Source organism: Amphibalanus amphitrite, unplaced genomic scaffold, assembly GCF_019059575.1.
Source record: "Amphibalanus amphitrite isolate SeventyFive unplaced genomic scaffold, NRLGWU_Aamphi_draft 000820F_arrow, whole genome shotgun sequence".
NCBI classification, from domain to species: Eukaryota; Metazoa; Arthropoda; class Thecostraca; order Balanomorpha; family Balanidae; genus Amphibalanus; species Amphibalanus amphitrite.
In genome coordinates this window covers 446-267500 of record NW_024882314.1, presented here as the reverse complement: position 1 = coordinate 267500, position 267055 = coordinate 446, and the positions used below count along the sequence as shown (strand labels likewise).

Genomic DNA, 267055 nt, shown 5'->3' with positions numbered 1-267055 from the left:
GCGGTTAGAGTGTTTTGCAATTTGCATATTTTGTTCGTCCCACCTCGGACAAGTGTAATGCTATTGCTGAAAGTTATTGCCGTCAAATGTGTCGGTCATCGTGTGCATTATCGGTCGTACGTATACAGAGGAGGCAACTCCCGTGCACCCACAGCGACCCCAGCTGCAGACGGGCATTGTCAAACGCTTTCTCAGCATTGGAGATGGCGGGGCGGTGGCATGCAATTAGAGACTTGGGGGGTCAGAGGAGAAGTGATTAACATATTCAATTAAATTGGCAGTTGTTCGGTTGTGCGCCGCGGCCCTTTGTGGGTGAATGGAGAATTGGAGAGCCCAGATACCTGCCTTGAGAATACGTGCGATGGATGATTGCCGTCTTCTCAGCAGTGTTTTCACTCGATTCCTCGCATTGAGCACTATAGTTTCGTCGTAGCTGCTCAGCACCCTGCCCACGAGATCCGCACTACCTGAGCACGCCTGAACGCAGACGTTTTCACCTTTCATCGGCAGCCCCAGCCACTACTATGCGTTTCATGTTCATGTTCTGCCCACGGCAGCCATGGAATCAGCCGTTGGTGCTCTTAGTGCGGTAGCCGGATGTCCGTGAAGTTAGCGTCAGCAACAGCAACGAATACAGCGTCGGATTCAGAATCGCTTCAAAAAGTGCTATCAGGTCAATTGGGGGACGGGGAACACGAATATGACATTTATTTTGCCCTAGCTCCCTTCCTTCATCCCTTAATCGTCCCTTAAAGGACGGGGCGCGTCAAAAGTGCCCCAAGGCTTCGTCTGATCGCCAAAATAATGGTCGCAATCGATTCCTCGGGTCAATATCTAACCTCAGTCGAAGGTTCCAGACCTGTGGCTCCTATCCCTCATCCCTTAATCGTCCCTTAAAGGACGGGGCGCGTCAAAAATGCCCCAAGGCTTCGTCTGATCGCCAAAATAATGGTCGCAATCGATTCCTCGGGTCAATATCTAACCTCAGTCGAAGGTTCCAGACCTGTGGCTCCTATCCCTCATCCCTTAACCGTCCCTTAACCCGGCAGTTGCTGGGGTATTTCGCCACCCACCGTTTGCTGGGGGGGGGGGGGGGGCGTTAAACGCCCCCAGCCGATAACTCGAGAACCAGTAGGCGCAGCGAAACGCACGAGGCGGCAAACGAAAGAACGCGACGAGACGCTTCAGATGAGTACTTTAAAGTTGAATTTTGAGGTCACAGGTCGGGTCAAGGTCAGGTCAAACACCTGAAATCGGGCTTTCAGTAGCATGGACTTCAGGACTTCGCAATGAGCGCCTCTCGTCAGAAAGTCTGTCAAAACGGTGCACAATCCATCATATAAGGCCTACAAGAGTGTCAGTTTCATGTAGGGGTCAGTCAAGCATAGGTCAGGGTCAAGGTCAGGTCAACCGGGTAGGCACATATCCCCGAAAATCAAAACTGTTATTCGCAGCCTATGACACATGTTTCATGGGTGTCGATTTGTATACCTTTGGGGGTGCTGCAGCACCCCCAAAGCTCAAATGAGCACCCCCAATGGTTTTCCGGGCACCCCCAATGGTTTTGTCCCTCAATAACTCCCACTAACTCTGCTTGAGGAAAATAATTGTTCTGCAGTAGTTCACTACTAAAAATAAAACAATTACGCAATTTACAAGGCATGAAATAAAGATGTAAAGAAAAGAAAGTTAGATTTAAGAAGAAGGGCGAAAAAAGACGTTAAGTTGCAAAGATGGTGTGGGTCCGTCGTACACGGGTGTTGGACCCTTAGAGCTGCTGGCGCGTACCCTTTACAAGCCGGCAGGGGGCTCCAGAGACCGGTGACGGGCCCTCAGAGGCCGGCAAAGGGTCATCAGAGGCCGGTGGTACCTTCAGAAACCCTGTGGGCGTCATCTTTAGAGACCGGAACGGGCTCAGGCGCTGATGGGGCCCTCAGAGTCGCCGGTGTGGGGCCTTCAAATGTCACCGGTGGCAGGGTGGCCGTCACATGCGCACTTGTGGGGCCTTCAGAAGCTACGATGTTGGGCCCTCAGAGCCGCCGATATAGGGCCTTAAGAGGCACTAGTGTGGGGCCCTCAGATATGGCAATGTGGGGCCCTCGGACTGGAGGCGCCGGTGTGGGGGCTCTCAGAGACACTGGTTTAGGGCCATCACAGGCGCGCGTTGGGCCCTCAGAACTGCTGTTACGGAACGGATCCTTCATAGGCCGACAAGAAGATATCAAGAGGTCACCGGTGCCTTCAGGAGCCTTGTGGGGTTCTCAGAGACTGGCATGGTGCGCTCAGACGCCGCTGGGACCCTCCGTGTCACCTGTGTGGGGCCGTCAGGGTCGCTGGTAACTGTTAAGGGCCCTCAGAACCGCCCATGTAGGGTTTTTAAAGGCATTGGTATAGGACCTCAGAGTTAGGGGTGTGGGACCCTCAGAGACGCCGGTGTGGCGCTCAGGGGTGCCGGTGAGGGCCCTCACAGTCGCCGTTATAGGGGCCCTCAGAGAAATGGGTGTGGGGCCATTACAGGCGGGTGTGCAGCTCCTAGAGCTGGCCCCCTAGAGGCCGGTTAAGACCCCCAGAGGCCGGCAAGTGGCCCTCAGAGGCTGGCTTGGGGCGCTTATGGAGATCTTAATGTTAGTACTTGTGGGCCCATGAGGTGTTCTAACGAGCTCTGTGGGGCCCTTCTGAGTCCAAATATAGCCAACGTGGACCCTCAGTGGCCAATTGGCGCCGCAGTGCCCCTCAGGCCCAAATAATCCGATGGGCCCCTGAACCTGATGGGGCGGGGGGGGGCTCACGGGCCCACCTGGCTACGCCACTGAGGAAAATCGTAAAACCATAAATATCGAAATGCAATCACCTGTTATTTTTTCAGCGATTATTGTGATCGTCTGATAAACGCCAGAGCCTCGTAGCTATACCGTTGCCTCCCGCGCAATGTCCGCCCCTGCGGACCGCAGGGGCTGCTGCACCGGTGCTAATCGCGGTCATCGGTTTCTGTCACCTTATTACAGAGGTGCCGGGGCTGCTGCCGAGCTGCCGGCAAATGTACGCGTTTTTTTCGGAAAGATGTTTATGTAATGAGGTAGCCATTAGTGCAAATCCCGGGATTATCAGTACCTTATGGGGATACACAACCATGCCTTGTAGATACGGTTGTGACCCATGGCAAAGCTACAATCTTTCACCCGGTGCAGGGGTTGAGCACCCCCAACCATTTTGAAAAATCGACACCCCTGACATGTTTTATGGGTAATTTGGGCCGTAGAACACGATGGTGACATTCATTTTATCATATGTGTACGTGTTTGGCTCAAAAAGTTCAATTTAAGAAATTCATGTATCATGGTCGTGAAGTAGTCACGAGAAATTGTCAAGATTCAGTTCAAGATTTTGGAAAATGCGGAACGATAATCAATAATCGAAGATAGCCATTTTATTGTTCATGGTATTGGCATTCTAATGGCGTTTATGGCATGTCTGTATGTCTGTTCTGTGATTTTATATGATTTTTTGAACATATGCCGTTTTTGGTCGAAAACTCAGAAATCATGACGTCACTAAAACCTCGATATCTCAAAAATTTTCCGACCGATTTTTTTGAAACTTTGTCACAATTAACTTCAATCAATTCCCTAAAGGTACCCAAAATTTGGCGCGCCTGCGGCGCGCCATTTTTATGCTATGGCCCGGCGAAAAAAGTGGGGGCGTTTAACGCCCCCCCCGCAACTCGCGGGTTAAAGGACGGGGCGCGTCAAAAGTGCCCCAAGGCTTCGTCTGATCGCCAAAATAATGGTCGCAATCGATTCCTCGGATCAATATCTATCCTCAGTCGAAGGTTCCAGACCTGTGGCTCCTATCCCTCATCCCTTAATCGTCCCTTAAAGGACGGGGCGCGTCAAAAGTGCCCCAAGGCTTCGTCTGATCGCCAAAATAATGGTCGCAATCGATTCCTCGGGTCAATATCTAACCTCAGTCGAAGGTTCCAGACCTGTGGCTCCTATCCCTCATCCCTGAATCGTCCCTTAAAGGACGGGGCGCGTCAAAAATGCCCCAAGGCTTCGTCTGATCGCCAAAATAATTGTCGCAATCGATTCCTCGGGTCAATATCTAACCTCAGTCGAAGGTTCCAGACCTGTGGCTCCTATCCCTCATCCCTTAACCGTCCCTTAAAGGACGGGGCGCGTCAAAAGTGCCCCAAGGCTTCGTCTGATCGCCAAAATAATGGTCGCAATCGATTCCTCGGGTCAATATCTAACCTCAGTTGAAGGTTCAAGACCTGTGGCTCCTATCCCTCATCCCTTAATCGTCCCTTAAAGGACGGGGCGCGTCAAAAGTGCCCCAAGGCTTCGTCTGATCGCCAAAATAATGCTCGCAATCGATTCCTCGGGTCAATATCTAACCTCAGTCGCAGGTTCCAGACCTGTGGCTCCTATCCCTCATCCCTTAATCGTTCCTTAAAGGACGGGGCGCGTCAAAAGTGCCCCAAGGCTTCGTCTGATCGCCAAAATAATGGTCGCAATCGATTCCTCGGGTCAATATCTAACCTCAGTCGAAGGTTCCAGACCTGTGGCTCCTATCCCTCATCCCTTAATCGTCCCTTAAAGGACGGGGCGCGTCAAAAGTGCCCCAAGGCTTCGTCTGATCGCCAAAATAATGGTCGCAATCGATTCCTCGGGTCAATATCTAACCTCAGTCGAAAAATCCTGACATGTGGCTCCTATCATTCATCCCTTAATCGTCCCTTAAAGGACGGGGCGCGTCAAAAGTGCCCCAAGGCTTCGTCTGATCGCCAAAACAATGGTCGCAATCGATTCCTCGGGTCAATATCTAACCTCAGTCGAAGGTTCCAGACCTGTGGCTCCTATCCCTCATCCCTTAATCGTCCCTTAAAGGACGGGGCGCGTCAAAAGTGCCCCAAGGCTTCGTCTGATCGCCAAAATAATGGTCGCAAACGATTCCTCGGGTCAATATCTAACCTCAGTCGAAGGTTCCAGACCTGTGGCTCCTATCCCTCATCCCTTAATCGATTGCGAGGAATCGATTGCGACCATTATTTTGGCGATCAGACGAAGCCTTGGGGCACTTTTAACGCGCCCCGTCCTTTAAGGGACGATTAAGGGATGAGGGATAGGAGCCACAGGTCAGGATTTTTCAACTGAGGTTAGATATTGACCCGAGGAATCGATTGCGACCATTATTTTGGCGATCAGACGAAGCCTTGGGGCACTTTTGACGCGCCCCGTCCTTTCAGGGACGATTAAGGGATGAGGGATAGGAGCTACAGGTCTGGAACCTTCGACTGAAGTTAGATATTGACCCAAGGAATCGATTGCGACCCTTATTTTGGCGATCAGACGAAGCCTTGGGGCACTTTTGACGCGCCCCGTCCTTTAAGGGACGATTAAGGGATGAGGGATAGGAGCTACAGGTCTGGAACCTTCGACTGAGGTTAGATATTGACCCAAGGAATCGATTGCGACCCTTATTTTGGCGATCAGACGAAGCCTTGGGGCTCTTTTGACGCGCCCCGTCCTTTAAGGGACGATTAAGGGATGAGGAATAGGAGCCACAGGTCTGGAACCTTTGACTGAGGTTAGATATTGACCCGAGGAATCGATTGCGACCCTTATTTTGGCGATCAGACGAAGCCTTGGGGCACTTTTGACGCGCCCCGTCCTTTAAGGGACGATTAAGGGATGAGGGATAGGAGCCACAGGTCTGGAAGCTTCGACTGAGGTTAGATATTGACCCGAGGAATCGATTACGACCATTATTTTGGCGATCAGACGAAGCCTTGGGGCACTTTTGACGCGCCCCGTCCTTTAAGGGACGATTAAGGGATGAGGGATAGGAGCCACAGGTCTGGAACCTTCGACTGAGGTTAGATATTTGCCCGAGGAATCGATTGCGACCATTATTTTGGCGATCAGATGAAGCCTTGGGGCACTTTTGACGCGCCCCGTCCTTTAAGGGACGATTAAGGGATGAGGGATAGGAGCCACAGGTCTGGAACCTTCGACTGAGGTTAGATGTTGACCCGAGGAATCGATTACGACCATTATTTTGGCGATCAGACGAAGCCTTGGGGCACTTTTGACGCGCCCCGTCCTTTAAGGGACGATTAAGGGATGAGTGATAGGAGCCACAGGTCTGGAACCTTCGACTGAGGTTAGATATTGACCCGAGGAATCGATTGCGACCATTATTTTGGCGATCAGACGAAGCCTTGGGGCACTTTTGACGCGCCCCGTCCTTTAAGGGACGGTTAAGGGATGAGGGATAGGAGCCACAGGTCTGGAACCTTCGACTGAGGTTAGATATTGACCCGAGGAATCGATTGCGACCATTATTTTGGCGATCAGACGAAGCCTTGGGGCACTTTTGACGCGCCCCGTCCTTTAAGGGACGATTAAGGGATGAGGGATAGGAGCCACAGGTCTGGAACCTTCGACTGAGGATAGATATTGATCCGAGGAATCGATTGCGACCATTGTTTTGGCGATCAGACGAAGCCTTGGGGCACTTTTGACGCGCCCCGTCCTTTAAGGGACGATTAAGGGATGAATGATAGGAGCCACAGGTCAGGATTTTTCGACTGAGGTTAGATATTGACCCGAGGAATCGATTGCGGCCATTATTTTGGCGATCAGACGAAACCTTGGGGCACTTTTGACGCGCCCCGTCCTTTAAGGGACGATTAAGGGATGAGGGATAGGAGCTACAGGTCTGGAACCTTCGACTGAGGTTAGATATTGACCCAAGGAATCGATTGCGACCCTTATTTTGGCGATCAGACGAAGCCTTGGGGCACTTTTGACGCGCCCCGTCCTTTAAGGGACGATTAAGGGATGAGGGATAGGAGCCACAGGTCTGGAACCTTTGACTGAGGTTAGATATTGACCCGAGGAATCGATTTTGACCCTTATTTTGGCGATCAGACGAAGCCTTGGGGCACTTTTGACGCGCCCCGTCCTTTAAGGGACGATTAAGGGATGAGGGATAGGAGCCACAGGTCTGGAACCTTCGACTGAGGTTAGATATTGACCCGAGGAATCGATTACGACCATTATTTTGGCGATCAGACGAAGCCTTGGGGCACTTTTGACGCGCCCCGTCCTTTAAGGGACGATTAAGGGATGAGGGATAGGAGCCACAGGTCTGGAACCTTCGACTGAGGTTAGATATTGGCCCGAGGAATCGATTGCGACCATTATTTTGGCGATCAGACGAAGCCTTGGGGCACTTTTGACGCGCCCCGTCCTTTAAGGGACGATTAAGGGATGAGGGATAGGAGCCACAGGTCTGGAACCTTCGACTGAGGTTAGATGTTGACCCGAGGAATCGATTGCGACCATTATTTTAGCGATCAGACGAAGCCTTGGGGCACTTTTGACGCGCCCCGTCCTTTAAGGGACGATTAAGGGATGAGGGATAGGAGCCACAGGTCTGGAACCTTCGACTGAGGTTAGATATTGACCCGTGGAATCGATTGCGACCATTATTTTGGCGATCAGACGAAGCCTTGGGGCACCCTTGACGCGCCCCGTCCTTTAAGGGACGATTAAGGGATGAGGGATAGGAGCCACAGGTCTGGAACCTTCGACTGAGGTTAGATATTGACCCGAGGAATCGATTGCGACCATTATTTTGGCGATCAGACGAAGCCTTGGGGCACTTTTGACGCGCCCCGTCCTTTAAGGGACGATTAAGGGATGAGGGATAGGAGCCACAGGTCTGGAACCTTCGACTGAGGTTAGATATTGACCCGAGGAATCGATTGCGACCATTATTTTGGCGATCAGACGAAGCCTTGGGGCACTTTTGACGCGCCCCGTCCTTTAAGGGACGATTAAGGGATGAGGGATAGGAGCCACAGGTCTGGAACCTTCGACTGAGGTTAGATATTGACCCGAGGAATCGATTGCGACCATTATTTTGGCGATCAGACGAAGCCTTGGGGCACTTTTGACGCGCCCCGTCCTTTAAGGGACGATTAAGGGATGAGGGATAGGAGCCACAGGTCTGGAACCTTCGACTGAGGTTAGATATTGACCCGAGGAATCGATTGCGACCATTATTTTGGCGATCAGACGAAGCCTTGGGGCACTTTTGACGCGCCCCGTCCTTTAAGGGACGATTAAGGGATGAGGGATAGGAGCCACAGGTCTGGAACCTTCGACTGAGGTTAGATATTGACCCGAGGAATCGATTGCGACCATTATTTTGGCGATCAGACGAAGTCTTGGGGCACTTTTGACGCGCCCCGTCCTTTAAGGGACGATTAAGGGATGAAGGAAGGGAGCTAGGGCAAAATAAATGTCATATTCGTGTTCCCCGTCCCCCAATTGACCTGATGGCACTTTTTGAAGCGATTCTGAATCCGACGCTGTATTCGTTGCTGTTGCTGACGCTAACTTCACGGACATGGTAGCCGGTCACTGTAAAATCGTTAATGACCGCCGCACCTCCCATATCCGTACGTGGAATGCACTTATCCACGCTGCATTACAGGATCGTAACCCTTACACAGCGGCACATGCTTTCTCTCCGATCGGTGCGAGGCTCAGAGGTGTGCGTCCTTTGTTGGACATGCCTTTAGACGCCCTGCCACGCCCCAGTACCGAATTTCACCGTCTCCCACTCATCGGCTTTATTTGCGCTGACGGCGGCATAGTTTGATTGCTAAGAGCTTATTCACAGCGTTAATGCCAGTCTAAAATGACTAGGCTCAGCACTTGCAGTGTGATTTTGCTACCGAATGTCAATGCACGGTGCCGGTCATTCCCACTAACCACAGAACAACGTGACCTGTTGCAGCTTCCGATTCAGTATTGGCGTCACGACAAGTCGTATTCACGACACAAGGTGAGCATTGAGCATTCACGGCCCTCACGAAGCGGGTCGCCCAGAAGTCTGTCCAACCAATGAGAACAACGTGAGTCCAGCTTGCAGTTAGGTTGCATATTTGTACGATGAATCATTTGAAAGGGTGAATCATGGCTTAGAAAACCTGAAAACCTAGTACACAAGGGTGTTTTTCATGAATTTGATATCACTGCTTATATTATAGGTCCACAAAATAGTCATGCACCCCATGAATATGCTTACATGTGCCAATTTGTGAAACACGTTTGTTTGAATATCACTGAGAAAAACAATGTATCCATTTTCATGATGGTTCATTATCTCAAAGACATATCATGTTTTCCCCAGAATGGTGCTTGCGTGAGAACATGCGTTCCGTAGTGAAGCTCGCACGCTTATTCTCCAAACGAAAAGGGAGGGGGCTGTGAACCATTCCCATGGTTCATTGGTATTCCCGCCCACCCACTCTGCAGTGGACTATGACCGCGCATCTTGCCTTTCTGTCAGGTGAATGGCGCACCTGGACAGCATACCCACGCACCCATAAATAGCAAATAGTGACTCCTGGAATGTGACCCCGTTTTCTGCATTCTTGAACCAAACGAGGAATATTATCATACATTTGCATAAATTCGCGGAGCGCTGCCATAAAGAGTCGGAAAACTTCTCTCTCGCGTCCATCACTCCTGGAAATGCGTCTGGCTTTTGCTGCCGCCCTGACAATCGAAGATTTCATCGTCCGACTAGTCCTCCGGTGTCCTCGCACTGAAATCCTGAGATGACGCGGGAGGAGTCTGTCGCTAGGCTCTAGTCGCTACTGTGGGAGAGTTTCTAGCTCTCACAGAGACAGCGGCACCAGACTGGGCTGTTACACGACATTCTCATGTCGGGGTGATAAGTACAGGAAATGGTGAGCTGGAGTGGTTTGGCGGAACATGACCAGGGTATAAAGGTATTCGGGAGAGAGGCTATTGGGATGAAGAACAAGGAAAGCAGATATGCGCGAATTTGGCTTGAGGAGGAAATGGAATAGTAATCTAAATATTGTAGAGGTAAGCTTTAACTTGAAAAAATTATTTTTTAAGACCATTAACAAGGTCATACCTATACTTTAGTAAAGAGGGCATATATGCCCTATTTGATAACTATGCTTTTAAAAGATAGGCACTTTTATTCGGCTTTATTTCCGTACTGAATTATCAGCTACTTAGTGTGCACTGCCAAACTGCAGAGTCCAAAGTCCGCTCAGCGCGCCATCGACCGTGCCTTTCCCGTTCCTGGACATCACTAAAGCTGTGACACACATCGTGAACGCTTTAATGAGCCTTGACAGGGCTGCGCTGTACGGCGGCTGTCAGTGCCGGCCGGAGTTTCCCACAGGGGACACTGCTAACGTGCTTACGACAACGGGCCGGCTCGCAGGTGACACGCAGGCGACATGGCAGCGTGCGGGCTGACGTTAACAAGGGTTCCCTTTACGCTATTGACTATACACTGCACATACAGCCGGTGAACTAACCAGTTCAGTGACAAAACGCACCGGTTCACTCCGATAAAAACTGCGTCACCACATACACCCGTTATACGAGTACCAACGCACTGCTGTGAGCGACAGCTGGTGGAAGGCTCCGTGACAGGGCACCTCTGCTCGTGACGGACACGTCGTGACGGTTCGTCGTGACGACCGGTCGTGACAACCCGTCGTCGCGGGGCGCGTCGAATGGGCGTCGGCGGCCGCCGATCAAGCAGAAGGCGCCGCCGCTTCCGAGCGTCGGGGAGCGCTCGTGCCAGGAGAGTCGGCCGGGGCGGTCTGCCGGGCACACCGCTGAGAATGCGGTGCGGGGGAGCGTGGGCAGGGTCGCTGGCAAGTGAAAACGGAACGAACCGACCGCTCCGTCTCGGAGCGCGGGCAGCGATCGGCCCGGCCCGGCACCCGTCGACGAGCGCTCTTGCATAATGTCCACTCTCATGAGGAGAGGAAAAGGAAAAGTGAGAGGCTGTTCAGAGAGGAAGGCAGTCGTGGCTCGTTAACTACTCGAGTGTGCGCCAGTCGTACTTCAGTGGTAGAGTGGGAAGTGGAAAGAATTGGCGGAGAAACAAACAATGATGGCGTTATGAAAACATTATGTCAGGGAAGTTACGTCACAGTGGCATTTCCTCCAGTCATCGTTAGAGCCGCCGGTCGTCGCCATAATGTGTGAACAAAAACTGGGCAGGAAGCAGTAGTGCTGTGTGTGAAAAAGGCACCATTGAACCTAGCAATGAATGGCTATTGCCAGAGACAGTGCACGACATTTTTAAACAACTCATTGAACCGATAACAACAAACAAGAAAATGATTGAAAGTTTTCGCACCATTCTAGTCTGCAGACGCGGAACTTCCCAAGTGTCAGAGAACACCTTAATAACCGTGTGAATATCACATTCTACACCGTGTTTGCGATGCGAACGCGATCCAAACAAATCATGGTTGTCTGCCCTTGCGGCTGGCTGGGCCACCTGTCACTGTGAAAGTGAGAGGAAATAAGGAAACGATTATTGCCAGAGGCATACCAGACGACGAGACACCTGGATAGTTATTAGAGTCGGATAAAGTGAGACAAACTGTCGCCTAGCCAGTGTGACAAAACAGTGAAAATATGCGGAGCTATAGTGGAGTCACTCCCAATACTGTTGCTGCTAGTATTCACGTTTAGCTTTCAGCGAGGTAAAATGCGTCTTTCGACTGTGCATTTAAGTGATAGTTTAAAAGGTATGTTCTTCGAGGCCACAGGGCACAGAGAACATGCAAGCAAGTGCCACGCTTCCGTCACACATTAGGGTAGGTATTCAGCTTTGGCTCATTTGCTCATTTGCCGAGAGAAGCTTTTGACGTTCAGGGACGATTGCTCCGTTAAATATAACTCCTTGAAATGTATCGTTCATACACAGTTAATAAATGAGATAACAAGATAACTTGCCAAATGAAAATTAAAGAAAGCAAAAGAGAAAGAAAGATATAAGGGAAAGAGAAGGGTGGGAGAGGGAAAGGGAGAGGGAGAGGGAGAGGGAGAGAGAGGAGAGAGAGAGAGAGGCTGTACATTATTTGGAAACATAATAAAGGTGAGATTTTCTCAGCAGGCCTGGCTTTGTGGGGGCCAGATGCGTCCGCTCCGCTCAGTTTCTGGTGCCCCGACTCCGCCCCAGCCCTAGCCTGTCCCGCTTTCCTCGCTCCTGTCGACGCCCCCTGGCTTCACTCGCCCCCACCCTTACCCTTCCCTCTCCTGTCGACATTCCCCCTACTCCATTGCCCCATGCTCTCAGTGCTGTTGGCGCTGTGCTCGATGTCCACACCCTGGCGTTTTTGTCAGGGGCACGCAGCACAGAGAAACTACCACTCCAGAGTCGTAAATTCAGCGGTCATCAATAAAAACCCGCCGACGCACGAGTAGTGAGCGAGTGCATACTACCTCTCACCATACTTGGTAGCCTTGGGAAAAGGAATAAATATTAGGGGGCGTCAAAGCCTGTGCCCTGCTCAGCCAGTTTCGTGTTTGGTCAGGGGCTGTGCTAGCCGGGCCGACAGTCCCTCTCGCCCGTCCGGTCGGTTAACCCTCGAGGCCAAATCACGGGCTGAGTTGCCGGCCGGTAAAAACGAAAGCAGATTTGGCTGCTCGCGAGCGTGAGCGGCTCGGCGGTCAGAGGCGCGGCATTCACTGCTCGTGAGGCGGCCGACCATGACAGGAGAATGCGGCGCGTTTAGCCGCGATGATGAGACAGTCCCGGGGCCAGCAGGGCCACAATACAGGGGGCACGGGGCGCGGTAGTCACTTTGTGAACCAGTGTCACAACGGCTGCCAATTGTGCAGTGGCCGAACCCGAGCGTGCCTCGACGACTTAATGAAGGAGAAAACGATGTCCGATCGAAGTGGAAGTGGTCGGGGCGTGCGACCCGTTACGCAACGCCGCCGGCGTAGGTGTGGGCCGCCAGTCACCTGACCGGCCGGCCACGCCGTATGCCGGCGGACAATGGTAAGGTGGTTGGTCACGTGACTTCATGGGCAATCAGCCGGCTTGTGACTGCCTCATGAACCGTTCACTGATGTTAGACACTCTGGACGGAAGAAACAAGTGCCGCAATTGGAGTGGAGGAGACGGAACAATGACACAGTCACAACTTGGCTAATGTTTAACGGTCCTTTGTTATGGGGCCCGGTGTAGTGATGCGTGACAGCTGAATCATCCACTCGTGCTGCTTTGACGACAGGAAATCGACTGGATCGGGTTGCTGATCGACAGAAAGTCGACTTACGGAAAAATGACAGCTTTCCTTTTTTCGAAAAAACAAAAACAAAACAAAACAAAGCATGGGCATTTAGGAGTGTAGACTATAGGTGCATTCTATTGCTCATTGATCACACCTCGCTCTAAGCGCTTGCTCTTAAGCCACGCGTAAAACATAATCAGATGAGCTCACATGGCCTGCTCTTCCCAAAGCAGGCCATTGTGATCAGGCCCGGTTCCAACAGCGGCAGCGAAGCCCATCCGGCGCAAAGGCACGTCAATGGCAGTCAGAAAGAGAAGCCCATGCTCCCTGGTCGACTCAGGCATTGTCAGAGCGTAGCGCAAGGTTGAACTCTGCCGCTCGAGCAACGAAAACAATGGCGACTGGCGGAAACGCAGTGGAGGGATGCGCCCGAAGCGTCAAACACAGTGGGAAAGAGAGCTCACAATGAGCTTTACGAGTAACTGGAGACGAGTTGCTCTCTCTGTGTGTCCCGAAAACCTCGGCGGGGAGAGTGGAAGGGAGCTGGATTTGTCATGTCCCACATGGATCAGACAGGGTTAGCTGAAAAGAAAACACAAAGCTGCTGCTTATAACGGGTTGTACTGGTTACCGGGAGTTTCGTAAGTTTCAGATGCCTGTTTTGGTCAAGTTCAGGTTTCAACTGCACCAGTCCTCGAGCGCGCCGAACAAACAGGATTACTTTGATCGTGCTGGATAGCGGATAGCGGATACCGTTACCTGCTTCTTCGAGAATGCCTTAGTAACAGCATTTATACGAGTTACGACAATATCATCACACCATTCACAGAAGGTGCTGCTCAAAGAATTCGTAACTGTCGCCATTAACTATGTAAATGTCTCAAATCAGGTTTTTGCAATTCTTGCAATACGCGATAAACCATGCTCTTCGGAAATCAGCTGAGTTACGCTGGTCATGATAAAGACTTTGTGACTCATGCCACTCGAGCTGTTCCAAAAAGTATTCGATGAATTACTATCCAACCATGTTTGTTCTTTATGTGTTCCTTATCCAACCATGTTACAAAATGAACATCATACAGCAATGATTCACGAATTCAAGAAGTTTTATATGTATGAAGCTTTCCATTTTTTTATATACAAAATATGATGTCGTGTGAATAAAACATGTCATGCTATGTTATGCTATGCTACGTAATGTTATGGGAACATCTACGTTATGTCCTTTAGGTACAATGATTTGAAGTTAAAGATCGGGAACTTATCAAACTAAAAAGTAGAAACTATTAAAAGACGACGAAATACATTTAAAATAGGCACCATGTTCGCACAGCAACTCGTCGACCTGCAACATTACCCCTGAGCCACTTATCACAAATTTAAAACGTGAGATGAAAAATGTAAACAGCGAGCAATACAGTGAGTCATCCTGCAACTGAATTTACCGTCGTTTCTTACATGTTTGTTACCAAGGTTGTTGGTGTGATATAGCTATAGTTGCACAGTGCACACCGTGTCGATATTCCTGAATCGCCAAGCATTGCTGCATGCGATGGTATAAATAAATAGTTCATATTTTATGCCATCACCTGACTTATGTCCGTGAGCAATGATAAATGTGCTACAATGTGCATATGTGCATAACGAAAGGAATAATAATTCAGAATCCTATAAAAAATCAAAACGGATTGCGTTAGCATATGTATGTCCACCTAAACAACCAATAAGGGACTTATTTAGCTATATTGTTTATATTCACCCTACACAGAAGGTATATTTTCAGGCCATCAAAATCATAATTAAGGATTATGGCGAGTATAGCCAAGAGCCGACTTTCACAGGAAAGACTATGTAGTGTGTCCGTAGTTAGGTTCAACACATGTAAACAGGATATCCATCGTCGGAGTTGCCACCAGTCCGACCCGCACGGCGAGCTTATCTGGCTGTTCGGCGTTTGTGACGACCGGATGAATATCGGTCATCTGACTTATCCTCGCATTGCATGTAAGCTTCCGGCTCCGCTTGCCAGTGCTCTGGACTTCTGCCAGGCTGTGACTGACGTGTCGGAGAGAAACTGAGACTAACGAACCAGGAGCTCAGAGGAAAGCACCGAGTCGACTGGAATGCAATTTCAGATGCTAATTACGAGCGAGCGAGCGCAGCGAGCGAAGTGAGTCTTTTCAATATAACGGAAAAATCTCAGTATGAGCGGCCCGGCCCGGCCCGGCCCGGCCCGGCCTGTAACGCTTTTGAGAGGCTTATATCTCAGCAACCGCTGGACCGATTGGCCTGCGGTCTTTTTTGTTGGGTAGCCCCATCCCTTCTACCCCGTAATTGACTACTTTTGATACATCTCAGTGACCGTCGTGGCACGTGCCATGTGAAAAGTCAAGGGTGTTCAAGCTGTTTTGCAAAAGTAGTGATTTTGAGAGGCTCATATATCAGCACCCGCTTGGGCGATTGACTTGCGGTAATTTTTGTAGGGTAGCTGCATCCCTTCTACCAAAGGTCGAATACTCTTCATCTATATGAGTGACCCCCACTGCACGTGCAAAATACAACAATAAGAGGTGCCAAATTTGTTCCCATTTCAGTAACTCGATAATTACTGGGGCGATTTCGCTGAAACTTGGCATACAGGTAGGCAACCACCAGGCAATGCATTCCCATGTGTTGCGGTTAGGGTGCTACTGCACGTGCGCACGTGCAGGGGGCGTTTCCAGATCTCGAGAACGGCTGGGCTGATTGCGCTCAAATTTGGTTCACGGTTGGGGACCGGTTAGTAGGTTGCCGTGCAAAAGTCAGTTTGGACCCCTTTTGCACGTGCGCACGTGCAGAATGTCGCTTCCAGATCTCAGGAACGGCTGGGCCGATTGCGTTCAAATTTGGTACACCGTTAGCGACCGGTTAGAAGGGTGCTTTGCACAAGCCCGTTGGAAGTACCCTCTCGCCCTTCTGCACGTGCAGGGCTCACTCTCTCGCTCGCTCGTCCTTCGCCCAAAAGGCGTTTTACTGGTATATAAAACATCCTGTTATGACAGCGTCATCATAACCCACTTCCTTATACAGAAGCTTATGAGCCTCACATACACTGGCTAAGCTCTGAGAAAGCTGTATTCAGTAACACGTCATGTCTTCAAACTTACAACTGCCAAGTGTCATGCTAAGCTCAAAACGGCCGTCCAGAACAGAGATCACCACAAGATACCGCTCGCTGAAAGTGTTTTGTGGTCAGCCCAACGGACTGAAACACTGTCACACCACCCGCCGTTTCCGACAGCGTCCCGTCGAGACCATCCAGAACGCATTAATGCAATCAATTACCGGCGATCACGATTAGAATGGTAATTACTAGTCTGGTAGGCGATTAACAACAGCGATTACCCGTGTGGAAATGATCTATGTCTGAGGGCGATTTCTATTGACTATCTGATCTTCATTGGAGGTAGTCAGTTGCAGCTCCCTGGCAACACAGCCACTCTCTCGGCGTGGGATTGTTCCCTGACGCAGTCTGCGACAATGGATGTGCAACGACAGCGAATGAAATGAGTGCTAAGTGCTAACGCAATGTTTCTTGCATTATAGCTTTGTGTAAACCAGTAGAAGCTATTGTATAAATATGGAAAAGGAAACAGGGGGGAGGGGAGCACTGTGAACTGTGAACAAATGAAAACATTGGAAAGTACTGCCTTCGTTTTGGTCAACATTTTGCTCAAGAAAATGGCTTAACATCAATGGAATGAGATAATTTTGACCACCGCCATGAAGCCACACAATTTCAGTTCAATTGTTGGGGTCTGGTTTCACACGGTAGGTACGTTACGAGTCTGTTGCATTCCCCGCGGTTTTGCGCGACCTTCTCAAACATTTCACAGTTCACACACAATGGTGGCACAGACAATTTGCATTCACCGTTCAGTTCTGTCCAGCAACTTCCAGCTGCATGCAGCGTGATCAAGGTGCATCCAGCGTGAACCAGAAGCATTCAGCGAGCCGTCCAGAGGCGTCCAGAGCCGGCTGGAGGCGACTGGAATGCTGCTGCTGCTGACCCACTGACTGGTAGCCCGGCTGGACGACTGGTCGGGTGCAGCAGCCGGTGGGGACCGGTCCGGGTGGGCCCGGTGGCCGCTGCCGGGTGCCGGAGGGAGGGGGGGTGGAGGGGAGAGAGAGAGAGAGAGCGAGAGAGAGAGAGAGAGAGAGAGAGAGAGAGAGAGAGAGAGAGTGAGAAAGAGAGAGGAGAGAGAGGAATTGAAAGAGAAGGGAGAGAGATGAAAAGAGGGGAAGAGGAGGTTGAGAGATGGAGAGGCAGAGAAAGAAACAGAGGAAGAGACAGAGATAGGGAGATGGGGGGAGAGAGAGAGAGAGAGAGAGAGAGAGAGAGAGAGAGAGAGAGAGAGAGAGAGAGAGAGAGAGAGAGAGAGAGAGAGAGAGAGAGAGAGAGAGAGAGAGAGAGAGAGAGAGAGAGAGAGAGAGAGAGAGAGAGAGAGAGAGAGAGAGAGAGAGAGAGAGAGGATAAGAGAAGTAAAGGAGGACGAGGAATTTCATCAGACCAATCATGGAGTGGGCCGCTGCGATAACCGCCGAGTCACAGCAATACATCACGTAACCTGTGTGGCATCCGTGATCAGTTTGACAGGCGGCGTTTGACAGGCGGCGTTCTGAACGACACTTTAAACCCGACACTCGCATACGTAATGCTGGCTAGTGGCCTCATGCCAACACAGAGGCATTCTTTAGGTTGATCATCAAGCATCACCATTCCGTCGCATAATACGACTTTCGCGATCCTTGAGAGGCGCACTTCCTCAGTGATGTCGTACCACAAATACACACACGAGCTCAACATCCATCAGTGACGTACCCAAGGGGGGGGCCACGGGGGCCATGGCCCCCTCCTGAGCGCCGAAGGCGCTCAGGGGGCCCCTCAGGCCCCGGTATATTTTTTCCATACACTGGATAAAACGTCTTTTACTAGGAAGAAAAATGATATCTAAGTTTCATTTATGTGCCCCTGGTTACCTGAGGGGCCCCTGATGACCCGATGGGCCCCTGCAGTCATCCGAGGGCCCCCGGTTTCCTGGGCCCCTGATCGCCTAGGGGGCCCCTGGTAGCCGGGGCCTGGTCGCATGAGGGCCCCTGATTGCCTGGGGTCCCTAGTCGTCTAGGCGGCCCTGGTAGCCGGGGGGCCTGGTCGCATGGGGCCCCTGATCACCTGGGGCCCCTAGTCGCCATGGGGGCCCCTGGTCGCATGGGGGTCCCTGGTTGCCTGGGACCCCTGAGGGCCCCTGGTTGCCTGGGGGCCCTGGTCGCCTGGGCGGCCTGGGGGCCCCCGGGTGACCTAAGGGCCCCTTCGGAAGCAGGTGGCCCCCTCCTGGGCGAAATCCTGGGTACGTGCCTGACATCCATGAGTATGTATGATGGCGGCGACACGCGTCTGCCCCTATAACTGACACGGGACGTGACACCGATGACACGGGACGTGACACCGATGACACGGATACCGGCATCGGAAGCCGGCATCGTGCCCGTGTCACGTGCACGCGAGAAAGCTGAAAGCCTCCGCGCCTGTCAGCTGATGGATTCACTGGGAGCCGTCACTGGCGACGGTGGTACAGGAGCGCACGACCATGTTTTGAGGACCCCACCGGGCGATGAGCGACGAGCACGCTTAAGCGCTCGTGGGAAAGGCGTTGGGGCATGCCGGGTGCGTGAGGAGAGAAGTGCTCACCGGCCGGGCCCCCGTGCGCACGCTGACTGCCGAGGGGCCATACTAAGGATGACTTATGGGTGCATTTAGCGAATCCATCGAGCCATTCTTTTTCTGAAAAAACATGGGGAAGAAATTGGAGATATTAACCGCTAAATCCACCTAAGGGAACCCATCTAACATTTAATAAACATTTAATAAACGAGAATGCTCACTAATAAATGAAAGAAAAATGGCATGTGTGCTTACGCAACTTTTACCAAACCTCCATATGTAATAACCAATGCGTGCCACAGGATAGTTAGTGACCGACCATCCGCGTCTCGATCAGAGAAACGATCTGGAATTGTGTTCCGCCTCGACGAGATGGAATGCAAACGGTACGCAAAGAAAGTGAGAGGCAACGCCTAACCATGTGTAACTAAAAGCTGTGTCGAAGTCGGCTCTCTGGGTAGGGTCGGTGGGGCTTTGTCAAGCGAAACCAACCAATGACCCATTCAACTGTGACGCTCGATTGACCAAAAGTTAAGCAAAGTCCATTCGCTTTCATCCGTCATATTCTGGTCATGCAGCAGCATCAATCATTTTGGCGACCCGATGTCAGCGTTGCAGTGCAGCGGCGCATGCAGCGTTCACGTGCAAAGAATTCCACCGTCATGAGGTTGACCGACTGTCAAACTCGGACAATGCGGTGGTAGGCATTCACTTTTACTATTTAGTTACCGAGATTCCTTTCTCCTGCGCTGCACAAACTCATCCCCAAAAGTCATTCTGGAATGCTACGTCCGCTAGTCCATTCATTCCGTATTTGGATGCTAAAAACCGTCCGTTTAGCTCTATTTAACGATCGGCTGGAGGAAGACGATAGGAATGACTTCCCAGAACCTTCCACATCACTCCCGGGTGACCCCAATGACAGACGACCACCGGCGTCGTCATGAGACGGTCGCAATCTCTCACAGTCTCAGTCTTCCGGCCACAGTCTCACAGTCTCTCACAGTCTCGGTCAGTCCCTCAGTCTTTTGGTCAGTCTGTCTGTCTGTCTGTCTGTCTGTCTGTCTGTCTGTCTGTCTGTCTCCTCTCTCTCTCTCCCTCTCTCCCTCCCTCTTTCTCTCTCTCTTTCTCGCAGCGATAACCGGTCAGACACGTAACAAGGAGCACAAATCGCCGGCTGGTGATAAACATCAAACAGTGCCAGAGTCCGCCGCTGACGCAATTATCACGGGAAGAGCCGCCGGACCGGTGGCCGTCGGAGAAAGCCACGCCGACCGCACTGGCAGAGGATTGGTGTCTCCTGTGTGTGTGCGTACTTACACGGGAAGGACACGTGCCGGGCAGAAACTGGATGCTAGCTGGATCTGACGGCACGGAAGAATTGACGCGGAACGTGTCCAGGGAGTGACACAAAACGGAGTAGTTACCGGTTACCGGTTTGTTGACTGTCTACAGTTGAAGCCATGCATGCTGATTCGGTCATGTCCAAAAAGACTGTATATTGCAGCCATTTGTAAAACGCTGTCACTTGTCAGAACAGGCTTATGCCAACAGTCTGTGCCAAGAGGACATATGAGGATCACCTGGATCATATCTGTAGATCTTGGAATAACGTGTAAAGCACGTTCCAAGAACGCGCGAAGCACGTCTAAAGAACGTCAGATTCAAATAGATGGATAATTAAACAATCACCACATGACATCGGATGTAATATAAAAGGTCGTATGAAATGTCATGCCCGAATCACGTCTTATATTATACCACGCCACATCACATCTTCCAAACGTCTAATTCACGTCCTGGACAACGTCCATTCATGTTCGTAGAACGCCTGAACTCATTGAGTACGTCGAGGTCATGTTCTCACGGCAGAGCAATCCATCAGCACCGGACAGGACCCGTTTGGTCAGTGAATAGCACATCGGTCTCTGCCACCGACCCACGTAACCTCACAATGACTAGGCGGGATGAGATCAGGACCCCTCCCTCCCTCCCCTGAGCACCCCAGCCACAGATCAGGCTTGGCCAGTGTCACTTTCGGCAGCGAAAGTCCCAGGCTGGGCTCGATTCTGGGACGGATTAGACGGCGTACAAACGGCCTGGCCGATTCTGCGGTGTCAGCGGCCGCATCGGGAGGCTGCGGTCGTGAGGAGCACGGTGACTATAAATAGTGAGGAGTGCAGGGTTTGGTGCGTGGCCTTTCGCTCTCGATCATCGCCCTCCGATGTGCGTGTTTTTCAAGTGAATCTGTTGCTCTGGCGAGTCGTGACTCGTAAGTTAGAACTTGAAGGTGGATCCATTAACAATTTACGACAGACGCTGGGCCTATTTATTTCGGCCCCAGCTAAGCGGAGTCGATCTGCCGTCTGTAAATGTTTGCCCTTCCCCTGACAAAATCGTCCCTTTGATGTGAGGTCAACACACAGACTGACTGGCTCGGATTGAGTTCGGGCGTTCGGTCTCCAGGGAAAGGAAGAACCGAGCTCGCTTTGGAGTGGATTCAGGAATGAGTCGACGACTCGATGTTCACTTAGTAGTTAGTTTGACCAGTTTCGTGAAACGGTTCCGTCTTCTATGTAGTCGATATATCCCCCCCCCATGCGTGAATCTGCATATTCCGAATAACTTGAGCAGGCTGGACAACCTCAAGTCGCTAATGCATGCTTATTAAAATAAACTTTTTCTCATACCTTTCAAAGAAACTCCCGGAACCTGCCGCAGTTTCGCTAGGAAGGTGTCTTGTGATGCATTGCAGTCTCCACTGTCACAGCGCAGTTGTTACTTTTAGCATTCATCCAGCATTTAAATTATGTCAGAAGGTATTTTCTGACTATATACTATTATTTACTAGTGTGCGTAGGTATAGAGTCGAGCTCATGCTAGAATCGGCGAGGCGGGCAAAGGAGACGATGGAAGTGGCAGGGACAGATTGGTTTTAATTCAGAGACGGGTGTATGCCCAGGTATAGAGGTGCATATATATTTTACCACCAACTTACAGTCTCCTTCGACTTTTTAAGTATGCATTGCCTACTGAACGGTACGTGAGCTAAGCGCAATGCCCAAATATACGCATTGACGGAGGAGAAAATACTCGCAGTGCGCGACGGATTCACCCGAGGTAAGAGATGGGATTATCATGATTTATAGGCTAAACGTCTCTCATCCCAATATTATTTATCGCTTGTGTACGATGCGATCTTCTAAGAGGAGTCTTCACCGACTTAAGTGTTATTTTCCCCACCATTCATCCGATTAAACGCCTTGCTATGCGGCGCGCAGTAAATTCTGTCTTATCAATTAATCAACAAAGTGAAACTCAGTTGCGGCTTATGCACTATTCAAATCTCCTCCCGCTCCACCCGCTGTGTGCATAGCCAATGGGTGATAGCTGACCATACAAAAACTTTATATCCGCGGCGTGTTTGCTCGAAAAACTGTATGCTTTCGCCGCAATGAGTATGCGCCGATCGCGCGGAGCGTCACCGGAGAGCGGTGGGGGCATCAGGTACTCCTCGGCTGTCTCAGCACTGGCGAATAAGTCATCAGGATCGGCAGTGAGCTCCGCTGGTAAAAACGCCGTGCGAGGGAGAGAGTGCAGCGGCGCACCGATCGCCGATAGCAGTAGCTGCTTTCTCGGGGACTGCCGCGGCTGACAGCAGGAATCACGATGGCTCCGATCTGTCAGTGGTGACGATCACAGCAATCATCGGCGCAGTGGGACGTTGCATACGTTCGCCGTCTGTCCTGCGGGCCTCTAGGCACCGCTGTGCTTCCGCTGCTCTTTGTCTGACTGCAGGGGTTAACGAGCCAAACCTAAGCACGTCACAGGTTTCAATATCGCGGTGAGTTAGACGACTGATCCACAAACGCCTTTACAGTCTGACCTGCTAACGGGTCCTGATTGCATATGCAATGTCTTCGGTCAGGGCGCATCGAATTGGCACCAGGCGCACGCCCGTGATGATGAGCGACACGTTATAGCCAAGCGTCACACGGCCTGTAAATACGCTAATAAGGGTAGCTATTAAAGTGGGACTTCGACAATTAGTTGTTGCTAACGAGAGACGGCTCTAAGTTGGTCGGTCGAAAGCGCATGCATAGATTACCACCTGTATCTACATACACTGTACAGCCCTCTCCAAAATTATGTGCGGAAGAAATACTTATGTAAATAAGTCGGTAAGTGTGAATCAGCGCTTTTTGCGACGCAACTCCAGCCGATATAGATTACGAAAAAAAAAACAGACACACAAACACACATAGAAACAAAGATGGGGGTGGGTAGATCAAGTAAGTGCAGTGAACCCATTTTTCCAATCAGTGTTGATGGTCCATTCCTGAGAGCAGAGGAGCCTGCGGTACGACCAGTCCCGTCTCCAGAACCGCATACTTGCACTTTGTCGCTGTGCCCATGTCTCTGACATTCTGTCCACGCCATTTAAACACCCAGTGGCCAGTACCCATCCATATCTTCAAATGTCACAAAGAACAGTAAGCACGGCGATGAAGGTAGAGCGTGCCACAAGCCAGAAATGAAACTTTGCCACAAGAAGAGCACGACGAAAATTGTATCATACTTCACTGGCTAGGGAGATTTGCATGGTCAAGGCAGTTAGGCTTCATCCTCTTAGTCCTTAGTCAGTCCCGTTCTCGTAGAAATGCTTTGTGGCTTTACCGTCTACAAAGGCCCAAATTCGGCCCGATTCGGCTTTGCTCCCTGGACAAGACCGGTGACCTGTGAAGATATTTTACAGCCTTACCGATATCGATCAATACCTAACGACCACGGCTACATTTGGTCACTTGCGAGGAAAGAAAAGATAGGTGGAGGGGGATTCAGTTCATTACCTATGCTTTTTGAAGATGCTTTTGGTAGACGATCGTGATTTTTGAGCTTAGAATGGTCTTAACGGTACGCCTCATGACATAACTCATGCAGTTGACGTTTCATTGCAACGTCGCGTGAACTTCATCACCCTATCGCCCCCTTGTTGCCAGGTTCACATCGCGTGGGAACTTCACATTGCGTCAATGAAATATCACCGAGTCCAGACGCCACAGCTGACACTTCCTATTTCAGCTCGCACCCGGGCCGTTTTCAACACCCCATTTCATCACTCCATCATCCAGGAAGCAGCCCCTCTCCGATTTCCTGCAATAGCGTACCGCACTCGGTGAATGGCTCGGCGAGTCGTGCGTCCGGCTCCCCGCCGCGGCCGCCCTCCTGACCCTGCTGACCTCTCGTGCTGCCCCCGGGGTGATCCACCCACCCCTCCCCCGCCCACCCGCACAGGAAGAGGGACACCCGCGGCCGCATCTCGCTTTCAAAGGTCGCGTCGGTCGCGCTGGGAGATGGGATACCGTTCCCATCCGCTTCGTCGCCGGGCGAGCGGCGATCGAGACTGTTGCGTTGGCGTTTGTGTGGAAAGGTGATACGTCTGGGATTGAATGTCACTGGAGGTTTGGGCGTGGTTCAGATAGCGGGGGAGGGGAAGGGAGGGGGGGGAGGCTGTGTGCCCCGGGGTATTGACAGGACAGGGACAATATTGGATAAGACGGAGACGCCACTTTCGATGACACAATCGCCGGGGATTAGAGTGGGCGGCGACATGTGAAACTGTCGCCCGGCACAGAGCAGACACAATGGAGCCGGGGAGGATAAAGGGCGGAAGACGTCACCGTTATGTGTCACAATTCGATGGCGAAACATGTTACGCGCGCGCACTGGCCTGGGCCGTAGGCCCACTCTATCGTAACTAGCTAAAATTGTTCAGAAACCAAAGGAATGACCAGCAAGGCACCATTATTCCATCACTGCTAATAAAGCACGTTTACTGATGAACTATTTGATGCTCTATAATTATAAATAGACACGGCGGAAGTTCATTTCGCATTATATTCGAATTACCGTTATGTAGCGTTGATGGCTCCACCTACATGCTACTCCACAGGGCAATAGTGGCTTTCAGAAATCACAACGGGAACCATGATGGGTAGGAAGTAATACGACCCGTGACGTGCCTACTGATTACCCGGATTTTGATCCCGGACACACCGAAATAAAACAGGCATTGAGTGATCCATTGTCAGCAACAGCTCGACGTTTCCCTTTCTAGTTTGTACAGCCCGGTTGCAACCTCTGTTTGGTAAGGCGGTACGGGTCGTTTGTTCATTGTTCATCGCAAATGTATGTATGTGTAGACACACCAAAGGCCGCTCCCGCCTCGTCTGCACACATGATTGTTTACCGGCCTGGGTAGTGCTCCTTTTAGACCTTCTCTCATGCGAAGTTTATCACAATCGATACCGCATCAAACAGGAATCGCCTTCACGCTTTCATGGATCGATACCTCAGAGACGGTAAGTGCATGAATTATGAACCCTTATCAGTTATCACTACCTGGCGTACGTAAAAGACCGATCATCCTTAAAAACACACCTAACAGGCAAACAAGAGGCATCGTGTTCTCTCACCAATCCGCCAAACTACGTTCCATCACAAATACCAGCACTCCTTTGAAAGGTATATTGGTAGGTAAATTCCGTGCGCATGTCTTTTCTTCATCGAACACTAACATTGCATTGTGTACAATACGTCGCACATTCGCGGCTCCGAATATGGCGGCGAGCCACCTCGCACGATGGACACACCCGCTCCTAGCCGTTCAGTTGTACTTTTCATGATCGAGCGATCACCGATTGCTGCCGAGAATTGCTAGCGATGCCAACGCCGCCTGGTGGCGCACATTTGTACTAAGACAGAGCCGGGTCCATTCTTCACCGGCCTTCGCTCTGCATTTCAAAAGTTTCTGATGACACGTTAACTACCTACCACGTTCAACGAAAACTGTGTCTTGAATAAGCATGAATGAAATGAGAACACTGTGCGTGTTTTAATGCCAAAACAATACGACTCCATTAGCAAGACTCACGAAAATGCGTAGGTAAGAGCCTACTCAGCTCTCAAACGCAAACATTCTCTTCACGAAGTTCAAAAAGGTCACAGCTTACACAAAATTCCGCACAATACATAAAACTCGCCCACAAAACTTGCCCTGTTCAGCGACAGCAGCAGTGAAAGACAATCCCTTCAAGCGCACTTCTTGCTGACCCTGCCCAAGCGTGAAGCTCTTCATTGCCTCAAAGCACTATCAGCCACTTTATGTACGCCACACACAGAATCGTTAACGGATAGCAGTATGCCGAAGAAGGGAGTCATTAAAGCTGTCCAGGCGACAAATGGCAATGCCCAGATCACAGCAACTTAAGATGAAACTGAAATATGACCAGAATAGCCGCGAAAAGGATCTTGTCTTGAAGGAAAACAGCATAGGTGATTTTAAATCTAGCTTACCGCAGTTGGCAAGTAGACACTAAGACCGAATGCCCAAACGTGTAAAGTGGGTTATTTTCGAGCCTTCTTTGAAGTCATGATGACTCAAAACAAAGTCACCATTATAGAGATCATACAAAAAGAAAAAAGCCCAAGCTCCGATCACTGCCGATCTACCAGCTCGGACTAAAAACATACACATATGCGAGCTGATGGCATTAAAAATAAACATCACAGTCCCCGCTAGCAATTACTGGCTCGTTCGGTACCTCAATCAACCGCCACATGCCGAGCACGCTTCAAAAAGCAAATATCTGGGATAAGCTGGTTTACAGGCGACCTGGTGAATGTCACTTTTCGGCGGTTGGAGCCTTGTAGAGTGTATACTCAGTCGGTCTGTTTTTATTTCCTCAGTGACTGTTGATGACCACTGGTTGGCCCTCAAGGACATCGCCTCAACGCTGATTGGCTCCCGGTATAGCCACCTGACCGTTCATTGGCTCCCAATGCCCTCCGCTGACCGCTGATTGGCTCTCACTCCGTCACCTGACCGCTGATTGGCTCTCACCGGTCAGGTGGGCGGCGATTGGCCGCTGGCGAGCGGTGCCTCGCAGGCGGCCGGGATCAGGTCGGACAGCTGGAAGGAGGTGGGCAGACCCTGACTGGAGCCACTGGCGGGCGCCGCGGCAGCCGGCTCGTCCACCTGGTGCAAAGGTGATATTCAGACAGTGGGTAGGCGAGTCAAACCTGAGGTATACACAATTACACAACACAACGACAGGTCGGCAAAAATGATAAACATGGCATATTCACCGGCTAAAGACAAAGGAAGACATTAACAGATGCTACATAAAGTACTTAATAAGTTGCTGAAAAAAACATATTTTTTGACACACACATACAAAAAAAACTGCCCGAAACGAATTCTGAGAATCCAGCATATTTTAGAACCTACAGCTAGTCTGTACATCAAAGTAGCGCCAGCGCCCGCAGAACAGCAGACACGGTTTCAAACTCTCAAGTTCTTCACGCGGAAAACAACAGCCACGTAAACATGACGGGCAGCCAAAACTTGAGACTGACTACAGCTGCTTCTATCATACGAGTAACCCAACGGCTCAGTTATCTAATCCTAAAGCGACCACTCACCTCAGCGAGATCGAGCGAGCCGAAGCTGTCGGGAGTGTGTCGCACCAGCTCCTCTGCCGTCATGGCCAGAGGGTCCGAGAGCGACTCCTTCGACGGCGGCTTGCTCGTCTCCAGGTGGCCTAGGATGCTACTCAGCGAGAAGTCGCCCATCTGGAGACAGGTGAAAGCGCGTCAAAATGTCGTCTCTGAGGTCTTGACTCTTGACTCGGTTTTGTGGGAGTGGTTAGCGAGGTAAAAAGAAGGCAAGATTCGAACAAGTTCAGTTTAGTTTAGTTTAGTTTTCTTTCAAGTACTTTCTTTCTTGAACTTGAACTTGAACTTTCAAGTTCAAGTTCAGAACCTCTCAAATATGCTTTCCGTAAATAAACATGACATCTCTTGCGACAACACTCAAAAAGACACGTTAAGCTACCGCATGTCGAACACTTCATTATAATGCCAGGCTTTGAAGCATGATCGCTTCAGAATCGCGTGGAAGCTCAAAATCACTTCCACAAATCACCATGTTTTTCAAGCTATCTTTGCCAGAGTATCGATGGCACAGAGCAACTGCACAAACCACCGAGTAGGTACGTATCGCGTACCTCGCTCCAGACCCGTGGACTGGCCGGCGGGGAGGGCCTCGGCAGCGAGTTCTCACAGAGGGGCCGGGTCGGGGTCTGGAGTACCGACGAGTCACCCCCGCCCCGGCCGAACGACGCCAGAAAACCTGAAACAAACGGGAATAGGTTATGCTGGGCGGCAATTAGCGACGCAAATAAATAACGACTCAGTCATAAACCTAGTTTGTATAAGAGGTCTAGGATTCATTATAATATTCAACCATAGACCACTATATATAGTGGTCTATGATTCAACAGTTTTAAACGGGTCGACGCATCTTCCCTCACACTAAAAGCTCAGAGGCCTGCTGAAATTGGAGTTGGTCAGCCAGCTGAAACCCCACACTTACACCTTTGAGGCTTGAATTGAAGGTAACTTAGGTAAGGTTGGGCAGTGAGCACCTTAACTCCCTCCCCACGCTCCCATGAAAGATTAAATTCGAGTCTGCCAGAATGGACCTCATCCACCTCTCCCATACTCACCTGAGAAGCTGGAGTTGGAGTTGGCCAGTGTGACATCCATCAGCACATCTGACGAGGCGCCGTTCAGTGAGAACTCCGACTCTGGAGGCGGCGGCAGGCTCTCCGGAGTGGAGGACCTCTCCGGGATGTGGAGGACCGGAGGCGCGGCGGGCTCCTCGCCTCCCGGTTGGGGCGGGGGCGGAGGAGGCGGCGGGGGAGGGGCGGGGGCGGGCGCCCTAGTGTCTCCAGTGTCCAGTACGGGCATTGAGATGGTGATACCCGGAGTCGCAGCTGAGGAGACGGGTACAGGCACCGAGACGGGCACGAAACTGCCCGCAGTCTGGAGAGGGGAAACGGTGTGTCAGCATGGTGACATGAAAACTGCTACAGACGTAGCACTCGTTGAAACTGGGAACTAGCAATAGTTGTAAGCTCGTGCGAGCCAAATAGCACAACATTCGTGCATAAGCGATTCTGAGTAGCTTACAGTCTTCCAGACCTAACCAGTAAGTAAGTACATTGTACATTGTACAAACATCCCACGTAAGCCCACGCTAGCATTCTACAACCTCAGTAAGCCAGTTATGTTATCCAGTTGGGATCCCCGCAATTTTTTTTAGTCAGTCCCCACCCCGATTCCTCTCACAGTGAGCTACGATCTGCGCCACTGACCTGCGTCTGTCCGGCCACCAGTCGCAGGTTGACCATGGAGATGCCGCCGCTGCCCTGGTTGCGCGGCACCAGCGGCAGCATGCGCTGCACCACCACCTGGCTCTTGCGGCCCGGCCGACCGGCGCGGTTGTTGGAGCGAGGCAGAGTGCGCAACTGACGAGAGAGAGAGAGCGAACCGTCAGATACGAAGCCGTCAGATACGGAGCCGTCAGATACGGAGCCGTCAGATACGGAGCCGTCAGATACGGAGCCGTCAGATACGGAGTCGTCAGATCAAGGAGTCGTCAGATACGGAGTCGTCAGATACGGGGTAAAACGGGAACGGGATGGCAGAATTGTGAGCTCGCTCTACGAACTGACAGCGGGAGAGGGAAAATAGCACGGAAGAGCTAAACTCTTCATGAGTGCATGACACAAACAATCACACAGAACAAATTATTACACATTTTACACTACAGTACATAGTAAACTAATCTTGACAGTTAACCAGCTCCCACCGAGGCATTGCTGACGACAGCAGCGTCCCCTTTAGCACACACACTCGTACGACAGAACGTAAAGCTCCCAGACATTTCGCCTCACAAAATGGCCGCATAATACGATAGCCGGTTTTTCCTAGCGTGTTTATCAGAGCTGCCAAATGGTGGCGCAACTTCCCTAGCGTACTGGTTTGCATGATTTGATAGCGACGGCAATACAACCGCTCTCCAACACAAAATAATCCAACACACCGCAAACAAACAAAGGACTCAGAGTCTCGGCACACTCAACTCGCCACCCAGCCCATGACTCCTCCCCACTAACCGCCGTTTCCAGAGGAGGCCTCATGACACCCGCGTCCGTCCCAGTGCCGGCCGCCGGCAGCTGAGGCCTCGCGCGGGTCATTGCTGGAGCGATGGGGATCGGTCGCCGCGCGCCGGGCTCCTGAGGTCCGCCCGGCCGGCGCGGTCCCGACGCCACGTAGTAGAGGGGCTCCCGGCCGGGGAGAGGTCGGTGCGCCATGCTGGGCGGTGTCTGGGTACCTGTGGTGACCAGGGGTCCGGCCGGGAACACGCGGCCCCGTGTTTCCGTCTGCCCGGCAAAGGAGGGATGTCAATGGTCAGTAATGGGGGATCAGTTGAGGAGCTCAGACAACGAAATTCGTCACAAGTCAGGAAAAAATACCTCAATGACCAACCAAGTAGATTCAGACGCATCACTAGTATAGCTATAATATAATTCTGTCCTGAATACAATTATACCATCACAGATGTAAACTAACCTAACGTCAAACCGGCCTTTCACTCCCTTCATGTAGCATACGGACAAAGGCCCAACGATTATGTCTTCGATTATCCGGCTGACCACACTCACCTTTATTTTGGCCAGCCGTGCGACGTTTAACAGCTGGGCCAGCATCGACGTCAGCATCTTCACCTTGCGGGAGGCCTCGCTGTCCGCCCCTGAGGCAGTGGTATCGGTGAGCGCCCGGGCGGCCGCCACCTGTAGCGCCCATTTCTTCAGCTGGTCGGAGGGCTCTCCGAAGGGCGCAGGCTCGGCGGGCACCACCTCAGCCGTCGGCGCCGTCCCGTTCGTCTCCTCTTTAGTCTCCTCCTTGCCCTCAGCGTTCAGCTGTTTGAGGGAGACGTTCTTCGGCAGCCAGAAGTATTGCAGTTTGATGGTGTCTGGACGATTCACCTGAAAGAGACGTGTCAAAATCGTCATCACCAGCAGTATCGGTACGCCATCTGCGGAGAACGATACGGTACAGATGCACGGGAAAACGTTCTAAATTGATATCCCATGAGAAGAAAAGTGTGCCTCTAAAATCGCACTGAGAAGGAAAGCAATCGGAATGACACAAGAAAAAATACGTTTTTCATTGTCAAAGAACGAAGCACTTAAAACTTTACATTATCTAATGCCTCCACGGACCCTCGGATTAGAATGCAGCTAAATCATCACCTCGCCTTGCTGACTCTCTACAAGCCATCCCACTCTGATTCCTGGATCCGAGGCTCACCATCATGTAGAGCTCGCCGACTGTCCGGGTGCCGGCCGTCTCCGCCGTCCAGCCCGTGTTCAGCTCACTGCGCTGTGTCCTCTCGGCCTCCCTCCTCTCCTCCTCCAGCCGCGACCGCTCCTGCTCCTCCCGCTGCTCTTCCTCGTCCCTCCTCCGCTCCGCCTCCTCCAGCTGCTTCCTGAGCCGCTCCTGACGCAGCCTCCTGCGAGCATCTTCCTGTTTCTGTCTCGCCTCCTCCAGCTTCTGCTTCGCTTCCTCCTGTCTTTGTCGCGCTTCCTCCTGCTTCCTTGCCTCCTTTTGTTTCACCTCTTCCTGTCGTGAAAGCTCAGACTCTGCCTCATCACCAGCGGACTCTCGTTTCGCCCCGGCCGACGACGCATCCTCACCGGCTTTCTTTGGCCCCGCACTGCCTGCACCCACCGAATCCGACACCGAATGCAGCTCCTCCAGAACGTTTTCGAAGCTCAGTCGGACGCCACAGTCGGGTGTGGTGGGCGCCGGCGCGGGCGGCGGCTGGGGGGTGGGTGTGCGCGGTGCCGGCGGCTCAGAGAGCAGCATCATCCGCTCCTGGTAGCGCTCGAAGCTCAGGTTTACCACGGGGGCTGGAGGCGCAGGGCGGATCACCTGAGCTGACAGTTTGTAGTCGGATGTGGCGCGGAGCACCAGCCGACGGGCCGGAACGGGGGCAGGCTCGTCACCGCACACCTTCTCCAACTGAACAGGGTCTAGTCAAGGAAATGGCGCACCGAATACGACATCAGTCAATCACTGCGAACCATAATACCGTAATGTTATGATACTTTAGCAAAAACTAATGTGAAACTCTCTCACACAAACGATGCCTCATGAAGAAAACGATGATCCATAAAACTGATGATGGTGAAAGATCCAAGCTCAAACGATTCAGTGAGATAAGCAAAGGGACCCACCCGCAGCTGCAGCATGCAGCCACTTAAATCATTCCATCCCAGCAACATAACTATAGTTTTCCACTCCCTCCCAGCCGTTTTCAACCACGTCCTCAGAGGATACAGCTCTGTCGGCCTCGGTTTTCCATCTTTTCTCCAGGGCCAGTACCAGCGTTCTGAGCCGGTACTGGAGTGGCAGTGTGGCACGTAGCCGGGGGTTGTGAGACAGAGACTGCACGTGGTACCAGGCCTCGTTGGTGGCCGGTGTGAGCTCCAGCTGGGTACGAGCCGGCAGACGGACGAACGGCTCCTCGGCTGGGTCTGTAGATGAAAGAAAGGGATGGGGTGTCGCAGTGAATAAATCTGGTGAACAGGCCAGTGCTCGCAGACAGACTATGAGCCGAAGTGATCGGCGTAAATGATCACAAATAAGGTTCTCCACAACTCAGGGCTATACCTATCCAGCTAAAGACGACATTGGGCAGCGCATGTGCTACAGCAGACCTCCAAGATATAACTCTCCTCGAATATATGCCACTCGGTACTCGATGGACCTCCTGTTCTTCCAGTCAACCACCTAGATACCCCAGCTTCTAGCCCACCGACCTTGGATCCTGTTGATTTTCTTCAGCGCGCGGCAGACGGGCGTTCGGATGCGGTACGTCTTGCCCCGGAGCCGGACGGTGGTACTGCCGCGGTACACCAACTCGTTCAGGCGCTGTCCGCTGCGCTCGTTCAACATGCCGATCCGCTTCCGCAGCTCGCCGTAGTTGACCAGCAGGTAGATCTCCTGGATGGAACGCTTCACGTCTGTCCGAACAGGCCACAGGATTGTGAGTGGTGAAAGTCCAGATTTGAGATAGATAAATCATATCAGCATACATATCGCACTTTCATGACACCATAGCGTGTGAGTTATGTATGGGGCATGGGCATCTAACTTTTATTCGCCCAAACATGTCAAAAAGGGCCATCCTGTATGCCAGAAACAATTTATCAGTAAACACTGATGCCAAAGTGCCACTCTAAGGAAAATATCCAGCTTTAAAAGATACACAAAACTAGATACCAACACAGCATGCTGTAATTGCTGTATGCGCGTTGGCCATACCTGGAGGAAACTGGACGTATTTGGAGATTTTGTTCAGAGTCCTGTAGTAAAAGAAGCGAATCTGATCACGGTTGCGGACTTGATCTTGACCAGCCTTGTTCTTCATTTTCTTCTTGGCAATGTAGTTCTGCAGTGCCTGAAAGTTCTTCCCGAAGTCATTCAGAGCTTCAAAGAACACCGTCTTATCTGATGGTGACCACTTCTCCCAGGTCCTTTTGCTTTTCTCCGGCGGGCCTTCTGGCTTTTTATCGTCTTCTGTCGTATCTGAAAATCGTACAGATAATAGTCGTCACAGTAAAGACACTCACAGGCACTCAGAATATCGGCAATTTGAACCTCTCACGGATATCGTCTCGTTGGCAATTCATCTGAGAAACTCTCATTAACTCTCATTTATCTCATGGTTGTGCGAACAGAAAGCCGCCGAGAACGAAGCACTTAGGCTCGATTACGTGTCTCACAGCCGGAGAAAATAAACTGATTAATTAAGTAGCATTATCAATGCCCACATAATTTGCCGCCATTCACTCAGCGCTGTCTCTACTCCACACACTCTCATTCCATTGGCGAGCATACCTCTGGCGCGTTTTCGGCAGGCCGAGCGGGCCGGGCTGGGTTTCACGTCCTTGCTCTCGGGCTCAGGCTGCGGCTCGGCCGGCTCGGCGGCCGTCTCCGTCTCTTCGCGCGCCTCCGCCAGCTGCTCGCGCCGCGCGCTGCGCAGCGTCGGCGTGTTGCGCACCGACAGACGGCGCGCGACCGGCGGCTCGGGCGGCGGCGGCGGAGGCGTGGACGGCCGCGGGGCCGGAGTCGGGGGGTCCATCGCGCCGATCACACTGCCGACATGGGTTTCATTATGTGAGGACAACCAAAATATGTGAACAGTGTAGTGCAACTGGGCTTTCTTTTTCATGGGTTTATTTGAGATGATAGCTCACAAACAATAGCTATAATGGAAAAATGCTACACACCAAATGGCAATGAGAACAATGTTGTAAATTTAGCACCTAAGAAACATTGATAATCACAACATATACACCAACTACCACGAGACTGCATAGGTATTACAATTAAATGCTATTTCATGATCACAAATTGATTTTTGTTCATATTTGTATTGCAGTTCATGTTTATGGTCCTTTTCAAACAATGGGTAACCAGCTGTTTAAATAACAAATATTTCATTAAAAGGAAGGCAGAGTTGATTTTTTCATCTATTAATAAAAGTCATCAGAAGCCATGCACAAAAATATAATCAGTTGACTGCCCCTAACTTGAAGAACACTAATAAATAATCAGGTAATTCAAGAATTCACAATTGGTTTCTTTAAAAACAAGATTTAAGGGTTTGAACCATTGAAGAGAAGTTGAGAAGCAGCAATTAAAGCTTAAAAAGCATTTGAAGAGGAACGAAGCATTGTTCTTTGACAGGTTCTTCACCATATTAGTAGGTACCTTAATATTAGCTTACACTAAGAAGTATCAGAAAAGAACTACAAAGCAAAATCCTTGTATATGACATCCTCAGTCATGCAAGTTAAATGAATGCTATATTTTTACAAGCTTTGTTCCTTTCCATACCAAACAGGACAGGTTGACTTAGGGATTTCATTGATTCAGGAATATTGAATGCTGCTCTCCAAAACAATGTTGTGAATTCAGCTTGGCTACAGATGCTTTTGTTCATGTCAGGGACACACCCAATGATACTACACATTAAACAATGCTATATATTTTCCCATACTGGCTGGTAAAACACTGCACTGTGCTCAACATTGTTCTGGCTGGTATGAAAAAGAATATCAGGCAATACCAAAGGTTGCATCTATAAAATAGGAAAAAAACTAAGAATAACTTATACAGGAGAATGCATTACTGCATGAAACAACTGTAAAGCCCAAAAATGAGGTATATAACTGCAAAAACAATTGAAGGTAACAATTCAAACTGATGAAAACTTCAAGTAATTGCAACAATTAGCAGATGCATACAACCAATTCATACTATAGCAAGCACTGCTGCTGCACAGAACACCAGGGGTCAGTTGCTGGTGCACTTTGACTTGAGCTTGAGGCTAAGCAGTGTTACATAAACAAATTGTAGGTACACATTTGTAAGCAAGAACATAGAATACACCAACATAAAATTAAAAAATGCAATCAGTTTCTTAAAACCATTTTAATTGATAAGTAACAGAAGGCAACTACGGCTAGCCGCCATTCAGCGATGGGCTCAGGGCTGAGACGTCATCCCAAAATACAAGGAAAACTAGCACAATTCTGCATCAAAAACAGAATAATTTAACACCAAATTGTCAAGAATTCCTGCCTGATTCAGTAATTCAGACATCCGTGACTCACATGTCAATCGTAAGCAAATAATTCAGCCAAGACTGAGACGGGAAATATGGCGCCAGAACGCGGACAACATGGCAGTTCCAAGGCCATATAACCGCAGTTCCGCGGGATTCCGCTGCGGAGGATCGGAAACGGGCACCGGGTCGGGGGGATTGGGGAGTTCGAGAGCGCTCGAACTCTCAGTTATTTATCCTCCTTCTCTCCAACATTACTGTACAAAATCTTTGACGTCATTTATTCTTCTGGTTTTGATTTGTCAATTGGTCTTCATAGTTCGCTATAATTATATTGTTTGCTTTGTTTGAAAAAAGCTAAATGTGGATTTCTTTTTAAATCAACATAAATATACTTGATTGCCGAAGATAAGATGATTCTATGAATCTGACTTTGCCAAAAACCCATTTCAACCTTTTTTATTTGTGATGTCATTTATTAATAATTGCTGTCTGCTATTCATCTTTCCAGCTTATTTCCCTTGATCCTGAAACTTGCGCGAATGGTACAAATGCAGCGCAGAGTAAGCTACTTCCCAGTAAAAGAGCAAATGACGTTTATATCAAATTTTGATGCTTTTTGATTTTATTTTTATTCTTTTTGAATCTTTAAAATAGCTAATTTAGATTATTATACCACATGAGTTAACAAGTTTCTAAAAAAGAGTGTTAAATTTAAAAAAAATCCTCACAAGTTAATTTGATGTCATTTATTTTGGTATTAAAATACGACCTGCGAACTACTTATCATCCAAGTAATGGCCCAAACCTGCCTTGGCCCAAACATTTTAGGACGTGTTGACTTGGTACTGCGCAGAGCTGAATTAAATTTCGATCGTGTATTCTCAGGCTGCTGGAACAAGTACAGAGGAGGGCGACAAAGCTTGTCAGACCTATAAGGAACCTACCCTACCCAGAACGCCTCCACAAACTTGGACTTCTTAGCGTGGAAGACAGATTGCGTCGAGGCGACCTCATCGAAACGTACAAGCTCCTAACAGGGAAGGTTAAGGTGGATAGTGAGCAGTTCTTCGAAGTCGACCATGAAGACCGCACTAGAGGACACCATCTGAAACTGAAGAAAGGCAGATCAAGCCATCTGTACAGGCTGAAGTTCTTTTCAAACAGAGTAGTAAACGACTGGAACAAATTGCCAAGAGATGTGGTGGAGGCTCCATCTACAAATACGTTTAAAAACAGGCTAGACCACAGGGCTGCCGAACCTGCCTCCTCGCACCACAATTGACCTCATTCCTAGTCCGGCTCGATGTGAGCACTGAATAGACCTAGTCTACTACAGCTCACTACAACTTCAACTTCAACTTCAAATTACCTAGTTACGGGTGTTAATGGCAATATATTTGCGATATCAATATAGAGTAAAAACTTTCATTCATTGATTATCATTTTCATAACTGCTGATAGCAGCGTCCAGAATCTACAGTGTCTGTCCAAAAGTCAAGTCTTAAAGTCAAGGTCAGTGCACAGTAGGTGGGTTTCATTTTGAATGCAAAATAGTCCGTGTTTCATAAAACTGCAAATTGAATGTTATTGCACCAACTGTTTATGGACTTTAAAAATTATTTGACATACCAATGCCAGTCACCAACCATCACCTACTGTTACTGCAGGGCAATCAAAGGCTTGCAAGGTACCTACCTAGGTAGTAAAACATGTTGATGTTGACGGCCTGCCTGGAAGCAAAGATGTTGACCATTATTTTGCATGTTTGCAGTTTCTGCCTACCAATATACTGCAATGGAGAAACCGCCACCACTGCCACCAAGGGCCAGTGGCCACCAGCAGTTTCTGGAAGATCTGGAGAGAGCTAAAACTCTTAGTCTTGAAAGCTTCCGACAGGAAAAGCGCAGGCAGGCTGAAAAAGGTGGGTTACTTTCTTGACATCAAACATAGAATATATGACTTATAACTAAGTATACAACACATCTACAGTCTCAGATTGAAAGAACATGGCGGGTATTTTCATTTATTTTGTACTAGTGACTGGTGAGTCACTTTTTAGTTGTCCTTGGAATGGACCTATCCTATGTCTATTTTTCCCTCGAGCATGGTTCCGGAGCATTTTTTATATTCAAGCACATCAAGTTTCTGTGTCTGGCGGCTGGCCTGGCCAAATATCCTACACCTTGACCTCTAATGGCTGACTGGAAAAAAATGCATGCTATGCTAAATATGTCCAGTATTGCGCCAAAAATTTCAGTGCGCATCCATCATAATTTCACATGTGCCAGTGCATGACAGCCAGAATATTTTTTTGCGCATGGCTGGTGCCAAATTTTTCACACGTTGGCCGATCTATCAGGAGATCAATATTTGTGAATCTGCTGCCGTGAATCACACACTCATCTGGCCCGAATATGCTGCCCTGGCAGTAAATTCACCGAATGTCTGTCTACCAGCAGCAGATTCAGAAATTTGCTGGCCTCCGATATGCTGCTTATACTAGCAGTGGCTTTTTTGAAAATATGCAAGCATGACCTTTCCTCGATATTGAATGGAAAAAGTGCCGAAAAGTGTACTTTATTGGTAGAACATTTTTGTCATTTTTGTGTATTTTTTGGCACTTTTTTATTCAATATCGAGGAAAGGTCATGCTTGTATATTTTCAAATAGCTATTGCAATGTTCCTCGCACAAGCACTGAACTCCATCAATAGCAGCGGCTTTGTCGAATGGCTGTCTACCAGCACCGGCTCGGGCCGATATCGCAGACAGGCGCATTGGAGAAATGCACTCTCGTACTCATGGTACCAGCCCCGTGGGGCGGTTAAGCCGGTTCTGCTGCGATGTTTTTTTTTTGCAGGGGAGTATGACTATTGTGTTTCTAAGGCTAAGAACAGCTCACTGCATCTCCTTGGCCCTTCAGTGTAAGGCCTGATCGAATGGCCACGGGTTGCGAGACACCCTGAACACATCGCTCCACCAATTTTTGCGACCCTAAATTTCCGACCGGGAACGCTCTGACTAGAATCTGGATGATATAACCTCGTTCGGTATGTTTGCACATGTGCTTTATGGAACAGTGGATTAATTAAGGTGCAAATAAGTATCCGATTTACGGGGTAAATCATGCTGACATTTCAGCGCAAAATCACTTGCGCCGAATTTCGGTGCATGAGGGTCTCACGGGCGTCCGCCTCCGGCGTAGTGTATGGATGTTTTCCAGTCTGGCTCCAGCGGGATACAAGGTTTTATAGAATGACATGACATGTTACATCACTGGATTGGTATACGTATGGCTTACGCTACATATGTAGGGTGCTTGAAATGATGTGATCGTTTTGACTTTCATCAAGCATCTTATATTGATAATAATATGAATGAATTAAAGTCTCTATCCCTTCACTTGACCTAGCTGTGTATTATGGTTGCCCTCTGAACATGCATGTCAACTTTATTTTCGACCGAGAAACAATCACATTGCAGGCCCCAGTGTGACTCCCTTCTAAAACGATGGCGGTTAAATGCTGAAGTCTCGTCAACTTTATGATTAGAGATTAACATCTCATCTTGTGTCTCCTTTTTTATACATCGCTAAAAGTATGCATGTAGGCATGTATGTATGTATAATGTATGTATGCATTGACATCCCAAGCCTTCCACATATAGGGTGGCGATTATAGCTTAGTGCTGAAGTACTCGTAGGAAACTAACTTACATTGTATGTTATGCCCCCCCCCCCCCACAAAACCTGTTGTATAGTTCAGGTCAAATATACTTGTGTATTTGCAATGCAATTAAGACGAACATTCGCCGGCCGCTTATCTATTGAAAGGTGATGATTCATCGTCCCCCTGAACAGTGAATACCTATCGAATTTTTGTGTCAGGTCCCTTCAGCCTCGGTAGCATATCATATCTACGCTATTATCTGCAATCAATGATATTGCTAGCGGTGCCGATATCTTTGATCAGCGTAATCTGCGATTTGATACGTTCCACTATCTAGAGTGCACCAACACTGAGGTTACGCCAGCTCCTTGTTGCGTTCCTAGAAGAAATGGTGCTATTGTCTAACCGGTAGCCGCATGATTGCAGGTCAAACGAAAGGTTACTACGAAACGGTTGTCTTGACCAGCCTTCTCATGGGCGCTACCGCCACCTTTCACTAATTTTCCTTTAGATCTTGACACGAACAGTGGTTGGCTGCAGTGTGGCTAAATTCATTTTATGTTAGGGGGAGGATGTAGAAAAAAAGGCCGGAAAGGATGTCGTTATTTTCATAAAACTTGACTTCGACCCTTTTTAATCACCGTTTTTTATATATGTCACGAGAAAATGATGTAGAAATATTAAATATTGATATTCGGGATGTTAAATGAGGTTTTTAAGTCGGGTCATATAATTGAACATTTTGGTTATTCAAATGGCTGTCTTGGCGTGTTGTGAGAGCTTGCGAGTTTTGTGTTTCTCTTGCTCCCAGATGTTTAGGTTCGAGGTTGTTATTATAAGTTGTGACTGCCATGAGGATGTTTTATTTATATTTTTAGGATGTCATTATACTTCTCATTATGGGTGGATTTCCCCGCAACATTACAATTTTGGACACACTGGTTGGCTGATGTCTTTGTTACGCACCGACACAATCTACATGCATTTCAACATTAACAATAGATGATATTGATAACCAAACACGCGCTATTTGCACCCAAATAAACCCGTTATGTTATCCTGAATGCCGCTGTTCTCCGCTTGTCGTTCCGTGCGTGACCTGTCGGCACGTGATGGGGACACGGGGGAGGGGGTCAGCTGCCGTCATTCTGCCCAACTGACGTGACATACCATAGCACCGATGTCCAGCACGCTTGCAACTCTATACCGTCGGTGTAACCGGGACCGGCCGCGCAGTGTATGCGGCACATAGTGCGGTGCCCGAGCAGCGTTCGGTGTAATGGAGCGGACCACTGTGCCACGTCCAGACCTGGCCTGAGTGGTCTCGTTACGGACTTGTTTGTCATTGAGGCCAGTGACATAGAGTCGAGCGGCGGCTGATCCAGGCCGGTGAAGTATCGGCGACCGTTGTTGTGTCGGTAAGCTCGTGTAGGGCCCGTGTGGGGTTATCTTCGATCAGCTGTGCTAATTGTCGTGCCGTGAAGTGAGCACTCAGCTGGTCGCACCCGGAAAGGGCACAGCCAACAGCTGGGGTTATTGAGTCGGTCTGGTGATTGGTGACCGGTGATGGCCGGGTTAGTGACACTGTCCGGTTGGTGCTCAAGTCTGACGCAGTGCCGTTCGCTAGGGCCGGTGTCGCCCGAAGGTTGGGACGGTTAGATCCGGGGAACGGACGATTGGCTGGAGGAAAAGATCGGTGAATTTATACGGTGATTGTACACGATGCGGTATTCTGGTTTGGCGATATGCTGTTTTTGTTGTGTCTCCGAGTCCGCCGGGACGGTTGGCAGGCAGTTTGACCGGTACCATTCAGGGAAATATGACGCCTGAACTGGATGTGCCATGTGTGGTGGTCATTGTTCGGAATACGGAGGGCGGGCGAGTGGCTCACCACCTGTGAGTTTGCTACAGTTGGTGTGCGCAGCGTGTCGTTAGTGGTTGGTGGTCACTACGCTGCTGTCAGTTGGGGGTTCTTTGTGCTTATGTTTCGGTGTAGTGTGTGTGTGTGTGGTGTAGGTACTACTGGTAGTGTCGGCGCCCTCATTGACGGTGCCCCTGCTCCCCACAGCCGCACCGCCCCCACCGACCGGTACCGACGTGAAGCCCCGGCCGCGTCCCACCAGCTCGGCGTCCCTACCACGCCCGCCGGACGCCAGGCCGAGTCTGCCCCCGCGCCGACCGGTGGGTCGTGCGGCGTCGGCCGCCGCTGCGCACGGGCCGCCGCTGCCGCCGCGGCTGTACGGAGAGCCGGAGACGGCCGACAACGGACCGGACCTGATCCAGCTGGAGGCGCCCGAGCCGCCGCCGCCGCCGCCCGAGCGGCCCGCAGCCGGCGCCCTGGGACCCGAGCGGCTGGCTCAGCTGTATGGCGGGGGCGCCGCCGGGCCGCCGCTGCCGCCGCGCGTGCCGGCACACCCGCTGCACTCCTCCATACCGTCAGCGCTGCCGGCCGTACCGCCGCTCCTGAACGGTGCCTGCGGCCCGGCGTCGGCCGGCCGACCCCTCTCACTCGCGCTGCCCTCAGTACCAACCGCCAGCCCTGCTACCACCCCGGGGTCAACAACGACCGACCCCAGTTTCGAGTCGCTCCGGGTGCTGCTGAGGAAGCCGCCGTGTTCCAATGGTAACCTGATAGACCTGGGCGAGCCGGCGCCTGACCATTCCGCGGTGCGCCGCTCAGTACTGGAGGTGTTCGACCCCCTGTCGGCGCCTCCGGAGCCCCCACCGGCCGGCGCCACGGGCGGCGCGGAGGACGCCGAACTCTCCGACCAAGTGCGCGAGCTACTAGCCATCAAGGCGTGTACGACGGCCGACGAAGACGCAGCGACCAGCTACTACGAACAGTCGGATCCGTTCCAGTACATGTACGGTCGGACGGGCCCGGCCGAGTCGCTGTACGAACCGCTGGCTACCCGGGCACCCACTGACGAGAGCGATGGTGAACCTCCGCCGCTGCCGCCGCGACAGCAGCGTGCCGGTCCTATGACGCCCGAAAGACCGCCCGGTCGGCCCGTCGAGCTGCCCGCCAGTCGAATACAGGCGTACAAGGTTAGTGGACAGACTGTTGGTATGAAAATAGCTTTACTGGCATGGATGGGAGAAGGGAAACAGCGTGGGTTGGCAGTCGGGATCAAAACCAGTTTGGAAAGGGGACGCGTGCATGCTGATGGCTTGTGGTCGTATCTGCAAGTCGATTGGACGGTGGTACGGGGCACAATAATTGAAATTCAACACCATCGGGAAACCGTGTTGACATCGTCATTTGCAATTTTATCGTGCTTTGGGAATATCAACGGGGAAACCCTTTTCTTGGCGATGTTGATTCAAAGCAATATGCTCATTTGTTTTCATGCAGGTGACTACCAAATGCCATTGTATGTCTAGCTATTCGTCATGTCATAAGTAAAGACATGGCCAAGTATCTAATCTATAAAACCGAACCCCTACCTCGATCTTTGAGATAAATTATCGATCTGTTGTTCTGGTCGTTTCAGCAGCGGCAGCGGTCCTCGGATAGCCTAATATCGTCGTCCACCGGCATCAAAGTGCGCAAGACCAGGGGTCTTTCCTGTGATAGTGACATTGTTGCGTTCTGTGATATGATCAAGGAATTGAGAGGTGAGTGCTGTAAGGCATTGGGAGGTAGGTGCTCTGAGCTGAGTGCTGTGTTGGAGTGGGGCAGGGGACCCTTTGGCCGCCCTGAACACAGCAGACAAAACAGTGCAGGCGGATACAGGTATAGGAACGGACAGGTGTTCGGCTCGTGTGATCGAGAGGTAATTTCGGTGTCTGCATCGGGCTCCGGGAGGAAAATTATTAAATGGCATTTCACGTATTCGGCATGTTAACATTTTTTTTTTTATACGAGGAAAATGTAATAGATCGTGCACTTATATATAACAATATTCTTCGAGAGAGCATTCCGCATTATTTTATTATTCCGACCAGCACGGATTTAGTTCATCTTCGAAAACTTATTTGGGTTACTGGTCACTAATGCAGTTAGTTCAATGTAACAATATCCGTGATTCTGTTCGATCCAAATGACTTCCTTCTCAAACTATCTACAGCCCCGCCTTGGGTTGATTTTTTTTTGCCGTGTGTTGTAGGCTCGTACCCGGCGGACGACAGGGCGACCAACCCGGGGCTGATTACCAGCGCCACGATAGAGACCAGCCAGCAGCTGGACGCCACGGTGAAGCTGATGATACACCACCAGTCGCGCACATCCCCTGTCTGCTTCACCTGTGATAGTGAGTGGTGGCTTAGACGTCCTGGGGCGGCCAGTGAACATTGCTGAAAAAAATGTGCATTTGCGGGGCGTTATGGTCCCGGCTAGGGAGTTGATGGAGTCTTTCTGGAGTCAATCATGTCAGTCGACCTGGGTAAGGCATTGTCATGAAGCAATCAGCTGATTGTTCATGGTAAGATATCTGCCTTTGGTATAGCGCCATTATGGATCGGCAACGAGCACCCTGGCAGCTGGCTGGGTGTCATAACACATATATTACGCCCATTTTCCCTCACCCTATTTGCAGCAACTGCAGTATGCTCTGTTTTCCGTATTGTCAGTGTAGATGCCAGTAGATGCCATGTATTTTGACACCGGTTTACCGAACGTTCCTGCATGATTCACTGAATGTCGTCAGTCTGACGCGTTTATGCCAAGTAGCGAATTGTGCAACATCTGATACCGGCTCTTGCATTGCTGTCCTGACCAGGGCGGTCAAATGCTGATTAGGCTTGCAGAGCTGCTTTGGTGAACGGAAACGGGCTGAATATTTATTAGCGGAAGAATAATTAGTCAACAAAGTCATGCGCTATGTTTTCGTCACCGATTTACCGGATGGTGTTCGTTTTATACATTATATTGTGGTAGCACAGGTAATATAACACTTCGCTCAACCACTCTTCACCCTAGTGACACTGCAAACATTGAAAGACAGACTGTTGACTGTCCAATGTCTCTCTTTCTCTCTCTCTCTCTCTCTCTCTCTCTCTCTCTCTCTCTCTCTCTCTCTCTCTCTCTCTCTCTCTCTCTCTCTCTCTCTCTCTCTCTCTCTCTCTCTCGCTCTCCCCCTCTCTCTCCCTCTCTCTCCCTCTCTCTCCCTCTCTCTCCCTCTCCCTCCCCCCTCTCTCTCTCTCTCTCTCTCTCTCTCTCTCTCTCTCTCTCTCTCTCTCTCTCTCTCTCTCTCTCCACAGTTTCCAGCACGGTCGACTTGGTGATCATGCAGACAGTCTGCGCCCTGGAGGCAGGACTCGAGTCCACAGACCCCTCCGACTACGTCCTGCGTGTGTGTGGTGCCGCCGAGTACCTCACTGCAGAGAGCGCGCTGCATGATTACCAGTACGTGCAGCGGTGTATCAAGTACGAGGAGGATGTGCGACTGTCTCTGATACACACTGAACAGCTCACACTGCCGCTGCAGAGGACGGTGAGAGGGGAGGGGAGAGGAGGGGGGCCGTGGAGGGAGGGTGAGGAAAAGGTGAGGGGAAGCCTGGTCGAAGGTTTATTGAGGGGTGTTCGAAGACGTCAAAGGACTGAAACGCTTGGCCAGTCTCAGGTGGGATGAAAGTACCGGTTGTGTTAGCTTGCTTTGGGATGACTTTCGAGAATTACAATGTTCGCGACAGTCGACGCTTTATTTCATCATTGTGTTTTATGGGCACTGTCATTTTCCCCTTTGGTATAACGCGCATCGGACCCGGACGTTCCCATAGATAAACAAAAAGGTCGGATTTTTTAGACCCCCCGCCCCCCCCCCCCGGCATGGGCCAAGACTCTGGCGTTACGACACGAAAACCATCAGCAGTCGGCCTTGCTTTAACCCCTACCCCTCCTCCATGCCAACAGCGTCAGGACGACATATCTGACCTGGACCTGCGACCTGAGGACCTGGTGCCACCCTCCACAATCGACCCCGTCACATACGACAACCTGCGAATACTGCTCGGTGAGTGCTGTTGTTATCTTTAATTGTTTTACTCTTGTCGTTATTTCCCCGTGTGTCAGGTGCTGTCCGTTCTCTTTGTTCATGTGCTGATAGTGCTCTTGCTTTCTTACTGCCAACTATGTTACTTCGATTATGCTTATTTATTCCGGTGTTACCAATTAAGGTAATAACTGCCAGTTTTCTTATTCCACTTAGGTACTCGTATTTCATCGGGTGTCATCGAACTGATGGTTGTCGTATTTCACTGCGGTCAATTTTATGTGGGAGGGAGGTGTGAAATGCCGATTCTGCTATTTCACTTCCTCGAGTGCCCGGTGTCTAATTAGGTACCAGTCCCCAATTCATGGGCTGTTATTTGACATTTGTAATTGTTTCTCCTCTTTGACAGAGTGTGTGGAACGGGAATGTGATCAGCTGCGCCGCACAGCCGAAGACTCGAATCAGTCCAGTGTTCGGCCGGACCGACTCAGCCAGGCAGTGAAGGCAGTCTGCACTCAGCTGGGGCAACTCCAGACTATAGAGATCGCTCAGGCGCTAGATGACGTGACAGCTACATGCCAGCGGATTTCAGAGGAACCGGTTAGTCCGATAAACTAGCGACCCGGCCTGTGCCACGGGCCTCCGTGGCGCAATTGGTTAGCGCGTTCGGCTGTTAACCGAAAGGTTGGTGGTTCGAGCCCACCCGGGGGCGGCCGGAGTCGTTTTCGCTCTCCGCCTGCTGACAAAACGCGTGTTTTCCCGTTTCATTGCCATGCCCGTTCATCATCATTCCATGATATTTATCGTTTTCGGTCCCGAGAGCATCCCCTCCCCTCCCTGGCGCTGTGCGCCCCACTCTCCGGGCCTGTGTAGTGTGGATGCCGGTCGCCCTCCCTCCCACCGGTCATAGTAAGTCGCAGACCAATTTCAACGGAAGTCGGCCTCACTAGTGACTGGTGTAACCGTAACCGCGGCTGGCTGGCTTGTCAAGTGCTAATGAGACGGGCTCAGCGGCCGGGGTGTACCATCTGGAAGACTTTTTTCAACCCATTGGTCTCTTCGGATTGCCCTGACCTACCATGGCACTGGAATGGTCTTAACCCTGAAAAAAACTCGCGGTACCTTGACCGCAAGTCTTAACCACGATGTCTCGCCGTAGCGTTATACCCTCGCGTTGAACCATAACGGTGCTCCTTTCTGGCAGTGACGGTGCATCCTATATATCTTACCGTGACATTACGCATCTTTTCTCCCCGCGGCTGTAAGTACCGCATCTAACCGCCACGATACTCTTAACTAACCCCGCCGCTCCCTGCCCTCAGGTCTCTGACCGCGCCGACCTGCGTCTGAAGCTATCCACTCAGCTGGGACCAGTGCAGGACGCCGTCCGTCTGCTGCTCATCATGTACTGTCAGGCGTTCCGGACCGACTTTTCAGTCGTACAGACCAGCACGGATATCGGTGAGTACGGGGGCGCGGTGTACTGTGGGTGCTGTGCTGTGTACTGCGGTGTACTATGTACTGTGTGTACCTCGGTTACTACAGGCAACTGTGTGTTGTTGAGTTTCTAGTCGGGCGCTTTAGTTCATGTAGGGTGTCGAGGGCGAGGGTGCGGCCAGTAGAGCGTGTATGATGGTGGGAACGTTTCTCATATACCGCACACACAGACTGGTAGCGCGGGTGGTGGCGGGGCTGTTTGCTGACCGTGTGACTATTCTGGTGTGGGTTGAAAAGCGAGTTTTTTTTTTTTTTGATCAGTTGGGCGGGCTCATGGGATGCGGTTATAGTGAGAAAGCGTAACATTGAGACGGAACTGTGAGATATTATGCTCCATACCTTTCTGTTCCCTAAACTGTTAGTTTCAGGCTGCCGTGTACACGCTCGTAAGTCATAAGTGACACGACACTCGACATTATTATATCGTGCTGGTAAAGGATCAGTATTCAGTATAGATGATCCACTGGTGGTTAAAGGGACCGGCTCCTTTTAACGCCGGCATTCAGACTGCCTTACGCCCTCTTCCCAGTGCTATATGCCCGCAAGCCTCTAATTACCTCCCCCCCTGCAGTGGAACGACCTCTAACCGAGGTTCTCGACACGGTTCTGATCCGTGTATCGGCGCTACACCGGCTGCGGCACGACAACCGGTACGAGCAGTACGTGGTGACCGCCCAGCTGTACCACGGCTCGCGGGCAGTCTCACAGACGGTGGCTACAGCGCCCGTGGCGCCCACCAAACACCTGTTCAAGTGGTGCAGCTTCAACGCGTGGTGAGTCGGGGAACAGGGGATTGTCCGGTATGGTAAGGTGGTTGTGGGGTGATTTCAGCCTTCAAGTCTGAGGTTGTGATGAAAATTTTCAGTTGTAAATAAATTTAGCTGGGTTTCGCTGTTGGTGCTCCTTCAGTTGTTGGCGTGCTCGAAAGGATATTCGACTCTGAATTCGATGCGGTCAGTCGTGCGTTTCCCTTCTATATTTTAGGCTAAGTTTTCAACCTTGTAATCCAGACTTCAAAAACTAATTCCCAACGTGTCTAATTGCCACCTAGCGTCCTCGGTCCTACCACCACTTCATTGAAATGCTGACACTTTTTGTTTCACGCTTCTCCGATGTGGAACATCATCTAGCAACCTGTCTGTCTCCTGATGTTTCTTTGCGTCTCGCGCGTTAGGCTGGAGCTGGCGGATGTAGCGTTCTTCTGCCTGACATTGGGAGGTAGTCTTTTAGTCGTAACTGCTCCTCCCCTCCTCTCTCCCCCAGGCTGGAGTTCACGGACGTGGCGCTGTGCTGCCTGCCCCGCGAGGCCCGTCTGGTAGTAACCGTCAGCGGGCTGATGCCCGAGCAGCCAGCCGACGCCAAGGATCCGGTCCGACTGCACCAGGAGGAGGTCGGCTGGGCCGCCCTGCAGATGTTCGACTTCGAGGGGTAAGGGAGGGGAGGGTAGCGGTGCAGGTGTGGAGGCAGAATCTTGGTGGTGACAATGGGCGGTTCGGGGCGCGCACCTTTTGATTACACTCGCGACATATTGTGTCAAGTGCAGTCACAGACTGTAGTTAGCTTCACTCAACGGCCACAAGAGCCGAAGTGTGTAATTTTCGTATCGTTTAATTTTGTGCTGCTGTTCTCATTTAGCCTGCGGTCACTTAAGTATCGCTCCGTCCCACTCGTCTCGCCTTAGGATCCAAGCCGACGATGATCCATGCTGCCTCTGTAACTGAATTGTTCTGGCCAGGGCTCTGACAAGACACGCTGAGGGCGGGTTCGTCCTACCGCTGTGACTTACCTGTCGTGATTCTATCTATAGGATCCTGGCAGAGGGCGGGTACGTCCTACCGCTGTGGCCCCCTGAGGCGATGAAGGAGCTGGGCCCGGCACCGTTTCCCGGGACGCATCCTAGTGCAGACAAGTGCACTGCAATCAGTGAGTAGAGCGATGTTGTGACGGCTGAGGATGGACTTTGGACACTATAACATTCACGTCCAGTGTTCACAAAGATAGAACCGTTTAAGGGGACTTCAGATTCTGTCGCCTGCTCGTGAAATTTGGAGCGTAACTATACTTAAATTATATTTTGAGCTTGAGCTCTTGTAATGCATCTGTCTCGGAGGTCATTATTCGCAATTATGAAGATAAAACTGTATAGTCTCTCTTGAAAGTATCGCGACTCTGAGGGAAGGCGCTGCCTGTCCCAGCCGCGGTTGAGCGGAAAGGTTTGAGAGCCGCTTGTAGCACTGACACGCGGAGGCAGCCGGCGCGGCGGGCCGAGGGGAGTGGTTACGGACTGCGGAGGGATAGGGGGAGGTGGGAGTCGCCGTCCGCTAACTGGTGATGGCAGTAAGCATGTAGTCAACGGAAGCCGACCTACTCGCTGAGGACATGTTGAGCTTTGTTTCATTGCAAAGTTCATCATTTCAGCCGTCATCGGCACGACTGTCACATTTTTGTTGTAAAATCCGGAAACCCGTGCCCGAATACGAAAAAAAAACATCGGTTGCATTCACTTGCACCCGCTAACAGAATGCATCCGTGGTTGCAGACGCACCCGCGAGCGGGTTAAAAAAAGCAAAAGTTCTCTCTCACTAGCCAATTCGCCAATTCGCTCTCTAGCCAATTCGCCAGTTCGCTCTCTAGCCAATTAGTCCTATATTTGGAGTTCTCTCTTTTTAATGAGCTGGTTAGTGAGCGGCGACAAAAAAATGTTTACCGTCTTTTTTTAAAAGCCTTATTTGATGCCAGGCTGCCCCCCCCCCCTCATGACCTGTTGACGTCGTTCAGCAGGCCTCTTTACAGTAGGATTATGGCGGAACTTTGCTTCGATGTGATTTTCGCGTCACGCACACTGAGTGATTGGCGCCCACTAAGGCAGACCAACGAGCGCCCGGCTGGTGAGCCCAGGCGGCGCCGCTATCCGCCTGGGGCGGGGGACGGGGTCAAGGAAGAGCGATACGAGCATGACCTCTGGCCGGCCTCTGCCTGTTTTGACCCAGTTGTCAGCCGCTGGTGCCTGCGTCATATAGCAGTTTTCCTCCTACCGCTGGCGTAGAATCGTGTTACAGCGTACTTTTTATGATACAGGCCATGACCTCACTGCTGGGGTCCCCAAACTGAATGGAATAGTTCGCCGAGCCGCCGCAGCCCCTGACGCGATACTTTCAAGAGAGACTATACTCTCAGCATATATACAGACTGGTTTGGTCTTGGTACCGTTGCTTTGAAAGCTAGGGCTCACTGATGTCCATCCTTCACTTTTCCCAGCGGTGGACCTGCCGTCGATGTGTTCCCGGGCGCGGGTTCGCTTCCCGCCCGTGGAGAGCAACCCGACCAGCTCTCGGAAAGAGTTCTCCTCTCTGGATGTGGACACGCAGACGCTGTTGTTGGATACGCTGGAGACGGACCTCTTCACCCAGTGAGCAACGTCCTGATGGACTTGTTTACCTAGGCATTTATAGGTAGACGGGTCTGGACAGTCACCGTCTGAATAATTGGACAGACGATAAGACTGATGGGGATGATAGCCAAGATGGGTTCTCCCCACTCCAGTTGGGCAAATCATAGCGCCAAGTGACGACGAGGTGAAGGTTGTCATCACAAAATTATTAACAGTTGCTGCAAGCCATCGTCAGAGTCACTGGTGGGCTCTGAGCTCACAAAATTCCTTGTGTGAGTGCTCTTGTCATGCCCTGGGCCCTGATGTGAATGCTATGAGCGCTGCTTATTTCCGTCTCCCCGTCTCCCCCGTCTCAGAGTGCCGGCGGACCGCCGTGAGATTCTCTGGGACCGGCGTCACTACCTGTACGACGAGCCTGCCGCGCTGCCCCGGGTCCTACTGGCCGCTCACAGCTGGGAGTGGGCCTGTCTGCCCGACCTGCACTCGATGGTACAGAGCTGGGGCGACCTGGCACCTGTGGACGCCATCCAGCTGCTCCTGCCCAGGTGGGAATCACGACAGAGCTGGCGAGCTGAACGGATTGCAATCTGCTCCGTTTAGATACTCACTTTTTCAGTGACTTTTTCACCACAGTGTCAGCCATGTATGTAATAGATTAATACGTCGTTTGCATTTGTAAACATTGCATTGGCCAATTGGTTCGGATGACCTCTGGAAGACCGTGCGACCTGAAATTCCCCTCTGTCGTAAAAAAACTTTCTTTTGTTTTTGTAACAGCAACATTGCACTTCAAACACCGTTGAATAACGAAGTCCGGTAGACACTGAGGTAATGTTTGTTTTTATTCGTATTATGCTGCCTTTAACCCGGTGTGGCGATCCGTGTGCAGTTTTCCGGACGTGGTGGTTCGGAGGAAGGCGGTGCGGTGGCTGCAGTCGATCACCAGTGACGAGCTGGTGGACTACCTGCCGCAGCTGGTGCAGGCCGTCAAACACGAGGCCTGGGATTGCTCCACGCTGGCCAGGTGAGAGATTGGGGACATATGGGCATTAGGGGGGGGGGGGGGAGGACAGGCCGTCAAACACGAGGCCTGGGACTGCTCCACGCTGTCCAAGTAAGACATCGAGGGAGATACATTTTATTTGGACAGATACGAGCTCCGAAACATGTAATCAGTATGGGATCCACATTGGCGCGGTACATGTAGGGTCTGTACATAGCATTAAGTACTGACAAAACCGTTAAGCCTGGCTTTATTGCAGTAAATCAAGTATTATTTTTTTTTCGTTGGTTTCCCCAAATTTCCCCAAATTTCCCCGTTGGTTTTCGTTCTCCCCCGCTGGAGGTGTGTGGCATTGACGCACCTACAGATAAGCTAGCCTCTCCTGTCTTATATGTCCCATCATATTCCTGTATCGTATCTGACCGTCTATCTGTCCTTCCCCGTCCGGCAGGTTTCTGATAGACCGAGCGCTGACGTCCCCGCGCGTGGCCCACCACCTCTACTGGCTGCTGCACCAGTGTCTGCCGGCCGACGGCGGCGAGCCCTCGGTGACTGAGGCGCGCTACCTCCGCCGGCTGACGGTGCTGCAGCGGGCGCTGCGCTCCACCTGCGGCAGGAACCTGCTGGGGAGGTTCCTCAGTCAGGAGGTGCTGCTGAGGGTGAGTGAACGGTGACGGCGGAAAGCAAGGGGATGAAGGGGAGGAGTTGGTAAGTCCTGGGGTGTAACAGCGGGGTAACAAAAGGAAGTGGCCTCTGGAGAGGCTAATAGGACGTGCCTTGTTTAGATGTTGTTGTTCAGATGAGTGAGTTTATTTATGCGTGGAGATGCTCACACTGCACCCAACTGCTGCCGATATGACAATTGTTTCAGGATTCTTCAAATCGTTTCAATTGTCAATTGACTTCATCGAACTGTTTCCTTTGTCTAATTATTAGAACTTCACTGAGCCTGCTGTAAAATGTCGAATGTGTAGTGTTTCTCGTAGGTACGCCAGTTTACCTCACACGAACCGGTTTCCTAGTCGTACTCGTTTGACCATCTGACCGTCCTCCCCACCCGCAGGGCCTATACGAGGCGGCCGAGCACGTCAAGACCACCAAGGAGTCGCTGCGGCTGCGGGAGCTGATGCGCTGCCTGGACCAGCTGCGTGAGTCGCTGGAGCGAACGCCCACCTCCCTCCCCCTCGACCCGGCGCTGGAGGTGTGCGGCATTGACGTACCGGCGTGCTCCTACTTCCCATCAAACACACTGCCGCTGCGAGTGCAGTTCTGCAGTGCAGAGGACAACGGGGAGACCCTGCCGGTGATCTACAAGGTGGGGGACGACCTGCGCCAGGACATGCTGACCATTCAGATGATCCGCATCATGGACAAACTGTGGCTCAAGGAGGGACTCGACCTGAGGATGGTCACCTTCAACTGCGTGCCGACGGGACACTGCAGAGGTGAGAAGGGAGTGGGAGAGAGTGAGAGGAAGGGAGAAAGGAAGACTGCAAAGTGACTGAGGAAACTAGAACAGGCCGGGGACAAAATAGGAATAGGTGAAAGAAGGAGACAGGAAGGATTGAAGGAAGGAGAATGGAATTGTGTGAAAGTAGCTGTCAGACTCGTTGTTGGCATTGTCTACTTTGGTATGGTGACGCTGATTTACTGTTAACTCTCTTATCTCATATTCTGTTCATTATGTAACGTTTCGTGTTTAATCAATGGCCTCTTCGCTATTCCGTCAGGCATGATCGAGATGGTGCAGAGCGCGGAGACGCTGCGGAAGATCCAGGGAGAGCACGGGGTGACGGGCGCATTCAAAGATATGACCATCGCTGAGTGGCTGGCGAAGCACAACCCGACAGAGCTCGAGTACGAGCGGGCAGCCCAGAACTTCACTGGTGAGTGGAGATTGGGGGGGGGGAGGGGAGACAAACACAACCCGACAAAGCTAGAGGACGAGCGGGCCGCACAGAACTTCACTGGTGAGCGGAGGAAGGGGCTGATTGGGAACGTAGGCTTGCGAAGTGGGAGGAAAGCTGACGGGGTTGGGGGGAGTTCGGAGAAGGGCAGACGGGGGCAGGTTAGGTTGGTGTGGATAGGAGTCGGAGCGGTAGATGAGAGAACAGATGAGTAGGGAGACTGCAAGAGTCAGATTAAAGGTAGCGTTTTCCGCCCGATAATCTGATGCAATGTGTACCGATGACAGTCCGAGTAGAGACTGTGAGCACCGTAACACCGAGTGCCACTCATCATTGTGATGGAAAATGTTGAAAACGACGAACAGCTAGCTCTACATATATCTTCCGACTGAGCCGCCTATCGCTTCACTCCTGACCAGTGTTCTTGTCACATCGAAAGGGCCTAACCCAACAAAACAAACAAACATGACCAGTGCGTTTCCTCGGCCCCACAGCCTCGTGCGCCGGGTACTGCGTGGCCACGTACGTGTTGGGAATCTGCGACCGACACAACGACAACATCATGCTCCGCTCGTCCGGACACCTCTTCCACATTGACTTCGGCAAGTTTCTCGGCGACGCGCAGCGCTTCGGTGCCTTCAAACGGTGAGTCGTGTATGGGTGTGTGGCGTGCATGCTGTCGCGAATCTGGAAAGATCACTGAGCGGTTCCAAAAAGCAACCACTTTTAGTACCAAGCCTAATAAAGCAGACAGGCGAAAATAGTTATGGCACTGCTAAGTTTTAAAGATGCATTATCTTTCAAGGTAACGTTTTAAATGTCCGATATTCTATGTGTGGACGCCACGCATGACCTGACCTCACCCGTCTGTCGTAGATTATTCACTGACTCACTTAATTCCAATTTCAGTGTTTCCTCCGAATTGTCCCTCTGACCAACTGACCTCCCCCCCCCCCCGCAGAGACCGGGCTCCGTTCGTGCTGACCTCAGACATGGCCTACGTCATCAACGGCGGGGACAAACCGTCAGCGCGCTTCCAGCTGTTCGTCGACCTCTGCTGCAAGGGCTTCAACATCCTGAGGAGGCACGGCAACATCTTCCTCAACCTGTTCGCCCTGGTGGGTGGTCCCTTCTCGTTCTCAGGCTGTTCAGTTTTGTGATATTGACTGCCTCATTACGGCTTTATTGCCATCTTGTTGCGTCTCTAACTATTTTTCTATAATATTCACCAGTTACCACGTACGTACGCAGTAGCTCTGAATATCTTGCTGTTACTGCGTTATGCCGGTTTATGGTATTACAGCTCGTATTCTCCAGGTGGCATATTCGTCTTCGTCTCTTTCTTGTAATATAGAACTGACTGTCGCCGCTCCTTTATCTACCGTTGTTATCGCTTCTGATGCTGTAGCCATAACTTTCGATGTTCACTCATGCATTCCCGATTAAGACCATTCCTCTAGACTAATGTACAAATAACACCCATCGCTGTGTCCTCTAATGACGCCATCCCTCCCCTCGCCTCCTCCCCCACAGATGACGTCGTCAGGCATCCCGGGCGTGTCCCGTGACGCCATCGACTATATCCAGCGGGCGCTGCTGCCCAACATGGTCGAACACGAGGCGGCTGCCTTCTTCGCCCGCATGATCCAGGAGAGCCTCAAGTCGTGGTTCACGTCTGTCAACTTCTTCCTGCACAGTCTGGCGCAGCTGCGCTTCACGGGAGATCATAACGACGAGCAGCTGCTCAGCTTCGTGCCCAAACGATACACGTGAGCGTGTAGGGACGTGGGCTAGGTGGGGGTATCAGCGAGCATGGCAATGTGAAGTCGGTACGTGGCAAGGGTCTCTTAATCGTGATTGTAGTAGAATTGTTTGCGTTGTCGGTACAGTAATGTCAGCTTAGTTAAAAGGAAAAATGGGAGATACTATGCGAAAAGGTTTTCGGTTTCTGCAGAATAAATGCTAGATGCCAGATACGACACGCCAATGCCAGAGTATGCGTAAAGATGCTGTATCCCATACAAGGACCTCCGTAATCTCTCATGACACTTTTCTTCTCTTTTTTCCTCCTCATTGCTCTTCAATCTGAGAGTTTGCATCAGACCGATTTTGACCACCCACTGTGCTCCACCCCACAGTGAGGCGACGGACGGCCGTATCAGCTCCGTCACCGTGTACGGCTACCAGAAGCGCTACGAGCCGGAAAAGTGCTACGTCTTCATCCTGCGCGTGCAGCGAGAGAACATGACAGACCCCGTCTACGTGTTCAGAACGTACAAAGAGTTCATCGAGTTCGGCCAGAAGCTGACCATGGCCTTCCCACTGGTCATGGACTTCTACAGGTGTGTATCTGGGAATTGTTCGTGGCATTGGGATGTTATGAAATATTGATCGCTGCTCATGCCAGCTGAAATACATCGAGCACGCGTTTTACTGGTTCATGGACATGATTGCTGGGCTTGATAAAGACTGCTTTTTGCTGTTTTCCGTGTGAATATGCTGACGAGGCTAAATACTAACTCTTCTGTTCTCTTTATTTAAAGGGTTGATTCTTTTATTCGAACTCTTCTGTTCTCTTTATTTAAAGGGTGGTTTCTTTTATTCGGACCTAGAAAGTCTTCAGGGCAAATTTATTTCTTGCATTTTACTTTGCTTTGCAATTGTCTCATCAGTTCACCAGTTTTACAGGCAAGATCACCGCTTCAACTCCAAATCACCAGCTCCTCTGACCTCCCCTCCCTTCCCCTCCTCAGTCTACCGAAGGGCGGTCGGCTGGGCCGGTCCCACATTCGTCAGGTGGCAGAGGCGCGCCGGCGCAGCATCTCCAACTTCCTGCGCAAACTGTGGCAGCTGGCGGACGAGGTGCGACACTCGGACATCGTCTACACGTTCATGCACCCGCTGCTGAGGGACCAGCAGGAGGACAGCATCAACACCAGAAAGCTGAAGGGTGAGTGGAACAGCGGGACAGCATCAACACCAGGAAACTCAAGGGTGAATCTCGACTACTCAGTTTTAGTAGGTAGTCAGACAGCGTAGCTGGAAGTGGCGTGAGGCGAGACTCGTGCCCCATTATTTACCTACAGCTGTATCGCTGATTGTTTTACAATACTTTTTACCTGCTGGACCCCGACATGATTCTCCTGATGGTGTCATTCACCGGCTACTCCGTCATTGTTATTCGTTGGTCGTAGGTCGCCAGCTGGACTCCGTCTCACTGTCCGTTGGCCGTCGTTTCGTCTTCTCTGATCTTCTCTGTCTACATCTCCCCAGAGCCAAAGCCGACCGTGAACCGAACAGCTCCTCACTACATCCGTGGCCAGCTGCAGCTGAGCTTCTGCTACCAGCGCAACACGTTCAGCGTCTTCGTCCACCACGCCAAGGACCTGGAGCTGCCCGACGGACAGGAGCCCAACGCCTACGTCAAGATCTACCTGCAGCCTGACCCCAACAAGGTCACCAAGCGCAAGACCAAGGTGGTGCGCAAAAACAACCACCCGAGCTTCATGGAGAGGGTACGTGTCGCTAAGTCATAGGTGTCGGATTACATGACTGGCATACTTGAGAGATAGGGCTGCTGTTTTTTCCTAGCTAATGTGCCTTCTTTGTATAATTATCATTCGTATTCAGGGCCTCAGGCTAATTATAAGGTTAAATTCATTCGGATTCTTATTTCGTGCGATGAGCATCGTATCTTATCAGCAATTCTTGACGAGCTTATCTCAAGAAGGTAATTAATTACCTTTCGCATTTCACCGACACCCGTCCTGTTTCCGCTCTACAGATAGTCTACCGAATGCGGCTAGCAGCTGTCGAGGACAAAACGCTCCAGGCTTCCCTCTGGCACCAGGATCACCTTCAGGAGAACGTGTTCCTTGGCGCGGTGGTGGTCCGCCTGGCCGACTTCGACCTGACCCAGGAGACCCAGCAGTGGTACAACCTGACCAACTTCAGTCGGTGAGACGACGCAGGGGGTCGGGGAGATGGAGAACTTTATCGACGTCCGAGGGAGAGGGGTTGTCGGAGGTCAGTGTCACCGCGAAGGCATCAGCTGAGGCCGCGTGAGACTGGTTAGCCGAGAGGTTGAATGTCAAGTCACTCCACGCTGCGAGCTCTTGGCAGTGCCAGTTTCTGGTGGTGGACTTCAGCCGGCTGGTGCACAGTGGGTTTCGTGATTCGTGTACAGGGTGAGGCGATGCACAGACAGACCTCTGGAAAAGGTCTGATGTTTGCCGTTAGGAGGTCGTCGTGGGGACCAGCCGTCATGCCTGGACTGGGTGGAACGGTGCTAAGTGGCTGTAAGGACCAAAGGACGGTGTGGGAAGTCTGATGGATGAACCAGAGCTGGTGCAAAGAATAGCACGGGATTGCTGAAGACGGCTACTGACAACAGAGACATGTGTTACGAGTTGCGTCTTTGCGGGACCTCCTCTGTCACCTTGACTGCAATATCAAGACCCCAGCCGGTTAGGAGGCGCAAGCTGTCTTTGCTGATGAGCTGGTACTCCTGTGAAGGACACAGCAGCGGGTCTGCTGAAAAGGTTTCATCCCTTGCGGCCTGCTCGGTAGTCGATTATTTGCATCACGCGCGATGTGTCACGCTTTTTATCGGGCAGGCTCCCTGGAGGCCTCCCGAATCTGTTGGGTCTAGTCTCGAAGACGCACACTGGAGATATTAGATGTTTATTCGCTCGAGCGGACCTCCTCAGAGCCTGCCGCGCTTCCAGAGCTTGTTCCACTATGGCATGACTGTGAGTGACGACTTTGTGCTGCATGGACAGCCTGTTATTTAGCGTGAATGTGCAGTGCGTGAAGTAGAATTGCGGGTCTGTGTGGTTGACTTGGTCACCGGCTGTCATAATGGGTTATATGCAGGATGTGAAAGATGCCAGTGGCTAGTCGAAGCGTCTAGGGTGACTAGCTGAGCTGCTTATTTCAGCCATGTCTTAGAGATGAGTGCGCGTCGTATATCTACTTATTTTAGGCTCCGGTAGTCGAATGTCAGCCGTAGCGTAATATACTGTTATCTGTTCTGTGATTGGAGCCAAACTGGCGGTCAGAGATCATGATTTGTGATTTGATTTGTGATTGGTTGCGGCTTCTTGAGCACGTGAGCTGATTGGTCCAAATACGCCGCACTGACTGCTGATTGGTGGGGGCGCCTGTTATCTGACTTCTGATAGGCCAACCGCGCCACACCGCTCGCTGATTGGAGATTTCGTCGCGTCTTTGACACGCCACCGGCGGCTCAGGTCTGCGATTGCTGACAGTATTTGCCGTTGAGCACGTTACTTCGGTTTCAAGCATTCCATACCTGTGTTGCGCGGGCGTCGGGCCTGGCTCCGACGGGCTACCGGCGCATCCTAGTCGTCCTGTCCGCGTCTCTTTGCCGGTACTGTCGTCAGACCCTCCGCGCGATGATCAAATCTGGTCGGGGAAAGACCGACTGATAGCTTTACACTGACGCGAAATGAGCTCTGCTGTCGAGTACCCTGTTGTCAAACCCGCCACTGTCTGAACTCAATCTCCGATATCGTATCATTGAGGACATCTGATCGATGCTGTATGCGAGTACTGTGTTTTCACTCCCTGACAGTCCCATCTGTTCGTCTGTGTTTGTCTCATCGGGTGTCTGTTTTATACCGGGCCATTTCTACGTCGGGTCAAATGATCTGACCCCGACTCCTGCACTCTGTGACCAGATATTATATAACGATGTGTGTATGTGTAAATATACTACAGGTAGCGCGCTGCCTTCCAACAATTCCCTTTTGTTTTCCGTGTGATTTGTTTTGTGGCTGTGAAAGATGGGAGTAAAATTCTCGCACGCTATTTTATTCACGTCGCGTCACAATCACAGTAAAGATATTGCCGAGAAACTTGGCGATACTCCAGCAGCGCTCGGCGTCGAGCGCTCAGTAATGCACTTAATCACACTCGGTAAGCATATGACGGTTACACGATTAATTCCGCCGAGCCTGGCCCCGTGCGCAGCTAGACCCGACCGGGTCATTAACCAGCTCGGCTGAGGAGCGTCCCCACTTGTTCGCAGTAGCTTCAGTAGCCGTAACAGCACCGCCAATACAATCACTCAGTCATCAACGTTCATTAAAACACTCTCGCCGCGCACCAGGTGCGTATCTTAAACGATAAAGTCTTTCAGCAAAGCAACAGTAAGGCGACGGATGGGTTGGGTATGGGACCACACGCAGGCGGCTGCGCACCGCGCCGGGAACACTTCTCGTCCCACCCGGCACACTCAGCACTCGTAACTCTCTCACTCCCGCAGTCTGTCTTTGGGTGCGGCCGAACCGGGGCGGTCACGTGACTCGGCGCGGCGATGGCGACGGTTCAGCCAGCTGGTCACGTGGGCTGCAGTTTTTGGAAGGTGTTGGCCATCTCGAGGACGCGCGAGCTGCGAGGGGCCGGCGCACGAGCTGGTGCCAGGGTGTCGGGCTGTGGGAAAGACAATATCGGTTACTGGAGGTTCAAGACCCAGTGACCAGTTATATAGACGTTGAGAGAGACTAGCAGCATACCGCTCAACCCCAAGAGTCATCTCGGCAGAGCCATTCCATTGTTGAACTTACAAGGTCAGTTAAAATGAAATATCAAAACAATAGGTATACTCGTATGATAAATTGCAATGGAAATTTAAAAGTAGCACCTGATACAAATGACGTTCGTGTCACCTTCCTTTTACTCACCTCAATGATGATCTCCTTGTGTCCCAGTTTGCGCATGGTCTGCTGCTCCCTCTGCTCGCGCTGTTCCCGTCTCTCCCGGACCAGTTTTAGCCAGTCAGCGGTCGGCGCTCCCTCCTCGGGCTGAACAGACCGCCTGTGCTCCCCACTGGGCCCGGCCGCCGCTGACGCTGCCGACACCGAGCGGGCGGTGTCAGGGGTCGCCTTGATACGCGGCGCCTCCGTCACCACAGCGGGGGTGTCTGTGACAGCCGCCGAGGGAGACGGGCGCGGCTGGGTGGGCGGTGCCGGCTTCCGCGGTCTCTCGGGTCTCTCCGGCCGGACCGGCGCGGTCTCGGTCGGTATCGGACCGATGGAAGGCGGTCCCGCCTCTCGGACCGTCGGGCTCTTCGGTCCGCCGACCGGCATACTGACAGAGCGCTGGTTCCAGACTGAACGCGCCTCCGACGGCGAGACAGACGCAGTCTCCGCCGCAGGTTTGGGTCGGTCCGAGTCCTTCTCTTCAGTCGACACCCGCAGTGGGTCCTCAACTGGTGAGGTGGGAGTCGAGAGTTTCGGCGCCGACTCCTCAGAGTTGACTGACTTCAGCGAGCGCCGTTTGAACACCTTAAGGAGTTCAGAGTCGGGGGAAGTGCTGGTGGCAGCGGCGGCGGGTGGCGGGGGCCTCCGGCGCAGCACCACGGGTTCCGAATCGTCCGAGTCCTGTGTGCTCTGTCTGCCCAGGGAGGAATTCCGGGAGGACTCCGGTGTCCTCACCGAAGAGAGGACATGGCGAGCCGGTACCTCCGGCGCTGCCTTGTGGCTCTTCGGAGACGCGGGTGCCTCAGGCTCCGTCTTGAAGGTACTGCCCACACTGTCCTCGTGATTTGACTGGGTGCTAGCACGAGACTGACGGGGGCTGTGCTTCTCAACGAGCACAACCTCTGGGATATCATTTATCATGCCATCAAACTTGTGGTCAGGTTTAGCATCCACCTTTTTAGTCCCCGTCTCCTCACTTTTCTGAACTTCCACCTTGCTCTCCACCTTTATCTCTGCCTTCTCCTTCTCCTCAGCTTTCCCTGTCGGTTTGGAGAGGCTCTCTCTCGGTTTTGGTTTGGGCACCACCACCTGTGTGGTCATGGCTGATGGCGTCTCCACCCGATGCAGATGAACTCTCATGAACTCGGGCGTCCCGTCACCCTCCTCCCCCGACGAGGTCCTCTCTACCGGTGAGTGTCGGGACACCTCAGAGGAGGGAGACGAAGGGGGAGCGTCTGCTGGACGGACAGCAGGCTCAGTCTCTGAGGTCTTCCTTGGCTGGACTGGAACGTCAGGCCTGTCCGCAGTCGCCGGAGAAGTAGAGAGAATGGAGGTCTCTTGGTTGATGAGATCGTCACACCGTCCACTATCCAAAGCGGCGCTCTCGACGCTCTCTGCCAGACTCTTCCTCGATCCCGATCGATCGCTCGCTTTGCCGCTGGACGCGCTTTCCGGGCGTCCGCTGCTGATTTCTTCGCGGTCGCTCTCCTGACCAATCGAATCCTGCGATCCCTCCACCTTCACTTCCACAACCGACTCCGAGCTGGCGCTCCTGCTCACCTCTTCCTCACTCTGCCTGCCCTCACTGACCTCCGAACTCCCCCGCTCTACCTCGACCTCACTGCTGGTACCACTCAGCCTCTCCGACGAGCCAGCCGGGGAAGCGGCGACCTCGTCGCTCCCCTCGCCGATCCTCGCGCTGTCAGCGGCACTGACTGCGGGGTCGGTGGCGGGGGCCGGGCGGGGCAGTTCCACCGGCTCGGCCCGGTCGGCAGCCAGCAGCATGGCCGAGTCCAGAGAGCGTGGGCCGGAGTCTGGCGGGGGAGCGGGCTCAGCGCCACCAAATACCAGCGCAGAGGCGCGACGGCGCTGCGCCGCTGTCGGTTGAGATGGGAAAAGAGTGTGGCCACCTGGTGGGGAGCCACCGGGGGCGGATAGGGTCGGGTCGGCGCTGCTGGCCGGACGACGGGCTGGTTTAGCCCGCGCCGGTCGCAGAGGGACCATTGAAGACGGACCGCTAGGGGGCATCGAGGCCCTCTGTAGCTCCTCTGTAATCCAGGGCGGGGTTGGAGGCCTGTCGTCCTCCGCCGCCAGAGGCGGAGGGGACTTCCTCAGTTCATCCTTCACCCACGGCGGGGTCGTTTTGGTCTCTTCCTCAGCTGGCGGCGTTTTTGGCTGCTCTTTGATCCAAGTCTTACGAAGTTCATGCCCAGACGATGGCGGGGTTTTCCGCTGTTCCTCTTTCACCCAAGACGGCGGTCGCTGCACCTCCTCCTCACCAGAAGAGGAAGACCTAGCCTCCTTCACATAGGTCTTTCTCAGCTCGTGACCAGAGCCTGTCGATGCCTCTCTGGGAGGGGAACGCCGCAGTTCCTCCATCCAGGAGAGCTTCTGAGTGCCCGAGCTGCGACGGGGCGGAGAGGAACGTTCCTCCTCCGTCCTCTCCGGAGTCTCCCGACGGCGTCTGAGGACAGGCGGGGATTCCTCATGCTCCTCCTGTTCCTGTGACTGCTCCTGATCATTCTCCTCCGGCTCCTCGGGATTGATCGCCACAGGAGCGACCTCAGCGGGTGTCTCTTGGTCAAGGATCGACTCCAGCGACCGCGGCTCATCAGCTGGTGTTTTGGGAGCCGGCGGCTCGGACTGCTCAGCACCCTCACTGCCCTGTGACACCGACCGTGACCCCGTGCGGAGTATCGACCGAGGACGAACAGTGACCTCAGGTGACCTCTGCACCTGCTCCTCCTGTCGCACTTCCTCCTCTGGAGGACTGACCGGAGTCTTGTCCTCCTCGGCGCGAGCCATCTCCTCCCTCCTGGCCGCCAGAAGACCGGCCTCCTTCATCTCCCTGGCCAGAGCAGCCGCTGACTGCTTTCTCTCCTTCACCACGGGGTTCTCTGCGGGTTTGTCCACCACGTCCGGCTCTGAGGCGACCTCTGCCGGCGGCGCCGAGCGAACGCTCTCCAGGGACACCGGAGGTCGAGCCGGCTCCGGCTCGGGAGCTTTGACGACCGCCTCTCGAGGCTCCTTGCTCTCCTGAGAGACATCGCTGCGCGGCTGGGGGCGCGGTGTCTCCTCTGTCTCCTTCCCAGTCTTACGCTTCCTTCCACTGCGCCGGGAGCCGAACAGGCGGCTGAAGAAGCCGCCCTCCGACTTCTTCTCCGGGGCCGGCTCCGAGGTGTCCCGACCCCAGAGTTTGCGCGGTGACAGGTCGCGCAGACGCCGGTCGGCGATTGTAGAACGGGATCGCTGGACAGGTGTGGCACGCTCGGCGACTCCAGCGGCCGGCAGAGTGGCCCGACCACGCTCGGTGCCGGCGGCGGGAGCACCTGTGGGTAGAAGGGAGGGGCAGTGTCAGAGGAAAGCCGGCAGATTGTAATATGTAGATAGACACATGGTTGACCGGAGCACTGACCGACCAAGAAAGCTGGAGCCAAGGTTGAAATGCATTGAACAAACGACACGGAGAAAGATAGTCAGGGGTCATGACTAGTTACTTAAAAATAACAGCCAAGTATCTTTGCAACAAAAGAAACATCGCAACTAGTTAGAACTTAAGTCCGATTTTTTTCATCAAGATTGAATAGCTGTTAACCTCCGCATTACCCTGCGCTTGACCTTAATTGAACCACAATTTAGCACGTCATGCTACGATAAAACCACTACCGAAAACCGTGACAGAACCGACCTAAATCGAATCAGATCAGGGCCAGCATGGACTAAAACAGATCAAACGAATCAGAGCTGGCCCACGAAACAGAAGCCATTTAATGCTCCTGCAGAAGCCGCCAAAGCCGGCACAGCCTCGACCTTCCCCTCCATGTAACGTGACTTAAAGTCACGGACCGGTCTGAATCTGTTCACGATAATCACGACGGTCACGATGACATGACCCATAACGGCGTGCCACAATGCCCATTACGCTATCTGTCAAGATCGTTACGTCGGCCATCATCGTGTTCGTCACCTCCTACTTAACTAAACCAGCATTCAGCTTGGACAACTCCCATTTCATCCCTCAACATGCGTTTGTCACATCTCCAGCCACACTGTGCCCTAACGCACAGCCACACATGTGACTTTTTATCAACCTCACCAGCCACCCCTACGACATCTCACCCTGGTCAGCGTTGCCGCCGTTCCGTTCCTCCGTCTTTCCAGCCGGCGGCGACTGTTCAGCTCCCTCCTCCTCCAAAGTGGCCGGCAGACTGGCCGCGGCGGCCGGACGGCGGGGTCGGGACGCCCCGTGGTTCCGTTTGGGTCGCACTGCGATCCTGTGTTTGGCCGCGGCGTGGCTCAGTACTCCCGGGGGCCGTGGCTCCGCAGAGTCTGGAAGACGGGTGGAGGGCGTTGTGAGAATAATCATATCTTACGAATACACCACAGAAACTCCGCACAAACCATGTAAGCCATGGCATGTAATAGTTACGAACGTAACGAAATTAATTTACAAACTATGATGATTAATTAATTATGAGAAATATTCCGATAAAGAAAAACTACTGGGGTGCAGCCGGTCAACGTAACTCTGAGAGGGATCTGACAAAGCCATCACGCCGTTGCAGGACATCAGATAGAGGGTCAGATACGCCACCCGACACGGGTCAGTAGCGGTGCATGTGGCGCCGCAGCGAGAATAGAAGCGTTGAAAGATCTAGGACACAGGCTAGCGATCACCGATTTATCATCAAGGACAGCCCATTCGATGTGAAACGCTACAGTGGACATGTGCTGGCCGTTTGACGTTCCATGTCTCATGGTTTATCAAACCTCTTTTGTTACCAGTTCCCAGGACTTTCGGTTCGGCTCTGACGACCACATCGATGTCAGACGATGCTATCGACAGCAGCGAAATCAGACAATTCTCACGCCGATTTCGATAAAGCACACGGGTGAGCAGCTAGCACCTTATCAGTTGAAGCTGAATGATCTCAGTAACCAAACAGTGGACGCTGCTGAGTTGAGTGTGAGTTGAGTGTGAGTTGAGTAGGCCTCACCTTGGTCACGGGAGAGCGACACGCGACTCGAGTTGTCTGAGAGCGGTCCGAAGATGTCGTCATCCGTGCCGGTGCCGGTGCCGGAGCTGTAGATGGAGAGCATGGAGCCATCGCTGCACGAGCCGCCAGACTTGCCCGTCGGGGTCTGCCGGAGGGAAACAGGCCGACATTAGTCATAGGTCAAGGGACAAACGTCAACAATGGTCATTGGCTATCGGTCTTCGGTCATCGGTCAGTGGCCATTGGTCAAAGGTCAGTGGTCACAGACAGACGGTGGTCGAAGGCACAGGACACAAGCTACGAGCTAGCGCGCAGCAACCAGGAGCACGCTGCAGGTCATGCTCCAAGAAACAAAGACGTGAATATTAAATGTGTCACAGGTGACCTCCGTACCGATCAAGTACAGAGTTTATGAACCGTGACTCACTGTCACGAAGTGCATGTCGCGACACTTTACAGCATAAAAGGCCGCCGTAAAACGCATGGCTTAGAGCTTCAAACACGACACTTAAAGTCAATACATGATTCATCAGTCAAGCCTTCTCCCTTCTTCTCACCCAGCAGTTCGAATCAAGCACGATTCCCGGGCAACAGAGAATCTCACGACAGCTCAGCTGTGCGTGATTCATCACTATCAGCGTTCGACCCTGTCCGTGACTGCGTGAATAGCCCGGTGATGTGACCTTGTTCGGTAGTTAGCGTTCGCTGTCGTTGACATGGGCGTGGGGATTGGATAGTCTCGGTCGGGTAGTTCACAGAAGCCGCTCTATTGACGCCGAGTTCACGGTGACTCAGAGCGGTGACGGCACAGAAGTGAATTGGTCGTAAACATGGACCGAAGGACAAGGTCACGGTCATCTGGGGTTCAGGGCGAGCTTTATAACACTAATGTGAACTTACGTACATTAATCAAATTAAAAAGTGGAGAATTAAGGTCACATGTATGAAGTAGGGTCACATGTACTCGGCTTACCATGAACGAATGAGTTTCACTTTAATTGTCCCCTGCAAGAGCCTAAATCCATTTCATGACTTTAACCGCAGTGCTTTGCAGGAAATCTATCATCACGACGAAACGTGATAACCACATGACCACTTTATTAACCGCAGAAGACCCAAAGTTCTCACAAACTTGTCACCTAGAATTAACATACATCCATAGTCCATACATCATTAACCACGATCTCAAGATTGTCAACCAGACATATCCATAACCTAACCCTATTGATTGTGTTTTGACAGGTCGCGTCTGTTCACCTGTTGGCTGTTGATGCACCTCAGTGCTAAGTTCGCTTTCCACAAATACCATGCCGGCTTCACATGACCGATTGGATAACGATAGCTTGGCCCGACAGGCTGCCGGCCTGACTCCGGGTTGGTTACCATCGAGCTTCCTATGAACTCAGGCTGCTAATGCCGGAAAGAACTGGTGTGGGCGGGGTTTTACTGGACGCTGCTTATATCCACGCTGCTATTCCATTTCGCGAGCTGACGTCACACTCGTGGTAGTGTTGGAGCAATGGACTTGTTGACGCCTCCATGGAAACCCAATTTGACACGTGTGATAGCAACGTGCTGCTATCATCGGTGAAACACCACCAGGGCCGAAGGTAGCCGGTAGGGTCAAGAGTGGCGGTTGTAGTCGAGGTTGATGAGGGCGGCGGACGGCAAAGAAGGCGGTGAGGCGGGGGCGGCAGTGGCGGAGGGCGGATACAGCGGCGGCGGTGGGAGTTTGTTCCACTCCATTAATCGAACTGCTGCCGAACGGTGCGCCAGCCGGCGGCAGCAGCTGGCCGGATGGTCTGTTTCCCGAACACACGGCCGGTCATAGCCAGTGAACCGTGCCGACTAATTTAATTCTGTCCGTCGGTGGGCGATTTACGGGACGAGGAATTAAAGTGCTGACAAGCGACGATGGGCCCGAGAAATCAGTCGGGTTTATGTACATGGCACGAGAAAGAATGACGTAGCATACAAATAAATTACTTGTCAAACGAATGGGCTCGACTAGTCAAAACCGGTACATCTGGGTACATCACCAAATGTTCAATGCCTAATGGTCACTGTTCAGTCGTTCAAAATACCAGCGACGGCCTAAACAAGCATTGCACCAAGCCGGAGACTGCAACGGGCGGTCGACCCGTAACACCAACATTATCCTGTTGATGCCCCCTAAGCCCGCCACGGTTGAACGACTATCGGCGATGCCCGCGATAAGCGACCACCTGCCGAGTCTGAGGGCTGCTCCGAGCCCAACAGACCAAGACGCCCCAAATGCGGAGATTGACGGCATATGGGCTGCAAGATCGCGCTGCGCTGATACAGAGTTCAGGATTGTTGGTGCAGAGGTGCTGTATTTAGCCATGACTATCAGTTCGGTAAACAGACTGAGGTTACCGATAGCAGTTCATAACTCGACGCCCTGACATTGGATGGGCCTTATCGGGGTGTTTGTTTGATCTAACAATAGACATGGTATGTATTTTTCTTCTCTGTTATATGAACTATTGGCCCCTGAAGTCAACATAGAATAAGCTTTCATTTGAGTTTGTTGACTTTTTCGAGAAAAACATCAATAGTTTCCTATATAAAGCACTTGCAAGGTTTTGGCCTTCTCATTCTCGAAGCCGTTTGATTCACGAGTTAAGCGGTAAACAATGAGAATGCACGGTCCACGGACACAGACCACGAGCATCATTATTGTTATACCAGGGTCATCGAACGATGCCCTGGTATAAAGCAAGAGAGCAGCACCATCGTCCATCATATAATACTGTTATTCCTCGGTCAAATCTTCCTGCTCCATGATAAACGAATCAGCCACGGGTACCGCACCAATCTCGGACTATACCTCCCCCGCTGAGAGCTCCCGTGGAGGGCAGGTCAGCCCGTATTGTGCTCCCGTGACCCGTGACCCGTGACCTCTGACCCGTGACCGTCTATCAGCAGGGTACCGTTCGGGGCCATATCGGTCGGTCGGCCGGCCGCCGCCGTATCGGTAGTATAAGTTACCGCGATTGACTGCTCTGATAGACGGGAGGGCGGGGGAGGGAGGGCGGGGGAGAGGCGGCGCGGCGGTTCACCGTTACCCGACCACTCGCTGACCCAGCTCGGTTCGGCCCGGCTGCTCGGCCCGGCCCGGCTGCCCACTGCCCAGCGCTGCCAGTCAGCCGCCCGGCTGCCCGGCTGCTCGCCAGCTACCGCTGCCCAGCATAGATAAGCAAGACGGCAGTATCTGGCCGGCCAGCTGTGGCAGAGTAAAGTCTGTAGAATAGCTGGGAAAACAGAACGGAGGGGAGGAGAGGCCAGATGGTTGACGGGTTAGACTGAGGTAACCGACCTGAGGAGACTGATATTGAGGATTGAAAGACTGATTTATGGGGAAAGTTCATAGAGAAGAAGGATATGCATTGTTGATATAAATGCCATAACAGTAAGACAGCTTAACCGCTGAGATATTGATGGACCTGACAGCAAAGTAATGTCACATACCTCGGAATGACGGCCATAAACGGTTCAGTAAGCTGCAAAAAACCAGCCTAGCAGCTCAACTATGAGCCTAATTCGTTTCCGGCGAGACGTTAAATAACCAAAAAAATAATATGCATAGACCAACAGGCCATTAGGCAGCTAACACAGGTCATCCGGTCAAGCCGAAGCAGCTAGCCGACCGAGCTCGGTGAACTGGTATTCCCGTTACGGTGTGCCGCGAGGCAGCCATTGTTTACTGCTGATCAGCCATGCACAGTGCACGTCGGCGCCTGGCTGGCGGTGTCGGCAGGCGCCGGTCGGCTGAGCTAGAGGGTGATGAACGGACGGCAGCGACCCCGCCCAGGTCACACAGTGTCAGACGGCGCCAGAGGTGGCTGTTGTGGTGAAGAACGGCGTGGAGTGAAGGGTAAACAGACTTCGCGGGATGAGGTTAATATGCGACTCGTAGCTATTCTTCCACTCAAGAAGTAAAATTCTTCCTCATCCGTTTTAAAGATAATTCGGACGGGATAGGCCCAGCATGATGTGCTCACTGCTCAGCGTATTCACATCAAAGTAGATTCACAAGCTTCGAAAGCTAAACCCACCTATCTAAAGCCGCTGAAAGCCTGTCCCACTCAACTGTCGGCACACCCAGCATCTGCATTATAAATCACTGGTCATCATTAGTTGTCAACGCGCTGGCAGCAGCATACAACAGCCATCATAACAATCTAAGAGCTAACGGAGACCGGCGGATCCACTCTGTCGCTTGTCGTTGACCTGAGCTCTTGGGTACGACAGCTACTGAGCGAGGCTTTGGTCGGTGCAGGCGGGTCGGCGGCCCGGCAGAGTGGGGGTGTACGGGGTTGTGTACCGAGCGCACTAACTATAACGGCACATCGGGATGGGATGAAGCCGAACGGACAGAGGGGATCCGAGAGTCAGAGAACCGAGACCAAACCGAGAGACGGAGCCGATCGAGAGACATGCCAAGTGCCTAGAGGCTAGAGCGGAGAGCCGAAAAAAACTTCAGGAGTCAAAACTGAGAAATGTCAGGTAGCTGAGCCAGCGTGGTAGTCAAATCGGCGCTAAAAATTTCGAACGAAAATGTCAACACGGGATTGACAAAAGGCTAGAAGCGGAGCCAGGCACCGAACAAAAGGTGAGCAAGAAGGGCCAACGGCCAAATGACAGTTACTTTAGGTATGACCTGGATGCTAAAAAAAAAAAAAAAACCCAGTACAACACCAGCAATCATAGACGGCGACAATATCAGCGCACTGTGGACGAACAGTGGCACAGTTGACCGGATGTTGACCAGATGCAGGCGGCACTTCTGCCATGTCAGCGGGTGGCTCGATGCACAGGCGGCCGACGGGAGAGGGAGGCTAATGACACATTACAAAGGGACGCCGCCGGAGGAACAGAGGTGTAAGTGGACCACTACAGTTGGTGACATACCAGGGAAATAAGCTAAAATTAGAGCGCTCTATTTATTGCTCCTGCCCCATGTTGAAGAGATACCCCTAAAAGCGTGATCTTTTATCGGCCCTTACGCAGCAAGGCAGTACTTATCAGACCGGTGGATGGTACCAATAGAAAGAGAATGCGTCAAAGATTAACGTGAATAAATTAAAATAACATTTAAATGTCAATTGAGCGTAGAAATAAGTCCCAAACATAAGCTAATTATTGCTCCTACCTCGGTGACGGCGCTCCCCGCAGTCAGCGGAGAAGCTAAAATAAAAGCCACCATCCTCCTCCGTAAGTCAATTTTAGAGCGGCCGAGTGGACCGATGCGGGGCCACCAAACTGAGATAAGACGTGGCTAGCAATTGCAAACCGCCATAGAAATCAATATCTTAAGACGTACAATATGGGATGATTACTCTGAAGCTGGAGTGAAAGCATGAGTAGATTGCAAGAATCGAAGTGCATAGATTGGTTGAATTATGTACGATAGGCACAGCTCAATAGATGAAGCCATTTCTATGATGTTGACATTTGACATAACCCTTCCTCTCCTCACCTATGACCTAAGTGCATCGGCAGTTGCCGGCATAGTTTTTGAGCACGAGTGTAATTCGCCATCGGACCGCAATGCATGTTGCTAGGCTGCTGCAATTGCAACGAACATACGAATACTGCCTTCTTTTGTAGACGTTTGTTTTTTAGGCGGTCTTTGACGTACAAGGTGGCATACCTGTCGACAACTTGAGTTTCTCCGAACGCTTTCTGCATCCGCGAGTACCTTCAAAAGGGAACAACAGTTTCCATTTATTACACTATGGGACATGTGACAAAATGACTACTGGAACACGCATGAAACGGAGCTCATATTCCTAAAAATGTCTACAAGCACTTCTTTTCTGACACTATTAGCAAATACCATCTCAAGTTAGGTGGTTGACAGACAGTCAATGGAGATCTGGGGAGACTGAGTGATGCCATTCACCACTTAAAGGGACCCTCCCACCTTCAAAAAAGTTAATGAATTGGCATAAAAGTGATGTAGCGTGAATCACAAAGAGCGAAAATGAACATCTACCAAATTTTACCGGAAAATATTCACCCGTTTTCGAGATATAAGACTTTTATTTTTGTTTACTTTTTGGGAAATCCGCTGTTTCTATGACGTCACATAAAGGTTTTCTTTACGTCGGCATTTGGAAGCAATAGTTTGGTACCTATCAAAGTGCGACAAATAATGCGCGAATGATGCGTTTATCTTATCAAGGTCAATATATGATGGCCAATAAAGGATTCCAGGACAATTCTTATGGCATTTCTTCGTATCGCAATTCTTCGTCTGCAAATCTTCGTCAGGGCATTTATTCGTACCTATCGCATTACTTTGTCTCGCACCAGGGTATATGAAAATCGGCTCGCATTTCTTCTTCAACGCAAATATATGCAAGAGTAAGCATTGAGGGACAAAGAAATGCACCGACGAAGATTTGTAGACGAAGAAATGCGGACGAAAAATTGTGCTACGAAGAAATGTCATGCGAGGATTCGTTCGGGTACCATGACATTTATGTGATTTCAAAGTCAAGGTTCACAGCTGATCTGCTAAATCAAGCCAAGAATCCAAACTATCAAAAAACTATAAATATTTGTTTGTCTGTGACAGAGGTCTCAAGCAATATAAGGTTGACATATGTTGAATCAAAAATCTACTGCCACAACTCACATCTCCTGCCTTAGTTTATCATTGTTGTTTTAACTTGCTTTCAAGAGAAACAGAAGCCAGTATCTGATATCACTTCAGATGATTGTTTCAAGATCTGAGTTCAAATGGAAATAAAAGCAAGATCAAGATGAAACAGGGATTATTGCTGTTAAAGTAGTTTGGCCATGATACAACAAGCACATAAATCATTAGCCAAATCAAATACTGGTTGGTTTGTCAAGATGTTTGTTGTCTGTCGTCTGTCGAGCTGCTATGAACACTGAACGCTCTCACTCTTACTTTAAAGAGAGTAGTTTAAGTTGAATGGTAGTGAGCTGTAATTAGACAAAGCAGCTATTCAGTGCTCACATCAAGCCAGGCTAGGAAATGGCATCAACTGTGGTGGGAGGAAGCAGGTTCGGCAGCCCTATGTTGTAAACTTCTGTTATGTCTTGTGTTTGATCAACTGATGTTTTCTGCTCTGTTTTGTGCAGTGATAGTAGCAGGTAACTGCATGCTTGTCAAATTATGTGAATAAACGAATTCATAACATTGCATTTTTCTCTCCATGCAAGGAACAAGTAAGATGTTGTAGAAAATGTAATAGAGGGCTGCATTGCTGATTTTGCACTTTATCAGAGCTTTATTTAGAATTGCTTTCCTGAAAGCTACACACAGGCCACAGTGCTGAAATTCACAATGTCATAGCTTTTGGCAGAAAAAAGAAAAGACTTACCTAGGTAAAATTGGCTGAAAGTATGGCAGAGCAGGTCTTGATGCGTATGCCCATCCGTGTGCTTGGCGCTTGCCGAAGCCGAACTGACTGCAACACATTTAACTCTGACCCACCATGGTGGCTGGCATATCCTGAACTTTCACCACTCTAAACAAGACAACTTTCAGCCCTCAGCATTGTATTAAAACACTGTACAAAACACTCAAAATTTGTTTCAGTGCCATCCACGGACAACATCAGTCGCCATTCACCAGGCCAGTAAAAACAGAATAGATAATAGCTTCAAACCCATGTAGTCAGAGTTACTAGGTCTGCACCTCAAAACAAAATCCAGGTGACATTCACCACGCCAGTAAAAAACAGGTACTTAGGTAACGTAACAGCTTCAAATCTGGTAACATGTTGGTCGGACTTTACACTACCATATTTACATGGAATAATATGATACCAAACAATAGTGCAACCATTCTGGACAACAAAAGTGTATGATAAAATTAATTTAGAATACTCTGGCAGCATGATTTACGAGCACAGGCAGGTGTTACCTACCAGCCTTCTCAATGCTCGTAAAACCAACATTGTAGTTTTGATTTTACCTTACATGATAACACACTTGGCTGCAATGGCACATTTAATTTAATACTGTGAAAAGACCAGTTATAACCACTTCACAAGCACAATTGCACCTCATGCCGACATCCTTTTCCAAAGACAGTCAGCAGAGTCTTTCGTCAAAACTGGAAGATAAATCCCCTTTCAACTGTTAACATCAAAAATATTTCTTCATGGTGTGACTGTGATCTCCATATGGAAACCTTGCAGGAAAAGAATTAATGTCAATTGTCAGCTCTTCAAATTTCTTTGGACTTTAACTTGCAGTACCATATCCAGTTTGCTTTGATATTTTGTTTTTTATTCCATGTTGAAGTTGAACACCAAGCTCCAGATATAGCAGGCAGCTTGATCATCTTCGGCCTTGGTATAATATCAGTCCAAGTTCCAGTGGTGGGTATCTTCTAATATTCAAATTAAAATGAAAAGCAATAGGCTTTCTCAGCGCCGACGACGGATTTCACGTTGATAAAAAAGGGAGCTCAAGGTCAGCAAAACTCGGGTTCAAGGAATGGCGGGCGTTGAAATGACTGCTGACGTCATCAACAAACCGCTAATGGTTAAGAGATAGGGACTAAGCTGGTCCCACCCTGCAAGTAAAGGGAAGAAATTTCTTGAACACCATAAAGCTGCGGGGGTTGCGACCAGGATAAATGGTGGTTTCTGAGCCTGGCCGCAAACTTGGCTATCTCAACTCAAAACTAATGTTAAGGTGGGATGGTCCCTTTAACTGATAATGAGGGCCGAGGGGAGAGAAACATGCAACATGCACAACTGACAACTTGACAAGTGACAAAACACTACCACATTGCGCAGTGCACAACAAATTACAGCAGCCAGCCCAAAAATACTTTTGGTGGCTAATTGCAAAACAGGTCACTAATAAATGTCTTAGTTGCAGCTGAACACTGCACAATGATCACACTGTTCACGCATTGAGTGAGATGCCACAGGTGGTTTGAATCACACTTTGGTACAACTGCAAATCTGAAGTGTTGTCATGAGGTTCATGCCTCCATGATCACTGCACTTTGGTTGTGGTTGGCATAACACTTGTAGTCTGCAGAGTTCCACATGAACTGCAGACACCTCATCTGGTGGTCTTCATGTTGCTCAACTTCTTCAGGAGGCAAATGTCGACCACCCAGCGGAAGCATGGTCCTGCAGAAAAGAAAGGTAATGCATAAGGTACAAACATTATCTGCTGAAACAGCCCCTTCTGTTGGCTGTTATTAAACTTTTAACATAACCTAACAACATGTATTCCATGTATATTACATTTGTAGAAGTAAAATACTGCCGGCTATTTCAAAACCAGAAAATGAAATTATATTGTGGCATAATTCACATGCTCAGCTATCAGTATCAAATAATAAATTAATTTAAAATTTGGCATATTCTATAAAACACATTCATAGAATATTCTACTTCACGTCACAAGGACTCACAATCTTTGTTGGGTGTTTGATTGACGCATTGACTAAGTTTGTCTTAGGTTTTATTATTGCAAAAAATTCATATTGCATTATTGTATCAAAATACTGCCAGCAATAACAAAAGCACATGAAATGTCAATGAGCAAGCCGCCTTTCCTAAAAATGGGTTACTTTGAAAATAATTTTAGTTTCTTTTAAGGAAAAGGAGAAATGATTATCAGGTAATTATCAGAAAACCACTCAACCAGCAAGTGGCTGGGTGGTTTCACAGCAAACATCAAGCCAAAACATATATTTACATTTATCTAACAATTGAGCCATTTGACTACTACCAGGATATGTGAGCAAAATAAGCATCCAATTATCCAATGTTGACTTACTTGCAAAGTTTATGCCTTATGTTATCAAAATGTGTCACTAGAATATGATACTTATCATCGAATATTATTTAATTTACGATTTATTTCGATCGAAACGCACATTGAGTTCCGCGCCATTTTCGTCGACGATGAATATGATCGTGTTTCATGAAGAGATAAGGGGTTTCAATGGTCTTTCAAAGCAATAATTTGATGCAGAATTTGGTAGGAAATAATATAAAGCTGGTTCAAATGGCCATCAACCATATAAAACACCGAAAATACTCACAACTCCGTCCCAACGACCACGCAGCACCGCGCACGCCAGGGAGACACCGGTTGGTCACGTGACTCGGAAACAAAAATCAGCTGATAGAGTGGCGGAATTGCCGTAATCAAACACGAATAATTCCGGACGATAGAGCGGCAGTATAGGAGTTTTCTTCGCAACAGGCAAATATTGCTATGTTTTATCATTCTATGATCAAGAAACGTTTATAAATCATATATTTCTTCGATGATCACAGCCGCAACCGACACGCACATATCGTAGCCACTAGCCAGCGCATAAAGCTGTGCTTTGCGATATTAAATGTAAAGAGAAGCATTCTATATCTTGCTTCAACCTTCTACTTACGGGTTTATAATTACGACAGCGACACCATACGGCCTATCGACGCTATGCAACTCCATGGAGTGTCCGGCCGCACTCCGCCGAGTGTGCCGAGATCAGAGGCGGACCATCCGGGGCACGTCCAGCTGCACTGCCCGGTGGCTGGGAGGGCGACACCTAGCACCGCTCTGGCCGCCCGCTTCCGCGCACAACTTAGCTACCTGGCTACGCCTGTGGGAGGGGAGGGAGAAAACCAACAACAGTCTGATGAGCCAATGGAGTCTGCGAGCCGCGCCAATCATCGCCCTTCCGCGCGCAGACGGGAGCTAGAGCTATTCATCTCCTTTCCTGTTTTCGCTGGTCCGCCAGTCACCAGCATCGTTCCGTGCTCTCCATCGTCGCGATTCGGCCGTGTTGTCCTTTTGTGCGTCAGCAACAACAGTGAGAGAGAGAGAGAGAGAGAGAGAGAGAGAGAGAGAGAGAGAGAGAGGGGGAGAGAGAGAGAGAGAGAGAGAGAGAGAGAGAGAGAGAGAGAGAGAGAGAGAGAGAGAGAGAGAGAGAGAGAGAGAGAGAGAGAGAGAGAGAGAGAGAGAGAGACTGAGAGAGAGAGAGAGTCTCGGATCACGCCAGACAAGACAGCCACATGGGTATCTATTGTTTATTTACTTTCCAGTGATCGCAGGCGTTTAGTTGTTTAAAATAGTGAAATATATCAACTTTAATTCACATATCGCTTTTGACTCATGGCCCGGCTGCTTGATTTTGCCACAGCGTACATAGTACATACACAGCCGATCTCGGTATGTTTCTGTTCCAGAACAGCAGCTGCAGTGGACACCAAAAATGCATTCATGTTCTGACAACTTATTCCAAAGATACACATATTTTACGACGAACGTTCCAGAGAAAGTATTTTTTCGCTCACAGATGCTCAGCAAGAAGCGCGCGATTGATTGCAACTAGCACGCTCACGATTTCTAATATAGCGCTGGCCAAAACCTGGCCCTTACATCCAAATATAATAATATTAATTCCAGTCTCTGTCCTATTTACTACATATTAGCGCATCGAGAGTGAATGATACCACGGCATAACCGTCATATTACATAGCACAAATTGCGAGACGACGTCGAGACCCGTATCGGTGTATCCTTCACATCCGGTCGTCTCGCCTCCACTTTCAATCAACCCTGACCAGGGGTGGACAATTGTGCCGAGTTGGGGTAGCACGAGCCTTCCCAATTCCACGCCGGCTGCGCCGGCTTGGCCTTGGAGCCGCACCAGACGGCGGCGGTCAAGGTCACCGCTAGGGCGGCGGCGGATTTGCTGCGCCCGTGCAACCCCAACTCGGCCTATTTCTCCACCCCTGACCCTGACACACCATCAACCAAGCCACGTCGGCTCCGACCATCTTGATCCCCGCACTGAAATCTGATGGCCGGCCCGTGATTTCATCCTATCCGTCAGCGCGCACTACACCAGAGCTCAGCCTAAAGTGCACTGTGCGGCCTTCTTCGGATGACGCCTCTGAGCATGGCGCTTGACTCGCAACTAGATGCATAGAGCCTCTTGTTCGTGTACGGCCATTATCATTTCAGGAATCGGATGGTCTCGGCGGTGGCGGCGCTGGTCACCGTGGAGCCGTTGAAGACACAGTCAGCTCGAGCACCCGCGACCAGTGACCTGTAAAGCAGCGAGTCGCGGCACATCACGACGACCGTCACGTTTCAGTCACGAAGGCCGTTATAGAAGTCACGGCGGCCGTCATATGCCAGCCGCGGCGACCATCACATAGCAGTCACGGTGACCGTCACAGGTCACGACGGTCGTCAAATACCACTACGAGCCACGGCGACAACGACTCACAGCTCATGATTAACGTTTCCTGTCGCACACTCAGCTATAATAACATTACATTAGCCTGTACACACATCTCACTCGACAAATCGAAATCCGAACCTGAGACCCATCATACGTCACGACACTTGCAGCGGCACCCGCATTTAGCAGACATCCCATCCCGGCAACACAAAAAGTTCTCCCGAGCCACCCACCTATAGGTGAGTGGTCCTTATAAGGACGCGGCGACGGGTCACACAATGCCATTACGTCACTGACCTAGTGACGTGGTACGATACAGCATGACCTTGTGGTCTGTGGACGCCTTGGACTGGTCCACAGTCACACAGTTACTGACCTGGAGATGATGTGATGGTTTCTGGACAATGTGGCTGGATACACGCGCCACGTGGCTGGCCATCATAATGCTACTTCCTGCAGGTGACGTTCTACAGCTGGAATCGAACGACTGTCTCCTGAACCACTGCCAGCAATGAGCCTGGTGGAAGATAATATGGTCAAAACTCAGAATCCACAAAGCATACCTAGTACCTACAATAGAAACGACAAAGCCAGCCACATGAACACAATGGCAGAATGTTATGCTAAGCTTATTATGTTTCCAAGACTTTTAGTTTCAACGACACATAAGACTGCAATTGTCTACGTTAAACTCATCACATATCTAACAAAGTACTGACTTCCTGAGAAAGCACAGAACTTGTTTAATTATCAAGCAGCCTTTGTCTCCGTATTCCTCACACATTGAGCAGACGGTGGATGAGGTGATAACGGTGATTAAGCTCTGTGGAAAAGAAGAAGGAAATGAAGTCCATTTTATGCTAGAGTGTACCAAGCTAACACAAGAAAGACAATGAAAACTAGCTCTACTGAGGCCATACGTGGAAGAACCCAACGAGGTACTGGAAGCATTCCTCTTTAACGATGATAGAAAAGAGATGGAGCAGAACAAGGATGGACTCTACCAGCTCTGGAGGCTGAGGAGAAAACTGGTGACAAAGGCGGGTGACGAGGAAAGGGCTTAACCAACATCCTAAGCTTATCCTACTAATACCCTCCCCCCCGACCTGTGTTTATAGGGCTACCGATGCAAAGGTGACAGCCCGACCACATCATCAGCATCAGCATCAGTCCTGTGACACTCACCAAACCCAGCTATTATGGCCATACTCCTGGGGGAGCTTCGGGCTTCCCACATAGGGTAGTTGTCTGTACAACCCGGAGCAGGATTGACCAGGATTGGCCAGAGGGGCAGGACATGTATCTCATGATAGCTACACAAATATACTTTTTTAGTGATATAATATTTTAATAGCTAATCCTTGTCAGCTTTTGTTGATTAATTTTCACAGCATCATTTATTTCTGGTAATTTAATTCTAACGCTCATTGCTGCAAGCTCCAAAGGCACCTACCTCAATGGCCATCCGAAGCAGGGGGTTGATACGCGGAGAAGAAGAGGATGGAATCGAGAGGGAGAACACCATGGAAGCGCGCAAAGAGAGAGCAGATGCACAAAATGAGTCTAGGTATTAGGTTTATAAAGACTTGCGATAGACTACATACTTCGAAGGATTGGTAATTGAGGCATGACAAATCAATAAAAACAAACAATGTAGGTACGCCTTGACCTTGCAACAAACTCTGCACTGGTGATTTGCATCTCAACTAAACCATAGAACAAAAACTTAAAACAAAATCACCCAATCTGGCACACGTAGCCTATCACAATAAAACATTAAAATTGCTTACCATAATACCACGGGAACTGTGTGACTGAATAATGCCTAATACCTTGCCTAATACCACCAAATCCGACAACAAAATCAACAAAATACACAGAAACCAAAATAAAACTGAAGAGTGTTCTCAATTAGCAAAAGAAACGCCATTAAACCAATCAAATGCAAGCACTGGCGTTTGCTAGCGAAAGCAGTACAGAAAACTGTGCGCAACTGTGGGTGATAATCATGGTCTGCAGTTTTCAACACCAAACCTCGTAAATGCCAGAGGTCATCATGCTTTACAACTTATATCAACAAATAGACAATTGAATTTTGTATATTATTCATCTTGAAATAGACACCGCCATAGGCTTGTTTTTTTAGTAATATTTCGTTAATTTCCATAGTGTAAACTTCAGCAGCATGAATGGTAATTCATTCTAGACCAAAAAATATAATTAACACCTTCTAAATTGCAAATAAATATACATATCTGGAAAGAAAATTAAATTTTGGTTATAATAAAGAACTTTTAAAAGCATATGATTGACAGTTTGACCAAGATGCAATGATTTCGTTCAGAAATGTTGGGTTCTCAAAAATCTAAGTTCGAGACTCGGAAGTAATTTGTCAAAATGCCAGAGGTCATAGAGCTTTAAACTTTCTGATTTCTAATAGTGTAGACAATTTTGTAAATTTTAGTAAATGTTTTAGACACCGCCATAGGCTAGTTTTTGAAAAATACTACATTTAGTGGAACAGGGTGACCAAGGACACCAATGGCGGCTGTGTATTCAACATCATCTAAATTCAGTTTTTAACATTTAAAAGGCAACATAATGCACAGATTCTGAAAGATAATTTAAATTTGATGTTTTCTGACCATATTTAGAACCCCACATTACTGATATTAATCGATAATTTGTGGTAGAACAATGGCAGGTCCGGTAAGCTGAGAAGTTCAGCACTATGCTGATTTTGTAATTCAAGGAAACAATTTTTGCCCATGATATTACTTTTTCATTTTTGATTTTAAATTTTAAGAGTAGAAAAATAATGTTGTCCCTGACCAACCCCTAAAACCTTAGAACCATTATTTTCGAAATGGCGGAGTTGGACAAAAATTTATTTTCGTTGTTACTTTACAGATTTTGATAAGCTGTGCTCTCTGTACATTTATCAAAATATATATATTTGAATAATAAAATATATTGAAATCTGTGGCATAGTTTTCTTTTTTGGACTGCAGAGGTCAGCTGAAAATAGTGGTCAAAATACCTTAGTGTTGAAGCGGCAAACCGGTTTTACCTAGTTCTCTATATACCGTGGCGCACGCCACACAACTGGCACAATGCCAAAACTGCTGTCACAGCAGAAATGTTTTTTTTTCTCGATTGCAATTGTAGAATTATTTATTAAACAGAAGATGATCTTTCCGAAAAAGAGACTGATTTTATACACAGATGCATGGAAAATAAAAAAAATCCCAGTAAGTTTATTTGTATTGTTTTGTCGATTTTGACATGCTCCTAGTTTGCAGCCATATTTCGATAAGTTCTACAGGGAGTTCAAAATTATTTCAGGACCAATCTTTTCCTCGTTCATTTCCCCGTCGATCATGAAATTTTTAGAGCGGAACAATTAGTTTCCAGGCGGTCCGAGCGGTTTTCGTGAGAAGGGTGCAAAAATCGGCGTCATTTTTAGAGCCTCGACACCAGCTCAACACGGACCCTATGGGAGACGGTGAAGTAGCGGAAGCAATAAATAGAGCGCTCTAATTTTAGCTTATTTCCCTGGTGTGTCACCGACTGACTAGCGGCGCCGGCACAGACTGGTAATTGCTGTTATCATACGAGACACGGTAGCCGGGCACCCGCTCGGCGCTCCTTTTCGGCCAATTACCACTAAGTGCTGGGACAAATCAGGCCAGGTTGCAGAAGGAAATGATACAACGACTGTGATTATACACGCAACAGTATTTATGTGACGGTACTAATGATATTGCGCACCTGATTTATACCTAGTTGTAGTCGTAGAAAACATTGCTTGGACGGGATGAATATTGCGTGTAGGGACGAACCGGGCTAATTTCATCATTCAGCGCCCCTATCAGCTGATCTATTGAAGGTAGGTACAACAATAGTGAAAGAGAAAAATATCTGGTTCCTAATAACGTAGATACAAAAGGCATTAAATAAACGCAGCCTTTTATAGCTATTGTTGCTACGTTGCAATATAATCCAACAACAGTCCATATCACAAGAAAAATGAAGCGGAAACTGAATGAAAAGCTGTGATATCCTGTCATCTCAATCTACCAGCGCGACCAATCCCTCGTGTCCGCAGCCTCCACTATCCTGGCACCAGGCTGGAGATATGATCACTCCACGTCGCACCCTGTGGTGACGCACCTCTCTGGGCAGCTCGCGCATACCCCCGCTCCCCCTGACACGACACGGCGCTCCCTGAACGGCCAGAGAGTGTTTTGTTGTACACGGTTTGCGGTTCTCATCCCCTTCACATCTCCCTCTTCAATCCTACTCTCACCTCTTCCTCTCCCGCACCTATCCTTCTACCGTGGTACTATCCTACATATGCACTTAGTCACCGTTCACTCTTTAAAGGTTCGGAAATGTAAACGACGGGAAAACTGTACTTTCGGTAATGCTGCGCAGTGCGCGCCTACATCTTGGCAGCTACGCTCGAGGAATTTCAGACAACATAAAGCGCCTGTTTGCATCGAGTAGCTAGGACCAAATCGAGTAAGTTTCACGAGTAATTATGATCATCCACCACAAGCTGTCACGTCCGAGAAAGCGTGTCTCGGTTTCGGAACTCGGTCACGGGGCGTTAGCCGTTCTCCCGACTGAACAATTATCAAGGTGAAGCGCGTGCACCACTTAGCCTTTCGTGTCCAATACCAGCTGGCATGGTGGTAAGAAAGCACTGGATGTATCAGATCAAGATAGTGACTTGTTTTTACATGCATTATGAGTGGGTAACAACTTGTACAGAGCGATGACAGTAAAAATCCATTACGAGTGATATGCCTAGATTGTTTTAACACTTTGCTCTTGGCAGTTCCGTACACAGAACATCGCAACGCCGGATGGAGATACATATGTAATCTAATGCCTATTCTAGGAAAATAATAGAGCGGCTACCACTTAGCAAAGCCCCTTGAATCGGAGGAGGTGTCCCGGGCTATCCAACCCCATATCCGAGGAGTTCCCCACCATCCGAATTCCGAGCATCCCCTCTCTGCTGTCCGCAGCCTCACCTTTGCCGTGTGCAGCGGTCCGTCGGGCGGTGTGGCAGGTGACCTCGGCAGCCCCGAATCGTCATCGACGTCATCGCCGCGCTTCTTGGTGAGCACACTGCGCAGCTCGGCCTGTGAGATACACAGAGACATCGCCGCGTCACCGTCGGGCTCTCACAAACGGCGCCGGGCCCTCACAAACACCGGCGAGTTCTCACAAACACAAACACCGCGCTCGCTGAGCCCGGATCGAACACAGCCCTGGTCAGTCAGAACAACACTGAAACAGACACCGCACAGCTCGACTCTGTGTAGGGAAACTGGCACATGAACCGGAGGACAGAGGCTTATAGATGACGTCATCCCGCTGCAGGGGCTAGTCATTTGTGTTGGTCTGAGTTTTCCTGGCGCTGGGACACAAGGAGCGGGGGGTGGGGGGGGGGGGTCGCAGGTTCAGCAGCGACCACTTTCCGTCCGGGGCGGGCAGACAGCGGGTGCCATTCGCAGAGACACACATCAGCTGGCACAGTCAGTATCAGTAGGTACACGACTATCAGTTGATCAAGGTCGGGCGGTGGTTTACCCGCATGGTGCCACGCTTTTATCGGAGATTTTCGCTGCCCGCATCTGGCGCTGGTACGCGGCTCAGGCCGCTGACCTATAACTGCAGAGCGCTGCAGGCTCTCTGGAATGATGTCGACAGCTGGCACACAGGCAGCCAGCTCGGCATCGCGTGACGAGGCTCTCCGAAAAGAACAGACTGTTGGCCGGAGGCTGGGCAGTGGGCACGCCCGGGAAGTTTGGTCACTCAGCAACTCGGAGTGATGGGAGTGAAGGGTCAGCCACACCCAGCAGGTTGGCCAATGACCCAGCGCGGAGCTTCAGTTCACCTGTACTGACTGGCCGTCCCATTTGGTCGCCGCTCTGCATAGAAGCGGGACCCGAATACAGGACACACAGCGAGGTCGGCAAACAATTCGACGGGCGGGAGGCGGACAGGTAGGCGGGCAGGCGAACAGGCGGGCGGACAACGGGATGCATACGGGCGGACAGGCGGACAGGCGGGAGGGCGGGCGTTTGGAGCGCGCGGTGGGTCAAGTGGGCGGGCGGGCAGGCTGTAATACATAAAATCGGGTCACAGAGACAAAGCCAGAGCCAGTCGAGCCGACAACAACAGAGGAGAACCGCTCCGCCAACATTTGAATAGGACTCGGAACACCCAGGCAGATGGTTCAGTGAGTGATTTTATTCAGGGAGCACCCACGTGATTTGCAAATATAATGAGCCCGCTGAAAATCCTGTTGACAGAGCTACGACAACGAATAATGCTCGCAATTCGCATGTTGATTAGGATGACCAGCTTTGCTCACGAAGGAGAAAAAGACCAGTTTCTATTGCTGTTAGATCTATCATAAATTTGCCAAACCTAAGCAAGGGTATGTTATGCAGTCTGTCATACACACGTCACACCTATCTCTCATGCTATGAAAATGCACAAAAATATGGCACGCGTCTCTATTCTGAAGTGCAAAACATTAAAAAATGTCTGGGTCGGAAACTACAAAACCACGCATGGCTACAGAATGTCACTGCCACGTAACGGTGAAATCTTACATCCGTTCGACGAACCACCAAATATAGGTCACACTGAGAGGTGTGCTCCGTGAGCTTCAACGAAACGCCGACTGTTTGTTTCGACCCAAATCAACAAATACTCCTGGGCACTGCGCCGCCGCCAGCTAAACAATACCAGACGGGGCCTCACGGCCACCACCGACCGGCTAAGCTGGGACAACCAGTTCGACCTTTTTGGTTCAGTGGCACACCGCTAAACTTCCGATCATTGAGTGGGATTGTTTGAGATGCAGTTTCACATACTTCTGGGAAAAGTAGTGAGCACTTATAGTCAACTGTTAAAGGAAATAGTTCACTTTCACGAAATTATTTTTTTGCAACGGATTTATGATTTTTTATGTTCAAAATAATCAGCAAAGAAAATAAAACCTTTTTATAACAAAAGATTATTTTCTATATTTTGATATAGGAAGAACTTTTCAGTTTCTGTAAGGCACACGCGATCCAGTATGAAAAGAGCATGGGTCCCGAAAATTCTTCAGAAACAGAGAAATTATCGCAGCCACCGGCATTTGGGCGATCTGCTCGATCTGATAATGTTCCCCTGAATGTCCTAATTGATCAGTACGAGAATTTCTCTAGAGTTCTCGTAGATAATTTCTCTACTTTCTGAAGAATTTTCGGGACCCATGCTCTTTTCATACTGGATGGAAATATATGCAAGGCACACATCCTCAACGCAAGACACCTTTTTCGGGACGAGAAATAGAATATCTTTGCCTAGGGTGATCGTTGGGCTGTAAAAGCTCCTGATTTATGCTCGTCTCAGCCCAAGCTACGGAACTGCTATTCCAGTTCAAAACCCATGTTAAAAAGTGAACTATTTCCTTTAAGGAACTGACCCGGCAAACTTAAAAAAAAACTCGAAAAAGTAACTGACGGCAGTCACTGAAGGACCTGTAAGTGGTCATTTTAAGCTCGTCTGTTTTTTACTAAAAAATATGAATAACGCTAGAGATCTAACGGCAAGGAGATAACGGAAAATAAAGAAATGAGCTGGTGCACCTAATCAGCCATAATTGTGTTGAAAATATTCAAAATATGACGGATGAAAATTCAAAGTAGGTACTCGCGATATCTTGGTACAAACGTAATGACCAATATATGCCATACGTAAGTGGGAGAAGTATCTAAACTCGCCACAATGCAAGTGGCCTCTGCCTTCCTCCCAAACAAAGAGAATCCCACCATCCAGCCCTCAGCCGGCCAGGCCACATTGGTCATGCCAGGCCGCTCTGTCGGCAGGCGGGCCCGGCCGTCAATAGGCATCCCGGGGGCAGCGCGTTCCGTGACCTCTGACCTCTCCAGAGCCGGATGTGGGTCACGCAGGGTCGCCAGCGTCGGCGCGGGAACCGGGAAACGCCCGGTCGTGTGTTGTGGGTCGAGCAAGTAGGGAGGGAATGCGTCGCAGTCGAAAGTTATGGCTCGGGGGTGTGGTTTCTGAAATGGAGAACGTGTTGAATGGTGGTGATGCGGTTGGCTTTATTTGGGAAACCATGTACCGGCTGGCTTTATTTGGGAAACATGAATCGGTGGTTTCCGGGTTATTTGAGGAGGAAGCAGCTGGTTGAGGTGGAAGCACCGAGAGGATGGGAAATACGGAATGTAAAGGCTACTGTACGTACAGTCTACAGAAGTCAATAAAAAGCCAAAATAGTGTGCCCACTGTGGTATGCTGTCGAGTGTCGAGTGTCGGCACATTACAATGCCACTGGAATTGCTTTTACACTATGAATGTTTAAAAAAGGAACAATCAGTACCCAAGCATAAGAAAGGCATACTTACTAGGAAATGTTTCACATGCTTCGAGTTTCAAAACCAGTCTCCTTCATGGACCTTTGATCAATTAGTTCAACGCTGGCCTCCGTAGTTCCCAAATGCGTATCATTTATCTTTTCATATGCCCATTAACCTGCATTTGGCTGGATTTCATCCATACAATGTTACATCAAGGATGACTACGGGAATTTAATCATGATAAATGCAGAATATATGACTATAATCGAAAAAAATACGAGTAAGACCATGGGAAACGATAAAGCCTATAAGCCACATACCATGTCCACACCTAATACCGCTGGGAGTGGGACACAAACTAACCACCATGACAATGTGAAACGCGATGCCGCTCTTTATTTCTACCGCCAACCAGACCTACCTGGAGCATGCTGATCCTGAGACCCTTGCCTCTGGGTTTGGTCAGCTCTGAGTTGCTGGGATAGTAGAGCGATTGGGTTTTACACGCTCGTGTTTCGCCCATTTCGTTGCCACCGTTCACCCAGAGCATTGTCATGGCCGCTGACTGGAGCGGCGGGCCCAGCTCCCTCATTATGGCCAATTTCAATTCACACCTCACAGTTCACAGAGTCCACAGTTTTCGGTTCACAGTTTGCAAAGTTTGTGGTAGTCCGTTAGCCAAGGACCGGCAGTTGCTCTCAGTTTCTGGAGATTGAACTTCACTATGCAATAGGTCCTCACTAAATCTCAGTTCTTCATTCAATGCCCAGTTCTCTGATACAGTTCGACGTAAGCTTCACCTTATCCCGTGGTCTGTCCGACGTGAATTTTCGGCTCTACGTCAATCCTCCTTCCGGTGTTAAGTTTCCGCTCGACGCGTCAATTCTCCAACAGACGTCAGTCTCAGTCCTGTCGACGTCAGTCCTCCGTGCTCAGTCCTCCACACTGCGACCTCCCAGTGACGTGGGTCACATCCCCTCCAATCCGCACCGCGCCGCACCGCCGCACGGCCCGCTGCCCAGCACCCTACTGCGGGTTGACCGCCGCCGCCGTCGCCGCTGCCGCCGCTACGCCGCCCCAGAGGCCACGAGGTTCCCGCGGCGGCCGAGCGGCACTGGTGTGACGTCACAGGCCGTCAGTGGGCCACGGGCTGGCCCACAGCTGGGTCACGGTACAGTGCCGCTAAACTTGGACCGGCAGCCGCACTGAATCGCTAATAAAGTATCAATGTGAGATGGCCCGAGTTGTTTTACTGGGCAGCAAGGGCTCGTCAAACTAAAGATGTAACGCAGGAACATTAAAAACGTAAGAATGTCTCATTTTCAATTTTGCTTCGTTCATACTGCTTTATTATTATTGCGTAGGTAAGCATATATTCGAAGGTCAACGTTTTTATCCGTCCGTCATCAAATTTCAGAGCTTTAGAGCTTTGTATGAGCCATGAGCACTTTTGGGAGTGGTTGCAAGAGCGTTGAGAGATCAAGGTAACCAGAGACATAGACCCCAAAGATGCATGTGGACACAGAATGGATCAAACTCCAACGGCGGGGCTATCCCATGTTGTGCGATACGGGAAAACACTTCATCCACTGCGCGGCCGAGATGTATTTGACAGGAGCGCAAACAATCCTATCAAACACTCTTTCAAGTGCCGCTGATAGCAATGATTCATTGAAGTCATCCGTGCCCAGTCCATCCCCATAAATGCGCAGTGATATTATAAGCTGAGTTATTTATATGCTATGCCTTATGAAACTCACATATTATATATGTAGTTTCGACATGATCCCAACATAGTTTTGTTGTTGTTGTAAAACTCAAGCATTTAATGGACCACATGCACCGAAACGATTAAATGAAATATCTCTCACTGGCGGAAAATGGACATGGCCCAGCGATGTGTTTCTACAGTAAAACTTAGTCGCGAAAATAGCAAACTTTCATCATTATTAACTTATCTGATGATTTCATTTCAAAGTTAATTTTCGGTGGAAAATTTAATCGAAGCATTCAAATTGTCAATAAACACAGAAAATACCTACAGATTATAACTCCGTTCGTAGGAGTCAGAAATTTGGCGGCAGAGGATATTTTTACAACAGTTGCCCTGCATCATCCCAATGCAGCTGAAATGTAACCCTGAAAGGTCGAGTGGGTAACGTGACATCAATCAACAGCTTAAGTGGTCTCAGCGGTCATATGATAGCTATCACATGATGCCAGACATCGAGATAGTTGCCACCTGAGATATGATTCGCGTGAACAGCTCCACATCTCAGACCACCAGTTAGTGACTTAATAACGCTGCAAAGCCTGCAGCGTAGCCGAGCGGGCTAACGGCAATGATGAGCTCCATCGCACAGGCTAACGGCACAGCTCGGCTTCGGGCAGTCAGCAGTCGGTCAGCGTGCATCAGATGCGGTTAGAAGGCTTAGCAGTGTCAGTAGTTAGTAGAATCAGCAGTCGGTCAGCGTGCATCAGATGTGGTTAGAAGGTTCAGCAGTCAAAATCCAGTGGTCTAAGCAGCCGGTCAGCATTCATCAGCAGCGGTTTCATGTGTTAGTAATCACTTTGCAGTCTCTCTCGGTTATGAGCCCCATGCGAGGGTCAGTGATTCGTTCCACTCATTCCCCACCCCCATCACAGCGCCATGGGCTGGTTTTGACCAGACTGGAAGATGCATAAGTCCATCGAACACAGATTACAGAAAGATAAGATGACTACCTGCTGCACCTCAAGTGTTTCTCGCAGTCACACCCAGCGCCGGCAGCGCTTGACCCCTAAGTGGGGTGTTTGTTTGACAGATAAGCTGACTAAATACGTGGCAAGAAAAAACCTTGAAGATATCAAACATCGTGAGGAGTATGAGCGATTGATTCGTGATCATATCCAATGAATGCCGCACTGTTCGAATGCACTTTATCCTAAACATCACTTCATGTGGTACACGGTGAGCTCGATGAAACTGTTTTTCGCCTCCTGACCGTTTTCAAGTACGAAACTTCAATCATCTGCTATCTGTGCCGATTTTTCCTTTTGACCTTTGACTCATCACCACATATCCTACGTTTTCCTTTCGAAAAACAACCATTCAAAAACAGTTTCTTGTCTTCACCATCCTCTCAAAGGACAACAGCAGCCACCTGTCTGGCGAAAGTGGTGTCGTGCTCACGTGTCTGTCCGTGTGTGTGCCTGTGCGACCAGTTTCAGACGGTGAGACGGCCGGCTGAGCGCTCGCTCGACAGCTGGCGCTTAGGCGCTACTCTCGTGTGCCGGTATGGCTCACTTACCGAGCCAGCGGAACATAATGGGACCACCACACCGCCGGGCCGTGACGCGTGGTCGGGAAGGCGATAGACTGTCTCTGGCTTGGTGAGCAGAGAGAAATGAACGAAATGTCGTTCGTTTCTCTCTGCTCTACGAGCCAGTTCTGTCTAGTTCTCAGCTCTGCAGAACTGAGAACTCGAGAGCTCGCATTGATGAGTCAGAAGCTCAAGTACGGCAGATTATCGAGTGCTGATAGGGCTATCGGTAAACAGCTAGCTCCGTCGTGCTCAACGACTATGTTTGGATTCTGACAGCTCAAAAAGAATTTCAGTTTGCTAAGTGATGTTTGACGTCCGTTTACCGTTTAGAGAATTGGCAAGTTTAATAAACTACGGCCAGTGGGCAGTGACCAAAGCAATATCATCCGCTACCATATCTAAAAATGCACACCACAACACAAAACTCGTACCTCATTATCAACAAACAAAACTCATGTAAAAATTTAAATCAATATATATATATATATATATATATATATATATATATATATATATATATATATATATATATATATATATATATATATATATATATATATATATATATATATATATATATATATATATATATATATATGCCTATCTCACAATCTAGCGTGCTGAAACAATGGAAAATCAGCCGTCCGTTACCACCACCGTTAGCATAATAGCCGTAGGCACATCTGCGAGTGCGCAATCTCAGCTAGCGCCACGACAGACACGGACACGCGGACAAATACAGACACATGCCAGTGTGAGAATATAGCCGGCAGCGCCACTGGTCATGGTCGACTGAATGGACCAAAACGGGAAAACGCGACCACAGCTACAGCCGGCAGCGTAGGCAAAACATGGGAAATTGAGCAGGCCGGGCATATTACGGTTGCCAGTTACAAAACGAATTCCAAGACCGAGCGAATGCTATGAGAAGGTCTTGGAGAACCCGGCATTGTAAATTATATCAGGTATATACCAGCCAGTTTACTACATAAAGTTTACAAACATACCCATAGAAGTGTGCTAAAAGACGTAAAACAGCGCCTTTTCCATTGTCAGCTTTCCGAATCGACAGAGACTGCAACGCGCCATAGGCAGAGGCCTCGGTGACTGCAACGCCCGACTTCAGCGTAACCGGAGACTGCATCGCTGCATGGGACGCTAACACGCCGTACCGGCAGGAATATTGCGGTGTTTGTTAAAGAGGAACAGTCTCAGCTGATGTGTTCGTAACGTGGCATAATCTAGTAATCCCACTATACACTAGAGATATCAATCGGATACCAACTTTTTGGTATACCGATACCAAACCGATACCAACTTGGTATTTGGTATTTCAATCCTAATGTGTTTGGTATTTGTTGGTATCATGAACCCTCACTTATGTATAAAAGGCTAAGAAATCGGTAAAAAGTTGGTATTTCCTTCATGTTCTCAATTTGGTTTGGTTTCGGTATTCCCCACGGTTTTGGTTAGTATTTGGTTTGGTATCGGTATTCCGATTTTCCGTAATTGACATCACTACTATACAAGATTCCTCTGAGCCATTCGCACCGCTATACCAGTAGCATCACCAGTATCATCCAGTATCTAACGGTTCTCGAGCAGGTGGCGAATCTGAGACTCCCACCATCCATAACACGACTCGCCGGTTCAACGGGCGCGCTTCGCACATCGCTCAATCGTTCACAGCTCGTCCCCGGTCATCCCGAACGCAACGAGCCTAAACGACCTGATTCTTCGTCTGACGGTCTGATGGATCTACATACATGTGCTCCATTTTACCGAGAGATAAACGCCACCTTGTGTTCGACAATGGCACCGAGCTATCTCACTTGACGATGGCTCATTTCGGGAACGGTCTCAATGGTTGACCTTTGACCCGCAGCGACCCGCAGGAGGTCGTTAGGTCGAGATGGTCCACTTCGCTAGTCAGACCGTTCTTTCGGAACAAGAACGCCCACTTGGGCTCATTCAGCCATGACCAAATCAGGTCGTCCATGCGCCTAAAATGAGCACCCACTTCTTGCCCAACCAGGCGTGACAAACGCAGTGCCCACGTGAAGATAAGTTGTGAAGAGCGCCTAAAGATAAACTGTTGGCCTCATAGCTAACCCAGTTGTTAAGTTTTATGAGTATTTACATTACCTGCTTACTTCCATTCATAGCCCGATCATTTATCAATGCATCCAATATGTCAACGATGAAATTGACCCAAGAATACCGGGTAAACAATACCGCTGCAAAACGATAAGTAAAATAATAAACTGCCGTCGAAAGAACGTATTTGTTGTCGTTTAAGTTGTCAAATCCACAGCGCGTTTATGGAATTACGTGACATTCCACTAACTACTACATGTGTTCTTTAAAACAAGCATGGTATCCCTCAGCCCAACAAATTTGTCACCATCGTCTCCATCCCCCGACCACCACTTCCACCCTGACCTGAATCTATCCCCAGACACCCTCAGGGCTCAGGGTCATACACGCGACACCTCAGGGGGCCCACAGTCCCACGCGCGACACCACAGCAGCTGCGACCGAGGCCGTCGTACTGCTCGAGTCAGTCCAAAGACGTTGTGTGGAATCGTCCCACAAAACGTCTCCATTTGTGTAGACCATGTGAAGCGAAGGCCAACTTGACGATGGAGGCAGTGGCGGTGGATGATAAAAGACGAGGTCTCAGACGGATTCAGAGAGGGAGTGGAGGCTGGCGAAATGACGGACGCTGGAAGGCCGGAGGTTAATTAGAGGCGCTATTCTCGATTAGGCCTTGTCAAACGTCCGCTCAGAGGTCAGGGTAGGGAGGGTGGGGGTAGGTATTCTGACTTTTTAGGTCGCCAGTCTTCCCGCATGACTGAAGCCTCTTCAACCAGCGGTGTCAAAATGGAACATTGGGAATATAAGACCGACTATGCTGATAATTACGAGCACATAGCTGACCAAACTATGTAGACGTGCCCCTTTTGAAGGAGCCGTGTATTCTGTCATCATGTCTGTGTCAAATGTCCATTAAAAATAGAATGATAAAATGAAATGTTGAGAAAACGTTTGGTGACATGACAAAAATGCCTTTCATTAACCTCAATAATTGTCATGAGTGTTAAAAATTCTGTCAAGGTCAGCTGCCCACCACATTACTCATTAACTGCACATTAATCTTGACATGTAACACATTTGCTACGGTCATTCTAAACACCCCATAAAGCCACTCATTACTGCCCTAGCCTTCCAATATCCTAGCTTTATGTCAACACACTCCTTGTTCAGAAACCTTGAAAGCTAGCCCGGAACTGCAGCTACCCAGCGGGGCGCCGCGCGCTGGGCTCCCACGCAGTCTGTGGTGCTGTGTGAGAGAACTGGCCGCTAAATTCTCACAGCGCTGGAACAGGAGTGTCCGCAGGGAGCGGCCGCCAGACCCACGCAGGGAAGGACGAGGCTTGGAGATGGTGAAAGAAACAGTCACCACACCAAAAATAGTCGGGAGAGAGAAATGCCGAGGGGAGTGGAGGAGCTTGGGGTCGGAGCGGGGTCACGGTCAATGGTGAGTCCGTGGAGGCTGTTGACATGAGGGGGTGAAATGAAAACGAGTACTGTTTTTACGCACAGAGTGAAATGTAAGGTACTGTAAAATGGACGGAGAAAAGCCAGTCAGCTGCACTATCACTTTCCACTGAGTATGATGAGACTTTAATTGCAGCCCAAACGACATCTGGACTGGATAGGCAGACTCCAGCTTGAAAACATGAGCTCTGCCAGCTGCTCGACTGGTAACGAATCAATTGTAATTCAGGATAATTCATCACACGCTCTGTATAGAAGCAGCTCAAACCTTTTTTAGGTGCAACAATGCAATCGATACCTATTTTACCTTGTTGAATAATCTATTTAAATAGAACATTGAACTATTTTATTCTGTTATATCACATTAAAGTCTTTGATTGAATTATTTTATTTAATCCGAAAGAGATAATATCTTTGTATGACAAAACAAACGGATGGAGACGATTAATTACAATTCGCAAATGTAAAGCAGGACAAGCGAAGACTACCACGTCCATGCCTTCAATCTCTGCACCTGGGTTGCCGTTCTGCGCACTTCCATTACCGCTGGCCACCTGCTTTTAATAATGCGCCGTCTTCCCAGCTCCGACATGATTCAGCCATAATCACTTCATCAAGCGCCACTCAGAGCCGTGGAATGATGAAATGATGAAAGCCATCGCAGCGGCCGACCCAGCCGTGCGCGGCGCTCGTCAATGTGAAACTCCTCTGGCGCCCCCTGCCGGCCGCGCTAGCAGCGAGCTCCGCCGGTGAACCTGCCCGCCATCTGGCGTGAGATTCGACGGTGGCAATCCGCGGCGCGCCCGGTCTCTGCCGCTCTTGTTACCTGCTTAGAGGCCACTTCAGTGCCGACCGACGGCAGCTGACTAATGTATTCGCAGAGCGCCGCCGCGCGATTCCGAGGCTCGAGTGGACGACACAAAAGAGTCGTGACTTGCTGGTGACACGCTGGATTACGGTGACCGGCGGGCGGCCGGGACAGGAGATTTGGGAGCAGTGACCCGCGCACATTCCACGAACGCGGAATGCCGTGGGAGACGGCAAAGCTGATTAGGATTTGAGGTCCAGGAGTACGAAATGAAAAGTGGTTATGGCAGCTGAGTGAAAGTGGTGGGTATTTTCTGAAACAGGAAGCATTGGCAAATCTTGCACAGCTACTTTGAGACGAAACACAACATTAAATAAGAAGGTTTCCATTTGTAATATCAATGAAGGAACGTAGAAAAACATAAATAAATCACAAGTGTGCGCATGGTTCATCAGTATGTAATGACCGATCCAAGTAATTAAAATTTATAACTTGGATCAGCAGGGAACCATAAGCTTACTGAGATCATAAGGGACACCAAATCTAGAATGAATCTAGAATCTAGAATCTAGAACAACTCACTAGAATGAACAATAGGTGTCATCAACCACTTTCAGCCCCCAATAGAATCATCAGGACCACACCATTACCATCGCCCAGCTCACTGTGAGCAGCTGCTCACAGTGGACCAGCACTCAGCGGGGACCAATCCAACCCAACTCACTGGGATCAGCAGGGAGGAGGTGATGACGCTGCTGAAGTGGACGGTCCGCAGCGTGTTGCGCATGTTGACGCAGGTGAAACAGTCCACCGGCAGGGTGGTGATGTTGTTCATGTCTCAGAAGAGCGGCCGGTTCAGCGGTGGTGGAGTGACGAATGAAGGCAGGGTCATGCAGCCGATATCTCAGAGGCGAGCGAGGCCGTCGGCGTATTCAAGACGGTAGCTCCAACGAACTTCGTCGCTTAGCTCAGGAATCCCACAACAGTTCGGAATACTAAATCAAAAGTTTCACATTCCTTTTTAGAGTAGTCCGTCCGCTGTAGCCTGTCACTCAAATCACGATGTTCCGAGTCTTCCGCTCGCAACCGACCAGCCGCGTCAATCAAATATCTCAAAGCTGGTCATGAAAAGCGACATAGAAAAGACACAAAAAACACTGCACACAACGATGCACTCAAATCAAAGCTTCTTTACACCTTCACGGCGTACCACGACGATCACCGACTACCGTGGAACCGCATTCACGCGTCAAGGACAACCGTTCTTGAAGTCCAAGCGTAGTAAGATCAGCTAAACCACCTCAGAGAAAAGTCTTCCGAGAGAAAGAGCACCGCTGCAGAGATACACATGCCGCCGACCGGCCAGACGAGACGAAACTGGCGCAGCGCACCGGACGGCGGCGAGCGGCGGCGAGCGGCGGCCGGTGACCGGCGGCTGACGCGCGGTGGGCGTCCGCGCCGCGTCAGTCGCAGAGACAAAAACGGCGCGGTGCGGCCAGCCTGACGCGGTCAGTGCGGGCGCTGCTTCACTGTGTCGGCTTTTCTCTGTTGGTCTCGGCTGCATGTTGATCACCCATACAGACGGTATGTTACCGGCAAAAACGATTACCGCTGGACCAGCTCCGGACTGCAGTTGGACCAATATGGACCGGCGGCGGACCAAGACGGATGAACTACGTCTTGACGTCTACGGGTGAACCAATACCGAATCGATCCATCGTCGGACTGATAATGAACCAGTACTGGACCAGTACCAAATCACCGCCGGACTACGAGTGAAGTTTCATTGGACCAGGGGTGAAATAAGGGCGGAACAGAGCCCGAAAAAACATGGCCATTACACAAAAGAATCACGACCAGACCAGCACCAGACCAGGGTCAGTCGAACCAGCACCGTTCAGCCAGACCAGTCGGTCCGACACACCAGCGTCGGGCCCGCCCCACGCCGGATGTCACTCCATTGACTCCGCTCAGCTGTGACGCTCAACGGTGGACAGATGGCGGCACGAACTGACTGCGGTTATAGACAGACGATCTGGTGCGGTGGCGAGCCCTGATAACCATAAGAGACTCTCGGTAGGCATTGAGGTGCCTTCCACGTACGATAGTTTTTGTGGTCCTTCCCTAACTGGTTTGGTTGTCATCGAGCCACAGTTCGTTGCCCAACAGTTAGTTTAGTAAAAGGCGAGCGGCAGGGATATCGCTCGAGTGTTTGATATTGTGATTGTGATTAGTGTTTGACAACACCGTGTTATGTACTAGAGTAGTTGCATTCTTAATTTATTTTCCCACCCCAACAAGCCAATCAAGCCCACGATTTCATCTATTCCTTCTTCTCTATGAGACGACCATTGCGGGAGTTTGGCTCACTCCTCGCAAACGGTAACCTCGGACAAGTAACCTATTCGAACTGCCCTCGTCGGTTGCTTGCTGGGTCTGACTGCTAACCCGGAAACAGGGGAGGTGATTGGGATGGAAGTGCGAAGGTCCTGATGATGGCGTTGATAGATATAAACAAATCTAAGTCGCGACGGTGCAGTAATTTACTTCTTTCTCGGATGTAATAATCGGTTGCACAATCGGGGCCTTTCGAACTCGTCTCATGGCCTGATATTTGGGAATAACACATAACAGTCATGGCTTTCCACGTACTGCACTGTTCACACAAACCATCAAATGTGATACTGCATAAAACTGCTAAGCCGTTGCCCACTCAATTTTCTAGTTTCTATCGCATTGGCCATTACGGTCGCTTCGGCCGCAGAGCACTAGCGACACCGCACCACCTAGCGGACGACTAAGATACTAAAGCTTGAGATCTCCAGTACTGCATTTGCACGTGTCAAAATAAACTATAGTTTATTCCATGCCCTGTCTGACGTGGTTTCGCCGTGTGTACCGCCAACCTGACTCCTCTCCGACTCAGATTCGACTCAGGAGTCGAGTACTCACCGCCAGTCGGCTGCTGGAGCTGGGCAGGGATGGGATCGATGCTGCCGAGTCCATGCCCGCCGCGGGCTCCCCGCCCGTCTGGAAGATGGAGTCGTGCGACATGCTGAGGCGGTATTTGTTGGGGGACGAGCTGCCCTTCCCCGACCTGTAGGAAAACGAAGAAGTGTCAGACATCAGACAGCAGACGCTTTATCCTGGGATGGTGGTATGGTTACCATTGTGCCTCAGTCACTTAATTCAGGAGCCATCAATCCAGCGTTGTACAATTTTTTTAGCCAGATGTGATAAGATACTCTATTGTGCATATTATTACCACGTCATGTATTAGACAGAACCACGCCAATGCACAATTCTCCCCTTCAAGGAGTCTGCCAGCGAATCAGACTGCAGGCTACAAGCGATCGCCCCCTCCAGTCCCCTCCAAGCTATAGCTTCCGCCGTACCCCCTAGGTGGCAGCACATGTCTCTCCATATGTCCCCGCCACCTGGCGGTCTGCCAGCCTTTCCAGTCAACCTGCCACTCCTTACCTGCGCCGCTGGGCCTGAGGCGAGGGTGGCACTTCTGGCAGCCCCGAGCTCTCAACTGCATCATCATCTTCCTTGCCCTTCCGTCGGAAAAGCTTCTGCAGCTTCTTGAATGGCTGAAACCGCCGCCTCCGGTGACCTGGCGAGAGGGAAAGGCGGTGAGAAAGTGGGAGAGGAAGCCAGACAAGCGATGAGACGTGACACCCGATGCCAGCGTATTGTCGTCCTTTTAAAAATATCTCGCGGCTTTTTGTGACGAGGCAGCCACTCGGGTCACTGGGCAAAAACGAGTGGAGGGACTGGATCCGTCCGCCCGCCCACCGCGCAGCCTTTCTTACAGTGAATCCCGGCGGAACTAGAGGTGGCACGTTCTGGACAATGGACGCTAAATTTAGACGAGAATCTGGGTTGATAAACTAACAAGCAGCATAATGAACTAGCCAGGACGACTGGTTGAATCCGTGGTCACTGGACTGGCCAGGTCAAGTGGCCAGTATGCCACTTGACTGACAAGATCAGTGATCACTGGACTGCACAGATCAGTAGCTCATGAACTGGACTACCCAGCTCCATGATCACTGGACTCGTCAGAACCACTATCACGGGGCGCTGGACCTGTCCAAACTCGTGGCCACGGGACGTTGTAGGCGTCTGTTTATCGTGATTCACGGCCGACCAGCGACGGTCAGCGACGGTCACCGCTGGTCAGTGATGATCACAGTCCATTCAAGCATGCAGCCCGCTTTCCTGGCCGGCCGACTTTGGCTCCGTATGTGCTTAGCGACAGCAGTGTGGGTGTCAGTGAGACAGGGAGGGGTCCTAATGCTACTGTGAGGAAGGATCGCCTGATTTATCAGTAGGAGAAGAGTGAGGGAAAAAGAGGACGGGAAAAGTGGAGAGAGAGAGAGAGAGAGAGAGAGAGAGAGAGAGAGAGAGAGAGAGAGAGAGAGAGAGAGAGAGAGAGAGAGAGAGAGAGAGAGAGAGAGAGAGAGAGAGAGAGAGAGAGAGAGAGAGAGAGAGAGAGAGAGAGAGAGAGAGAGAGAGAGAGAGAGAGAGAGAGAGAGAGAGAGAGAGAGAGAGAGAGAGAGAGAGAGAGAGAGAGAGAGAGAGAGAGAGAGAGAGAGAGAGAGAGAGAGAGAGAGAGAGAGAGAGAGAGAGAGAGAGAGAGACGGAATGGAAGTGAGAGTGGGTATGGAAAGGGAGGTGCATGTGTGTGCAAAGAATAATTCATTATCATCCGTAGCTTAGCACGCTACTTGTTAGCATTTGATGTATCCGTGAATAAAAACCTAGCTTACATGGGGACAGGAGTCCAAAATACTCGTCTCTAATAATACTCAGAACCACAGTGGCTCTTATTCCTGGTACTATGCAGTATGCAACTGGCATGCTGCCCATAGCTGCATATGTGACATTGAAACAACTATGGTGCCTTCTCTGTGGCCTCGAAACAAGCCGATTTCAATAGATTTTACCCTGAATCCATCTGTACCAGCCATTACTGAAGACGAGAAAGGTAGTGTAATATGCATACCAAGGCATCAAAAGGTCATGCTTTCATATTGAACTGAGAAATCCTTTTAGCGATGCGCCATCGCAGCATCGAATAATAACACAGTTGCCATCAAACTCCCTGCAAACCACCAAGCAAAGCTTCAGGCCATTAAGTTATAGGCGACCACAAAGACTGCACACTGCACATTTGTTAGGAAAACATCGGCGGAGTCCATTTCATCTGACACGCCCTCTCTGGTATCAAGGTCAGCATCGTGTTCAAACATCACCCTATGTTGACTCGGTCACTCAGTCTACAAAGAACCCCGAGCGCCATGGTATTGGATATTCCCCTCCACTCCACTGTCCACACAGGAGCGTCCACACAAGTTTGTCCACAAAGTGCGTCCACTAAAATGCCCGAGCTCAGCGACCAGGAACCTCACTATCACTACAAGAGACCTTCCCCCCGTAACCCGAGCGTGTGACCGCGAGACTCACTGACCTTCGTGGTCGGACCCTGCCATGTCGGGTGTCAGGTGTGCGTGACGCAGGTCGTCCGAGGTCAGAGGTCACGACCCGTGCCCCGGGGCGCTGCTCCGCGGGCGCCCGCCAGGCAGCCCGGGAGAATCAGACGAGGCGGCGTCCCAGTCAGGGGTGTATCACAAAACCGGGACCTGAGGGAGACAAGAAAGGAAGACGTCAAAATATGTCACATCAAAGCTTCGAGACGAAGTGCTGACAAAGCGCTCCCACGCATTATGTTATCCGTCGATCATTTCGTTGGAAAAGTCGACGGAACATAACCATTTGCCCAAACACCCATCAGCCACACAAACATATCGACCCAAACATAAACATATCGGAACATCCCAGCCGAATGCGCACAAAAAGGCGGCCAAAGCAATCTGGCATCCCACGCGGAGCCGCCACGACCGCTGCCGCCGCCCACACCCTCCCACGGGCCGTCGTAACCTGCGCCTTCTACCAATCACTGCTCCATACGGCAACCTTCGACTGACAGACGCACTAAAGGCCCGGTCACATGGGCACATTCCATCTGCCGCGTGCGTGTTGGCTATCACAGCGCTGCGCTGGCTCGCTAACAATGAATGCGAGTGGGCACGTGCGGGCCACGGGCGGTACTACAAAGGGGTGTGTCGACTGGAACCCAGCACGCGCTGCTCTGCACGGACGTAGCAGCCCACATTGGCGTAGTTGCATTCCTTACACGCGCACTTCCCTTGTGCACAGCTCCGTGCACCTCTCCGCGCACTATAACCGTATAACCGTGCAGTTCTCAATGACTTGGCACCAGAGGCACAAGCCCGTGAACCGCTGCAATAAGTTCTAAATTTAGCTGCAGCCAACGGTAATGAAAAAGTTGATTGAATGGCGGGCTGAAAATGATCCACATTCCACAAACTTCTCTTGCCGATCAAATGTTCCTACATCAAATGTTTTTTTTTTCTTTTCAGTTAGGGGAGAGTGGGGTAAGATGCCCAGGGTGGAAAAGACGCCCCACCCCCTCTAGGGGCCAAACAAAGAATCGAACCCGGAAATTAATGTTCTTAGCGTAAAGCGGAAGCCTGCCTTGTTAACTGCACAAAAATTTGCGAAGCTCAGTTGGGCAACGGCTGGATGGTGAATGCATGTTTTTTATTTGCTGCTTTCAAAAAATATTTTGGTGTCATAACATTGTAAATATCAAAGAAGGTAGATCATTTTTGCGTCCCTTGATATAGTCGTGATACATTAACATGCGTGTACTGTGTCCCAAGCAGTTTGTTTCAGGGTGTAGTTTTATGGCTAACAAATTGTACTGATTTAATGGTACTTCGGTACCTTGGGGTAAGATGCCCCCTGTCCTGATGGGGAAAGACGCCCCCCTAAATCCGTAGGCTGTCCTTCAAGCAGCCCGTCAAATCATTTATTACATGCTTGTGATGAGAGACAAAAGCCGATCTGGGACTATTAAGAGTCCAGTACGGTCGGGTGCTCCCCATGCCGGTCTCTCGGCCCACACAGCGACTTTTTGGGCGGCATCTGACTCTGAGAGCCCTCACGACGGCCTCTGTGGGCCCCATTATTGGCTCCAGGGCCCCTCACGACATCCTTTGAGGGCTCCCACGTTGGCTTCACGGACCGCGCTGGCATCTGAGGTCCTCACGATGGGCTCGAGGGCCCTCAAGCATCATGAAGACCTATAAGGGCCCCACAGTGGTCTCCGAACGCCACCACGGAGGCTTGTTTGGCCGCGCTGGACTATGATAGCCCTAACGATGACCTCTGAAGCCCCTTACGACCACTTTTGAGGGCCCTTACGATGACGTTTGGTGTCTACTGCAGGCTCGAAGGGACTACTGATTCGTTCAGGCGATTCACGTGCCCATTTATGTCACTTATAGTGCAGGGGGCATCTTACCCAACGCCAGGGGGCGTCTTTCCCACCCTGTGGGGTAAGACGCCCCCTTTCACATCTTCAGGAAAATGCTTAATAGCAAAAAAAGTTATCATATTTCAGGCACAAAAGTGTGATATTTTTGGAGAAAAATGATGTCGGCTTCCGATGAAACTCCAAGTTTTTGCTTTCCGATCGTCATTTTCGAATAATATATGACATAGTAAAACCCTGAGCATCTTTCCCCACTCTCCCCTACCAGTTTTACGTTGCCAGCGCATTGTGGAATGAACTCACAGAACCGCAGGTATCAAACGTTTAGCATAATTCTACATCCGAAGGCATTGGGTTCATCTCGATCCTTCATTTTCATAATAGTCGTGTTTACACAGCGTTCTGCATGTGAATGCACATTCCTATCGGTCCACCCGACCGACAAGGGCGACATTCCTGTACACTGTCTACGACGGGTCGCCCTTCCTGACAAATAGCGTGCACAACGCGGCCAGCCGACCGGCCGGGATGGTTTTGTTGCCTGGGCGGCCGCTCTGTCCCAGAGGAGAGGGGGAGGGAGGGGAGGGGAACTCTGTTTACCTCGCCGCACGGGGCCCACCGCCAGGAGTGACCTTGACCTGCATTGTGAGCAGCAGCCGGCGGCGGTCAGATGACCTACCGACAGCCGGGGCCGGGGAGGGATGTATGCGAGTCTGTTTATCATTCAGGGCCGGGGCAGCAAAAACGATAAGTGCGTATGCTGCTCTACGATTTCAAGGAAATCAGTGTTTTTGCTTGCTGTTGTAGTGAAATGGATGACGGGACGTGGAATATTGTTCGTGAAGTTCCATTTACATGCATATTGCTTATCTTAACCCATAATCGCATCGCTAGGTTTGGACATAAATGAAAGATAAACCCATTGGAATGCAAATTGCACAGTTGAGAATGACCGTCAACCCTCAGAAGATATCGCATCGTCTAGCCGGAACAAATAGCAAAGACCAGTTTCACCGCGTTTTGTGTGGAGTATGGTGTGTTTACGACTTTGACGCTGCCTTGAGAACGTCTGATCCCCATGAGCAAGGCTACTTGGGAATTACCAAACCTGAATCCATTCGTACCATGCATAGGCGGCGGAACGGGGGGGGCACCGGGGCACCGTGCCCCCCCTTGAATTCTGCAAGGGGGGCACCAATAGCAAGGTGCCCCCCCTTAAATTTGATGTATTAGTAAATAGTACCAGGGGCGGATTCGGGAAAACTCCAAGGGGGAGGGTCATGAATCGAAGTGGTGCCCCTACCTATACCCAAAATTAAAACCTCAACGGATTTCGGCCACTTAGTTTTGGTGGTGCCCTATTTTCAGTTTTTTTTTCTTTATTTTTGGTTAGTCATGTGATGACTGGTGCCCCTGGAAAGACTGTGGTACCTACCTACCCTGCCCCCTGACAAGCCTACGGTGGGCCCTGACATGACTTAGGTGCCCATGGGCCCTGACAGGCCCGTGGTGCCCCTGACAGGCCTGTGGTGTCCTTGCTAGGCCTGTGGTGTCCCTGGGCCTTGGCAGGTCTGTGGTGCCCCTGGCGAGCCTGTGGTGCCCCTGTTAGAACGCAGGTGCCCTTGACAGGTTTGTGGTGCCCCTGACAATCCTCAAGTGCCAACGACAGGCTTGTGGTGCCCTTGACAGGCCCATGGTGCCCTTGCGAGGCCCGTGGTTCCCCTGCGAAGCCGATAGCGCCCCTGGCAGGCCTCTGGTGCCCCTGGCAGGTCTGTGGTGCCCCTGGAAGACCTGTAGTGCTTTTCCTAGGCCGATGGTGCTCCTGACAGGCCTGTGGGGCCACTGACAGGCCCGTGGTGCCCCTGCTAGGCCTATGGTACCCCTGGCGGGCCTGTGGTGCCCCTGTCGGCTGTCAGGCCTGTGGTGCTCCTGACAGGCATGTGGTGACCACAGGCCCTAAGTCATGACCCATGTGACCTCCCCCCTGGGATTCGCCACTGATCAGTACTGCGATGGCTTCTTGGGAATTTGATATATGTAGGATAAATGGAATTTATCAAACGACAATAAGGAAAAGACAAACACATAAGTACTTGAGGATCAGCTTAACCCTCGCTGGCACAGGGGGGGGGGGGTTCTCGCATTGATCAATTTTACACCTATCCTGAAAATTTCATGACCCTGACCCAAATGACCTTTGACCTGTGACCTCTTTTCTGAGACCATGTTTGGCCGGAATCGCGATTCGGCGTATGTCGGCTCGCATTAGCCGCGTGTTTGCAAGCTTTTCGTGGTTTCAAACATTCAAACATGTGATTTGATGTTGCTCCCATACATAAGGGTGGGTGTCAAGGTCACGTGAAGGTCAGGTCAGGTCATTGACCTTTGGTGACCTCGGGTGACCTCGGTTCACTTTTCGAGTTTTACATGTTTCTAGGCTAGTTTTTGGAGCTGAATTCGAATTTAGCAACCATTTGAACATTTACGAAGTAGTTTTGGTGCCTTCGTAACATGTTACGAAGCTATCAGAGGCGGTTGACACGTATTACGAATACCCGTCACAACTCCTACCGGTTGACCTGACCTGACCTGACCCGACCTGGTCTAAATGCTAAAAGACATTATCTATGATCAAAGCTAACACGATATTCGTGATCAGCACCCCGGAAAACCACATAACAGCCACACTTTACGGCTTTCTAACAGGTCCCGATTTTCCCGGTTTTCGGGTCATTGACCTGACCTGCAGAAGGTCACTCGATGACCTAGGACCTTAAAATTGGGTATCATCAGCTTCCTCTCGTGACGGACAACACGCTCGATTTTTCTGCGAAGCTCTAGCTCGATCAGGGGCCAAACGCGAGGAGGGGGGTCGTACCAACCCCCCCCCCCCCTTGTGCCGTCGAAGGACGCAAAATGGCCTGTGCCGGCGAGGGTTAAAGTTAACCACACATACGGGGGTGAACTGCCATTTTCGTTTAGTAAAAAAAAAAATAAAAAATAAAAAAATCATCGTGCCGGGGCTGTGACGAAAAATAAGTGGCCTAAATCCGATGAGAAAACAGGATTTGGGGGTACCCTAGGTTTGGCTCCTGGAGCTGGTGCCCCCCCTTGTCTCAAATCGTTCCGCCGCCTATGGTACCATGTCCTTAAACTCACTGTCTTTAGAACCGCCTTCACTCTCACTGAGCTCAGATTTAGGTAATGCTTGCAAAGGCATATGACTAAAATGCTGACAAAACGTTATTAGCTCATTGCCAGTGCTAAAAACATCATTAGGTGTTCAATTTCGTTTGCACCAGCTTTGGAAATGGAAAAGACAGATGGTGACGGTATGGAAATACGATAAGTCACTTTTACGTCATTCAAAATGGCTTAACGGACCCCTTGGCAACACCTAGAACAGACGCGTGGCGGCCAGCACACGGAAGGTGCTAGCTTTTAGAGGAAAGCACCGCTTTTCGTAACCGGGACCGTACGATAAGACAATGTATCGATGCATATCCTACACGAATTCTAAATACCATCGTGACAACCTCACCGTTATAGCCTTGACTACAGTTAATAACATGTTCTCGTTTTCACAGACTTGGTGACTAAGTGCGGAAAACGCACACGGATAATATTTACACGGGATAGCTTGAGCACTTACATTACCAACTACCATGTATTCCGCAAATCCCAAAGGTCACGGCACACTGTACTTAGCGGTAGCAGGCAAACACGCATAATCTAACAGGCAAACGGGCATAAGCTAGCGAACAATCACGCATAATCCATGCAGTCGGCAGCCGCAAAAGCAAGCCAGTATACCTACGGCAAACACCTTGTATTTTGTGTAGCGCATTGAAAACGGGCATTACAAAGCCACATACAAATTCGGACAGATTCCGTGCTTGACATTTGCGCTCTGAGGCGGCAGGCGATAGCACACAAGTACAGTGAAATGTCCGGGTGTTTGAGGCCGCTCTGCTATATAAGGTCACGGCCACAATAGGCGCCGACTGAGCTAACAGAGAGCGGCCGCGGGCTCGCGGCTATTGTGTCTGGTGGGGCGCGAACACTCAGCATTAGCCCGTGCTGCAACTCAGTGCTTCGGTGCCGTGCTGACCTTGGCACGGGATAGAACCGAGATGGAACTCAGAAACGCTTACAAGCGGTCGACAGTCCTTGAATACAATGGCATATAATAGATGAGCCAGTCGGACAGGTTTTTATACCAGAAATCGTAGCGCCGTAAGTTGTCATTTTTTATTGCGATGAAATATTTTTGTAATATATCAAGTGCTTTCTAATTGAAACGAAGAGCCTATTCAGTTTCAAAAGACAGCGCTGACTTATTTCTACTGCTTCCCGGGATAAAGTTATTCTCGTCTTACAAATGGCATTGAAACTGCTGGAAGAAGTATGTTCAAAAGTTCGGCGAAGCTAGAATTCTTGGAAAGTTGGATTCACGTATGCCATTAGTCGACGTCAAGACCTGTTTCATTCCCACCACGTCTTCACGGACACATCAGGTTTGGTCGGAAAAAGAACGTCATATTTCTACCCCGTCAAAATGGCTCTTTCTGTGAGGAGCAGACGAATCTCTGCGTGGCCTAATCCAACGCTGGTCTGTTTATGTGATTTATGCTCCGTCGTTGATCCGTCTTGTCGTAAAAGTAAAACTGAGGTTGAGCCTGCATATCTTATCGCCTGTCAAAAGCACTGAGAAGAAAAGCGAGGATATGGTCATAGATTGACATATTTGCGCGATTTCATGCTTGATGCGGCCCTTACTGTACTTTTTAGCTTATTTGCAAGCATTTCAGAACAAGTCAAGTAATGTACTTATCAGTTTGGTACAGTCTGGTAATTCTTCTTCTTATGTGAATCTAAATTCTAATAGAAAGAATTTATTTGAATTTAAATTCACCTAACGCACAAAACATAATATGCCACATTAAAAAGAAAATCAATTCCACGCTGCTACACAAAATTTCATTTGCTAATAATCACAGCACGCCACGAGATAAATCTCTACAGAATCACGCCCCACATTCCGACCCCTCCCCACACACACACTTCCTGCCCCCCCCCCCCGACCGACAGCTGCACGAAGGGCGTCACTTCAATCAGCGGATGTAGCGAGTTGGGCCACCACATCACACCGTACCGCTCCTGCACAAAAACAGCCCGATCGCCGACCTCTACAGGCGGGGTCGACGCCTCGACAACAATTTCCTCCTAACGTCGACTCTTGTGTAAGCAGCGGTTTGAGGAAACGGAAGTGTAAATAACAGGAAGGTTTAGAAGTGATCCGTTTGATTCTGGAGTGGTTTGAGGGCGTGTGGTTGGGCAGCGTGAGAGATACCTTTGCGTGCTGGGTTGAACGAGGATTGGAGGCGATGGTGATATAGATGTGGGAAACTAGGCTTAAATTTCCACTTGCTTACCTTTTTGATGGTTACCTGCACATGACCTGACTCATCGTAGTTCGTAAATGAAGTTGTGCGATCGTTTTCCATTGATAAGACAAGTGGCCCAACTAACTCTCGAGCCTATCCTTTAGTTATTCTCAAGTCTGATGCACTCTCAGTCGAATTCTGCGTTACTGGCGAAGGAGGTCACCGTGGCCTATAGTAGTCTAGAGGAGGGGTCACCGTGACTCAGTCCCACCCCGCTGAGACCGCCGTGGGGCTTCGCAGACCGAATCCGATCAATGACACGCGAAGACGCCTTCACCAGCCACCGACCGCATCCAGACAGCATAACCACGTTATGCAGGTGTGGGGCTGGCCTCTACCGTATATAAATGGCCTTGAGATGAGACGTGTGAGGGACAGACGGAATGCTTTGACATTTGACTGACAACTGTCACTAACCAGGGACATTTATAGACATCTGAACATGTCACTGCAGTCAAGCTGAGGTCCAATATGACAGACAGTCGCACGAAGCCGAAACGTGATGTAAAGGTCAGCTTTGGAAGCATGAGATAGGCTTGTCTTCGACGGTGGGCAGCTTCTGTAACACTGTGACACACCGTTCTCACCAAGCCCATCGAGACCCAGTGGTAGTAAGACAAAGAAGACCCAATCTGCAACTTATCACCCCTTCCCTGATTTATACGCGTTGGACATTATGACTAACTCGTGCCAGATACGCGCCACCGCAGACTGAGAGAACCACCAGCCAGATGCCCATCAGAGCACTTCCGTGATAAGTCACCCCGGGACAGTAACAGAGGGTGACGTGCTCTCCAGACACATGCATCACACGTCACTATAGTGACAGAGGCGACACAAAGCAGCCAGAACGGCGCTGCGCCTCACACAGCGCCACGTACCAGCACACGTGGCATGACACTCACGTGTGACACGGCACACGTGTCACTGACACCGTGCCCGATATCGGCGCGGTGCCAGCTCGGTCCAGACAGGAAGGGCCCGGGCGAGGGTTTAGATAGCGTCTGTGACGCCACCGCCAACGACTGTGGTCTGAAAACTAATGACCGCCGTTTGAACCGACTGGTGGGGCGTTGTAAGATGGAGTGCATCACGGTTCGAAGCTAAAGACAGCGATGTGTTAGGCTGGATTTTTTTTTTCTCGCTTTCCAAAAATCTAAGGGTCAATTGAAATCAAATCCAACTTTATCAAGCGGATATTAAATGAAAAGAAAGCAATTGTCGCGGAAAAAGTTGACTTGTGAAGCATACAACGTATGTCGTATGTGTTTTATTACTTCCGCAAAACAACTCAGCTGACGAGACAGATCGCGTCGATCGGGTCTGATGATCAAATCTGATTATTCGGGTTTGGCGAATCTAGTGCGACATCTCAGGTCCGGCCGGACAGGACTCTGATCAACTTAGGTGTTACTTAGAACACCTCGCATCGGCGGCGACCGCAGGCTGAGGTCGTCCCTGATGTATTCGTCTCGTATCGACCCCTGGGGCAGCCAGCTGCATAGCACCACGGGCCCGGGACCGAGGTCCTGATTTAGCGGCCGACACACCAGCTGCTACCTGACACACACATCTGCCGGCGGCACGCTATTCCTACCGTCGGAGAAGGAAGACGGTAAGAGGTATAACGGAGAAGTGGGAACGGATAAGGGAAGACGAGGCGGGATGGGAGGTACGGGATGAAATGTACGGGATATGGCAGGATGGAAAGGGCCTGTATAGGATTAGACCGGACAAGGCAAGACAGGAAGGAATGGAACGGGAGACAGGACCTAACAGAACATACTAAGACAAAACCGTGGAACACAGGTCGCGACCGATAGAAATTGAACTACTGACGGGGAGCAAACGAATGGCATTCAGCTCGCCATGTTAAATCAATAGCTCATCCACCGGAACGTCTAATAACAAAACTTTGGCTTTGTTCGGTAGCTTTCGATGCATGATAATATTGAGCTGACACGAGGTAAATTACGAAACATGTCAGCCGCACCACACCCATTTTATATCGACGTAACCACCCACGCTGCACGCAAAGCCTTCCGCGTGATCACGTCACGTATTGCTACCATAGGCGGCGGAACGGGGAGGGCACCGGAGCACCGTGCCCCCCTTTGATTTTGGCATTTTAACGTTAGCCCTATGGGCGTTGCATGGAAAGAATGGGACCAAAAGTCGGCAGTGCCCCCCCCCCCCTTAATTGAAGGTGTTCCGCCGCTACTGATTGCTACGTCACTTCACGTCGAACCAAGTCAATGCAGTCAAATCACATTGCAATGTCGCAGTCTCCGACCACCCGAAATAATCTAGGACTCATTCTTTAACCAGTAACGGGTTAGCACATCGCTCAAATTGAAGTAAAGAGAGGGCCAAACTAAATCGGTCTGTTGCGTCTTGCGAAGACTGTCCTTGAAGGATTGCGTAATACTTGTTCTTGGTAATCCAGTTGGAACACAAAAACGGTCAAGATCTGATGGCTGTCATTGCACGCTCCTACAGCTGGCACCGTTGTTTTATCATCATACCTATAAATTACACTATCTTTGATTTACAAACTACGATTTTTACGGAACAATAGGGTGGTAGCCAGCCCCGATAAGTGACAGGCTGTGTATAACTCAGCCCTGTCGCGGCTTCCACTGCACTGCTCGTTGTTCGAACACCGCCTGTGGTCAGCTCTCGTGCCATATTAGGAAGTATACCGGCGGCAGCGGCGGGCGGTGGGGAGCGGCAGGCGGTGGGGGAGGGGCGGCAGGCATGGTGGGAGGGCAGGAGTGGACGAGACTGGAGGGAGGGGGAGGGGAGCAGACTGACAGCATCGATAGCATGGGCTTTTGTAAGGTATAGCGACAAAGGGATGACATTCTAAAGGAGTGACAGTGTCCGTCAATAGGCTTTTGCATGGCGTTCACATAAACGGTGGAAGAAAGAAACACCCTTCGTTGTATTTCCTTAGAACCATAATGAGCTTTTAGGGAACGTCAACCGGTAATGGCCTGGTGACGCAATTTATATTTGTAACCACCGCGTAATTCTGTTTTTGGAAAACAAAGTAAAACCTAATGGCACACCTGACGAGGAAAGATGTGCCTTAAATCCCTCACTCTAATCCTCATGATTCATGAAAGTCAAGCTCGAACAAAGCACGGCGCAAAATTGAAATGCGCCACATTTGGGAGCGATTGATTGCATGGCGTGACTTCTTCCATGTAACATCATAAAGAAAAAAACTGGACTGCTTCAACAGAAGGCGCCGGGGTTAACTAGAAATCCAAGAACATGCTCTGACCAGCGCGCATGCACAAAGAGGCGCCTAGCTGAACATGTGGTCGCTTACAGGCACAGAGCCAGTGCCGTGCTAAGACAGTGAGGCATAACTAGACCACAGGCGAACCACAGGCGGACCAAAACTGGACCACAATCGGACCGCACATGGACCGCAGAGAGGTGAGGTCGCGAAAGTGGAATAAAACTTAACGGAGGAGGAAAACGAGTTGATCAGAGGTCGGTATAGTGAGGCAAATTCAAGTTCTGTAAGCCAGCACTAGCATAATCTAGCGGAACCAGTGTCTAGCCCAAGCTCACACATGCAGATCTAACACATAAGGTGCATCAATTCACCACTGCACTAGCTTTGCATATCCTCCGCCACTTCCACATGACATGTTCCTCAGACTAATCTATCCGCTACCAAGATCCATATCCAGTACCTATCTACCATTCACCATCAGGAAGCACACACCGGCGGTGCTACCAATCACCATCACCACCGCCTGTCACCAGGCACCACCACCGCCACCAACGTCGCTCCACCGCCGCGGGCGTGGCAGCTCGGTACGGGCGCCATATGGCGGGCACACCAGCCCAGTCATCCAGCGAACCTCCCACCGTCCTACCGGACACTGACCCTCCCACGGCTACCCCGAGTCTCGCCCGAGAGTTTGGCGATACGGACCACCGTGCGGCTACCTGGAGTCTCGCCCGAGAGTCGAGCAGGCGATACGGACCACCGAACGGCTAGCAAATGGGAGAAACAGGTGAGGCGTCGCCACCTGTCCAGCACGACCCGCCAGTCCGAAACGGACTCGATCAGCAACGAACCATCAGACCATCACAAAACGAAACCCGGTCAGAGGAGACCGACCCGTCACTCAGACGCGATTTCATTATTTCAACATGCAAGGCGGACCCGATTTGAAATGAACCTGACCCAGAATGAACCAGAGACAAGTCGTAAATGGATTCGGCGGTGGATTGAAGAGATTCGACAAAATCCGTACAAAAATCCGTGTAGCTTTGACATGGTCCGGCTGCATTGGCCCAGCCCATCACTAGAACATCTGGCGAGCGCGTTCATCTGGACAGGATTGAATTGTGGCTCCATCGGACGGCCAAAGCGGAGCCCATGATTCGACTCTAAGCGTAAATCAGCCGCCGGGCGGTGGCCGGCGTCTCAGCTGGCAGGTGTGAGCTATGGAGCAATGATTGGTGAGCTATGAGCTATGGCTGAGTCCATCAGAGCAGTGTGGGAGGCGGGATACACGCCCACTTCACGCCTGGAAGTAGGTTCCATTCGGTGCAGGGAGAGAATGTTTGGGTTTAAGACGGGGCTAATGGGCAAGAGCTGTTAGGCCATGAGCTGGAAGAATATCGTAGTGGGTTATTTTAAAAATCATGCCCTCCAAGCTTGGGCAAAGGGTCGGCAAATCATGTGAAGAAGAGAGGGAGCTTCACGCACGTTATTATGACACAAAAACTCATTGTAGCCCACGTCGGCCGACGCAGCCTGACAGTGTTTACAAAGATGTGCACCACGCACATGTAGCTATGTATATTAAACAAGACTGAATTTCAACCGGTCGACTGATAGCGGTGCAAGACGCAGAATAGCCAGAAATGTTACTAGTTCACCAGACGTTTGTTAGGGAAATGTATGGTCGCATACGAACGATGGAATGTAAGCACGAAGGTTTCACAGAAACACAGATTCGCGTTCCCCGACCTGCGTACAGACATAAAGCAGACGTGTGCCTCGCATTAGGATGTGTTATGATGTGTCTTCTTTTTGTCCACATTCCTACAGAAAGGTTATGCAACAGCTCTTCTTCGAAGCGTCTCGGGCGCCTGTTGCATACGCCTCTTTTGTTTTAAGAGTTTTTTAAACTTTCCAGCCCCATCTTTGTTAGTTTCAACAAACAAACAGCGTCCTAACCGCAATCGACCACCTCTACAGCCAACACATGGAAGCAGACTCAGGAAATGCCACCCATCTCCCGCCCATCGGCTCGTCGCAATCCTGATGAGTCGCCCCCAGGCTGTCTGGCACGGCTCCGGCAGCAACAGACCCCCCTCCCTCTGCGCCCCCCCCCCCCCATCGCCCCCGGCGGTAATACCACCGACATTGCTCCCGGCTGGGAACGTTTATTGCCCGGGCCCGGGCCCCAGGCTATATGTGTATGCCTGCCTGCAGAAATATGACGGTGATGGCGACGTGTTGCTGTTTTCCCACGGCAGATGAGACAAACTATGACAAATGAGAACGAATCAAGTCGCGGACGTCGCATTTATCAATGGGATGTGTTATTGCGATGTTATAATTGCAGTAGCTTTCACGATGTCACGTTCACATTTTAACAAATATCACCACATTCGTCATCAACACATAACGGTGAGTCTGAGTGCTCCACTGAGAAATATCCAATGATATCCGAAAATGTCTGGTACCTACAGGGTGTAACGAAATTATCCGGACATCTATTTTTTCGCCATATCTGCTCGCACAGTTTCTCTTTTAATGTCAGAAGCTGGAAAATTGGATGAATGCATACCTCTGGTATCTGCTCTTAACTCAGCAGTGACCTGACCTTGCGAAATGACTCTTGTTCTGAGTAAGAGTCGAGTCGCCGACGGGTTCATTTGATAGTTTTCGTTTAAGGCAGTGGAGAGAAAGGAGTACAGTCTCTCGTTTCGTAGTAAGGCTACGTGTTGGTGGCATGGTGGCATGAGCCAGAAGCTGGTCTGTCAGCAGCTGGACATCAGCAGCAGCCAGTAGCACATCTGCCTGAGGCGTAATAAGCTGGGACTTAGTGGCAGAATCAGCCCGGCCTCGATCGCAAAAGGCGCCCTTTGCCAAGTGGTGAGGAGAGTTGTCAAGATAGCGACAAGGAAACGGCACCAATTAATCCGCATACTGACTCGAATTCTTACCAAGGTAGATAATAAGAGGTCCCACATCATGATTCACCGTTACCCGCCCTTTAGCTTGGTTTTACTGCCCTTCAAACTGGAAAAGACAATGAAATTGACGGGAAAACAACCAGTCCACCACCTTTGGCTTCAGGCCAGGGCGTGTCCACTGGTCGAAGGAAGACACGAATGAGGTGACCTGGTCGGATGGGAAGCTGTTCGAGCTGCGATACCCGTTGAACCGTCAAATCGGCCATGTGTGGGCTGCCAGCAGCTCGAATGTGCCGGCCGTCGCCGGCGTCAAACATCCGGCCGAAATCCAGACCTGGAGCATGTTCAGCTGCTGTGTAATATTCAAGCTGTTCATGACGACACAGAAAACCACTATCAGTGACGAGTATTACCGGCGCAACATCCTGGCTAGCGATTGGTTGGAGCCACTCAACCAGACGGCACAGGATGGCTCGGTTTCTGAACGTGTACCGATACCTGATTCAAGCCGCGCAGTCTTCATACGGGGCGGCGCACCACCTTCAAGTCCCTAGCAGAATGAGAAGTGATGCCGAGAGGACCTTTTTGTTCTTCTGGGCTAAAGGGCTATGGCTTGGAAATAGTTCCCATGCAATTCCGTCGATATATTGTGGACTATTGTCCATCAGGAGATGAATGAGGGGACACCCGCCACCAGCGCCGCCCAACTGCGGGCACAGGTTAGTAAGGCGCTACTCTATATGAAACCCACTGTGCTGGAAAATCCAGTGGCTGGAATGCTCCAAAAATGTGTACCTGCGCTCTTATGAAAGGTGGCTATATAATAATTCAAAAGGGAAAATATCAGAATGTCTTGCTTCTTAATTACAGCGCGAAGAAAGATATCCGGATAATTTCGTTACACCCTGTACCTGACGACCTCACACAAAGACACGGTAATTTTCGGAACCTATCTCATCTGACAGACGAGAATGACACCGTGCGAAAACCCATCTCGCTGTGGACCACTCCCAGTTCGCATTTCCCCACGCCGTGACGTCAAACGCTCACCTCGACTGTAAATGCTACATGTCCTTGGGTCTCCTATAAACCCCGCCAGACTATCGCGGAGACTTCCTGCCGCTGGACACCAGCACTGCATCCTCCGCGGCGACCAGATAGAGCCACGGTTCCAACTTTAAAACACAGCTCCACGCATATATAATGCCCATCATTCACCCTTGCATGCGTCCAGTCTCGCACGCTTCCCACAGCTGCGTCATCCTCCCGGCTCTGTGTGAATGTTGGCGAGGCTTCGGAGAACTGCCTTGCAGGGTCTCTTCATACAGCTCCGCTAATGCCTGCACCTGCGGTCTGCGAGCGCGTCCCGTTTTTGCTGCGCTACACCCCGGAGTGCATTCGCTGACGCTCTCAGTGCTGGACAAAGCTGGTCGGAGAGGAGGGTTCGCTTCCAGTGGAAGGGGTAGGGGACAGGGAAAGGTCAGAGGGGGGACTGAGGCCCTCCCTATCGGGCAGGGGGACCCTGGCGGTGAGAACCCTATATCCCCTCCCGAACCCCAGAGAGTTCCAGCGAGTCACATGAAGTCCCGAGGACGAAGATAGCAGCAGCAGATTGTCCCAACACGACTGGTACGAGACGATGCGGGGTTGTTTGTTGGAGTTCTCTTACCACGGCTGTCCCCACATGCTGACAACAATGTTTTCAAACACAACAAGCCTCTGGTATGGGGAATCCTCGTGATCAAAACAGTAATAAGTAGTAAACAAGCAATGTCTGCATACAGTTCGGCGTAACATGGGGCCAGGACAGACAGGGACCTCTTCTAATAGGTCGCTATCTATGTAGGCCAGGGGTGAGGCCTGGTTAAAGGGCGAAGAGGGGCCAAAATAGAAGCAGATGTTGCTATTGACCGACGATGAACTCGCTGACGTAACCTCAGGGACAAGGTCACCAGAGTGCATCCGTGCAGGCGGTTCCTGGAACACCGCCGAACTCATCTGCATAAAGCGGGCCCCTCTATGTTTATCACCCACCAAGACGAGAGGCCTGCTAGTAAGAATCAAACATATGCCGCTTATTTGCAACAGCTGACTGTGCCAATACGTATACCATCGCATGACCGGTTTTGCCTCAGGAAAGGTGAACAGTCCTTATCGGCAACGAAGTTGCTTGTATTTCGCCCTCATCTCTGAGAAAACAAAGGACTCAGCCTCCTAGCCTACCTCGAAAACCCTCACGGCATGAGTTCACTAACAGCGCGATCGTGACTTATCTTCACGACAGGACAGAGCACAGGACGTCCTCCAGACCCACGGGCGCTCCTCTGTCAGTTTTCCGCACCGGCAGCTGCGCACCGGATTTACGCCGTAACCGTGGCCACTCGGCCCTGACAGCGACGAGCAGGACATGTCAGACATGTCAGACATTATGACAGACATGTCAGCCACCGCATACACCTCATAAACTCCTAGCGTCGGACCGTCTGACCTCCTGTCCTCCACACTCGCCCGGGAGTTCCCGAGACTCGGAACAGACATCTCCAGTGCTATGGAACTGACAGTCTGCCCCGGGCCCGGTGCCAGAGGCTGGGGGGGGGGGGCCTCTGGGCCCAGACGGCGAGACGGGACTATGGCGGCGCGCGCGTCAGGGGAGGGGAGGGGAGGGGAAGGAGATACGCCTGGCAGACTACCCCGGTCGACCGATGCGCCCCCGCTTCCGGTGGCTAGGGAAACTTTATGGGGAAGGGACGTGCAGGGGCGCGGGAACTACTTTCCGACTGGGGGGGCACACCATAATAGAGATCAACTTAGGGTACCCCCAAATCTAGTTTTCTCACCGGTTTTAGGCCACTTATTTTTCACCCCTCGGCTTTTTCAACAAAAAAAGAAAACATTTGCAAAAAAAAGTGTGGTATTCCGTCTCAAAGCTGTGGGGGCACCGCCCCCACGGCCCCAGAGTTGGGGGGGCCAGCTGCCCCCACTGCCCCCCCGGCTCCCGCGCCTATGGGGACGTGTACTGCAACGCAATGCTCAATTAATGCGCATAGCTAATATTTTAGAAGCCCTTTGATGTTTTCTATGCCAATCACGTTGCTGGGAAATGTTCGTGCGATTATACAGCTTGAATCTTGCGATGCCTGATAAGGCGCGCACACTGATGTTTACTCTTTCGACTCCTGAGTCATCGCTCGCACTAGAACTATTGTCTGAAGTGTCATGCCATGATGTAGACATCACGAACATTCTATTTACCCGTACACGTGCTCGAAAAATGCCGGAAACGCACAACGGAATTACATCAGCGCCATGACTATGGCCATTGTTGCATAAAGATGGCTCCAAAAGGCCAGGGAAATAGTTACGTCACTGCACAAAAACAAACATAAAGACGAGGAAAGCACGAACAAAACAGCCTTCACAGATATGGCAAAAGACGACAGGCTGTTACCACATGCGATTTTATCAATGTCAACTTCCAAGAGGCCAGGCTCGGAATTATTCTAGTCGGTCGTCGGATCCCAGTAATTTGAACGTCGAGTTGCAGTGTTGCATTTAGAGTACAAATTGCACTGGCTGGTGCTGGTCCCAAATGGCAGGAAACAACTTTGACATGTTCTCTATGAGAGCGGTCTGAAGTTGGAGTGCTCTTTAGACAGCACCGGTCTATACTTAGGCCACGGTATTGGCCTGTCCCCTTTGACCTGAGACGAAGATAGCACACGGTATTCCGCACCATCGCGTCGCTGTTGCTGAAAATCGATCTTTGTCCAGTTAAAATATTTTTTTCACTTGACTAGCTGAGCACTGAGCAGACATTGCAAAAGATACTCAGGCATTAGAACCGTCAAAAGAAGCAAACAATGGACAATTTGTTTGGATTTTCGAGATTTTTAAATGGAACAACAACAGTAAAAAGGCCCATACAACCAGACTGCCATATGGACCTATGAACAAAATAGCACCGGCCAGACTGGCAAAGCGGCGCATCAAAATCTCCCTACCGGAACTGTCGGCTCAAAAAGCCTCCCGCGCCTCTGATGTTGTTTACCAGCCATCCGCCATGTTTTTACTTCTCACCAAGGTCTGTCATCCGCCGTTTGCCTGACCGGAAACATCCGATGACATCGAGCAGCATAGTATCGCAATCGACGACCAGATCTTTCCTGTCGGTGTCCTTGAACTGTTAGCGGGCGTGCTGTGACCGCAAATCGGTCTGTTTTCCTCGCAGGGGAGCTGACACGCCCGCGCCGGCCACGTGCGCCAGAGAGTGACACTGACAGGCGGCTGACACGGGAGGGTGACACAGGCGGTGACACGGCGGGTGTCAGACAGACGGGCAGTCTGAGGGGCCTCTGTGCAGGGGGATGAGGTCACAGGGGTCAAAAATGGTTACCCGAAAAGGCTACTTCGCGGTTGCAGCATCTGGTGGGCAAAAATCACATAGGACGCCCAGTGTGGTCCGTGAATATTCTGTCAGGAACCATGACGCATGAAATGGATGAGGAACTATAAAACTGTCACCAAATGCAAGTGACGTGACCAATAACCATCATGACGCCGAACGGTTACAACTCAACTGCCTATCGCCATGTATCAAGCGGGTCATGATGTTTCAGCAGTGAAACAGGGGCGCCGACATTCTTATCTGCAGCTCCACCGGGAGTCCCCGGACCATTAGCCAATGTTGTCAACAGCCTATTTGCACGGCCGATATCTAACCAAACTTTGCGGCAAGATTTCGTTATGGGACTCAACATACAAGCAATCGACATAAACAGGCAGTCGACATCACAAAAGAAGCCAAATTCAGTCATCCAACACCAAAATCCTTAATATCACGGCGTTCCATGAAATCAGATACGCTTTACACTTTCAACTGTACGAACTGTCTGTAAAAACACACATGCACAGGCACAAAGAACACCTGTCAAAACCAAGTGTCATGCGATGTAAATTCAACGTATTGTTTACATTCTCCACGACCACGTTCCACGTTTGCACATTCTCTACTTTTATTTTCATTACCGTCCGCCGTCCCCACTAAGCTTTACCGCACCATCCTTTTTCCAGCAGCTGATTGTCGCTACCGCCTGGCGCCTGCCCCAATCCAATACATCACTTACATCCATCCCACATAATCAACTCGACGTCAGTTTCCGTCACCTCCAGTCGCCCATCGCTCCGCCAGAGTCACGTGACCTTCGACCTTGAACTCGACCCCGATCGGCGGCCGGCCGTCGAAAACGAAATCGGACCCGGCCTGAAGTCACCGGCGTGCGGTCACCAATGATCAGAGGTTACTCAGCAGCTTCCAGCGCTAACGATCGTGCCTGTGACGTCACTGAGACAGTGGGATGACGTCACAGATCGTGAGGAAGCAGCGCCGGGTGGGTCACGCTGCTGCTAAGGACCTTTCACTCGGGGTCGTGCTTTGTGGCGTCGCGATTAGAGCTGCCTCGTGAAGCGGAACCGGGAAATTGGCGACCATTTGAAGCTCAGGCTTTGTGAAGCTACTGCATAAAACATGATGGCATTATGGACTAGGGCATATTCAAGCAGAACAATAATGTCCGCAAGCTGAACGTTGTAAACAGCTAAGTATAAATATGCCCGTTATAATGCAGGAAAAATAACCCCGACCCGATCATGACTAACCCCAACCTGCACCGGCTCGGCTGTCGGAAAACCGGTCCCTCCGCCACCTGCAGTTTGCAGCGCCCCTGCCCACCTCCGCTGCGCCACGTCAATGTGCCTCCCCTGTCCCCCACCAGCCCCCGCGGCACCCCGGCACACCACAGGGAGGGAACAGAACCAAACCGGTCCCCGCCCGCCGCCCGCCGGGCAGCGAAGGGCCCTGACGCCACCGTTTGAGCAGGGTAGTGACGAGTCCCTGGCCCGATGCCATAGCTCGGCAAACGCCGCATCGCTCTGTAGGCTCTCAGTTGGAACGTTCACATGTGCTTCCTCTCAGACAGTTAATTCACTCATCCGTCTACTTGGTGTTTACTTTTCAGCGTTGGCTCAGGTGCCACCGTGCGTTTCAAGACCCATCTTTTCTCCTTGCGAGGGCTTCTTTACGATTGTTGTACCGGTGACGGTAAAACAGGAACGTCATTTTATTCGTAACACGTTTATTTTCGCCGCCATTACGAGCATTGCGACTCGTACTGCGAATTTCGCCACAGTATCTCCGGGAACGGTTTCAGCGCGCGTAGTCACCACCCCATGTCGAGGACCGTTTTTATTTCCCATCAGCCGCGCGGTCCACTCCTAATTCCGGCACTTCATCGGGTGCGGCGCGGGCGGGCAGCGGTTCTCAGGCAGCTCACGTTCTGTTGGGGTGTTCCTTTGAGCCGCGCCCCTCCCCTTCCCTCGCTGTCAGTCGCGTGGCCAGTGCGGTGATTATGGCGGACTGGTGTGCCGATTAGGAGCATGGCGCCACACGGAAGTAACCGGGCGGCCGGCCGAGCCGTGTGGCCAAACTGTAGCGAAGGGAAGGAGCCACGGCCGGCCACCAGCCTTACGCCACCGCGGCCCGGGGGCGGATCGTTACGGCGAGCCACAGATACAAACGAAAATGAAAGTAAGCCGTCGACGAATTGAAACAATGCGAGAATCGCGTGACGCGGTGAAGGGAGACTGACCACCCACTAGAGAAGGTCATTTAAATAATAATTGTTGGAAATGCAGATTGTAATTATTTCCACAGACTTCAACAATGCATTGGTTGGTTTCCATCAGCCCACGTTCCGCACGAGCTCACATCTTCACCCGAGACTTCTTCAAATATAATTACGTGAATTTCAGAGAAACACTTCACGAGAACTTCTCCACCGACTTCTGCAGGCCCCATTGTCCCAAAAGTTGCTCGGCGCCAGGCACGACCGGTCGCGACTCCGCTTGGTCAATGATGTTCAGTCTACGGTCAATGAAGGTCAAGATCGAACGGTGGTGAGCGGCGCAGAATCGCTGATCGATGATGTGGGTGATGAGGGAAGAGAGACTGAAAATAGCAGTGGGCGATAGCTATTTCAGGCTTAATTTTGGATCATCAACAATGATCAACTTTCAGAGTATGAGTGAAGATAAAGTATTAATATTGCCTTCGCTCAACTAAAATTAAAAGACGTAACAAAGACAGCATGCAGACCAGAGACATCTTCCAAACCGTTTATATAACAGCCAAAGACGCACAGCAAGAAAGACATCGGTACATACAACACAAGTTATGGAGGAGATAGGGCACCGTGTATGTAACCATAATCAGCGAACTTGGAACTGCGGGTTGACGGACTCTGATGTTTGTTTGACAGGAAGCGCCCGAGATAAAACGCTAACTCAGTCGAACATAGCGTGCGGTTCAACAGAATGTCGTAACATTCCCGATGAGACAAACCAGAGAGACATTGGCCAGTCCCACAACCACGCCGTCCATCGTCACTGTGGGTAATCTCCCCGGACAAACAGACAAACGATCGAGCCCATCCGATCTGCAGACATCAGTGTTTGTCGGGGAGGCCGGGGCGCCGGTGCAGAAAATTATCGGCTGTTTCGTTTACACGCTTTTTATCGCGGCGTGCACGTGTGTCCTGTTAGCCACCTGCCTGACTAGGAGCCGTCAAAACAGAGGCGGCAGCAGGCATACAACGGCACAGCGGAGCATGATAAAAACCCGGAAGTTTTCTGCGCTCAGAAAAGACTCGTTTTTAGCTTGTTTCACGCTGACGCCCTAAATAAGAGCCCTTTAGTTTACAGCGAGCGTTTCGCAGCTGCTGGATAAAAACCAACCATTACGATTACGTGAAGTGCTCTTGTTGACGAGCCTTCACTTCAAAAGGCATGTACAGAACACAGGCGTTTCGCAACTTCACATCCAGTGCGCACATCAGTCGATGAATACTAAAAAGGAAGTCTCTTCTTTGCCGGCTCGGTCTAAATTTCTTTCACCACAGCCGCCCGACTGTCCCCGCCCGACTAAAACCCTTCTCTTGGCCTCAGTTGACCTCTTTTGACCTCACCTAACCAACCGTTGTCCAGTCCAGCACTGACCACATTCGACCTACATCCCCGTCAGCCCAGTAGCCGTCTCTTCAACCATCTGTCGTCACCGCCGTCTTCCAACCGTGCCAGTCTCTGCATACATCACGTCCATCAATCGCTCCCACAACAGCTGCCGCCAGCTGCCGTCCTCAAAACGTCTTGGTGCACAGTTGGGGGCGGCGGTCACCCAGATAGCTGGAGGGATTTGGGGCGCTGGGGATCGACGGTCGACTGTCCTGACTGGGCCGTGATGGGGCGATACTTCCTGCTTTGAGCCTGTGACAGCAAGCCGGTGTTTCTGACGTGATGTTGTTTGCCAAGCCACATTGATGACGGGACCAGGGAAAAGGGCAAGACATAGTGCCAATAATGTGCTCTACGGATCACAAACGATCAAACAATTCTAGGATCAGTCAAGTACATAAATTCAGACCCAAAGGCTTCTGAGCCAGACATCCTTGAATGCATGCAAGGTGAATAGACTAAATACAATCGACGGCCTTTTAAATATTGTTCTTCCTGTGCTCCTCGTCTCAGAATCCATCTTCTTAAACAAAACATTCCAAGTATCTGCCAATCTGTAATTCATCAAGCCACACCTGCCTTTCTCTCCAGATCCAAGCACCATCCATCTGACGTGGACGAAAGGAATGAAGGTGAATGGCGACCACCCGACCCGTGCAGTGAAGGTGAGCAACATCGGCCAGTTGGGCGTGGTCGCAGTATTCGCCAGACCTGGTGTCCCTCAGAGCACACCGTATACCTGTTAGAGAGCGAGGCGACAGGTGGCGATACTTTACCTAACGGTTCGCGAGGGCTGCACTCACGGTGCATGTCGACCCGACAGCAGTTTCCTGGGGTCCGAGGTAGTTTGTTTGGGTTCAATGAAGTTTGCTGGGGGTTGAGGGCGGTTTGTAGAGAGTATCAAAGTATCAGGAGTTGGATGGAATCCGAATGAGGTCAAAGGAGTTATAAAGTACACATCGGGGAGCACATAAGTTTAGGTAATTTTGTTGAGTTATGAATATCATTTGAAACAAAGTTAATTATTTATGATGACTGCTCCGGTATCGATCATGTATTTGTCTACAAAGGTAAAACGGAGTTGTAAATTGAAGTTTTATGGCCGTAAAATTCAGCTACCTCGTCTCAATACGTAAGCGTCATATTAAACCCACCGACCACGGATCGCTGACCGCTGACCGCTGACCGTGACCATTGACCACACACGGGCCCATGATCCGCCCGCCCCGGTCCACTAATCTCTGTTGGTCCACCACATCTCCCTCCTTTCTCGTGTCGCAACCGGCGACCAGCTGACCAGGTCAGGTCGCGTTCGCCGCCTCTTGCACCATCGGCGCCGCGCTGACCCTTCCCTGATAGGGAAGTGTGCAGAGAGGCTCCGCATAATCCACCAACGGCAAACATAGGCTCGGTATTGAGCAGGTGTGGTGGTCAAGATGGCTGAATGCAGGCTGTCTGTGTTAGCGCTGGCTGCCCAAACATGGCGTAAAGACAGCGGAAGAAATATTATGCAACTCATGGAGCAAAAGCACACACAAATACTGGTCACATGCATTATCGTTGTTGCCTTGGGACACAGGCCAGAGTGGCCAGTTTTATTGACCTCCGTGGACGCCAATTCCGCGGCTCTAATTGGACATGTGCCGGCGCCGGGAGCCGGATATGAGCCCGTTGCCCTGACAGGTCACGTAGCCGCACCGCGCCAGGGTCGGGTCGGGGGAAACGGGGGGGGGGGGGGGTGCCGGGCAACAATGGTGGTCGGATCGTGTCCTCTGACACCAGGACACGCATGGCTACCATGATCAGCGGAAGGTCCGGGTGGCAGGGTCACTCTTTACCAAACCCTCCTCCGTCCAAAGCTGTCGAGCCAACTTCATCGACCTCGTCATAACATGGCGAACAGACATGACTGGATAATAAGCATGCGGCGGTGTTCATACCTTCAATACTTTGACTCGGTAACGTCACTGAAGACAGGAGGTCCGGTCCCAGTGAGATGGAATCACACTGGGCCGGATAGGCCTCTCATCACGTCAGCACGAGCCCAATGACTCACAGAGTCGTGGCTTAGCTCAGGACCGGTCTTTACCACTCGCCGCCCGCCCGCCACAGCCTGTTCACCTGCTATTCAACCAGCCGGCCAGTCAGCCGGTCGGGCGGACGGCTCGGTTAGAAAGACTGAAAGGGTGGGCTGCAATAGGCTGGGTCACGGTCACCGGCGGATTCAAATGGACAGACGAGTCTCAGACGAGCGCAGACAGGCGGACGGAAAACTGGTTGGATCGATAGTAAGTAAGACTGGTTAGATCGCATGGAATATTCAGTTGACGGGCAGTGATTGGGTCTGAAATCCAATCAGCCACGGTATGACACTTCACGATAAGGTTCGGAGAAGCTCAGTAACCAGAAGCACTGCTCAGTACGGCCGGTACGGCGAAGCACGCCCTGCTACGGCCCGCCACGGCCAGCACGGCTCACCACGGCCGACCGAGGCGCTCGGGTGGCCCTGAGAGACCGGCTTAGAGAGCGGAATGTAGACCAGTCACGGCCGAACTGACACCGGTGCCGCCCGATGGACTATTGTTCAGTGGCGACATCCATGATCCAGCTCACAGCGGCTACGTTCACTGAGAGATTATCACCTGTCTAGTTAGGGTGGGGTGAGCTAGGTTAGTTGTTCAAAATAATCTGGGGGATAAAAAGCAGATAGTGTGTTGCTTCACACCGGATTATTGCAAGAGTTACCTTGCTTTGGACGCATTTCAATATGCTGTAGGTACTCAACAATGGTAGAAAAAGCTAGGAGAAACGGAATCCTTACTCAATTATAAGCTTCATTGCAGCCAAACGATTCTATACCTAGAAAAGAAATATCGATCTTTTAAATGAGTTTATTAGTTTCAGCTCACGAACCAGTCTCAGGTAGCTGAACGGCCTGAAGTAACAGTCGATTGTTTTACTCTGAACGTCCCAACGATCGCAAAGCAAACAGGGCGCAGCTGCATTCGGGTGTGCCACGTACCCCAGTACGTCCCCGGGCACGATCAGGTGTTCAATGTCACCACGATCGAGGCACAAGCAGTAAAACGTGCAGATGTTTTCGAGAGGGGCGGCGGTACCTGCAGCTCAGAGGGGCCTGCTTTTCATGTCGTACCGTTCGATGTGCCGTACCTTCGTGTCGTGTCGTACCGTTCATCCGTTCTGTGCCTGTCGTACCTCCGTGTCGTGTCGTACCATCCGTCCGTGCCAGTTCTGTCATACCCCGACCACTGTATCGCGTGTCACAGAGGAGGGAGCGCCCCTTGTCGCGTCGTTGCTGCATGTCACCGCTGCGGGCGGTGGCATTCCTGAGGCTCTTCAGTACTTTACTTTAGTACTTTAGGCCGTTCAGCTACCTGAGTCTGGTTCGTGAACTGAAACTAATAAACTCATTTTGAAATCTATCTTTCTTTGCTATGTATAGAATCCTTTGGCTGTATCGAAGCTTATCATGGAGTAACAATTCCGTTCTCCTTTTTATACCGTTGTTGAGTACAGCGGCTCCGTTGGCTCAAGGTAGAGCAGCTGATCGACTACCACACCGTGTGTGCGCTGGCGAGTGTTATCGTGACCCAGCAGCCTGAGTATACCTATGTGGAACTATTGGACCGAGATCGAGCCAAAGGCACACCTACAGAACGAGACAAGCCGATCTATTCAGCCGCCCCAACATACGCACTGAATCCGGTAAGCGGAGAATGTGTTACCGTGGCGTGACACTGCTCAACGGTATGGGGGCAGATCCCTGTGAGCCCGAGTTCCGTAGAGCTGTCAGAGCGGTCGTCGGATCTGTCGATCCTCAGTGATGATCGTAGTAAGTTGATGTATGAGTGGTATGCGTGTGGAACGTGAATGTGGCCTAAATTCGTCCTTTTTGTACTTGTAACTGACGTGAAAGAGTGAAAAGCCATGGTGATTGGACTTCTTTTGAATAAATCTGAATTCTGAATTCTGAATTCTGCTCACCACCAACTCGTCACTTGTAGAAACAGCGATACTCCTCCTAAGTTCAGCTCAGCTTAGTTACAACCCGTCCCGGTCGCCTCTCAACAGTCAACTTTGATCGGATTCAATTATAACTCAATCACTATCCTGTTTCCACTCTCTCATCTTCATTGGGATCAGTAATCGGCTCCACGATGCTTCATAATTTGTAACAGTTGTCTGTATTTCCGTTTGATAGACCCATATGATTCAGAAAGTTATCGTGCTTATTCGTTTGAATATAGAGCATATCAAACAAGGGGTGGTTAAACCGTGCATGAGAAACCGGGAACATGTCGCATCGCTGAAACATCCGATCTAATCGGCATGCACTCCAAAGTAATGGGTACTGATAAGAAGAAGGCATACGGGAACAAGCCCAGTACTCTCTAGCTCAGCAAGCGGTAGCCCTGTGACAGGTGCAGTTGACTTGATGCGTCTGCTCCTGTATCCGGTCCCAAAGACAACTCAACAACACTTCAAACGACTGTGCTAACTGCTAACAACAGCCATAGTCCTAGCAACAGTCACAAATGCATTCAAGCTGAACGTCCTATCGAAAACCCTCTCCCTCTGGATATTTATATATCGATGGCTGCCACCTAGTCGCCACAAGAAGTCACGTTACCTTCACCATCCTCAGCCCCATGCAGTAGAAGTGGCCTAACTAACCCCTGGACGGGAGTCAGCCGCCGAATTACCAGCTGGAACAGATCGCCCACCGCTGCAATAGAGCAATTCAGCACCGTGCTACGCTGTTGCAACGTGACACCACTTATCGTGGGATATTTGTTGGTTAGTTAAACAGCGACAGTCAAATAAATTACACGTGGTAAAGTATACACTTATGAGCAGAGTTGGCGAACATATGATAAACATTTATAAGCCTAAAGCGCCAATGTTAAGCGTTCACAAGCAATGAAGCATCGCAAATAAAATGTCACTAAAATGACACATTAAACAACGAATGGAGCATACGCCAACACAACCAGACATATAGGTACCCTCCACCATCCTCTTATCCACGCCTTGCACCATTCGCAGCGATCCAACCAAACCTCGTCACTCCGCTCATAACATCACGTCGTCACGTTCAGCGACCGCGGGCCTGCAGCGGTGACTGGTGACACTGTGACGGGTGACAATGTGACGGGTGATATTGTGACGGGTGATATTGTGACGGGTGACATTGTGGCGGGTGACATTGTGGCGGGTGACATTGTGACGGGTGACGGGCGACACGGTCGGAATGCGGCCGTCACACCCACCGGGGCGGAGGACGGACACGGTAACGCAGGCTTTCAGGACGGGCAGACTCACCAGCGCAGTGGCGATAGGCAGACAAACGCAAAGGTTAAACAGCCAGCCCAGCCAGTTAGCCAGACACACAAGCAGGCACACCGACACACCATCGACCGGATAGTGACGCCGACGACAAGAGACACAGACACACGGACTCCCGAGGTTATCTCACAGTGACCAGCGCGAGTAAGCTGACATGTAGATCTACAGACACACAAGATAGGCAGGCAGACTCACGGACAGGCAGTTCAGACACAGTGCAGATGCGTGAGAGGACAAGGCTGCATAGCGGAAACTTGTTTAATCTGAAGAACGTTTCCAAGATGAGGACTGAAGAGGGCGTACGAGCAAAGGCGGTATGCAGGAATAATAATAGCAGTTAGGGGGCATGATTGAGAGAATTATCAACATTGACTGGCATGCAGAAGAAAAAGAGAGCAGCTGCAGAAGTAGATTGAGGAGAGGTAACATACACAACAGTCATCAGAAGCCCCAGCCAAGAGACAGATTGCAACATCAACAAGAGCGTGCATTACGGAGAATTGAGCACTCATCCAGCCTCTAAACAGCAAGACAAGTGATAAAACGACTGTTTGCAGCGAGCAGTAGCAGCATTTTATCAAAAGGAGGAACGGTAGCTATGTTTACAACAAACGTGTAACAAGCTTCACGGGAACAGATGCAACCAAAACAACAACAAGCTAGAAGAACATCTGCCCAATGCAAGGGGACCGTGACCGGTAGCATCCTTCACTAGCCAATCAGCATTTCCGAGGACTGTCGTGTTCGATATTAATTTAGATGGCAGTTTGGCGATGGATCTATAAAAAAGAAACGGTCCAGCTGGCTGTAGCGGTTTTCCGATCAGAGACACAGGAACTCCACACCGCTAAACAATACCATCCCTGGAGTCTAGAAAAAAAAAACGAAACCCTCTGGCCGTTCGCTAAAGTCGAGTTCGTGGGTCTGGTCAGCTTCACGGCTAGCCGAGCACAGCATTTCACGGAAACCCCAATTCGACCAGTTCTGTAGAACTGATACCACGAATCTCCCGATCAGAGTTCGAGCCCAATCCTGGTTTATTTTGCACATCTGTTGCTCGCCTTTGTGAGTGTCAGTCTCGGAATTCCACCTGGCGCCGATCGCTGAGTGGGTGCAGACTTCCATCGACACCTCCCTGTGAGCGTTACCGGCAGCCGTCTGTAGGACCGACCGCCGGAAACGTCCGCCGAAATTGATGACCGACACCGGCAGATGTGGTGGTAAATGACCGACGGTCGACGGCTACCGGTGCCGCCGCCGACGGGCGTTTCCCAGCGACGCCAGCGACGGGAACGGTGAGCTGGGACTGCCAGAAGGTGCTACTGAGAGCAAGCACCAGGGGAGCTGGAGGCACCTGGTGCCAAAGTCGGTCGGTGATTCGTGTCATTCAGAGTCAATTTATAGCAACTGCGGAATCATCACGATTCCATTTCACACCAGCTGACATAACACATATTTCAGCACAAGCCCTGGCATCAGTTCTCCCTGCTTTATCAGCATTTTGGCTGGGTGATCTCAGCTTCCGATGCAACAGCTCAGTCTGCTGACTGATCAGCAGCTGACTGCAGCCGGTCAGCAGCTATCCGCTGACCCAGCAGCCCCCGATCTGATTCAGACGGGTGCAGCCCTGCCGTTCCCCATTACCTCCAGGACCCTGAGGGGTGATTGGCGCCGTGCACCTCTTACAAAACCGTCCGGTCACGGCGCCCCGGGTACCGGGCGCGTCAGGCGGCCCGACTGTTAACACTTCCGTCCCGGTATCTGATGGATTCTGGTCCATTGACGTCATTGTAGGGGCCACACCCACCACCTATTACAGCCACGCCCCCAGACACGGTGACAAGGGCTTGATGGAATGAAATGACTCTGGATAAAAGAGAAATGAAATTGCGTGAACCTGATGTGTCGCTAAGCAATGTTTCAAGCTATTGCAAAATTGAGTCCTTGCCGTTGATAAGGTCAACCTCATATTTCGGATATTTCTACGCCATTCATATCGGTAGAATATATCCTCTTTACACCACTGGGAAATCAAAATAGTTGAATAAAATCTAACCAGGTTGATAGTTGATACTACCGACCATGCAAGACCAGAGAACGCACGCAATTGCATATCCCATACCACCATGTGTGGCGCTATTGAACACCGCAGTTGCATTTCTGAGTGTCTGGCAAACAGGAGCGTCGATTGACCGCCGCCCCGGGAGCAGCCATGAGCCAGATTGGATTGCCCTTCGCCTCGAACACAGCCCTCCTGGCGCGTACAAATGTCACATCTGAGCAGTCAGGAGCACTACGGAGCGCTCTTCCGAGCCAGCTCACGGTCCCGACCGTTCCCGCCCGCTATCGCCTGTTTGCGGGGGGTTGTCATCACGTGAATTAATGAGCAGACCTCATGCGACGGGCCGCGGGCCGCGCGTACCACACGGGACGAGTGCGTCGTTCGCGGCGCAGAGGAGACGTTACCAGCGCAGATGTGGGTGCGGGACGAGAGGGGAAAATCTCCGCGGGAATGGCACACGAGAAGAAACAAACAGCCAGCGGTTCGGGTCATATATAACGGCCCCAGCGGGCCCGAGGGTGGATGGGCGGGTCGGACGGTAACAGGGAGGGACCCGTGAGTCACTGGCCGAAGGCAGAGCGGAAGGAGAGGGGAGAGGCTGGGATTGGTTACGAAATGGGCCCCAGATGTGGCCCGCGGGCGGCCGGCACCGCTTCTGATCAAGATGTAGGGTTAGGAGAATTGTTTATCGTGCGGCGGTTGCGAGAATGGATCAACAAAGGCCTGGTGTCAGCTGGTGAGTGATGGATCTTAGATGACGGCCGCACTACACGAGACATGGGACTACTTTTTAGTCTTGTATTTGTGCCTGATACTATGCGATGCAGCCAACACTATGCGATTACACAATTATGCCACAGGATTCGCGAGGAATCGGGAGTTTACATCGCATGTTTGGCTAGAACCAGATCCACTGTTTGATGACAGAGGGCTCAGGGCTCGTTTTGAGGAAAACGATATTTTTGTTCCGATCTTCTTGCAACATGTCGATGGTAACATCACTGTAGATCCAGCGACCACAATTCCGCCGGACAAGTTCCAATCACGGTATCTGCGCCTAGAATCCAGATACTGGTCCGAAACTGAGTCAAACCACAGTCATATTCTGTCCGAACCACGACCGACCAGTCACACCAAACCAGACCCCAACCAATGGCCTTGGCTCTCCCGGTGACTCATCCCACCAGCAATTCACGGCGGATTTGTGACCAATGACGTCACGGGGGACTGCGATTGATGACGTCACAGTGGCTGTTCTGTCGACAGCGCGGTGGACCCATGTTTACGGCAGGCAGCACGTAGTTGAGTTCGGGACATTCCGAGCTATGCAGTATGCAGGACCGGGCGGCCTCCCAGAGGCGCAGGCATGGTTGATAGACAGGCCGCCTCCCGTTCCCCGCTCCGTGGTGGAGAGCACGATATGCACGGACAAAGGGGTGCAAAGTACGGGGTGAATGGGTGAGGCAGATATTACCGGTTCGTACCGGTTCTGGGCCAACCACCACCCAAACTAGCCAAGCCATGCATTATGTCGAGGTACCATTGCCAGGAGTGGGGATAGCAGCCACAACGTCAGTTCGCCATAAAATGCAGGCACGTAATTCAGAGCAGGGACAGATATTGCAACAGGGACCAGACCAGACGTCTGGGAACAGCGGCGAACATCGCGCCATGTCACACAAGGCAGAGACCGCAACCAAAAAGACAAGAGTGTAACGAGACGAGGTCCAAAAGTTGAGAATGGGCGAAAAACTCCCTTTGTAACTGAACAACGATCGATAGACATCGACACAGATACAGAAGTCGTTAATGATTTGATAAGAAATGCTGTTAACTGGCAGAATCACGAAAATTTCTGTCTTTTAACCAGACATTTAGCATCTAAAGCGGTAATAGTTGGTGCGGTAGTTGCAGTGATAGGGCATGCAGTGGACTTGGAGCAAAGGATAATCAACAATATGCTTGTTTGCTTGTTTATTTGGTCTGGCATACCGATCATCAATCCCTTCAGAACGTCAACATGGCTAAAATAAACAAATAGACATGGACCCGGGGATAAAATAAACGGAGCACCGTTATGGCAGAACATGAATGCTCGGCAACAATTTTCGAATAAGAATAAGAACTTAAGGAAAACCATTGTGGCGAAGAATTACACATACACTAAAGCGAGGATGACGACAAAACCTAAAATACCGCACGTTTTAGCGTCAGTTTCAGTCATGAGTCACCGCTTCCTTCCTTCAGCTGACCACAGACAACTCGCGAATTCTCTCCCTCGCAATGTTCAATACTGAGTCATAACACCATATAAGGTGTGAGAAATATTTTTGGTGAGTATTTTCTATCCGACCAGTGGCTTCTATCCGAACAGTGGAAGCTGGACAGCCACGGCTGACTGTTGTTCTGTTGGCGGGCCAGCGCTGCCTCCCACCGGCCACCATACGATGACGGCCGCCGGAGACCGAGCACCGGTACCACCGGACAAAAAGTGGAATCGGCAAGGCCGGGCTAGCGACTGTCTGCAGATCGGCAGAGAAGAGCTGAGCTGCACCTACGCTGCAGGGCAACTACCGACTGCAGTGGCTTTACCTGTTTTTGTGTGACCAGCGAGGAATAAAATGGGCGCGAGACGGAGCAGCGAGACACTCCTCACACAGTCCACACCACGTTCGACAACACCCACTCTGCAACACTCCACTCAACATGCACAAGTAAGTACCTACGTAAGAATGACTCAGACCGGACGGTCTGCCCCAGCCAGCTCTCTTGGAGCTGTGCTGTGGGGACAAGGTGACGTGATGTCTTCTAGGAAGTCCGTTTAACTTGCCGAACTATTCGGTATATGGTTGAACTGTTTGTTTTGTCTTTCGGCTAACCATTCGGTTATCTCTTTCGGCTTTTTGTTTGGTGACCGTTGACCGCCGTTGTCCGGTCTCACTGCGCTGTTTGTGTTTCAGCCTGCCCGCCATCATGACGCTGACCAGGGAGCCGATTGGCTCGGCTTGGCGGCAGCAGGCTGTTCTTTCGACACTCTTCCGTCTTCTTCGATATCAGCCTGTGCTAATGCAACGGCTATTCGTGCAGGACTGATTTTCGGCCTTGTCTCGTTTAATGACTCGATCGCTTCCTTTTGACATTTTGGTTTCGACCTCATCTTTTGGCTCATTTCAATATATCTACTTTTAACTCATGTTCACGTCTGTATGGTGGATGGTGTTGGGAACGAAGGAGGGAAAGGAACCAGAAACACACATATATCGATCGCGTTTTCATCAGTAATACCCCTAGACAGCATATAGAGTAAAAGATTGAAGAATATAATCCCCTAGACAACAGATAAATAATCAGGATGCAATGTAGGCTATACAAAGGGACCACTTTCAAATTACATTGGGGGCTCGTCCGGGATCTCAAACTCTGTTCTGCTCGAACAGGACCCTGATTATATATGCTTCTGATTCATTGCATGTTCTTGCTTGTAAAGTTTTCAGGTTCTTTGTTGTTCCAGAATGATTCGTCGTTGGTGTAACTTGCTGCTCGTGGTTCGTAAACTTTCCGTTTCACCGTGTTCTGAATTGACTGGTCACAATTTGTGTATTTCCAGTTGCCTTTATTTGATGGTGAATGGCTCGAGTTCCAGACTCTACTAGGTTCGTCAGGCCAATTGTTGGTCCGCATGCTGCATGGACAACCTACATTGGACGCACCGTCGAGGTCGCCATCTCTTGAAGTTCATTTGATTCAGGTTAGTCTTGCTTGCTTCTGTGGGTCTACTTACTTTGCCTTCTGGGTATACGCTATTCGGTCGTATGCCTCGCAAATTAATTCGTTCGCATCGTTGGCATGACAGCAAATGGCTACCTAACTTCATAGGAGGTATAAATGAATGTCCTAATATGCGCCATTGATTACATCCATTCGATTCCTTAGACTTGAAAATATGTTTGGATGATACAGGACTTGGTATTCTTGAACTTTATTAAGAAGTTGCCCGTATAAGGTGCTCATATAATGCCGACTTGGTGTTGTTGAGCTGGTCCGTAGGTTTGATCTGATAACTTCGACTTGGTGTTATTGAGATTTGTCTTGACCTTTAATGCTCAGATGTTACTGACTTGGCTTTAGGGAGCTAACACTGACTTCGTTGCCATGACACGTTCTGATGATACCGACTTGGTGTCATTGAACTTTGGGGTAGTTGCCATAGGACGTCAGTGACCAGGTGCATGGCAGCACAGTGGTCAGCTAGCGTATTCGGGGCAATAACCATCCACAGATAAAACATCGCGAGTTCGATCATCTGATCGCCAAACCGGATATGCGATTTGATCAGTGTTTTCAAGATCGCTGAAGTATCCCATGATCAAGGTTTCCGGAGTTCAGAGGTCCGTTGACATAACCTTACATGGCCCTGACACAGTCCGAAGTGTCATTGTGACTGAGTGGATTGATGCCTCGCTGACATGATTAGTTATTCTTTTGTGGTTTTACTTGTTGTTTGGGTTTTAATTATTGTTTCATGGAGTTGTTTCATGGCTGAGTTGTTGACAAGGTTCAGTGGAACAAAATCGGTTCAATGTTTCACAGTTTGAGATGTCATTTATTTGTGAGAGTACAACGTCGTTTACATCTATTCAGTTCTTACACAGGAATTTCAACATTTCAGAGCATGTGGCAGGTTTCCGGCAAGTCGAATTCGGGTGAAGTAATTCTCTCTGTGTTAGACACTTTGCCCTAGTTGATAGGTAAATTTCGTATTAATTAGTCATTATTGGTTAACATTGGATGGCAATATACCTTTGCTTCGGTTCAAACAGACAGTCATCTCATCAGTCAGTTGAGGGTTGTGATTTGTGAAGATAATCCCAGTCAACATTGGTGATACTCCCGTCCAGTTGGGAAGTATTTGACAGAATGATAAACGCATCTGTTATTTGGCGGGTGATGTGCTGGGCCAGAAATGTGGTTTCCGTTTATTGAGTAGGTCGTGCCGTCTGCCTACGTCCCTGAGAGAAGGGCGAGTGCTAGGTAGGACGTGCAGCCTACAGACGTCTCTTGGAGGAGGACGTCACCGGACCGTCTGCTCGCGTGGAGCAGGACGGCAGTCGCTGCCCGGACGCGTAGGAGCTGAGGAGAACTGGTGATAGGGCCTGCCCCACCTATCTACCAGAGTTGAGCAGCATGGCAGAGGGTGGTCCTCTGGGGGTCCATGCCCACCGAACATACACCGGCCGGGTATGGGTGGAATTCTCGGTCAGCTTACGCTCTAGGCATAAGGGCTGGGCGTGCAGTGACGGGAGCAGCAGGTCACTGGCACAAGCGACAATCCATGCTGAGGAGGTGTTCCTAGTATGTGAAAAACGGAACCATTTGAGCGTGTAAGGCGGCAAACCCCACCGCAAATACACTGCTACCGGAGTATAAAGAGTCGAACACTCCGGCGACTACAAGAGAGAGGCCAGCAGCAAACCCGACTAACAGCTTATATGTTTCAGAAGGTGACGTCGATAGGAAAGGTGTCTTATTGGGTGATGACGACTCGATTGCTCGAATTTGTTGCACAGGTGCTGCAGGTACAGCAAACCTGACCAGAAGCTTTATTGTTTCAGAAGATGACATCGATAGGAAAGGTGTCTTAGGATGATGACTCGGTTGCTTTGCTTCATTTGCACAGGTGTTGCAGAAGCAGCAAAACCGATCGACAGTTTACTTGTTTCAGAAGTTGACTGCAGCGTCGATAAGAAAGGTGACTCGTTTGCTGTGCTTCGTTGCACAGATGTTGCAGAAACAGCAAACCCGACAAACGGCTAATATGTGAGTACACTTCAGGTGACTGCAGAGGGAAAGACAGTGGTTAAGGGGGAAAGTGGTTTTCGTCTCGTTTTATCTCCATTCCATGGCAGGAGGTAAGACGACTCGAATCCTTGCTTAGTTGCACTTCGCAAGTCATAGCAAGTGCAGAACTCTTCAGGAGCCCAGTCCATGGCTCATCTTAAAGGTGGAAGATATACTTATACGCTTCATGTCCTTATTCATCGAAAATGAATGCGTGGGTCTTGCGGTCGAGATACCGTGGCAAAGACAAATAATAATTCGGCCCAACAGCAGTCACAACGTGAGCTGACTGAAGCCGAAAGGTTTCGATTTCAGCGCAGGTACGAGGTACGAGACGTCCCGAGAAGGTCTGGCCGGTAGAGCTAAACCGAGTAGCACCGCAACGGTAAAGTAAAAATCAATGAAATGCTGGCTTGGTTGCATTGTCTCGAATTAGCGAATAACAAGTATGTTAACGGCATGTTAACGGTTTTAAGCAAGGTTCTGGAGTAACATCAACTGTGCAAACTGACCACGCCGTTTCCTGTGTAACGTGAAGCCTATGCAGTTAAGATCTGCAACCCTAGATAACTCGTTCAGCACTCGTTTGAATTATTGACAATCCTAAGTCTGAACGATGAGCCCACGTCTTGTTTCATGAAAGGTGTACCTACCAGCTGTTGTGGCTAACTTTCGTTGTATTGTCTGCAACAGACACCACACCGAGTGGAGGTCCTGATGGATTTATCCGACCCTGTATGGAGCGCCACCGACTCGTGAGTGACCAGCGACGGTGATGTCGGGTCACGAACAAAGTAAGGACAACCTTTGAGATCGAAAGATCAAAAGCCAACGGGCATGTGCTCACTTGTTAAAGTAAAGCAGATGAGTTTGCTACAATCTACTTCAGAGTATGCATGAAGGTCGTGATAAGGGTCAGTTGGTGCTTGAGGTACAAGTTATGGTGAAGCAACAATCTTGTGCATTGCCTTGAATCTAGATCCAGCGACAATCAATGGATCTGTGCAGACCAAAGATGCGCGGGCATAGTACCGGCATAGCCATAGGACATGGACAAACTGCTCGTGTGCTGCGCCTCTCAATGTCCTCAGGTCATTGGCGCCATAGCAGCAGAGCGAGTCCTACACAGGTATCTGAGATACCAGAAGGTCTACAGGCACAACGAACCTCTCGGCATGACAGATTGACTTCAACCCTAACAACTCACCCGAGCCCTTAGGTCCCACATCTCGATGCTGACTGCTGCCAGAAGTCTGAGCCGCATCCTTCTGTTATGACAGAGGCAAACGATCACTCGCCCATTGACTGTAACTTATCTTCCTCCATGCGTGGCAATTCAGAGCAGACGGATGGACACATCACGCTAACGCTCGGGAATTTTAAAGCCCAAGCCCGTATTGGGAATTGTTAACATGAGTACCTTTCATATTACATGGCGTGTTCCTCTGCTAATCCTTTTCGGTTAGCCCCGATATTCCTTATCCTTGAAACTGTCACAGGTCAGTAGCAAGATGTGGTTCCCAGAATAGCATAAATGTAAATATGCTTTGGTTGCTTTACCAGTATTTGGCATCAAGCAGCAGTACCAATTTGCAGTGCTTGGGTTATTGAAGCCATACGATCTGATGAAGTTATGATCAATTAAGATTCAAGCTACTTAGTACTTTGTATTTTGTACTAAAGTCATATTTTTAGGAAGATACAAAACGGTTTAAGACAGAGGGTTTGTCGCATTTGACTTATCAACGAGTCAAACTCAATTTAGACTGTGAACCATCTAACTATTACGTATGTGTACCCGTTCATCCCCAAAGGTTACAGTTCTTCGTTCGCTATAAAAATGGAAGGGATGTGAGAAATATTTTTGGTGAGTATTTTCTATCCGACCAGTGGCTTCTATCCGAACAGTGGAAGCTGGACAGCCACGGCTGACTGTTGTTCTGTTGGCGGGCCAGCGCTGCCTCCCACCGGCCACCATACGATGACGGCCGCCGGAGACCGAGCACCGGTACCACCGGACAAAAAGTGGAATCGGCAAGGCCGGGCTAGCGACTGTCTGCAGATCGGCAGAGAAGAGCTGAGCTGCACCTACGCTGCAGGGCAACTACCGACTGCAGTGGCTTTACCTGTTTTTGTGTGACCAGCGAGGAATAAAATGGGCGCGAGACGGAGCAGCGAGAGACACTCCTCACACAGTCCACACCACGTTCGACAACACCCACTCTGCAACACTCCACTCAACATGCACAAGTAAGTACCTACGTAAGAATGACTCAGACCGGACGGTCTGCCCCAGCCAGCTCTCTTGGAGCTGTGCTGTGGGGACAAGGTGACGTGATGTCTTCTAGGAAGTCCGTTTAACTTGCCGAACTATTCGGTATATGGTTGAACTGTTTGTTTTGTCTTTCGGCTAACCATTCGGTTATCTCTTTCGGCTTTTTGTTTGGTGACCGTTGACCGCCGTTGTCCGGTCTCACTGCGCTGTTTGTGTTTCAGCCTGCCCGCCATCATGACGCTGACCAGGGAGCCGATTGGCTCGGCTTGGCGGCAGCAGGCTGTTCTTTCGACACTCTTCCGTCTTCTTCGATATCAGCCTGTGCTAATGCAACGGCTATTCGTGCAGGACTGATTTTCGGCCTTGTCTCGTTTAATGACTCGATCGCTTCCTTTTGACATTTTGGTTTCGACCTCATCTTTTGGCTCATTTCAATATATCTACTTTTAACTCATGTTCACGTCTGTATGGTGGATGGTGTTGGGAACGAAGGAGGGAAAGGAACCAGAAACACACATATATCGATCGCGTTTTCATCAGTAATACCCCTAGACAGCATATAGAGTAAAAGATTGAAGAATATAATCCCCTAGACAACAGATAAATAATCAGGATGCAATGTAGGCTATACAAAGGGACCACTTTCAAATTACAAAGGCAATGGACGCGTGCGTGCGCATGTGCCGCTGTTTGTATGTCTGTGTGGGGCTGTGTCGCAACAACGGGTGGCAAAGGGCACTGGACGGGCCGGCGTGGGGCAAAAACAGCCCTGTCGAGCCGGGTTGAGCCGGGCTGGACCCAGTCAGGGTAGGGCCCAGACAACTGACAAGACAGGCGAGCGGGGTCAGCCCAGCGGCGGGTCAAACTGGCAGGTTCCAGCCCGTCCCGTCCATGTGATGTCAGTTTGTACACGGGAGCATGGACACAGCGCCACTTAGAGATTCAATTTTACCCTCGGAGCAAGAAGATGCACCGCAATCTTAGAATCGTCCAAGCAGCAACAAGGCCAGGTCAAAAGTTGGCGGCATGTTTCAGCATTGTTGAAGACTCAGCTATCTAGGACCATCAGACAATGACCATTGACCAATGGCCACTAGCGATTGGCCATTGCGCTATTCGTGGTATTCTGCGACGATTGGAAGCTCGGATCAGATAGCGCTGAGGGAACTCACAATCCGCTACACATGATTCAGGCTTTGTCACGGCAGAACGATGTTTCTTGCGGTGAAATGTTGTCAGGCGTCCAATTACGGCAAATTGTCCACCTATATACGACACCTCAATGGCGGTGGTTTCCGATAACGCTACTGGCAAACTAAAAATACAGATATACGGATAAGAAATGCACCCCATAGTGCAATATATCACGTTCTAACGATGCTCCAAGACACAGAAAATTCCATTTATCTTTGAGCTCTTGGTAAAATATCGGCAACAAACATGTCAGTGGACTTTACTGGCAATGCAGACGCCAGTGATCGTAAAAAGACTCTATCAGTAGGATCATTCGTGTACTGTCGTTCGTGCTCGTGGCGAACCTTAGCCCACTGCCGTCAGCCATCCACGGTTCATCGTCCACTGGTCCTTGGGCACCATCCACCATCCACAATCCACTTTCCACTGTCCACCGCCCCTTGTCCACCGCTCACCGTCTATGATCCACCATCCACCGCCCAGCCATCCGCCATCCACTGTTCGCCTTCCACCATCCAACATTTATCGTCTTCCATCAGGCATCAACCGCCCTTTGTCCACCACTGCACCATCAAAGTCCATCATAAATGAGTCGTCCACCGTTCTCGTCCACCGTCCCCCGTCCACAATCCACAATCCATAATCCACACTCCACCACTCATCGTTCATCGTTCACCGTCCATTGTCTACTGTCCACCCTCCTCCATCCATTTTCCCCCAGCCACCGATTGGTCAGTCAATTCTTGTTCCGTAGAATCAGCGCCGGCTCGAACGCAGCCACCCATCCAGGCAGGCTGCCCTCTCTCCCACGCCGGTGTTGTGTGCTTCCAGCCATGCAGTGCGTCTTCTCGCTACTGTCATCACTCTCCCGTGCGAAGGACACATTTCATCTGTCCTATACCGTTACAACCACAGCAGCATCTAACAGGTAAAAAAAAAAAAAACGAAAAAGAGACGGAGGAGACAATGTTGAGGACATTGGCGCCGTTGGGGATGGGGGGTGGGAGACGCGCCACTCGCGGCCCGCCTCTGTTGTCACCGTCGTCCCCTCTCACTGACTGACGTCTGTCCTCTCGTCTCCTCCCTCGCCCTCCCCGCCCTCGCCCCTCCCCACGGACTGCCGCTCCCCAACCCACCTCCGACCCAGCTGGTCTTCACACTCCAGAGGGGCCACTAAACTTTATTAGGGGACCCTAATACCGATTAGTGTTTCCTCTCTGTCGCTACTGTGTCCCGTGCTGCGACCCATTCCAGTTTGGCTGTTGTTGGCCGTACTCACCCATTTTTCGGTTGCGCTCCCTAATACCGAGTATTCATGTTTTTGTTACAATGCGGTAGTTCTAGAGGTTGTGATATTATGAGAGGAGATGCGACTGTTAAAAATTTTTGGCGAAAGAAGGTAGAGCACAGGTTCATGAAAATACGAGGGGCTGGAAGGGCAGAGACTAATGGCACTTACGAGTTACGATACGTAAGTGGAAACGATGCGAAGGAAACGAAAAAGAAGGCGGAGATTGTGACGGAGACACCGCGGGCAGAGACGAGATACTGACGGGAATGGAGGCAGAGGTACGAATTGGATTTGTAAATATAGTGGCGTACGCGATGATGGAGGCAGAGTTAAAGACTGAAGCGGAGGGCCAGTAGGTGGGAGACCACCACAGGAACAGATGGCTGTGACATGTCCGCTGGGGCGCACACAGGTTTTGTGACAGCCGTAAGACACCTGTGTCAAATCGGTCGTACGCAGCCATGCGGTGAAGTGATGGTTCCAGACGATAGGAGCCGAGGTAGTCGCGGCGTGCGAACCCTCGTTCTTTGTGATGGTGTCACAGTCTACTGACTGTTTTACAAGACCGAGTCAAAAAGAATGTGGATGGAAAGCCGACGCGATCTGAGGACAGTATGGGTTTAAGATTCGCTCTATGCTCGCTCACAGTGCTGTTATCAAACCTCCACCCTTGTGTGTGTTCAGTGGTGCCTCCACCCAAGGGCTGAAGCTTTGTGCGACGCGCAGCGCTGCGCAGTTCGCCCTGCATTTGCACGGTTCGGTAATAGAACTGACATATTTCAGCTCGGAGCCGCCGAGCGATCGATAGTGCGTCGATATTAATGGACTTGGATCGTCGCCAGCACTCACAATAACTCAGACGGTAATGAAGATGACGCCTTAACCTGCAGCCATTGCAGACGCATTCCGCAAGTGCAATTTGAAAAGAACGCCGCACTCTGCAGTGCCGCACTTGCAGTTATCAAACCAGACAAATTACTTTTCTTTCTTTTTACCATCATCCTTTTAGGTCTGGTATGCTGTATCATTTGCCGACAGCGCTATTTCTCCAGTTTCAGAAACACCAGTAGGCTTTCCAACCTCCGCTGGCTCCAAAGCCAGGCTCGCCTTAGTTATTGGTTTGAAGTCGGTGGTAATTCAGACCTGCCGTCTCTTATACGGCCTTGCCTGCCGTCCATTTCATTCCCCAGGGCCAGTCCTAGAGCTGGTGCCACACCATCAAAGTCCGTATAGAGGCCTGGTTTGAGAGCTGTGTTGCGGACGGCGGATTAGAGTTGCAGAGGTTAAGTACGGTAGTGATTCCCGTATGATGGGAACTGGGAAGGTAATGGTATGAGACTGAACTCGACTGAGGCACACTGATATGACAGATGGGAAAGGATGGTATGTGACTTTCCTAGTGCCGCCCATTTCATGCGTAACATTCAACAGGAAATGCTAGCACAACACGTTTAATTTCATAGCGGGTCTGTTCTGCCTGAAAGAAAGCCGAGGCCTTGGGCATCGGCCTCATCATTGCATCCCAACCAAACAAAAAGCAGCATTGCATTTGCTGAGTAAGGTCCCATGAACAACGAAAGACAAGACAATACAGGGTGTTCGCGATAAATTTGACAGTTTTTCATTTCTCTCTTATTTCAAGACCAGTTGGAATATTCTTTATCTGTAAAAGGCAATATTTAGCTCAGTATGTTGTTTGTTATTGGTGGAAAAGTTGTTGAGCTTGGTTAATTGGAACCTGTCACAATCCTTGAAGACAGTGGCGTGCATAATGATCAGCCGCGCCGGTTTTCATGTTTGACTGCTGATAAATGCTCTTCAAACGCTGGTAAGGCCGCTAGAGTGAAATTAAAGAGCTGCGTTCGGAACATGGACGCATTGGCCTGTAGGAGACAGTGTGGCGACTGCCCGTTCAGCGACGGCAACATCATGAGCTACCACATCTTCAAGGGAGGTCTTCAGCTGCCCTCGTGAGGCTGTGTGAAGCTGCTCAGCGCGACAGTGAGGCCATGAGTGGAGAGAGTGACCATATGGACATCGGCTCACATGCCAACAAAACTTGTCGCCTGGCTTTCCCTCCGCGAAGAGTCAAAAGTCACTTTTGGAGAATTTCCTCAACCTCACCGGGCCGAACATTTGACCTCCTAAGTCAAAAGACTGCAATCTTATGAGCCGTTGCTTATGTGGCGTAGCTGCGAAAAACACCAGCGATGCCTGTTGTAACATCAAAGTCAAACGACCAGCAAGGCTGAAGATGGTGTCCTCATGTCTCTGTAGAGACCATGTGAAGACCATCTTCTCCAGGTCAAGTGGCTCACTGAAGGTGTTAGAAGATTGATGGGGACAATTTTTTGAATGCGTTGAAAACTACATGTACTGGGCTATCGTCTGTAATTTGAATGGTGGAAATCCATCGGTTACTTCCTGAGATATCAAGCATTTTCAACAGAGTTGGTGGAGTGTCAAATTTATCGCGAACACCCTGTATATGTAAAGCCGATCCCGTTCCATTTTGTTCTCCCTCCCCCGTCGCCCCCCCCCCCTCCCCTGCTCCCAGCCACCGCCCCCTCCCCAGTTTCGTGACCTGTTGACGAAGATTGAAGCTAGGAAGGGCATCGATCTTCGATTGTGGTCGATATTTGTCAGACGGCGGCCTAAGATGAGGCTCAGGCCGACCTGATGGGCTCTTTGGTCAGAAAGCCGCCCGCAAAATGCCAGTGCGTTGGGGGAATTCAGATAATTGAAAAAATATTCCCAGGAAACTGCCAGTGTTACGAAGCAGGATTGATGGCGAGGCGATAAATAAAATCGAGAAGCCGCGTATGCGTTCACGGATAGGTTTTCGAGGAATGGATCCATCCAGGGAAAACTTCATTTAGATCTGTGAAGGAAGTGAGGTGTTGGCTTCGGAATCATTCGTGAGCTAGCAACACAGACGTCAGCTTCTAAACTGTTGCCATTTTCGTTCCACAACCGTAAACATTGCACTGAGCAATAAGAGCATCGCAGCGAATACAAGAAATTACATGGAGACTAAAAAAGCGTGGCACAAAATAAAATAAATAAGACCGTAGCCATTAATGTTGGTCCTTCCACCGCATTCACGCCATACGACAGTTTTCAGTCCCCGTAAAAACCGCTGCGCTATTGCTCGTGTCAGCAGTCCGTTTTCCTCCTCTCCCCTCCCCTACCCCGTCCCCACGCCCACACCACATGAACGTCATGCCCACGGCGGGCCGTCCGCGGTGCCGCTCCCTAGCACACCTTTTGCGAGGAGACCTTGAGAGGCAGGGAGCGAGCCAGGCCACGTCTTATGCCACGGGGAGGCGGCGATGCATTGGAGTAGAGGTAAGGTTGCTATAGAGACCAGACCGGTTGAGCGGGGGGGGGGGGGGGAGTCAGGTGATCGCTACAGGTGATCCGTATGAGGTGATGCAGGGGTGGATGGGTGATGGTGGTATAGGGAAGGGTGTGAAAATGTGAACTGTAAGGACGGGGGAGTGGGATATGACAACTAGCCGCACTAGACAGACAGGGCAAGATATGCTTAATGCTATTGCGGTAAGGTTTCAGTGACAAAAGAGGTTCCGTTCCCAAGGAAGTCTTGTTGACCAAAACGAAACCTCACCGACTCGAGCAACAAAGCATTGGCAATTATTGTATAGATTAACGATGCCAAATCAAAAAACTTGTTTTTGTAATAAGTTCACCCCTTGACCCCAAGTGGTTGACAGGCCAGGCCAGTTAGACAATGGTTCACCGTCAAGTTTTTACACTGCAGCTATCATCAGAATAACTGTTTCGACTGGGACCTCACCGAAAAACTCGACTTGTGAGCAGGTCGATCCAGTAGGTTTTTAATTACGTTTGTGAGAATTGCTAATTGGCAAGAATGACGCATATTGAATGTTGGTCGATAGCGATTCTGAACTATGCAATTAGAAGGGACATTCTTTGCTAGTTGGCAGTCTTAATCTAAGCATCGCGATCTGAAGATCATAAAAAAACAATTAGGCATATACCTACACCAGCGCTACAACGGCAGGAAAAGCGCTCCACCTTCACATTTTCAATGTTACGCCTTGGTGCTGCAACTTCATCAAGCCGACTTCAAACGGCATCTCAGCCCTTATATAGAGCAACGGACGGGCCGCGGCCAAGCCCTCACATCTCTGGCAGCCGAGAAATTGAAATCTGATCTGGCGGCCAACGCATTATGCAGACATATCGTTTTCATTTATCAGCCACGTACCTATAGCTACTCCGGGTGAAAGAGCTAATCAAAATTCCGAAGGATCCAATTACATATATAGGAATAAACACCACGGTGACTCACATTAAAGTGAGTAATGCAATAGGTATCGATAAAAAGCTCACGGGCTAGAGATTCATTCAGGAGCCTATGCTAACTTGCCGTGACTAACCTTTGGTCAATGCCTTCCGTCTCCGCGCGACCGCGGCCACAGCCCACAGCTACATAAAGAGGCCCCAGCCACACTCATTGACAGCCGTCCCAAACACTGGACTCGGACCCGATAAACACAGCCGTCACGATTGACGGATGGCCGTCCTTCCGTCAACACGCCGCCGAACTCATCAGCACCCGTCCGTGAGCAGGCAGGAGCACGGCATGAAAACGCCGAGCCAGCGTCGAGCGCGAGCGTGAGGGTCTGACCTTGAACTGCAGCGCGACCCTGCGACCCAACACCGCACCCTCTTCCTTTCAACGGCGCGGCCAGTGCAGGTGTGTGGTTCATTCTAATGAGCGGTCTTCTGGACAAGGAATGCCGCCGGCCAGGCCCGAGTCCGCGCCGGCCCGCGAGCGCCACACGGCTGACAACCCGGCGTGCAACTCCAACTCTGCGCGTCACAACCCCGCCGCACGCGAGTCCGCCCGTCGCCAAAACAACTCCCAAACACGCTTGCCGTAATGCTAGTCGCTCAATGTTTGGTACTCACCCGTGTTGAAAATGCAGTCACGTTGAGGACCCCGTCTGACGTACGACCGTTGTTAGCACACAGTCAACCGCGCAATCTGTCAGTGTCACCACATTCAGTCCCACAGTCCCTCCACAACCACCACACAAAACACACACCGCGGGCTCCCACGCGACACTGCCCGGCCGGCCGACCGGCAACCCCCCACGGCCGACCGGCGACCACCCCGCCGCTTCCAGCTGATCGTGCCGCTCGCACGGCTTCGGGCCGAGGCGCCGCCGAGATGCTGCTGACATCTATCGGCAAAGAGAGATACTGAGTCTTTGGTCAGTGTTCCTTAGAGCTGGCAGTGGTCGGAGGGTGCTGACATCTATCGACTGTTGCAGCAACTAGTTTTACTAGGGAATGTGTCGATTTATTCGCATTCGTTATTATAATTTTGGAGCCGTTGTTATCCAGCAAAAAGGGCTATCTGAGATAATAAATTGATCGAAGAAATTTATTTAATTGGACGCTTTCATATCCATGTATTATTTCTTACTTAAAAGACACAATGAAAAGACAAACACTATCTGGCCCATGTGACGAACAGCGATTTATCAACGGTATTATCCAAACGTTACAAAAACTTACTCAGGGAAAAAAAACAAAAAAAAAACATACAAATGTAAATCAGAAGCCAGAAAGTGATTCATAATTCAGATAAACATCACGGGACAAAAAGCCGCTTCATGAACCAGTTCTTAGCAGACCTAAGGAGGGTGGACGTTCGGGGGAGGTAAATAGAGGGCACTTATTTTGAGACCGCATCACAAGCTGTGGCACTTCTTGATAATATTATTTTAAATTCTTGTAAGTTGCTTATCATTAGATTCTGTGAGCTTCATTTTTTAAACTTGCATTGCTATTTTTTTTTTTTGTAATTCAGGAACGCTCACTGCTGCATGCCCCGCGGCCACCTCCTCCGAACGGCCACCCCAAGGAGCGATTCGGTGTGGTCTGTTGCTACCCGAGTGTTATCAGCTGACCTTGAACCGCCCGGATCGCCTCAGGGCACAGCGTGGCCCGGTGACCGGTCAGAGGTCCCTGACCTGACTCGGACGGCGGGCTGCGGACGGGACGCTCTGCTGTGTTTGGGGGTGTCCGTGTGTTTTGTTTTGGGTTGTTGTACAAAGAAGTGATGAAGGTAAAGTAAACGATCGAGAAGGGAATTGAAAGTTGATTTTTGTGTGATTGAACCGGTGATTTTGAACCTTTGTGACTTCTTGAACTATCCGCGTGAAGAAGCTAGTTTGTGTCAAGTTTGAAGAGTTTATTTGTGCAGCGATGGCGGAGGAGCGTGCACGCCAGCCACAGAAGCACCATCCGTGGTCATGGCACAGAGTGTTTTTGCTGTTCGCACTGACGATGACAATGGTAAGTTGAAGTGATGAACCGCCCGAGTGTTGACGTTCTCCCTGGAAAACGTCTATTTCATTCCAGTTCAGCAAAGCATGAGCTACAATAACTATACTAATTTCTGGTGCAGCTGAAGTATTGTTTAGGCGGACATCACCATGTTACTTCATCGGGCTGACTGCTCGAGGATAAAACCAGTAAAACGCCTTTTGGGCGAAGAACGAGCGAGCGAGATAGTGAGCCCTGCACGTGCGGAAGGGCGAGAGGGTGCTTCCAACGGGCTTGCGTAAAGCACCCTTCTAACCGGTCGCTAGCGGTGTGCCAAATTTGAACGCAATCGGCCCAGCCGTTCCTGAGATCTGGAAGCGGCATTCTGCACGTGCGCACGTGCAAACGGGGTCCAAAATGACTTTTGCACGGCACCCTACTAACTGGTCCCCAACCGTGTACCAAATTTGAGCGCAATCGGCCCAGCCGTTCTCGAGATCTGGAAACGCCCCATGCACGTGCAGTAGCACCCTAACCGCAACACATGGGAATGCATTGCCTGGTGGGTGCCTACCCGTATGCCAAGTTTCAGCGAAATCGCCCCAGTAATTACCGAGTTACTGAAATGGGAACAAATTTGGCACCTCTTATTGTTGTATTTTGCACGTGTACTGGGGGTGACCCACACGCATCGAGAGTATCCTATTTTGGGTAGAAGGGATGCTACTACACTACAAAAATTACCGCAAGTCAATCGCCCAAGCGGCTGCTGAGATATGAGCCTATCAAAATCACTACTTTTGCAAAACAGCTTGAACACCCTTGACTTTTCACGTGGCACGTGCCACGACGGTCACTGAAATGTATCAAAAGTAGTCAATTACGGGGTAGAAGGGATGGGGCTACCCAACAAAAAAGATCGCAGGCCAATCGGTCCAGCGGTTGCTGAGATATAAGCCTCTCAAAAGCGTTACAAGCCGGGCCGGGCCGGGCCGGGCCGGGCCGCTCATACTGAGATTTTCCGTTATATTGAAAAGACTCACTTCGCTCGCTGCGCTCGCTCGCTCGTAACAAATTTTCAACTTCAACTCTTTTCTTTGCGATGTGACGGTGTCTGGCATACAATTTTAACAATTCCGTAAGCTTTAAAAATAACGATTTTTTGCGGTCAGGGTGGCTGGCCAGTGCCTCACTATAGTCTATGAAGCAATCAGAAATAAAAAATAAGAATAACAAACTATGCGATTTAGCCTTACAAACGATTTAGCCTACCTTCGGATAATGACGATAACACGACGTGCCCTATCTGTCGCCACTTTTTCAACCCGTTCACAGATTCTGGGATTTGTGGTGGTGGGTGGCAGCTCTGCCATGATGTCTGAGTGTAAGGAAGACGACACACGTCGGTCCGTCTACCTCAGTGATATCGTGAGGAAGTGCAACACCAAACGGGAGCTGCTGCAGTGAGTTCCGCGCTCAGAAATGCGCGCGTTCGATTTGAGTATCGGTGTCTGTCTTCTAGCGAGCACATCCAGCGGTGTGCTGTAGCTTGGAATGTTTGGGGTAGCGAAACTCAATATCACTGGAAATAAGCTTGAACCTGCCTTACGTAATTCCTCCTTTTTATCAATTTTATCATATTGCCTAAGCTATCAATTTGATTTATCTTATTACTAAATGACTTACGGCGACCTCTCGGGCACTGAGCAGCCTCTAGCTTTTACGACAACCGCCTATCGTCCCCCTAACACCCCACCCTCCCCCTCCGCAGTCAGCTGATGACAGCCTGGCAGTGCGACATTCCACCTGGCCGGCTGCCTGCTGACCTGGCGGCTGCGTCGGGCGACCTGGCACGCTCCTGTGACAGTGACCTGCTTACCCAGCTGCGTCACGGAGGCCAGGGTACCCTGGCGGCTGGGGTGCTGCTCGTGGTGGCCTCTGGTGGCGGCTACGGTGGCGCTATCAGCGGACGCAGTGGACCGCTGGCTCTGGTGAGACTGAGTTCAGTGCTAAGGTCACTCTGAAAGGGTGGATGCATCAGTTGGACAGATCTCCGCTAGTTCTATTTAGTCCTAAGCATACAGGAGACAAGCTATGATAGCTGTTTGGGTTTCGATTTCGATTTTCTGTTTCGATCCCTCTGATTTCCGAAACAATGAAGAAAAAATGTCATAAATCTGCTAATACTTTAATCGAAATCATATTCGGCGTACGTTTGAAACATCGATGCTTATAATTCCCATAGCTTCACAAATGCTCACTCAAAGCGATTATTGCACTTGCTTCAACCAACCACTGTATGCAAACCAAGTTTGTCCAATGTCCATTCACCAAGCCCACATTGACTCTATTCTATCCCCCGGCAGTACATCGTGGTGACGGTGGTGACGACCGTCCTGGAGCTGGCCGCCATCGGCCTGCTCGTCTACAACAAGTCTCAGCTGGACCATCTGCCGAAGCTGATGGAGTCGCTGCTGGCACAGCCGATGACGGAACAGGAGCTGGTGGACGTGGTGATCCTGGACGGCCCCGGAGGCATCCTGACTGCTCCTGGAGGAATCCTGACTGCTCCTGGGGAGGTGCCGACCCAAGCTACACAGCCCGGTAGAGAGAAGAGTGGAGGGGCTGGAGAGGAGTCGGTGCCTGATGGAGAGGCCGGAGAGGTTGGTGGAAAGAAAAATGGGACAGAAGTGAATGCGACGTTGCAGCAAGGAGGTGGTAATGGGACAAACCCTAGAGCTGAAGGAACGATAGATTCAGCTGGTGAAGCAGATGGATCAACAGAGGTTGGAAAGAAGTCAACCAAAGCACCAGCAATCAATGCAACAAGCTCTTCGGCAAAGTCATCAGCATCCTCACGAGTAGATTCCTCTTCATCCAAACCTCCCGCTCCCACTGAAGCTGTTAAGCCCGAGGGTAGACAAGCTATCGAAAAAACAACCACCCACCCCGAAACTGCCTCGACTTCGCCGCCTACCAATCACTCCGTCCTGCTTCAGAACACCACTTCTTATACCCCATCCCCTCCCACCTCACCAATATCTGAAAAGGTCAACATGACGACACTCTCGTCTCTCAACGAGACCTCCCGACAGCGACGACACACGGACGCAGACTGGGAGGAATCGGGAGAGGATTGGGACGACCGAACCGATGAGGTGATTTTCCACTGGGCGCCCGCTGCCACAGACTGTCTGCTGCACCCGGAAGAGAAGAACCAGACTCACTGCTTCACAGAGCTCGAGAACAAACTGCGGGTAAGGCATGTCACTGGATTTTTCTTAGGCTACTTGTTGTTTTAAATGTGAAAGATCGAAGAGTATCAGAGGTAGGTACATGTGCTATAAAAAAAAACTCATCGTTCTATACAGATATACCTACAATTCCTAAACATTGAGGGGAACAGGAAACTGATTGCCTCTTGCCATGTATTACGTTTTTAACTCAAAGGACTGTTAGAAGCGAAAGATGCGGCGTGCCTTTGCTTAAATGGTGTTATCTCTGTATGATGGCGATTTTATCATTTACATCGGTCGACGTTTTTCAGCGAGAGCTTAACCAGTCGGAGCTGGTACTGGAGCTGATGATGGCCCCGCTGGTGTGCGCCTTCCTCGCCTGCCTGCTGCAGCTGACCACCATCTGTGCTGCCTGGCACATGATTACCGACCAGCAGTCGCGCCGGCCGCGCGCGCAGGGCGCTCCCGGCCAACTCAGCACTCCCGTGTAGACGGTGAGTGAGCTGATCAAGAACGATCAGACGGATCAACACGGCTGTGTGGTGACCCTTCTCCTGGCTGGAAGAAGCGCCAAGCGAGAAACGACTAAACTCTTGTGTGGAAGTACGCACAGGGACATGTCGTGTGAAAGGGTCGCTAAATAAATGGGAAGATAAATAAAGACGTTGTTTGAGAAAAAGGAAAATTTCCATTTGATTGTCACCGTCTTATATTTTCACTACATCAATGGCATATCACAAGATACAAAACAGCGAAAGAGACACGTAGAGGAACTAACATTGTAATGTTTCCCTTTAAAACTGTGCCTCGCTACCAAGATCTTCCTATCAACGTCCATAGCTTCAACGTCTACTGAAATAAGCCTGCACAAATTACACAGGAAAGCTGAAAAATCCTGCTTGGTTCCTAAGACAATGGTCTATCATCATTCAGATCTCCCATGCATTTACAACGAAACTAATACAATACGATCAACGTCTCATTCATAAGACTAACTTACATATTTGTTGTAGTCGTAACAGGTGAACTACGCAGTACGCACCATATAAGACGACTTGAGATGGTAACAGTACACTCACTGCATGTGAGCAACATTTCCTTTTCACCTCATAATACACAATCCCCACTCAAGAGTCCACGTAGGCTCACGGAGCCGCATCGAACACGGCAAGAATGCTCAGAGTGAAGAATTGTTTCCGTCGCGTCACCAAACGCCTTATTTGTAGAGACACAGAGGGCTCTCGCGAATCCGCGATACTGTCACATTTCACGTTAGATGTGCTCGTTTGTCACTTCGGTGTCCCTTTGCTTGGGACAACAAGCAAGCCTGACAAACTTGAACGCAACGATCGTTTGAATCCCTGCTCTGAAGGTCATTTCCCGCTATGGATTCCCCACCAGGCTGATTGAAAAGGTTCCAAGCAGACTGTGTCTCCGTCAGAGCACTCTTGACCCGATGTCTGTTGGAGCGCTTCCGGTTTGCTCTTGAGCATCTCCGAGCTGATGCAAACTGTCTATGAACACATCTGAGCTCGTAAATGTCATTCCATGCACCCGAACATCGGTTTACCGATGCTTAAATGTTCACGAGGGCGCAGCAAGCACTAAATACGCACTTCTTACGCGCACCTCGCATCATCAAGTCATCCAGCTTGAGTTTTTACTTTGGAAACAGACGAGTCGGCAAACGGCACGTCATAGTGGCGTAGTCTTTAGCAGCACTTCGCGCTAAACCGGCGCTCCTACCCGAAGAAGGAGGGCTGTGCCGGCGCCATGGTCATAGTACTGGTGACATACGACGTCAGCACCGTCGACACCACTGTGGTGCTGGTGATGTAAGCGGTGGATGGTGTCGCGCGGAACGTCACCACCACCGGCCGCCGGTTGGTGTTGGTGACAGTCGTGGTGACAAACACTGGTGAAGAAGAGACGACCGTACGTGGTCCTGTCGCCGCCTGCGCTGCTGCCGCCGCCGGGTTCAGCTGTGCGAGGTACGGGCTGAGCAGCTGCAGGTACAGCAGCTGCTGCGGGGACAGCTGCCCCAACCCGCCCAGCTGGTTTGTCTGACCCAGCTGGGCCAGCTGGCTGAGCTGCGCCAGCTGACCGAGCTGCCCCATCTGGTCTAGGGGAGACGAGCTGCTGCCAAGAGCTGGCAGAGCTGGGGTGGCTACTGGAGCGGGCGCTATCACCGGGTTTCCTGACGGGGTCGCCACTGGCGTCGCCTCAGCAGTCGCCTGAGTCGCAGGCTTCGCCTCCTCTGTCGCTGGTTTGTCCTGACTGCCATGCAGCGCCAGCATCTCCGGATGCGTGCTCTTCTCGAGAAGGTCCGGATCAAACCTTCCTCCAATGCTTTCCAGACTATCCGCCTCGGGGAATCCATCGATATCCAGATGGTTGGTAGAATGCGAACCCTCCAACTGCGCATCCGACAGTGCCGAACGCTCGTCGAACAGCTCCACAGGTGGCATGGTCTTGAGCGCGGTGACGACACGCGTCACATGGTAGGTCTGGGTGATGGTGAAAGATCTCGTGTTGTCTGCGATCACCAGCGGGATCACTGACGACTTCAGCACCAGCTGTGTGGTGCTGTACGTCTCAGTCATGGTGTGAAGTGGAAGGCTGGGAGAGCTCGGGTCCAGGTGTACCGGAGGAAGCATGACGGCAGGTGCTTCGCTTGGGGAACCGAGGAGGTTCTCGATCTCGGGTCTCGGAGTCGTGGTGGTGGTGGCGACGAGAAGCACAGATGGCGTTAGGGTCGAAGAAGGAGGTATGACCTGAGATGGGGAGGGCGCGATGGTCGGCTCTACCTCCACCGTCCGCGTCTGCGTCTTCGTGATCCACTGGCTGTTGGTGTAGCGACCTAGCGAGATGTGCCTCAACGTCTTCAACGTCGTAATCTCTTGATAGAAGTCAGTGGCTCCCTCTGGCCTGAAAGTGCTGACCGCGAGGATCTGAGTCTCGTCTCCGTTACTGTTTCCTGAGACTGTGGTTGGCGCGACGGTCTCCTCCGTGGTGGGGACGGCGTCGTAGTCCACGTAGTCATAGTAGTAGTCTGCGGGACCGTAGAGCTCGTCCACGTACTGAGGAGTGGGCTGGGTGGGAGGAGGGGTGGGAGGCTCGGTGGTCGGTGGACGGGTTGGACGGGTGAGCCGGGTCCTGGGGCGGGGAGTGGGCTGTGTCAGCGGAGGATGGGTCACACGCAGACGGGAGGACTGCAGCGGCCTCCTGGTGATCGGCTCCTGGTACTGCTGTCTGATGTCCTGATACTGCTGTCTGGGGTCCTGGTACTGCTGCCTCGAGTCCTGGTACTGCTGCCTCGGGTCCTGGTACTGTTGTCTGGTATCCTGGTACTCCTGCTGCTGTGGTCGCCTGGTGCTTTCATACCGCTGGCTGACAGTATCCTTATACTGGTCTCGAGTATCATAATACTGCGCCCGGAGGTCCTCGTACGATGTCGTACTCTCCCTGTCTGCGTACTGAGGCCGGACGATGCTGCCGGCCGCCTGCGGGTAGCTCAGTCTCTCTGAGTACTGGGGCTGCGAGTCGCGGCTGCTGGTGTACCTCTGACTCCCGCGGGCTCGCTCGGGTCGCTGCGAAGTCCTGGAGCCGAACGACTGTCGGGGGATCGGCTCGGCCTTCTTCTGGCGAGGCCGCTGCAGCAGGGAGGCGGCGGTCGGAGTGGGCTCCTCCTCGGAGAGCTTCTGACGACGCTTCTCTAGCAGCTGCTGCTTGCGTCGCTCGGACGCCGACGGGCCGCGCTGTACGGGAGACAGAGGTGAACTGCGTTAGTGTGAGACAGGGATGGTAGTTTCGACGCTTAGTTAAAGAATGGTAAGTTATCATACAGATCTGTGGAAAGTAAAAGTAAAAATGCATCATTCTGATATGCGACCGATATCACTATTTGTTCGTTACATTTAGCATAGCTAAGTATTGACATCGGACAATCATTTGAAGGGTTATCGACCGAGATCAATAAACTTATCAGCGTCGTAAATAATGGCGCTCAAATTAAACAAAATTAATAATTATAAATATGCAAAAATGATCAATAACATGGCAGAAATGTAAAACTTTTATTGTAAAACAGGCCAAATATGAGAATGAGCTTTCGCTTTACAGCATCATCAGATTCATATGATGCTGATGCCGTTTCACTTCTTTCGAATGAATCTGATGATGCTGTAAAGCGAAAGCTCATTCTCATATTTGGCCTATTTTACAATAAAAGTTTTACATTTCTGCCACGTTATTGATCATTTTTGTACATTTATATATCTATTCATCATGGCAAAAAGCACCATCTCACATATTAAAAAAAATAATACACTAGATACGCCGATAAATATAGCTATTTAACTCTGACAACGTAAAATGCAATAATATCTCGAGTACCGATACAAATCTCCCTTCCTACAAGTGATACCCTCGATTACTCACGCTCCTATTCCTGATCCTTCCGCTGGAGTAGGACCGTCTGGGCGGCAGGGTGGTCGTCTCTTCCTCCTTCTCCTCCTCCTTCTTCTGCCTCCGACGAATGGAACTGGAACTGGAGGTTGGCAGTCGTGACGGCGACCCTCTCCTCCTCAGAGTGAACCGAGACGGCCGGGACGGAGCCACCACCACCTCTCTGGAAGGACGCGAACCCGCCGCCACCAGGTCGGCGAACACACTCTCAGCTCCGCCTCCCTCGTCACCGTCCAGACCTCCGAAGAGTTTCTCCAGAGGTAGGATGTCCGACTCCAGCGGCGCCGGTGGAGCGGATGAAGCTCCTTCAGCTGCGGTGGCGCTCAGATGCGCAGTCTGTCTGGCGGAAGGCTGAATGGTTCTTTGAACTGCTTTTGATGAAAAGATGGTGCTGCTGGACTGAAGGACTTGGGCGTATCTCCCGCGGATGTAGGTGCCGATGACGCTGGTGGTATGGACGGTGGTTAGGATACCAGTGACATCTGTGCCCCCGAAGGTTGTCACCAGGCCGGTGGGACGAACGTCAATCGATGAGAGCACCAGCCGACCCGGGGTAGGAGTCTCCACTGGCTCCGGGGTTGGTGGTGGGGTAGGCGGTGACTGGAAATCCAGCCTGAACGGTGCGGTCGTGGGCCGTCGGCTGGGCCGCTGTTTCACTCTGTAACCGACGTTATGTCTGAGCGAGACTCTCGTCTCGGGTGGGATCTGGACGGTAGGCGTGGCGGTGGCCTCGATCAGAATGGGAACGAGTGTCGGGTGCGGGGCCATCGGCTGGAAAGGACCTTGATCGAGCGTGGGCGCCGTTTTGGGGGTCGGCTGTACCCGGGACGGCGGCGGTGCTCGCCTCTGTGTCTGAGGTCCACGACGCCGCACCGCAGACCACCGGTTAGTGGCGGGACGGACACTGCCGAAGGCGCTGTCGAACGAGTTCTCGAAGGAGCTCTCCAGACTGAGCGCAGCTGGAGTGGCGAACAGCGCTTCTGTCGTCACCGGACGAGGGGTGTTGGGGACGGGGTCACCGGGGGCGGCAGAGGTCAGCTGGGGTGACCCAGAGACGGCGGATGGTGACAGACGGTGGAGGGCGGTCACCGACGGACCGGGTGACACGGTGCTCGACTGTCGTTTTGAGTCTGAAAAGAGTGAGAGGCAGGGGTAAATGAATGACGATCGACTCCTGTGCACTAGCTAACAATAGAGAGTGTTAATTTTCATTTTAGTTGTTTATATGTAGGCGATAATTATGGTCAGTATCACAAAGAGTTTGACTGGTTTCGGCCTTCAATTTTTTTTTTTACTGCACATACGGAACTTATTTGTTCATAAAACATAATATCCGTTCATCAACTGCCTTGCAACGTGGGGTCTTTATTTCCGTAAATAATAAAACTTCCATGTTTCTGTAACATGAGCAGGAGCACCGCTCAAACCCATCTCTCTTCATCAGCCCGCCTTTTCGAAACTCCCGATCCCCATCCATCAAAATCCGTCCCGTTGTGCCTGCTGTACCCAAATTAACCTGCGTCTCACCTTGCGTCTTCGAGTTGGGTGTAAACACCATGACTGTGTCGCCGACAGTGGTGATGAAATCCAGGAACCCATAGATGGTCTTTGTTGCGAACTCTGTTTTTCTTTCGACACTCGGCTGGTCGGTGGTCGGCGGCGGCGCAGAGGTGACCTTTTGACGAGTCCGGGTCACCGCCGGCGTGGCTGGAACCAGAGGTCACGTCACTGAGAGAGGTAAAGGCATGGGACGGGTGAGAGGGTGCGGTTTGACGCCGTCTCCCGTAATGGAGGTGAGGAATAGAAGGGGGACTTTGGCACAAGGGAAACGAGCAACTGTTTGCGAATTTATCGGTATGTATAGGTAGAAAAATTTACGGATTTGAGCTTGATAAAGTCAGTCGCTTGTAAATTCATTGATAAGGAGAATAATTACGCCTTAGCCTATTTTATTTATGAAAAATAGCCAGACCGAACCTGTCGGTAAATTACACAAGGGATGCACGTGAAACTGCTATAAAGTATGCCGTCTTTTCCTATCTCCAAATCATATAAGCGAGGACATTTAGCCATCATAATGGATCGGTACGATGGAGGGCACGTTAGGAAGCGCATCGGAGCGTGAACAAAATGTTCGGGATCAGTGAATTTCCCTCTAATCATGACCTACTATCAAATGCGAGTGGTGAACCCGACATCACTTCCGTAATAAGAGTTGTTGTAGTTATTTCTGTTTCGACCAATAGGTGACGATGGATAAAGACATGCCAAAAAGTTAAAAATGATGCTAAATTTCAGTGCATGAGAGAACTGATAAGTTAACCAAGGAGCATTTTACCTTATCTCTCGGGCAATGCTTTACTTATTAAAAAAAAACGATCTAAATCTAACAAAAAACGCTTCGCACCATGAATCAGCAATCAATAGCGAAAAGATAACAAAATGATATATTGATTAGTTTGCATCAATGATATTGTAATTGACATTAATGGTAAAAACTTTGATTTTCTTTCGCGCATATTGTAGCACCTTGCAACTGTGCGTACCGTGCCCACTATAGCATCAGCGATCCTATAGCGCTCCTGTACTCACCGGAGGTTGTGTAGTGCGGTTCGAAGTGATCAGGGCCGACAATCAGCGTGTTCAACTGTCCGATCACTCCCTTGGGCTGCCGAGCATCTGTCGAAAAAGGCAAACGGACGGGTCAGCAAAAACGCCCGGCTATTCCTCACGTAATGGGTATCGAACTCCGTGGATTAGGTAATTAAATCTAACGGCAGCTCTGTAACTTTGGGGCCACAGAGCACTTTGAATAGCTCCGAATAAAAGAACCGTAGCGCTTACGCAGCCCGTGTTAAGCGATTGTCACTCTTGTTACGTCAGGGACTGGTTTCTTTCAGCGACATGCTGTCGATGCTCTGCTTTTCGCAACGGTTCTCTGGGCCAGAGCCCAGATGGTCCAACATATGTGCTGGATTTGCAATCAAACTGGCAACTAATCATACGCAGAGGGAAATACACAAGGCTAATCACCTTGTTAGTACTCATGAAAACACGCACATTATTGTTCGCACAGTCATTACCAGTTTGGTGTACGATAATAAGCATATTGTGCACGACGCAATGCTCATTGCTTCATATCATCCAATCACCCTCCACTGCACTTCCTTCATCACAAGGCCGCTAATTATTTTCAATTAGCATGCCTGTCATCTCCAGCCATCACTTCTATCCCTTTCATCATTTGTTGACAACGATTTCAACAAATATATGCTAATGACTGTTTTATCGAAGTGACTGAGAAGAACGCTCCGGAGTCTGAGGGTACCCGAGCGGCGAGCAAGCTCGCGGAGCAGGAAGCGGCCTTGGCTACTTGTCTGATGGCTACTCGAACTGGACGAATAATTACACCTACCGAGATGCCTCCGGGACCCATGAGGACTGAGCGTGGTCCAGAGTATATACGGGCGTATCCGCATCAGACTACCGAACTGCCCTTGAGATGGTATCTGAGGCGCGTCTTTCTTCTCAGGGGCTCAAGGATGGGTTATAACGACAAAGACTGAAATCGATCTTTCAGGATTGGGAGGGATCCTATCGCTAAACATCATAAGGCACAAGAAACAGCATGACGATTCGATCACGATAAAACGGTGATTCTCCTGTGAGCTTGGTCGAATAATAAGTACGTGACCAAAGTTTTTACTGAATCTTTTAAGATCTACTTCCAGTCATCTCCTCTTCCGATGAGTCGCCACTAATGGTATGTACCGTCTTTCTCGTGATAGATATCGTATCTATTATTTAACATTATCAGTTTTGGTACTGTCCGTGTCATCAAGATTGGTTCCAGAACTGACATCAGGACTAGTATCAGGACTGGTATCAGAAATAGCATCAGGACTGGTATCAGGACAGGCATCACCCCATGTATCAATATCAGCATCATCTACCTATTATACACCTCCCTGTCTATTGTCAGTTGTCACTGTGTGACTGTTTCACTATGCCACTGAGTCTATACCGCGTCCACTGGGCCGGGCTGCCCCAGCAGCGGAGCAGTGGCGCCGTGACCCAGCTCTCCGCAGCGGGTCTCAGCGGGACTCTGAACGGTCGCCGTCTGTCTGCTCACCATCTGACTCCTTAGCAGCTCTCCGGGATACAGCGCCCGGTGGGCTGCCTGGCGAGGCGCCATACGGCACGGAGGAGGTCATGCTTAGAGGAAGAAAAAATAGACCCACACGAGACGTAATCTCTGCAGTCTGCACTGGGTTGTTTGACAGTATCTTGAGATGTTCGGATTCTTAAAACTGTAAATTTTTCTTTTTGAAGCGGAAGGAATCAAATTCGGTTATATCGCTTCTGAGATCTACAACGAATGTGTTACGTGTTCAATCTGTTCCCTTGTAAGAATCATGCCGACGTGCTTTGGCGTAAAACCGCAGATCACGCGTCGTCGCGCACACATGATTCAGCACACTCAGTGTCGTCTGAGTCGCCCAAAGGCTACCGCAGTACCGTACGAACTCACCCTAGCGCATCATCACTGGGCAAATACTGGGACACCGTCTCCTGGGACAGCGGCATTCACCGTGGAAAGGAGCGAGTGAGCAGCCGTCGGACACCTCCCAGAGCAGAGAAAAACAGCGGCTCTCACGGCGCAGCCACGATGAGAAGAAGTCTTGGTGGAGCCACGAAGCCACCTCAAGTTCTTAACAGCGTTTGTGAAGAGTGTCGCTCAGGTACTCTGGTCTACATAATTAAGGCGAGACGAAGGGTCAGTGATCGTACGCAGCTTTGGAACGCAGTTGTATTGTTTACATCGGGGCAAAAGTGTGACTGTGGTAGTAATGGCTTTTCACTTGTTATTGTTTTTCGTTCATGTGTGGCAGGCTTAAAGGTGCGGAACATGAAAGATGATCCAAATGAATTTGAGGGTGTTAAAAAATGGTGAAAATTTATAAGCGGGAAATGACTATAATGCACATCTTGGAACCAATTCTTCCGACAAAACTAAGGTCGCATTTGTATAAGGCTACAAAAATGAGCTTCAGCATCGGAGTTTTTCATGACCACTCTTGTCTGCCCAATAGTATACAGGAGAGAGATCATTTTAATCATAAGAAAGCCCTCACCCCGCCGGCCGTGAGTCCGCCTCTGGGTCGCTCCGCGCCCAGGACGTGTGAGTGAGAAAGCGTCGCCGACCGCCCCCGGGTCGTTCAAAACCAGAGTGTGTCGGGATCCACGACATCAGATCCAGTGTCCGTGACGCCAGGTAGTTACCAGTGCCCACAAGCCGTATCCGAGTATACCAAACACACCTGCCACGGCATATCGAACAAACGCTGATTGTGTTCTGCCACTGAGACTTTGAATGTCGAGGCAGACACAAAGACGGACTGTCAACTTAGACTTTAGAGTAAAGATACGAGTAGGTGTAGTTACTCCGGGTCACTGCGACTGTAACTGACAATTTTAAGTGCGGCAATTGGATAACGCGCGACTACAGAGCCATGCCAATCGCAGTCACTTTTGTGACTGCAATTAAACTATGCACCGTATGCGACATGCTGCATGTCTGAGGCTGAACGATGCTGACATCTTATCCCCATTACCTGTGATTGACAATGAACAGATTACTACAAATTTTGACAGGTCTCTGATCGTTCTTTGATTATTGATGTCCAGTGGCCAATGCTCGTCCACTCCTGAATAATTCCGTTACGAAATCTCTCACTCACAGCTGAATTAATCCGTCAATCAACAGGTAGAACTGGTCACCATTCAGATGTATATCAGACTGCTCTCGGGGACATCGCTGAGGGCAGACAAGGTCGGAAGACGATAGAAGATAATATCCTTTGAGATGATGGTTGGCAGAAAATCGCATAGCTTAGAGCCGAAGGATGAATGGGTAAAAAACTAGATCATTCGATTCTGAAGGACATTGCTCTTAGTAACCAGGCAGGCTGCGATCATCTCGTTGATCATTTGCCGAGAGCAGTCGGAAACCGTCAGCCATTCCCGTCAAACCCATCCCCTGAGCATTGTTTGTTTGTCACCTGTGCCGACACGGGGCCCATAGGGACCGTTACGTGCTCTTGGACCGGTCGGGACCCGTCTCTGCTGTCGGGCCGTCCGACCGCGGTGGGTGGGGTCGGCGGGACTGGGCGGGGCTGCGACCTTGACCACACGCAGTCATCAGACACCGACGGCAGCGGCGGGCCGGCGGCGGCGGTGGCGGCGGCCTGGTGGCCCGGTCCTGCCCGCCCGACCTGCCTATAGGCGCCTGCCTAGCCGGCCGCCGCGCCCCGCCCCGGCTATCTCAGTATGCATGACCGACGCTAACTCGGTGTGGCCAATGGCACCAAGGTCATGACCGCACTGCGGTGTGGAAAGCGAGCGAATTAACACGCTAATCACCCGAAACCATGGAATGGCGTGGCGGGCGTGGTAGGAGGATAGGGTGTGTCTTAGGAGAGGGAATGTATGAAGGTAGTGCTTTGTGGATTAGTATTTAGTATTGAGTGAATTGAAAAGGTATATGTTAGAAGATAAATGACAAGATCACAGAACTGTTCAAGCTTGTCAAACCCACCGTGAGACATTGGCTATTAAACGTTATTATGTTTTTTAAAGCTTTTTGTGCGCAATGCGCATTCATCCCATTATAAAGGAAACAAGCACTCATATTTAATATAAGCATTCCTGTTCATAGGATAAATGAACCTTTAATTTTAAAGTATGGTGGTCCGCAAGGTTGCACTACCACTTACCTAGCATTCTATGCACCTAATCAATGTTAAATAAAAGCAGGGTGCATACCAACACTTGGGATATACCATGCTCATGTTATTGTCGTAAAACGAGGCCAGCCCATAGAGATTCAATCGCCCACAATTTAGCTGTCCATGCTTGATAGATGATCCCCTAAATATTGACCGATGAATATTGAGAGCACCATATTCCACTCCAAGATGGGTGACGCAAGGTTATTGGCCAGCGGCTCGAGTGCTCTATGGTATCTAACCCTATCAGATCGGCCCATCTGGGAGCTTCTAACCGGAGGGCCCCTCCCTACACAGGAGAGCCAAACTGCAGGCGAGTTAACACGTCTGCTTGGGCAGGGTCAGCGCAGTTAAAACAGATCAACTCTGCTGCCAAATTGCTGAACCAGATCACTTGGTGGACAATTGTCCGACAAATGGCCATTTATGACTGCCATTCAAGGCTACCGGTGAAAGATGGAGCATAGTTACCGGGTCAAACCGGCCTTAATTGGCTCACAAGGGCGTGGTAGAAAGCGAACCAGCAATTACGGCTCATTGTCTGACACTCTCAGCATGTCGGACGAGATCGTAGAGGGTTCTCCGGGTACAGACGCGTTAGTTATAATGCAGCCTGCACTCATGGTTAACTAAATTCGCCGGTGTCGCTGCGGACTGGCCGAACTGGGTTTACGTCTCGACCTCAGCGGAGTCCATCAGTAGACAACCATGGAGGTATGATGATGGCTGTTGCCCAACTCTGGTGACCAGGGCACTGCCCCAGGGGGCTAACGGTTGGCTCTATTGTGGTTTGTGTAATCGTTCCACCAGTGGTCCGTCCGTGTCCGACCTTGGGGTAAAGCGAGCGAGTTCTAAATAGTTGATGCACAGTGCTCTTCCTGGGAATTATGTTCATCGCCACTCATGTTTGCTACAATTAAGTAGTAAGAAATGATCGACGGCTGCTAAGACAGATAAGGCTTTAAAAATGCTTAAAAGTGGACGGAAGGCGAATTTACCGTTGAAAACAGAAGAGATATATCATGTGAAAAGCCGCTCGGTGATTTTTTTTGCGGTTTCAAGGATAAGGTCACGTAGCTGCAACCTTTGAATACTAGAAATAATTGCCGGTATAGTATGTTCACACATTCGTCTTCCTTGCTGTGCGCAAACAGCGCAATGAATATCACACATCTATAACTCATAGTAAACAAGCAAGTCTTTCTGTGACACTTTAATAACCTGGGATGTAGTATTGCCTCGTTCGAAACAAGCTAGGTCAGGGTCGTTCTCGAGTTCGCCCATCACACTGCATTCTTTTGATAAACGTCGCGTGTTCCTGCTCCCATGTCGATATTTTCTCAGGTGACCTGACCGCGTAACCCGATGCTGTATTCTCATCTGTACTGTGTGTGCCGCACAAGTTCATTTCCAGGCGAACATACATCATACCGCCTGGAGCGCTCCACCCAGCCTCAAGACAACTGTGGTGCGTCTACAAAAACGGCGCACGGCGGCAGCTGCGGCGGTGGCGGCGCGGCGAGTCATCGGCGTGGCGCCCCGGACCGACAGCTGTCGCCTGGAATGACACGCAGTCGGCGACAGAACGCCGGCGGCTGTCGGCGACAGTACGCCGGCGACTGTCGGCGACAGGCCTTCGCTGCTGCAGACTGAGTTTAGCCGTGATGGGACGTGGAAAGACGGGACGGGATGGATTAGATGGAACGGTGGAAATACGGATGGCATAAAGCGGGATGAAATGTAACCGGAGAGAGGGATTGGAGGGAATGAGATGAGTCACGATGGGAAAAGGAAGTGGATGGGAGGAGTGTGAACGAGGCTAAGTGGGGCGAGGCGAAGTAAACGGTGATAAGGATAGGATAAATGGAACCGACAGGCCAGACGGGGACAGACTGAAGGAGCACGGGAACTGCAGAAACGCCATGAACTGGACGGGATGGGATGGGATACGCATAAAACGGGACAGGAGGAAGGGAGAAAAGTCGTGATGGAGTATAGCCACTAGCCAGTCTCAGCCTGGCCCCGTCCAGCCTGGGACAAGGTAGAACTGGGTCCCATGGCTGACCAAAAACCACACCGAAGCAGGGAATGGGCCGTGCAGAACGAGAGACAGAGCGACGGAGAGGCGGACAGAGTGCGAGAGATGTGTGTCAGCGCAGCCAAGCAGACCGCCGTCATCTGGCGTGACAGGGGGTCGTCCACAGCGAGCAGAGACAGTGAGAGCGGTTACGGTGCACCGACTCCGGGATGAAACGTAGCGCCGAGACGGTGGCGAAAACGACGCCCGTCGGACGCGACAGCGGCGCCAGTTGCGACGTCGAAGAAAATCGATCGGCAGGCGCCACAGGGAGCTGATTGCTCTGCTCAGGATGCTGCATGTCATGCCGAAGGGAGATGAAGCAGTGAAATTAAGGCAAGAGTCAAGGCCGCTGACATTGTGACTGTTCTGCTTTACCGGATGGTTTGGCTTTTGCATAAGTTGCTTGGTTACGTCTATTGTATAACGTAATGGAAGTTTATCTGGTTCTCATACTTATTTTAACTGATGTTTATGCCTAACAATGCAAAATGCTCATGGTCAAGGACTTGTAGGCGAGTGCATGCCATAAAAGTTTTGTAATACACTAGCTATTATGCACACTGTTTAGAGCATGAATGCAACATAAATGGAGGCTGTTTCTTGTTAATGCCAATTCCAGTGATCTCGAGGATTGTTTCCCTTTCTATCAGCAGACGCTAGATAAAAAAATAGGTCACCAAGGCTAGTGAGATTTCAAACTTATGCGCCGGCGTGACCGTATCGATTGAGAGATAACAAATTTCGACACGTTCTCTGCAGCTCTGACACAATAGAGGATAGCGAACGTAACAGTTTCAGAAGGGTCGCATATGCGATTTTTTTTTGCTCACAGTGCCCGCTATGTAAGGAAATTTGGCGCAAGAGTACCTATATTAGTGCAGGCTTAGCAAACCTACTGCAGTATGTTTCGAAGTTACTCTATAAGGCTGTCTTATCAGAGGGATGAGCACATAACTAAGGTATGCAATTGTAGAATCTGGTCGTGTCAGCAAGCCGATTGTCTGGGTTGTGCCAGATCATTCAATAAGACTTGCCGCATTCATGTCTTGATCCACAGACTTCTCTATATATGGACTGTGCGCTGATTTGGGAAATCAGCATTGGAGGCCCAAATTTCTGAAGCCGTAATATGAACCCATATGTTGTAGCACAATACCCTTTTATTGTTTCCTGTCGACAGGCTGAATTTTATGTAATATATTTTGTTTTTGTACTATCTATTGCTCGTAGCTCAGAATAAGAAAGGCTTCTGGTCGATATGAATCTGTATTGGAACATCATTTCACGTTCATCGACACCCATTGATGTCCTCATGTCAAGTTCATCTCACATTGCACCAGTGGGCTTGAAAATGGCGTTAGTCCATTTTCACCGCGGGATCCAGCGAGAAAGGGCGGCTATCATCCCTTTCTTCTTCCCCTTTGTGCTGGATTGTTCACATCTCTGACATGGCTGGCTACAAACTCGCGCGACAGTGCACCGACCGCGCTGGTGGTAAAGGTTGGCGGTAATGCCGATGGGGGACTTTACGGGAAAATGTGTGTCTGCTGCAACGGTGTCTTCGCTGTTCTTCTCTGCTACCCACTTTTTCGCACCACGCATCTACACATAGTCGCACTTTCACACATTCGCACATGCGCATCACCAATTGCAACGTATCCCTCCGTCTGCTCGTTTTCCACTCGGTGCTGAATGATAAGGCGATAGCTCTTGTGACGGTCGTTCCCATCACGTTGTCATGCTGTAGCTATTGTTGCTTTTATTGTGTCCCTTCGTCCCATGGAGACGTAGCCGAGCAGCTCTGAAGGGACCTGTGGGCGGCCCCCAGGGCCACCACGATGCTGCCGCCCCGCACCTCCTCCATGTTGGGGTTGATGGTCGCCATCAGGCGATGTCGGGTGCCCATCAGGGCACCGCAGGAGGACATGCTTGGGCTGTCCGCCTCCTCTCAGCAGACGGGTAGAGTGCGGTCGTCGTCGGCATTGTCGGTCGTCGTACTGGTTGCACCCCGACAGCCAGGAGGGCGCCAACCCGACTCTGTGGCGCCATTGGGAGGAGCTTGTCCAGTGGCCGGCGCGGAGCTGGTGCAGATGTCCACCGCCGCTGGCCGGTCGCCGCCGGCAACGGTGGGCGGGAGTCGATCCCCGTCAGCTGGTGGAACCAGCCGGCTGGCCAGGCCCCGACGGTGCGAGCCCTCGCCACTCTGGCGGCGGCCCAGTGGGCCTTCTGGACGTCTATAAGGATTTGTTTTTAGTCGAGTATGTTTGCCTTCTTGGCGATGGTGTCGGACCTCTCGTTGCCCTCAAACCTGCATTGTGAGGGCACCCACTGTAGGTAGACCAACAGGCCTCCAGCTGTCAGTCCCCAGGGGGCTCTCCAGATGTCCACTCCGAGCGAGGAGTGCTGGGCGGCCCAGCCACCTCGGATGGCGGCGAGGGCGGACTGCGAGTCGGTGCAGGCTACGATGGTGTCTTCGGCGTGCGGTGGGTTCTCCAGCAGCTAGGAGAGAGCAGCTCGGAGGGCGACCATCTCAGCTCGGAAGCTGGAGCACAGGTAACCTGCCGGGGCGCGGATCGAGTGCTCTTCCCCGTTCGGCCAAACGATTAGTGCCCCCGGCGTCTCCGTCATATTCTGTAGCTCGTTAGTTACAGTATGCTCTTCGCCCTTGGCACATTTCTTGGCTTCTCCATCAAAAATGTCCACAGCTGGCCTAGAAATGGTGACCTGCCAGTTTCCTGAGATATCCAAAGTAGAAGTTCCTGTAATAACAGGCCACCACCGGCACAGATGTTTGTCCCAGCCAGGGTTGTATACGACTCAATCAATAGCAATCAATTCAATCACGACAAATTTGGGAAACCAATCAAATCAATCAAGTCAGAGCAGTTTTCGGGAATTGATTCAATCGACTCAAACGCGACAATGAAAGGAATCAATCAACTCAATCAAACGACTCAAACCAAGATATACATTAGGTTTTTTTGCCCCACCAACTTGGAAAAGTGTCCATAGCAGTCTGGTGTACCTACCTACCTACCTACCTACCTACAGAAGAAACAAAAATATTGTCATTTAAAATTATAAATTGCCATGCCATTCAAAGTTTCTTTGTAATAAGGAAGGATACCTAGTGATGGACAGGTGGATCATGATATTGAGGTTCAATGGGTAGAATTGGAGCAGAAGTTTCATTTAATGGGTGCAAAATAACCCAGTAGTTGACTTCAACAAACGCCCCTTAACCCAAATCACCACCTTTCACCTAAAAGTTGTCAATTTAATTTTGGCCATATTCCAGCTAAGTCATCAGGCCATCTACCCCATGTAAAGCCCCCGTCTGTCTCTTATGTGAGTTATGCGGAGATCTTCTGAATTGAACCCTGAACATAATGAACCTAGCTAGGTTACATGCCACACTGAACCATATTGATATGAAAGTGTTGAAAATGTGCTACAAATTTGACAACTTCATTAGGTATGCTTTATGAAGACAGCAGGAAAGCAGGTAGGTACCTACTTACCTGCCTAGATGTGTCACTGGCTACCAACAGTACCAACGAAGGTAGATAGGTTATATGTGAAGAATTCAAAACATTTTATTGCAATACAATTTGAAACTGTTAGGACTGGGGGATAGGGATGAGCATTAAAAATATATTTAAAAGGAAATGGAAAGGACAGGGACTCTGGAACCACAGGAGAAGTTAAAGGGACCCTCCCACCTTAACATTAGTTTTGAGTTGAGATAGCCAAATTGGTGGCCATGGCCTGCAAATACCGGTTTGGGCACTCACAACATCGACAAATGCTTTAATTCGGAGATATGGAATTTCAAACTTGCAGTTTTCGGATTCTAAGGGGCTAGTGCATTGGTATGCCCCCTTAGAATTTGTGACGTCAGCGGAGATCTAACGATTTTTAAATCTTTTACTAAAACGGTTGGTAGCACGCGGTCACTGAACTCTATTACCGGGGTTACATGAGCGATCCGTTCCAAATACGCACTACGCTAATGCGCATCAGCTCCCCACAAACGGATCTACGGCACCGGTTACATGAGACTAATTCGTTTTATCTACGTCAAACGGATCTTGTTTGGCTCACCCGGGCTGACTCCTCGACGGCCGGTAATTCGCATCACAAACGGAATAGGATTAGCGTACAGTCATGGCGCAGTTGCGGCATTTACCGGGACGACTGAGCTAAATTTTAAATACTTATATCATTTGATAGGCTCAAAAACATTTAAAATTAACATGAAATCAAAAAATGAAAACAAAGTTTTCTTGTTTTAAGTCAGTGGGCACTGATTCGCCATGCAGCGACAGCAGGGTGGTCAGAAAAAATTATCTATCAAAATATTTCATTCATTTTATATCACATGCAAAGACTAAACCAAAATACCAACATTTTTTTGCTATTTTCTACGAGGCAGCCAATAAAAAAAAAATGCTTAGTATTTTGCATTTTGACGCTTCCAGTTAGCAAAGAATAGTTCTTGTGAAATACGGCCCGAATCGTGTGCCTCGGACGTTTCGGTTACATGAGCGATCCGTTCCAAATACGCACTACGCTAATTCGCATCAGCTCCCCAAGAACGCATTCAGTGCACCGACTACATGAGCAAATTCGTATCAGTGACGTCAAACGGATCTAGTTTGGCTCTCGGCCCGATGCGCATTACAAACGGAATAGCATACAAATGTGGCGCACTTCCGTAGTGATAGAGGTGACTAAATTAAAAATTTATTATCTTATGTCTTTTTTGCATTTAATCTGCTCAAAACATTCTCAATTAACTTAACAAAAAAAAGTTGAACATAAAGTTGTCTTGCTTTGACTCATTGGGCAATTGCCTCTCTTGATTCGTCTGTAGTGCTGTCAGAAAAATGTTTCAACTGAAATTATGTGGATATTTACTATTTGGTTTTCACTATATTTATTGTTGAAAACTTGACAAAATACCGACATATTTTTTAAATATTATTTCAAAAGAAGAAAATGAAAAAAATACCTATTATTTTGCATTTTAATGTTTCTTTTTGCGAAGAAATAGTTCCTGTAATACGTATCTTGGTCCTATTCGCTTCTAAGCCTCTTTCCCAGCGGATTTTGTTCGGACTGCCGATTCGTATTAGCAGGTGGATACATGAGTCGGTAGTACGCTCCTGATTCGCATTAGCGGTGAATCCGATCGTGATACGTATTTGCTTTGCTCATGTAACCGCGGATCGGATCGCCGATTCGTACTAGCAGGTGGCTACATGAGTCGGTAATGCGTTCCTAATTCGAATTAGCGGCTAAATACGTATTTACTGTGCTCATGTAACCCCGATATATAATGTGGAATGCGCATCGGCCGCCAAATGGTGTCCAACGGTGCCGCCATGTTGCGCAGACCAGAAAGCGGCCGCCGCCTGTGCTGGGGAATAGGGAATTCGGGACCTCGATTTACGTTTGCGGTCGCTGCATCCGTTACGCTCAAGCTATGTGGACACGGAACCCGGCATCTTACGCAGAATTGAGTGGAGAACAAGATGAAATCCTAAAAAATCCTCAGCTACAAGGAACTAATACGTTAAACCCTTATAAGTCAATGGGGAAATATGAAAATTGCTATTTTGGCGCCGAGAATGATCTGAAACTATCTCAAGCATATAGAATCATGATTTCATGCACTTTTTGCAAGGTTCTATGCTTCATATTTGCATTGTTGCCCTTGCGTGACGTCATCTGTGACGTCATAAGGGTCACAATTTTTCTTCAGTAACTCCCGATCAAATTGAGCTAGCGAGTCGGGAAAGCCACCAATGGACTCAGGAAGACCTGCCGAATCGAATGATATGCGACATGACCTCTTTCGACCAACTTCGTGACCTGGGGGTGCTGACCTGACCTTGACCTGAGGTCAACACCCTAAGTTGACCTGACCCGAACAAAAAGTATATCACTCGATGCGCCTGAGCTAGGTGAACACGATGATGCCAAAATCGCGGCTCTACGGCCATTTTTGGCGAAGCTATTTACCAAAAACCGAACCCGTGCCTTAGATCACTTGACCTGACCTCAGAGGTCACCGGTTGACCTGAGACCCTTACAGCGGGTTCCTACCATTCACTCTGCATTATATTTTGCCGCATACGACCACTTTACCGCTTAATTCTAGTTTAATTAGCGGTGCATTAGCGAGGTGGGTTCAATCAACCCCCTCGGCCGGGGCAAAGGTAGGTCAGGCGAGTGAATTTGAGGAATTCTGAAGATACGATCGTGTTCCCCACTCAATTCTACGTAAGATGCCGGGTTCCGTATCTACGTAACTTGAACGTAACGGATACGGCGGCCGCAAACGTAAATCGAGGTCCCGAATTCCCTATTCCTCAACACAGGCGGCAGCCGGTTTCTGGTCTGCGCAATATGGCCGCCACCGTTAGACACTACGGCCAATAGGGTTGAAGCGGCATTGCTCCCCTGTGCACGCGGTGGTATATGCTGCTTTGCGCGCAACAAATGCCGCACTTTCAAATAAAGTCGCTAGGAACAGCGGAGATCCCAAAAAGTAAACAAAAGTAAAAGTCTAATATCTTGAAAACCGGTGAATATTTTTTCGATGAAATTTGGTAGATATTCGTTTTCGCTCTTTCTGAACGGAGCGACATCACTTTCGTGCCAATTCATTAACTTTTTTGAAGGTGGGAGGGTCCCTTTAAGGACAAAGGAAGAAGAACAAGGAAAATTAAATGCCGTTGGTGCGACTGCGAAAAAAACAAAGAAAACGTTTTGCCAAGAAGTATGCTAAGCTTTTATAAATCCTTATTCTATGTCTTTTGATTTTTTTGGTAAGATGACGTCATTGATTATCATGTAGTATGGTAGATCATCATAAAATAAATCGGTTGTACAACACCAATTTCGTTTTAATTATTATTTCATTTGAAATAAAACCACTTAATAATATTCGGTAAAATATTTTAAGGAAAATGAAATATATTAAATATGTTATGCCTAGGCTCTCAGGAGAAAAGGATCAACAAACGTTCTGCTGCAAATTAAACAATGCAGCAAATTAGCTATTAATGTAAACGTAATTAGCGAGACGAAAACGGCGCTTTTGTTTCAGTTATTTTTGTAGGGGTTTCAGATATTTATAGAGTTCAGTGGGTTGTTTCTGAGGAGATGTGGAGATGTGAATTAGTAATTAATCACACTTTTTTAGTATATAGGGCCTTGCACTTTATCATCTGGATTAAAAAAAAGTTTCCTGCTGAGTGCAGAAAGGTAGGTAGGTGCATCGCCAGGTTCTATCACAGGATTGGAGCAGTTATTGCAGTTGAAAGTCAAAGTTGGCTGTTCATGTTTAGGCCCTGTTCTTTATTTGGCCATCTATACCCCATATTGCAGTTGTGATGACAAGCAGTTTTCAGTGTAATTTTGTGATCTTTGATGTCATCAATTGGTGTCATTATTTTTCGTCAACTAAAACTTATTTCAGCTTTCCATTCAATCGACTCAATCATACGAGTCACTCTAATTTTCGGGAATCAAATCAGTCAACCAGTCGCTAAAGTCAAACGAGTCAGTCAACCAGTCATCTCGAAAAGTAATCGACTCAATCCAATCAACTCAAAATACGCGTTGAATCAAATCAATCAATTCAATCGACTTGATTGGTATACAACCCTGGTCCCAGCTACTTATACTCCAATCAGTCCTATGCATCTTGTTTCTGCTCCACCGCTATTTTTCCGTCCGTTCTTCGCAGACTGGCGTATTCTTGAGCTTCCCGATCCCGATGCAAGTTTTGCGGTAACATTTAAGAGCGGCAACCTTCATCGTTTAAAGGTAGTGTGCCACCTTTGAAAGATTTCCCATTTTATTTTTCCTAGGATAAGAAGCTTCTGTTTTTACCTAATATCGCAAAAAAAATCAAAAATGGGCCTGGAATAGTGCCTTTTTCGCCTAAAAGTTTTTCGGTTTTTAGATATGTATAACAACTGTAGTGGGCTCACCTGCAAACAGGCGTCGGGCAACAATCGCGAATGCGGCGCACTTGTGACAATAAGCAAAGGTCATTATAGTGTTACGACCATACGACGTACGGGAATGAGTTATCAGCTGTCTAATCGTAGACAACACAATGTCGAGCCTTAAACTGTAAGCCCGTATTGGTATTGTTTCTTTTATTTGGCTGTCGAACATTATTTATGGTTTGAAATATGATTTTATGTAAAATAATTGATATGAAAAAGCCGTCTTATAAGTTATGACCCCATTTCACCACACGCAAGTGGCAGAAATGACAATGATCAGCTGACGCATTTTTCTTGGCCGAAGTCAGAGCGCGCGGCCCGACGCACCACGCGTATTTGGAAATTCCGACCTCGACGAGCATCAGAAGCCACCTAACAGGCGTGTTCGAAACCGCAGGAGATGATGATGAACGGGTTTATCGAAACTTGATTGGATGAGCATATCGGTAATAGCGATTTCAGTGTGTGCATTTATTGTTCAAAGTGGTGTGAAATGTGGTTGGGGTACGACCGACAACCCGTCGGGGCGAATTTCGCACTGGGGTACTCAAAATTTGAAGAATTTAAGACGTTTCCATGAGTTTTGAAGGTATGGATAAGTTCTAAAAATCCGGTTCTCCTTATCTGGGCCATTAACTCCATACGGTCCAAGAAAGCTGGCACACTACCTTTAACATTGATGCGAAGGGTACGAATTCCATCATTTCATCGAGCATTCTTCCGAGATGATTTGATCCAGACCATAATGAACTACATCCCCATCCGACACACTGGATAAACTTCATTGTTTGATTGAATAAGCTTACTTCTTTTGGATGTAGTGGCACTGCCATGGGTATGGCATTATTTAGCGCGGCGTAGCTTCGAACTGCGATGGCGAGTTGTTATTTTCACATTAACTGCTGGTCAAGTTAAGTCTTTGTAGCTCCTTTCAGTGAGTCTTTTTTTCTCCAGAATAAAATAAGGCACTAGGCATTATAGGAAGTATGCTGAGACTGGCGCCGTCGATAGCGCCTGTTTTTCTTCTTGCTGTGTGAGTCTCACAGGAGTCAGTGTTTGCAAAAGTAAACTTGCAAATCTGATTGTCCTCAGCGTTATCGCTTATCTCGATTGATGGTTTCGTCTGTGAACATTTTTTCCTTTTAGTTATACGGGAGGCTAAAAAGTTGCCTTTTTGCTGGAAATTATGTTTCGTTTCACATTTTTCTTGCCCTGACTCTGGCTTGATACCCGGAATGACATCTTCGCACCACACGTTTTCTGATCCGGTCGTGATGAGGTAGTGATCGATAATATTCTTTCCTTTTTTGACCATTCTTTCGAGCTATTTCTTACTTATTTTTACTGCTTGTTGTGGCCCTATATAATGTATCGTTATTTCTCAAAACCCTTTTCAAAACCAACGTAAATGACTAGTTCCGACAAATTAGCAACCAACGACAACCAACAATGCAACCAACATTCAAAAGCAAGAAAATGCGCGCAAAGTACGGCTGCATTTGTGAAGTACATATATACCTCCAGCGTGAACAAATGGCTAACTGAACGAGAAAACATGTTCTCATTTATATACATTTATTTCTTATTTATTTTGAATTCAACAAAAAAATGTAATCCGACAGGTAGATAAAAGTATGGGCTATCCTATACCCAAATTTGTAAATATTCTGACACCCTTTTCATTGTAAAAAGATGGATAAAAGTGCACTTATTTTTGGGCCTCCAATGCTGATTTCCTCGGATCAGCGCACAGTCCATATATACATAGAGAAGTCTGTGCTTGATCAATCGCCGATTGAATTTGCTGCGAAGAAGGAACAAAGGCTACTTATGAAGGAGATCGCTATGCGGTAATACTGCATACTGCAGAGCGATTATTGCACGAGGCATACCAGCCCGTCACATCAAAGTTGAGTTCATCAAGTTCATCGTATTGTTGAGTTAAATTCCCTTCAACATCCCTACGAGTATAACCTATTTCAGCAGCATGACATTTTCTGGCGTTATTCATGAGTTCAAAGCTAAATGGTAATCCAATTTTCTACGAATTCTTCGGTAGGCCGCTGGGTTATTGAGCATTTGATCTTCTCTCCTTCACTGCTGACATGTTTTGCAATGCATGATCGATGCACGGTTGCACTATCACCCGTTTTCGAAAAGGAAACGCAAGTCACCAGAAGAATGAAGACGATGATGGAGAATGGCTCGAAAGGGATATCAGAATAATATCAAAACACCGACACTTCCTTTCACCTTATGACAGCATCTCGGCATGCATCATTTGCTACTCTTTCCACGTCTCTCCTCGCTGATCAAATACTCTTTATCATATCGTACAGAGTCCTCTCCGTAGCTTTCCCGGTGCCGCAAGTCATGCAACCGTCACTTCGGCATACCATAGACATGACAACATGCCAGCTATACAGACTGGTTTGTATTTACTACGAATGGTAGTAAAGGTAGTTTCTCCACCCGTCATTGGTGAACTTTGGCCCCAAGATTACTTCGATAGGGGTCAGGCGTTAATAGTAGTCATCTGTAACTGGTCTGTAATGGTTACCACTCAACAGTAATCTGTATTTATTGATAGAGGTTTACAGTACTCGGTCTGCAGTGGGATACTATGCACTATTAGCTAATAGTGTTCAGTAGTCAATTAATTAGTTAGTTGTCCGTTGTCAGTTTTGGTCAGGTTTGATGCAGCTCTCAGAAGCGGTAAAGTATCAGCTTTAGTTATCCGCTGGTCAGGACCATTATAGGTCAGGAATCATCAGGACGGGCCCGTTAGACCACCAATCCTCAGTGACACGGGGGGGGGGGCGTTGACTCTTCTGCAGCTGAATTTCTCCTGGCCACTCCCCCGGCGAGACTGGCACTGGCGGCGTTCCGGCGCGTGGTTTCCTTATCAGGGAGAGTCTTCTGCCGGCAGCCGGCACGTGGCGAGAGTACTACAACCCTACCGCGGTGGTTGAACTATACCCCTATAGACTCTCTAGGGATAGACTCTGACTCTGACTGTAGACTCTGTAATACAGTAGTCAATGACTACACTCAAGCTACTAAAGACTCATGCGTGATAAGATTATTAGTAATACCATGGTAATACTGGCTTTCGTGATCCTCGAGATAAGTATATATTCTATCATTTTCACTACACAATCAATCAAGTATTTACTTAAAACCAATTAATAATATCCAGAAAGATCTTATTTAACAATACATAGATCAAAACATTATTGTACGCGCTACTATGTATAGGTGTGTGAACGTTTGATGTAGTCTGCAATGTTCTCATACTTGACGGCTCTGTAAAGCTCAAGTCCGGTTATTTTTTCACTCTGACCTTCAATTTAGACGGTATCAGACAATTCACAATGTCGCAATCACATTAGCTATTTAGGAATTAATTGGTGACAATGACGACAGCTTGGCACTGTTCCACCTAACCTGGTTTTGTAATTAAATAAGCTCATGAGCCGTGACAATACGCTTACATTGATTGTAATCGTGAGTGTATTCGTGAGCCGCGTGGGCGCATGGCGGTATAAAAAGTCACGGCTTTTATGTTACGAAAAAAGTGCAAAAATAATCGGGACCATTATCAGAAAATATGGCAATGTTTTCTGCTTTGGGAAATCTTGCATGAACATGATTACATGGTCGTGAAGTGTCCATACTAAAAACCCTTACGCTTAGGCGAGGAAAGGGAGCTGCTCACGAAATATCAATTCTGACTAGGGATTTTCATTATGAGTGCATACCGTTTTCTTTTTGTTTCTCGCTCGTGACAAAACGTGCTCGAATTATAACGCGCCATGGCAAAGGGGTATATTAGGTGTAAGTTTGAAACGACATGTCTTGAGTCACGTCGCTAAACAATCCCGAAAACAAGTCTCTAGCCAAGACCACTATTGTTATTCTTGCGATTACAAATATTTCAAGGTTCCCAGCTTTGGCATTATGATAATGCAATGTAGGTAACAAGCAAGTGTGACAGGTATTACGTGACTCAGATAACGGTTAATTCAGTCGCTGCACTAACAACAATGTTCATGTTGCCAGCAGCATGGCCTATTCGAATATTTAAATCTGAATGTCATCTGTGCTATACTCAAGGCGAATCAGTTCAGACAATGCCTGCTTTGTTGAATGCAGCATCCATGCTTACAATCTAATCTGCTTCAATTTCTTAGAGCAAAGCTCGAAACCGTATTTGGATGAGGTGACTAATTCAATCAAAAAGTACCAACATTAACAATTACCCATAAGATGGATACCGTATAATGCTGAACTGTATTTGCTTCAGTATTAAGCTCGTTGTTGCTCTTCAAGTAACAAAGAGCATGTCTCGAGCAATGATGCATTCGCCTACCTGTCGGTAAGCCCCCTTCATCCCTCTTTTATTGGCCATGATTTATTTCACTCGGTCGTGAAACGCCAACCCGTGTTTCGTCTGATCCTACCGCGCCAGACCTAGATCGATAAAGGTCGACCCACTAGCCCCCCGCCGAGTGACCCGGTCGTGACTATTTACATGAGAATAACGGCGGTGGCTCGACGCACTCCCACTCGCGTCTCACGCCACCCGGGCGCCCAGCACCCCGCAGAGAGCGTGCCCTCTATCCTGCAGGTCACAGGTCAAGGTCAGTAGCCGACGATGGCCGGCCGGCCGCCGCGGCTCAGCTGATTGCGTGACGTCAGCTGATTCAGAGCAGCTGACGCGTCTAGCCAGGTGAATAGGAATGCGGCATGCGTTTAACGGCGCTACATTATTTGACGACAAAGCCGGACAAAGCACATTCGTGCGCTCGAACGCTACCGAACTGAGCCAGAATGAATGACGTTTTACTGAATGTCGTGCATATGATTTGTGCGGTGCAGACACTACGGGACCGAAACGTGCCATTGACACTCCCATGCCTTACCGCACTTACCATATCACCCCACCACATGCCACGACCATGCCACAGAGCCAACGTGGCACGGTCGGTCAGTGTGCTCGAGCCAGGTTTCCATTGGCCAGTCAGAGCCGCCGAGACCCGGTACAGAGTAGCTGTGACCCCAGCCAACAGACCGCAAGACCAGTCAAGCATATCGGACGGCCTGCCGGCGCACCGGCCAGAGAGTGCGAGCGACGGTCGGCCGCGGAGGCTAGACCCCAGGCAGGAGAAACGGGCCGGTGGATTGAGAGGTTAGGAGGGAGGGGACGTCCAAATGGTGGGGTCAGGACCAGGGATTAGGAGGAAAGTAGAGCAAAAATAACGGGGAAGATACTTAAAAAGTGGGTAAGGACGACGTTTCTACATCAAATGGAAGGACGACATAAACATTTTATGGGGAAGGCATAGGGTAACTATTGAAGTACGTTATTTTATCTTCAAAATACTTCAGAAGCTACCAGAGAAAAACTGCAAGGAAGACATATGATGAGTGCTGACAGCGGCCCTGGTCTTTCTTCCTGTTAGTAAGCTTAACTAATATATGATCATTGACCATCCTTCGTGCGGTGTTTTTATCCTCCATTGGATTGGTGTTCCAGCCGGTAACAAAGACGTAACGTTACTTTCTAACGGCGCCTTTCGACTCGATTGGCCGGGGTCATTAGGAAGTGTGATTTACCAACCTTTGACTCATGGACACATTTGTTACCCACTGTTACCACTCAAATTACCTCCCAGACAAGAGGAAGATGGAGAGGAGAGTGGGGGGCTCGAAAATTAGGTGAATGGAGAGCGGCGGAACGAGAGAGAGAGAGAGAGAGAGAGAGAGAGAGAGAGAGAGAGAGAGAGAGAGAGAGAGATGGAGAGAGAGAGAATGAGAGAGAAAAGAGAGAGAGGAAGAGAGAGGAAGAGAGAAAGAGAGAGAGGAAGAGAGAGGAAGAGAGAGAGGTAGAGAGAGAGAGGGAGAGAGAGAAAGAGAGAGAGAGAAAGAGAGAGAAAGAGAGAGAGAGAGAGAGAGAGAGAGAGAGAGAGAGAGAGAGAGAGAGAGAGAGAGAGAGAGAGAGAGAGAGAGAGAGAGAGAGAGAGAGAGAAGAGGAAAGGGGAGGGAGAGGCGAAAAGGGGAAAAGACAGCGAAAAAGAAAATGCCAAAAAAGGAATATCCTTATAACTTTCATGTGCTTGATAACAATAGTTCTCAGAACACCTTACTTTTATTGGTGAAATATTTATTGTCATTATGCTCTTATCTCACAAGTGATTATAATTTCTACCAAAACCCGACCGACGTCACAGGAGGCTTTGTCGGAGCTGCACTAGCGCGCTGTAGTTGGTTGACAGATGACTGTCAACAACAGATGCGGTATGTTGACAGATAACAGGTGATTGTGGGGAAGCAAAACGCCCGGAAGAGAGCGGAACCGGCGTGGGAAGATGGCGGATGTAAGGAAGAGAGTGTCTATTTGTTACGGTGTGGTAATGATGTAGGGTATCAAAAACATGTGCCTCGATAAGCCAGTGCATCGCAAAAGGACGGAAGCTCAAATGCAGCGAAATTTGGATTTACAGTTGTTTGGTGGAGAGACCGCATTATTTTTTTGCCCAATAGAATATAAATGATGGTAGCATGTTTGATCTTGGCGGTTTAACTTATCTCACTCACGAAAAAGATTCATGATAGAGGAAAAGTTCACAACGGAGGAAGGAAACGACCACTGGGAACAGAGGTGCTAAGAAAATTCACATACGCCAAGTAGCTCTGAAGGTCATGTTTCCGGAATATTAGTCCAAAAACGTGACCATGGGTACGGCCTAAGCGTGAGCAATTCAGAAATTAAGCAGATGATCGTGGAGTTTCAGATCTTGAGCTGCAAGAAAATGCAGGAATAACAAACCCCCCTTATTCATGTGAACAAAATTTAAGCATTTAATTCTTCCTTTGCATGTGATACGTAAAAGAAGCGGCCTTGTCAAAAGTTGTATTTTCTTCTTTGCTGCTATGTCATATTTCTCATCTTATGTTGTTCATCCCAGCGCCCACGCTTGGATTATTTCGAAAACTTTCCTTACCGGGTGCAATATGACTTTGCGGGCGGCGAATATTTTTCACACGAGGACTAACCTGCGTCGGCGGTGACGATGCAGCACAGATGAGCCACTACAATGGCAATGGTCGCACAGAGTGGCTTCATCTTCTTCTTAGTTCGATGATTTATCACTAAAACAGAGAAAATAAGTCAATAAACGTTGCAAGCTTTTCCGCAACAAAATGTTGACAGGTATTCACTTCAATCAGTCCATCTAACATGGAAAGACAGCCTGCCTTTTAATGGCTTCCGCCGGCTGTTGCACGAACTGAAATTGGTTTAAACTCTATCAACCAGTTGTTAGCAGACATCATCGTTCAATGTTGGAAATCAAAGAAAAGAAAAACTGTTCACTTCCGCCCCAACGGAACAGACAGTGTCCGCCTGTCAGGGACAGACCGCAGCAACCTGTCGTGAATGAATTCCAGAACATACTGTCTGAGCAGTCTGTCACAGCAGACTGTCAGGGCCCGACTGCTAGGATGATGACGGGGCTCACACTGCAGGAAGTGTCGACAGATGCGTGTGAACAGACTAGTGAGCTGCGTGTGAACAGACCAGATATGACGACGCACCAGGTGGTGGTCCACATTGGGATGGACCGGTCCATCCCAATGTGGACCGGTCTATCTCAGTGTGGACTGGTCCACTAAAAATGGCTCATCCGTCGACTCATCGTGGTGAGAAGCTGCTCTTCTTCCACGTTCCACCTAGGGTGCTTCCATCTCCGTGAACTGGGAGCCGAGGAAGATTCATGGTCGACTGATGTCGGTCCAAATGCTCGATGATTTATTGATTTGATCGCACGTACGCGTGTACTTGTCCCAGAAATCAAGTAGCGCACAGATGCGAGCACAACTTCCTCTTGCGTGGACCAGCCGCTCGTGAGATTTTGTCAGCTTGCAGAGCGGATAAAACCGGGGTACTCGTAGTTTGTACATTGCATAAGAACGTCTCGTACAACACCAGATGATCTTTGACCGTCGCTGTTGCGCAGCACATAGTTTTATTATTTCCTGAAAACTTTCTCTCGGAAATGCTCGAACGTGTCTTTTTTGTATTGTGGTTGCGGAGTCCAGTTTCATGCGGTAGTAAGTCCTTTACCAAAATGCCATGTCACGAAGGATACACGGCATTCCGTTAAACTGACATGAGGTTTGAAGGACGGCTTTATCTGGTGCCGCCCAACATCCATTCTCAGATTCCAGCCCCTCACTTTCTCTTCCCTATTTATGGCAGAAAGTTCCGGTGTACAGGGCACACGGAATGTGACAGACTCTTTTGTGTGTACCGCTCCCCGCCCTACCCAGCATCAGCCACTTCTGGCCAGGAAACCAAGCTATACCTAAATCCTAAGTGATAGTGCCCCCAGGTCATTCCTCACATCCAGCTTGCTAGCAGAAGCGCATATGTTATAACAGATGCGGATTGATGAAGCAATCTTAGCCAACCCCATGTTTAGTGTAACGGCTTCTAGCAATTCGGCGAAATGCAAGATGTGAAAAGACAGGCAGCCCTTGAGAGACGAGATATAAAGTGTAGCTAAAGGGGAAAAACGAGAAGAACTACAGCTCGAAACATCTTCAATGTCTTTCAATCCTCTGCCTACGAACTATATAGACGAAAACAAAAACTCGTTTATGATGTCATGCGCCGTTCTAAGGCTTTACAAGATGAAAGACGGTCCAGCGAACAGAGATTATGTATGGTGTCAGGTGTGAGTCACCATGTAACTAGATGGATGATGCTCGTTGCCTTTACGCCTGGTTTCCGTGTCATGTTTGATAATAATATTGGACTTAAATATGCTCATATCTTTTTTATTAATCTTTGACGACTTTCATTTATATTCAGCAATTTAAAATGCTTCATACCATGCCACCATAGGTTTACTATGTACATATATAGCGCAATATGATATATGACCGAGGGTCCGGACCATTCAAACCTAATCTAATTCACGGGTCTCATGCCTGAATAGCCCATACATAGGTCACATATGTCTTTGAGAAAGACGCTGTTCATTTCAAGGTTATGTGCTACGTGAAGTTACTGACCTTAGATTTATTTTTAAGTGCTGTCGTGCTTTAGACCGATCATATCGTTATCCGCACGTCATAAAGCACACTCGGACACAATCACCCTCACTTAAAAACTGCTATTTTTCGCAGGAATTTGGAATTGAGCCGGAAGGACGATGGACTTTGATAAGAACCTACTGCTGATGAAAAAAAATAGATTCGCGACAGCGTTTTCAGATAAAGTGCTGGGCTTGTCACGCAGCAAATCAATCCTAAATGATGGACTTTTGTAACCAATGCCCATTTTTACAGCCATAGAATTAGAGCGTTTGTTAATATTTAGTGGATAGCTTTAAGAGTTTAATTGATAAAAATATAATTCTATGATATGTTAACATATACCTAATATGGTACAAGCGATTGTCTTTTTTGTAAACATCTATGACACTAATTCTTTGGCATGGTACAATGCGTACAAAGTGACAAATATGTTGGACAGAAATGCGAATTCTCATTGACGGATATGTGTGACGGCGATGCGTGGCGGCTATCAACTCACGTAAGCACGGACATCATTATGCTTATCACCGCGTACCTCGAAGGAAATATGAATGCTTCGGCATAAACATGGTAGGAGTGCACGAATACATCATTTGGAAATATGACCTTTACAAATCTCGGCAATCATTAAAGGAAATAGTTCACTTTCACGAAATTATTTTTTTTGCAACGGATTTATGATTTTTTATGTTCAAAATAATCAGCAAAGAAAATAAAACCTTTTTATAACAAAATATTATTTTCTATTATTTTGATATAGGAAGAACTTTTCAGTTTCTGTAAGGCACAGGCGATCCAGTATGAAAAGAGCATGGGTCCCGAAAATTCTTCAGAAACAGAGAAATTATCGCAGCCACCGGCATTTGGGCGATCTGCTCGATCTGATAATGTTCCCCTGAATGTCCTAATTGATCAGTACGAGAATTTCTCTAGAGTTCTCGTAGATAATTTATCTAGTTTCTGAAGAATTTTCGGGACCCATGCTCTTTTCATACTGGATGGAAATATATGCAAGGCACACATCCTCAACGCAAGACACCTTTTTCGGGACGAGAAATAGAATATCTTTGCCTAGGGTGATCGTTGGGCTGTAAAAGCTCCTGATTTATGCTCGTCTCAGCCCAAGCTACGGAACTGCTATTCCAGTTCAAAACCCATGTTAAAAAGTGAACTATTTCCTTTAACATCATATGTGACAGTGTCACTTCTGCCTTGCACAAAAGGCATCATAAAAATGATCTGACGACTCGGAAACGGCTCGAAACACGCTTGAGAGCCTATTATGCAACATCTACACTGTTAGTTCATTTGAATAACAGTTGCCGACAGGAAGCAGGCTCTTTAAGCAAATTTTCTCACGACATTTGCCGGCAAAAGGTCGGATGATGTCACCATCTTTTACAAACGATCGAATGATAGTTTACATGGGAGTTACTAGAGATGTCAATCGGATACCAACTTTTTGGTATACCGATACCAAACCGATACCAACTTGGTATTTGGTATTTGACTCGTAATGTGTTCGGTATTTTGTTGGTACCATGGACCCTCACTAATGTATAAGAGGCTAAGAAATCGGTAAAAAGTTAGTATTTCCCTCATTTTCCCAAGTCGGTTTGGTTTCGGTATTTCCCCGTGGTTTTGGTTGGTATTTGGTTTGGTATCGGTATTCCGATTTTCCGTAATTGACATCACTAGGAGTTACGTACTCTTGCAGTTTTTTAACTGATTATGGTTGAATGAAGTGACATACAATACTTATTATGAGCCACTTCCTCTTAGTGAGAGTAAAGCTAACGACATCTTCCTTGACACGACGCCTTGACAGAGGCGTCTTATTGGCATCGGTGGCGTAACCGCCCTTCGAAGCGACTTCTTCACGCATGCGCGCACAAGTTCCAAACAGCGCAAGGTAGCTCCAAACAAGGCATCTCCCCACTCAAAGGAAACGTTTCCAGTGACATACCATGAACAATGCCAACTTAACCAATCCTCCTACACTAGCCGATGGCGGTGATATTACTTTTGATGGCCTCACGGTGAAGCAAGACCACGGTGCGGAATCATTAACCGGCATGACGAGGCCCACGGCACGGGTCACATTTTCTTCACGTCTGTCACACGCATGGGCGGTTCGCGGTCACACCCTGAGTCCCCGCCCCTTCCCCCGCCTGCCCCCGCCCCAGAGGCCGACGGTCTCGCACGAGCGCCGTATGAGCGCACCTGTTAGTCGTGCGAGTCTGCTTCCGCCGACAGCACACACACACTGTCAGCAGCCAGTGGGAACGAGCCTTTACCGCTCACCGCAGACCGGGACTCACAGGAGTCGAGCCGAGTAGTCAGAGTCCAGCCCGGACTCCGCCTGCCAGGTGGACCCTGACGGACTCCGACCGGGAGAGACTCGCACGCGGCACAGGGCAGTAACACTACATCCGGGATCTGGGTACGGAGACTGCAGCTGCGCATAGGGCGGTAGCACCACAGAGGCGGATGAACGGCAACGGAGCTGGAGACTGCATCTAGGACAGTAACACTAATCTGGAGACTTCGGGCACCCAGAACAGTACATATCCCTATGGCTAGCTGCTTCTGCCCATTGCTCTCAAGCACTGACACACAACATAAGAACGTAGAGTAAGCATTTTCGGGATACTTATGATAAACACTTTATTTTGTACTGGGACCCATACTTTGCGCCAGGCAATCATGACGCTCGCATGATGTTTTGAAACTGCATCGTCTCCCGTAACAAAAGAATGCGGAAAACGGCAACGACTCATTACTTCCACCACCATCACTCGCAAATTGTAGCATAGCAAAATATAGTACGGAATAGCTTTGGCTACCCCGACGGCTCTGTTCCACACAATATTACAACCCAACTCCGATTCGGTCGTTGCCAGCGAGCTAGCTGTGCGCACGACCGCTGGTCACGTGGGAGAATTTAACGCTCCGCCACCCTCGCACTGCGGCGCTCATCGTCAGGAACAGTTAGCAGCATCAGCGACGGCGGCGGTGGTATCGACGTGATGTCTGCAGTGCAGTGGTGACGACGGTATTGTATTGTATTGTATTGTATTACATGGTATCGTAGTATTGTATTATATTGTATTGTATTGCAAGGTATCGTAGTATTGTATTGTGTTGTATCGTAGCATATGAACGACGATGGCCACGCGACGGTAGTGGTGTCGGCGGGAGGGGAGAGGGCAGTCCCCGGCGTGTCTTGTGGGGCTCGGAAGCCACGGAGCGCCACGCGTTGCGCCGTGACTTGCAGCCACATGTAAGGGTCGTTTGCGGGGTTCACAGGGGGTTGGCGGGGCCGGGTTGGCGGGTCAGGGGGCGCACACGTGAATTGCCCGGAAGGGTCTCAGGGTGTGGGTTTGGCTAACAGTGATGGTGAGGAGAGTTGAGCAAGATGGGAGCGAAAGACACCGCCCTTTTCCGGGGTGTTGTTCCTGATGCGCAAGAGTGGGATGATGGAAAACCAAGTGAAAGCATCTGTATGTATGGAGAATGTGTGCTGTCAGGGTGCACAAGTAAGCAATGTTATGTAGAAGCAATGTAGAAGTTTATGTTATCTTTTCATTTTATTTAAAAAGTCATCAAAAGGTGCCTATGCTACTCTTCGCTTAAATGCACAGTCTTTGACCAGACAAATCTCACTAATGCTTCATGCTTTTAAATCTGTTTATCTAGAAATGCAAAACATATTCAAATTTGTATTTGGATTGTCATAGACTCCTGTACAGCAGGCCTACGAGGTAGTTTATTGTGTACAGGGGTCTTCATACCTATGGCATTATTTGCAAATTGTATTTACAATTCTTGAGACAGACTGTTGAAAGCCCAGAACCGAATAAAGTCCCAATCTGGTGACTTGTGGGGTGCCTTGCCGACAGCTGTACCGCCTTAGTGCGTACCATGCGTTCGTGGCCGGTTGCCGAAAATCAGGTCATCTGAAGGCTGCGATGCGGAAGATCTAGTTGATCCAGGGGCTCGTAAGTGGCACACCAGTGGCGCGTAACCACTGTGTCACTACTGTGCTCATCAGAGGAAGCCATATTCCCACACAAGGACGTGGGATCAGCCCCATTGGGCCCGACCTGTTCAGGCGTGCCACTCATATGTGCCGGCTTTCCGCAGTGTTCAATGTTGACTTGTCACTTTCAATGGTTTTGAAGCGATAAGGATTGTAATATTCATGTTATTACTGGACTGTTATTGAGTTGATTGCTGATATGGAAATGACATTTTTTCGCGAAAAATATTTTATCATTACTAATTGCATTGTTGATGAAACTGGCTCATTTTCACTTAATTTTATAAACATTTGCTCTTGCTTTGCAGCACGTTAGCTTAACCCTCGCACGACCAGGCCATTTCTCATAACACGAACGACCAGGGGGGGGGGGTTGTTACGACCCCCCCCCCTGGCGTTTCGAAACGGAAGGTCGTAGAGCTTAGCGGAAAAAACCAACGGATTGCTCTCAACGAGATCTCGCGATTGGTGGTATATTTTTGGTCCTAGGTCAACATTTGACCTACTTTTGACCGGTCAAAGGTCAAATTTTCGGAAAAATAGACTTTTTTCAACTTTCGGCGGCGATTGCGGCAAAACGGTGGGAGATATCGACTTGAAACCTTCACTATCGTGTTCCTTGATCAATTCTCTATCGTTTGGTATGTATTTTGTTTCCCTAGCTCTAAAAATGGCGCGTTGGGAGCGCCGGAAGTCGGCAAGGTCACAGTCGGCGGCAGAAATTCGAAAAATCAAAATTTAAATTTTTGAAATCTGATTGTATTTTTGGATTTGGGAGGTCCATTTGCTCCCTATAGAAGCTAATATTGCTGCATATTCCCATTGAGGTGACAAGAATTAGCAAAATAGTGGTTCGGGCGCTTTTCAAAAATAGTACCGGACGCTGTTCCTCTTGTGACGTCATAGATCCGTGACCTGACCTGACCCGGTCAAGTTTCTTATACCATATGATAGCCAATACTTGCCCCAACATGTATGGGAAGTTTCATCACGATCCATCAACTGATGTCCGTACCACCGGCAGGAAACCTCGGGCGTTGGCACTCAGTTTGTGAAAATCCGGCCGGAGGCTGTACCTCTTATGACGTCATAACTCCGTGACCTGACATGACCCGATCAATTTTTTTTCGGCAAAAGATGCGCAAAGGTTGCCCCAGAGGGTATTGAAAATTTCAGCCCGCTACGACAAGCCGTTTAGCGTGCACTTCGAAAAAACCTCAGGGGGGGGGGGTTGATACAACCCCCCCCCCCCCTAGGCGTTCTAGGGTTAAAACGTCAGCTAAAAAAACTACAGTGGCAAATTTGGTTACAATTAACAGTGCACTTGACATGTAAAAAAGCCACGCACACACACAATGCACCGGAACAAAGCTTATAAAGAAAGCATTCAAGAATGTAGATTATCGTACAAATTCCGTTCACTTTCTTTGTAATTCTTGCAGAAGAATTTCCATTCCTTCATTCTTTGAAACATTGTTTTTGCCATATTCGATTGAAATGTGTTAATGATCGTATAAGACATTTCACAATAATAAAAAATCCGTGCATTGGGTGGAGAAAGAGAGCAGAGTGTAAGGAATTTGTCAACTATTATCATTTTAATATTGACGCACTCAACAAAAAAAAAATTGACCAAGAGAGAAATAAGTCGCATGAAATACAAATTATTTTCGTCTGCTTCCTCGCTCTTAACCCGCGCCCGGCTGGGGGTCCTGGATTTCCACGCCCTGCTGGGGGGGGGGTGTTTGAACACCCCCCCTTCTAACTCGGCTCCTGGGCCACGTAGCGATACGCAGAAGGCGGCGTTCGAAAGAGCGTAAAAAATAATGAGGAAATCACTTCGGTCAATTTTTTGATCAGGTCAAAGGTCAGGTCACCAGAGGTCATTGAAGGCAAATTTTCGCCGATTTCCAGGTCGAATGTCGACAATTTCCAAGAAGCCAACGCATAACTCGGGAACCAATAGAGCTACAGCGCCGCGGAAAAGCGCATTCGATAGCCCTATTAACGCCCTTTCTGAGTAGTTCTCTCAGATTTGACCTAACGTCAACGGTTTTGCCTGCAGGGGGCAAAAACTGCAAAAATAGCCGATTTTTTCGGAAACAGTTTTTCTGCAATAACTTTTGACCCAAGCCTTGTACGAGCTTACTTTTACCGGCATCGTGTTCCTCTCGTCAAGACGCATCGAATGAACTATAACTTGACCTTGAAAGGTCAACTTGAAAATTTGACCTCAGGTCAAGGTCATGACCTGACCGGAAAGGGTCATGTTGCATATCAGTCGATCCGTATCGTCGAGCTGAACACATCTAAGGCGTTTTCATCGCTCTAGCATGCCTCTATCAAAAGTTATTTGCGAAAAACTGTTAGATACCATTCGTGACCTAAGATGACCTCAGGGCATAAACAGGGGTCACGGACACTATTTTCATGTTCATTGTGTCTAAACCACTTGTAATTCAGTGTTTGGGAGTGTTTATAATGTCTTTCGTCCAAAAGAGGCGCATTTCAATTTTCTCCCATTGACTTATAATGGGGAGGTCGCAAAATTGACCTGACCTTAGGTCATCGATATCAAAATTCTGAGATATACATTTTGTACATGCTATTGCTGCTAGCAATCGCTGAAAGTTTCAAAGCGATCGGTCACTCGGTGTAGCTATGACAGACATTGAAACTTTTTATGAGGTGAGGTCACTTCAAGTGACCTGGTGACCTGACCTTGAATGACCTTGGTCTGAAATTTTCACAACATGTGTAGAATTGATGTGTGATAAGGTGTACCAAAAACGGCGGCGCTCCGCGCCGCCGTTTTTGAGATATTCGCAAAAAACCACAAGGGGGGGTGTTCAAACACCCCCCCCCAGCAGGGCGCGGGTTAATAACGTCATTTTAGATGTGATTTATCGTAATCAATGGTATCACTGTAACCATAATCACATCACTGTAATTTACAAGTAATTATCACCCAATTTTCCATGGGAGCAATCCCTGCCCCATATCCCTCTGTGTTTTCCTGTGACGTGTTTGCGAATGCGGTCACGAATTTCGCGAATAGTACCCGAGCTACAATGCGCTACCAGCCGTAAACTGAATGAGCTCGTGACGTTGGGTCGCATGCCAGGCGTAACAACGAGGCAAAATATAGGCGAGGCAGAAACAACAGACACACTTAATCTGGAGAAGTGGCTTTTGTAAGAGAATACAGATTCATAGGAGCTAATATTGTAAAAAGCAGCTTTAGAGTGGCTCAACTTACAAAAGTACATTTCTGCTCCCAGTATGTCTTGTTGAGCTGTATCAATGTCGAACTGTGTAACGTAATCGCAGTCGGTAGCAAGCACTAAGTTCATATTGACAATGATATTTTAGTTTTCATTTTTAGATTAATAGCCAGTAGTTACTTCTCAGCTAGATAGACTGAATACAATCGCATTAAAGAGCCATAGTTAGTACAAGACAAGTCACTTCACAATCCCAAGCTATCGGGCAATATAACGCTATTGTGACCAAGTGCAGTTGACGGGCTGACAGTTGAAGAAAAAATATATATTTAATCCGCACATGAAGTATCTTGGCAAAATATGCAATCACGTAACATAGAATCAACACACATCGTGCCGACGTGCCGGTAATTCACCTACCTCGTTTGAGCCGACTCTCCGTTGTCGAATTCCACAGCTTCTTCACAAGCACATGTCGCAGCGATCCGCTGCTGAGCCTCTGACGTCACTGGCTACCGGCGAGTCTGTGTGACCGTTCTCTGACGTCACTGGGTGCTGAGGAGCGGTCCGTGCTCTCCTGTCGGCCGTCCGGACAGTACTGAAGGCCCACCGTGCGGAGCGCTCCAGCCAAAAGTGAAACTGCCAGCCCGTGTCGGTCTCTGGCGGTGGCCGAGGGCGCGCCGCGTGCCGCAGAGTCCCGCCACTGCAGAAAGCATCTCCGGTCTGCACGGGCAGGGTCAACATGTCAACGGCCGCCGGTGTCGGGGTGATGGATTTCTGACCCGGCTCTGGCCGGCCGGAGAGGTGTCAAGGAGATGGCCGGGAGATGGCATAATAAGAGGGAATGGGGCTGATCGCTTCCTGGAATAGGGGCAGTGGAGATGCAGCGCTGCGGATTGATCTTAGTGAGTCGCTTATAACGGTGTTCTGAGCATAGAGCATAGTGATAATAATACACAGTATTCTATTCAATAACACGCGATAATCATTGTTCAAAATTCTAACATATGACGAAGACAAAAAATCTAAAACAAGGGACAGTAGCATCACGTCTTTTATGGCATTGGAGACTAAAAATGGAATGCTATCTTCCATTTTGATTTCTCCCTTCCTTTTAAGCACTCTCCAGTCTCCAATATATTCAAGTTTTAGTTATGGCTTCTTCAAGAAGCCAGCATAAGATACAAATAGTTATAGCTACCCCAAAGGACGTCTGTGTGTTGTACCCACTCACCCGATATTTTATGAGTGCTTAGTCACTGTCACTGCATTGCCGCTCTGCTCATGAAAACGAGACTTCTTTACTGAATTATCCAGTGAGTAATCAGTCTCAACAAATTCCTCCCACTCTCGATGCTTGTTGAACTGGTCCGAGGCTTAGAAACTTGGCTCCGGTGGCACAAACGCGAGTACCGGGAGTTCCTAAATAAACAGTCGAATTTAAAAGCTGTATATTATCAGCATGGAAGGCATGACAAAAACGAATCACTTTCTAACATACACAATAGTCGATGCCATTTCACGTGATACCATCTTCTTTTTGCTGTCTTTTCATTTGCGGCCACAGAGGACATGTTCCAGATGAGCCCCCTCTCGCTCCACACACAGCTCTGCGCGTCGCCGAGCGGACTCCACCGCAGCCCGGCAGATCTCCGGCCACACTCGGCGCACCGCGGACGACACGGCCCTCTTGAGGTCATCTGTAGTTCTGGGGTTGCTTTTGTAGACCTGTGACTTCAGGTGACCCCAGAGAAAGAAGTCAAGTGGGGTCAGATCCGAAGAGTGTGGGGACCAGGTCCGCACCTCTCTGCGGGAGATAACCCGCGCACCGAATCGGTTCCGCAGCCATTCTCGAGTCGCAACGGCCGTGTGCGCCGAGGCTCCGTCTTGTTGGAACCATTGATGGTCCATCAGCTGCCTGTCTCCACCCAGCCGCCTGTTCAGCGCAGTCCAGAACTTGGCTAGGACTTGCTGGTAGCGCAGAGCGTTGACGGTGACAGACTCCCCAGCGTCGTTCTCAAACCAGAAAGGTCCGATGATGCCACTGCTGCTCATTGCACACCAGGCTGTGCACTTCACACTGTGCAGAGGGGCTTCCGCGACCAAATCGGGTGGCTCCGTCGACCAGAATCGAAAATTCTGGGAGTTCACGCGGCCATCCATATGAAAATGGGCCTCGTCGTTGAACCAGATTCGGTGAAGGAACTCATTGTCCTGCTCGCAATTTCTCAAAAACCAGCCTCTGTAAAGAAGCCGTGACTGTTTGTCGACTTTCGACAGTGCTTGGTGAACGGAGACCTTATACGGGAACAGCTGAACGTCGTTTCTGGCCAAACGGTGAGCGGTGGTTTTGCTACAGCCCAGTTCCTGGCCCAGCCGTCTGAGCGACTTTTGTGGGCTCCTCTGGAGGGCTTCTCGTGCCCTTTGGGCGTTTAGAGGCGTCCTCTTGGTTCCTTTTCGGCCACATTTACCCTTTTTTACGTTCTCCACACTACCTCTTGCCAAAAACTTCTCAACTATACTTAAAATGACGGTTCTTGATGGCACTTGGGTCCTTTTTAAGTGTCGGCGTAGCTTACGTTGTGTTGCAACGATTGACTTTGTCTCAAAATAGAAATGTACTATTTTTGTTTTTATGTCTGTACTATACGGCTGCATGATAGAAAGTGATTGATTTTGGTATGAAATAAAATGGCATTGCACGTGCTATCATCACGTGCAATTTTATTGTTGTGATTTTGTTAGTGACGCCACTAGAGGCAAAAATAATTCGACTGTTTATTTAGGAACTCCCGGTATTACGTGATTCAGCTACTAATGTGACTTGAAACAGGATGAAACAGACGTATGTACATGCGATGGTTTTTTTGAATTTTGGTCCTGTTGCATATCCTCTGCGATCGAACTTGTTCAACGTTTTATGATTTGGTACCAAATTTGGGCATTTGGATGGGATTTCGTCCTAAGAATTGTTATATGTATTCTACATGTAGTTTCAAATAAAGTACATCGAACGGACCACAGTCTCTAAAGTAGATTCGATCGACATTCGGTCATAAAAAAGTGTTGTGACACAGTGCAAGATACACCTAATATACAAGGCAGATATATTACATATGTTTGTGTGGAATTACCAACAAAGCTGTTTCAACGCTAACCCACGACATCTGACGCCAATTTGGTCCCACCTGATGTGACCGTGGACAGACTCTGGTTGCCGCTATATGTTACGGTGCCGAGCACCATTAAGGCCAATCTAATTGAGCCGTTTCCCATGAGTTCGTTGTCCAGGCTATTGAGGACGACCGCAGCTTTATGCAGCAAAACAGAAGCAGCAGTGTGCACAATGACTTTAAACGATTAATTGTTTAGAAACAAAACATGTTCCCATATCTAAGGTAGCTATCATACATGCTCGTCCGGTTGGTTGATGCATTACCTATTTATGGAAAAATGTAAAACAAGACTTTGTGGCTTGTACGAGACAACTAAAGATCATTCCATGATAATGCGACGTAAAAATAGCGAAATACGTTTTTATGCGACGCCAAAATAGAGTTCGAGAACCTTAGCCTCAACAAAAAAAAAGCAAGTACGGATTGAGATAGCTTGGCCGAATATCAACGAAGTACCTGAGTTACCTTCTTATCGATTTCGTAGCGAAGACAAAGTGGACGGTGTTGCAAATCACATAGGCAAGATATCCATTTTGTCAATGGGGCACATACTTATGAGTATGACGCAATTATGAATCACGTTTGAGCCATTCACACCACAAAATGGGTAACGGCACATGACAATCACTCGTTATATCGACCATAAAAAGAGCTGAGTTTCCTATCACTATTTCTATCTCTGTTCTACCACACATGGACCACTTAGCGTTTAATTTGTCAAACAGGCTTCGTGAACCGATTGACGTTGCGAAAATACAACGGTGAAGTGGATCATTATCAGGTATAAAGACAGATGATAAATCTCATAATCATTTACATTTTAGGTCACTGGTTTATTCTCTAATACGCTGTATACTAAGAATGCACATTGTACGACCTTTTGACAAAAAGGTGCTTCCAAAAGAAGTGAAACATTTGTTGGCAATGGGGTGATGATATCTATTTTCAGCGTCCGATCAGAGGTTATTAGACATTAATCAGAGGTTATACAAATGACGACAGTTGATATTCCCTGCTTTCAAACGGCCTCCAGCACATGTGTCAGGGTGGTCGGTAAAGGCCACGGGTTAAATTGTGTTAGGGGTTCGTCGTGCGTGACTATCGCAAAAACTACGCATGGCTACGTACGACCAGTGCTGACAATGCCCAGTGCACGGTTCATGATCATTTCAGGGACACCTGCTAACATTATTCGCCCTTACTTCTTTGTCGTGAGAACACTTACGGCTACTCATTAATTGTTGGCGAATAGGTAGCACGACTTTACTTGCAAAGTTACGTTTATTCATTATATCAACACAACTGCATGAATTACTGTTGGCAAACGAAAATGACATTTAAGTCCCACCAAATGAGAGCCCGCGCTGGAAGCACTGTTACGCGTGATTTGTGTGCTTTGTTTGCTAGGCTCTTTCGATCTAAGTGAACCATTTCAGGACCGTGGGATGCGAAGGTTAGGGGAAATATTGGGCCGATTCGATCAGACTAGTGTGCCGCAGGGGCTGAGCCCACATTCTGAGGGAGGACAGCATAACCTGACGGGACAAGACAAGCCAACCGACCGCTAAAACTATGTTTTAGGGCCTTGGCTAAAACAACTGCCCTGGAAATGCACACTCTTTTCGTAGCTGTCCTCTCTCGGAGGTCTGGCGGAATTTTGGCTGACCGGCAGTCCTGAGCCTAGAACCGGAAGCATGATCGATCATGAACGATCATCGGTCAATAATTGAAAGGTTCGGGTGGATTGGTCAATAGAAAATGAACGGATGGGCTCCTGAAAGGAAAGTCTGGCCTGGTCTGCGAGGGGGCATCTGACGCCACCTGAAACAAATTGGTGAAGCATGATGACTGTGCTCGACGAGGTAAGCAACCAACATGTTCAATTGTCAATTAAAAAAGCCAATTAGGAGTTGTTTCAGAGTATGTTCGATCATAATTTCTCGGAGAGATGAATTCTCAGCTGAGGTGCTTACCTGCTGGGAAGACGTAACCAACATCTTAGGACTTTGATTATCACCGAAATCCAAGGCGTCGCTTCCGAGATACTTCCGATATACCGGAAGCAGGGACGGTTCCCTGGACGTTTCCTGCACACAAAGCAGATCGAGAGCGCCGTCTACCCGGCACCACCACCTCAACTACCACCCTCTGCAGCCCACCAAACTCCCGTATAGATGTCGCTGTCGGCGCGGCGGCGGCTCCCCGAGGCTACTGGTCCGGCCGGCCGGCCGGCTCGCCGGCCCGTACCAGTGCTGTTCTGGGCCCGGAGTTGGGAGAGCGGGGTCGCGGCGGTGCGGCTGGACCACATTCAGCGGCGACCGTGACAGGTAGGTCCGGCGCGGCCGGCTTGGTGCGCTCGCCGGCCGGCCTCCGGGGCGAGGCTGACCGCGTTCTGGCGGCGTTCACCAGCTGGGGCCTGGGGTACCGTCCGTGGGGGCGGTCACATACGTGGCGCTCGGCAGACGGGCTGGCCACGTGGTGCTGAAATGCATAGTTCATGGTGCGTTAGGGTGTGAATAGCTGCTCTTTATGCGGTGATTTGTGGGATTTTTGTTTACACCGGAATGTCTTATGGTACTTTTTATATTGGCGGCATTCATGGCAAGTTGAACTGCTCCTTTACTCCTTAAAGGAGTAGGTAATGATTACATAGTTAAATTTTGGGAACACTTTTTCATTATCAAACTTCTCACTCAGTTCATTAGTCATGATAACACTCCGAGCGCTCGTATCTGTTCAAGGCATTATCGCGCATAGCACATGCCTAAATACATACTGTGCGCTAATTTTACATTTAAGTGTAAAATACTGAACCGAGTATTGTGTGTCTATGAGCTCTGGTAAAACAATTCAGATATGCAATGCCAGTTTAAAAAAAAAAAATGAATTGCAGCCAGCGCTTTTGTCTAGTAAAACTGGCCTTGGCTTACAAAAATCAACCCTCAGCTAAATGGATCAAGCCAGTTAGTGATTCATTTCCTTCATTGTTTGATTGTGTGGCAGATCATTAACTTAGATATTTCGATAGCTCAACGTCAAAGTCGCTGTCGTGGTGCGAACATCGCGACGTTTTTCCCTCCTATCCGCGTAACCTTGCTACATTTTTTTGTCCAGCGTCGTCCGTAAAAGGTCAAATGGCCTCCACTCTCACTAATAAAGAGCGTGGCGCAGCAATCGACTACGACCGGTGTTAAATAATGGAGAGTACACGCGCCATATGAATAAGTAGCCAATGGGAAAATATTACGTACCTACCTTTTGACGCTTGCTTTGTTTTGATATATTGTAACAAATTTAAACTTACCTCGGGTAAGAATTTAACATGACGAGTTCAGATCATTTTGCTTTCTATGGTCCAATAAGTTTATTTATTTAACCAAGAACTGTTCGAAGCTATATAACAGTTATACGGATAGCGATATGCCCAGAATCGACCTTCCACAAACTCGGATTTTGCAGTATAGAAGCCCCAAAGCCTCTCGTTCTCGAAAAGAATGTGTCGAACGCTGATGACGCATTGTCAGTAGATTACAGGCGTGTGCCCTCTTTAAGTTCAATGTTTTTACGATAAAATGTTTTCTCACGAAGTGTAATTTGAGGATGAAACACAGCTCATTGGTATAGATTTGTATGTTCCTCTTGCCACTGTCGTAAATGATTTTCACGCTTTAAACCCACGAGAAACGACTTGCAAGGAGACAGAATTATCCCATTGCTGAGATTAACCCTTCCCGGCCGAAAGTTGCCGTGACGGACCTTTTTTACGATTTTTTGAGAAGGTCAAGCATTAGTGAAAGAGTTAAACCTCATCGGCCAAAAGGGGGTGGGTGCTGCCCCCATAGTTTTTTTTCCACGATAGTTCGGCACATGCTGTCGATAGAAAGCTGAAACGTGGAATACCTAACCTTTAATTAAAGCCAGATCTTGGGACACTAACTACATTTTCAGGCTAGGTCAGGTCACTGATCTATGACGTCGTAAATGAACCTCGGCGTCCGTAATCCGTCTAAAAAGCCGTAATGGTCCTAACTTCGCAACACCTTCAGTGCCAGACGAGCTTTCACAGGGAGGTGAAACTTGTAGGGCAGAAACATCCGAGGTGTCACAACTTGAATATCACGAATTTTTTTTTCGGAGGTTCACCTGAGGTCAGGTCGGTCACGTGACCTCACCATTACCTATAGGTAGTCAATGGGAAAGCATGGAAACTGTTATTTTGGCGCTGGCAATGGTCTAAAACTATATCTCAAGCGCGCATAATCGTGATTGGAAGCACTCATTGCAAGGTAAGGTGCTTCACTTTTGCATTTTTGACCTTGAGTGACGTTACCTATGACGTCACTAATGTAATTAGATTTGATCGTCAATAACTCCCGATCAAATTGAGCTAGTGAGTCCGAATTGCCACCAATGGACTCTGAAAGACCTGCCAAATCGAATGATATGCAATAGTACCTCCTTTGACCTGCTTCATGACTTGAGGGGCTCTGACATGACCTTGACCCTAGGTCAACACCTTAAGTTGACCTCACCTAAACAAAAATGATGCCATTCAACGCGCCTGTGCTAGCCAAACACGATGGTGCCAAAATCGCGGCTCTGCGACCATTTTTGGTGAAGCTAGTTACCAAAACAGACCACGTACCCTTGGGCACTTGACCTGACCTCAGAGGTCACTGGTTGACCTGAGACCTTAAAATCGGGTACAGTTCGCTGCGTCTCACAACGGCGCACACGTTCACAACGCTCTAGCTCAAGTAGGGGCGAAACAGTGTGTGTGTGTGTGTGGGGGGGTCGTACCAAACCCCCTCGGCCCCTCGTCTAGGTTTGAAGAAAACCATGAGAGTAGAAAACCAATAGGTTCGTTAAAAAATGACATAGCTGACCTTCGATTCAAGCCGGATCTTGTAATAGCAACAACATTTTCAGGTCAGGTCAGTGGCGCCGTAAGCCAAAGTGAACCCATGAAGGTAAAACCCATGGTAAAAATGTTCTCGTGATGGTTTCAGGATCAATAGAAATCTGATAATATGACATAAAATTGCTTTATCCATTTTCAAACGTTTCGACTTTATTCAAAGTCATCTTCAGTGTTAAGATAGACAAGTACACAATTACATGCTGACATAAATATACAAGCAGTCGATGCAGGGTATCAGTCGATGCACATCACACACTTCACAAAAACAAGACATAAAACAACATTCGTGTTGGTTCGGTCGTCTTCCTACAGAACGATACTTAGTTTAAACGCAGATGATCGGTCATTGATGGTCGGTTTCGCTTCAAATATGTGTAAAGATTCTAAAATTCGTAAATTGAAGTTTGAGCGTTTTTGATCTATGATTTTGAAATCATAGATCATAGTTAATCAAGCGAAACCGACCATCAATGACCGATCATCTGCGTTTAAACTAAGTATCGTTCTGAATATCGTAGAAGAATAACCTTATGCTCACTATCTTTAAACAAACCCAAAAATTAGCCTAAAATCAATGAATATATTTCGGAAACGTTCCTTCTTCAGTTCAAAAAGTTAACTATACAAGCCACAGAAATGTACAAATAATTGAACGTCACAAAAGCGCCGAATTCACTGATCCCACCTACGAATATTAGTCACATTCTCGTGCCATATAAGTAGAACGGCCTCTTTTAATCAACGCAAGACTAAAATAACAGGTATACATAAGGTAACGTAACCAAATACAACTGTATGAGATCACTTGTGACCCAACGAATAACTATGCTAGTCATCTTAGAAACACACAATATAATTACAACTAACATGCAAGGTGTTCTAACTAATGCAAGGTGCAAGGTGTTCTAACTAATTTGCCAAGGTGTAAGTATCGTTCTGTAGGAAGACGACCGAACCAACACGAATGCTGTTTTATGTCTTGTTTTTGTGAAGTGTGTGATGTGCATCGACTGATACCCTGCATCGACTGCTTGTATATTTATGTCAGCATGTAATTGTGTACTTGTCTATCTTAACACTGAAGATGACTTTGAATAAAGTCGAAACGTTTGAAAATGGATAAAGCAATTTTATGCCATGGTAAAAAATATCGGAAGCTTGCAAGTTGCAAAGCCTGATACCATTGATATTAGTTAATTTTCGCTGAGAGCTGAAACGTGCAGGACGTAGCAAGCTACCGAGTCTTCATTTCCCATGTCTTATGTTAATCAAGGTCACCTGAGGTCAGGTCGGTCACGTGACCTTGCAGTTATAAGTTAATGGGAGAGGATACACATGGAAGCTGGTCCTGCCACTAATAGGGTTAAAGGCGAAAAGACTTATGAAGTTCCTACGATTATATTTTTTTAATAACCGCTGCTACGATAAACAGACAGCAGTGCTTGGCGAGCGACCTAGTCACGCATAGTCCCGCGACATAGAGCATATCGATCGAATGCACTCCCTTTATTATTTTTTTTTCAAGCGAATAGAAGATTGATCCCATGCTTTGAACCACTATCTATGAGACAAACACCCATTAAATTGGTGGGCGAAACGGGAGTTAGCCTGATGCTGTGCGGAGTGAGCGTATAGTGAGCAAAACGCATAGAAAAATCAGTTACAAACGTAATGGCAACAGTTATTTTTTCATCATGTCCAAGGGGCGTTTGCCATTGGTAATCGCCTACCTACCATCTATTGATGTTGTCTTCATTATCAGGTAAAGGCATCAGCGGAAGTAATTTGCCTTTGTTGAGTGTGCCGTGTCATTTAAACATTGCAGATCTAGCTAGCACCTAAAGGCGCTTGCTTTTGCCCATGGTTTACCCAAAAAAAAGAAACTGAAGGTGCCGTTCGACTTATGAACATTATCGGTGTCCATCGGTGTCTCCTATGATACCGCGCACATAAGTAGTTCTTCCATGCAATTTGAGTAGGCCAGCCTTTTTCGTATTTGTATTTCAACCTGAAGCAGCTGCGGCCCTCTGGTCCGATAGCCCAAGCTTCTTGCCCGAGCCTTGTGAAGTCAAACGCACGATAGCACGGTAGTGCTCCTCGCCAATCGTCGGGAATTCCAGAGCCTGTGGCGGTCTACAAGTCCGCCCAGCCTGGAGACATCCAATCTGGACTGTCATTCACCATACCTGCAAGTCACTCGCTCCGTGGGTCCATGAGCGCAGCGACCGAGGCTTGGTTCAGTAGCGATCGGGTGAACCAGGCCGAACAGTATCACACAGGCATTGCTGGCATACAGCTCATGCCTGTCGTGACGTGAACGCGTGCGCTCAACGCGAGAGCGACCGGAAATTTTAATGTTGGCTGAATGCTTTGAATGTGACTTTTCCATCAATATTTCCATCGGAGTCTTTTCAGCAATGATTTGGGTGAACGAAACATTCAGTGCGTCGTCTTCCGCAACTCGCAGATAATCAGTTTTTTTTTTATACCGTGATGATCCACGAGAACCAGGAATTCCATCGATCGTGCGCATGCTGTATTCCTACAACCGTAGTATTGCAAGTTGCAATAAGACTTAAAGTGCATAATCTGTTTATTCTGCAGATAAGAATTACCGTACAGATGAAATAAACCGTGGTCATGCGCTCGGTTGTTTGAACACGAACAGGGGACAGCGTCCTTTCCCATAACAACACTCCTCGAATACATTCTTTCTAATGTCACTGCCCAGAATGTTTCCTCATCCTCCCAGATGTTTGTTTTATGCCATTTTAGTCCCTGGGTAACATCCTCACCCTGGCCATAGTCACAGCCTGGCGAACCGGTTCCGTCAGACGGCGGTCGTCTCCGCCATCGTTACCGGTTCGTCTGCGGAAGACGTCTCTCACGGGGATAAGTATGAGCCTGTCGTGCAGTTAGCCGAGATGAAAATGACGTAATGACTGGCTTTGAACTGGCTGGATGTGAGCGGATGTGAGCTCCATCCTATACCTAACAGTGGGTCGGCTAAGAAAACGGCACGCAAGAAAAATCCTTTTCATGACCTGCGAAAATAAGTTTTTGTTGCAGTTTTCTTCACGCAAGAAGCTCGCTTTTATACAAGTTACGTCAGATTTTTCGAACGTTTATCGTTGATATGATGCAGTTGCTTGGTTGCGGATGTGTGCAACTGCATTTAGCACGTCATTTGACACCAAAAAGTGTTCCGAAGTCCATAGGTCGCATGCGATCATACTTTGCAGAGTGTTTTCTGTGTTTGTGGTTTTGATATTGCAATTCTTATCAGCAATGATTAAAATCATAAATTGCAAAAGACATGTTTTTCTTTTATGTATTTCGATTGTTTTGAAAACAATTGCTGGTATGCAATAATGTGTAAAAATAATAAAAATGAGATATGACTTGAGTGTCATGATTAAAAAACTTTTCCTCAGGACTATATGTAATTAATGTTTATGTTTTTTTCGGAGTTGTTCAAGAGGATAAGTACATACAAATATTACATTTATTCAGATATTTCGGTACTCGTGGTACCTTCATCGGTGAAAAAAAGAGCGGATGAGCGGATTTTTTTTTCACCGATGAAGGTACCACAACGAGTACCGAAATATCTGAATAAATGTAATATTTGTATGTACTTATCCTCTTGAACAACTCCGAAAAAACATAAACATTAATTAAATAATAAAAATGCTTAGGACGTTCTTAGAAATTTATCTCCTAACTGGCATCTGTCAGATTGCCAAAACCGCAATGTCAGGTCAACGGCATCATCTATCTTCTTTTTATTTTTTTTATTTTATTTTTAAGTTTTACTTTATTTGAAGTCTGTCGATGTTTAAAGTTAAACGATGCGCTTTGATGGAACTGGCATATAAATGTATTATATTTTCTGGCTTCAGAGTCAGTGTGACAATCAAATCGTCCTTTTATTCTGTATGGCAACTCATCCTCTGATATTCAGTTCAAATGCCTTTTCGTAGCCTATTCATCGTATTTCATGCAAGGGCGGCGCCACCGTGGGGGCAGTGGGGGCAGGCTGCCCCCACTGGCAGGAGGCCGTGGGGGCAAGACTATGTTTTTGCCCCCACAAAATTTGGCTGATGTATGGGAACAGAAGACCCGTGCAACATTCATTATAGGTGGTTATAATAGTACAGTCGTGTACAGGTTGATGGTCCCCTACTCTTTATCCACCGGGTTCCTATGGCTCAGCATTGGCAGCAGCCGCCTGGTACCGGTAGGCTGTGCCGCATGACCCGAGAGTGAAGCGGCACAGTCTACCCACGCTGTTTGACATCGGCTCGGGTCGCCGGGTGGAGCGCTTTGTAGACCAGCTTGAGCTGTCGCGTCAGACCAGCGCGGGGGGAGGGGCTCGTCTCGGTGGTTGGCGTGGACTGGCGAGTGGTGTGGGGCGTGTTGGTGGACCATGGGGGCTGGGCGGGTGTGTGTGGTCACTTGCTGCATTGCACATTTTGCGTCGCTTGACAATTGCATTCCTGTTTTTGCTAAGCACAATGCACGGAAGACCCAGCGAATATAATTTACTTGTGCATTGTGCAAAACGTGATTTGGCACGGTATCGAGGCAACCGTAGGTCTTGTGTCACATATATGCATGATATTTAGGCAATACGCTTATGAAAATGGTAGATTGATCGGATTGGTCCCGGATGTCAGTTCGTATGCTAAATGTCGACATGTATTAAATGAACGAATGAATGAATCAATCAATCAATCGACAATCGACATGTAGATATAAAACCGTATAAATGGCTCGCAACCACTAAAATCAAACCAGATCCTAACTCGGAAAAGTAGACGGAGCCCCGATGAGGCTCGAACCGGGACTCCACGTTGAGAGTTTTGCCAATGGTCCTTCATCATTCCACCAAGCTAGAGCGACCGGCACCCGAAACCGCAAAAACATTCATTGACTTTGCTGCCGACCTCCCGCCCCCCCCCCCCCCCCCCCCCCCGCCCGCCCGGCCAGACTTTGCCCCGGCCATGGCCACCATCCGGTGTAGCTCAGCGTAGGAGTGCTAGACTGTCAAACTGACCGGTAGTGACTAGTGAGAGGCCCGGTTCGAGACGCTTCGCGTGCTGGATGTTTATTTCTGTGTCCGAGGCTATGCGATTAGTCCACTTTTCAGAAAGATTATTTGGTGACAGGTCTGTTTTCTTTCTTTGCTGCAATTCATGAGGAGACCGTATTGTCCTTCCGCACCCCACTTACCTGTCCTTCTGCACCCCACTTGGGAGATGGGTGTTTGAACACCCCTGGGTTTTGTGAATATTTCTAAAGCGAATTTTTGGAGGGTGGATTACGATCGGTTATATGCGACAAGTGACCACACACACCCAGCCCCAGGTCCGCTCACTCCCTCCCCACATCACCCCCGCCCCACACCACACTCCAGCCCGCCTCATCCACCGAGCCGAGCCAAATAGACAGGTCTGACCCTTACCCCCCCCCCCTCCCCCCAGCCGGTGTAACCCAGCGTCCGGTCAAATCGCTCTACCAGGCGACCCGAGCCGGTGTCATACAGTGTGGGTAGGCTGTGCCGCTTCACTCTCGGGTCATGCGGCACAGCCTACCGGTACCAGGCGGCTGCTGCCAATGCTGAGCCATAGGAACCCGGTGGATAAAGAGTAGGGGACCATCAACCTGTACACGACTGTACGCCTGTTTTTGACGGTCCTCGTATCAAGTGCGTCAGCAGAACGTTCGTTCTCGGACCGTCTGTCGCATATCTCCTACTCCCACTCATTCTCCTACTCATTTTCAATCACCAAAAGGCTGCCCTCGAGCTTGATCTCGAGGAGGTTGAGAAGCAGTTTATCAAAAGTCGGCCAGAGAAGAGATCACCCTCTTTTGGGAACCCTTAGACTGAGACTGAGCTCAGAGAGGTATGACAAAATGTGATAGATATGTATATCCCGGGTTATCTGGAATTGTATGTGGGTCGCCCTAATGGAGCTTATTCTCGTACCTTTATCGATCGTATGTGAGAGAATCGCACATATATACATACGCACTACGGGGAAAAGGAGAAATAGGTACTGACTATAGTTTTGAGGAACACACCATTTTACAGCTCAACGAACAACAAACGTTTTCACAGGTTTGTGTCTCGCAATCTAGTTTTATAGTTTTATTTCGGCCGGGCCCGGGGGTAATCCTTACCACCGCAGCCCGGGGTAGCCCTCCCCCCCCCCCCCTGTTTAACTCGGTTAATAAGGCAGCTGCGGAAACAAAAATGGTACCAAACGAAAAGTATATATGTGAAGATTTTAAAGCACCTAAACTTTTTGACCTAAGGTCAGTTTTCAAGGTCAGAATTCAAGGTCAAAGGCAAAAACCGGCATTTATGTAGTGGTCTCAAAGTACGTGTTCCAGAGGACGGCATGGTGCATAAAATCGGCTAAAAGGGGTGTTGAACAAAAGAAGAGAATCCGTGGATTCCGATGATGTGCATAACATTCAAATTCAAGGTCACGATCATGCTCAAAATTGACCACAAACTTTGCACTTTTTCTTATATCTTGTATACTAAATTGCGAGATGTTTTGATGTTTTCAAGCTTAGCGGACCCCTATTTGTGCTTTAGCTTACGATACAAGGCTGCTACAAGGTCGAAGTCACAAGAGCGTATCCTTGCTAGAGGCTATTTCACTATTCAAGTCAGGCATAATAGGTAATTAAGAGATGTTTTGCCATACTGATGCTCTAAATGAATGCTTACAGCAAAATGGATGCCAGAGGTACAGAATCGTGATCAGCGGCTACGAAATCATCACAAATGACCTTCCATGTGTAAAAAATCAACCAAATGTCATTCGAGGTCACATGAGGTCAACATAATACTTGACCTTTTCCAAACAATATATATGTCATTCGACGCGTCTCGAACAAGACTAATGCGAAGGTACCACTGCCGTAGCTCCAGGACCATTTTTGTTGAAGTTATTTGCGAAAAAAGAAACTAAAGCCCCAGCTCGGGGTCGTTGCCCTGACCTCCGACCTCAGGTCACCAAAGTCACTTAAGTTTTTTTTTCTAAGTCAAATGCTACACAACCGTGCTCGTAATTTGTCTTTATCTCTAAAACTCAATTTTTGGCAGCTGGTTGAAGTTCACGTCTGTGACGCCGAAGTTTGCCGTGCTGGAGTCTAGAAAAATCGGCCCTGAGACATTATCAAGGAGGATAGGTCCAATTTTTTTGCTTCAAAAGATGTCAAATTAATGGGGGATAAGGTACAGCAAGTTTCGTCTTGCTATCCCTAAGCGTTAGTGAGGTATCGCAAATATTCGCCAGGGGGAGGCGAAAAACGCCCCCCTTCCGGGCCCGCGAGGGTTAATGGTTAAACTCAATACGCCTATGCATGAAACCTGAAACCAAAATAATTTTGAATGACAACATCTAGGGACAAGGTGCTAATGGATTTTGCAGATCGGCGTTATCAGACAACAGTCGGGTCAGTCTCAAGCTTGCCCCCACTGGCGAAAATTCGTGGCGCCGCCACTGATTTCATGAATGTTCGTTTTTAGCATGCTAAAGGCACAGAATGATCAGCTTCAGGCAAGCAAACTGATCAGTAGCGCGTAAATGAGGGCTCAGATGATTCTGTCACGTCTCTAGTCACGATTGTCGCTCCCATCACGACTTCTGTCGGCTCGTGTCACGGCGCACAGGCTCTGTCGTGACCCGCCTGTCACGGATCCGGGGTCACGGGAGCGCCCCGCTGCGCCGCACGCGTCCCGTAATGGGATTAGGAGCGACATGTCATTACGGATGTGACCGAACCACGCCCGTGCGATGCCCCCTCCCCTGCCTCTCCCTCTCCTCCCCTCCCTTCCCCACCTGCGTCTCTGACCGTATGTTCGGGTGCCCATCAGGCAATGTGCTGGTGCCCGGCACGCAACTTACCAAGCAAGCATAAAACTATTGATATAACCACGCGTAGACAACCGTGAGACGATTTTTATCTGCCTGCAGGGGCGCGGGAACTACTTTCAGACTGGGGGGCACACCATGATAGAGATCAACCTAGGGTACCCCCAAATTTAGTTTTCTCGCCGGTTTTAGGCCACTTATTTTTCATCCCTTGGCTTTTTCAACAAAAAAGAAAACAATTGCAAAAAAAGTGCGGTATTCCGTCTTAAAGTTGTTGGGGCACCGCCCCCACGGCCCTAAAGTTAGGGGGGCAAGCTGCCCCCACTGCCCCCCCCCCCCGCGGTTCCCGCGCCCATGTCTGCCTGCAAAAAAATTACTTCCTGAAGTGACGATAATAATGGAAAAATTATGATGATAAAATTACGGATGAAAGGATGAAAAATAATGTAAAAATGTCGAATCGATTAAAATGTTTTATTTTGGGTGTGATAATCAATCAAAGCAAAAAAAAATATCGTCTACTGAGGAGCAATTAGTTCGAATAGCTGTGCGTTAGAGTAGGTAGGCACACTTTTAAGACGGGATACTATTTATTGACACGCAGTCTGTGGTGATGTAATTAACTCAACTGTATTCTTTATTGTCATTTCAGTAACAATAAGTTGGGTAACCGTTCCGACTATTCATTTTTCGTAATTGACGAAGTGTCTGCGTTCCTCACGGCATCTATAACCACGAAATCATGAAATCATAATTTTGCCTTATTTTTGTCCTGCATAATTATACCCCAGCACTCCTATTCCTTGCACATTTACCGTCACTGTAAACACTTGCTTACAACAATCGTTATTTTTTCCAGGTAATCTGACAGCACAGCCATGGGGAAAGGACAAGAGATGGAGGGATGCGGCCAGTGCGTAAAATACCTGCTGTTCTTCTCCAACTTCCTAATACTGGTAAGTTCTTTGGAAAATCAAGTGACTTATTTGCATATTTTAGTTGGTGATGGGTAGCTTATGAAATTGAAACTGTCCTTCGGGCTGAAATCGCATTGATTAGAATCTGAAATTAGAAGAGGGCATCAGTTTAAAAGGTCTCGCTTACCCTGTTTGACCCGTTTTCGTCGTTGCTCTTCGTTAAATTCGCTAGCATTGCTACGGTTGTACGAGGCTCCAGCAACGGAGGTTACAAACACTACATGCCTAATGCCCAGCTTGCATACCTAAATTGGATCTGTTTACGTTCACATGACAACTGAATTCTTAGTGAATGAAGGTCTAGTCCGCAGGTCGGTCTCGACACGGACCTTACCTGTGAACCAGGTACGGAAGCTTTAGTTCAGAGCGATCGACCTAGGTGGCAGCACCTGCACCCAACCACAGGCACACGGACGATGCGCCTGGTGTACCAGGCACCAGTGATTCCCATGGCTAAAACGTGAACCAAGTGAATAGATGTCAAACAGTCATCAACCATGCGATGTAATTATGTCATTAATGCAGTTATTCTGCACAGGCTGTTCACGAGTACTATAATAGTGAAAGCTCGACTTACCTTCATTTCACTCGGTCTACCTTCATAACTCTCCGCCTGTGCCATCTATGATGTTAGTGCACAAGAACTGGCTCGCCCCGTCTCTCCAAAATTCGTCTCTCCACCCCCTGGCACACCCCACTCTGCCATCACTCACTGCCCCTCTATCTCTTCGACAGGTGGGCGGTGTCGCAGTGCTCGCCATTGGAATATGGACGGTGGTTGACAAGACGGAGTTCGAACAGCTCCTGGGGACCGATCTGTACGCTTCGTCAGCCTACATCTTCGTGGCCACCGGCGTGGTGGTGACTCTTATATCGTTTCTCGGCTGCCTCGGGGCCATCAAGGAGGTCCGATGCATGCTCTTTACGGTAAGAAGAAATGATAACGGGGTGGAGGTGGAGAGGAGACATGCAAGGTCATGAGGCTAGATGGGTGGTGGTGGGGAGGATAAGAAAGGACAATTAGAAAGGTAAAGCAGCGAACGCGTGGAATGGGGACGAATGAAAAGTCTGAGGAGAAGTTAAAGAATTAAGTATGAAACGGTAGAGGTCGAACGAAGCATGTGGAGTGACTTGGGGAGCGCTTAGTAAGGATCGATCCACATATCCAAACCTTTATGTACACTATATCGTATACCGTATACAGAGGTATATTATCGTTAATTCAGACCGAGACTGACATTGACCGCTGTGTCCCGTTCCGATGTCCACGTTCTCAGTACTTCATCATCCTGCTAGTGCTGTTCGTGGTGCTGCTGGTGGGCGGCATCGTGAGCTACGTGTTCAGACATCGCGTCAAGGACACCATCATGGCGCAGATGATGGCCTCGCAAGACGAGTACGAGACCAACCAGGCGGCCAAGGATGCGTGGGACGCCGCTCAGTCACAGGTAACCTGGAGAGGAAAAGATTAAATGGTTTGATACCGACCAGGGCACTAAAGTATCGACATACAATGACAATGTCTTATAGCAAAATGAAAGACCAAAGACTGCGTGTTATTAAATATAAGAGGCTACTCAGCGTTCCAATGAGCTCTTTGGAGTGTGGAGGCCTTATTTATAAACCGTCATTAATTTTCTCTTCCACTCAGATGCTTCATTGTTTTTTATTTCATTTTTGTTTTATCTGTTTCATTGTGGCTCGTTCCTTCCTGAGATTCCGTGGCCAGTAACCAAGTCTTCGTCCCTCAGACAGTTACCCGTCTCTTTCTCTCCCCTCAAATGAATTGTCTCAGTGTGACCCGACCCCTAGCCCTCCCTCCGTTTACTTGACTCGTCCCCCGTCCCTTCCTCAGATGGAGTGCTGCGGTGTAACCGGGCCTGCCAGTTGGACGGGCCATGTCAGCCCCCTGCCCGACTCGTGCTGCCCGGGACCGGTGGAACCCGGATCGTGCACGCTAGATGACTCTTACCAGGCCGGCTGTAAGCAGCGTGTACAGGAGTTTGTGATGGAACACGCCGCTGTACTGGGAGGAGTCGGAGTCGGCATCGCCTTCGTATTGTTCCTGGGTATGGTGCTCTCCATGGCACTCTTCAAGATGATCGTATGAAGAGAGTGAGGAAAGATGTGAAAGAAGAGTGAGGGATGAGTGGAGACGAAGTGAGTGTGAGTGAGAATTGATTGACGTATGTTGTGAGAGATATGGTTGCTAGGAAGGTATGCATAAGTCAGGGATTCGAAGTCATCATGTTGGTTGAAACCGGAGGGCTGGGGGTAATCCTACTGACTAATTCTGCAAGGTCTGATGGATCGCAAATCTGGATGTCCGCGTTTGGGAATTTTGGGAACTTTGGGAATTGTATCACTTCAGTCAGGGTGTGAAAGATATCCCAGGCGCTGTCGACCTGCAGACGGTAATATGAAAAGACGCCCATAAAGCGCCGCCTGGAGCTCAGTTTGTTACAAGTGGATCACGGCCCGAATTTCCAGCAGTTGGTGACAGCGCGGGGTTTCCAGGATCTCGGGGATGAATGAAAGGTACACTACATTAACCTGGCGATAATGTCACTCTCATTAGAGAATTTATCTCAACGATATTGTAAGATAATAAGACAAGTATGTCTGCTTGATGTGCTTGCTCCTTTGAAGTCTGCGACCGTCTATTTAAACAAAAGTACCGGGATTAAGTATACAATTCGAACTATAATGTTAGATTTTCCATCTCCGGGCACGTTGATTAAAAGTTTTGTTTGGCCTATTACTGCCTAGTGCCTAATGATCGTTTTCAAGGCATATGCCTAACATTTTCAGTCATGTTGTGCCATGCTGAATGGGAGTTGACGTATCTGCCCTTGAACTCAAGCACTGATATCCCAATTTTGTCTCTTATTAGGTGGCTAATTGCTCGTAGATATATTTATAATAGGTCTCCTGCCTTATGATCAATAGTTAGATGTTGGCATATTGCCTTCAACCTGTGCTAGAAGTGAGTTGAAAGCATGTGTACCTATTGGTTATCATTCATATCGAATCGATCACATCAACACATATCTCTGGTGCAGTTTTCTGTGTGGTGTTTCGTCTGAGTAATGTTAATAAATTTATCTCTTATTATCTCATAGTTGCTGCGAATGCCGTGCTACCACACGGGGCAGGTAGGTGCTCAGCGGTTGTGCTTGACCGTGCCAAAGTGCTGCCTGAGTTCATCGAGCAAGAATCTCTCAGAACTTTTCTCCTCCCCTGAATAAATCTGAATGAAAGAAATCTGAGAACGAAATTTACATGAGTACCTACTGAGGATGCTGGAGAGCAAATTTTGGATGTCAGGTCGTTATCGTAGTGTGCAGTGCAGTACATACCTCTCAGTCTCAGATCTCCGCGTCATCTATCAAAGGCAGTGGTGCTGCCATCTTCTCTTGCCCATGATATTAGGGCTCGAGCGATGTGTTTGCGATACTCGTGTGCTTGGTCTTTGCAGCCCACTCATCACACTTTCCAATAAATATAATATACTTTTTGATAACTAGAAATGGACATGCTAAATCATCATTCGGGATGCTAAACTAGGTGTAATGCGCCACGAATGTGCTTACCGACCGACACATATAAAGGCATGGATGGGAGTTGTGGACAGGCACTTTGACAGAGCTGTCTACTTCTGCTCATAATGATAACCGCGATATGCTAGGTCAGAAATTACGCATTTCCGGTGACATTTTCCCGTCTCCCAACAGTCCCGTCCTATCCTGAACCCTCGAAAGCTGGATGACCGACTAGTGTGTCCCAGCATGGGTCTCGTCGCCAGGCTTGTCTGCCAGCGCGACTAACGGTCCTCAGCATACCAATGACGTTTCGTTTATTCAAACAAGCCCCACATGGAGGTAGTGTGCTGAATAAATCGCAAAGCGTGCTTCGCCGTGACTGTCTGCGACGAGTCAACTTTTTGATAGGCTCTCTGCTTGGGTGTATGTAGTGAATGAGCTAAATGATGTGGTGACTTATTTTTGAAGCTCTAGCTCGTCCATGGACCATAGCATATTCACTACAAAGTACGAGTCACCCAGTTGAAAAAAATACGCAACCATACGCTTGAGAACTATGTGGATTGTGGGCACTTAAGTACGGCGTTTTTTAAATAACACAAGCCCCAATAAGAAAATATTTTCCATACTGTCACTGGCTTTATTCTCCAGCTTGGTGGCATGTAACGATTCACAAACGTACACTGTGTTTTCCGCAAACAGCTGTATCAATAAACAACCATGGTTATGAATATTCAGCACAGGCGACCCTCGCATCTGCCTCGCTGCGGCTGCGACCCTTAGCCACCCGATGGTCACCAGCAGCTGTTTGACTAGTACACATTTCACTTCTTTCCCACACCCTCACAAGCTGGACCGGGCCGGGAGGTCATTCACCCGGCTGGTGCGACTTTGAACGCAGCCAGGCCGGTCGCACAATGGCCGTTCAGTCGTGAGGGTCATTTATCAGGCCGGTGTCCAGCGGGCCCGTCAAAGAACCGAAAGGTCACAAGGTCACGCCTCGGGGTCATCCGAGAGCGATCACAACCCACTCGGACATAAGAACTCTCAGGTCAGGCCAAGGTCAACGATTGATACGTGCTTGAACCACAGCGTCGTACAGGTAATGAGAATGACACACCAAAAGTCGCGAAGGTCTCACGACAGCACACACGCTGACTCGTTGTCACGGGTTTAAACACGGTATCACACACATCAGATTGGATCGCACGCTCACTTTTTACGCTGCTGTATCGCAAATCAGGCGCCGGAGTCGTCACCAAAACAGAGTCACACGTTATGTGACGCTGCCTGGTGTGATTCCTAGTGTGACGGCTCGCGTCACAAGCTCACGTCACATTCAAACGTCACAGCAGCTGTTGCGCACACCATTCTCGATAAAACACACACTTAATGCTCGCCTTTTGTTCTTCAGCGGCGCCCACCAAATCACCCTGTTTGTGCAAGCGTCTGCCCCATACCCATTCCTCTTTCGGCACTTTGCAGCTCGAAGACCACCGCCTATGCGATCTTTGTGCTGACAAGACACACTCGCACGCTGAATACAAATGAATCTCATCCCGGTGCCGGGGGCCACCGGCGCGGGCTAGCACAGTTCCGGCCGGAGACACCGCACAGGTCACTGCCACGCCGGGGAAAGCAGCCATCAGCACGGCCGAACATGACCCGGCCAGGGTCACGTGACACGGTGTCCATGCGAGATATTCAGTCACGTGGCTCGGAAAACGATGAGGCCCGGTGAGCACGTGACGGGGCTGCCGGCACGAGTTAGAATCACATGACCCGACGTTGATGAATTCCGGCAATCACGTGACTGGACTGCTGATGTGCAGGTCCATTCATGTGACCCGGTGGTCGCTGAGGGTGTCCGATCACGTGACCCTGCTGCCGATGAGGCTCTGCAGCGTATAGAACCGATCCATGTCCCTCAGAGTCACGCTGTTCACGTGCTGGAAGCAGCAGGGCTGCGAGATGTCCTCCTTACGTGGCCGCGCCGGCCGCCCCTCCTTCTTCCTCCGTTTCCGCTGCGCCGGAGTCGTCGCAGTCGTGTCTCCTTCGGCGCAGATGGCTGTCAGCTGCGTCTGAAACGCTCTGGCGGCTTCCACATCATCGAAGCTCAGTCCAACCCGCTGTCGACGATCGGTGGAGAGGTGCATCGTGTGGAAACTGGGGTCAGGAGATGAGTAGGAGGACATGGAGTCCACCAGGTCACGCCATAGCATGAAGCTGGTGCCCTTCTCGGCGAGGACGAGCTGAACCTGCCGTCGTCCTCGGCTGCGTGTGTTGCCAGAGTCGACTACGAGTGCAGGGATGCCGGTGTATTTGAGCTCCCACGAGTTAGACTCGGAGCTGAGGTACATGTTGGCCAGCGCTCGGCAAACGATTACCTGTGGGGCAGAGAGAGAGGGGGTCAGATTGGTAAAGAGGGGAGAGCTGCGAAGATGACTAGAGAAGGGAGCGAGCAAAAGAGGAGTGGTAAATATAAGTCTTAATTTACAGTTGACAGAGGTTGTCAAACTGCGAAAGCTGCCAGAGCACATAAGTTGATAGTTCGAAGGCTAAGCAAAAGATAAGTGACAGTCTGACGTTTCGTTGGTCGCTGATCCTTCCTCTACGGGACATTGACGCATGTAATGCCGCATAATGCGTGTTAGTCGTGTACATAATCCCACTCCGCTTTCATGGAGCACTTATATAATAACGTCCAATAACACCAACCAACTCCCACAATGAGCAATAAGGCCACCAACACGGCCGTTCATGGCACTCAAACACCGCTTATCCACTCCACAATTGGCTTTACGGAATGATCGATGAGTGGCGGTTCATTTCGCCCTGCACGGCAGCGGTCACTGCCACCCGGAAAGTCTGACAGTCGGTGCCGACGGCAAAGAGAGCCAGCCTGGCCGTGGGAGTTCGTGCACCCGACTGTGCAGGCCTGGTGCACCGTGCAGCGTGCATGAACCGCATGCCGAGCCCAGGGCTTGTTTAGGTTGGTACCGTGAGGTCGTGAGTGGTATGACGTGTGTCGTTTCGTCGTTATCCTGGCTGGTATACAGTCAACAGCTTCTGCTTACAGATCGGACCGACCAGAGGCTGACCCATGGCGGCTGACTGTTTGGCCCACTCGACGGGAGACGACTCCGGATAGAGGGTCGGCTGGTGATTGTTCGTGATTACCGTAGGTATATGCGGACATTTCATTAATTATCGCAAATAAATACTGTAGTGTTAGACCTTTCATTCATATAATTTTTGATATTTTGTATTTCGTTGATGAAATTTGAGACGTCTTATTATAACAGAGGAGCTATAGTTTCTGAAAAAGACATTACTCCCTAAAAAGCCCATTTATTACATTTTCCCGCGCACTAACTCCCGAAGGCATCAATCATATTTATGCCAGGCATTATCCACCCGTCAACGTATAGCCAAATCGATACCACCCCTCGCTGGACGGTGGACTGGCGACATTTCAGCGAAGACGGCAACCTAAAAAGTAAACACGCGTCATTGCACACAAGATTCCGCTATGCGCACGCGCTCCTTTATCCACGACCTGACCCGGCGACCTCACGCGGCGCGTGGAACTGGAAAGCTCGGTCACTTCGAGCCACGTCAGTCTGGCAATGTGGTACAGCATCGTTCCAGTGTTTATATCACGTGTCGACGCGATCGTTCAACTCGGTGATGAAATGGTTTCTCCGAGATACAGCCAGGACTGAGCGGCAAGCGTCAACAGGCTGTCTCCGCAAGAATGAGTCATGCATTGGGAATACGCGTGATGTGAATTCCCGTCGACTCTGCATGGTGCATGGGCAAAATTTTAGTTTCAGTCACATGTGACTTGGGGTGATATTTCTCGCATGCAGCCACGTGATGGCATCTCTCAATCACATCACATTCAACCGTGGTACCGGCTTCAACCAGGCAGTGGTTCCGAAATGACGTTCCTGGCTAAATTGAGCTGAGCTTTTACTGCTAACCGGAACTTCGAACCTGAGTTTCTCATCAGCCGTTCACCAGTCCAAAGTGCACCGAATTCGTTCTCCTTTCCAGAAAATAGCGCTCACCGCCTTTTACTCCGACGTCTGGCATCGTCACAAAAGTGAAAAGGATCCCGTTTTAATGTAGCATCTCTCCGGTCTTTTGAGCGTTGACCAAACACCCAAAACTGCGCCATCACTGCGTGGCGAGTGTTTGCCGTTGTCCGACCACCCCTGCCGTGCCACAAAAACTCACATCCTTCCCAGCGCTGCGCCCAGCTCGGCAGGGGTCCTCAGTCGGCCCAGTTACGGAGCTGAGGGCCTCCCGTATGCGCCGCGGTAGGCCAACGGCCCCAATCCGGTTAGATCTCGACTGGACTCGTGGCTAGTGTAATTATATGGTACAGTTGTAATTGTAGTAGGTGAGACTACCCGGAATACCAAAGCGATGCTGCATGCATTGGTTGGGTTTTCCCCGAAGATAACCTAGACTAATGCACGAGAGAGGGATTTCTTCAGGATCGCTTATGCATTCGCCATGTAGCGGAATTATTCACCCTATAACGTCTCCGTCCTGTTGACTCTAGCTTATATCCAGCACAGTCCAGTTTCAGTTTCCACCCATGACTCCCATGCGTTCCAGCGGCGCTCCAGCACTGGTCAGGGTCCCCCGCCGTGCGGCTACCGTCGGCAGCTGCACGCTTGGCCAGCGGACCGGACAAGACAAGGCCACTGGCGTCTTGGACTTTGAGTGGCCGCACCCGCGACTGTCCTTCCCATCGAATCAGGCAGGGCTGCGGAGTCGGAGTCGGAGTCGGAGTCGGAGTCGGTCGGAGTCGACAGTTGTGAACGGAGTCGGAGTCGGAGTCGGAGTCGATTTTAGAAACCCGAGCCGGAGTCGGAGTCGGAGTCACCGAAAATCTGTCGATTCCGCAGCCCTGCTAGGTCTGCGGAGTCGGAGTCGGGAGTTGGAGTCGGTCGGAGTCGACAATTCTGCCCGGAGTCGGAGTCGGAGTCGGAGTCGGAGTCGCCGAAAATCCGTCGACTCCGCAGCCCTGGAATCAGGCCATTCAGGCCACTGTGCGGCGGAGATCGAGCCGACCCATCGGTCATATTGGAGAGCCGAGCAGCACTGGAAGTCACTGGTCAGTCACGCTCACAGCGTGCCGACCATGCTCGAAAGGCCACAGTCATTCATGGAAATGATGCCCAGTAATGTATGCTTGACCAGGCTAGGGTACCCAGCTGGGGGACAAACCAGACATGTGGGTCAAGTTGATTTGTAAGAGGAGGCCGACGGAGGAAGGGTGGCCGATGGGGAGCCCGGGCTCCGGCAATTGTGTTTATTTGGACAACGCTTTTGCAGGGCACTTCGCGGATACATGGGCTAACTTGCGGTTTCTGAGTCAGCAGACTCAGTGTCTATGTAGATGCACATAGGTGTCGTGCGTTGCGAGAAAGTCATGTGTAGGTAACTGTAACGGACAAGATATTATGTAGATATCTTTATCGACGTCGAATTGTTCGCCATACCCATTGATCAGTCTCACTAACTGAGCTTTAAAAAAACAGCGATATAAACTAGACCGACTGAATTGATATATCAGATCCTTGAGATCGAATCTAATTTGATCCCCAGACAAGCCAAGGAAATATGTCCCACGCCAACCGTACCAAAGATATATCATGATGTCCATGAAATGGCATTTGTATGCGCCTACGCACAGCCAAAAATAAAGGAAACATACCGTCATCTAGATCCTCGTTCATTGATACCCAGATGCCGCGAAAATTTCCTCAACTCAAATAGCTACAGCATGCAAACCTTTTAGAGTTATCTGAATCATCGACAGCAGTAAACCCGTTTCTGGCCTGCACAAAGAATGCCTATCGTATACGCTAGGGGCGTTTTCCCTGCCAAATGCAGTTGCATTCTCACAAGATAGCAGGCTGCTAAATGTCACTCCGAACTTCAGGGTGCAGCGCGGCTGTTGTGATCGGAGTGGTCGTGATAACAGCCCATTTTCAGTGAAAGCCCGCATTGTGATCCATTTTCAAGGGCAAGGGAAATGCATTTTTACAATAATGTCAATCGCAAATCAAAATACCGGTTCTAAATACAGGACCCGGGACCAGTCGTTTTAGTTTTATCAGATGCGCGGATACGTCCGCAAGATGGTCGTCTACCAATTGAGAAAAAAATAACGAAGTCTTTCGATAAATAACGATTGACTACTTTTGTTCGTTAATCAACGCAGTCATCACATACGTGTGCTGATTGGGTAGCTTACGGTCTTGGTAGAAATCAGAGGTGCACTTGTTAGAGCTCAACTCTTTTTATCTAGGATGCAAAGCTGACTTTTTAGAACAAATTTAGTGCTATATAGCTTCCAACATTACCTGACTTGGGGAATCATCACCACGCCAAAAACTAATGACGATAAAAATATCCTTTTTCATCTTTCTTGCATCCCGAAGCCACAACCGAGCATCAAACCACAAAACTGAGCACCACCCACCTGCGTCTTATGTCCTGCGAAGAAGGCCTCGATCTGCGCCACGTCCGCCTCATCAACAGCTAGCGGCTCATCATCTCTGGCCAGACTGTGATACGAGTCGTACTTCTCCGAGATGGTCTGCGCGGCCGAGAGGCGCCGCCCGGCCCTGATGTCAGCCGCCGACTGGTAGATCGGCTCCGGTTTACGCAGCACCGCCGCGTCGTCGTTACTCTGGAAGACGAAGAGGTGTGGCGTGGAGGCGTACTGTGCCGGCGCTGGCGCCAGGCTCGCCTCGCTCCGACTCTTGGAGGCCTTCATTGGGGATCCGTGGACTCGGCTGGGTGAGGTTTGTCCACAGTGGAGAGATGTGGTTGAAGAAGGGTACGGGATTCACCCGTCCCGGATAAGGGGTGGAGTCCACGAACAGCCGAAGATTACGAGTCTGCTGACTTGGTGGTCTTCAGTAGTTCTGCAAGAAAGAAAGAGAGGTTTGTTATTGGTGCACTAGCTGACGAGCACGTTGGTGCCGATCATTGTCTTTTCTAATACAATCGATTTTATTGTCTCTTTCAATAGAATCGATTTTATTACCCATTGAGGTTCACTTCACAAACTTAACATGACGACAAACAAAGCTGGATTCATCATTTGATAGTCAAAGAACAACCATAAAACTCTGCTAGGTGAATGACTTCAAAGACTGCGAAAGGAAACAGCCTTCCCGTTTGGCTGAATCCCAGCGTTTTTACCGACTCCTCCACTTCCAATGAAGGCAGTTTATGCATCAGGGCGTGCTGCTAACAAACAATGCACCCAGAAACAATGGACTTAAGGTCAGCGCTAACGTGCATGAGGCCGACTTGCGGCCAATCATTACGGGTATCGGCTCGGCCCAGCACGTGCCAGCGGAGGGCCCCTGAACCACACAGCACGGACACCTGAACGTGTCAGAAGTCAGGGTCGTTCAACTCGCGCGACACAAGGGACGATGTTTGTCTAGAATCGACCAGCTTTGTCAAGTGTGGAGACAACGGGACTTTGCTCATACTTATTTATGAACAAGCTTTGTTTCACCGCACAGTCGCATGGATACAACACTAGAAGCACACCACACCTATATGAAAAGATATAATTCATCAAAACGAGCTGTCTAGCTCATAATCACACTCTATCAGTCCTTGACCGTGAATTCATGCCTCTCTATAACAATCATACCTCTCTAATCCTGTCACCAAGTGCATGGGTTGCATGCAATGATAAATCGTTCATGACTTGCCGTAGCAAGTCACTGTGCAACAACCAGCGACCCGTCGGGTCCACAAGGCGCTGGAATTGCGCCCCTCCACAGCGCCGGCAGGATAGCTGAATGGATTCGGGTCACGTTATCGTGTGGCTAAGCTCACAAAAGCGCCGGCGTGATAAGCGAGGAGTGATTACGACGCACGTACTCCTGAAGTTGTGTGGTTCCGTCATTGTTATATGAGAAACGTCTCAGCAGTTGGTGCCACAATGAACGGCAGGCAACCAGACATACACTCGAATCTGAGTCGAAGATAAATCGGATGAGATTGGCGTGTCATCTCCATTTCCGCCGCGTAAGTCCGTCTCGAATCATAACAACGCCACACATTCCAGTCATGACCTGGCAAATGAGAGCCTATTTGACGCTCCTGCAACAGCCGTGTCCATGAGAAATGACGGCGATTTGTGGATCGACTGACGACCTCACTCCGTCTGAACGAATCGCGTCGTTCCAGTGCAGTGAGCCTGCAGATTTTCCGACAACTGTTTGGCCGAGCCATTGAAAAACGGTATGGTGGTTTTGTCAAACCGTCACAGCTGAGGTCGACGGCCAAAGAGGCTACACAATGATATATGAAGCGCATTTTATTGTGAAATGATGACCAGAGCAAACAAATCCGCAGTTAAAATTCAAATTTTCTGGAGCATTGCGAACCTTTGTGGAGATCATAATGTTTGATGTTGAATGATATATCGCAATGAACTCTGCAGTCTGCATGGCGCTGGTTCATCAAGCAGCCCGCGGCGGATCAGGCCTTTGATATTCATATTTCAGAGCCCGACTATGAGACACGCTCTATAACGTGAGTGAAGTGGTCGTCCCACAGAAAAGGTCAGCCACTCGTGCCACACGCGAGTCCAGGCAAATCCGTCCATGATTAAAGCGTTCCTAAAACATGCAGCCCGCACCTCTCATGCACGTTATTTCACTGAGTAAATCATACGTGAAAATAATGATGAATAACAAAAAATAAACGATCCTCAGTTGTTTGCAATTTTGCATGTATATCACTAAATGTCAATATATCTAACGTTGAAAAAGATCGGCATAAAATTCGACTTCAAAGGCTAATGATTCGGGAACGGATAAAAATACGATAATTAAAAACGTGATTGTGGTGTGGGTGATAGAAGACGTAACAAAATCGCTCTTCAATGCTCGGGCGGATTGTCTTACAAGCGCCGTTATTCGGGTCCTGCGTGCATGAAAGCTGTAGTTCACTCGGACCATCCAATATGACCTGATCTCTCGCTTCAGTTTCGTTGGTCAATTTCCCTCTCACAGTATTGGGTACTTATTTGTGATTCATGGTCGATGCAGCAGGGTTTTATAACGCACTATCACACGGTGTACGACTGTACGACTCGATACTGCATTTTACCGCCACATAGCCTATTGTGTTTGCTACGAGTTTATGACAGGTTAAACGCAAAGCTGATATGTATCTGACGAGCATGAAAGTCGTTTAGAACCAAATCAGAGGCGATAACACACCAACCCATTCTTAAGAAACACCTCTGTAGTAAATCTGCATTGCTGATCTATGTATGTAAAATAAAACAAAAAAGTGAGGAAGAGTCGCATCTCCATGCCGCCCGCGAGTTTTATGCAGCAAAACTGTTTGTCCTAAACGGTTGGGATTCGGCATCGTTGAGATATTGCCTGCTCCGCGCGCTGCATTGAATTTTGCGAACAGAGCCGTCTCATTTGCGTATTTCCGCAAAATAACCATTCAACTGCAGGCGGGCGAATGCAGGCGTGAATAATGCCAACGGAGCTGAAATCCAGTAAAATAAATCACTGCGGCACGATGCGCTCACAGAGCGTGGATCAGTTGCGGGTAACGCCAACTGCGCACACGACTGGTTGCGCGATTTGTTGCGCACTTATGGGCGCGTGCCAGGCTCCCGAGAGATCCACCGGCTGGCGAAGCGATCCGCACGCACAAAGACGCGCTGCGCACTGCGCAGGTCATCTGTCGCGATGATCGCGAGCAGATGTTCGCCAGCTTGGAGCACGAGCGCCAACGAAGAATGATGGGGGTGGCGAGATTTGTTGCAACCTTGCACAAGCTGAAGACAGAAATCCTGCGATTAACCGAGCTTACTGAAGGCAGATGCGTTTATTTGCAAGAGTTAAGCTTAGGAGAACAGCTGCAGTGCGTGACCGTTTGGATAAACATGATGATCGTGTTTATTATGAATTAACCGTGGAGGAAACGCGTATGCCATTAATTTTCAGGACGGCAAGCATCAAGAACGCGTCAACTAGTTAGCAGCCATACCTGCAAAAGCTGCATTCTCGTGTATGAAAGCTTTACAATAGAATGAAGTCGAATCATAATTTGCATCGAACGGAAAAGACTTAAGCCCATGGAGGTCATAGGAGCGCCTCCACGTGTGCCCCAAACACACACGCTCCGACCCTGGCTTCCGACAATCCATCATGGTTTCCAGGCGAGAGTGGAGGCCACCACTCCGAATCTAAACATTATCAGATACATCATCTCAGTCGGAGTCCCGGATAGAGCTCCACTTTCCACTTACAGAGCTACACGAGACGCATACGAGACAAGTGGAGAACCCAGTTCCAGTCATAAAACCTGCCCTCGAGAAAACAGCCACCTGCCGAACGGGTTTTCTGAGCTTCACCTGCCTGAAGACACGCCTATTGTCGGAGGCAGGTGGGCTCGGCAGGGATGAGATTAATACTACACCTACCGCAGGTCTCGTCTGAACTATCGTTTCAATCTCAGCCGCAGCTGGTTATTTGTCAGTCACAGCTGCCGAGCTGGTTAGCCGTAGCTGGCCACCGGTCAGTCACAGCTGCTCTGAGGCTATCCTCCGCAGCTGGTCAGTGGCTGGCCTGAACCTGTAACCGCAGTTGCTGGATTGACAGCTGGTTGCCGCCCACGTCATCAGCAGCTGCTCATCTTCGTCCTTCATGAGCCACCATGTCACCTATAGCCATCGTCACTAGCGCCATAGTCACGCGGTCACCGGCAGACGGTCCCGCGAAGGTCGACGCTCCTTTTCCGTGCAAACTGACCGGTATCACCACCACACGACGTGCAAACCGGTCTTCTGCCGAGCCTCTGTCACAGTCAATCTAGTGTTCGCCCCATTGACGTCTGTCAATACACGCTCACATGATGGGTTTGGCAGATCCATACCGTGCCTGCACACTTTGGATACACGTCACCTGACCGGTATGCCTGTCTGATACATGCTCACTGCGTGTCCTGTGGGTTGAACTGATGGCATGTAAGCTTGGAGCCCTGCACCAGCGATGAACTCTGCAGCGCTTTCGGCGAGGGCTCCCACCTCCCCTCTGGGATGACCTCTGGATTTATAAGCTGACCTCTTCCGTCAGCTCTGTTGATAGCGACAGCGATGGGGGTTCGTCGAGGTCAACCAGCTTAGGAACAGCAGCCCCACATCGATCGTTTCTCAATGCCGGCAGTGGAGGCCTGTTTGACCCGATAACCCGAGGTCACGTGGGTCACCAGCACTAACAGCCGCTGCCGTCGCCGCCGATCCCGACCAGGCGCGGGTCGAGGGGGGGGGGGGGTTCAGACGGGGAGGGGGGGGGGTTCAGGCGGGGGTGGAGGGGGAGGGTAGTGCGGCTAGCAGCTGGAGATTCCAGGGACCTCCGCTGACCAGGCCGGTCGCCAGCTGTCACGAGGCAGCCAGCACCTGGCGTCTTGAGCACGCGAACCACGAGGAGATTTAACCCTACCCCGATGCCAAGGAGAGAGTAACATCAAGGTGACAGGCAGACCGGACAGCGCCAGACAAGAAGAACCAGACCTGATCAGACCAGACATAATGGTGCCGAACAGAACCAGTACCAGACAGGCGGAAACTAGACTGAGCGGGATCAGACAGGACACTGCCAGACAGCCTGGCTCATAGCCACAGGAAGGTGACAAATCACAGTCGCAGGAAATGTGATCATACGATGCAGGAAATTGGCAAGGGGAAATGAATGGCAGGGATATCCGCGTTAGTGCCACCAGCCGATAAACGTTCAGGGTCGCCATCAAGGCTTGGCAGCGGCGGCGTGGCCACGCACTGATGAGAGGCTGTCTGGGTCTGATGTGACCTTCGATCACGCAAGGAACGTCTGTTCAGTACCGACTGCGCAGTGCGCAAAATAAGACACCGACGCATTGTATTCAATGCATTTGCACCCATCTGCGATAAAAGATGCGCAAGATTGGCATACAGTCACCTCTGTCTGCCCGTATGTACGCGGGCAGATTTTTCTATAAGAACAATTCCTAGTGTGCTAAGGACGCAAAACAGCACACGATCAGCCTGACGAAGTCTCTGGTTCAAGATTTTTCCCTTAGAAAAGAGGCAGGCAGAATCAGATCGAAGATGTTGCAGATCAATAGTTTTAAATGCACTGATGAAGTTATTCAGTTTGGAATGGATAGACAGGGCTCCTGACTAGCGAAGAACATATGAACCGTTTGGTGACATGGAAATAAACGTTCTTTGGTCAGTACGATTTTAATTCTTTCAACACCTGCGACAAAAATAAATAGGTGCCGTGAATGTAGTGCATGTATGAATTTGCCATATTAGGCTCGTGTCCTTGTTTACACATTCAACCGACACGCCCAATCCGTCTGCAGCCCTTTCGTTGGGGATCTTTTAGATTGCCAAGGACCACGCGAAAATATTTGCACGGACACGAACCGGACACAGGGAAACGCGGACACGTGCCTGCACGTGTCCGCACGGGACACCTAATACCACCCGGCATTTTCGCTGCAAACCGAGCAAACATCCTTTTCGGACACGTCATCATATTTAATAACCTCTCTGGACTCCTGCGGCAAGAAGAGCACTCACAGACAATTTCGCGCGTGTTTCCTCTCCCCGTTTACCGTGTCGTTTTCCGCTTCATTGCCCCTATCGACGGAGAAAGTGGGTGTTTTAATTCGGCGGAAGGTTCTGTGATGGCGTCCGTCAGCCGCTGTCAGCTGCGGCTCATCAGACGCTGTCACGCACGCTGAGTCGATGGAACCCGAGGGCAGAGTGGCCCGAATCACACCCAAACCGGAGCTCGGATCAGAAAGCCGCGCGCGGTGGGAGACGCCGCGCCGAGAACCCGGAACCGGGTCACCCAAACCGGCCCCGGTGAGGTCCGCACCGAACACAGACGGGATTCTGGTGGCATTTAGGCGTCCAACTCACCCAGCCTAGCCAGTAGAATACACTGCGGTTGGATTTCAGCTGAGAGAACAGCAGCGTCAGCCGTGTGTACCGTGCGAGTTGGAGGCTGGGTGGGCAAATGCCCCCCGGCGCCGCCTGACCTCAGAGGCACCTGCTCTCGTCCGACGAGACGCGCAGAAACCGTGGCCTATATTTTAACAATCAATGACCCGTAACGGGGATATAAATTCCCACTGACGTATACAAACACTCAATTGGCAGGCAGTAGACTCTCCCACATTTCTTCGCAATGTGAGTAGAAGAAATCTGAAATAGCTGAGCCAAAATGAGTTGTGTCTAGTGTTGGCTGAAGCGATGCCAACACACCTTCAAGCCCCGTTCCCGACACAAAAACACTACGTGCACGAAGCGACTCGAGTGCCAGAGAATATCTGGGGCGTGAGAGAAGACATGCGCTCTGCGGCGAGAACGTCAAGAGCTGTTTGACATTAATATGCATGATGTCAGTGCCTTGAACCCGAGCCCACCACCCGGTTCGACGGCCACAGCTCGGTCGGAACTTTTTCTGTTTGAACAACTATGAACGCGAACGCACAGCTTGTGGCGACGTGGCTTCGCTAAAATCTAAAACAACCACGAATTTTTAATTCCGCATTCCAATGCCTTTCGAAGTTTCGCGGTTTGCGGTTTATTGGAATGCTAACTTGAACAGCAGTTAAATTTCTTTTCATCGAATTAGCGCACTATATTCAGCCAAATTAATACGGTTAATTCAGGTTTTTAGAAGAAGGGATTAGATATTCCAACTGCATTCATTATAACTGGCGCCAGAGAAGCAGATTGTCCGATTCCGGTTCGAACCTTATGACGGTCAGACAAGTTTAGTTCCGCTCAAATGAGTGCATTCAGCCACAAACCCTTCTTTTTAGGTCACAATCTATGCATTTCGTGCAAGAGGCGTATACTTATCCCGGGAACTTTTGGACTGCGTCAGGTGTTTTTGTAGAGCTAAATCTGTAAATAAATATGCGGTTGGGTCCAGATGAGATGGGATTTCCTGAAACTACATCATCACCAGCATCACCGCCCTGAATCACCCGGGTCATCTGCTCCGTGGTGCGTCCTACTGCGCAGACAGGTCAACCCAGCCACCTCGCCCCCGCCCCCGCCCACACCCGTTCCCAGCGGCCCATCTCGGGGCAGAGCTGACGAGACGGCGACACGCTACTGCGACTCAGCAAATCGGGACAGGCCGCAGGCCACACGCGGGTGGGACAAACAACCAGGTCCACCGTGCCGTCCAAGACACACAGACACACACACAGACGCGCAGTCACCGGCCCGCCCGCTGAGGTCGTGACGTCAGAGCGTGACGTCACAGCACCCCAGGCGACCGCGCGGCGGCTGGCTGGCGGTCGCGGCGGCGGGCGGTGCGGGCGGCGGAAGCGGCGATGGCGGCGGCGGCGGCGGTTGAGGCGGCGGTGGCGGCGGTGTGGGGAACGCCGCCACCACGGTTCACTGCGCCGGTCCACCTGGGACGACGCTGGCAGACAGCTGCCGCTCCGCCCGCAGCCGGAAAGACGGCGGGAGTTTTATTCAAAACACGGGGGGCGTAATGAGGACATGAATTGAAATTGCGGGACGGCACAGCCCTAAAGAGTTTTGCGGGAGATTTATCAAGACAGACTTGTTTAGAAAGAACAGTGGATTGATGGCAAACATTTCGTGTATGCTATGTATCAGAATTAAAAGCGACAGTGCGGTACCTATTGTTTCGCGGGAAGGTGATCAAATTGTCCATTTGGGGACGGAAGCGATGATTAGAAGAAGCCGTACCTACAAACCATCATTACTGAAATTCTCATTAAAAGAACCATCACTCGCAGTTCCCACAATGATTACACGCACTCATTCACTGGATCCTGTCGCTCCATCACAGGCCTTATGACCTAACTGGTGCAATTCGCGAGGTCAAAGGCCAGGTCAAGCTCGCGTCGCGTCTCAGTCGAATTTTCTCAACACTCACACTTCATCGCACACCCTTAATTATAACTTGACAAAATAAATGACCGTTTAACAACTATCTTGTAGTTCACATAACGAATCATCGGGCCAACTTATGGCTCCCGAGTGGCTCTCAGCTAAGTTTTTGCAAGTGTAAGTCCTGCACACACTATTGAGTGTTGCAACACAGTTAGGTCGTGGGAGAGAGCGGGTGACCCTCCGACACCAGGCGACCCACCCTGAGCGACCATGACGCAGTCAATGACACGGGCTGGCGGGCGTGTAGCAAGATCGGCGCGACCGACGCAATGGGGGCGGGGCGCATTCTCTCGTATCTAAAAGGCGTGGGTTCAAAGGCAACTGCGAAGAACGAGGGCTCCGTCTAGACACGTCGAATGTAGGTATCATCTGCTAGAAGCTTAATAAATTATGTCACCAAAGCCAAGGTCTAAGATGTGACATAAACAGCAGCGACGCTCTAATCCCGAAGAAACAGGTGCAGGCTTTGGAGCACACCTGGATCCTGTTAATAAATAACTGTGTCACCGCCGGAGGATCCACGCTCCACTTGTCACGGCCAAAGCACCCGCCACTCGGCCGCTAGCGAAAACACGCCAATTACCAAAGCTTGTCCCAGCGCCTCACACAAACGCCCAAAGGCCAAAGCATCCGTCCTTGCGCCCCAGGCAGCTGTTTCACGGGGAAAACGTCCCATTGCTTTTGTCCTCTGTCCTTTGTGACGCCCCCACGCCCTAAAAACGCCATCTCGACATCCTCAACATAGCTCAACGTGTAGCTCCTTGCGCCCATAGCAGAGGTTCCCGCGCCCTGAACCCGCATGTGTTTGAGCAGACACGTAAAGCTCGGTATCACCGATCCGCACTTAGACTTACAAACCTCACGACACTGCAGTTCGCGCTGCAGCAGCCGCCGCCAATGTCCTCTACCATAGAAGCCGCAGCCGCGGTCAGCCGTCGGGCCGGTGTCTCGGGTGGCACCGTTAGCCGCCGGTCGGCGAATTCCAGAGCCTGAGTCTGACCGGCGGCGCCTCCCACAGGCGCCGAGGCACGCCACAGCGGCCACAGAGGTATGGAGGCCGTCCCAGGTGACCGGACCAGCTGGTCGCACGGCGAACTAGACAGCAACACCTGCTCCACATGGAACTATGAGGCTGGAATTCATGAAGGTGGGCGGAGAGCTAGACAGACGGACACCTGCTCCACAAATAGAGCTCTGCAGATGTTATACAATGCGGGCAGGGAGATGCACAAAATTCCAGGGATAAAACTTTATGCAAGCATCCAATTTGTAACATAAAACATTGTGAAACGTTGACTTGTGTTTCCAGAGAACATTCGTTGTAATATCGCAACCGAAAAATCACGAGCTAAACAAGCATTCATGCTTCCGTGACTTCTTTTACACAAAGTCCATGCATCACATATGCAACCATAAACTCCTTAGCGGGTCTAAAACCACGGCTTTGCGAGGGCGTAACCGCATCATATACCGTGCTACACCCGGATATATCCAGCAGAAGCGGTAGGGGTAGGGCGTCCACCACCCACTGATCTCTGCACGATGCATTCAGTGCAGGCTCGGTCCAGCAGCACGTGATGGGAGGCACAGGCGGTACGAGTGACACTAACAAACGGCCTGTGTCAGCCGAGCGAGTGTCGACCTTGCTCGGGTTCACGTGTCTCTCCCACCACGTGCCCCTTTCAACCCTCCACCCGTCCAAGCTGACTGTTGCTAGACGACTGGAGGGACCGAACTAGAGGGATAGACTGTCTGGGGGACAGCAGGCGATTTAGCCAGAAGGGACAAACGCCAGGCAGCGGGGTGTCCCGAGAAGCGCCCGCTGGACGGCCAGACGCCGGCGATACATCACCCGGCTAATCACCCTCGCCCGGTCGCAAATTCCCAATAGTGCTACACGCTACGCACAGCCCGGGCGGGTGACGTCATGGTGTCGTCACTCGCGTCCGGGGCATGCGCATGGGGGCCCGCTCGGCTCTGGAGGTGCCGGGGGTAGGCGGCTCAGAGAGATCTGCACGGCCGATGGGAGCGGGTTCCGAGATGTGCACGGCCGATGGGAGGGCTCGAAGACCACTGCTCTGATGCCTTTAATAGTCAACTACACTGCGAACGATTTATCGGGTATATCCGACGCAGAAGTTGCGGCGAAAGAACCTGAGGCTGTTGCGTCATGCAGCATTATGGTAAACGAAATGTGCTGGCTGCTCGTGCGAGGGTTTAGAGTTGTGGCTTGGTGGAACAGATTCCTGTGCCCATCGCCACTTGCTAGTAGTCTGAAGCTGTTCAGAGTAGTTGAGGTAGAAGAACAGTAAATTTCAAGCCAGTTTCTGAACTCTTCTCGGGTTTTGACGTCCTATATCTCAAAGTCAAGGTTGAGGTATTATCTTTGCAGTTCACGTCGATTCGATGTTTGAAAAGCCTGAAGATTCAAATTTTTCCGAGAAAAAAAAACACATCCTTTTCCATCTTGCACCACAGGTAGGTACAGAAACAACACCACCCACAAATCCAACACAAATTACAGTCTAATAGGTGTAACACCAACACGGCCTTCAAATCCAACATCTAGCGCCAGGGCTGCGGAGTCGGAGTCGGAGTCGGAGTCGGAGTCGGAGTCGGAGTCGGTCGGAGTCGACAGATCTGCCCGGAGTCGAGTCGGAGTCGGAGTCGATTTTGGAAACCGGATCTGGAGTCGGAGTTGGAGTCACCGAAAATCAATCGACTCCGCAGTCCTGGCAGTGCTGCGGAGTCGGAGTCGGGAGTTGGAGTCGGTCGGAGTCGACAGTTCTGCGCGGAGTCGGAGTCGGGGTCGGAGTTGGTTTTTGAAAGTCTGAGTCGGAGTCGGAGTCAGAGTCGCCTAAAATCCATTGACTCCGCAGCCCTGTCCAGCGCACTCGGCCAAGGCCATCAATCAAGGCCGATATGCCCTGGTAATAGCAATAGGCCCTTGAATTCGCGCCTTAGGTCCGCGTGTGATTCGTGCATAGACTCGTATATTGTCGTCATAGACTTTCCTTAACCTGTATCTGAACTAGCGAATAGATCCCCACCTCGTCTGACTATTGGCTGATGGATGTGACGTCACATAACCCCCAGGCCAATGAGCGTGGGCGTCAGGTTATGACGTCATCTCCCGCGAAAACCAGCCAGTCAGCGCTGGAGGTGCGTAGCGTGTAGCATGATTGGGAATTTGCCGCCCGGTCGAGAGGCGTCAGCTGGGGTGAGCCTCATCACCCGGCGGGTCACAGCACCCAGTGGGGTGCGGCGTGGTACGCGCGGGTGTATCGGCGCAGCACCCCGTCTCGTGTAGTATCACAACAACCTGTCCGGGCGAGGAAGCAGCCCAGGCCGGAGGTGGCTCGAACTAAATTATGGTTATGGGTACCGGCGCTGTAACAACAAACGGTGGAGGAGGTATCATGGGATCCGGGGTATTAGCGTAACAAAAACGAAGGTATGTGGATATTTACAGCATCCCAAGTAGTCTAAAATTACATTACATTGCATGCATGCTTCAGACCTATGTGGTAAAAGAAAGGGATGAGCAATGAGCATTGAGCATTGAACCTCCCTTCCTGTTGCCTCATAAGTCCAGCTATAGCACGATAGCTGCCGTCTAAAAACGTTTAATGAGAGGAAGCACCCCACACAGGCAGCTCCTGGCGGGGTGTTCTGCTTTATCCGGGCACCCAGCGGGTGCACAGTTTTCTCTCGGCAGGGTGCCTGGCCGCCGCCCCGGGAGATCTTCAGACCGATCTGGTTCGTGGCCAGGAGTCGGTCGGATGGCCTGGCCATGGTCCGCGTCAGGTCCACAGTAAACACCGGTCCGACCGACCGACGGGTGACGGCTGGGTCTAGTCTTGAACCGCACCATACCGAACCAAACGAGAGGCAGACAGGTCCGTCCTCGCACATTCCGCACCTGTTTCCGCGTCGAAACAGGCCGTTTGGCCTCAGTTTGGAGATGACATTTGACGTAATCCGGGCATTAAATGCGACAGTGGGGCTTTTTAGGATCATCTCATTTGCCCTTGAAAGCCAGACGACACAAAGCTGACATGACAAAAGCGGATATGAGGCCATCTCCGTCAGTGGCGGTCGCAGGGGGGGGGGGGGGGCCATCAGGGCCATGGCCCCCCCCAAAGGCAAATCAGGGGGGGCCATCATATCATTTGGCCCCCCCCCCCCCCAAACAACCGATGGGCCCCCATGGCCGTATGGGGCCCTGGCCGGTATTCGATTGTCACGAGGCTCGAGAAACCCACGCCAGCTATTAACAGCTCCCATACCAGTCTTTGAGGGTCCTACACTGACCTCTGAGGGCCCTTCAGTGGCGGTCAAGCGTCCACATTGACCGCTGAGGACCCGTATTGACCTCTGAGGGCCCTCCACTGGCCTTTGAGGGCCCCTAAACCGGCCTCAGGGGCCCAACCGGCGTCTGAGAGCCTCACACCGGCCTCTGGTGGCCTCATTTCTGTCTCTCGAGTCCCAAGACTAGCCTTTAAGTGTCTCTGAGGGCCCCGCACTGGATTCTGAAGACCCGATGTCGAGCCAGCATCGGCCTCTGGGGGCCCATCTTGGCCTTTGAGGGCCCTCCGCGGGTCTCTGGGGTCCAACGCCGGCCCATACCGGCCTTTTAGGGCCCCACACTGACCTCTAAGGGCCCATGCTGGCCTGTAAGGACCCACATTAGCCTCTAAGGGCCCCCCGCACTGGATTCTGATGACCCAATGCCGGCCGCTCAGGGCCCGCATCGGCGTCTGAGGGCCCATCTTGGCCTTTGAGGGCCCTCCGCTGGCCTCTGGGGTCCAACGCCGGCCCATGCCGGTCTTTTAGGGCCCCACACTGACCTCTGAGGGCCCATGCTGGCCTGTAAGGTTACACATTAGCCTCTATGGGCCCCACACTGGATTCTGAAGACACGATGCCGGCCTCTAAGGGTCCGCATCGGCCTCTGAAGGCCCATCTTGGCCTTTGAGTGCCCTCTGCAGGCCTCTGGGGTCCAACGCCGGCCAATGCCAGTCTTTTAGGGTCCCATTCTTATCTTTGAGGGCCCCATGCTGGCCTGTAAGGATACACATTAGCCTCTATGGGCCCACACTGGATTCTGAAGACCCGATGCCGGCCTCTAAGGGTCAGCATCGGCTTCTGCGGGCCCATCTTGGCCTTTGAGGGCCTTCTGTTGGCCTCTGGGGTCCAACGCCGGCCCATGCCGGTTTTTAGGGCCCCACACTGACCTCTGAGGGCCCGTGCTGGCCTGTAAGGACCCACCTTAGCCTCTGAGGGCCCCGCACGGGCTTCTGAAGACCTGATGCCGGCCTCTAAGGGCCCGCATCGGCTTAGTCTGATGGCCCATCTTGGCCTTTGAGGGCCCTCTTCTGGCCTCTGGGGTCCAACGCCGGCCCATGTCGGTCTTTTAGGGCCCCACCCTAACCTCTGAGGGCTCCATGCTGGCCTGTAAGGACCTATATTAGCCTCTGAGTGCCCAATTCGGTCTCTGATGGTCTCAAACTGCCCTTTGCAGGCCCTGTACTGGTCTCTGAGAGCTCTAAACTGGCCCCTAAGAGCCCAAACCAGCCTCTAAAGGTCCCACGACCCACACCGGCCTCTGATGGTCCCATTTCTGTCTCTGGGACCGAAACTGCCCTTATGTGCCTCTGAGGGCCCCGTACTGGCTTCTGAAGGATCGATGCCGGCTTCTGAGGACCCATACCGGTCTTTAAGTGCCTCATAGCGACACCTGAGGCCCCACACTAGCCTCTGAGGGGCCCGCAAACTGGCCTATGAGGTCTCTACACCGGCCACTGATGGCCCTATTATGTTCTCTGGGGGGCTCAAGCCTTACCTTTGGGCGTCACGCACTTGCTTATGAAGGCCCACATCAGCCTCTGGGGCCCTACCTGGGGCCTTTGAGGCCCTTCGCTGACCCTTGGGTCCAACGCCGGCCTCTGGGGGTCTGACACCGTACTCTAAGGGCCCCATTGCAGCCTCTAGGCGATAGGTATCGCCGAAGCGCTATCGATGGGCCCATAAGTGTAGGAACCATGGGTGCAGTGGGCGCAGTTGCACCAACAATAATTCTGCAGTGAGTGCAGACAATGTATTCTGCATCCACAATAATCTGGAACAAAACCCCCTTTCCTCAGCAACACTACTTTCCATGCAGCACGACAAATTTAGGATATTTTGCCCACTATCGGTCTTTCGAAGCATTTGCTACTGTAATGGTCTTCAAAAGTTGCATTTGTGCTCAAGTGAAAAAAAAAGATTAAACGGAAGTCGGAACACATGTGTGAACAGATACCGATGAGCCACTGATAAAAGTTTTAGCACGATGATCTTAAAAAAAGGCAAAGTTTTTTTTGCAAAGAAAATTACAAGGTTAGCCGGCTTTACTTTTACGGTAGTCCATTCACAGTTGCGTGAATTATTGGCATAATCAATGCTTCAAAATGCGCTTTTCGGTACCTTTTCGACATGGTGCACCCTCAAAGCTCTCAATGAGCTTCCGCTCGGGTGCCGCTCCCTACCCCCCCCCCCCCGCTTCACCGGCCATGGCCTAGGTTTCTGCACCCGTGCACTACGCCCGTGGGCCCCTTTAAGCTAGCACCGGGCCCCCCGGGTCAGCGCAGGGGCCCCTTTGCCAAGTTGCCCCCCCCCCCAAACTCCAAGTCTGCGACCGCCCCTGATCTCCGTAGAGACATGCATTCCTGTTGGCAGTTAACAGGGCCATTCGTTTCAAGCAATTTTCCAGCTTAAAAATTCCAACATAAAAATGTTGAGCTCAGCGAGCGGATTAGAAAAACATCATCATTTGGAGATAGAAATCAAGCAAATGTAAGAAGTAAGAACAATACCCGGGCCGTGGGCGTATACCTTTCCATGTGTAGTGTCACAATCCATCCGTTTGGTTGAATTTCACCAAAAGGCATGTCCGTCCCGGGCCTCAAGTTTCCGTCAATGACGTGAAAACGAAACCGTGAGAGCATGGCGTCCAATTCCGACCAACTGATGGGCAGCTAGAAAGGTAGCCCGTGAGTGGAGAAGCCGCAACAAACCCCGTCATTTACGGCTGCACGCGCGCTATACCACACGGTGTGGTGGCCTCCCACATGGGTTCCACTGCCGCACAGCGTGTGCACTGTGCATTGTGCAACTTCTAGTATTGTTGGTAAGAAGGCACAAATACTGGTAAACAGCATGAAAAAATGGTAGCATCAGCATGATATACATTGGCTCTGAGAGGGATACTGGATAACTGCCATCGTGTCCATACCATAAATACTGAAGACTCGAAGAGAGCCAGCCCTGACTCGTATGCAAGATCTCTATGCCCGGACTGACCACCCGACCTCCAGATAAATACAGCAGCGGCAGCGAACTTCGTGGCAGCTTACCATGACCCCGTAGCTCGCAAGTTGCAAATGCAGCGTACCCTGTCTCATTAACTGCGCGATAGAACAGCTAAAACGGTTATAAATGTTTGCTTCAGTTCCCGGCCGCTAATACGAAAGCCGGACGTTCTGGCAGTTGATAAAATCTGTGTGCAAATGTCACTTCATCGTGTGGAGACGTGTCATGACAACATGTGATGTCATGCAGAACTGAGGGCTTTAGTTTTGACACAATGCAAGCAATCCGTGCACATTTTAACAAATGGTCGGACGGACGAAATATTCACTCGGAAATCGATAAGTGCTTTTAGCCAGCCCCCATTCTGACCGCCCGTCTAGAAAACTGATGGGCATTCATTTTTTAGGATGTCGGAGTCGGTATTTTTTATGTTCCATCCGACCTCTTTGGTCTAGGACAGACTACACTACACATGGGCATTGGAAGTCTGCATGGACGCTACATGGACCTCTACATGGACGTCGACGAGAACGTCTAAAGAATGCTCTAAATAAATTGTAATATTTACAAGCGGAACATCATAAAGCAAGGACGGACTGTCGTATTTTTACCAGGCGGTCAGGTGACGGTGTGAGGAAAAATGTTTAAAACCGAAATGCAATTATGTTCGTTCAATCAGAAAGACGGTCCATAAACAGACCTAATTAATTAGAAAGAAGTGCATCACATGCCTGCCCTACATCTTATAAATGATGCCGATAGCGCTAAGGCTAAGGGAAACTACTTGGACCTTATCGCATTGCACAGAGCAACTGAGACCGTTCCGGAAATCTGAAAAAAATCATATAACACCATTACCAACAATTTATCAAAATGCAACATGCAACGTGAAAGAACACACACATTGACATACTCATCCCCCTTACCTCTCAGACGACTACTCGACTCCTCTGTTTCAGATCTCCACGCGCAGAGGACTGCTCCTCTCCTCTCCCCAGTCGCTCTCCTGGCGGCTCAATCGCCGGCCCTCGGCCTCTCGACCAGCCACAGCACAACCCACGGACAACGATGACGGAACACTGAGTTCGCGGCCTCGCGGTTGCTCGCGCCGCAGCGCCGGCGATAGCACTGCCATCTACCGTCAGAATGGAGCACTAGAGCCGGGACATTCGCGGAGCCGTCAGTGGCTAAACGGGGCGCCCCATCTTCTGCAATCGTCATAACTGGGAAATTGACTGAGACGATAGCTTCAAATACACGGTTTAGTTCCAGTTAAAAGTGCGATCAGCTCCCCTGAAAATGCCCTAACTTGTTAGTCGTTAGTTCGATGGCGGAAAAGAACAATTTGCCATCGATATTTGCAATCGATATTTATAGTCACCGTGCAGTTTGCTATAACTCCGAATGGAAACACCGATGGCAAAAAAATCATTGCCTTATAGCTGGCTCGCAATTAGGTATTCTTCCTCTCTATATCCTCCAAGCCACATAATTTCATCTTTGTTCACATTTCCTGCTCCAGACTGACGGCTGTCGCAGTTCGCTCTACGCAGTCGATCGACACTCGATGGCAGATCGCAAAGTGAAATGGGGGCAATGACATATTGCTATGTATATAAGCGCAGACCGCTGTGTGGCCTGTGCGACAAACATAAATGTGTCTCACCGTGACACGTTTGTCTCAAATAGACGGCCGTGAACCTGTAGTCCGGCTCATGAAGCATTGAAGACTGAAGAGAATATGCTGTCGTTGAATCGATTAGCACTTGATTCATCATTATAATTGGAAAATGACTTTCTGAGACTGATCCAAAGCACATGCCTGAATCAACGCGACAGCGCTAGTTCACATGAAGATAATTGTTTTATTGGGATTTTTCCTAGAACCAACAGTCCCGTGAGAGTTTCACTGACAATCGCTCTATCATGTCGGGACCATCCTTCCAGTAATAATTCGAAGGCTATTGAAGTGCCGTTATACGGCTGTGATGTGTGACGTCTAATGATCTTTTGAAATGATCCTCGAAATATGATTATTATTTCCATCCGAGTGTCAGCCGAACTATTGGAACGTGACTGACTGGCCGAGATGGGATCAAATTTCACACCCAGTGGAGCGGACCAGCATCAAAGGCGTCTACATATATGACTCGACACTGACATCGCCAAAGTGAACGGTGAGGAAAGGGACCAGCATGAGAGGGGCCTTTCACTATATGCGGCATTTTGGCGTGTGATGATTCACAGACATTCGTAGTGGTCACGATCTGCTCTCCCGCAGAGCATAAATGACCTATGCGATATGTTTAAAATAAGATAAAATGACTCGCGTAGCGCCGAGTCATGAAAAAGTTAGAATCATGGCTCATGAAGGCTCTTCATGGGCTTTCATGGACCAATTCTTGCATTGGGTGTGCGAGGCACAACCAAACGTGCTGTCTTAAAATCCAATATTACTCAACACAGAATATAAACATTTGCATATGGGACGTAGAATATTACAGAAGCTCATTTCCACTTTGAATAATGGCACTTGCTTCTTGAAGCTTGAAGCGCCGACAGCTTTAAGAGCAGGGCAGACATTTTACATTGTTGTTGTAGCAGTCACCTGGCTTACGCCGGCATAGGCGCGGGAGCCGGGGGGGCAGTGGGGGCAGCTTGCCCCCCCCCCAACTCTGGGGCCGTGGGGGCGGTGCCCCCACAGCTTTGAGACGGAATACCACACTTTTTGCAAATGTTTTCTTTTTTTGTTGAAAAAGCCGAGTGGGTGAAAAATAAGTGGCCTAAAACCGGTGAGAAAACTAGATTTGGGGGGTACCCTAGGTTGATCTCTATTATGGTGTGCCCCCCCCCCCCCCCAGTCGGAAAGTAGTTCCCGCGCCCCTGTACGCCGGCTTTCAAGTTTCGAAACCCCTTCAACGACAACCGCTTGCGTAAGTTTGAGCACATGCAGTACCGCCCTCGGAGTGCAGGCCAAGCCCGTACCTTGAAAGGACAACAAAGGACCATTCGTCTTACGAATGCTGCACTGCGGAACTAAAAAACCTACCGGACGCCACTTGGCGCCAGCTCCCGTCACGACTCGAGTAACTGCACCCGTCGATCCGTGCAGCGTCACACGCCGTGACCGTGCGCGCCGCGTCACGAGCGTCACGGGAGCGCGTCACGGAGGTAGGTTACAGTGTTACGGGGCGTCACGAGGGCACGCGTCACGGCCGGTGAGGTGACGGGGATGTGCAGAGAGACAGGAGTTGGCTACCTCCCAGCTCGGTGGTGGTGTAAGTCGCCACCGGGCGCGGCGAGTCACCGCTGTGTGCCCCGCGGCGGGTTTGATACCCCCGCTGAGATTTGGCAGCGGGATGTGTCTGACTCTTCCGCGCTGGGAGAGGGTGACTATTGACTAATGAGTGGGACGATCGAAAACGGAAATATGACCCGTGATGGATCTCGATGTCATTCAGGGGTAATCATTGGCTTGGGAGCGTGACAGTTGTAAAAAGACGTCGCACACTGCGTAGTTGATGTCTGATGAATGATGTTTGCAAAGCGGAATAATTCTCTCACTGAACTGGAGGTTAATATATTTTTGTAGCAGATGGTGCAATTAGTATCGGGCAGAAGTCAAATGAAAAACTATGAAATCCAATTCAACATGCATTTGCGAACCATGTGAGATTACCTACTACAAACACAGGTATGAATAAACAGTGGTTAGAAATTGTGCCTCCGTTCTTCGATTTTCATCCATAAAAGGTGAGAAGGTGTGGTTGAGCTATACTAATTAGACGACAATTGACAGTGAACAGACTACATTACATTACACGGCATCAGCACATTCACTGCATCTTCACCGCACAGTTTGCTGATTTAAGTCTCTGTGGATGTCACCAAAACGGCACAGGCCGCTAGCTGTAAACCTGGTGTGGAGGTGGACTCTAGTTATCGGCCCCAACACTGCTGTAGAGGTCACCTGAGCCGGGAGACCGCTTCTGTGGACTCTACCCCTCTATCCATGTCACTGAGGGGTCACCTGACCGGACAGGTCACCCTTATGGACCCTGTCGTGGACTCTACCCCTCTGTTATGTCCTTCCTGGCCGTTTTGTGTGATCAGCTGCCGGTAAGTCTCGAATGACCGACTGTACGACGCCCCGTACCGCGACGGCCGGGGAGACGCCCATCTCCGTCCCCACATCCGGGCGGGGGGGGGGGGGCACATCCGGCGGTGTCTGAGGCTACCCCGTTCACCTGCTCTTTCAGCCCCTCTGCACCCTCGCTGGACTGACTGATCTGGGACGGATGCAGGATGTTTTGATGGAGAGGGGCACAGGAGGAAGCGTGGGAACGATTCGAGATCGCATCTGATCCTAATTCCGCCACTCCCGGAGGTTTAAATACCAAAACGCTATGCTGGCTCCTCGGAAAAGGGCCAGGGTTGTGTTTTTAACAATGGAGGCTACCTTAATTGCCTTTTGCGAGTTCTCCACGTTTGTGCTCAGTCCATTACCACGCATGGCATTCCGCTCCCTCTCGGATTTTCCCGACCCCTCCCCCACCCGTCACACCCCTCCCTAATCGTCCCCTCCTACCCCAGCGCCCCTAAACGCCCGTGGTCCGGAATACCAGCTCTCGGGTCCAGGTGCAGGAACGTATTTGCCGCCGCTCTGATCACGTGCACGCATTCCTACACGGCAGCCCGACCATCCGGCTCGGATCAGGGGAGCTGGTAGCAGGACAGGATCGGGGACCCGCTCCCCCGGCTAGCATGCCTTTGTGAACGCTGGGAAACCCACTGCGCGCAGGCACGCGTCTATCAAGGGACTGGACGGGCATGTAGAGGACGCATTGGTGTCATGGCGTTTTTACGTGGACTCATTGGAGCGCAACGCCAGCCTTTGCCGATGAAAGTCTGTGGCATGGAATGGCAAGTGACCGGCAAACGATAACTTAACCCTCGCACCGACAGGGGGGCGGATATCCCCCCCTGTGGTTTTTCGCGAATAGCGGGAAAACCGCGGCGCGTAGCGCCGCGAAATTTGGCATGACTATAACCTCATCAATTTTACACATGGTGTGCAAGTTTGAACCTCCTAACTTTTAAGGTCAGGTCACCAGGTCACTTTGAATGACCCAACCTCAAGTCACTTTTTTGCAACTTTGTCACCGTGCCAGAGCTACAGTAGATGTCGGAGGCCTTTGAAAGTCGCAGGATATTATTAGGTCATTAGTAGCTACAATTTGTATATCTCGGAATTTTGATATCGGTGACCTAAGGTCAGGTCAATTTCGCGACCTTCCCATTACAAGTCAATGGGGGAAAAATCAACTCCCTGTTTTTACCACTAAAACGGGTCGGAATGGCCCCATATACCATACATGACTTCATATACGATCAACCTTCACTACCTTGAGGTCTGTTTTGCTGTTGGGCAGCTGTGAGGTCATGTGACGTCATCAAAGGTCACCAAAGGTTTTTGGCCAATAACTCCGTACAGGAACAAGATACAGACGCGTGGATGGTCTCATTGTGTTCAGCTCGTCAAGACGCATCGAATGATATACATGATGACCTCGAGGTCACGTGACCTGAGGTCAACCTTTGACCTTGACCTTTCGAGGTCAACATATATATCATTCGATGCGGATTGACGAGAGGATCACGATGATGCCCTTAGTTTGTTCCTATCTTGACTAATTCGAAAGTTATTCGAGAAAAACTCTCTCCATATCTAGCGCCGCCATTTTGACTTTTTCGACCCCTGTGACGTCATCTTTGACCTGACCTGAAAATGACCTTTGTAAAAATTGTAGATCTTGGCCGTGCGTATCCGATGCCGTTTACCGCTTGTCGCTATCTTGCTTCGTTCTCGAGATCTCAGGGGGGGCGGTCATCCGCCCCCCCCCCCCCGTCGGTGCGAAGTTGGCGCAGACCCCCGTCGGTGCGCGGGTTAAGTGATAAATTATCTAGCCTATACCTCTGTTTATGACATTGACATCCAGCGTTCCATTCTACACAGATCCATTTTCATTCCCATGGGCATGAGCTCGAGCAAAGCAGCACATTAGGTTCCCAAACCTGCGCACTGCGCAGACCCCACCTACTAGCTTCCTGGAAAAGTCGCACGCCATGCTACCCAAGCCAGGCCGGTCCCCACCCAATGTTATGCGGAAAATTCCCACGCTCTAGTGACTGTCGCAGATAAAAAGGAATTCAGACAAGGCAGCTGGTGGTAGTGCAGTGTTGACTACGCCAGTCAGTAGATATTTCCTCTGTTTTCCTCCACCTGGATACAGCAGATATCATGTTTCGGCCTTTATTGAAATTGCCCACAAGGTGATATCATCATTCATTGACAAAGGAGAGAGGAAATAACGAGGAAGGTGAAAATGGGAAGCATTGATATAGGTTACGAACATGACATACGTCATGTATCTGTAGCACCTGTCTATTTGACGAACACAAGTCTGAACAATGAGCTTGGTGGTGCAAGGGGGGGGCAGTGCTTTAGAGACAAAGAGAATGCAATGATTGACGAAAATATGGATACAAGGCAATCATACAGGAAGGAGAAAGGAAGTTGGGAGAGTGATAGGCGATGGCATCACCGGAAAATAATTGTTGGTTGGATGGCTTGATGATTTTGAATACGTAGCGAAATATTGCATCACCGAATTCCGATCAATTTAACTGCATTTAATTAACATTTTAGCACATATAGGTAGGCAATGTTTCAGAGAAAATTACTGATCGTGCATAGCTGATTCAAAATTTTTATTTTACGCCAAATAACACTCGATAATTGTCATTTGCCAGTAAAGCAGCTACACATTCATTCAGCGGCACCACATCACAATCACCTCACAAGATCATTGATTAGTTTCTATTCCAGTGTGGTTCGATCGGCCAAGATCAGAAGACTGTCTCTCCAGCTCGATGAGATTCCTCTCTGGCTCGCGTAGGAAAGAGGACGTCGTCCGTGTGGCCTAATATCCTCTCAGCGGGATACCACCTCCACCCAGCCCGAGAGTTTTTACCGATGGATCGAGCCGCCAACATCAAGGCGAAACAAAATGGTCATCACTCAAAAGGCGCTTCATGAATTTGGATGTCCGATAGACGTTCCGCGGAGTTTCGATGGGCGAGGTTAGATCGTTACTCAATGTTTGAGCAGCCTCATCGTTAACGGAGAGGACGTCGTCTGTTAGCCATGTGACGGTCGGATGACGGAATGCGTAAATTAAAACCTGATCCGTGCCAGTGAGCATCATTGTCCGGAGACGGGCCTGGGAGTTGTGCACAAAATGAAGACTGCATTCGATACAGATGTGAAGAACGAAGCTGTGGGAAGACGGCCTAAAAAAGATGTCTAAAAAACACACATCAAATATAAAAAGCACGACTCACACTTATAATGTTTTCTTAAGCAAAATTGTCTGCGATTCGGCTAGTACATTTATAACTTTATACTAGTGATGTCAATTACGGAAAATCGGAATACCGATACCAAACCAAATACTAACCAAAACCACGGGAAAATACCGAATCCAAACCAACTTGGGAAAATGAGGGAAATACCAACTTTTTACCGATTTCTTAGCCTCTTATACATTAGTGAGGGTTTATGATACCAACAAAATACCAAACACATTACGATTGAAATACCAAATACCAAGTTGGTATCGGTTTGGTATCGGTATACCAAAAAGTTGGTATCCGATTGACATCTCTACTTTATACCAGCTGCACCAAGTCAGGATCATCAAAAGGTCAGATTCGCTGGGCTCACGCCAGCGCGATGTGCGCCGTACGGGACGTGACGGGAATCTGGCGGTGTAACCTCGTCTCCTTCCCGTCCATCACTTCCAGACGAGCTACCAGCTCGAGCATGTTCAAACCCTGCGCGTTGAGCGCCGGACATCGGTCTATGCCTCGCGGCGGCTGACGGCAGACAGCACAGAGGCCGTTAACAGCAGGGAACCGAAGGATCTGTCTGCAGTCTGCACTCTGCAGCTGCTGCATCGCTGAAGGGCAGCTGACGGGTGGGAGGGTCGACATCCTCCATTTGTTGCCTCGCCCTCTGATCGACCGCCAGCAGAGCTTTACCTGATCAGTGGTGAGGTCAATCGGGGTCGATGGAGGCAGCACGGGATGAGATGGGAGGGACAGGCCCGATCGACCAGATATAGCCAGACCGGTTCTCTGACGGCGATATTACTCCGAATTGATATGCATAAATTTTGGAATAGTCGCTTCCGAATTCCGGATTCCGGTCCGCGAGCTGAGTCGCTTCCGGATTTTTGCATCTAATTTCCACAGACTCCAAGATTCTGTACCAGTTCTCTATCAGCTCGACACGGCTCCAGAACCGGTTTAACCACCGATGAGCCGTGAATACCGCCTGCGACGCTGCCCGCCCCAGCTAAGTTGTCTCGCCGTGCTGTGGTTGGGCCGGAAGCAACAGCGGGCAGACTGCACGTGCAGGTCTCCAGCTGGGCCTTAGCTGCAGACAGAAGCCGGAGGCGGTGCTCCAGTGCCCATCTTGATCACTAGCAGTATAATTTGGAGTCTTGGACATCATTGTGCAAATGCAAACGTTAGTGTTGAGAGCTTCCGTGAAGAGATGTGGGGTGGAAGCTTGCAAGTCATGTGTCCATCTTTTGACGTGCAGAAGTCAGAAACGCTGGTGGATGGTTCTCTGAAGTTTCAGGGGCGAAGGAGCGTGAGGCGTGCATGTTTGCACAGCGCCACGGGAGGCTGCGCTCTGCTGGTTCAGGAATGCGGTAACGGTGATGGTTTGCGTGCGACACGCGTGCGAACCAAACTGGTTTCGAAGCGGCTCGGCTTAATTTTAGGGAACCGGTGACCGCGATAACCATTACGGAAATGAACTGGGGACTAGGGAGATTCTTTGTTTAGTGTCTTTGTCAGTGAGATTGCAGCCACCAGGTCATTGATCCGTATTTTAACGGTTTCTGTGCATGAGGCTTCTTGACTCATAACTATGTATAAAGACGTCTGTTACAACAACAAGCTACGGTTATGATCCAGTGTTCAATTTACATTATACGATTTGCAAGATGTTTGTGATCTTATCGTTTATTGTTTTGTGACGTCAGTGGTTGTTACTCGCCTTCCAGGGACGATATCGTGATGCAGAGGGCTTGTATCAACATGAAAACAGCGTGTTAAAAAAAACACACAGATAAACATGGCATTCGGCAGGGGCTTAGGCATACTGGACGAAGCAGGCTGTGCTGCAAGGCAGCAATGTCACAAAGTCGAGCAGAAAACCCAAAAGGTGAAATTCCAGGGTGAGTCTCATGCCCGAACACATGGGCTTAGGCCGGTTGCCAGGTGAGCGGATCAGCCCACATCCACTTGAGTCCACTTGTGAGCTGGAAGTTTTTTCATGTCTTTTTTGTTTTTATATTATTTTCCGCATGAACTTTGTCTGCCAACACTTTTTCTTCCTTAGTGACTCCATTTTTTCACTTCCCGATATGTATCAGCCTTAAAATCACTCGACCGACTCCTTTCCATGCATTTATTCCGCGCGTATTCCGTTCCCAAGCTCCTTCCTCGCCAGACTTGTGACAGCTCAAGAAAAAAGTGAGCTCGCTCAGCTCAACTCCGTTTTATCCGCTCCCGCTCAGCTCCCGCTCAGTTTAACACGGCTCAGCTCAGCTCACGCTCCGCTCAAACCGGCTGTGCTCCGCTCACGCTCAGCTCAGCTCAGCTCAGTTTCCGCTCAGCTCAGCTCAGCTCAGTTTCCGCTCAGCTCAGCTCAGCTCAGCTTCCGCTCAGCTCAGCTCAGCTCAGTTTCCGCTCAGCTCAGCTCAGTTTCCGCTCAGCTCAGCTCAGTTTCCGCTCAGCTCAGTTTCCGCTCAGCTCAGCTCAGCTCAGTTCCCGTTCAGCTCAGCTCAGTTTCCGCTCAATTCAGCTTAGCTCAGTTTCCGCTCAGTTAAATTCACGCTTAGATCGTTTAGTCGTTCTTTTTAAATCGGACATGCTTAACCCTCGCCCGTATAGGGGGGGGGGGGGTCGAACGGACCCCCCCCCTCTGTTTTTCGCGAATAACTCGCGTAAAAAGCGGCCGATCGCGACGAAACTTTCAGTACCCTCGCGATAATCAATTTTACACCTATCCTGAAAATTTCATGACCCTGACCCTAATGACCTTTGACCTGTGACCTACTTTTCGAGACCATGTTTGGCCGGAATCGCGATTCGGCGTATGTCGGCTCGCATTAGCCGCGCGTTAGCAGTCTTTTTGTGGTTTCAAGTGTTCAAACATGGGATATGATGTTGCTCCCATGCATTAGGATGGGTGTCAAGGTCACCGGAAGGTCAGGTCAGGTCATTGACCTTTGATGACCTCGGTTCACTTTTTCGAGTTTTACATGTTTCTAGGCTAGTTTTTGGAGCTGAATTCGAATTTAGCAACCATTTGAACATTTACGAAGCAGTTTTGGTGCCTTCGTAACATGTTACGAAGCTGTCAGAGGCTACTACGAATACCCGGCAAAATCCTTACTGGTTGACCTGACCTGACCCGACCTGGCCTCAATGCATAAAGACATCATCAGTGATCATAAACTAACATGATATTCGTGATCAGCACCCCGAAAAACCCCATAGCAGCCACGTTTTACGACGTTCTCACAGGTCCCGATTTTCCCGACTTTTGGGTCATTGACCTGACCTGGAAGGTCAACCGATAACCTAGGACCTTAAAATTGGGTATCATCGGCTTCCTCTCGTCGCGGGCAGCACGCTCGTTTTTTCCGCGAAGCTCTAGCTCGATCAGGGACGAAACGGCAAGGGGGGGTCCAACGGACCCCCGCCCCCTTATACGTTCGCGGCTGGAAAAACACCAATACGGGCGAGGGTTAAAAAACAGACCAACTCTTGGCGCATAAGTAAGTCTCCTCTAACAAGGAGCGAGGCAACTTACACAATGGGCAAAAGAGATAAGCTCATTAAGACCTTGAGACTTTGCGAGTCGTGCGTCTACTTGGACTCAGACTATAGTTACATGAAATGGACTGTTCTTGGCAGTGTTATGACATGTTATCAGAGTGTGCACCCGCGATGTTAACATAACATATAAGTTCAAAATATACGAACGAAAAGAGTCTGGACGAAAAAGTTTACAGACGAAAAAAAAATGTAAATGTAAAAATGTAAAAATGTGTAAAATGTAAATGAAAAAATGCCAGACGAAGAAAAGTCGGACGAAAATCTGCTAGACGAAAAAAACGCCATGGAATCATCTCAACTAGGCGGTGTTTCACGGCCGAGAGCAGCACGCCCACGCCGCCATCCGCTCTTGGCACCCTGCCAGGAGCTGACGTTACATTTTGGGGTAGTGTTGGAACTTGGAGATAAGAGTTTGTTTATATCTCCATGGAAACCCCATTTGACACGTGTGATAGCAGCGTGCTGTTATCAGTGAAACCTTGAGTGAAACCAAACACCACCCTGATCTCAACCAAGGCAATGTCAACACAATTAGAATTCATAGTCGGCGTGTGAATAAGGGAGCTTTTCCCATATTATGGACATCAGAAGGTGAGAGTTCCAGTTAGCGCCTCTGCCCCACCCCACTTTCAATAGGATATGGTTGCTTAGCCCACATTCAACCAACGAAGAGGAACATTATTTGCTAATTCCTAATTGTAAATATTTTATGCAGAGGTAAGAACCCTTATCGATAAAATTAATTTAAATAACTGCTTAAATAACAAAGTGAAGAATGCTGAATTGTACATTGCGGAGCAGAGTGTCAAGGCGAAGCATCAAAGCCTGACAGTAGGTATTCATCTTGCAGTCAGACTTGAAACTTGAGACTGGCTGTAGGTATTAGCCTGTAAATTGGCCAAGACCCTGGTCTTCCAATTTCCATGCAATATGGATGAAATAAATTAAGCTTGATTAGTGATTAATATTGATTTCTTTAGAGTTTTGATATTTTTAAGTGCGATCACGAAGGCAGTGTAATTGCTCACTCCATAGCTAGCTCATAGCTGAAGCATCAAATCCTGAGTTAATTTCCAAGCATGAACTGAAAAGAATTAGAACTGGATCAGCTCAGCTCAGCTAAATCAGCTCAGCTCAATCAGCTCAGCTCAGCTCAGCTCAGCTCAGCTCAATCAGCTCAGCTCAGCTCAGCTAAATCAGCTCAGCTCAGCTCAATCAGCTCAGCTCAGCTCAATCAGCTCAGCTCAGCTCAGCTCAGCTCAGCTCAGCTCGCTCAGCTCAATCAGCTCAGCTCAGCTCGCTCAGCTCAATCAGCTCAGCTCAGCTCGCTCAGCTCAGCTCAGCTCAGCTCAGCTCAGCTCAAGCTCATTCAGCTCAGCTCAGCTCAAGCTCATTCAGCTCAGCTCAGACAGCAGCTCAGCTCAATGCATTACTGAGCCGGCTCAGCTCACAGCTCAACAATTTGGCAAAATGTTGAGCCGGCTCATGAGCTGAGCTGATTTTTGAGCCGGCTCAACTGAGCTGATCACAAGTCTATTCCTCGCCATTTCCAACCAACCGGCTGGCGGCTGCACGCACAGGAAATACGCACAGCGCCGTCCTCAAACGCTACTCGACTCCATTGTTTGCCCGAGATAAGCGCGATTGCTGGTCTGCTTAGCCGCAATGCCCGCCTCGAGAAGTTTGTAAACAGCTCGGTCACTGCCCCAGCTTCGCCCGTGGTTCAGATTTCGCCAGCATCTCTCCGAGTTAGTCGAGGGAGCGCAGGGATAGGCTAGGCTGTCTGTTGTGCTCGATGATATCGTTGGGCGTGCCTGTTCATTGGAGAGGCGTGTTTATTGTTTAGCTGTTGATGTGATGATGGGCCTGAGAGTGATGAATGGAGATTATGTATGGTGATGAAATAGGATCCATCGTCGCGTCTTGATTGCCTCAAACTTTTGTCAGGATGAGGCACGATGGTGCTAAGTCTGAATCGTGCTACTGTGATGAGTGCCCCCTGGGGGTCCGGAAGCGGTGGGGAGTATGTTTTCAAAAAAAAAAATTGTTTAATAAAATTTCTTTCATCGGGGGTGTTATTCTTTCCGAGATGGTTGCCGACCTGCGCCGTGCTCTGGAACCACCTCAGGTGAGTGATTTCGGCTGGTAGATCCTCAAATGGTTGATTAATGAGTTGATTTTCTTGCTGTTTGATTTCTCTCTTGTTCAGCTAATTACACACCCATTTCCAATTGCTGATCGGTCCGTTGGTTTCAAGCTGACCGATTCCTTTCCGCCACCGTTCCTTGCGCCTGGGGCTCGTCACAATCAATATTTATAATGAGGCTGGCTTGTCGCTTGTCAACATATAGTCTTCACTGCCTAGGATGGTATCTGTCTCATAAGGAATTTAGGACACGGAAGTCTCCCCAAAGTATATAATTTTGATGCCTCCCTTGAGGACATAACCTGAAGCCACCATCTGATACCTGATAGCTACCCACAATTCTCTCCCTTTCTAATGCCTATCATCCCAAAGGTAATCGAGTACATCCCCATTTAATGTCGCCCTCAATGCTGAGATTAGATCTCCCGCTGGTCCTTACACTATATGACGCATACCTCAATCTCCCTCAGACCCACTCTCTTTGTCATACCTCTCTCATTCCACTACAATAAATTTGATCTCGCGTCGACCTCTCAGTCCCTCCCAGCAATTATTCTAACTCCCTCCAGCGGTACATATCAGGGACAATAAACGCAATTTGTTCAATAGACTCCGTGATTAGTGTGAATTTCATCTAGGCTTACTCTTACCTCCCAACGACTTATCGCGCCACATTCCAACATTGGAATCGTGTGTGCTCTTCCTAGCACCTCTTGGGCTCCCTGGCCCAATATCCTCGAACACCTACATCACTTGACCCGGATTACTTGTCTAAAGGTGCAACGCAGGTAGCGATTACATTATTAGCGTTCGTCGATGGGTGTGATTGGTTCAATCAATCTCTGCCGGCCCACTCTCTTCGAACACCTACATCATTTGACCCCGATTACTTGTCTTAAGATCGACGCGGGTAGCGTCAGTTATTAGCGTTCCTCGGTGGCTTATGATTGGTCCGTCAACCTCTGCCGCTCACGGCACATCTCTGTTTCCCTACTAAAACCCCGCGGCCGGACGTTGGTTACTGACCCTTGCAGCCCTTCTGTGAGAGACCGTCTTACGCGTTTTCACCCAACGAACCGGTGGACACAAGCCTGCTACCCCGACGACCGCAGTCTCACCGGGCTCATAGACAGGCACCTACTCAGTACTCTCATGCAGTCATGGCACCCGCAAGTGGCGCCTTTGAATCATTGACCGGTGTGATTCGAAAGACTCCATGACTGAATCTATCCTGCAATTTTATCCGACGCCGTGGAATTCTGTCCTGCAGATGTGTTTTCAAGCGCGTTAGCGTCATGAGTGATGTATGCTGCGATCTTTCCGACGGTGGACTTATCACTTACCTCATCCCGGCGGTATTACTCCTCGCCTTATTATTCTATCATCTTCTTCGTATTTGTCACTCACCTTGGGCGGGGTGCTCCCTCGCCCCGTCTCTCTCTGACCCACCTCTCAGCTTGGGCGTCTTATGGCGTTCTTCGTTCCGATATCTGCCTAACATACTTACTTCTTCCGTAACGTGAGACAGTTCCGATCCTAGTAGACTTAGACGTATCAGCAGAGTCAAAAACACATGAAAGTGTTGCAACATACCTCCTCTTCGGCTAGCATCCATCCTTAGATCTTTTCCTCCTTGTGTAATTCCGGTTTCAATATCTATCGACCACTTCAGAGTCACTCCTTCTGTATCTCCTTACCTGTCTGATCCGTAGAATCCCTTCAGTCCATGTGCGCACCGCTGCGCGGTACGAGTCATTTGTTTCCCGCGACATGAACACAAAAAAAATCATTGGATAGAGAAATCTGCGCCGCCAAATACTCAGACCATCTACTACTCCTTTCATCTACACGATATTTACGCCTATCAGCCGAAACGTCTCCACCGTAGCTTGCTATATTCACTCAGTGACGTCATATTCCAGGAAACAGACTGTGTTTACACTTGTTGATCAGTAATGACGTCATAAGCTCGTGTCGTCGGCGGTTGGTACATCCTGACTTCTCATCGTCTAACCTTGGACACGCCAACTTTTGGTCGGAATTTCAACTTGACTCTCTTGAGTGTTCCCCGTGGTTTCAATGAAGCAATTCTCGGTAGTGCCCAATCATTTGTGATCATGAATATTTTTATGTGGATTGTTGACTGGCGTCCCTCGCCACGCTGTCGCAAATTTCTCTGGGGTCGTAAGTATTTGCATCAAGGGAACTCTAAGGTAGTGCGCCGGATTAGTCTCAATTTTGCATTTCGATTTAAAAACAATCCAATTCATGTGATTTCCTGTTATCTTCCTGAACCGATTTATGAGAGTCAATTTTATAATGCAGATTTTTTTGACATACTCGACCAGATGATTTATTAACTTGCAATTGGCAATCGACTTGTGGTGTTCTAATTTAAGGAAGCTCGGTTTACCGATTGCTATGTTGTTGAAGGTATACAAATTTTGGCAAATGTGATATCCAATTATTCGAGTGGGAACATCAGCAATGAGAAATGGTTATATCAAATCAAGCGGGGACTGTGTCCACTTCCAGTCTTGAGGACAGGTTAAACTTTCTGACAATTTTATGCTATGCAACTGGAATTGCGCGGTCGGTTGGCAGGCCGAGTTCAGCACAACAAGCTATGCTTAGTGCGAGCTCTGATTTCTCAACTCTGCCCATTCACCCATTCAGACTAAATTAAAAAAAAGGCAAGAGCAGTAACTTTAACAAGCTAATGGGAACCGTCCAATGGAGAATGGTGCTAATTTCAAACTAAATTGATGGCTCGGCAAAGACTGGTGTAATCAATAGTACGCTCATTGCCATTTCTCCAGTGTTAATGGTAATTTGATTTATTTACCTAGTGGGTACTTTTGCTGGCAAACCTGCTATTATAATCTCAGTCAAGGTAGCTGTCCAGGATAGAGGACAATCCGATAGACAGCCCTTCGTTGTATCTGTTCCGCCATCTGACAAAGTTTGTCATGTTCAATGATGCCTTATAAATTTCAATTCCAGGATATCCCTTTTAAGTGAAACCGCACTGGTCTGAAACTGTTTTGCTAGCATCCAAGGCCAGATATGAGATTAGTGTGACCTGAGGGGTCAATGGTCATTGACATTGAAATTCCATGTTCAATAGATCATGTCAATAGAAAGAGATCAACTAACGGATGTTACTGGGAATAATATGACTTGAATTGTTGCATGTTACTGATTTATCATCTGAATTCATAAATTTCAGTGTGTCCCTCCAAAACTTCGTATAAGTAGAGTTGTCAGTAGCTTTTCACACCACGCTTGACATGAGATGACTGTTCTCCTAGGCTTGGGGTGGCAATGTCAAAGTTTTAGTGATGCGCGCTCAATCATAACACAATTAATTTCCCCATTCCTGTTTTAGCCTATAATTGTCTGCTAATCTGATGTTAACCTGACTCGCGATGTAGAGTTTGGTTTCGACTGACGAAGGTAACCTGTTTCTCCCAGATTTAGACCGTAGAGTTGTTCACCAAGATTTACTAAAATTTTGATCGTATGTGACTGCTGTCAATTTCTCCCCCTTTTTTGACCACCCGCAAATTTGTCCGCCTTCCTACTGAGGTCAGCGTGGGTCAATCGTTGAAAGAGGGGTTCGTCCAGCTGTCTTACCAGATAATTCGTTTCTCTCAGCAGGTCCATGTTTGTGCATTGTTCGCGATTCCGCTGAGCTGAGGGCTTGCTGGGCCAGCGCTCTCCAATCCGACGGGACTGGATGTGAGATCTACTGCCCACGCCCTTGGCTTCCTCTGGTCTACATTAGCAATTCACACCTTGCCTACTGATTTGCAATGAAGTATCATACCCTACTCGGATGTTTACGATAAATTAAGTGTAATTTCAATGCAATGATCACTAAATGTTATTTAGATCATTTGAGAATGTGCCCTGTGATCAAAAGCTATCTTGTTTGATTCCCTCATATGTTAGATGTTGAAACGAAGTTGAAACTCAGACCTTTGGTTTGTTATTGCTCTGAGTCCTTTAAACAAAAGATATTTCATCGAATCTATACGATATCTATAATTTAAGCCAACGCAGAGAGTTAGATGATAACCATTTTTAAATGCTTGTAATTATGAGCTTAGCGGGGATATGACCTTGTTCCACACCTGACCGGCGACCATTCTCGACTCATCGACTCATCGAGCGTCGACTCATCGACGCTTTTGGCGCCGCCTAGTGGATGTAGTTGTAGGTTACACGGGCTAGGTGGCAGTAGAGTGCCACGCATCTCATTCGTACCAAAAGCTTTCATTTATGGGGTCGATCTTTGTAAAGACTGAATTAAAACGTTTTGCTTCGACATCCTCCTCCCTCTTTCTCTCTCTCTCTCTCTCTCTCTCTCTCTCTCTCTCTCTCTCTCTCTCTCTCTCTCTCTCTCTCTCTCGCTCACTCACTCTCTCGCTTACTCACTCTCTCGCTCACTCACCTTCTCGCTTACTCACTCTCTCGCTCACTCACCTTCTCGCTCTCTCTCTCTCTCTCTCTCTCTCTCTCTCTCTCTCTCTCTCTCTCTCTCTCTCTCTCTCTCTCTCTCTCTCTCTCTCTCTCTCGCTCACTCTCTCTCTCTCTCTCTCTCTCTCTCTCTCTCTCTCTCTCTCTCTCTCACTATGATCATTCACATTCGCCCTCTCACTCACCCACTCATTTCAGTCAGTCACACGCAATTGCGTGCCGACACGAGGGACCTCTTGCGGCAGTTTAGGGAACCAGCTTGGTCTATTTCACGCTAGGCGGCACTGCTAGTACTGTCAGCTGCATCTGAGCGCTGTCGGAGTTTGTGCCGAAGGCAATGGATCTTGTAGGTGGCGCTAGTGGTGCTACCGTTGGTGCGTCAATTGACCTGTTAATTGTTTAAGGTCATGTTTAAGGTCAAGGTCATACATTTTTCATTTCGCGCGGACTACAATCGCTCAGTTTAGAGAAAAGCTCACAGGTCCAACATCAGCTAATTAGGATCTGCATCTCGTTCAGTAAGGTGGCCTGGGGACAATCTGACCTGAATAGAACAAATTCTTTATTCTACATGAAGGACATGAGCTGCGGTAATTTCTCGCTTCCCTCCGTAACCAACTCTAGGCGTGTGCAAGCAGGGTGACATTTTTGACATAATCACGTCACATTGAACGGTAACTCGCTTGATGTTTATGATCCATTATCTCAAATGATGCATCAATTTAGCAACCGTAACATTTCCACGTTAATCTTTGATATAGGTACCTCGAAGGGGGAGCTGGCATCAATATCAGTTAGGTACTGATGATGCTAGGTGAGAAAGGGGGGATTGATTGTCAGGTTACGAACAGCGATAAATTTATAACGATTGAAATGGTGATTCAGATTTGTATCGGTTATATGAACGCGAATCGCGAAACGACTCAATGCTGACTTAATAACGAACCGGAAGGCGATTCAGATTCCCAGCGTTCTTGTTCTGGCGCTGAGCTGCTGAAGGAGCAGAATAATGTTTAACGTTTACGATGTTTTACTCTCCTTATCCAAATGTAACTGAACACGTTATGATTTCTTGGGCCACTTTCGTATCAAACCTTATCCAAATGATTAAACTATCCCAGGAATGTGACGATCCTACGCTGACCGTCGATTTATCTCGAATAGCACTTGTAAGGATTGAGAATCGATTGACAAACTTGGAATTACACTAGATTGATAATGGATTGATACGCTGGCCTACCGAGTTCAAACTGGTTAGATTATGAAACAACTTATGCTGACCTACTAGCTTCGAAAAAAAATGTATCTGTGAGGGTCGCGTCGTGAGGGATGATCATTGTATTTCCGTTGATTGATGATCAGACGGCCGTGGCGTAGTCTCATTCAACTCCGGTGAGCCTGTGGTGCTAGGCCGGCGTGAGGCCGTGTGATCGACGATGACGACTCAATGATAATTACGTTAGCGGTCTCTGTGAATCCGAATCAGCAACATATCTGGAGTAACCCTCCCTTTCTTTTCCCAGACAGATTGTTAAATTTTCACGCTATATTTTCAAACGGGCGATACAGTAATGCTCAAGCTCAAGCCATAACCGGTGCATGGCGATCGATATAGTCAACTCGCCATTCTCGATACAAACTTAGCCTTAAACCTAATCCTAACGCCCTAACCGCAAAAAGATTATTTACAAAACATCGCCAATTGAACTGTCATGACGTCATCTGACGTAGTTTGACGCGTCAGTGGTGACCAGCGCCCTAAAAATGACACCACCTGACCTGTTCCACTCCCCTCTCATACATTTGAATCCCACACCTCACTGCGGCCGGACCGCGCGCGCGGTGGCCGACAGATAGCGCTACCCCAATACCAATGTAATGGTGAGCCATTAGCCTACACTGACCATTACTGACCCGCCCCGGCTGTCCCTCTAACCCCTCTGTCTATCCCATAGACAAGGCCGGACCAGTCAGACCCACTCACACCCCTCCCCGTCTTTACAAACAGACGCACCACTGCCGCGCTACTCGGTCGGGAGCGGAATGTAGCGACCATCTGCCCTCCCCTTCCCAGTCGAGTAACACTCCCACGATGTTAAATCCATTACCCTCTAATGGTGGCTCAGGTTAGACCCCAGGGAGTGGCATTTGTAATCCAGATCAGAGACATCCGATGGGTAAATGGGAGGTGAATTGTCCATGACGGGGAGGCAGTCTTGATGAGGCGGACAGACGAGATGACTCACTTGACAATGTTTGATGATGGCTGTCCACTCCAGCTGAGGTCCGGTGCAGTGATGATCCGATCAGCAGAGAGGCCGCTCCGGCCGAAGCCGGGCGGGGCGGTGTCCCGCGCCGAGTCCCGAGGCGTTCTGTCTCTGGTGGTCGGCCACCGGTGGTCGGTCTCGGGTCTGTCTGAATCCCCTTCTCCTTCTGCATTGAGTTTTTGTTCTCCTGTGATTTCCGGGCCGGAGGTTCCGGGCGTCGCCGGGCCTCGCTGACCGGGGCAGAAAATTGGCGACATCCCGTCTCGCATCCGGAGTCGAGACCGTCGCCCTCCTCCTCCATTCCGCCGGAACGTGACGTCATCCTCACTTGCTCGGCTCATCCGTCTCAGCTGTCTCCTGCCGGATGACGTTTTCACACTCGATTTTCGCCGGATGTCGGTCCCTGCCTGTGCCGGACGGCTGACCGCAACGGCATCCTCCCATCTTCCTGTCAGCTGCGTCGGCAGGATGTGCGTGGCGCCAGGCGTCGGGAGGCTGGTCCAGCACCGGGAGCAGGTGTTCCGGCTGCGTTGCGTTTGTCGGCGGCCACTGCGCCGGCCCGGATGGGTGTGTTTGTACTCCACCCTTCGGCGAGCCTTTGATCTTCGCTTAATGGTGACCGGCCGACGAGTCGGGGATCGTTTGGTCGACCCCCTCCCCACGCCGGCTCAGCGCCGCGGCAGGCAGTGCGATCGTCCTTACGTATAGAGTGTGAGAGATGTCCTTTTTGATGTACGGAGAAAAAAAATGTCACAGCTTCCAGCTGTTACATTTTCAGGCTTCTTCTTTTAATTGTGCCCCCACAATTAAGGATGGGCTTGTTCTGCATGGTAGTCGGCTGGCCTTCTTCGTCTGCCTTGGCTAGGACGTTGACGTCCTCTGCCTCCCTGCGATGCGAGGGTGCTGTTTCTGGAATCCATAGGTAACGTCTCCTCGATCCTCCGACAGCTGGTTGTGGTGCCGCCATCCCCCCGAGGTCAGTCCCCTTGCCACCATTTGCCCTAACCTAGCTTACACCCTAACCATCCCATTAGTGACACTTCCCCCTTTCGGTATTCCATCCCCCGAGTTAATTACAGCAGGTCATGTCCTAATCGTTTTCCCCCAACATTCGTAAGGTGGTTGCCTGACAAGCCCGGTAACGAGTAAGCACAACACATCTGTTTTAAGTACTACACACCATCGGACATCTACCCCTACATAAAACCTAATGACACACCGCGCGCATATTGTCGCATCGGTACATACGTCGCTCCATGTTGGTACGACGGCCCGTTGTGACCCTCTGGTAGCCACTTGGACGAGATGTTTTGGGCCTTCCCCCTGACCGCCGCCTGGCGTGACCCCCTTGGTTGCTCGTGTCCAGGCCGGGGTCGGTCGTCGTAGTCGTGTAGTCCGCTTTGTTGGCGCCAGGGCATCGGGCGCTTTTAGAGCAGCGCCTCTGCCAACGCCTTGGTCGATCTGGTTCCCTCCATGGTTGGGCGCTGTTGTCGTGAAGTCCGGTTTGTTGGCGCCAGGGCATTGGGCGTCTTTGAGCAACGCCTCTGCCAACGCCCTGATCGATCTGGCTCTGCCATGGTTGGGCGCTGTTGTCGTGAAGTCCGGTGGCGGTAACCCGCAAGGGTGCTCTGGAGCTGCACGCCTCAACGCCACAGTGGTAACGTTGCTTGCTCTGGTACCTGGAACAAAAGAGAAGGGGGAGGGTGCTTCTTTGGTCGAAGGGGGGAAGAAGGAAAGTATAAGGCGGTTGGACATGACCCTTGGAGTGGGTAGGATGGGGTTTGGGATGGTTGTTGAGCAGGATTGGTGTTACTGGGGTTTGTTGTTCGTCCTCCATGGAGCACATCAACTCTCCGTACCTCTCCTTGGTGACCATGCCTTTGTTTCTGTATTGCAGTTATCTGGGCGGCCTGTTCCTGTTTCACCAGCTGCTCTGTGCGTTCCCATTCGTTCGACTCACTCAGCTGCCCCGCATGCCTCGAACTTCTGGTTTCCATGAATTCCTTTCGGTGTTAGTGCGACTTATACCGGTCTTCGAATTGGTTTGTTGCAGGTCAGCTCAACACGATGTTCGATGGTTCAATGACATCACGTCCTCAGGTCCATGAAGGCGCTCTTGATGTTCATCGATGTGTATTGCAGCTGTTTCTTCTGATCCGAATCGAGCGTCTTGGTACCCAGAATCTTCGGATCCATATTTTCTTCATCCTCTTTCCCGCTTAGCCAGACATCTGAGTGTTTTGTTCGCTGACACCACGACTTCTTGACTTCGTAACAGTTGGTGGTCTTGATATTTGGTCTTCGGCGTCTCCTCCTTGGGCGGTGGGTAGTTTAGGGGAGTCTTCTGCTGGTGGGTGACTTTTTCCACGGCTTGTCTCGACTCAGATGCTGATGGCGTTGCTGATCGGCTGGTTTTTCTCTTCAGGCTCGGTTGGATATTCCTTCGTTACTGCTTGGTCGACTTCTCCACTTCTCGGAGTGATGTTTCCTCCTGGAATAATCCATCTTGGTCTCTCCTTCTCCGACACCGGTTAGGTAGAGGCCGCCGCTTTCTTTTAGAGTGTCGCCTCCTTCCGTTCTCCAGGATGATTTTGTTGGCTACAGAGATTCAAAGCTTTCTTTTGACCGCTCGACGATGATGCTGTTTTTTTTTTCGGACGAAACTAACTCCGATGATGGCGTCACGGTGAAATTCGGCGTGTGGGGAGGCGTCATGTCTTCTTCTGTACTCCTAACTGGAATTTTACTGCTGTTTCTCAGGTAACCGGTTATCGCATGACCTGAGGCGGACCGAAGAGCCACGTCCGCGACTTGGGAGGCTTGCTGTTGATGATGTCTGACGAGTGACGCAAAAATCAGTGCTGGTTTCCTTTGGACCTCCTTTCGACGAGAACACTTTATACGTCGGTCCATGTCTCATGATGTTGATGTTGTAGCGAGGTGGTGGGCTTTCGTGACCAGGTTAGCTGTTTTCTTCTCAGGCTGTCTTCGATCATCTCTGATTGAGATTCCCGTAGATCCTGGTGTTGTTTCCTGTGGAAGTTGAAGGAAAGTTGCGTCCATTCGTCACGCTGATCCCCATGCGAACGATGATGTCAGTTTCCCTGATGCTGTTGATCTCTCGGGAGGCATTCGAAAGCTCGGTGCCGCGGGTGGTGGTAATTGTAGCACATATTCAGAGTAAGTCCCTCTCTCGCCTGGCTTGGTTGTCGTATTTGTTGAACCCCTGCGGTCTTGAGGTCCGGTACGTCGCCATTCCTGTCCGATTGCTTGGCTTTGCTCTGATCGACTTGCTCTTGGCACGTAGACTTCTCCCTTTTACCGTACTCAACGCCAGGTCAGTTTTTGTTGTGGAGTTTGGAACCGCAAGATTAGCGTAGCATGGCTGGTGTGTTTCCTCCCGCTCCTCTTGATCTCCCCCTCAGATTTTCCCGTTGCTCGCTGGAGGCAGGCTTTGCTCTTCGCGTTCCAGTCGTCCCGACGGCGCAGGCTTCTTCTCAGGTTCCTCCTCCCGCGTTTGGAAAAACTGCCACGATCTTTCCGACTACTTGTTGCTGCGGATTCGGGAACCTTCTTGTGTAGCAGCTCAGGACCTCCCCTTCCCGGTGGCTGGCTCCCACTGCTTCTTCTTCATCTGCCATTTCACTTTATTGTCAAATGTCTTGCATTTCCTGCACTCTTGATCTTGATCTTGTTGTGATCTGGGCTAAACCAGTAACATATGCTTGCGCATGTACGAGTTGGATCCTTGTGATCAGATTGCTGCTCCTCTCGAACCTCTAGATGTTATCTTGTCTTTGTTTCTTCGTAGTGCAGTGTCTCCTCTAATCTCCTTTACCGTCGATCTTGTTTCTTTCTGGGCGGCTTCTCGATAGGTGCGACTCTGCTGATTGCATGTTGCATTTTGTGACTGCAGTTCCCTTTGAATAACTGGGTTCAAATTTGTCCCTTTGATCGCAAACTTCTTGAGATGTCATGATGGTTCTTCATCTTCTTCAGTCTTCTTTCTCCCCTTCCTGGCTCGGTTAGGTGAAGCACTGTTGATTGTAGGTTCCGTGCAACATAACTGAAACGCATCTGAACAGCTGGGTACGATTCTTCATTCTTGATTATCAATGCCTGGAACGCAACGTCAATGCTTTTCTTAATTTTACCCGTCTTAGATTTCGCTTTCCTTGATTTGGATTTTGTGCAACATTGCTGAGTCCATGTTGCTGTTGCATGCAATAGAACTGCAACGCCACCGTACGACTGGATCCGTCTTTCCTTCTTGCCCGCAGATTTCTTGGACCCAACGCCAATACTTCTTTTTACTTCTCCGGTCTTCGGTCTCGTTCTTCTGGATTTGGATTTGTGCAACATTGCTGGTTCCGTGTTGCATGCAACCGCATTGCAATGTCTCTGAACAGCTGGACCTGCTTCTGTCTCCTTGACCACTAACTCCGTAATTGTTAATGTTCCTCCTTAAATTTTCAAGTTTTGACCTCGTTCTTCTGGGTTTGGATATGCGTAACTTCTCTGATTGCATGCAACAGAACTGCAACCTTCTCGATAGCCGGATTCAATTGTGTCCTCTTAACCTCAACCTTCTTGGATGTTATGAAGTATTTTTTGAATTTCTTCTGTCTTCGGTCCTGTTTTCTGGCTTCGGGTATGTGCCACATTGCTAAATTGTGTTGCATGCAACGGAACTTGCAACGCCTCGAAACAGCTGAAGTACTTTCGGACATCTTGACTATCACCTCCTTGAATAGTGTTCTTGAATGTAGCTTGGTATCCTCCTTGATTTCTAGCGTTTGGTTTCGTTCTTATTGGTCCCTGTATGTGCAACATGGCTGATTTTCATGTTGTGTGCAACCGGATTGCAACTTCTCTGTACTGTTGGGTTATATCCTGTGTTCATAGCCATGACCTCAGTTGATACGTGGTTCTTCTCCGTAGCTCCTCCGGTCTTCGATCCTGTTTTTCTCGGGCTCGGATATGTGCAACTCGGCTGATTGTATGTTGCATGCAACTGAGCTGCAACTCCTCTGGGCTGTTGATGACCATCCTGTTTTCATAGCCAGTGGATACACCGTGTCTCTTCTCCGTAGCTCCTCCAGTTCGTCGATCGTATTTTTTCTTCTTGGGCTCTGGTATGCGCAACTCTGCTGATTGCATGTTGCATGCAACTGGACTGCAACTCCTCTTCCTCCTCTGGACTGTTTGATGATGTCCTGTCCTGTCAGTGAGTACAACCTGTTTCTTCTCTATTGCTCGTTCAGTCTTCGGTCTTGATTTTTTCTTGGGTTCGGGTATGTGCAACTCTGCTGATTGCATATTGCATGCAACTGGGCTGCAACTCCTCTGGGCTGTTGATGGCATCCTGGTTTCATAGCCAGTGGATACAACGTGTCTCTTCTTCGCAGCTCCTCCAGTCGGCGATCTTATTTTCTTCTTGGGCTCTGGTATGCGCAACTCTGCTGATTGCATGTTGCATGCAACTGGACTGCAACTCCTCTGGAATGTAACTCCTCAGGACTGCTGGATTATATCCCGTCTTCATAGCTAGTGGATACAACGTGTTTGCTCTCCATAACTCCTCCAGTCTTCGAACTTGAATTTTTTTCTTTGGGTTCGGGTATGTGCAACTCTGCTGATTTCATGTTGCATGCAACAAAGCCATTGCCCCACGTTGGGCGCCACGAATGTGATGAGTGCCCCCTGGGGGTCCGGAAGCGGTGGGGAGTATGTTTTCAAAAAAAAAATTGTTTAATAAAATTTCTTTCATCGGGGGTGTTATTCTTTCCGAGATGGTTGCCGACCTGCGCCGTGCTCTGGAACCACCTCAGGTGAGTGATTTCGGCTGGTAGATCCTCAAATGGTTGATTAATGAGTTGATTTTCTTGCTGTTTGATTTCTCTCTTGTTCAGCTAATTACACACCCATTTCCAATTGCTGATCGGTCCGTTGGTTTCAAGCTGACCGATTCCTTTCCGCCACCGTTCCTTGCGCCTGGGGCTCGTCACAATCAATATTTATAATGAGGCTGGCTTGTCGCTTGTCAACATATAGTCTTCACTGCCTAGGATGGTATCTGTCTCATAAGGAATTTAGGACACGGAAGTCTCCCCAAAGTATATAATTTTGATGCCTCCCTTGAGGACATAACCTGAAGCCACCATCTGATACCTGATAGCTACCCACAATTCTCTCCCTTTCTAATGCCTATCATCCCAAAGGTAATCGAGTACATCCCCATTTAAAGGGACCCTCCCACCTTAACATTAGTTTTGAGTTGAGATAGCCAAGTTTGCGGCCAGGCTCAGAAACCACCATTTATCCTGGTCGCAACCCCCGCAGCTTTATGGTGTTCAAGAAATTTCTTCCCTTTACTTGCAGGGTGGGACCAGCGTGGTCCCTATCTCTTAACCATTACGGGAGTCTGATGACGTCATCAGGCTTTCGAACGTCCGTTAAATGTTTGACTAAAACGTTTTGTAGCACGCGGTGGTATATGCTGCTTTGCGCGCAAAAAATGCCGCACTTTCAAATAAAGTCGCTAGGAACAGCGGAGATCCCAAAAAGTAAACAAAAGTAAAAGTCTAATATCTTGAAAACCGGTGAATATTTTTCGATGAAATTTGGTAGATATTCGTTTTTGCTCTTTCTGAACCGAACGACATCACTTTCATGCCAATTCATTAACTTTTTTGAAGGTGGGAGGGTCCCTTTAATGTCGCCCTCAATGCTGAGATTAGATCTCCCGCTGGTCCTTACACTATATGACGCATACCTCAATCTCCCTCAGACCCACTCTCTTTGTCATACCTCTCTCATTCCACTACAATAAATTTGATCTCGCGTCGACCTCTCAGTCCCTCCCAGCAATTATTCTAACTCCCTCCAGCGGTACATATCAGGGACAATAAACGCAATTTGTCAATAGACTCCGTGATTAGTGTGAATTTCATCTAGGCTTACTCTTACCTCCCAACGACTTATCGCGCCACATTCCAACATTGGAATCGTGTGTGCTCTTCCTAGCACCTCTTGGGCTCCCTGGCCCAATATCCTCGAACACCTACATCACTTGACCCGGATTACTTGTCTAAAGGTGCAACGCAGGTAGCGATTACATTATTAGCGTTCGTCGATGGGTGTGATTGGTTCAATCAATCTCTGCCGGCCCACTCTCTTCGAACACCTACATCATTTGACCCCGATTACTTGTCTTAAGATCGACGCGGGTAGCGTCAGTTATTAGCGTTCCTCGGTGGCTTATGATTGGTCCGTCAACCTCTGCCGCTCACGGCACATCTCTGTTTCCCTACTAAAACCCCGCGGCCGGACGTTGGTTACTGACCCTTGCAGCCCTTCTGTGAGAGACCGTCTTACGCGTTTTCACCCAACGAACCGGTGGACACAAGCCTGCTACCCCGACGACCGCAGTCTCACCGGGCTCATAGACAGGCACCTACTCAGTACTCTCATGCAGTCATGGCACCCGCAAGTGGCGCCTTTGAATCATTGACCGGTGTGATTCGAAAGACTCCATGACTGAATCTATCCTGCAATTTTATCCGACGCCGTGGAATTCTGTCCTGCAGATGTGTTTTCAAGCGCGTTAGCGTCATGAGTGATGTATGCTGCGATCTTTCCGACGGTGGACTTATCACTTACCTCATCCCGGCGGTATTACTCCTCGCCTTATTATTCTATCATCTTCTTCGTATTTGTCACTCACCTTGGGCGGGGTGCTCCCTCGCCCCGTCTCTTCTGACCCACCTCTCAGCTTGGGCGTCTTATGGCGTTCTTCGTTCCGATATCTGCCTAACATACTTACTTCTTCCGTAACGTGAGACAGTTCCGATCCTAGTAGACTTAGACGTATCAGCAGAGTCAAAAACACATGAAAGTGTTGCAACATACCTCCTCTTCGGCTAGCATCCATCCTTAGATCTTTTCCTCCTTGTGTAATTCCGGTTTCAATATCTATCGACCACTTCAGAGTCACTCCTTCTGTATCTCCTTACCTGTCTGATCCGTAGAATCCCTTCAGTCCATGTGCGCACCGCTGCGCGGTACGAGTCATTTGTTTCCCGCGACATGAACACAAAAAAAAATCATTGGATAGAGAAATCTGCGCCGCCAAATACTCAGACCATCTACTACTCCTTTCATCTACACGATATTTACGCCTATCAGCCGAAACGTCTCCACCGTAGCTTGCTATATTCACTCAGTGACGTCATATTCCAGGAAACAGACTGTGTTTACACTTGTTGATCAGTAATGACGTCATAAGCTCGTGTCGTCGGCGGTTGGTACATCCTGACTTCTCATCGTCTAACCTTGGACACGCCAACTTTTGGTCGGAATTTCAACTTGACTCTCTTGAGTGTTCCCCGTGGTTTCAATGAAGCAATTCTCGGTAGTGCCCAATCATTTGTGATCATGAATATTTTATGTGGATTGTTGACTGGCGTCCCTCGCCACGCTGTCGCAAATTTCTCTGGGGTCGTAAGTATTTGCATCAAGGGAACTCTAAGGTAGTGCGCCGGATTAGTCTCAATTTTGCATTTCGATTTAAAAACAATCCAATTCATGTGATTTCCTGTTATCTTACTGAACCGATTTATGAGAGTCAATTTTATAATGCAGATTTTTTGACATACTCGACCAGATGATTTATTAACTTGCAATTGGCAATCGACTTGTGGTGTTCTAATTTAAGGAAGCTCGGTTTACCGATTGCTATGTTGTTGAAGGTATACAAATTTTGGCAAATGTGATATCCAATTATTCGAGTGGGAACATCAGCAATGAGAAATGGTTATATCAAATCAAGCGGGGACTGTGTCCACTTCCAGTCTTGAGGACAGGTTAAACTTTCTGACAATTTTATGCTATGCAACTGGAATTGCGCGGTCGGTTGGCAGGCCGAGTTCAGCACAACAAGCTATGCTTAGTGCGAGCTCTGATTTCTCAACTCTGCCCATTCACCCATTCAGACTAAATTAAAAAAAAGGCAAGAGCAGTAACTTTAACAAGCTAATGGGAACCGTCCAATGGAGAATGGTGCTAATTTCAAACTAAATTGATGGCTCGGCAAAGACTGGTGTAATCAATAGTACGCTCATTGCCATTTCTCCAGTGTTAATGGTAATTTGATTTATTTACCTAGTGGGTACTTTTGCTGGCAAACCTGCTATTATAATCTCAGTCAAGGTAGCTGTCCAGGATAGAGGACAATCCGATAGACAGCCCTTCGTTGTATCTGTTCCGCCATCTGACAAAGTTTGTCATGTTCAATGATGCCTTATAAATTTCAATTCCAGGATATCCCTTTTAAGTGAAACCGCACTGGTCTGAAACTGTTTTGCTAGCATCCAAGGCCAGATATGAGATTAGTGTGACCTGAGGGGTCAATGGTCATTGACATTGAAATTCCATGTTCAATAGATCATGTCAATAGAAAGAGATCAACTAACGGATGTTACTGGGAATAATATGACTTGAATTGTTGCATGTTACTGATTTATCATCTGAATTCATAAATTTCAGTGTGTCCCTCCAAAACTTCGTATAAGTACAGTTGTCAGTAGCTTTTCACACCACGCTTGACATGAGATGACTGTTCTCCTAGGCTTGGGGTGGCAATGTCAAAGTTTTAGTGATGCGCGCTCAATCATAACACAATTAATTTCCCCATTCCTGTTTTAGCCTATAATTGTCTGCTAATCTGATGTTAACCTGACTCGCGATGTAGAGTTTGGTTTCGACTGACGAAGGTAACCTGTTTCTCCCAGATTTAGACCGTAGAGTTGTTCACCAAGATTTACTAAAATTTTGATCGTATGTGACTGCTGTCAATTTCTCCCCCTTTTTTGACCACCCGCAAATTTGTCCGCCTTCCTACTGAGGTCAGCGTGGGTCAATCGTTGAAAGAGGGGTTCGTCCAGCTGTCTTACCAGATAATTCGTTTCTCTCAGCAGGTCCATGTTTGTGCATTGTTCGCGATTCCGCTGAGCTGAGGGCTTGCTGGGCCAGCGCTCTCCAATCCGACGGGACTGGATGTGAGATCTACTGCCCACGCCCTTGGCTTCCTCTGGTCTACATTAGCAATTCACACCTTGCCTACTGATTTGCAATGAAGTATCATACCCTACTCGGATGTTTACGATAAATTAAGTGTAATTTCAATGCAATGATCACTAAATGTTATTTAGATCATTTGAGAATGTGCCCTGTGATCAAAAGCTATCTTGTTTGATTCCCATATGTTAGATGTTGAAACGAAGTTGAAACTCAGACCTTTGGTTTGTTATTGCTCTGAGTCCTTTAAACAAAAGATATTTCATCGAATCTATACGATATCTGTAATTTAAGCCAACGCAGAGAGTTAGATGATAACCATTTTTAAATGCTTGTAATTATGAGCTTAGCGGGGATATGACCTTGTTCCACACCTGACCGGCGACCATTCTCGACTCATCGACTCATCGAGCGTCGACTCATCGACGCTTTTGGCGCCGCCTAGTGGATGTAGTTGTAGGTTACACGGGCTAGGTGGCAGTAGAGTGCCACGCATCTCATTCGTACCAAAAGCTTTCATTTATGGGGTCGATCTTTGTAAAGACTGAATTAAAACGTTTTGCTTCGACATCCTCCTCCCTCTTTCTCTCTCTCTCTCTCTCTCTCTCTCTATCTCTCTCTCTCTCTTCTCTCTCTCTCTCTCTCGCTCACTCTCTCGTTACTCACTCTCTCGCTCACTCACTTCTCGCTTACTCACTCTCTCGCTCACTCACCTTCTCGCTCTCTCTCTCTCTCTCTCCTCTCTCTCTCTCTCTCTCTCTCTCTCTCTCTCTCTCTCTCTCTCTCTCGCTCACTCTCTCTCTCTCTCTCTCTCTCTCTCTCACTATGATCATTCACATTCGCCCTCTCACTCACCCACTCATTTCAGTCAGTCACACGCAATTGCGTGCCGACACGAGGGACCTCTTGCGGCAGTTTAGGGAACCAGCTTGGTCTATTTCACGCTAGGCGGCACTGCTAGTACTGTCAGCTGCATCTGAGCGCTGTCGGAGTTTGTGCCGAAGGCAATGGATCTTGTAGGTGGCGCTAGTGGTGCTACCGTTGGTGCGTCAATTGACCTGTTAATTGTTTAAGGTCATGTTTAAGGTCAAGGTCATACATTTTTCATTTCGCGCGGACTACAATCGCTCAGTTTAGAGAAAAGCTCACAGGTCCAACATCAGCTAATTAGGATCTGCATCTCGTTCAGTAAGGTGGCCTGGGGACAATCTGACCTGAATAGAACAAATTCTTTATTCTACATGAAGGACATGAGCTGCGGTAATTTCTCGCTTCCCTCCGTAACCAACTCTAGGCGTGTGCAAGCAGGGTGACATTTTTGACATAATCACGTCACATTGAACGGTAACTCGCTTGATGTTTATGATCCATTGTCTCAAATGATGCATCAATTTAGCAACCGTAACATTTCCACGTTATCTTTGATATACCTCGAAGGGGGAGCTGGCATCAATATCGTTAGGTACTGATGATGCTAGGTGAGAAAGGGGGATTGATTGTCAGGTTACGAACAGCGATAAATTTATAACGATTGAAAGGTGATTCAGATTTGTATCGGTTATATGAACGCGAATCGCGAAACGACTCAATGCTGATTAATAACGAACCGGAAGGCGATTCAGACCCCAGCGTTCTTGTTCTGGCGCTGAGCTGCGAAGGAGCAGAATAATGTTTGTTTGATGTTTACTCTCCTTATCCAAATGTAACTGAACACGTATGATTCTTGGGCCTTCGTATCAAACCTTATCCAAATGTGAACTATCCCAGGAATGTGCGATCCTACGCTGACCGTCGATTTATCTCGAATAGCACTTGTAAGATTGAGAATCGATTGACAAACTTGGAATTACACTAGATTGATAATGGATTGATACGCTGGCCTACCGAGTTCAAACTGGTTAGATTATGAAACAACTTATGCTGACCTACTAGCTTCGAAAAAAAATGTATCTGTGAGGGTCGCGTCGTGAGGGATGATCATTGTATTTCCGTTGATTGATGATCAGACGGCCGTGGCGTAGTCCATTAACTCCGGTGAGCCTGTGGTGTGAGGCCGCGTGAGGCCGTGTGATCGACGATGACGACTCAATGATAATTACGTTAGCGGTCTCTGTGAATCCGAATCAGCAACATATCTGGAGTAACCCTCCCTTTTTTTCCCAGACAGATTGTTAAATTTTCACGCTATATTTTCAAACGGGCGATACAGTAATGGTCAAGCTCAAGCCTAAACGGTGCATGGCGATCGATAGTCAACTCGCCATTCTCGATACAAACTAGCCTTAAACCTAATCCTAAGCCCTAACCGCAAAAAGATTATTTACAAACATCGCCAATTGAACTGTCATGACGTCATCTGACGTAGTTTGACGCGTCATGGTGACCAGCGCCCTAAAAATGACACCACCTGACCTGTTCCACTCCCTCTCTACGAATCCCACACCCACTGCGGCCGGACCGCGCGCGGTGGCCGACAGATAGCGCTACCCCAATACCAATGTAATGGTGAGCCATTAGCCTACACTGACCATTACTGACCCGCCCCGGCTGTCCCTCTAACCCCTCTGTCTATCCCATAGACAAGGCCGGACCAGTCAGACCCACTACACCCTCCCCGTCTTTACAAACAGACGCACCACTGCCGCGCTACTCGGTCGGGAGCGGAATGTAGCGACCATCTGCCCTCCCTTCCCAGTCGAGTAACACTCCCACGATGTTAAATCCATTACCCTCTAATGGTGGCTCAGGTTAGACCCCAGGGAGTGGCATTTGTAATCCAGATCAGAGACATCCGATGGGTAAATGGGAGGTGAATTGTCCATGACGGGGAGGCAGTCTTGATGAGGCGGACAGACGAGATGACTCACTTGACATGTTGATGATGCTGTCCACTCCAGCTGAGGTCCGGTGCAGTGATGATCCGATCAGCAGAGAGGCCGCTCCGGCCGAAGCCGGGCGGGGCGGTGTCCCGCGCCGAGTCCCGAGGCGTTCTGTCTCTGGTGGTCGGCCCGGTGGTCGGTCTCGGGTCTGTCTGAATCCCTTCTCCTTCTGCATTGAGTTTTGTTTCCTGTGATTTCCGGGCCGGAGGTTCCGGGCGTCGCCGGGCCTCGCTGACCGGGGCAGAAAATTGGCGACATCCCGTCTCGCATCCGGAGTCGAGACCGTCGCCCTCCTCCTCCATTCCGCCGGAACGTGACGTCATCCTCACTTGCTCGGCTCATCCGTCTCAGCTGTCTCCTGCCGGATGACGTTTTCACACTCGATTTTCGCCGGATGTCGGTCCCTGCCTGTGCCGGACGGCTGACCGCAACGGCATCCTCCCATCTTCCTGTCAGCTGCGTCGGCAGGATGTGCGTGGCGCCAGGCGTCGGGAGGCTGGTCCAGCACCGGGAGCAGGTGTTCCGGCTGCGTTGCGTTTGTCGGCGGCCACTGCGCCGGCCCGGATGGGTGTGTTTGTACTCCACCCTTCGGCGAGCCTTTGATCTTCGCTTAATGGTGACCGGCCGACGAGTCGGGGATCGTTTGGTCGACCCCTCCCCACGCCGGCTCAGCGCCGCGGCAGGCAGTGCGATCGTCCTTACGTATAGAGTGTGAGAGATGTCCTTTTTGATGTACGGAGAAAAAAAATGTCACAGCTTCCAGCTGTTACACTACCAATCGATGGGTTGAGTGTTGTGTCATTAATTGCTAATAAACATAACCCTTGGATTTTATTCACCTTGATGTGCCAGCAAAAAAAAAAGATAATGATAACGATATAAATGTAAAATTAGTATCCTCATACTTTCTTACATTCCCTGTCAATCAACCACTGATATTGCCGTCACAGGCTGCAGCCCATTTCTGATGACACAGCTACCAAGAATGTGTAAACTTGTTCGTGGAATTCCCAGAGAGTCCGATCCAGCCACCAACCTCTCTCTCTCTCTCTCTCTCTCTCTCTCTCTCTCTCTCTCTCTCTCTCTCCTCTCTCTCTCTCTCTCTCCTCTCTCTCTCTCTCTCTCTCTCTCTCTCTCTCTCTCTCTCTCTCTTCTTCCTCTCTCTCTCTCTCTCTCTCTCCTCTCTTCTCTCTCTCCTCTCTCTCTCTTCTCTCTCTCTCTCTCTCTCTCTCTCTCTCCTCTCTCTCTCTCTCTCTTTCTTCTCTCTTTCTCTTCACTTCCTCCCCATTCACACGATCTTCACTTCTCTGCTCTCTCAGCAGTGTCGAAGGTGAGTCGTTTCCGTCTCTGCGCCTCCTGCCCCGTCTCCCATGGTTGTCTCTGTGTCTCCTTTGTCTCCCAACGTTGTCTCCCGTGTCTCTCTAGTCTCCCAGGGACGACCTCCTTCTGTAGAGCGGTACGCGGGACCACAGAGGTGCCGCTGCCGCTGTCTGACGGCGGGGTGTCTGAACATGAGCCGGATCCCAGCAGAGCGCCGCGGACGGAACAGAACCCGAGACGGCCCGGGGATGGCCCTGAGACCCACATCGACACCGTCGTCACCGCGGCCACCGCTGAGACGAGACCGCCACCGACGGGCCGTCGAAGCGTTTCCGTCGCTCCACTGCAGCCAACACCCAACGCTGTCACCAATAATTATGGTAGGTAGAGTTGATGGATCCGGAGACCGGAACTACCGATAACGTCAAAGTACCTATTGCATAAATTGTGAGTGATTTGGAGTACTTAGTTTGATACAATTTATGGTGAATATCGGGTGAAAATCATTAGGTACTTATTTGTATTCCGATGATCTGGTCTGGTTACATTTGCAAGCCTCATGAGCAGCCATATGTTTCTGCAGTGAAGATCAGAGATCTGGCACAGTGCACATAAGATATACGGCATAACTCTGCATTTCTTTATTGGCCATGAATTGGCGATGAAGACCCTTTGTGGTAACGCAGTTTGCAACCTCAATCAATTTACCTCCATGCGCTATGCAGAACAGCACGGTTCACAGCTATGTTTCTGCCCATAAAGCTCACTGTCGGAACACCGTTGTGCGCCCGAATTCCATGCTCCTTGGACCATCTCTAAGTAGTTCTAAAGCTGGCTTCACGCACCATCTCTCCGCCTAAAGGCGCCTCCTGGAAGCTCTGTTCACATGTGGGCTGCACGGCGCGCCGGTATTCCCTGTTGCACGGTTCATGCTGCGTCAATTAGCGGTCGAATTATCCACTGTCGCTGACGCTGCCGGTACCGCCCCACGGCGCTGGGGTAGTCGTCTATCTCCACCGGCCCTGCACGTGCACACTTGGCTCTGCACGACAGAGTGCACAGTGTGCAGTACACGATCCCAGCAGTAAGTACAGCAGAACAGCAGGATAGCCATTCGGTGCTCCTCAGACGGTCACCGCCCTGTTGAACATAGTGTCTTCCTCTGACAGACGTCAGCGTGGCTGTCAGCGCTGACAGAGGATGTCAGCTCTGAAGACTTGCGTCGGACGGTGCATTTCTTTTACTTCAGCGGGCATTCACCACACCTGCAAGTTGGCAGAGTATTCCGTGCGTTCATCGTAGATTTGACAGGCTGCTGAGCGCTGGTGAACGTTGAGCAATCAGTTATTCTTCTGGATAATGCAAATTCATATATGCAATTCCATTTTGCGTTCTTAATCGCCTTATTACATTGCACTTTACGCCATGGCTTAACGGATTAAATATTATGATATTTAATCGGCCATGACATTTAATATTTTCTTAAATACATTTACGATAGGTGTTGTTTTTTACTTTTGCATCTAAGGTCAAGGAACGTTATCCTTCATTCAGCGACTGGTGAAAGAACAGGGGAAGAAGTGGATGCCCTTTAATAACGTTAGATATACCATTCATAGTTTTCTTTTTAAATCAACTTTTAGATGTGCATTTGACCCCTAGGTTATGACTGAAAGCCAGCAAAATTCAATTGTTTTCAGGCAATTACAAAATAGCTTTATTTGACAATTGAAGACCACCGTTCATTCACTGTTCTAGCGCGCAACCAGGGCTTAGGATTATTTTACTAGTTTGGAAGATAGTGTGTGCAGCCCTACCAATTGTGGCCCTGTGCCTTTCTCGCCACTTTCCCGGTAAAACCTGCCTTCCTCAATGTTCTGACGTCACACCGGCTTAGATCCAGGCTGCTAAAACTACACAAACTGTCTATTTCCGGTTACGCCAGTCGGATAAAACAGGTTCCAGCTGACTGAGTCAATTTTACACCTGTGTCGCTAACAACCGGAAATCGTGAAAGGAAAGCGAGATAAAATCATCCATCACATATTAAACAATATAATAGAGCAGGGTATACGGCCTAAGTCAGCTACGTGCCAAACACGACACTTCATTCACGACGCTGTCCATTGTCTAATATTCTTAGATGGAACCGGCTTCAAAAGGGATTTCTCCTCGACCCTCGTGCTCATCAAAACCCTTCCGTAAAAAGTGTGGTGCTTTCCAAAATCAGAAAATGAAATGCGGCTAAGCATCTCTTGAAAGACACTTTAAACGTGTCTCGCTTTTAGAAGATGTCAAAAGTACCTTTCCCATTCCAGATCAATGTCTCAGGAATGAAACCTTACTATATAATACTTAAGCTAGTCATCTGCCCTCCCTCAAGACATTCACCTTTTCGTCTTTCGACCATGTGTTGAAGGAAATGGTTACCGATTTCGCGGTTGTCCTTGTTCGTCTAAATGAAATAAACATTATTGTCAAGGTAATAACACCTATAAATATTGTGATTTTTGACGTTAATGAAGGCATCTGATTCCATCGATAAGCCCAGTCAAAAGCTAAAAATGATCTCATAGGAAGGAAGCACTTCTTTGAAGGACGTTTCCTTGATGACCACCCGGAAAGAAGCTCAATCACTCCACTGACGAGGAAGGATACAGTGCTGACCAATGGACTGACCATCGATCGACCATTGGTCGGTGGACTGACCGATGGGTATCGATCATTGATCGACCATTGGTCGGTGGACTGACCGATTGGTATCACTGATCGACCGAAAGGTAACCGATAACCGATCGTCTAATGACAGATATATGCTGTGGACGGTGTAGGACAGTTAAGTGACATGAGGTCCGCACCCCACAGTGTCGATAATCTATGGCCTACGCATTTTAAGTGCACGCGAATTCATTGGCTTAGGTATCTTCTGAAAGGAACTGAAATCACTAATGAATTAAACGTATGTACCTTTTTTTGCTTTTAGCCAATGACTAGTCATGACATTTTGCCCATGAGAATGAATCAGTTCAAAATACCCAGCTGTCATAGCTAGCCTGTTTTGCTTAAAATAAATAAGCAAAAGCTTGTCAGAAAAATAATTAAAGCTCATCAACTGGCTCAATCGTTTCATTTAGAAAAATCACCATCGAGACAGCCGAGACGTTATGCGTCATCTAGCGAAGCCAGCGCCAGTGTCACTACAGTCAATGTCGCCCCTGTCTCCAGCCCGTCAGCGGCTGGTGAAGGCCGGTCAATAAACTCAGAAGTTTGTCCTTCACTGTATAGTAAACGTTCGTAGTACGCCGTACTCGAGTCCATCGGCGCTCATGGCCAGTCATCAGCGCCTCTGAAAGACAGTAACAGAACCACTAGTTCTGTCATTCACCGTCAGAGCGCAGCACCAATGGACCCGGTACATAGAGCGTTGTTCCCACTGCCAGGCGGATGTGACTCAGGTCGCAAAAACCTGCAGAGCAGCGATACCAGACCAGCGCTGGGTGCTGTCAGGAGGCGCTCTCAGCCCGCTTTCACCCGTGGTGTGCGGCCGCCCTGTCTGCCGGTCACCACAGGTCAGTATGGCTCTGACCGGACCACCGAGGTCGCTCACGCACCGCGCCAGAGGACAGGCGCCGGCCCGGCCCCTCAGATCAATCGCTCGCCGCATCGATCTCAGGGGGTCGACCAGCTTCCGCACGCGCTCCATAGATGGCAGCACGGTGCGGGCGGCGTCTGACTAGGCGCAGCTGCCGCTCGCCGGCGGAGCGGGCAGGGGAGCCGGCCGGCCGGGTCGGCAGCGCGGGACGGACGGCGGACGCCGGCGCCATGCGATTACTACGCAGCTGGGTCACGTGACCGAGGCGGTCGACGGCTCACGGGCTGGGAACCGGCGGGAAAACGGAACCGGCCCGGGCCGAGCGGGTTGAGCAGGGTCGACCGCGGCCCGTGAAAGGACCGCAGCGTCGTGAACGGCTGCACGGTCACGGCAGCTAGCTGGCTGCGCAAAACACCTACGCTACGAGCGGCACGGTAGTTCAGGTGCAGCGTACTTGCGCTGCGCATATGCAGTGACAGTCGACAGCATTCTTCGACTGATATAACTGACAGCTCTTATCCTTGGCTGCTTGATTCAGGTAAGCAGGCTATCGCTGCTGTAAGACGGTCCCAAGCCCGCGCGCTCATCTTCGAAACGGACTCGACTCTGACTCTTGACTACGATCCCGAATCCGATTCCAAATCTAATCCCGACTCCGACTCCGAATTCGGCTCTGACCCCGACCGCGACTCTGCCTCTGTCTCTGTGAGTTGTGACTCCACTCCGACTCCGACTCTAACCTCTCCGACTCGACCGTGAGTATCGACTCAGGATGACTCGTACGCGAGGCACGCGCGAAATTGTTGAATCACGTCTCATGCCGCCCTGTCTTCGGCTGGCCCCGCCAGGCGGCTCACAGGAAGCCACTGCCACGCAACCCGCGTGGGCGTAGGAAGCCCGTGTCGAGAAAACCTGGCAACGCATACTGGAATAGTTCCTGGCGGCCAGGGGCGGCGCCACGGGTTTTCGATAGGGGGGGACGGGGGACTTGCCTGACCGAAAATCCCAAAAGTAGATACTGATCGTATATGCAAAAAAAAACGAGGCACGTAATGCCGCGAAACTTGGCAAAGCCCAAAACACATCGAATGGTGCATCCCGTTTCCAAACTTATCCTAGGACACCTAAGATCGATCACCTTTTCAGGCCTCCTTGCCTCTAAATCAAAATTTGCAGTCTTGTCAACTCAAAGCTGGTTTCCTACAAGCTGCGAATTGCTAGGTATGAGTAGCTATTCTTACGTTTCGTACTTTAAAATTTTCGATCTTACGTCTGGTCAGCTTCATGGCT

General features: G+C 49.6%; 7 protein-coding genes, 2 long non-coding RNA genes and 1 other non-coding gene across 14 annotated transcripts; 5 read left to right on the top strand and 5 right to left on the bottom strand.

Annotated features, from left to right (window-relative positions):
• Window positions 1-25319: 25319 nt before the first annotated feature.
• Window positions 25320-35546, bottom strand: LOC122366624 (misshapen-like kinase 1). The gene is made up of 13 exons (XM_043339085.1): window positions 35405-35546; window positions 33624-33880; window positions 33048-33311; window positions 32543-32746; window positions 32061-32257; window positions 31029-31742; window positions 30380-30703; window positions 29831-30097; window positions 29027-29179; window positions 28376-28694; window positions 27875-27999; window positions 27291-27440; window positions 25320-26844 (listed from the first exon to the last, which is right to left on the bottom strand). The coding sequence occupies exons 2-13, from the start codon at window positions 33865-33867 to the stop codon at window positions 26713-26715; spliced, it is 3093 nt and encodes a 1030-aa protein (XP_043195020.1). The 5' UTR covers window positions 33868-33880; window positions 35405-35546; the 3' UTR covers window positions 25320-26712.
• Window positions 35547-36715: 1169 nt separating this feature from the next.
• LOC122366622 (phosphatidylinositol 4-phosphate 3-kinase C2 domain-containing subunit alpha-like) lies at window positions 36716-58520 on the top strand. Its single transcript, XM_043339081.1, has 25 exons — window positions 36716-36870; window positions 37130-37279; window positions 41094-42073; window positions 42520-42643; window positions 43135-43278; window positions 44228-44460; window positions 44880-44979; window positions 45368-45558; window positions 46281-46419; window positions 47027-47228; window positions 47719-47883; window positions 48263-48378; window positions 49714-49864; window positions 50203-50391; window positions 50736-50870; window positions 51301-51508; window positions 51913-52294; window positions 52580-52735; window positions 53251-53401; window positions 53718-53874; window positions 54290-54525; window positions 54895-55098; window positions 55510-55706; window positions 56030-56271; window positions 56541-58520. Exons 2-25 carry the CDS (start codon window positions 37153-37155, stop codon window positions 56715-56717), a joined length of 5106 nt encoding a protein of 1701 aa, XP_043195016.1. The 5' UTR covers window positions 36716-36870; window positions 37130-37152; the 3' UTR covers window positions 56718-58520.
• Window positions 45597-45670, top strand: Trnan-guu. The gene has a single exon. It is a non-coding gene; the product is annotated as a tRNA-Asn (tRNA).
• Window positions 58521-58570: 50 nt separating the features above from the next.
• Window positions 58571-143041, bottom strand: LOC122366623 (serine/arginine repetitive matrix protein 2-like). Of its 2 annotated transcripts, XM_043339083.1 has the most exons (9): window positions 142809-143041; window positions 98245-98416; window positions 96249-96384; window positions 95721-95865; window positions 81744-81854; window positions 64479-64623; window positions 63601-63810; window positions 59464-62810; window positions 58571-59212 (listed from the first exon to the last, which is right to left on the bottom strand). In XM_043339083.1, exons 2-9 carry the CDS (start codon window positions 98264-98266, stop codon window positions 59120-59122), a joined length of 4209 nt encoding a protein of 1402 aa, XP_043195018.1. In that variant the 5' UTR covers window positions 98267-98416; window positions 142809-143041; the 3' UTR covers window positions 58571-59119. The 2 variants fall into 2 exon arrangements, with proteins under 2 accessions (XP_043195018.1, XP_043195019.1); XM_043339084.1 differs by lacking the exons at window positions 95721-95865; window positions 96249-96384; window positions 98245-98416; window positions 142809-143041 and adding an exon at window positions 85516-86127.
• On the bottom strand, window positions 75525-79599 carry LOC122366625. 2 transcript variants are annotated; one of them, XR_006253920.1, is made up of 3 exons: window positions 78492-78508; window positions 77078-77524; window positions 75525-76563 (listed from the first exon to the last, which is right to left on the bottom strand). It is a non-coding gene; the product is annotated as an uncharacterized LOC122366625 (long non-coding RNA). The 2 variants fall into 2 exon arrangements; XR_006253919.1 differs by having other exon boundaries at window positions 77078-79599.
• On the top strand, window positions 129575-135818 carry LOC122366626. Its single transcript, XR_006253921.1, has 2 exons — window positions 129575-133409; window positions 133783-135818. It is a non-coding gene; the product is annotated as an uncharacterized LOC122366626 (long non-coding RNA).
• Window positions 143042-143798: 757 nt separating the features above from the next.
• LOC122366620 lies at window positions 143799-148070 on the top strand. The gene is made up of 5 exons (XM_043339079.1): window positions 143799-144203; window positions 145509-145636; window positions 145945-146164; window positions 146540-147430; window positions 147721-148070. The coding sequence occupies exons 1-5, from the start codon at window positions 144114-144116 to the stop codon at window positions 147898-147900; spliced, it is 1509 nt and encodes a 502-aa protein (XP_043195014.1). The 5' UTR covers window positions 143799-144113; the 3' UTR covers window positions 147901-148070.
• A 30-nt stretch (window positions 148071-148100) lies between these two features.
• LOC122366619 (mucin-5AC-like) lies at window positions 148101-190712 on the bottom strand. 3 transcript variants are annotated; one of them, XM_043339076.1, is made up of 7 exons: window positions 190292-190712; window positions 185563-185865; window positions 175831-175926; window positions 154469-154555; window positions 153404-153583; window positions 151850-153006; window positions 148101-151167 (listed from the first exon to the last, which is right to left on the bottom strand). In XM_043339076.1, exons 3-7 carry the CDS (start codon window positions 175898-175900, stop codon window positions 149152-149154), a joined length of 3510 nt encoding a protein of 1169 aa, XP_043195011.1. In that variant the 5' UTR covers window positions 175901-175926; window positions 185563-185865; window positions 190292-190712; the 3' UTR covers window positions 148101-149151. The 3 variants fall into 3 exon arrangements, with proteins under 3 accessions (XP_043195011.1, XP_043195012.1, XP_043195013.1); XM_043339077.1 differs by lacking the exons at window positions 175831-175926; window positions 185563-185865; window positions 190292-190712 and adding an exon at window positions 164849-165032; XM_043339078.1 differs by lacking the exons at window positions 175831-175926; window positions 185563-185865; window positions 190292-190712 and adding an exon at window positions 164539-164557.
• LOC122366621 (CD151 antigen-like) lies at window positions 190554-205225 on the top strand. The gene is made up of 5 exons (XM_043339080.1): window positions 190554-190645; window positions 201994-202090; window positions 202847-203038; window positions 203389-203559; window positions 203967-205225. The coding sequence occupies exons 2-5, from the start codon at window positions 202013-202015 to the stop codon at window positions 204219-204221; spliced, it is 696 nt and encodes a 231-aa protein (XP_043195015.1). The 5' UTR covers window positions 190554-190645; window positions 201994-202012; the 3' UTR covers window positions 204222-205225.
• A 1047-nt stretch (window positions 205226-206272) lies between these two features.
• On the bottom strand, window positions 206273-229375 carry LOC122366618. Its single transcript, XM_043339075.1, has 3 exons — window positions 228949-229375; window positions 212159-212606; window positions 206273-208040 (listed from the first exon to the last, which is right to left on the bottom strand). The coding sequence occupies exons 2-3, from the start codon at window positions 212453-212455 to the stop codon at window positions 207525-207527; spliced, it is 813 nt and encodes a 270-aa protein (XP_043195010.1). The 5' UTR covers window positions 212456-212606; window positions 228949-229375; the 3' UTR covers window positions 206273-207524.
• Window positions 229376-267055: the final 37680 nt, after the last annotated feature.

Excerpts from the sequence above, each read along its gene's own strand:
- LOC122366620 (XM_043339079.1), top strand. The coding sequence starts at position 144,114 with ATGGCGGAGGAGCGTGCACGCCAGCCACAGAAGCACCATCCGTGGTCA. Across the intron at positions 144,204-145,508 it reads TCGCACTGACGATGACAATG|ATTCTGGGATTTGTGGTGGT; the intron begins GTAAGTTGAAGT and ends ACCCGTTCACAG. Across the intron at positions 147,431-147,720 it reads AGCTCGAGAACAAACTGCGG|CGAGAGCTTAACCAGTCGGA; the intron begins GTAAGGCATGTC and ends GACGTTTTTCAG.
- LOC122366619 (XM_043339076.1), bottom strand. The coding sequence starts at position 175,900 with ATGAAGCCACTCTGTGCGACCATTGCCATTGTAGTGGCTCATCTGTGC. Across the intron at positions 154,556-175,830 it reads CATCGTCACCGCCGACGCAG|ATGCTCGGCAGCCCAAGGGA; the intron begins GTTAGTCCTCGT and ends CTTTTTCGACAG. Across the intron at positions 151,168-151,849 it reads GAAGGATCAGGAATAGGAGC|CGCGGCCCGTCGGCGTCCGA; the intron begins GTGAGTAATCGA and ends TCTCCCGTACAG.
- LOC122366621 (XM_043339080.1), top strand. The coding sequence starts at position 202,013 with ATGGGGAAAGGACAAGAGATGGAGGGATGCGGCCAGTGCGTAAAATAC. Across the intron at positions 203,039-203,388 it reads TCCGATGCATGCTCTTTACG|TACTTCATCATCCTGCTAGT; the intron begins GTAAGAAGAAAT and ends CCACGTTCTCAG. Across the intron at positions 203,560-203,966 it reads GGGACGCCGCTCAGTCACAG|ATGGAGTGCTGCGGTGTAAC; the intron begins GTAACCTGGAGA and ends TCCCTTCCTCAG.
- LOC122366623 (XM_043339083.1), bottom strand. The coding sequence starts at position 98,266 with ATGGCAGGGTCCGACCACGAAG. Across the intron at positions 81,855-95,720 it reads GCTCCAGCAGCCGACTGGCG|GCCGAGCTGCGCAGTGTGCT; the intron begins GTGAGTACTCGA and ends TGTATCTCACAG. Across the intron at positions 59,213-59,463 it reads ACAAGGAGATCATCATTGAG|CCCGACACCCTGGCACCAGC; the intron begins GTGAGTAAAAGG and ends TCTTTCCCACAG.
- LOC122366618 (XM_043339075.1), bottom strand. The coding sequence starts at position 212,455 with ATGAAGGCCTCCAAGAGTCGGAGCGAGGCGAGCCTGGCGCCAGCGCCG. Across the intron at positions 208,041-212,158 it reads TCGCAGGACATAAGACGCAG|GTAATCGTTTGCCGAGCGCT; the intron begins GTGGGTGGTGCT and ends TCTGCCCCACAG.
- LOC122366624 (XM_043339085.1), bottom strand. The coding sequence starts at position 33,867 with ATGGACCCCCCGACTCCGGCCCCGCGGCCGTCCACGCCTCCGCCGCCG. Across the intron at positions 30,098-30,379 it reads CACGGCTGGCCAAAATAAAG|ACGGAAACACGGGGCCGCGT; the intron begins GTGAGTGTGGTC and ends TTTGCCGGGCAG. Across the intron at positions 27,441-27,874 it reads GTCCACGGGTCTGGAGCGAG|ATGGGCGACTTCTCGCTGAG; the intron begins GTACGCGATACG and ends ACCTGTCTCCAG.
- LOC122366622 (XM_043339081.1), top strand. The coding sequence starts at position 37,153 with ATGGAGAAACCGCCACCACTGCCACCAAGGGCCAGTGGCCACCAGCAG. Across the intron at positions 50,392-50,735 it reads ATCCAGCTGCTCCTGCCCAG|TTTTCCGGACGTGGTGGTTC; the intron begins GTGGGAATCACG and ends ATCCGTGTGCAG. Across the intron at positions 52,736-53,250 it reads GGCAGCCCAGAACTTCACTG|CCTCGTGCGCCGGGTACTGC; the intron begins GTGAGTGGAGAT and ends TCGGCCCCACAG.